General features: G+C 37.7%; 2 protein-coding genes and 3 non-coding genes across 5 annotated transcripts; 4 read left to right on the top strand and 1 right to left on the bottom strand.

Annotated features, from left to right (window-relative positions):
* Positions 1-2,325: 2,325 nt before the first annotated feature.
* POLQ (DNA polymerase theta) lies at positions 2,326-202,578 on the bottom strand. The gene is made up of 30 exons (XM_058295752.2): positions 202,287-202,578; positions 201,239-201,418; positions 199,356-199,486; positions 196,866-197,022; positions 195,171-195,279; positions 183,213-183,432; positions 169,250-169,397; positions 157,621-157,767; positions 155,320-155,532; positions 148,630-148,772; positions 146,169-146,373; positions 145,718-145,860; positions 106,050-106,243; positions 104,102-104,226; positions 102,387-102,630; positions 80,962-84,086; positions 79,491-79,631; positions 77,455-77,651; positions 73,897-74,137; positions 63,740-63,933; positions 57,031-57,168; positions 55,584-55,758; positions 53,082-53,208; positions 52,378-52,499; positions 39,716-39,900; positions 32,121-32,232; positions 28,220-28,344; positions 10,971-11,124; positions 3,821-3,936; positions 2,326-3,338 (listed from the first exon to the last, which is right to left on the bottom strand). The coding sequence occupies exons 1-30, from the start codon at positions 202,444-202,446 to the stop codon at positions 3,225-3,227; spliced, it is 7,785 nt and encodes a 2,594-aa protein (XP_058151735.1). The 5' UTR covers positions 202,447-202,578; the 3' UTR covers positions 2,326-3,224.
* Positions 17,617-17,723, top strand: LOC111761218 (U6 spliceosomal RNA). The gene has a single exon (XR_002794642.1). It is a non-coding gene; the product is annotated as a U6 spliceosomal RNA (small nuclear RNA).
* LOC111761216 (U6 spliceosomal RNA) lies at positions 21,381-21,486 on the top strand. The gene has a single exon (XR_002794640.1). It is a non-coding gene; the product is annotated as a U6 spliceosomal RNA (small nuclear RNA).
* On the top strand, positions 116,290-116,396 carry LOC111761212 (U6 spliceosomal RNA). Its single transcript, XR_002794636.1, has one exon. It is a non-coding gene; the product is annotated as a U6 spliceosomal RNA (small nuclear RNA).
* An 11,811-nt stretch (positions 202,579-214,389) lies between the features above and the next one.
* On the top strand, positions 214,390-214,755 carry LOC101431278 (small ribosomal subunit protein eS12-like). The gene has a single exon (XM_058296417.2). The coding sequence runs from the start codon at positions 214,390-214,392 to the stop codon at positions 214,753-214,755; it is 366 nt and encodes a 121-aa protein (XP_058152400.1).
* Positions 214,756-235,436: the final 20,681 nt, after the last annotated feature.

The following is a 235,436-nucleotide window of genomic DNA, read 5'->3' as shown; positions in this document are numbered from 1 at the left end:
CATCACTTCTCTGGGACATCTTCATCCTTTTCATCACAACCATTTTCCTCATTTATGTTGATAATATTGCCTTCACTCAGTTTTGCAATCTACATATCTACAGTATCTCAAACAACAGCAGTGTCAGCTTCCCACAATACCCATTTCTTCTATAATTTCATCTACATTCAACTTGAATTTCACTTCCAGTGTTGTCACTACTCATTTTCTGGTGCACTTTCATCTTTATTAGTCAATTCCCTCTCTTGACTACCAATTTTTGTAAAATGTCATATGGGTTTATCACTGGAAGACAAGAGGCAGCACAACTACACATTTTGCTGTCTGTGCATGAACTAAATAAAAGATACAAAGTCACCAACAGCTTTGAAGAAAGTGACATAATTGTGACTTATCATGATGTATTAATTAGTTTCCTATTGCTGCTAGAACAAATTAACACAAATTTGTTGGCTTACAAGAAAAAGTAACATACAGTTCTGGAAGTCAGAAGTCCAAAATGGTTTTCCTGGGCTGAAATCAAGATGTTGACAGGGCTACTTCCTTCTGGAGGCTCTAAGGGGATAAACTGTTTCCTTGCCTTTTCCAGCTTCTAGAGGCCGCCTGCATTCCTTGCCTTGGGACTCCTTCCTCCATCTTCAAAGCCAGCAGTATAACATCTTCAAATCTCTCTCTCTGCTACTATCATCACATCTTGTTTTCTGACTCTGACCCTTATAACACCCTTTTATAAGGATCCTTGTAATACTGGAACCACACAGATAACCCAGGATAATCCATTTCAAGATCTCTAGATTATTAATATCTGCAGTCATTCTTGCCCACGTAACATATGTACATGTTTCAGGGATTAGGATATAGCCATTTTGGGAGCCATTTTTCTGTTTACCACAATAAACATCTGTTATTTACAGTGATTTAAGGACTGACAAGCTAATAGCTAAGTTTGTATTTTATGCAAGTACTTACAGTTCATATAGCACAGTAACTGAGATTTGAATTGTGTTATTGGGAGACTAATGCTATTTAATTAAATGTGGTAACTGGAATTTGTGCATATATGAATCATGTAAAGGGAGCACCGCCTGTTTTAAGTTTAGTTGATAGGTCAAAAAGCATGAGAAAACGCATGGTCCTATACATGCAGGGACACATCTACAGAAAATGAGGTAGAAGTGATCTACATGTTTGCCCTGAGATTTGGAAAACATTCAGGTAAATAAATTGACCTTTCTTTTGTGCTGGATCTTAAGTTCACTAGAATACTGACAGCTATACTGACAGCACTACAGTGTTTCTCACTGAGAAGGATGGTATAGGTGAATATGAAAAAACTCAAGAAATACTGATATAATTTCCCTCTTACCTCTGCTATCTTCCTACCAAAAGCAAAACAAAAAGCCAAGTATTGAATCTCTCCTATATTATTACCCAACTACTGATAGTATATTACATTTTATTTATAAAGGAGCAAGCGTTTTTCCTTTATCCTGATTCACAAATATAAAAGAATTCTTCTGGGAGAGAGGATATAGCTCAAGTGGTTGAGCACCTGCTTCCCATATATGAGGTCCTGGGTTCAATCCCCAGTACCTCCAAAAAACAAACAAATGAAAAAACCATCTCTTATTGGGGAATGAATGTAGCTCAGTGGTTGAGCGCCTGCTTCCCATGTATAAGGTCCTAGGTTCATTCCCTTGTCCAGCCTCAAAAAAAAAAAAAAAAGCTCTTCTGATAACTAAGAATATAATAAGCACTTCCTATGTGCTCCAACACTATTGAGTAAGCTATAGAGTATGTAAAAGGGGGACAGAAGTCAGAAGTTTCTGATTCTCTTAGACTAAAGGTTCTCAGCCAGGGGTCAGGGAATCATGAGCTTGAATTGAAAATTCAAAAAAAATATTATTGTGTAGGTGTGATATATTCATTAAATAATACACAATATAGTGTACTTAGTATGATTTTTATTTTGATGTAGCATGTTCTAAGTGCAGTGGATAACTCCCTGCAAAAAGGCTGGTAAGGATGGCAGAGACGGTTTTATGACACCATGGGAAAACTAGAATTTCTCAATGTTTGCCAAAAATGATCATTTGAACAGATGATCAGCCATGTTAGGTTATCAGGTATTGAAATTATGGGAAAGTTGTAAAACATAATTTTGAATAATCCTATAATTTAATTTAAAGACATGCCAGTGTTAAGTGTCATAAAACTATCTGCTGCTACATTCTGAGAAGGGGTCTGTGGGTCTGTGGACCAAAAAAGGTTAAGAACCTGTCTTAGAACAAACACAATTAAAAGGAAAAAACTGAACTGCTGATGTAGTTGCTCATAAATTATTTTATTTCAACAGCACAAAAGTCTGTTCTACACTTCTGACAGGGATTACAAAGTATAATTTTCTTGGCATGAGTATTTACATCATGCCACAAACATAGAAAGAGGCACAAGGATCTGATAAGAGGGTATTCTACTTCTCTGGCAATATCATATTAAACTGCAATAAAAAAATATGATCTTAAAAAAACAGGATACTTCTCAAAGAGGTATAGGTTATTTGATAATGCACAAGTATTCCAAAAACATTCATTATATTAATTGGAAAGGGAAATAGAAAAAGAAAACACAGCATTTCATGAAAATTCTTCCTAGACTCCATCTATACTAAGTTTTACAACTTTATATAGAATTCATAATTTACTGTTTAACACAACTACTTATGTAATTCTAAATTGATACTAGAGAAAAATCACATACAATACCTAACTCTTGGTGGTTTATGTGAAACTGAATCCTTACATGGCCTACAGCTTCTTTTGGGATCTATACCACAGTTGTCTGAATCCTGGTGATGAGACAAGAGACAGCGATGAAATGCCTCTGAGGCAGGAGCTCCATTTCCTTCCTGCTCAACCCAGACAGATGAAGAACCAAAGTGCTAAGTGTATATTTCAAGCATGAGTTCTAAACCTGTTTAAAGCTATAGAAAATCATATAAAGCAATTACACAGGCACTGTGATTATAATTGTTAAACTTGGTATTTTGCCATACAACAAAGTTTTCTTATGTTACACAGAATAAACCCTGATATACATTTTGAAACTTTCAGTGTAAAATTAATATACTAAGTCATCAAGTCTTGAGGGTTAAAAAGTAATCTCTGTTCTTTCCATGTGATGATATCTACACCAAGCTTCTCTAGGAGACGTTAACTACACCATTACACATCAAAATCCTTCAGCTCTCCCCAGCTGGCACCTATTTTCACCTTCACTCTCAGTTTCACAGACAGTTTTATGGCATTTTCCATTTCATTCTTGACAATCTGAGCTACCTACAAAAAAACAAAAACAAAAACAAAACAAAACAAAAAATGGTTAACGAACACTCTCTGCCCAATCGAAGAAGAATGTTTCTACCCACTGAGAACATAATATGCCAGACTGGAACTTTTTTATCTAATGATGCTTAAAATGCTAAATTTTAAAAAAGTGAGACATCTTTACTGATAGGAAATTATGGCAGCTTTTGCTAGAATGCTTGGAGCTTTGAAACCTCAGGGAAAGATTCCAAATTCTCATCTAACTTCTACCAGACTTAAAAAAAAAAAAATGCCTGCATCAGGAATTTCTTTACTTTAAGAATAAGAATGGAACCAAGCATTCTTAGCTCCTTCGCCATCTGTACAAATCAACATCCATAGAGCCATCCTGAGGCTACAGTAGGGTTCCAGAAGCCACTTGCATAGGAAAAAAAGTGATTTGCCTGTTAGTGCCTTAGCTACCTATGGAAGGGACACAAACTCTACAAAAATACCTGAACAACATCTTCTTCTGCTACTTCATAAAAGAGTTCATCATGGAGTTGAAGGATGAAGAAGCCTCCTCTGATTGGGCAAAACATCCCTTGAAGTCTTCTCTTTGATAACACTCCTACCCCATTAAAAAAACCAGCAAAACTGATCAGCATGTCATTGTGCCATTAGAGAAGTTTTTACAGATTTTGAAAAACTCTGGGTAACTTTAATAAAAAGATTAAAACACATAAGCCTTGTAGAATTATCTGGAAAATAACTACTTGCTATCCGCTACCCAGTCCACCCTCAGGTAAACTCAGTCTCCATTCAATTCCTCTCAGAAAAGAGTCTGACAAAGAAGTCAGTGAATAAGAGTGTGAAAAACTCTGCTCCAGGGGAAGCATAGAGTGAATGAGAGGTGAAAAATTTTCTTGATATTTTTGTCTGTTTTATTATTACTGAAATGATGAAAATGCTCCAATAATGATTGAAGTAATGAATGTACAACTATGTGATTATATCAAATAACACTGATGGTACACTTTGGATGAATTGTATGCTTTATTAACATGTATACATAAAATTGATTTGTTTAAAATAAAAACAAACCACTGCTCTAAACCAACCTAATGTATTTCTTATGAACAACCATTGTCTTCTTTCTATGCAGCCACCCACCTCCACCTCTGTCTCTGAATGATAGCAACAAGATAATACAGTCTGATTCTTATTTCAGAAAAGTGTACTGGCATTGTTGTTGGCAATAATTCACAAGGACACTTCCTGATGTCTTTTTATGGCCTGAAATGTCACTAAAGTAGAACTGGTGATTCCCCAAACACTCTAGACAGGCCATTCTAAATTTAGGGTTCACATGTGAGTGAGGAATACCCTGATTCACAGTGTGTGAAATATAATGTAAGTGTATATCTGTACATTTTTCTCTGGAGATGGTTCATACCTTTCAGTAGAGTTTCAAAAGAACCTGTGACTCCAAAAATGGCTAAGAACCACTGTACTGGAGTTAGTTAGCATTTCTTAACTAGCTGAGCATAGTGGTACATATAGTTTTATGCCCCTCTTTTCCCTAAGATAAGGTTCAACAAGATTACCTTTCCAGTAACTGACTTTATGTGTTTTCCCATATGTATTAGTCAGCCAAAGGGGTGCAGATGCAAAATACCAGAAATCAGTTGGTTTGCATAAAGGATATTTATTTGGGGTAGAAGCTTACAGTCACAAGGCACTAAAGAGTCCAACTCAAGGTACCATAAGAGGTAATTTCTCACCCAGAGTCTGTTGCCATGTGTTGATGCAAGATGGCAAGCGATGTCTGTAAGGGTTCATTCTTCCTCCACCTCCCAAGGCTCCATGTCCCAGCTTCTTCCAATATCAGCTGCAGGCTGAGTCAAGTCTTGTCTTTCTCCTGGGGTTCATTTCTCTCCGGGCTCATCTGCTCTGCTTTCTCCACAAAACCAGTGTAAACTGTCAGGCAAATGGCTTGTCTCTCTTCCAGGGATCTCTTCCAAGTCTAATGGAGCATTCTCACGTATCTGCTTCTCTGTGTGCTTCCTCCCCAGGCTCCAGGATCAAAACTCTAAACCCCCTTCTCTGCAGTGTGGTTTCTCTGAGTCCCCACCCACCAAGGGGGTGGGGCCTCAATATCCTACTGATATGGTCCAATAAAAGCCTTAATCATTATATAATCAAGTAAAAGTGAAACCTCTAAATCCAGTATAATCTAATATGCCCAGAGGAACTGACCAGTTTACAAACATAATCCAATATCTATTTTTGGAATTCATAAACAATATCAAACTGCTACACCATACATCACAGCAGTCCTTCTTTTCTGCTATCCAGACTTCCTCCTTATCCTTCAGGTACAGCAAAAGCAACATCTCCCTCAATACCTGATGCCTCCCTTACAGAGAATTCTTGTAATGTCACTGCCTGTAGCCCAAGTTTGCTTAGAGGTGGTTCCCACAGGATAAGAGAATAAAGATAACTGAGGCTGTGTCAAGCTGCGAAGACTATATATGTTTGCTACTGTGATGGTTAGGCTAATGTGTGAACTTGGCCAGGTAATTGTGCCCAGTTGTTTAGTCAAGCAAGCACTGGGCTAACTGTAATACAAGGGCAATTATGGGCTTCAGTCACCATTGATCTTACTGCAGGGGTAAATCAGATAGCTGATTACAATTACATCAAGCAGGGAGATAGCCATCAGCAATGAGTGATGCTTTAACCAATCAGTTGAATTCCTTAAAAGGGGAAGTGATTCCAGCATTGAGTGAGAATTTCCCAGCTCCTCTTTGGACAGCCAACGTCTCTCAGAACTCATCAAGAACCCTCACTGGACTTTCATCAGAGCCCCTGGTTGCAGCCTGCCTGTAGAATCTGGACTTGTGCATCCCCACGGTCATGTGAGAGACTCTTACAAAATCACATACTGTTGACTGATGTCTCTTATTGATTCTGTTTCCCTAGAGAACCCTAATACAGCTACTTTGGCTGAAATCTGATCCCACTTATCTCATATCATATTCTGGATGCTCTGGCTTTCTTGTCATCTGCCCTTTTGCCTTCCCTTGAGCACATGCCTTCTGGTCTAGAATGCCACAGTCCTACTTTCTCAGACTCACCTGCTTTTGATCCCGTTGACTTAGTGCTACCTTTAACCTGGCATAACATCATGAACTCATCCTCAACGACATATCTACATTACCTTCAACTCGCTCTTAAGGGTGTTAATATCTACAGCCTTGTTTGACACTGCATCAAAATATACCGTTGAAGAGCTTTGTAAATATTTTCAGGTATCATAATTTCCCTTCCTTTCCTTAGATTTGAAATTTAAACATAGGTGATAGCTTTTATTTCTAAATACCCCAAAGTACACAGCACATTGTTATTCTGCAAATAAGTTTGATCATACATTCTCACTGTAAACACAGGCATACCTCATTTTATTGTGCTTTCCTTTATTGCACTTTGCAGATATTGTATATTTTACAAATGGAAGGTTTGTGGTAACCCTGCATCAAGCAAGTATATTGGCACCATTTTCCAACAGCATGTGCTCACTTCATGTCAATTTTGGTAATTCTCACAATATTTCAAATCTTTTCATCATTATTATTATATCTGTCATGGTGATCTGTAAGCAGTGATCTTTGATGTTACTATTGTAATTATTTGGGGCACAACAAACTGTGCCCATATAAGACAGCAAAATTAATCCATAAATGTTGTATGTATTCTGTTTCATGGATTGGCCATTCCCCTGCTTTTCTATTCCCTGAGATACAATATTGAAATTAGGCTAACTAATAACCCTACAATGGCCTGTAAAATGTTCTCAATTAAAATCAAAAGCTAGAAATGATGAGGGTTCATGAGGAAGGAATGCATGTCAAAGGCCAAGATAGGTCAAAAGCTAGGCCTCTTGTGCCAAACAGTTAGCCAGGGTGTGAGTGCAAAGGAAAAGTTCTTGAAGGAAATTACAAGTGCTACTCCAGTGAGCACATTAATGATAAGAAAGCAAAACAGCCTTATTGCTGATATGGAGACAGTTTTAGTGGTCTGAATAGAACAAACCAGGCACAACATCCCTTCAAGACAAAGGCCCTAATTCAATTTTATGAAGGTCTAGAGAGGTGAGGAAACTGCAGAAGAAAGGTTTCAAGCAAGCAGAGGCTGGCTCATGAGATTTAAGGATAGAAACTGTCTCTATAACATAAACAAGCAAGGTGAAGCAGAAAGTGTCGATGTAGAAGATACAGCAAATTATCCAGAAGGTCTAGCTAAGATCACTGTGAAGGTGGCTAAAACAATAGATTTTCAATGTAAATGAAGCAGTCTTCTATGGGGAGAAGATGCCATTTAGAACTTCTCTAGCAACAGAGGAGAAGTCAATACTGGGCTTCAAAGGACAGGATGACTCTCTTTTTAGGGGCTAATGCAACTGGTGACTTTCATTTTTTTAAGATTTACTTATTTATTTTATTTATTTCTCTCCCCTCCCCTCACCTCCCCTCCACCCGCCCCCCCCCCCCCCAAGTTTTCTGCTCTCTGTGTCCATTCGCTGTGTGTCCTTCTGTTACCACTCTATCCTTATCAGCAGCACTGGGAATCTGTCAGCTGGTGACTTTTAAGTTGAAACCAAAGCTCATTTACCCTTCTAAAAACCCTAAGGCCCTTAAAAATTATGCTAAATCTACCCTGTCTGTGCTCTATAAATGGAACAACAAAGCTTAGATGACAGCATATCTGTTTACAACATGGTTTACTATATATTTTAAGGCCACTGTTGAGACCTACTGCTCAGGAAAAAAAGATTCCTTTCAAATTATTACTGTACAATTGACAATGCACCTGGTCAACCAAGAGCTCTGATAGAGAGCTATGAGATTAATGTCGTTTTCATGACTGCTAACACAACATCCATTCTGCAGCCCATGGATCAAGGAGTCATTTCAAATTTCCAGTCTTATTAAGAAATACAGGGAAGCAGATGTGGCTCAAGCCCCAGGTTCAATTCCTGGGGCCTCCTGGTGAAGGCAAGCTCGTGGCCTGTGCCACGAAGAGCTGATAGCCCACACCACAGAGAGCTGGCACAACAAGAAGACACAACAAAGGGAGACACAGAGGAGAGACAGTGAGAGACACAGCAGACCAGGGAGCTGAGGTGGCTTAAGCAATTGGGTGCCTCTCTCCCGCACCAGAGGTCCCAGAATCGGTTCCTGGTGCCCCCTAGAGAAAAGACAGAAATGAGAAGACCAGCAGACACAGAAGAACACGCAGTGCATGGACACAGAAAGCAGACAGTGAGCACAGGCAGCAAGGGGAGGGGGGAATAAATAAAATAAAATAAATAAATAAATAAAAACATTATGTAAGGCTATAACTGCCATAGATAGTGATTCCTCTGATGGATATGGGCAAAGTGAATTGAAAACCTCCTAGAAAGGAGTCACCACTCTAGAAGCCATTAAGAATATTTATGATTTATGGGAGGAGGTAAAAATATCAACATAAACAGGACTTTGGAAGAAGGTAATTCCAACTTTCATAGATGAATTTGAAGAGTTCAAGACTTCAGTGCAGGAAGTCTTGAAATGGCAGGTATGGTAGAAATGGTGAGAGAACTAGAATTAGAAGTGGAGCCTGAGTTGCTGCAATCTCATGATAAAACTTGAATGGATGAGGAGTTGCTTCTTATGAAGGAGCGAAGAAAATGGTTTCTTGAGATGGCATCTACTCCTGGTGAAGAGTCTGTGAACATTGTTGAAATGACAACAAAGAGTTTAAAATATTATATAAACTTAGTTGATAAAACAAGGTCAGGGTTTAAGAGGATTGACTCCAATTTTGAAAGAAGTTCTACTATGGGTAAAATGCTACAGAAAAATCTTTCATGAAAGGAAGAGTCAAATTCTTTGTTTGTCTTATTTTAAGAAATTGCCACCCCATCCTTCAGCAACCACAACTATCACCATCAAGACAAGACCCTTCACCAGCAAAAAGATTATAGCTACCTGAAGTCTCAGATGATGGTTAGCAGTTTTTAGCAATAAAGCATTTTTAAGTAAGTATGTACATTGTTTTATTAGACATAATACTGCTGCACATTTAACAGACTACAGTATAGTGTAAATCTAACTTTTATATGCACTGGGAAACCATGAAATTCATATGACTTGCTTTATTGTGGTGGTCTGGAAAAAAGCCTGCAATATTTCCCAGGTATACCGATATAAATATATAACAAATATATATGTGTGTAAACATGTTCACATACACATAAATACACATACCACACACACACAAAAGGATGAAGGCGCAGCCTCAAATATTTTTTTCAGAATAGGAAACAATAAAATTAACAATCCTCATTTAATGAGCAAATAGACTTTTATATCTATATGTTTCTATATGAGTGAACATCTTCATATCTATGTAACTGGCTGTATTATTCTCTGTAACATTTGTATATTGTCTTAGGGAAATATCAAATCTCATCTCCAACAGCTGATCTCTGTCTTTTCTTCACCATCTCCTGCAGTTCATGTGCTCCAAGCCTTCTCAACTTCTTCTCAGGAAAATTTAAAACACAGCTGTAGTCATGGGTAGACAACAATCTCAGTGACAATGAAATGGTAGAGGAAGTGCATGTGATGCACTTGAGCATGTGATGGGCACGGAAGGGAAAGTTCTATATACTTGTAGGGCAAGAAATAATTTATCCAAGCAATAAAGAAAACAACTTAGGGAAAATTTGATGGGGAAAAAAAAAAGAAAAAAGGTGGCAAATTAAAAAAAGAATGCATATGATAAAGAGGTCATTTCAGAGACTCCCAGACTTCAGAGAACTCTGAGGGTCATTAACAGAAATTTCAGCATGTTAGAGCAGTGGTTCTTAAAGTGTGGTCTAAGACTACAGAGGGTCCCTGAGACCTCTGCAACTTATCGGCAAGGTCAAACCTATGCTAAAAATGCTAAGAAGTTATTTGCCTTTTTCACTCTCATTCTCTCATGAGAGTACAACAGGGTTACCAACTGTCCCAGTTTTAGCACTGGAAGGCCCACATAGTGGGAAAACTCTCAGTCCCTAGCGAAAAGGGACAGTTAACACCTAAGACTATATGGGTTTTTTTCCTAGAGATTATAGAATGTTTGATATTGCAACAGATTGAATGCAGAAGAAGATAGGAGGGCTCATCTCTTAAACTTGGCAGCAAAGAAATTTGCAAAAATGTGAAACAATGCCACTCATCAACTATTCTTTTGTTTCAAAATATATATATATTAGAGAGTGGGTATAGCTCAGTGGTTGAGTGCCTACTTCTCATGTATGAGGAAACCAGGTACCTGCTTTAAAAAAAAGTAGTTATTTTCATTAAAATATGCTATTTATGTTATAGAATGATATAATTATTACTTTAAATATATTTAAATACTGTTTTTATTTCTAATATGGTAATTAATAGATACAACCCACATAAACAAAAGCTCTGTAGGATTCTTAACAATTTTTAAGAGTATAGATACCATAATAGCAAAATTTGAGAACTGATGTGATAGATAAAATATAATGCACCCCTTTCCCTTTTTCTGATATACTTATTTTCATCACATTTATAGAAGAGGTCTCATCTATGAACAAACCTGTTGTGTCACACTGCAGCATTCCCTCCCGATGACCATGGGATTTGAAGGTTGAACGGAAGGTCTCTAGTTGCTTCTGAATGTTAACTGTAGCAATCTTGACAATATCAGCTGCAGATCCTTGGACAGTTGTATTGATAGCTTGACGCTCAGCCTATGAAAAATAGTAAGTGCTCAATCAGGGATGCCAAAGTGGTTTCATACTTGCTCTAAATATCCACAAAGCAGTGACTGCATCTGCAGCTAGACTAGAAATCTGGACTGAGATGTGCCCCAGGACCTCAACAATTAGGGTTCAGCCTAAGAATAACAAGAAAATGATTTGGGGCTCTAGGTTTGGGCTTATCCACATAAGGACAGGCTAAATTTAAGGAAGTCAAATTGCTTCTCCATTTATAAATCTTCAACACTCATTTAGGAACCAAAATCCATAGCTGTACTTACAATGTATTTAACTGCAAAATTATTATATAAATACATATCATAATTATTATAGCTGTTCTAAAGTTCATTCTATTTTATTCTTCAAAATACAACTCCTTTTAATGCTAAATAGATATGAGCATCATTCTTTGTGATGTGGGCTGGAATGTTCCAAGCATACGCCTCAGAAAATAGAAAGGATCTACTCAAGGGAGGATTCAATGTAATTTGAGGGATATTCTAGAGTTCTCTGTCACCTGGTCTACACCCAACTTCTAATATATTAAATACCCTTCCACTAACTGTTGTTTTGTCAAACGCTAATGATTCCATTCAAAACTGAGTATAGGTATTACTGTTTAAAGACTGACCCCTCTTCTCAAAACTCTATTCCTTCATGTAGCAGATTGTATTATTGTTCCTATTACTTGCTGTCTCTCTCTGTAAGATTATACAGCCCCACTCATTGGTGTATGATTTGAAATGTTGCTCCCTGTAAAAGGATGGCCTTGACTCACTTTGGCCAATGAAATTTGAGTAAAACTGACATAAAATACATCTAACATTGCCACACAAAAAAAGGCATATCCCCAACAGGTGCTTTTCCTTCATTCTGAATTCTAGAATAAAGGAAATATGGAACAGAACCACTGTCAACCCAGAGCCAAACTGCAATGTGAGTGAGAAAAAAGGTTCTTTGTACAACACTGAAATATGGGGGCTCATTTTACTGTGACATAAGTAAGCAAAAATATGTCTAATATGTACTTTGCTCTTATGATATTCTATTTCCCTGATTCTCTTCCAAATTTTAGCAGCTCAGTCCCTTGGTGACCAGGGCTTTTTCACCTACAAAAAGATCATACGGGCTTATGGTAATAGAAAATTAGGCAATTAGGATAAACCCTCCCTCTGATAATAGCTGGAAATAATATATAAATCCTTCTTTGAGTAAATCAAATGGCTAAAAGAGAATTAAAGGACCTAGCTCTCTAGGAGATCTAGGAAAGAAAGGAAACCAAGGAATTAAGGGAGGTATTCCTGACATTAGAGGTTTATAGACAAGTAAGGTTGCAAACCCAAAACCAATACGCTAGGAAAAAAAGGGTGAACACTTGGCTTCAAATCATTCCTATCCTTGAAAATGAATCAAAGTGGTCATCTACTGCTGATCATTCTAGTCTCTTGCCAGAAGCAAATGTAAATCCTCTCTGAGAAAAAGTAACATCATATAGACTTCAAATTATTTCCACGATCTCTCATATACAATGCTTGATAGTCAAAAATAAATAAATAAATAACCAGAATAAGGAGTTGAGACAATATAATCAAATAAAAAAACACTGCAAGAACAGACTACAGGGATAAAAGGTATGAGACTTATCAGACAACAGACTACTATCAAACTTATTAGATCCTAAAATAACCATGTTTAAAAGAAAACAAAAAGAAGGAAAAAAATTACCATGTTTAATATAGTCAAAGAAATAAAAGACAAGATTGAATATTTCAGCAGAGAATCAAATACTATAAAATAAGAACAAAATAGGTTACAAGAGAAAAATAATAATAAAGAACTTAAAATCTCGAAGGTTGGGTTTAACAGCAAATTAGTGAGCAAATCAGTAAATTGGAAGGTAGTTGGAAGATAATATCAGAATAAAGCATGCAGAAATATAAATACAGATAATTGAGAGAAAAGGAAATGAAATATAAGGGATATAAAAAAATTTAACAAATTTATAATAGGAGTCCCAGAAAGAGTAGAGAATGTGACAAAACAGTTGAAGAAGTAATAACTATGAATTTTTCAAATTAAACAAAAATATCAAGCCAGAGAATCAAAAGGTCCTAACATCTTGAAGAAGCAACACACACACACACGGTGGCATATTAATTTTTAAAAACACAGAAACACTTAGACAAAAAGAAACAAACTATTGAAAGCAACAAGAGAAAAAAGACAGATTACATTCAAAGGAGCAAAAATTAGACCACAGGTCAGCCAAATCCAGCCTGCTCCTATTTCTGTAAATAAAGTTTTATTGGAACACAACAATGCTCACTCATATATATATTGTTTATTACTGTTTTTGCAGTACAACAGCAGAGTTGAATCGTTGTGATAGGGACCCTACAGCCCACAAGCAGAAATTATTTACTACTGGCCCTTTACCAAAAAAATTGTATTAAACCCTGAATTAGACAAATAGCTGTCTTCTTAAGAGAAATAACATAAACCAGAGGTCAATAAAACAATATCTTCAATGTGTTGAAAAAAAAACACTAGAATTTGTTCTAGTTATTTCTAGAATATCTAGAAAATAACCAGAAAAAACCTAGAATTCTAGAGAAAAATAACCTTGAGAAACAAAGGTGAAATAAAGATATTCATACAAACAAAACTGGTAAGAATTCACCAGCAGCAGAGGGGAAACACAGAAAATATTAAAGGGTATTCTTCAAACAGAAGGAAAAAATCCAAGTTATATATAAAATATATATAAAAATATAAAAAATATATATAAACGCCAACATAAAACTTTAAATAAGAAACTACATGGACTTCCAGGAAGATAGCAGATTAGAAAGACATAGAACTCACTTCTCTCCCAGAAAAACACCTAGAGGACAGGCAGAAATGGCCTGGGGGGAAATGTTCTAGAGTTTAGGATACCTGAGGAAGGCTGGACACCACCCAAAAGAAAGAGGGACACAGGAAAACAATATTGGCAGAAAGACCATCAGTGGAAGTTGCAGCTGCAACCCCAGGTACCCTTCCACCCACAATCTGGACAGATTAAAATTCTCCAACCTCTGGCCTGTGGCTACAGACAGAGGGGGCCCCAGGGATCTACCTCCCTAGGAAATGGGAGAGAGAGGAATGCAGCCTCAAGCTGATTCACTTTTCTTCCAACAAATTTGGTCTGCTGTGTCCCACAAGCCCTTCCAGGCTGGGTAGGTTCACACCATTGTTTGCCTTGGGGGCAGGCACTGGACTAAAGAGATCTGACTCTCAATCACCCTCCCTAGAACAGCCTCAAGAGAGAGAATTGCAAGGCTCGGAATAGCTTCCAGGCAGGATCTTCTCCCACATCATTGGGGTCAGTGTAGCAGCAAACATATTCTGACCAGGCTTTGAACTGAGAAGGCTGTCAATGAGCGCCATCTTCAAATGAACAAGAGAAGTGCAGGTGAGGAAATTACAAAGTAAATAAGTAAGAGAGGCATTTTCCAACTTTTTTAGCCTCGCTCCCCAAGGTCCTTGGAAGTGGATCTGCAACCCATTACTGGATCTGGGACCCAGATTTGAGCAACTAACAGATACAATCCTAAAGACCTAGAACAGGCTGAATGAAGAATCAAAAAACAGCAGTAACACCGCTTCACATGAGAGAGAAAGTGAGAATCAAAGGAAACTCACCGTCATAATCAAATGCCTAGACATCAGCAAAAAATTACAAGTCATACTATGAAAATGGAATAAATGGCCCAAGCAAAGGAATATATCAAAGCCCCAGATGAGACACAGGATTTAAAAGAGCTAATCAATTAGGTTAATACAAATATCTTAAATAAAATCAATGAGTTAAAAGACAATATGGCTAAAGAGATAAAGGATATTAAAAAGACACTGGGCAAGCACAAAGAAGAATTTGAAAACCTGATTAAAAATAACAGAGCTCATAGGAATGAAAGATATAACAGATAAAATAAAAAACACATTAGAGGCATACAAGAGAAGACACGAAATGATAGAAGAAAGAATAAGTTATAAATATCTATAACCCAAATACATGAGGCAAACTCTGGCAAAACTGAAGGGAAAAATAAATGTCTGTACAATAATAGTTGGAGACTTCAACACACCACTCACATTATTAGGTAGAAAAACTAGACAGAAGATAAACAGGAAAACAGAGAACTTGAACAATATGATAAACAAGCTAGACCTAACATACATATATATAGAATGTTGCATCCCAAATCAGCATGTTATCCATTCTTCTCAAGTGCCCATGGATCTTTCTCCAGGAGAGATCACATGTTGGGACAAAAGGCAGGTCTCAATAAATATAAAGACAAATTATACAAAGCAACTTCTCAGATCATAATGGAATGAAACTGAAATCAATGATAGAGAGGAAAGGTAAAATTTGCAAATGTGTGGCGGCTAAACAACACATTCTTAAACAGTCAGTGGGTCAAAGAAGAAACTGTAAGAGAAAATAGTAAATATACTGAGATGAATGAAAATGAGAAAACAACTTAAGAAAACTAATGGGGTAAGCAGATGGCTCAAGCAATTGGGCGCCTGTCTACCATATGAGATGTCCTGGGTTGGATTCCCAGTGCCTCTTAAAGAGTGGATGCTACAGTGAGCAGATGTCAAAAGGAACAGATGCCATAACCAGCAAATGACACAACCATCAGTGAGTGGAAGTTGCTCAAGAGGTTGGGCACTCACCTCCCACATGGGAAGTCCCAGGTTGGTTCCAGTGACTCCTAAAGAAGATGTACAGACAATGAGCAGTCAGACAAGGGAGCCATCTCAGAGGGGTGTGGGTGACTAAAACAAACAAACAAACAAACAAACAAACAAAAAAGCAAACTAATGGGACACAGGAAAGGCAGTGCTAGAGGGAAATTTATAGTCCTAAATGCCTATATTAAAAAAGAAGAGGTAATAAAATCAAAGATCTAACAGAACAACTGGAGAAACTGGAAAAAGAACAGCAAACAATCCCAAAGCAAGCAGATGAAAAGAAAAAATAAAGATTAGAAAAGAAATAAATGAAATTGAGAAAAATTTAAAAAGCAATAGAGAATAACAACAAAACCAAAAGATAGTTCTTTGAAATCAATAAAAATGACAAGACCTTAGCTACATTAACAAAGAAAAAAAGAGAGATGAAAAATAAATAAAATCAGAAACGAAAGGGGGGGTGTTACAACTGACATGAAGAGGACATTATGAAAATGTTTGTGCCAACGAACTAGACAACCTAGGTGAAATGGACAAATTCCTACAAACACACAAACAACTTACACTGACTCTTCAAGAATTAAAAGAACTCAAAAAAACTCAGTCACATTTAAAGAGATTGAATCACTCATCAAAAATCACCCCAAAAAGAAAAGTCCAGGACCAGATGGATTCACACAAATGCTTCTACCAAGCATTTAGAGAATAATTAATATCACTACTGTTTAAACTTACAAAAAAATTTGAAGTGAAAATTACCTACCACATATTATGACGCCATCATCACCCTAATATAAAAGGCAGATAAAGACACTACAAGAAAAGAAAATTACAGACCCACCTCTCTAATGAACATAGATGCAAAACTCTCAACAAGATACTTGCAAATCAAATTCATTATGACCAAATAGGATTTATTCCTGGTATGCAACATAAGAAAATCAATTACTGTGATATACTACATTAGTAAACTGAAGGGAGAAAAAACACATGATCATCTTGATCCATGCAGCAAAGTCATTTGCCTTTATTCTGTTAATCTGATAATCTATACTATTTTTCAAATGTTAAATCAATCTTGCATTCCTGGGATAAACCTAATTTAGTCATGTTATATAACCCTTTTTTATATGTCGCTGGGTTTGATGCTCAAAAATTTTAAGAATTTTCATTCGTGTTCATGAGGCCTAATAGACTGTAGTTTTCTTTTCTTATAATCACAATGTCAAGTTTTGATATAAGGGTTATACTGGTCTCCTAATGAGTTTAGAAATGAGTGCAAAATGTTCCATCCCCTATTCTCTAAAAGATTTCATATAACATTGGTATTATTTCTTCTTTAAATATTTGAAAGAGTCTTCCAAGAAAATGGCCTGGGCTTGAAATATATCTTTTTGTTAAGGTTTTTTATTTAAAAATAAATTTCCTAAATATATTTACAAAGCTAATCAGATTTTAAATGGCTTGTGTCCATTTTATAAGTTATGTAGTATCTACTGATCGATCTTCAGGTTCATTGACTTTTTCTTCTGCCATCTCCAATCACTATTAAGCCCATCCAATGATTTTTTTCAATTCAGATAATGTATTTTTCATATCTAGAATTAACATTTGATCCTTTATTATAATTTTCATTTCTCTGCTGAGGTTCCCCCATCCATTCACTCACTACAGACACATTTTTTCTTTTAAATCCTCGGACATATTTAAGTAACAGCTTTAAAGACTTTGCCTCCTGTGCTCACTTTGGCAGTACATATACTAAAATTGAAACATTACAGAGAAGATTAACATGGCCCCTGTGCAAGGATGACACACAAATTCTTGAAGCATTCCATATTGAAAAAAAAAAAAAAGACTTTGCCTCCTAATTCTCCTATCTAGGGCACCTCAGGGTCTTTTTCTATGGGCACATTTGGTCTATTTATTGACAAAAATATGAGATACATTTCCCTGTTTCTTCATATCTGGTAATTTTTATTAATAACAGACATTGTGGATAACACATTGTAAGGTGTCCAAACGATCACTTCTTCATTTATAGGTTATTAAATTTTATTCTGGCAGGCCAGTTACATTATTGGCAGATCCGCTTATACCTATCAGGTTTGATTTTGTTCTGTAAAGGAAATCTATTTCAATTTTGAACATAGTTCTAGAGTGTGACTCTTATTCTGTTCTGTGATTCTTACTAATGTACAGCTGTTTTGGGATCTCACATGAATGCTTGTCATGATTGGGAGGTCTCTTCATCCTGATTGTGCAATTTATAATATCACCATTCAGCACTCAGGTCCACAACAGGAGATCTCTGTTAGGCTTCACAGTCTCTCTGCTTATGCAAAGCCAAGGTCTTGGCAAAGGACCTCTGATGAATCCCTACACAGAGTTCTGAGCTCCACTCTGTGTGGTACCTACTTTTCTGGTACTCTGCCATGAAAATTCCAGATATTTCAGTAGTTCTCTGATATCCGCTTTCTCAGCTCAGTAAGACCAGGGCTTTACATAATAGGAAAGTATCCCCAAGCAGAAAACTATTGCAATCTGGAGATTCACTTCAAGGATTTCTCTTATTTCATGAATCACATCCTGGGCTACCTATTGTAAAATTCCTGAAAATAACTAATTTTTTTCCAAGTTTTATACTTGTTTTCACTACGCGGTCAAGTCTGGTAATAGTTACTCTGTTAGAGCGGGAGGTGGACTATCCTGAAAAATTGATTGTAATATTAAAAAAAGAATCAATACAATTTGCCACTTTAACCAAAAATAGGAGAAAAATATATAAGCATTCCAATAGAGTCAGAAAAACCATGGTAAAATTTAATATTAGTTAATTTTAAAACTCTTAGCAATCTAGATAGAGAAGGAAACTCCTTAATCCACTACAGGAACTATTAAAAACCCAAAGTAAAGTTCTATTTATCAGTAAAATGTTTATAACTTTTCCTCTGAAAAAAGACTAAGATACTATTGCTACTTCTATTCGACATTGAACTGGACATCTTGCCACTAGGTCAAGAAAAAGAAAAGAATAAGGTTTAGAAAGGCATTTATAAAATGGCATTAATTTGCAGATGATAACTGTTTAGATAAAACATCCAAAAGGATCTACTGCTGAATTATTGGGATAAGTCCTATGTACAAGATTTATAGTAAAAAGAATAAATATTATATATATATAAAATGTACCAGCAGCAAATGGTTAAAAAATAAAACATTAAGGAAAAAAAAGAAGAGGAAAGGATATTATAGCTCAGTGGTGTTAAACTCCTACTTCACATATACAAGGTCCTGGGTCAATCCCCAGTACTTCCAAAAAAAAAAAAAAAAGAAAGATACCATTTATAAATTTATAATAGCATCAAAAAATTCAAATACCTATATGTAAGTTTAATAAAAGATTGTATAAGCTCTCTTCCCCCCAACAATACAACATTTTTTAGAAAACTTAGGGAGACCTAAAGACCTAAATAATGGAGGAATCATGCTCATGGACTGGAAAACCCAAATTTGAAAATATTTCCATTCATTCCATCTTGATCTTTATTGTAAACTCACTGCAACCTCAATCAAAACTTCCAAGAGAATTCTGTGTTTGGGGAGAAATTGACAAGCTGATTTCTAAAATTCAGATAGAAATGCAAAGAATCAAGAACAGCTAAAATATTCTTGAAAAAAGAGAATATGTGAGAAAACCTACTATACAATATACCGAAATTTCTAATATAGTAGCATAATTTAGGCAGTGTGGTACTGTTTCAAGGATGGGAAAAAAAACAGGCAAAAACACAGTGTTCACAAAAGGACAAGTATAGTATGATGAATAATTATAATATGCAAATTCTAAGAGTGAGAAACTAGAATTTACCAGGTTTATCAGGGGTGAGGATGGGATTAGGGAATGGGGAGCTGATGCTTAATTGGTAATAGTTTCTGTTTGGGATGATGGAAAAGTTTTGGTAATGAATGGTGCTGCTGATGATATAATGTTGGAAATAAAATTAACACCACTGAACTGTATATTTGAATATGTTTAAAGGGGAAATTTTAAGTTGTATATATGGTGCCAGAATAAAAATGTTAAAAAACCATAGAACTGTACAATGCATGAACCCTAATGTAAACTAACATCACAGTCTTGCAAATTAAAATCCCAGTAAGGTACCACTACAAACCTAAAATGTAAAAGATACAAAACCAGTGGGACAGTAAAATGAGATCACCACTTTGCAAATCTATTAGGCAGTAAGTACTAAAGGTTAAAATATGCTTATTCTGTGACTCAGCAATTCTATTCTTAGGTAAAGGAACTGGGGACATATATTCACGAAAAGATATATGCAAGAATGTTATAACAGCTTTATTAATGATAGCCCAAATCTGGAAATAAACAAAATGCCTGCCAACAGTAGAATGGATAAACAGTGGTATCTCCATAAGACAGAATACTACTCATGTAAATAAAGAAATGAACAATAGCACATCTCTGAATCTCATAGAACTAATGTTGACTGAAAAAACCCAGACACAAGAGTACATACGGATAGCAACTAAAAGAATCAAATATTTATTTATTTATTTATTTATTTATTTTTGTCTTTATTTTTTTTAATGTTACTTTCAAAAAATATGAGGTCCCCATATACCCCCCACTGGAAAATACATCAAATGTAAGATAAGGACTATAATCAGTAGTAAGATTCTGACAATATTCTTGCAAAATTTGTAACAAATGTCTCACAACAATGCAAGGTGTTAGTGAAGAGTTGATGTAAGCAATGCCTTTATGATGTTATGCATGTTTGCTTTGTAAGTTCACAGCTCTTACTATACACTTATTGCTTATGTATGTACATATATGGATGACATAAAGGTAATAATAATAATAGGGTAAGCTGGGGGAAATACTTTGGTTAGTAGTGATATTTTGAAGATGCTCTTTATTCATTTGTTTAAAAAGTTTAACATCAGTGCAAGGAGGTATTGGTGGTAGGTTAGATGTGAGAGTCCTGTATGATGTTATATATGTTTGTTTTGTAAGTTCACAACTATTACTACACACATATTGTTTATGTAAGTGTGTATGAGTGATATACTTAAATTTTTTTAAATTAAAAAAAATAGATAAAAGAATGAAATATTTAGGAATAAATCTAACCAAGGATGTAAAGGTCTTGTACACTGAAAAATACAAACATAGCTAAAAGAAATCAAAGAAGACCTAAATAAATGTTAGGACATTCCATGTTCATGGATTGGTGGACTAAATATTGGTGAAGTGTCAATTCTACCTAAAGTGATTTACAGATTCAACCCGATCTCAATTAAAATTCCAGCAACCTTCTTTCTAAAAATGGAAAAGCCAATTATCAAGTTTATTTGGAAAGATAAGAGGTCCAGAAAAGCCAAAAACATCTTGGGATGAAGAATAAAGTTGAAGAACCAATACTTTCCCATCTTAAAACTTATTACAAAGCCACAGTAATCAAAATACTATGGTGCTTGCTTCGGCAGCACATATACTAAAATTGGAACGATACAGAGAAGATTAGCATGGCCCTGCGCAAGGATGACATGCAAATTCGTGAAGCAGTCCATATTTTTTATGGTGGGGACCTCATATTTTTTTAATGTAACCTTTAAAAGAAAATAAAGAAGAAAAAATATATAGGGAGATTCCTCCCCCCCAAAAAACAAACAAACAAATAAAAAACACTATGATGCTGGTGCAAGGAGAGATATACAGACCAATAAAATTGAATTAAGAGTTCAGAAATCAACCCTCACGTATATAGCGAAATGATTTTTGACAAGGAGCAAAGACCACTCAATTGAGAAAGAATAGTCTCTTCAACAAATGGTGCTGGGAAAACTGGATCTCCACTTGCAAAAGAATGAAGGAGGACTGCTAGCTCACACCATATATAAAAATAACTCAAAATAGATCAAAGACCTAAATATAAACACCAGAACTATCAAGTACTTAAAAGAAAATGTAGGGAAGCATCTTCGGAACCTTATGGCAGGCAATGATTTCTTAGGCAATAAAGAATAAATGGTACCTTATCAAAATTTAAAACATTTGTGCCTCAAAGGACTTTATCATGAAGATAAAATGAAAATCTACTGACAGGAGAAAATGCTTGGAAACCACATATCTAATAAAGGTTTACTATTCAGAATATATTTTAAAAAACCTTCAACTTTACAACAAATTGAAAAAAAAATCCTATTTGAAAATGAGCAAAATACTTGAATAGACATGTGTCCAAAGAAAATATACTAATGGGCAGAAAGCACATGAAAGATGTTCAATATCATTAGCCATCAGGGAAATACAAATCAAAATCACAATGAGATACCACTTCGCACCCATTAGAATGGATAATAGGAAAAAAATTAAAGGAAAGTAAAAAGTATTGGAGAGGATGCAGAGAAGTAGGAACACTTGTTCACTGCTGGTGGTCATGTAAAATAGTGCAATCACTGTAGAAGAACAGTTGATTGGTGGTTCCTCAGAAAGTTAAGTATAGAATTACCATTTGACCTGGCAATCCTTCTTCTAACTGTATACCAAAAGAATTGAAAGCAGGGACTCAAGTAGCTATTTGCACACCAATGTTCATAGTGGCATTATTCACAATTGCCAAAAAATAGGAAGAAATCCAAGTGTTCATCAACCAATGAATGGATAAACAAAATGTGGTATGTACTCACAATGGAGTATTATTCAGCCATAAAAAGGAATAAAATTCTGATACATGCAACAACATGCAAGAACTGTGGAGACATCAGTTTGAGTAGCATAAGCCTGAAACTAATGGATAAATATCATATGATTTCACTGATGTGAAATAATTAGACTAAGCAAACTTACATAGTCAGAATCTAGAATAGAGGTTACCAGAATATGGGGTAGGGATAGGTAATAGGGAGTTTTTATTTGGAATGGTGGAAATGTTTTGGTAATGGATAGTGGTGGCAGTAACACAAAATTTAAATGTACAGAGTTTCCTTTTGGAAGTATGGAAATGTTTTGGCAATGGATGGTGGTGGTCGTAACACAAACTTTTGAACCTAACAGCACAGATATATGAATGTGGTTAAAGGGGAAATATTAGGTTGTATATAGGCACTAAAATAAAAATTTTTTTTAAATCCATGGAACTGCACAGCACAGTAAACCCTAAGTTAAACCATTAACTGTAGTTAATAGTGCAGTTATAAAAATGTGCTTTTATCAATTGCAACAAATGTACCACAACAATGTAAGGATAATAGAGTGGTATATGGGAATCCTGTATTTTATGCATGATTGTGCTGTAAACCCACTACTTCTCTAATTTAAAAAATTAATTTTTAAAAAGGGTACATATATGATACAATTGCATTTAAATAAAATTCAAGTTCACCCAAAACTAATATATGGGAAGCGGACTGGATAGGCCCAATGGATAGGGCGTCCGCCTACCACATGGGAGGTCCTCGGTTCAAACTCCGGGTCTCCTTGACCTGTGTGGAACTGGCCCATGCGCAGTGCTGATGCACCCAAAGGAGTGCCCTGCCACGCAGGGGTGTCCCCAGCGTAGGGGAGCCCCACATGCAAGGAGTGCACCCCATAGGGAGAGCCACCCAGCACAAAAGAAAGTGCAGCCTGCCCAGGAATGGCACCGCACACACGGGGAGCTGACACAAGAGGATGACGCAACAAGAAACATGGATTCCGAGTGCCGCTGATAGGGATGGAAGCGGTCACCGAGGAACGCACAGCGAATGGACACAGAGAGCAGACAACTGGGGGGTGGGGAGGGGAGAGAAATAAAATAAAAAATAAATCTTTAAAAAAAACACTAATACATAGTTTTGAGCAAGTATACGTAGGGAAGTTAGTATTGACTCAGAAGAAGGATAAAGACTTCCAGGGTGCTGGAAAAGTTCCATCATGATCTTGATGGTGGTTACATGGGTATATACACAGATAAAATACAAGCTTTACACCTTAAGATTTGTGCCCTTCTCAATAAAAATTTTAAGAACAAGTAAAATTAATAACCTCTTATAAAAATTACTAATCAGAGAAGGAAAAGGCCAGAAACAATGTGGGAGAGAATATTTTCCACACATATAACCCATAACAGGCTCCTACAAATCATTAAGGAAGAGGCAGACAACCCAAAAGAACAATAAGAAGACATGAATAAGCATTTTCCCAAGAAAAAATAATTAAATGGCTAATAAACATTTGTAAAGTTGTTCTACCTCATTAGTATTCAAGAAAATGCAAATTAAAAGTACAAGATACAGAATTCTTTACTCCCAACAGATAGCTAAAATTATATTGACTAGTATTAGCAAGTGTTGGCAATGATGCAGATCAATGAGAACTCACATAAATTTCCAATGGGAGGATGAATTGTCAAAATAACCCTGAAAAGCAGTTATCACTTTAGCTACTGAAGTGGAAAATAAGTACACCCTGTGCCCCAGCAATTCTACAACTAGGTCTTTACCAAACATAAATGCCAACACATGTACAAGAAGAAACTTGAACAAGAATGTTCATACCAGCATGATCTATAATAGCTCCAAAGCAGAAACCCAAATGCTCAACAGGAAAATGGATAAATCGTGTATAATCATATAATAGAGTATTATACAGTAATGAAAATGAAAAGCTATACCTACATGAAACATGACTCTTGCATAAATAATTGAGTGAAAAAAAGCTAGACATGAAAGAATACAAAATATATGATTTATATACAGTTCAAATACACACAAAACACAAGTACAGGATTAGAAATTATGATAGTAGTTAATTCTGAGAAGGCCATAGAAGGTGATTAAAAGGAAGCAAGTCTTCTGGAGTGTCGAAAAATATTAATTCTATTTCTTGACATTGGGCAGTGGTTACAGAGGTGAACTCTATGATAATTCACTGAAACATATATTTTTGTTCTCTGCACTTTCTCTATATGTTTTTCAATAAAACAAAAGTTTATGCCAAAAGTCAAACCAAGCCAAATCAAATCACAAAATATATGTGGCTATAGTTATTCCATTCCTAATTTAGAGAGCTATTTTTTTTCCCCTCAGCAAAAGCAATGAGTTAGAATTTTGATTCTTAAGGATTTGTCATGAAAATGTCTTACTCTCACACCTTTTAGGTACAAAAATACTAGCTTTCACAAAATTACATGGTTAATTTACATTAATATCTCCAAACTCCATTTTTTTTTTTTTTTTTTTTTTGCTTTTATAAAGTAAATTTATTTGGGATAAAAGCCTACAGTTCCAAGGTCATGAAAAGTACAACTCGAGGCACCATTAAGAGGTACTTTCTCACCAAAGTCAGCTGCCATGTGTTGAAGGAAGATGGTGGACAATCTATGCCTGGCCTTTGCCTTCCCCTCCGGGCTTCTCCCTCATGCTCATCTCCTCTCACTTTTTTCCTGATTTCTGCTGCAAGTTGACTTAGGGCTGTCTCTTTCCTGGCCTCCTGTGTCAGTCAGTCTTGGCTAGTTTGCACTCTTCCCAGTTTCAGCTGTTAGTTATCAGGCAAATGACTTATCTCTCCCCAGAGCCTCAGTTGTTTGAGACTTTCTGTCACATGGCAGGATCAAAATGGCAGAGGTCTCTCTTCCTGGAATATCACTTGTCCCTTAGGACTTCTGTCCTTGCAGGTCAGCTGTGGGCAAAACTGGAATCTTTTCTCGCACATGGTATTTCCTTTTTTTCCTTTCTCTGTCCATTTGTGTGAGTCCATTTATATCAGACCCACCCAGCAAGGGGGTGGGGACTCAACCTGAGTCACACCTTACTGATGTAGTCCTATAAAAAGCCCTACAGTGGGAGCAGATGTGGCTCAAGCAATTGGGTGCCCTTGTCCCACATGGGAGATCCCAGGTTTAGGTTCCTGGTGTTTCCTAAAGAAGATGAGCAGACAACAAGCAGACAGATGAGGGAGACTTCTCAGGTGAGGGGGTGGGATAAAAAGAAATAAAAATATAGTTTTTGAAAGCCCTATCGCAATCTTAACAGGTAATCCAATCAAAGACCCCTCATCTGAATTTAATGCAATCAAAGGGTATCACACCCAGAGGAAGAGATTTAGAAACATAATCTTTCCCTTTTTGGGGTTTATAAAATAAACTCAAAATGCCACACACACACACTCCTCCTTGTGTTAGTCAGCCAAGGGGTACTGATGCAAAACACTAGAAATGGGTTTGTTTTGTTTTGTTTTTTAAAGATTTATTTTTTATTTATTTCTTCCCTCCCTAGCCCCCCCCCCCCCCCCCAGTTGTCTGCTGTCTGTCCCTTCGCCGTGCATTCTTCTGTGACCGCTTCCATCCCCAGCAGCGGCACCTGGAATCTGTCTCTTTCCGCTGCGCAATTCCGCTGTGTCAGCTCTCTGTGTGTGTGGCACCATTCTTGGGTAGGCTGCACTTTTCCCTCGCCCTGGGCGGCTCTCTCCATGGGGTGCACTCCCCGCGCGTGGGGCTCCCCCATGAGGGGGACACCCCCGCACGGCACGGCACCCCCTGCGCGCATCAGCACTGCACATGGGCCAGCCCCACACGGGTCAAGGAGCAAACTCCATTTTTTATCATGTAAAGCCCAAGAAAAATAATCAATTCCTGTTGGATGAACTCTAAATTCCTCAACCTACATTAAAAGCCTTCCATTAACTGGCTCCACCTGACCAGTAGAAAACCATCTACCACTAAGGGGCAACTCAAATTCTCCATTCCTACCAGCTTGGCTCCTAACCAATCCTTACTCAAACTGCTATCCAATTGTGATTATCTTTTTCTAATTCCCCAAAATCTAAATTTTAAATCACCTTCAAGAATCTATTCCAGTCCCACCTCCTCCCTAAAGCCTAAATAATTGAGTGCATACACAATGCTATTTTTAAAATATTTTTTTAGTTTGCATTATCTCTTCCCATACATCTTAAGACTTATTTTTTCTAGTGCATCAAATATAGGGCCTAGTTCTTTTAGGAATATGGTAAAAGCCTGATAAATCTCTGATGTCTGCATGTGGGTATATGGGAAGCAAGAGAATGAAGGGGTAACAAAAACGCCAACTATTCTTCCATCGTCCCTAAGAGTATAAGTATTCTGAAGGCTTCCAGTGTCCAGACAGAAGTTTAGCAGTCTTGGACCTGGTTATTTTCTTTATATACAAGTGTATTAAGCACTGACATGCAAAATTATGGGGCAAAGACAGAATACAACCAGTAAAAAAAGCAATATTTGGCCTATAATAGAAGCTTAAATGACCAGATACATAGAATACTTTAATGAATCCCACTAAATTTCAGAAAGATTTTATTATATTTCTATTTTTTTAAAGATTTATTTATTTATTTCTCTCCCCTTCCCCCCCGCCCCAGTTGTCTGTTCTCTGTGTCTATTTGCTGCATCTTCTTCTTTGTCTGCTTCTGTTGTTGTCAGCAGCACGGGAATATGTGTTTCTTTTTGTTGCGTCATCTTGTTGTGTCAGCTCTCCGTGTGTGCGGTCTATTCTTGGCCAGGCTGCACTTTCTTTTGCGCTGGGCGGCTCTCCTTACAGGGTGCACTCCTTGCACGTGGGGCTCCCCCACGTGGGGGACACTCCTGCGTGGCACGGCACTCCTTGCACGGCACTCCTTGCGCGCATTAGCACTGCGCATGGGCCAGTTCCACACGGGTCAAGGAGGCCTGGGGTTTGAACCATGGACCTCCCATGTGGTAGACGGACGCCCTAACCACTTGAACAAGTCCACTTCCCTTCAGAAAGATTTTAATCATACTTTTGAGCAAATATCAATAAATCCTTTAAATGATGTTAAAGAAAGTCTTGTTCAATATTTTGGGATTCCTAATACCCCATCTGGTAAGACAGTGCTTTTAAAATAAATAAACAAGAATGTACCGAAAAACACCACAATTTCATGATTTGCTATAATTTCTAAGGGATATAAAACAATCTGATGCAATATGGCAAATTAGTACATGGTATCTGAAACAAAGAACATTTTGAAAATGTAAGAATTAAGTTTATTTATAGTATTACCAAAACTAATCATTGGCTTACTGAAATACAACTTCTTCAATTGTAGTATCATTAAATGAAACCATGTTTACATTAGCATCCCAAAAGACTGTGTTCAGCATGTGTCATAACTTCAAAAGTCCTTAATGAAACCAATAATTGGCTATGTATAAGCAGAACATCCAATTACCAAGCTAGCAGTCCCTGAAAGGGACATTAGAGTGCTTTGCGTTTGTTGAAAAAGTATGTCATTGAAATGTTAAGTTAAAAATTCAGAAAAATTTCAACATACGTGAGCTTTATGGTAAGGGCTGGTGTCTTTGATTCCTGGAAAATATCTACGCCTTTTCAAAATGGTCTGAACAAACCCATTTCTTTGACAATTCTTCAATGTCTCTTTCATGAAATGATTAATTCCTACAAAGAAGATACAGAACTTTTTACATACAACCGAGCTCCATCCTTAATCTCATTCACTGGTTTCAATGTAGTAAAATATACCAAATCTTACCATGATTACTTAATGCTAATATCACATCTTCATAACTATGTATACAAAATTTCATTCTTTTTTTTTTGTATATTTAGAGAGAGAGAAAAAAAGAAACTTTTAACCAAAATGAAACAAAACATGAAAAATAATTTCAGAACATAGCAGAACATATGTTTTTTTACTCCAGAATCTTAACAAAGCCATACTAACTTCCACAGATTTCTGTTCTTTGTAATATTCCTTGATTACTCTTTGAGTTTATCATTTCCAGGTTTAAAAGATCCCAATGGCCCCTTGTTACCATCTATGCTACAATCCAAGTAGGACCTTTCTGAAATTAATGCATGAGTTAAAAATAAACATTTCAAAAAAAAAAAAAAATAGACATTTCATTTGGAAAAAATCTGACTCTCTACTTAAAATTCAGAAAGATAATGTACAGTGTAGTATTCAAAACATTCATATTCCCTAGACCAGTATACATTCTTGGCAACCGAGATCCAATATTATGACTTATGGATCGCCAGGATGAATTCTCTGTTCCAGGTGAGGCAATCTCTTCACTGTTCATTCTTGTCTCTGCAAACACAAGGTTCTCCTTTCCTGAAACATTCTTTCTCTTTACCTTTAAAATACAATCAGGAAGAGATCCTGTGCGGATCTATAGTTATATATTTAATTTCTGCTTTCTCAAGCTCTGCTCATCAAATGTAATAAATAACATATTGCTCCAGCTGGGACTCCTAAGCATTTGAGGCTTTCTGTTGTGTGGTCAATACAGCTTAGACGCTTGGGGAGATGGTGGGTGGAAGAAGGGAATACCCTGCTAAGTGAAGCTGTTGGGGATATTTGACCACTAGCACAAGAATTTCAGAAAGCAGTCAGCCTCTCATCTTTTTTCCTTCAATGAAGAAAACCGCTGGGTAAAGAGCAAAGAAAATGGTGAGAGTTAAAAGACTGCACCTCTACAAATTCTCTTATCTGACTCTTGTAGAAGGCCTTCCAAATGTCAGAGATTATAGGTGCTATTTTAAAAAAGGAAAAACGAAAATCAACTCTAAAGAGGTATAATTTACACACAACAAAAGGAATCCACTTCAAATGAAAAATTTGGTGAATTTTAATACAAGTATACACATGTATAGCCACTACTACAAGATATGAAACATTTTCATCACCCCCAAAAGTTCCCTTATGCCCCTTTATAGCCCGTTCCTCCCATTATCAGCCTAAGATACCCACTGATCTGCTTTATGACATTGTAGTTTATGAAATTACTTCAATTTTGTAAAATTGAATTATACTGTATGTATCCATTTGTGTCTTTTTTTTTTGCTGAGAAAAACACGATTCCATTAATATAATAGTATCAGTATTTGATTTCTTTTTGTTGAAAATTAATAGTCCATTGTAGATATACCAAAATTTGTTTATCCATTCCCTATTTGGATATTATGAATAAATCTCCTATAACATTCATGTACAAGTCTTTCTATGGATATTTGTTTTCATTTTTCTTGGACAAATACCTGATAGACTGTAGAGTCATATGGTTAAAAATATGTTTAAAATTATACGGAAGAGACATACTGTTTTCCAAAGTGGTTGTACCACTTTACCATCATAGAAGCAATGTAAAATTTTAGCCATTCTAGTGTGTTTGTAGTGGCCCTTTGTGGTTTTAACTTGCTTTTCTCTCATGACTAATGATAACATTTACAGTGGCTATCCATGTTTCCTTTGTGAAATGAAAGTTCAAGTCTTTGACCTTCATTTTATTGGACTGTATGCCTTCTTAGTATGGAGCTGTAAGAGTACTTTATATATTCTGGAAGCAAGTTAGATAATCGGTACTACAAATACTTTCTCCCAGTCTGTGGCTTGCCTTTACATTTTCTTAATGATGTCTTTTATCAGTTTATCTTTTATGGTTAATTCAGTGTTAAAGATTCCTAAGAAATCTTTGCTTAAAGTCATAAAGCTTTTTTATCCTACTTTCTTCTGGAAGACTCATAGTTACAGTTTTTTATTTTATACCTATGCTCCACATGAAGTTAATTTTTGTATATAGTGTGAGATAAAAGTTCAGGTTCATTTTTTTTCATACCTATATATAATTTTTCTAGCACCATTTGTTGAAAAAGACCATCCTTTCTCTATTGAATTACCTTGGCAACTTTGGTGAAAATCAATTCACCATATATGTGTATTTATCATTCTATTTCTGAACATTCTCTTGCATTTCATTTTTCTCTATGTCTACTCTTATGTCTATCTTTCTTATTATAGTTAAATAAGTTTTGAAATTAAGAGTATAAGTCCTCAACTTTGTACTTATTTCCCAGAATTAATTTAGCTATTACAGGTCATTTTGATTTCCATATAAATTTTAGAATCAGCTTGTCAAATTCTACACAGAATTTCAATTTCCATTACATTAAATCTATAAAACAATCTGGGTGAAAGTAACATCTTAACCATATTGTGTCTTCTAAAACATTAGCATGGTATATGCAATGTTTGTTTATGTATTATTAAATTTTTCTCAGAATTTAGATTTTTCAATATCTAAAGCTTCCATATACTTTGTTAAATTTATCCCAAGTATTTCATTATTTTTTATGTGATTACAACTGGTATATGTTTTTTTTTACTATTTCATAAACTTTTTGTTGCTAATATACAAAAATATAATTGATTTTGACATATTGACCTTGTATGGTAAGACCTTATTAAATTTAGTTTCATGTTCTAGTAGTTGTTTTTGTGGAATCCATATAATTTTCTATGTATAAGATCGTGTCATGTGTGAATAAACATAGGTTTCTTCTTCCTTTCAAATCTATACATTTATAATTTTTCTTCTAGTAGTGCACTGGTTAGTACCAATGTGGCATGGGGTGGGAATGACTACAAAGGGGTATAAAAGAACTTTATGAGATGATGGAAATGTCTGTATCTTAATTGTGGCATTGATTACATGACTGTATGTATTTGTCTAAATTCATTTTATTTTATTGTATGTAAATTACATCTCAATAAACTGCCAAAAGAAGAGATAATTTAAGTCGAAATTATCAAACTGCTCTGTAACATCAATTGCTCTCTCACAGTTACAGGTATATTTATTTTTCTTTTTTTAAAGATTTATTTTATTTATTTATCCCCTCTACCCCCACCCGCCACTTGCTTGCTGTCTGCTCTCTGCATCCATTTGCTGTGCATTCTTCTGTGTCTGCATGTCTCCCTTTGTTATATCATCTTGCTGCACCAACTCTCCGCAGATGTGGGCCGTCAGGCCAGCTTGCCTTCACTTGGGTTTACTTCCCAGGGTCTCCCATATGGTAGACAAGAGCCCAATTGATTGAGCCACATCTGCTTCCCAGTATATTTACTTTTACAAACTAAGATTATCTAAGCCCAAAACATACACAATTCCCAGATTTTACTCAGAAACTCACAATGACACAGTAGCATTTTTATCAACGGCCTTTTGTTATTCCATCTCTGTCCTTACTTTTATCAAAAAAGCACATCTTAGTAAAAAGTCACAATAAGGGTTAAGTTATTTACCTTCAATGATGCCTGAAGAAAATATTCTGATTAATAAAAAATCTAATAGAAAATTCTATAATATAGATTTTTTAAAATTATATGAAAAGATGGTTGAGAAGATATCAGGTATTCAAAGTTTCTTTACCTGTGTATCTGGATTTGAAGGAGTCAATATAACAAGCAGCCTCATTTTCTGTAATGCCCATTTGCTCTCCTAGAGTTTTAGCTCCCATTCCATAAATGATTCCATAGCAGATCTGTGAAAAGGAATCATCACATTCAGTAAGTAAAGATCATAACTGCTTAAAATACAGTTATTAAAGACTTCAGAAAGACTGAAACTTTGGTAAACATTTCAAAGTGAGCAAAAAATGATTAGATTTGTTGGTTTAGAAACAAACTAAGATTATCTAGCCCTTCATCACTATCCCTCAAAGATGTCCCAGAAAAGGACCATGGTATTACAGCTGTCCATTTTTGGGTAGTGTCTGTATATCATGCAGAATCATCTGTAAACGAAGCCTGAAACTTCTCTTTCACAGTGAACTCATCATAGGGAACTCCCCATGAGACCACAGGTGTGGCATGGGAGAGGGAAGGTAATGTAGCAGGAGGAAGGCCACTTGCTCATGTAACTCACTGGTGCCTTCAGAGCCTGCTCAAGCCTAAGCTTGTATTTTACCACTGCCATTCAATGAAGGAGGGCTGCTTTGCAGACCCAAGTTTATGGGATGGCTGGTCAGACAACACACTGTTCATGAAGGGCAGCCCAGGTAACATGGTAACTTGGTTCCCAAAGTTAAATGTTCAGTCTCTATTAAGGCCCAGTATTTAGCCAAAAGCTATTTCGCAAAGGACTCTAGTTATCCACAAAAAATGGCAGGGCTTTGCTCCAAAATCCTGAGTCTATGCTGTAACTCTCCTATAGAGGCCTGCCAAAGACTCCAAACAGGATCTCTGTCTGCCACTGACATCTTACCATGAGTAGATTGCACAGACTGCAGTCTGAACCTGTTGCAGAGTCTCCCCTTGTTCTAAGCCCCTCAAAACTAGCAGCTTTTGGGTCACTTAATAAATGGGTGAGAGTAGCATACCCAAATGAAGAATAAGTTGCCTTCAAAATCCAAAGAGGACAACTAGGCGCTGTGCCTCTTTTTTGTTTGTAGAAGGGGCTGGACGCAGCAACTTATCCTTCACCTTACAAGGCATATATCAACATGTAACATACTACTGAATCTCATGAAATTCCACTAAGGTAGAAGGACCCTGAATACTTGTTGGATATATTTCCCCAACCTCTGACATACAAATGTCTTACCAATAAGTCTAGAATAGTTGCTAATTCTTGGTTACTTGGTCCAATCAGTATAATGTCATTATGTAATGGGTCAGTGTGATGTCTTGTGGAAGGGCAAGATGATAAAGGACCTGAGGACTAGATTATGACTTACGGCTGGAGAGTTGATATACTCCTTAGGTAAGAGAGTGGAAGTATATTGCTGTTCATATAGCTGAGAGAAAATTCTTTCTGGTGGTTTTTACTAAAAATTATTTTTAAAAAGTCATTTATTTGCCAAACCAATGCATATTAGGTATCAGGAGAAGTGTTAATTTGCTCAAATATGATACCACATCTAGAATAGCAGCTTCAGTTGGACCCACCACTTGGTTTAGTTTACAATAACTGTCATTCTCCAACATTGATCTATTTTTCTGCACAGGCCAAACAGGAGAGTTAAATGGGATGTGGAGGGAATCACCATCCCTGTATCCTTCAAGTTCTTGAATCTCTGCAGTTCCTCCAGAAACGTGGCATTGCTTTTGGTTTACTATTTTGCTCTGTACAGATAGTTCCAGTGGCTTCCACCTGGCCTTCCCTACCATAATAGCTCTCTCTCCACAGGTCAGGAAATCAATACAGAGATTCTCCCACTTGTTGAGTACATCTATTCTAATTATACATTCTGGAACTGGGGTAGTTAGCACAGAATGGATTCAGGAGCACACTGGACCCACTATGAGACAGACCAAAGCTGAAATTTTTTGATTGAACACCTGACTTCCATAAGCCCTTACTCTGATAGGTAGACCACAGTGACGTTTTTGGTCTCATGGAATTAGCATTAGCTCAGAGCCAATGTCCAATTATCCCTGAAATGTCTGATCATTTCCTTTTCCCTAATGCACAGTCACCCTGTTAAAAGGTCCCTCTGTGGGAAAGATTAACAGGATAAATTTTTGACAGTGTTGTACAGTGCTTCCTCAAGGTGACACAGCCCCCCCTTCATTCAAGGGGTTTTAGGTCTATAAACTGTCTCAAGTATGGGAATTGATTGAGGAGCTGTAACTCTGTTTTTGTGATTCAAATTAGACTTTTATTGCTATGCCTAGAACTCTTCTGCTTATACAGAGAAAGATGAAGTAAGAATTTAGTAGACTGCCCCTCTATTTCACTTTTAGGTGCTCAAAGATCAATTAGTCATTATGACAGGACTTTGTGAGTCAGACTACTCTGATGACTGCCTTATGGAGCCACACCCACCTGTATTTTGGTAATTAAGTGCCACTACTGGTTTCTGTCAACCTGGAATCCGATCATCCCCATTGCATTTGAGGATCCCAGTTCAGTGACAAAGTTCTCACATTATTATCTGACCTAGAGAGAACAGTAACCATAGAGTTCTTCAGGGATGATGGCACTCCTCTCACAAATTTATTCCCTACAGTCATGGTATAACGTGTGCCCTCTTTACTATCTTGGGATGGATGAGCAGATCCTGTATGATAAATCTACTCTAACATTCCAATCTCTCAAAGCCTTTGTAAACATTCTTCTACATTATACCTGAGCAGTTCTAGCATTTCAACTTCATTTAGTGTAGGTCACCTTTTGGTCCATGTTCAGCCAATCAACTGAACACCCTATTGGAGCCCTTTCTATCCCCTTGAGCCAGAGAGTGAATCCAGATTTTCTGCTTAGTAGGCCCATATCAATAAATTCAGCCTGCTACAATTTTAGGTTCCTTCTACCATTATCCCACAACTTTATATCCATTCTCATATTCTGTCTGTGTTAACTGGAAAAATCATGCAGTTCTTATGGAATATACTACACCTCATGGGTCATACTTTGTACCTCATCTTTCAGGCCTGTTTGAACTTCAGTGTAATTCTAGGTCTGGAAGTAAAGAGGGATGTAGGAGTGGATCGTGACAGGAAATTAGCAGTGCCCTGCAAGTCAACCACCTCAGAGGATGCTATTACATTATCATCTGACTAAAAGGGTTTATACCTTCAAATGGAGGTATAAGGAAGGTTTCCTCCTGGGAGGTAATTGTAAGTTTATCAGACAAAGCAGAACTAATCTCAGACAGAGGTAGGATTAGTGATTCCTCAGGGAAAGCTATTATAGGCTTATCAGACAAAGAAAATCCAGAAGAATTTGGAGCTCAATGATCAGCCACAGGTTCCTATTACAATTTTCAGGACCCCATTCCTTCTCAATTAAAGCAGTCACTGGGGCAGAACAGTCTATTGAACAGATGGTGCTGGGAGAACGGATATCCACATCCAAAAGAAAGAAAGAGGACCCGTAGCTCATACCTTATACAAAAATTAAATAAAAATGGATCAAAGACCTAAATATAAAAGCAAGAATCATAAGCTCCTAGAAGAAAATTTGGGAATACATCCACTAGGTGGTACATTCTTTTTTTTTTCTCCTTCCTCCCTTCTTCCCTCCCTCCCTTCCTTCCTTCATTTATTTTTTCCCATAACTCCTAAACACATTTTTGTAAATTGTATTTTTTTGAAGATATATATATCACATAAAAAAGGTTACACTAAAAAATAAAAGAGGTTCCCATATACCCGCCATGCCCCCAGCCCACTCCTCCCACACCGACAACTTCCCCCATCATTGCAGCACACTCATCACACTCAGTGAACACATTTTGGGGCACTGCTGCACTACACTGATAATAGTTTACCCTGTGGTTCACACTTTCCCCCAGTATATTCAGTGGGTTATGGCAGGATGTATAGAATCCAGCATCTGACCCTGCAATATCATTTAGGACAACCCAAAATCCCAACAATGCCCCCACATCACATCTCTTCTTTCCTCTCCCTGCCCTCAGCAACTACTGTGGCCATTTTCTCCACCTCGATTCTAAAATTTCTTTTATTATTTGTCACAATAGTTTTATAGTAGAATATCAGTAAGTCCACTCTAGTCCATATTTTATTCCTCCATTCTGTGGACCCTGGGATGGTGATGTCCTCTCCACCTCTACATCAAGAAGGGGCATAGATTGGTGGTACTTTCTTAAATCTTATACCAAAAGCATGAGCAATGAAAGAAAACATGGATAAACAGGACTTCTCAAACTTAAAAACTTCTGTGACTCAAAGGATTTCATCAAGAATGTGAAAAGGAAGCTCACTCAATGGGAGAAAATATTTGAAAACCACATATCCAATAAGTGTTTGATTTCCATTCTATGCAAACAGATCATACAACTCAACAATAAAAGAGCAAGCAATCCAACTTAAAAAGGGCAAAAGACTTAAATAAACATATCTCAAAAGAGGAAATACAAATGGCAAAAAAGCACATGAAAAACTGTTCAATATTACTAGCTATTAGGGAAATGCAAATCCAAACAATGAGCTATATCATCTCACACTGCATAGAATAGCCATTATTTTTAAAAAAACAGAAAACAATAAGTACTGGTGAGGATGTGGAGAAATAGGAACACTGTTCACTCTTGGTGGGAAGGTAAAATGGTACAGCTTCTGTGGAAGACAGTTTGGTTGTTCCTCAGGAAGCTAAATATAGAACTGCCACATGATACAGCAATTCCTCTACTAGGAATATATCCAGAAGAACTGAAAACTGTGATACAAACAGATATCTACATATTGGTGTTCAGAGTGGCATTATTCCCAATTGCCAAAAGATGGAAACAACCCAAGTGTCCATCAACTGAGGAATGGGTAAACAAAATGTGGTATATATATATATGATGAAATACTATGCTACAGTAAGAAGAAATGAAATTGGGACACGTATGATAAAATGGATGAATTTTGAAGACATTATACTAAGTGAAGTAAGCCAGACACAAAAGGACAAATATTTCCTGGTCCTATTAATATGAACTAAATAAAAAAGAATAAACACATGGAGTTAAAACCTAGAGTACAGGTTATTTGGAGACAAGAGGAGGGCTGAGAAGGACTACTGATGCTTAATATATGTAGTAGTTTTAATTAAGTTGACTGTAAAAGTATGGAAATGGATAGAGTTGATGGTAAAACATTATAGTTAGTAGCAGCTGGTTTATAAAAGGGTATGTGGCTGGAAAGGGTAGTTAGGGATGTAAATGTCAATTGAGGGAAGTGGACTTGTCCCAGTGGATAGGGCATCCGCCTACCACATGGGAGGTTTGCAGTTCAAACCCCGGGCCTCCTTGACCCATGTGGAGCTGGCCCATGTGCAGTGCTGATGCGCACAAAGAGTGCCGTGCCACACAGGGGTGTCCTCTGCATAGGGGAGCTCCACGCACAAGGAGTGCATCCCATAAGGAAAGTGCAGCCTGCCCAGGAATGGCACTGCACACACAGAGAGCAGACACAGCAAGATGATGCAACAAAAAGAAACACAGATTCTTTTTGTGCCGCTGATAAGGATAGAAGTGGTCACAAAAGAACACACAGTGAATGGACACAGAGAGCAGACAACGGACGGGGGGGAGGAAAAAGGGGAGAGAAATAAATAAAAAATAAATCTTTAAAAAAATAAAACAATAAAATAAATGTCAATTGAAAGAAAAAGTTAGAGAATAATCTAGGGACTGAATAACACAGAGAATCCAGAGTTGGATGAAAATTGTGGTTGATTGCACAGATGCAAGGGTGTCCCTCTGTAAGCTAGAGCAGATGTATGTCACTACTGCAGGGTGGAGCATGGGAAAAATACAACTTGAATGACAAAAGGAGTGTGGTTAACAGCTTACTATTTGTAATAGTCTTGCATCAATGCCAAAGATATATTGTGTCAATAATGGGGGATTGGGGGATGGAGAAGTCTGCCAATTGTACACTATGGACCATTGTTAGTAGCAAGGGTCTGATGATATCATCTCATAACCTGTAATAAATATTCCACCACAGTGTGGTGTGTTGGTGAAGGGGTTCTGTATGGGAGTGCTACACATGTGCATGATTATTTTGTAAGTTCACAACTGCTGTAATAAAAATATATTTTAAAAATAATAGGGTGGATTGGGGGAAATATATGCCAAATGTAAGATATGAACTATTGTTAGTAGTACTATTTTGATGAAATAATATGTAACAAATGCTTCACAATAATGCAAGATGTTGGTTGTGGGTGATATATGGGATCCCTGTATGATGTTATGCATGCTTCCTTTGTAAGTTCACAACTTTTACTATACACATTGTTTACGTATATTTTTGTATGAATGCTATACTTCAATAAATTTAAAAAAATATTAAGAAAGAAAAAATAGGTAGCTATGAAACAGGAAAAATCAGAAAAAGTGTGTATGACCTATGGAAATTAAAATGTTGATTCTTGAAAGTTAAAAATTCAATAGTCAAATTAGAAGAGAAAGTTGACAAAAATCTAAAATATAGAGGAGATAAATATGAGAAGATGAGAGACACAGAATTTCACTCTTAGAGATCCAATATTTTATAACTAGAAGTTCTGTTGCAAACAGAGAGAACAAAGAAATTATCAAAGAAATAATATAAGAAAATATCCCAAAGGCTGAAGGACAAAAATATCAGTAGACATGAGGAGCTCAAATCCTATACATTCCAAAGAAATAACTGGCCCTTGACTAGCTCCTGGGACCCACAAAGCCTTGGAATATCTTGCCTGACAAGAGTGCCTTTATAACTGGGGCCCTGGCCTACCAGATAGTTTTTGCTAATAGTGGGATTTATAGTAAATGTTTGTTTTCATTTGCACTGGGCCCTGAGCCACACTGTAGCAGTTTGACCTTGAGGTGTTGACGACTGAGTAGCTAAGGTCAGTCACATGGGCATTTCATGCCTAGATGACTGATGCCAGTAAAAACGCTGGACACCAAGAGCCAGGTGAGCTTCCCTTGTTGGTAATACTTCATTTGTATTGTCACACATTATTGCTAGAACACTTAAGCACTGTCCATACAACTCCACTGGGAAAGGACGATTAGAAGCTTGCACCTGGCTTCTTCTGGACTCCAACATATGAGCCTTTTGCCTTTGTTGATTTTAATCTCTACTTACCCTTTCACTGTAATCATAAATATAACTTTTAAGTTCTGTGGGTCTTTCTAGTGAATTAGCAAACCTAAGGGTTTTCTTAGGGCCCCCCAACACACACATAAATAATGATGACCACAATAATAACTAGCACTTTTAAGTAAACATAAACTGTGTACCAGGCACTGTGACTAACCATATGGTGGTTTTTAAATGTATTTGGCTTTCCTGAGACTTAGGTTCAAGTAGACTCAGCTCTCAATTGTCTAGTTCTTTCTACTGGGTCTATGAAGGAAAATGTATTGAATACCAGGATAAAGGCTCAGATGAATGTGGTTTCAAAGATCCAAAGATGGAGAAGTCATTCTCCAACTATAAGTAATTAGGATAATTTTCTGCTTTTTAAGATTTAAAGTGTTTCTCATTTATATTAAGCATGTAAATAAAGATCACCTGCTTTGCTTGTTGCCTCAGATTGTCCCCAACAGCCTCTGGTTCAATCATCTTCCATTCTGCTGCAATGCTCCTGAAAACATCAGCTCCACTATTTAATACTTGAATGAGACGACAATCACGTGATAAATGGGCCAAGATCCTCAGTTCAAGTTGTGAGTAATCAGCAGCTAATATCAAACCACCTGAAACAGAATTAACATTAGAAAATCTAGTACAAGATATATACAAATTCTATATAATGGAGTAGGACAACAGATATTTGGCTCTAAAATAGAAATTTTGAGATCATGCATTCAAATGTTAAAACGTTGTTCTTAATGTAATATAATTCTGTTCTTAACATAGCTCTTTCCTTTTTATTTGGCTTTCATGTATATGTAATTTGTAAAGCTACCCATATATCTGCCCCATAACAACCGTGATAGCGCCTTCCTCTGTTCTCACAGCACCTGACAGATACTCTAAAGTGTTATTTCACGTCTCTCCCACCTATCACTGAGCCTTTTAGGGATGGGAGACTTAATTTTCCTTTGCATTCTACAGAAAACCTGTCACAATTCCTAGTACATAGTAGGCCTTTAATAAATGCTTATTGAATAAATTAATTAATTAATGAAGAAACTGATGTCTAAGGTATACATATTTTAAGTAGACAAGAGAGAAATGCTAGCTTTTCTTCAACAATAACTAGGATATCCAATGGAAAAAAAAACAAGTGATCGATGAATGAAGAAAAGTAAAGCGAATTAAAACAAAACATAAGCAGGGTTCAAGAAAAAGTAGGAAAGACTGATATCACAAAATGCTGTCATATTTTTAAAAAGTTACTATAAATTGAGAAGGCTAAGAACAAAATAAAAACTAGATGTTCACAGAAATAAAAACAAAGAATCTTAAACATATTAAAGAATGCACAACTTCATTCATGAGATGAATGCAAATTAAAACTACAGCAAGAAACAGTTTTTCCCATTTAAATTACAAAAATTCAGAAGTTGGACAATATTCTGTGGCAAAACCGTGGAAAAATAAACTCTCATATATTGTTAATGGGAATGTAAAATTATAAAACCCCAATAGACAGCAATTTGGTGTTATCTGTAAAAATTAAAAAGGTTTTTACTGTGACTAAGCAAATAAAACCAGATTGCTGCACTAATTATATGCATACAGACTAAACTGGCTTCTGTTTAAATTTCTTTACTGATGGAGACAATTTTCCAGGATAAAAACATTAAATGAGAAAAACAAGGCACACTAATGGTGAATAAACAATGCTAATTTTTGTTACCAGAATAAAACAAAACAAAAACAATAGAAATGCACAACACAAAGAGTGAGCCCTGAGACCAAGAGCTGCCCCTGTTGCCACCAACATGGAGACTTGGTACAGAGACCCATTTTAGTGCTCAAATGTTCCATCCTAAAGCTGAAGAAGCCACACTGGATGTACATGCCATTAGGCATGACAGTGTTTGCTCTGGTCACTTCCTCATCACTGGAGGAATAATTTACGATGTTATTGCTGAACCTCCAAGTGTTGGCTCTATGACTGATGAACATGGGCATCAGACACCAGTAGCTTTCCTAACCTACAGATTAAATGGACAATATATTATGGAAAGACTTGCATCCAGCTTCCAGTTTACAATGGGAGGTTTAGTATTCATAATCCTGGACCATCCAATGCACAAACATTCCAAAACTCAATAAATTTCTTCTTCTTTCCATTGGAATTGTCTATGTCTTATTGAGTATTTTCACGGCTAAGAGTATTTATAAGAATCAAACTGCCAGACTATCTGATGGGTTAGAGTGGCTTTTGAGAAGAAATCAATGAATACTGGATTTGTTCCTGTTAATGAAGTTTTAAAGTCTGTACCAATTCTCTAATGTGAAATGTGGGAAAAGATGAAAAGCAGCAGAGAAAGAAGCATGTAGTGAAAACACAGGAAGCTTATTACAACGTGGACTAGAATTTCTTCTTGGTAATATCAGAGGCAATCTTATGACAGTTTTTCTGCATACCAGTAATGCTGAACAGGACTTTAATTCTTTTTTTCATTTCTAGAAGAAAACATATTTTTTTACAACTCCCCTAATAGTTTTCAGAGATGAGAGTTCTGATTTTCAGAAATTATGTAAAATCTCAGATATGTATGTAAGATTGTTTCCTGAAAATTAAGATGTATGAAAGGAGCAGAAATAGTAATTTTTCTACTTAAAAAAAGGAAGAGTGAACCTAAATATAAATATGGACTATTGTCTTTTACTTAAAGATTTATTTTATTTATTTCTCTCCCCCCCACCCACCCTGGTTGTCTGTTCTCTGTGTCTATTTGCTGCGTCTTCTTTGTCGACTTCTGTTGTCAGCAGCACAGGAATCTGCGTTTCTTTTTGTTGCGTCATCTTGTGTCAGCTCTCCGTGTGTGCAGCACCATTCCTGGGCAGGCTGCACTTTCTTTCGCACTGGGCGGCTCTCCTTATGGGCGCACTCCTTGCGCATGGGGCTCCCCTACGCGGCGGACACCCCTGCATGGCAGGGCACTCCTTGCGCGCATCAGAGCACTGCGCATGGGCCAGTTCCACATGGATCAAGGAGGCCCAGGGTTTGAACCACGGACCTCGCATGTGGTAGATGAACGTCCTAACCGCTGGGCCAAGTCTGCCACCCTGGACTATTGTTAATAGTATAATTATAATAATGTTGTTTCATTAATTGAAACAAAGGTACCAAACTAATGCAAAATGTCAATAATAGGGAAAACCATGTGTTTGAGGGGCAGGTATATGGGAATTACGTACTACTGAATTATTTTTCTATAAAGTTACAACTGTTGAAAAATAATAATAAAATAATACTATGTAATCATATTTGTATATATCTGTATAAAGAAATACTGATAGTACATATAAAAAAGATATGTAATTATCTAAAAGAGCTGGGGCAAAGGGAGTTGGTAGGGCGGGGAAAGAAGCAAACATTTTTCAATATATTTTTTATATCATTTTGATTTCTGAACCATGTGAATGAATAATGGATTCAAAATTATATAAAAACTAAGTTTAAATGACCAGCATGTTCATGGCTGTTCTGTCATAAACAACCAAAAACTAGACAAAAATACGTGAAATAACTGTTTTCAGATATTGAACAACAGGCAGTGTAGGACTGCAATCACTGAGAGAAGGGAAAAAAGGAGTTGTGCCTCATAATTGCCTCTGAGATCTGAATGGAAGCACTTACTTGAATGCAGGACAGGGGGTGGGAGTTGAAACAAAGTGCTATGATCTCTCTCAGCTGTGGAAACAAAGACTGGGGTTGAGTCTACACAAGTAGTTGGAATTTGTGAGAATCTGGAGAGAAAGGAACTATGTAGGAGTACCAGAAATATGCACAGGGATCCCTTTGGATTTTGGCCAAATACTAAGCTATGCATGTGCAGGGAGAACATTCAGGGGACCAGGCAAAAAAACAAATACTGAGAAAACGACTGTCACCAAAGAAAGAACAACCATCACATAGCTGTTGGCAGAACTACTCAAATTTGCACAATGCAGGAATGTTCAAGGTCTGACCAGACTGAGTCAAGAGATTTTGTCAAACCATTTGAACCATGACTTACAAACAAGGTTTTTCTAGCCCTAGAGTAAACATAATCTACAAAGCTTTATGAGGTGCCTCAAAATGATCAAGCTGAGGTGTAAATAAAGTGTCTGCCAAAAGGAAACTTATACTCTATCCACGAAGAGAATAAAATTCAAAGAGTCAACAATGTAGGAACATAATATCCAGCATACAATAATTACCAGACATATGAAGACTCCGGAAAATATAAGCTTAACTAGGAGAAAATTCAATCAATAGAAAAATGACCCAGAAATTACACAGAGGATAAACTTTAAAACAGCTATTATAAATATAGTCAAGGGTTTAAAGAAAACATGACTACAGTGATGGAATAAAGCAATGAAAACTACACTAAGGAAAAAAAAATTCTAAGCTGAAAAAATCCATTATTTGAGATAAAAAATTCACTAGACAATATAAAAGAAAAGTAAAGAAAAGATCAATGAACATTAAAACTATCCATTGAAATAAAGAGCAGGAAAAAAAGAGGCAGGGATAAAAAAGAAAAGAGAACCTCAATGAATTGTGGAACAATACTAAATGGTATAAATCCTATCATATACATATATTTGGAGTAACAGAAAGAAGGAACAAGGGGACAGAAATATTAAGAGAAATAATAGCTGAAAATGTTACAAATTTAATGAAAAACATAAACACATACAGGCTGAGCAGGCTGAGTACCTGCTTCTCACATACAAGGCTCTGGGTTCAATCCTGGTACCTCCTAAAAATAAAAAAATTTTTGAAGGTAGACTGTGATATGATGTATATTGTAAACTTTTAAAAAATCTAAGTCAGTAGAGGAGATAAAATGGAATAATAAAAACACCTTTTTTTTTTAAAAGAGAATAAAGAACCAATGAAATCACATAAATGAGAGAAAATTTCAGAATGGATCATACCATTCAATTTAAATTAATTTAAAAATTTAAAACAAAAGCATTGTTAAGTATTTCTGTACAAACACAACTTTAATGTTCATGTAAAAATAAATATTTTAACCAGTGCATCACATAATATATTATTGTTGTATTATAGGTAGGTTCAAGACACATGTACTGTATTTAGTATTGCACATAAAGATATCACGAATCTAATTAGTGTTGACAGACTCATTTAGTTTGAATGATTTTTTTCTATATAACAATATAGCATTTTAATGTAGTTATTGAAGATTTTAAGCTGACAGCATGAGTTACAGTAATAGCTATGTGAACTGTAATTGGTAATAAAACTGAAATACTCATTATTTCAATATAATTAAATTTCTTCTCTATTTAAAAAAATAATTATAGGTTAATTGCAAAATGTAAAACTAAGGTATACAACTGATGCAGAAGTGAGAGGAGAATCAGGAGCTAGGACTATGACTGAAATAGTAAAAAAAAAAAAAAAAAAAGACTAGAAAAAGCAGTGTCACAAATTTCATGATAGTAGGCAATTGCAATTTGCTGCAACAGGGAAAAATTAAAAGTTAAAAAACCTGTTTGCTTTCCCGGAAAAAAAAGTTTTAAAGGTAATAAAGTATTTTCAGCAAATATATAGGAAATTTGATAAAAAGTTTACTCTCAATATTCACCTGAGATCAGAATTAAGTGTCTAACAAAAAAATTTTTTTCACTGTTTTCAGTAGGATCTGTAACTTTGTTCAGGTATAAAATCATGTGATTTCTTGCACACAAAAAAGATAACCTTTTTTAGATGGAGGAAGCGTTAAAAAATTTTATTTGGTAGAAAAATTTTGTTAGAAACTTAAAAGGAAAAGACTAAAACGGGTACTTTAAAAAGGCAAAAGATCTTCAAAGAATCCACCAAACAAGAACCTATAGAAAGCAAGACCTTCAAACAAGATCAAAGATAAATGATTCAAAATTTGAAAAATCATAAGTGCTTTTAATAAGATGAGTTGTCCCATATAAGAAACATTGTCTAATATTTGTAGGTATGTTTTATATCAAAGCAATTCAAAATTTAGGAAGAAATAACCATACTTGGTTTACAAAATCAAATGTGTGGCATAGATATTTTTTAATCTTTTACATCAAAGAATTTTATGTAGATATGAAAAAAAATTTCTTTCATGACAGATCATGTTCCAGCTATGTGCTGTCAAATAGATAACTTATCATTTTAAATATGAAAATGTTTCCTTTTTGCTTCATTCCAATGTATGATACATATCAAAAATATTTGTGCTCAGTTTTTAAAATCAGACTCTATGCTAATAAAGTATATTGATTCAGTTGTTAAAATTGTTCCATACATGTGTAAAATTGTTATGAATCATCACCAGTTTATGGGGGATTGGTTAGAAATGGTACACTAATACAATGATTTGTATTCTTTGCCAAAGCTCATTGGTTGAAATATGGAAGAATTTTATGAAGATTTACTATACTATTAATTCCAATTCAGTATTTTCTTGAAACAGAAGGTATGCTTGCCAAATATTCCAAAATTAAAGATAAAACATGACAATGTGATTTACATTTTCTGACCAATATCACACAGCATATATTTGAAGCTTCAACAAAGGGAAAAACTCATTGGTGACCTAGCTAGACAGGCGTAAGGATTTATTGGGAGTTGAAACTTTTCATAATACAAATCAATAATAATTTAACACATTTTCTAACTGAATCAATATGCAGGAGAGTTTAATTATAATCAGTGTTATGTAAACCAGCTATGAAACAATAAGAAAAATTTGAAGAATACTATGATATTGATCATTTTATTTTTTTCTTCCTTTTTTTTAAAAATTTTTTTAAAAAATATTACATTCAAAAAATATGAGGTCCCATTCAACCCCACCGCCCCCAGATATTGATCATTTTTAAATTGCTTGTCAATATAAGTAATATTTCCTTGAATTTGAGATAATAATAATGTGAGTTGAAACAAAGTTAATTTACTTATCTTGGACAGTTGTAGCTCTGAAACACCAATCAACAATTCTAAAAAAAATGAACCAGTTTTGTCAATGTGTATGTGAACAAGAAATTGATTTTTTGGTACTGTCTTAGTTTGCCAGGATTGCTATGACAAATACCACACATTGGCTGGCATAGAAAGCAGGATTTATTGTCTCCTGGTTTTGGAGGCTGGAAGTCCAAAATTAAGATCTCAACTAGCTTTGTTTCTTTCAAAATAAGGCATTCTGATGCTGGCTTGCCACATTCCTTGAGGTTTCCTGGCTTGCAATTCTGCTTCTGTTACTTGACGATCTGCTTCATTCTCTGACTTCTGACTACTTCTTCTGTGTCCAATTTCCTTTGCTTAAAAAGACTCCAGTTATATGGATTGAGGCCTACTCTGAATCAATTTGGCCCCATGTAAATAGAATATTTGAAGATCCTATCCACAAACGAGCCCATACCTGCTTCAAAGGTCCTATTTACAAATAGGCTTACAACCACAGGGCCAGTGCTTTCAGGTTAAACATGTCTTTTGTGGGGAAAACGATTCAATCCCAGAGGTATTCAATTCAGTTACTGGAAAATTTTAAAGTATGTTTGAAACAACTTGAGTTATGGGAATCTACTTTTTCAACTGCAAATTTTATGAAATCTATATACAGGTGAAGTACTTCCAATGAAAATCTAACATCTAAACTGAGAAGTACTGTAAAATAGATACCATATTTAAAAGAAAATGTAAACTAATTGCATCAATAATTCATGCTGAAATAGGAATACATAAAAAATAGCATTAAGATTAATTTCACTTTGTTCTTCTTTTTTAGTGTATTGAAGATAGAATTGACGTATAGCTGCACTGGAAGTGCTCTGTCTATATCTCTTGGGATACCTGGATGCCAGGCCAAATTAAGGGCAAGTGGGATTTATGATGAGTAGTTTTAAGATCTGAAACTGTACTACTGACTCCCAGGATCAGTTTCTTGACTGATGGTTTGCAACTGGCAAACCAATTAATGTCAGTCTGGCTTAATTATATTGATATAGACTATGGGTGGGGGCTGTTCATCTCTTCATAGATAACCTAAGCTGTGTGTGTCAAACAGTGAGAGCTGCAGCCCTGCCCTTGGTAACCATGGCAGCAACTCCAGTCTTGGAAGAAAAATTAAACAATGTAAACTCTATAAACTTTAAATATTCAGGGAAAATGCAAACCAAATGTGTTAAAAGCTTACATGGAATGTATGAAGTTCAGGCTAAAAGCTTACCTAGTATGTGGGGGTCATGTGTTAATTCAAACTTATTTAGCACTGAAACAAAGGACCATTTAACTCTTCCTCTGTATAAAAGGAACTTGAAAATCTTATTCAGGGCTTGGGTTTTGAACAGAAAGGTCCCAAGCCCAGCCTGTCATAAATAAATTCTCTTTTCCTTCCCAAAATTATTACTGAGTCCTGGCCTTTCCATACACAAATAATTGAACCTCTCTCAAAGTCTAAAACATCTGGGGGCTCTACCGGGATTTGCAAATGAAGGTCGGAGAAGGTAGCATTTTGCTACCCCTTCTGGATCCCTGAGGAAGCCGGGAGGACTCAGGTGAACCCCAAATCTGGATGTCCCTGGACTACATTTAGTCCAGAAAAAATGTGGGCTCCGCTGGAATCCTCCCAACGAAAATCGGGGGCAACAGAAGGTCTGGAGAAAAATTCTGGGAATGAAAAAAGACTCCAAATGCAGAAAAAGGTAAGACTTCCCTGGGGGAGCATAGTGTCAGGAAAACCCTAGCTTTAACTGTTAGGAAAGGAAGTCTGATCAAATTCCAAGAGAGCCCCAGTACCTCCAGAAATTTGGGGGGGATCTGTTCTCTCACGGTCTGAAAGGAAAGGAAAAAAGGGAAAAAAACCTGGTGTTTGGGTTTGACTAACAGTGTTAGCATATGGTTTTAATCTTGCTTCCACTGAGGTAGTGAAGGCTTGATTATTGTAGGAAAGGATGTTGATAGGTTTAAATTAACACCCTGAAAACTGGTCTATATTTCGAAAGTCTCAGTTACAGGAAAATGGACTGGCTTTCCAGGGAGGCGTCATCTGAATGGAAAGTTAAACAGTGAAAAGGGTTCAGCCAGAGTGTTTTGTTTTGGTGCTGAATTGCAGATGAATTCGCTTTAGAGACAGCAAGCATAAGCAGGAAATCCTCTTCAATTTTAGTATTGAAAGTTCTCTCTTTCTAAGGTTTGTAATGGTTGCAGGGGCAGCCGTGTCCAGAAAATAGAAACTGTAAGTCAGATTAATAGGCTTTGTGCATCTGTCTGTGTCTGTTCAGCACTGGTGTTCAACTATGTAATTATGTAAAGTGGTGAACCTGGTTAAACTGGAACCCTCCCTTGCCATTAGCAAAGGAGTAAAGTAATTGTAGTTTATAAGGCAAAACCGCAGAGTCTGAGAGACTGCACATGTCCTGCTGTCTCATGTCTGGGTCCGTCCCATTTGCCAGGGCTTGGGGATTGTCCATGTCTGCGTCGTGCAACCAAGTTTATTGAAACTTGCCCACAGTCAGGGTAGCTAATGAAACCAGTAACTTAAATCATAGCCCTACCAGGGCGGGGGGAGGAGTCCCCCTGGGAAAGTGCTGAGCCTAAAAGGTTCTTTTCAAGCCATTTTAGCAGCCTGAAACTCGCCACCATTATCTGCCCCCCTCCTCCCTTTAGGAGGATGCATAGCAAAAGCAGAGAGCCAGGGGAAGAAGGTGCAGCTTGTCCCTTTCCAGTGAGTCTACACCTTCTATTCATAAGCAGAATCAGGATAAATGCAATAAAAATTCCCTCCTGAAGGGCCAAAAATAAGTTTGCATAATTGACTTCTGCCCAGGTTCTGGTTTTCTGAATCTCTCTTTGCAAATCTATGTAAGAATACTTTGAAATGTTTTAAAGCTGTAAAACTGGTAAAGTACCTTTATCTAAAGGAATGGAGCTATTGCTTGATGCTTGAAACAAAAAACCTCAAATCACTCGATAGCACTTTTAAGGTTTTGGCTGACAACTATCAACAGTAAAGGTCATAAAACTATGGAAAAAAAAAAAGGAAAAGAAACGCCAATTCAGCTTAACAACGTCATACTAAATTTAATCAGCCTCTCTCCATATGCCCCAGAGATGCTAAAAATATGGAATTCCTCTGTTTTAATCTGTGCTTAATTTGGGGTTCAATTTTAAAATCTATCATTGGCTTTTATCAGTTTACTTGTGCCTAAAAAAATCATGATAAAAAGTAACTTAAAAATGAATCTTTAAATGCTAGTGCTGTATCGCTGGTGAACTGAATGCATAGCTCGCAGATAAATTTGCTCAGTTACTAGAAATACAGGGAAGCTTCACAGGATTATTACTAATAAGGTTCTTGTAACTTAATAAGGGTATCTAATTCATCTTAAAGGAAAAACATACTAAAAACTGTAACCAAGAATTAAAATCATTATATAAGTATCTTTATATATACATAAATTTATAACTAAAGCTATTACAATGGAGTAAATGTGGCCTGGATTTCGGCTATTGTAATAGTAATATTGAATTAATTTGCCCCTATTTATAACCACTTCCGGTTTATCTAGTGCTTACTGTGATAGTGGTGGTTATTACTTAAACTTATCCTATAGTTATTTTATAACTAATTTCACCCCTGGTTTTCAACTATTATAATAGCAACTATAAACTGCATTTGCCACTTACAGTTCCTGCAGGTCTGGCCCACTCCTTAACAATTCAAATTGATAATTATACTTTAAAAATTTATAAATTTTTTTAAAAAGGAGGTTTATGCATATCACTTTTGTGCTGTTCTAAATATTTTTGGTCTTCTCATTTTCTCTTTATCCTTTTAAAGGAAAAGTTGTCTTTTTCCTTAAACTTTAAAATAATATAAATTAATTCTGATTGGTCATTTCCACCAGGAATCAGAAATAATTGTTGCCAAGTTTTCCAAAAGTAAGCAATACTCTTCCCAATGTGCCAGGCCTTACTAAGCAACCCCCATTGTTCAGGCTGTCGCAGAGAAAAAAAAATTAGTAAAAGCTACCCAGTTTTTTTTCCAGTCTAAACAGAAGTGCAAATGCTTGCCAGGTTCCCTCCAAACAGCAATATAACCAGGAAAGCCAGTGAGGGAACTATATTTTAAATGAACCAGCAAAGAAAAAGTTTTAAATAACTAAATGGAGTTTCTGTATCAAACTATTCATGTTGGCCAATTTGCTCAAATTATTAAAGTTAAATATGCGGTTAGATAGTAACATATATATTATATGTATATATATAATATATATATATTCCTAAAATGCAAATTAAACTAAATGGTATGAAAGGTCATGTAAAAAATCTAAATACAGAACTGTTAAAAAGCTATGAAATCCTTACTAAATTATAATGAAAACAGGTTAAATAATGCTCTATATTCCAGAGGCTAAAAGTTAGTATGCTTTTGAAATTATTCACAGTTTTAAATTATCAAAAACAGAAGTTTTAAGGCCCTGTAAAAAAGGAAAACACCATTCTTTGTTTAATCAATAACAATTTCAACTTGTTTAGCTTAAGTATTATCTCTTGAGTTTATATAATACCAGGTTAATAAGTTAATATTATATGTGTTAAATCTTTAAAATAATAAAAACTGTAAGCACATGTTTAATGAAATTAAATTAAACATAGAACTGTCCTCTCTTAAATGCAGAAGGTAAATTCCATTAGTCACTAATTGTAATCTAAAATAAATTTGCCAGTCTATAATTGTGGTCAATTGTAAAAAGTTTGTAAAATCATCTTCCAAACTGAAGCATTTAAATGGTTCTAGTTCTAAAAAGCCATTATTAACTAAAAACCTCGATTAATATCAATAACAAGAAGTAACTTCATAGTAATGAAACCTGTCTAAAAAGCACTGCAAGGTGCATATTTAAGTAATGGTAATGAAAGGTTACCTTAATGCCGTTAGAAATCTTCCATTTTCATTTTAACAATGAAAAATAGTTTTTTCCTGTACTACTAAGGTAAAATGCCTGCTAATATCTTCATGGTAAAAGTGTACAAATAAACAGTCATTTGATATGCGACGTGTTGCACCAAAAATGTTTAAAAATATATAAAATCAAGGGATAAACTTTAACATTGTCAAACTCTCTTGTGCATTCAAATTAGGCCTTGAATACATTGCAGGTTGCCTCTCCATATGAGTTATTGGTCACTGACCTTTAAAACAATAAATAACTACTACTTTTCTGGTCTGAAGTGGATGGAAACTACTTTGCAGTTTCAAGCTCCTGCAGCAGCCAATAGTGGCTAAGGACAGCCAAATGTACAATGAATATCATCTTTAAACTGGCACTGTTTCATAGTGCCAGAGAGCACTATGCACCAGGCCGGTAAAATCTGCTCCCTAGTTTCCCTCTAGGATCAATGGTACTGCAGCTTCTGTGAAGAACATATGAAGTAGAGCAATAAATACCAGAATACTGTAAGTAGAACTTAAACACAATTGGCATTATGGCCTGCTCCCATGGGGAGATAACATGTAAAGTATTACCAACCTGAAACTTAAACTATTAATTGCAACTCAGAATCCTTATGTATTAAGTAATAGATTAAGTGCTGTAACTTTATCCTATTCTAAATATATGTCTAATAATTATAATGTTATCTTTTCTATTGTAGACAAGGTACAAAAGTACATTAGACATGTTAAATTCCTGGTAAACTTCATTTTCTAAATAGTTAATGAACATGTCTATAAAATAAAATAGCCGTCTTAGCTAAAAAAAATGGGGCCACCAGTGGCTTACAGGTGACCAGTTAATTACTACCAGGCTCAGCCACCCTACTATTCTACTGTACTCTACTGTGTAGCAAAATGAAGCTTGCTTACTAGCAGTGGGTCACCTATTAATATAAAGTTACCAGAAATTATTCAATTAAAACCAAAATGTAGAAAAATTTTATTCTGTAGTTCTGATCACTCCCACAGCTAAAATAATTTCCAACTTGGTACACTAATCCTGAATAAAAAAAGATTTAAAAAATTTAAAAATTAAAAAAACAAAACAAAACTATCAGTCATCCTTACCTGGGAAAGGCACAAAGGCATGTCGCATGCTAATGGAAAATGGCATTCCTCTGTCTGAGGCTGCCTCCTCCATCTGTGCCTGGTGCCCAGGGTTCAGGTTATGACCCTTTTTATTTCCTCCTCTGTGGTGCAAAAAACATTATCAGTTAGTTTTGAAATAGTCTCAATTACATAAAAAGGGTCCGATTTTCAGTAAAGACAAAATTTTCATCTAATAAACTTAAAAACAATGTTATTATCCAAGACTCACTTTAAAGTGTAAAAATACTAGCCCTCCAAAAGCAAAAGTTCAATTATACAATCAGTAAAATATTTCTGTAATAGCCTTTTCTAATTACTTCTGAGATATTTAGCTCTACTCAACAAATCTCTCTGACCATATCTAATATAAACTATCTCCATGCTTTTCTACTTTGTGTGTGTATATTAAGAAAGGAGGGGTTGGGGTGGGGTGTCTGTGACATAGCTAAACTCTTCCCTTTAGTATTTGAAAATATGCATAAAATACATGTTGATTAAATTAGTAGCCCAAATTTTCAGCCGTTCACCACCAACTAGCTTTTATGGACAGACTCAGAATTTGAAATGTGTAATGTCTGGAACAGAAAATTAAACTAATTTCATTACTTTGCCCAATAAGCTATTTTTGAGCCATTCATACTGACAAAAGTATATTAATACAAACACAGAGAAGTAGCATCTACCTGACCATGGGAAGTAGGCCTTTGCCTAAGGCTTGAGAAGGTGGGCTTTCCCCTACAAGTGTTGGCATTTTGATCTCAAAATCTCTTGGTATATTCTGAATATTTGGTTCTGTGAAGGTTATTCGTCCTAAAATCAAGCAGAATGAAAAAGACATTAAAATTACCAAAAAAATTCTGACATATATTTTAATAGTAATTGCATTTCTGAATTCTTTTTAAAAATGTATGCTGTTACCACTGCTAAACTAAAATAAATTGATGGTTAAATGATTTATTTTTCATCAGGTTCATGCAGCTAATGACATAAAATAATTACAAGATCAATGTCATTATATAAATGTATGCTTCAGTCATAATACTGTTTTACATTAACCGACCTCTCTAGAAAACAACCCTTAAGAAATAATTTGATAAACTGAACTATTCCTATGCTAAAGATATGAGTACTGGAAGTCAGCACTATAAACTTTATTAGCAGTCATATTACTTATACAAGGCTAATCAAATGGATCCTAGAAGAAATGACTAGAGGAGATGCCAAAAGACAGGACTATACAAGATACAGAGAAGAGAATCTGGAGCAGAAGAGCAACTGAGTAATGAGGAGAGACAACTGGGATCAGAAAATTAGCTGATGCAGGAGACAGAGTAGCAGTGAGAGGCAGCAACTGCCAAGATATCACCTGGCCCATTTTCTTCATCATTATCACTCATCAAAAGACTCAATCATGTGGCTTGAGAGCTAGAATCAGTAAGTTAATGAATTTTCTAATAAAACAGAAGCTTATTTAACAATTATAACCTTTATTTCCTCCCAAATCATTTATTTTTTATCTACTTATTGGTTGAATTGTCCTAAAACACTTAAGCATTGTTCAAAAAAAGGTTTCTGTAATTTAGTTATTGCTGTTCTTATGACACATATATAGTGACACTAAAACCCTCTGTTTTATGATATTTTCTTCATTGTAGCAGACTCCCAACCAGTTAGTATGTATGATTTCAACTTCTTTTGATGAATCAGACATTTTAAGTGTCTTAGCCACTTTAATAAACATTGTTAAACCCTTAGTATTATGAGGTCCTTGTTATTTAGCTTTTAGCGTGAAATGAGTACTCAGCTAATGGCAGCATTATTATAATTATCATCATTAAATGGCCCATTCAATGTCACAAAGCAACCTTTGTAGAAGTTATCCAAAGTTTTTTTCTATCTCAGCACACACTCTTCTTTTCTATAGTAAGAGGTGATATTCAGACAATTCCCTGATCTTTTGGTTGAATTAATACAGTAACGCTGGTAAACCCAAAAAGATATTAAAAATACATTATAAAGCATGAAAATAGCTTCATGGAGATGACTTTGAATAATGAAATAGTTTTGCTATTCTTAGCCTGTATTTTTAAAATATTCTTTAAATGTAGGTATATTACGATAAAAAACAATCAGAAAAAAATTATATTAACTTCTGCTTTATAAGCAACAAATAAATATGTAACAACTTTGAAAATTCTAAGTTGATTTTGTTTTTCCATCACTAAGGATTTTATTTTATACAAGTTTACAACATTAACGTATGTTTCAAAATGAAACTTTTAAATAGGAACAATGCAAGAAACGGCTAAGGACCAAGAGTTTAGATAAATAGGGAGGAAGAAAGAGAATTTGTTTATAACAGAGAATAAGCAAACAGAGAGAAAAGCAGCTCCTAGTACCTCCTTACTTATTAATAGCAATAACAGCTATTGAGTACTTTCTATGTGCCATGTGCTATTCTAAACACTTTACGTGTTTAAACCTATTCAGTCTTTACAATGATCTGGTGAAATTGGACTATTACTTTAACACACGAGAAAACAGGCATGAGATGTTAAGCACTTGTGTAAAGATTTACAGCACCAGGATTTGAACCTTGTAAAAGTTTGGTTTCTAAGTCACATCCCATACTATAACACCAATCTAAACTGTATACCCTACCACTAGGGTAACTCTACCCCTTCTTTTACTGCACACTGTGTTCAGCAAACATTTAGAGTTTTGCACTGCCTAGGGAAAGAATGCTTTCTCCCTCACTAGATTACAATTAACCCAAGAGGTCTGTGAGACACCCACAGGACTCTATAGCTTTAATTTCTGCTTGGGTAAAACAAGACACTTACTTCCCAGAGGCCACTTAGTCTTATGTAGTTCAGGAAAGGGCTGGGGCTAAAATGAGATGGTTACTAACATAATACTTTATCCTATATATATTCTGATCCAAAGTACTGTATCTCAGACATTCCAATTATACAGTACCTAAAAATAAGAACTTTATTTTACTAAAGCTCATCTCTGTATCTAAGTGGTATTTATCTGTCTTAATATAACATATTTTTAATAAATGTTTGTGGAACCTAGCACTGAACACAATGATCGATGCTTGAATTCCTCAGTCATCATAGCAAGTATGATTTTTTTTCCTTCAAAATTAGGAATTATTCATATTTAAGATTTTTCATTACCTGTAGCAGTGTGTGATTGTGATACTGGATAGATTCTTTCCATTCCAAGAAAAGGATTGAGACGCTTTTCCCGCTGCAGGGGGAAGACCACTTTGGTAATAGCATTAGTAATTCTTCTCCACTCTAATATCAAGCTTGGTAAAGGATGTAATGCCTTTAATTTATTTAAAACATCCTGTCAAAGAAATAAAGGTAAGATTGGATTCTTGTCCAAAGTCCATAATAAACTAGAATCTCTTTTAGGTTAACAGTATAGCCCCAAAATTAAATTTATCTTGCATGTACAAGCTGAAATCACTGTTTGTTTTAGGGTGATAATAATGATAAAACTTGGTAACTATAGCTCATAAAATATAAACATTAATGCAGAGTAAGATCAATTTAGATCTACCTTAAAAATAAAAATCAATGAAATGTCAACTTTTTGAAGTTACTGCTTTCCCACCCATCCCACCAAATGGAGGGTTCCCAACTTTTTCCTTCCTACCCCAATACTTTAATGGTTTCCCTATCAAGGCAATCAGGAGTTCACTCTTAAAACTTCAAAGTTTCTATATGGACTTTAAATAAATCACTAAGGAATAGAAATTTGTGAGGTAAAAGTGGCAGGGGGTACAAAAAAAAAAAAAGCTGTGAAGCAGCATGGAGCTGTGGAAACTCCTTAAGGGGAGGCAAGTCACAGCTAATGGCATTAGGCTCAAAATAATACAGAATAGCAACTGGGATAGCCCTCCTTGGCCACTGTGGCTATACTTTGTATTCTTACTGTTCCCTAAAACTTTATTCAGTAAAAGTGTGAAATAAAATCCTTCCTCTCTTCTCTGTCACTTTTCATAGTTTCTATGAGTTGTGATTAGCCCTTTTACTTTAAAATCACCAGATCAGATTCTTAAAACAAACCCATAGAAGGCTAACTATTTTGATCCTGATACTGACAAAAAAAAAATTTATTTTATTGGATGTTTTCTGTTGTTGTTTAATTTTCCCTTACCTTTCCCCATGTTTATATAACAGTATACAAACCATAACATACTAGAAGTCCAAGAGTAGTGGATATCAAGAATTAAATAGGTCTGAGTTTATAAACCTTTATATTGTAATGATTTGTATTTATAATGATAAGAAGGAAACAATTGCTAACTCAGAATATGGTCAAAAAAAATTTTTTTTTTACGTACCAGGGGCCAGGAATTGAACCCAGTACCTTATATGTGGGAAGCCAGAACTCAGACAACTGGGCCACATAGGCTCCCAAAATTTTCCATGTTGGAATATTTCCATAGTTTTTGTACTCCCAAGACAAAATCCAATTTGTTTTTATCTAGATAATTTCAACTGATTAGAGATGGGCTATGGTGGACCTTGATATCATCAGTATTCTGATGCTGATACAATACACCAAAATGCCAGAAGAAGTTCAGATTCTGCCCATTGCCCCAAAGAGCACCTTACTAGTGCTGAACTGTTTTCCCAGCCTCAGGTTATGCCCACTGTCTTTCCCTCTTCTGGTAGAACCCAAAGTTTTCTTGCTGCTTTGTTTTTTCACCTCTCCATTTGGTGGCAACTTCAATTCCAAAAATAAAACCTGTAAGAAATGAATGCTTCTTTAGTCAAGAATCAAATCACTGAATACTTTTATTCAGAAAATATTTTTAAAGTTACCTGAGAAAGCAATCTCTACAATTCAGCATGGGTTGGAAGAATGTGTCTTTTGGGCAATTTGTAATTATCACATTTAATATATGATGGAAGTGAATACCATACTTTAGGTAAGCTAATTTAGGTATGCTCATCTTGTCATAGTGTTATATCATTGAGTAGAGACCCATACAATGAGTGGGAAGGTGTACCCCCATCCTGGGAAGGCCTGATATTCTCAAATAGAGGGAAGGTTGTCTCTCAAGAGCATTGGTGGTTCTCAATGGGAGAGGATAATCTAGTGTGTCAAGCCCTCAGCATTGTTGAAAGTATCTATGAATCTGTTCTTTCAAGCAGTTGAAGCTTGGTTGTCACTGTGGGCCCTGAGGGAATGGGGAGAGAGGAATAGAATAGATGGAAACAGGGGTAACTGGAGGGCAATGGAAGTGTTCCACAAGATGGTGCAATGACGGATATAGGACATGTTAAATTTCACCTAAAATTTATAAAAGCATATAGTCTAAAATGTAAACCATAATGTAACTAAAAATTTAGAAAAGTGTACAGTCTAAAATATAAACCATAATGTAAACCAAAATGGAACCATGGTTAATAGCTATGTTTCAATATCTGTACATCAGCTGTAGCAAATATAACATCCACATGTAAAACGATCATTGCTGGGGAAGGGGAAAAAGGGTTTGATGTTGGATATATGGGAGTCACCTATATTGTATAGTGACTTTACTGTGACCTAAAACTTTTTTGAAGACAAAATTAAAAATTTTTATAAAACAAGATGTAGACACTGAAGAAGGAATGGAAAAGATTGTCTTGCCACTGTACACATAGGCCAACAACTATTACAGTGATGAAAGACAAAATGTCGAAAACAAAGTTTTAAGATATTTTTCATTTTTTAATACCCCAATTTATTTTTTACTTTATTTTAGTTTTTCTAAATTAATAGTATTCTATTTCTAATCTTTAATCCTCTTATTACTATTTCATTTTCCTACTGATTGAATTTGGCAATATATTAGGCTTTATTTACAAAGAAGTTTTGGATCACAGTGGGGTTCAACTATGGCAGGGGAGGAGTTTTTAATTTTTAAAAATACCATACTCTAGGTAGGCTAATTTAGGTGCACTCAGATTAACACTAACAACGGGATTTTCAACAGTCAAGAGCACAGAAATGTATACTCTGGGCCAAGCAACTGGAGATAAACTATTGATACTGAGACTTTAGGTGGCTCTGAGAATTATGAGCTATCCTAAATAACCTTTGAAATAGTAACCAACATAATTGCTCATTTACACCCCACAGTGGCTCAACAAGAGGATTCTGAAAGCAGCAACAGAAAAGCAATGCATCACATATAAGGGAAGATAAATAAGACTAAGTGTCAATCTCTTATCAGAAAGGATAGAGGTGAGAAGGCAGTGGTAAGGTATATTTAAGGTACTGAAAGAGAAGAAGTGCCAGTCAAGAATTCTTTATCTGGCAAAACAATCCTTCCAAACAGACAAACAAGAACTGAGAGTTTGTAACCAAGAATCTGGATTTGCAAGAGATACTAAAGGAAGTGCTGCAGCCTGAGAGGAAAAGACAAGGGTAAGCAGCTTGGAGAAGAGTATAGAAATTAAGATTATAAGCAAGAGTAACTAACAGGTAAAAAGATAAATACTAAGATATGACAACAAAAGTCAAAGAATAAAATGGACAAAGTGGGAAGCTGACTTGGCTCAACTGATAGAGTGTCCGCCTACCATATGGGAGGTCCAGGATTCAAACCCAGAGCCTCCTGACCCATGTGGTGAGCTGGCCCACGTGCAGTGCTGATGTGCACAAGGAGTGCCCTGAAACGCAGGGGTGTTCCCCACATAGGAAAGCCCCATGCGCAAGGAGCACACCCTGCAAGGAGAGCTGCCCCGCGTGAAAAAAAGCGCAGCTTGCCCAGGAGTGGCGCCACATACACAGAGAGCTGATGCAGCAAGATGACACAATACAAAGAGACAAGATTCCTGGTGCCGCTGACAAGAATGCAAACAGACGCAGAAAAACACTCAGTGAATGGACACAGAGAGCAGATGGGGGGGTGGGGAATAAATAAAAAATAAAAATCTTTGAAAAAAAATGGACAAAGTGAGTAATGCCTTTACAGTAATAACACTGAATGTTAATGGACTGAATTTTCCAATAACAAGACATAAACTGACAAAATGATAAAAAAAATATGAGCCATTCCATCTATCACACATTCAGGTGGAAAGTGAAAACTTTGAAAAGATTGCACACAAAGTAACCAAAAAAGATCTGAAGTAACAACTTCTAACATCAAACAAAATAGATTTTAAATGCAAAACAGCTTTAAGAGATGATAGTCATTATATATTGATAAAAGGAGCAATTCAACAAGAAAAAATAATAATCGTAAATATTTATGTACCTAACCTGGGTGCTCAAAAATACATGAGACACATACTGGCAAACCTGAAGGGAGAAATAAATGTCTTACTTAGAATACTTGCAGACTTCAATACACAACTCCTAGCATTGAATAGAACATCTGCACAGAGGACAAATAAGGAAACAGTGAGCTTGAATAATATGATAAATGAACTAGACCTAACAGAAATTTATAAAGCCTTAAACCCCAAAACAGAAAGATATAGCCTTCTCAAGTGCTCATGAATCCTTCCCCTAGATACATACAGGGTCATAAGACAGGTCTCAATAAATCTGAAAGGCCTGAAATTATACAAAGCACTTTCTCTGATCATAATGGAATGAAGCTGTAAATCAAGAACAGGCAAAAAAGGGAAACTTTGTAAAAACATGAAGATTAAAAAAAAAAACTTAAATAATTAGTGAGTCAAAGAAGAAATTCCAAGAGAAATCAGTAAATATCTTGAGATGAATGAAAATGAGAACACAACATGGCAACTACGTATACAGCAAATGCAATGCTGAGAGGGAAATTTATAGCCCAAATGCTTACATTTAAAAAGAAGATCTAAAATCAAAGCCCTAACTATACACCTGGAAGAATTAGAAAAGGAACAGCAGATCAATTCCAAAGCAAGCAGAAGGAAAGAAACAACAAAGATTAAAACAGAAATAAATGATACCGAGAACAGAAAAACAATAGCACCAACAAAACCAAAACTTGGTTCTTTGAAAAAATCAACAAAATCAATAAACCCTTAGCTAGAACGACAAAGAAAAACACAGAGAAAATGCAAATAAATAAAATCAGAAATGAGAGGGGGGACATTACCACTACTCAGTGGTAGAACATTTTCAGAAAACTACATATCCAATAAGGGTCTGATCTCCATGTCATAAAAAGAGATCACACAATTCAATGACAAAAAGATAAGCAATCCAATTTTTAAAATGGGCAAAAGACTTGAACAGAAATTTTTCCAACAAAAAAATACAAATGGCCAAAAAGCACGTGAAAAGATGCTCAACATCACTAGCTATTAAGAAAATGCAAGTCAAACCTGTGAGATACCATTTCACAGCTTACAGAATGGCCATTTTTAAGAAAACAGAAAACTACAAGTGCTGGAGGGGATGCGAAAAAACAGGAACACTTCTTCACTGGTGGTGGGAAGGTAAAATGGTGCAGCCTCTGTTGGAAGACAATTTGGCTGTTCCTCAGGAAGCCACATATAGAATTGCCATATGATCCAGCAATCCTACTACTAGGACTATAGTCAGAAGAACTGAAAGCAACGACATGAACTGACATTTGCACAACAATGTTCATAGCAGCATTATTCACAATTGCTAACAGATGGAAACAACCCAGGTGTCTGTCAACCAATGAATGGATAAACAAAATGAGGTACATATATACAATGGAATACTATTCAGCTGTAGAAGAAATTACCTTGGAATGCATATGACAACATGGAGGAACGCTGAGGACGTTATGTTGAATGAAATAAAACCAGGTACAAAATGACAAATATTGAATGGTCTATTATGAACTAAATTTGATGAGTAAACTCATGAAATTAAACTGTAAAGTATAAGTTACTAGAAGATAGAATGTGGGTTGAGAAGAGGGAACTGATATTTAATATGTAGAAATGTATAGAGTTGATGGTAAAATATTATAGTGAGTATAACTAACACTACCTATTCATAGATGTGAATGTGGCTGAAAGGGGTAGTCTGTGGAGGTTGATGTCAATTGAAAGAAAGCTAGAGGATAATCTAGGGACTATTTAACATAGTGATTTTGGTGATGAATGATGACTGTGGTTGATAGTATAAATACAAGAACATTTCTCTATTACAAGGTGTTAAGAATATGGAAATACATGGGAAAAATACAACCAAGATAACATACAGACTATAGTTAATATTACTGTAATATTTTACAATGGCAAAGAAGGTACTATTTCAATCCTGAGAGTTAATAATTGGGGGGGATAGGGGAAATGGGATTTTTCTCTTTGTTGTAATGAAAATGTTCTGAAATGGACTGAGCCAATGACAACTCTGCAATGAAACTAAGAGTCACTGAGTGTACACTTTGGATGGACTGTGTAAGGCAGGGGACCATATAACACCATGACTCCCATGGTGAATGACGGACTATGGTTAACATTACAAATACAAGAATGTTCTTTCATGAACTATAATAAATATATAATCTTAAAATATGGTGTAAATAATAGGATAGCTTATGGGAAAAATATACCAAATATAAGCTATGGACTATAGACAGAGTTATATTATGGCAATGTTCTTTAATCAATTATAATAAATGTGTCACAACACTGTAAGGTGGTGGTGGTGGGTGGGAATCCAGTATTAGTGTGCATGATTGTTCTTTAAAATTTGCAATTAAAAAAAAAAGGTATCAAGATGGATCTGACAAGTAATTTGCAGTGTAGTGACCCTTGCTCTAAACCAGTGCCATCCAATAGAACTTTCTACAATAACAGAAATATTATATATTTATACTGTTCAATATGGTACCCACTAGCCAGAAGGAGTTATTGAGCACCTGAAATGTAGCTAGAAAGACTAAGGAACTGAATGTATAAAGTTTTCAAATATAATTAATTTAAACTTAATTGCCACAAGTAACTAGTTGTTCCAATATTGGACTGCACAGCTCTAGGTGATTAGTAATATCCTCCCAGGTCAAATATTTGAAGTAAGGATCAAACAGCTACTGTGTGAAACTGTTGGAATACCTTACATACAGCTTTCAGTTTAACGTGAAGATGTAAAAACAAACACATAACACCAAAGACCTTTTACTTACACCTGGAGTTTGGTCAAGGCCTATGGTTCATATGCCTTAGTACCCATCTGACTCACAAGGATGTCAATTCCTGCCTTTGCCAAAGGTTTACTTATGCTGAAATCCAGAGATTCTATATTTTTAATAAGTTCCCTAAGCGATTTTATGTGCCATTAGCTAGGTACTAGTTTGGCAACTAGGGCCTAAAGAATTAAAAATAAAATACAGGAAAATGCAAAAGAAATACTACTGAATTCAGTACAAATACACCAAGAAATTAAGAGAAACAAAATTCCCTAATTTCTTCATAACATATAACTCTGTGGCTTAAAATGGGCAATTTTTACAAGGATATATGATATTTATTCAGCACTGACTACATGCTGGCCACCATTCTGTGTTTTCCATTTATTATATACTTTACTCCTCACAATGACTCTATGAGTTAATTCATCACCCCCATTTCACAGATGAAGAAATTGAGACATAAATAGTTGATGTACCTACCCAAGGTCATGGAGCTAATTAGTAAAAGGAGAGAAAGTGAGGTTCAAACCCAAGTATTCTGGCTCTAAAGCCTGTGTACTTCATGCTATATTACTGAACTGACTGGATCTAGGAGATACAGGAACTTCAATATTATCTAGTATAAGCATATACCTTGTCTTTGTAGCCTCTCCACAACAACCCAACAATCCTTTGTAGGGAAGGGAGGAGAATAGAGCACCAACCTTTGCAAATAAAAATGAGATTAAGTTCTGTCAAAATTTAGGTGCAGTGATAAAAACCTTAATTAGGCTTACAAAAGCAAACAATAAAAAAAAAAACCTGTGTCATTTACATCTGAGACAAATATCTAATTTCATATTCTAAAGAAGCATTGTTGAAGGAGTGAGGATTAATGGAATTAATTTCTTGGAGAAACAGCTACACTGTTTATGCAACTACCACTAAGGATCGTAGATTAATAAATATTTACTAACAGTCTCCTCTGTTCCAGAAAATCTCCTACACATGGAGCTTACATTTTAGGAGCCTTCCTAAACTTTCCTTTCATAAATATAGATATAACTTATAAGTTAGATACTATACATAAGTTATAAATATGCTATTCCCAAGGCTTTTGGTTTACAGATAGTTTATTAATCTTTGGTGTTTATATATACACGTTAGGAAATATACATGCACAAATAATTTTAACTCTAAAAATTATTTCTAGATTCCCTATTTCCATGATACAACCTCAGCAATGTCATCTGAACTGGTGAAGGAAAAACTGTGGCCAGCTAGTTGATAGGCCTGAGTCTCAATTGCATCCAGCTTGGCCTGCATTATGTGTTTCTGACTTTCACATTCTGCAGCACTAAAGCCAATTCCATTTAGTTCCAGCAAGGCCAAGCAATACTGAGAAGGCATTTCCACTTCACGAAAAACATCTGGAAGAAAAACAGAAAATTAAAACATTAATACATCAGCTAAATACCTAGATGAGCAGCACTATCGAAAAATACTTTGTCTAGGAAAATCTAGAAATACTATATACTATCCTTCAGTATCAGCTCCTGAGCAACATCACCAAAAAAAAAAACAAAAAAAAAAACCTGAAAAAACCTGAAAGAGATTACCATAAAGTGACATGCTCTTAGGCAGCTTTTTAAAAATTTAATTAATTGCCATTTTTAATAAAAGATAGATCACAAAAAGTATTACATTTAAAAAATATGAGGTTCCCTTATACCCCACACACCACCCCACTCCTCCCACATCAACAACCTCTTTCATCATTAGGCAGCTTTAAAATGACATACTTCAGAAAGAAAGAAAATGATCCCAGAAAAAGTCAGGAGAGGAAAGTCAGAGACAAAGAGACCTAAATTCCTTTTGTTTTATTAATGGGTAGGTTATCAAAATATTGTTCAACTCTAAAACATTTTAAAGTAAAATATACATGTACAATTTCAACGAAAAAGTCTAGAAATAGAGTGTATAAGTTCCAAACTGATAGGGAGAAAAGTAGCATTAAGGTGGAAAGGACTGATGAAAAACAGAAAACAAGGGAGAGAGGGAGGGGAAAGGGACTCACCCACAAAAATATATAGAAAAAAAGAAAAAAAGAGAAATCAAAAAGTAAAAGAGTAGAAAAATGCAGTATAAATATATTAATAATCAAAATAAATGTGAGATTAGATTTTTAAAATAAATATATAAGCTATATAATGAAATAAGCCACATCTAAGCACAAGGACCTAGAAAAGTTAAAAAGAATAGAATAGACTTCCAGGAAGATGGCAAACTAGAAATACACAGGACTCTCATTTCTCCCTGAAAAATAGCTAAAGGCAGGCTGAAACAGCCTGGAAAAGAATTTCCTAGGGTTTAGGACACAGGCAAAGGCTGGATACTACCCAGGAGAGAGAGGGACAAAGGAAAAGAATCAGTGGCAAAAAACAAAACGAGTTAAAACTAGCAGCTGCTACTGCCAGTATACTAAAGACATTTTAAGATTTCTCAGGCCACTGGGCTGGCGCAGAAAAAGGGGACACCAGGGAACCACCACCCCAGGAAAAGGTAGAAAGAGGGACACAACCTAAGGCTAACTTAGCTTCTGACCCACAAATTTGGTCTGCTATGTCCCATAAGCCCTTCCAAGGAGGGTGGGGCCACACTCTCCTTGGCAGCCAGCTCAGGACTAAAGAGGTGGGGGACTAAATACATCCACCCAATCAAATTTCCCTCTCTACTAACCAGGACTGATTGTTGATGCAGAGGGAGATATATTCCCAAGAAAAGGAATATATCAAAGCCTCAGAAGAGATGGAGGATTTGAAACAACTAATTAAAGAGATACATGCAAATTTCCGAAATTAAAATAATGAGCTGAAAAACAATATGGCTAAAGAAATAAATGACCTCAAGAAGATACTGAGCAACCACAAAGAAAAATTTGAAATCCTGAATAGAAAAGTAAGAGCTCATGGGAATGAAAGACATAATGGGTGAGATCAAAAACAATTTAGAGCCATACAACAGCAAACTCGAAAAGATAGAAGAAAGAATAAATGATACCAAACACAGAACAGCTGAAATTGAAGAAAGAATAAAACAGAGAAAGAAAAGAATAGAAAAAATTTAGCAGGGGCTCAGGGAGTTGAATGATATCACAAAACACAACAACATATGTGCCATGTGGGTTCCAGAAGGAGAAGAGAAAGGAAAGGGAACAGAAAGATATATGAGGAAACAATAGCTGGAAATTTCCCAACTTTCAAGAAAGAAATGAACCTATATGTACAAGAAATGCACCATACCACAATCAGAATATATACGAAGAGACCTACTCCAAGACATATACTACTCAGAATGCCAAACGTCAAAGATTAAAAAGAAACTTCTGAGAGCAGCAGAGGTGCGGAAACCATCACATACAAGGGTTGCTGAGTAAGACTTAGTACAATTTTCTCATCAGAAACCATGGAGGCCAGAAGACAGAGTTATGATACAATTAGGATAGAAAGAGAAAACCTGTCAGCCAAGAATTCTTTATCCAGCAAAACTGTCTTTCAAACATGAAGGCCAAGTATGAAATATTCACTAACAGAAACAGAGTTCATTAAAAAAATCCAAATTTGCAGCAAATATTAAAGGAAGCATTAGGGTCAGAAAGAAAAAGCCAGGAGGGAGAGGCCTGGAAGAGGGTAGAGAATAAAGAATAGGGGAAAGGAAAACCAAAAGAGTAAAAAAGACAGACAAAAATATGATAAGACATGAAAACCAAAGAATAAAATGGAAGTAAATAATGCACTTACAGGAATATCTTTGGATGTGAATGGATTAAACTCACCAATCAAAGGATACAGACTGGCAAAAAACATGAGCCATACATATGCTGCTTATAAGAGACTCACCTTAGGCCCAAGGATAGAAATTGGCTGAACATGAAGGCTGGAAAAAGATACACCACGCAAATAGTAACCAATAAAGAACAGGGATTGCTATATTAATATAGGACAAAACAGATTTTAAATGAAAAAAAAGTTATAAGAGATATAGTAGGCCATTATATATATTAATAAAGGAACAACTCACCAGGACGATATAACAGTCACCTATTCACCTAAACACAGTGCAGCAAAACACATGAAGCAGGCTCTGGCAAAACTGAAGGGAGAAATAGGCATCCCTACAATAATTGCTTGCGACATCAACATCCCACAGCAACAACAGACAGAACAACTAGACAGAAAATAAACAAGGAAAGAGAGAATTTGAACAACATGATAAGCGAATTAGACCTAACAGACACACAGAACGTTACATCCCAACTCAGCGGGGTATAAATTATTCTCAAGTGCCCATGGATCTTTCTCCAGATAGACCACACATTAGGGCACAAAGCAGCTCCTAATAAATATAAAAAGATTGAAATTATACAAAGCACTTTCTCAGAATGAAATGAAACCAAAAATTAATAATAGACAGGAAAGTAGAAAATCCACAAATGTATGAAGACTAAACAACATATTCCTATATAATCAGTAGGTCAAAGAAGAAACTGCAGGTGAAACCAGTAAATATATTGAGACAAATGAAAATGAGAACACGACTTATCAAAACTTATGGGATAAGCAAAGGAGTACTAAGAGAATATTATAGTCCAAATGCCTATTATTAAAAAAAAAAAAGGAAAGCACTAAACTCAAAGGTTTAACTGAAAAAACTGAAGAAACTAGAAGAAGAACAGCAAACTAATGCCAAAGCAAGCAGAAGGAAAGAAATAATAAAGATTAGAGCAGAAATAAATGATAGTGAGAAGAAGCAATAGAAGAAAACAAAACCAAAAGCTGGTTCTTTGAGATGAATACAATTGACAAACCCCTAGAGCTAGACTAACAAAGAAAAAAGAGAGAAGATGCAAACAAATACAATCAGAAATGAAAGGGGGGAGGTTACAAATGACCCCACAGAAATAAAAAGGATCATAAGAGGAAATTATGAGAAACTGTATGCCAATGAAATAGACAACACAGATAAAATGGACAAATTCCTAGAAATGCACAAACAACCGGCACTGATGCTACAAGAAATACAAGAACTCAACAAACCAATCACACTGAGAGAGACTGAGTCATCATCAAAAATCTCCCAAGAAAGAAAAGTCCAGGACCAAATGGTTTCAAAAATGAATTCTACCAAGGATTTTGAGAAAAATTAACACCAATCCTGTTTAAACTCTTCCAAAAATTCAAAAGGAGGGAAAATTACCCGACACATTTTATGAAGCCAACATCACCCTAAGACCAAGCCCCAGAAAGAAAATTACAGACCAATCTCTCTAGTGAATACAGATGCAAAATTCTCAACAAAATACTAACAAATCAAATCCAACAGCTTATCAAAAAACTTATATATAACAACCACGTGGAATTTATTCCTGGTATGCAAGGGTGATTCAATGAAAGAAAATCAATCAGCATAATATACCACATTAACAAATTGAAGGAAAAAAACACATGATCATCTCAATTGATGTATAAAAGGCATTCAACTAAATTCAGCATCCTTTCTTGATAAAAATACTTCAAAAGATTGGAATAGAAGGAAAATTCCTCAATATGATAAAAGGCATGTATGAAAAACCCACAGCTAACCTTGCACTCAATGGTGAAAGGTTGAAATCTTTCCCTCTAAGATCGGGAACAAGACAAGGATGACACCAGTCACCATTGTTTTTCATCGTTGTACTTGAAGTCCTATCTAGAGCAATTAGACAAGAAAAAAAATTAAAGGCATCCAAATAGGAAAAGAGGAGGTAAAACTCTCACTATTTGTAGATTACATGATCCTATATTTAGAAAATTCTGAAAGGACTAAGACAAAGCTACTTCAGCTAATAAATGAATTCAACACATTGACAGGATACAAGATCAACATGCAAAAATCAGTAATGTTTCTATACACTAGCACTGAACCATTTAAGGACATAATTGGGAAAAATCCATTTACGATAGCAACAAAAAGACTCAAATACTTAGGAATCAATTTAACCAAAGAAGATAAGGACCTATATGCAAAATACTACAAGGCAATGCTAAAAATAAATCAATGAACAACTAAACAAATGTAAAGACATTCTGTGTTCAAGTATTGGAAGACAAAATATCATGAAGATATTGCTCCTACTCAAATTGATTTACAGATTCAATGCAATACCAAACAAAATTCCAATAGCTGGAACAATGTGGCTCAAGCAGTTGGGCACCCACCTCCACATGGGAGGTCCTAGGTTTGGTTCCTGGTACCTCCTAAAGAAGCAAGGTAACAGTGAGCTAATCAACAAGATGATGCAATGAGCTGACTCAATGAGATGACGCAATGTGGAAACAAAAGAAGGAAACACAACGAACAGGGAGCAGATGTGACTCAAGCAGTTAGGTGCCACCTCCCACATAAAAGGACCCAGCTTGGTTCCCAGTGTCTCCTAAAGAAGATGAGCAGACAGAGCAAGCAGGCAGTGTGCACAAAAAAGCAGACAGTTGAGGAAGACAATTGCGGGGGGAAGGGGGGGAATAAAATAAATAAATCTTTTTTTAAAAAAACTTCCAACAGCCTAGTTCACAGAAGTAAAAAAGACAATTGCCAAAGTCATTTGGAAGGGAAACTGCATCCAAACAGCCAAAAGCATTCTAAAAAAGAACAACATGGGAGGACACTGCCTGACCTTGAAGCATATTACATAGCTACAGTGGTCAAAACAGCACGAAACTGGAAAAAATGAAAGAGGGGAGGTTACAAATGACCCCACAGAAATAAAAGCATATTACAATCAGTGGAATAGAATTGAGAATTCACAAATAAACCCTCGCCTCCACAGTCAACTGGTTTTTGACAAACCTAGCAAGTCCATGTTAGTAGGGCAAAACAGTCTCTTCAACAAATGGTGCTGGGAGAACTGGATATCTATAACCAAAAGAAAGAAAGAGGACCCCTATCTCACTCCCTATACAAGAATCAACACAAAATGGATTAAAACCTAAATATAAACCCCAGGACCATAAAACTACTAGAAGAAAATGTAGGGAAACATCTTAAAGACCTTGTGGTTGGTGTTAGTTTCTTGGACCTTATACCCAAAGCATGCACAGCAAAAGAAAGAATAAATAGATGGGACCTCCCCCAAATTAAGCACCTCACAGGACTTTATTTCATTTTCTTCTTATTTGTATTTATTTTCTTGGCTTCATCTTTGGAGAGGTTTTGGGTCACAGAAGAGTTGCAGGGGAAGATCAATGGTCCAGGGTGTCAGTGATGGTGGAATGCGGGGGAGGGGGTTCATCTGGGATATGCCTCTAAAGCATATGATTCTGTTCAAGTGTTCATGGGGTATTGTCATGGTGGGTGGAGATCCACACAATAACCAAAAGAATATCGAATCACCATCCTAGGGAATTCTGCTACATTCTCTAATGGGACAGCAAGAATCCCCCAAGTACAGGGGCAGTGCCTAGTAAGGACAGACTACTGCATTAGGCCCTTGATATTGATGATTGTACTTATGGACCTTTTCTTTTGAAATTGAAACTTAGCCTAGTATTATAGGTTGTTAAGAGTTACCTACAAGGAACTCCCTGTTGCTCAAATGTGGCTTCTCTCAAGGCAAACTCAGCATATAAACACACTACCTTCCCCCCAAGGCGTGGCACATGACTCCTGGGGATGAGCCTCCCTGGCACCAAGAGATTATTACCAAGCATGAACTAGCAATGCACCTGGAAAAAGACCTTGACCAAAAGGGGGAAATGGCAAATATAAATGAGTTTATATGGCTAAGAGATTTCAAAGTGAGTTGGGAAGTAATTCCAAAGGTTACACTTAAGCACATCTCAGCAGAATCTCATTGACTGCTACAGTAATAAAAATTGCCTCAAATAGCGTGGCTCCTGAGAGCTCTAGAGACATTCAGATGCTATAGGCAGGGTAGACAGGGGGTTGGTGCTCTGCCAGTGGGCCTTACCTTGGTATTTATGCTCCCCAATGTGACAGAATTGGACTCATTTGTGGTTTCCCTACACATGGCTCTTCTGCTTTCTATTTGACACTATATATACTTGATACGTGTATCAAGACTCAAATCTTTGGTCCATCCATGTGGCAGTCAGGCCCTGAATCTCAGCAGAGTTGCAACAACTACTCTCCCGTTCATTGGACTCACCCAGGACAACTAGCCCATCCCAAGGAACAGAGAAAGAACCTGTAACTGCAAGCAAGATAGTTCCATCCATCTGCCCCTTGGGATCTAAGCCCCCTCTCAATTAGAGGCAGAGTGGGCATCACCATCCCCAAATCCTCAAGATTGGGGAGTGAACAACAGACTAAAGTAGTCTTACTATTATTCTACTATAGACTTACTGTTATTCTAGTAATGGAAGAACTTTTATCATTCTGTGGAAACAGTGGCCACTAGAGGTTCTGAGGGGAGGGAGAGGGAAGAATGGGTTTAATATGGGACATTTTGGGAACACTGAAATTGTCCTACATGATGCTGCAATGACAGATAAAGGCCATTATATAACTCATCATAACTTACAAAATTATGAGACAGAGTATAAACTATAATGTATACTATACCCCACGATTAGTGGCAATGCTTCAATATTGTCCAACAGTTGTAATAAATGTACCACACTAATGAAGGATGTTGTTAATGTGGGAAAGTATAGGAGAGGGAGAGAGTGGGGTATATGGGAATCCCCTATATTTTTAATGTAACATTTGTGTAATCTAAAGTTTCTTTAAATAAATAAGTTAATAATAAAGTATTTACATGTGCTAAATTTTAAAAATACAAAATTTTAAAAATTTAATTAAAAAAATAAGGAAATAGTTAATACAAAACTTGGGATGTACAAGAAAGGAGACACATAGGTAGACATAAGTTACTGCAAATGTGGCCTCACAGGGAGGCGGACTTGGCCCAGTGGTTAGGGCATCCGTCTACCACATGGGAGGTCCACGGTTCAAACGCCGGGCCTCCTTGACCTGTGTGCAGCTGGCCCACGCAGTGCTGATGCGCGCAAGGAGTGCCGTGCCACGCAGGGGTGTCCCCCATGTAGGGGAGCCCCACACGCAAGGAGTAAGCCCTGTAAGGAGAGCCCCTCAGCGCGAAAGAAAGTGCAGCCTGCCCAGGAATGGCGCCACACATGGAGAGCTGACACAGCAAGATGACGCAACAAAAAAAAGAAACACAGATTCCCAGGCCGCTGACGACAACAGAAGTGGACAAAGAGGAACATGCAGCAGATAGACATAGAGAACAGACAACTGGGGCGGGGGGCGGGGGCCAGGGGGTGGGGGGAGAGGGAGGGGAAGGGGAGAGAAATAAAATAAAATAAAATAAAAATCTTTAAAAAAAAATGTGGGCTCACAGTTATTCTTTATAGTATTAAAATAATAATGAATAAGTAATAAGGGCTACACCAATCATGATAGTGTACATAAAAAAATTATGATTAATATAAATCTGTGTAGGTGAGGTCCTTTGAAAAAGAGAGAAACTCATTCTATTCTAAGACAATTATCTCAGGTATTTTCAAACCATTCTGTACAAAGGACTGAAATAATCCACGTGGAGGAAAAATAAGGATACTCAGTCCTGATTCATATTATGTAAAGCTTAATGAAGAAAGCCTTAACACTGCATCAGACACCCACTTCTGAAAGTTTGCATGAAAAAGGATTTTACAGGCACCTTGAAATTCTGAAAGTTAAAAACAACAAATTAGAGTGTTTCTTGTATTTTAATACAAAGGAAACTATGGCCCCCTCTTTTTATAGTAAACTAAACTATCTTTAAGTACTGGAACAATTCCTCCCAAATAGAAGGAAAGTTTATAATTTTGATAATGGGAAACAAATGTCTATAAAAAATTACAAACCAATTCATATCAACATGAAGCCAGGAGGTGGGGGCTACACAAACAAAATATCTAGGACTCCCAGCCTAGAGGCAGACTAGACAAACTGAGAGGGAAAAAGAACTGTATTCATTCAGCATTAGTGTCCTTGCAGCATGTGTTCCACCCCTTGGCCTGACTACTTTGGCTAAGTGAAGCTGAGTTTAAAATATTATGCCTGTACAGGGCTGTTAAGATCATCACTCTAGCAAGAAATTCTCCTATGAACACGCAAGTCAGTCTAGCCTTAGTTTCTATTATTCTACCCCTAGAGAAAGCTTGTGGTAGTGGTAATAATAATAAATAATAATGAACACCAACCCTGTGGCAAACACTGCACTAAGTTCACTGTCTCATTTAATCTTTATAATAAATTATAAAACACAATAAAAGTTAAATAAAAAAAAAATTATAAGTAGTTTGCCCAATAAGTGGTTGGGCACAGATTCAAACCTAGGTCTGTGTGGATTCACTGGTCTGCCGTTTCCAGAATTTATTGATCAGTCATTAAATTCATGGTATAAATCTCCTCACAATGAAACTAACTTTGTTCCACTTTATTGTCTCTACCATAAAGATTTGCCATGCTCTCTGATGTCAGGGTACTCAACCAGGGCCAGCAGACTGCTTAATAAGTTCATGCTATTTGTTATGAGGAAAAAAGAGAACTACATGAATATCCTTTACTGAAAAAAGAACTAATAATTCTAAAAAGAAAACAGTTCTCTTTTTTAAAATCCATGAAACATGAGTTCTAAGCTTGAATAAAAATCAGGTGATAAAGTTCAAATATAAAATCAGCAACAATTGAATAAAACCCCACTAATTATCTTCATCATACTAGAGTGAAAGGTCAAGCAAACTATGGCCCATAAGTCAGAGGCCTAGTTTTTTTGTTTTGTTTTGTTTTGTTTTGTTTTGTTTTGTTTTGTTTTGTTTTTGAGGTACCAGAGATAGGGACTGAACCCAGAATCTCGTGTGTGGGAAGTCGGTGCTCAGTTGCTGAGCCACATCAGCTTCCCTGAGTTGATTTTTTTCATTTGTTTTGCTTGTTCTTTGTTGTTGTTTTTTTTCAGGAGCCACCAGGAAACAAACCAAGGACCTCTTGTGTGGGAGGCAAGTGCTCAACTGCTTGAGTCACATCCACTCCCCCAGACACCTACTTTTGTAAATAAAGTATTATTGGAACAAAACCCCACCCATTCATTTTCAAATCATCTATGCCTGCTTTCAGACTACAATGGCAGAGTTGAGTATCTGTGACAGAGAGCATCTGGTCTGCAAAGCCAAAAATATTTATAATTTGGCTCTTTACAGAAAAAATGTTTGCCTATCTCAAGGTAGGATTTGCATAAAATGTGTAATTTCCCCACCTGTGACAAAGAGTGGTAAGCACACTACTACCCTTAGTCTATAACATCATGAAAATGCCAGGATCTTTGTTTTTACCTTGAAGATTTTCCTTCTGCAACAAAGTATTGAGTTGATTCATAGAATTGAAGATGAGAATAGACTCTACAGATGCTCTGTATCGTGCAGAGTGCTCAGTGTTGACATTCATCCCCAGACTTTGAATTCCTCGGCCGGTCTCCAAACCCTCTAGGAGTGGAAGCTCATGAGGTAGAAAACTGGTAACTATGCTGTGAAGAGTTGGCTCCTTAGAGTCTGGATCTAGTAACCAGCACGCCACCTGAAGGGGACAGCAATCTCAATATTTTCTTGATTTGTCAAAGACATTACAGCACCATTAAATTAAAGGCGGAAATAGAAATCTCATTTCTAATCTCACCCATTTTCACTTAACATGTATTCAGTGATCTTCCCAGAAATGAAGATAGAAAGGATAATCGTAATCAGACTCACTTTTGGTATCAATAAGAGCTGTGGCCTTCAAAGAAAGAAAAATTAAAACTTTTCCATTACTGCAATGTTCCCGCTGATCTAGTTCTGAAGAAGGCATAGAAACCAAGTGCCTTTCAGCTAACTAAAATGCTATGGACTCTTTTCTACCAAGGCTGATATTGACTAAGCTACTGTAATAAAGTAGAGCCTATATAGTTTCAGGTTTGGAGAGTCCTTTCAACACCAGAAACAGTGAGGCATCAATGTTAAAAGTTGATATACAGAATTTTAGAAAGTCTCTAGACTTTCTCCTCAGGTTGAGGGCCTCTCACCAGGACAATCCAACAGGTCATTTGATTGCTATTTTTAGCTTCCAAGAAAGACTAGGAGACTTGTTTCTAATATTAGATCTAGCGAATAATGACTTGGATTAAGATTAAGGAAATCTAAACCTTGTTCATAATTCTAACAATAATTATATGACTCAGTTTTTTCTTTTTTTTTTTTTTTAAAGATTTGTTTTATTTATTTCTCTTGACCTCCCCCCATTATCTGCTCTGTGGGTCCATTCGCTGTGGGTTCTTCTGCATCCACTTGCATTATCAGGCCACACCAGGAAACTGCATCTCTTTTTTGTTATATCAGCTCTCCACATATGCGGTGCCAATCCAAAAAGTGGGCTGCACTTTTTACTGGTGGAGTGGCTCCTTGCGGGGTGCACTCCTTGCGCGTGGGGCACCCCTACTTGAGGGCACCCCTGCGTGGTACGGCACTCCTTGCACGCAGCAGCACTGCACATGGGCCAGCTTACCCCACGAGTCAGAAGGCCCTGGGTTTAGAACTCTGGACCCCCTATATGGCAGGAGGATGCTCTATCAGTTAAGTCACATCTGCTTCCTTCAGTTATTTCTTTTGTAGGTTAAGAATAAAGTATTATGGGAAGGTTTTGAATAAGATACTCTGGTCTAAAAGTTGTCAAATGTTTCTTATAAAGGTGAGATTTTATAAATTAATAGTCTATCTTCTTCCATTAACATATTGTGATTAACAAAACCAATTATGGAATATTACAAACAGCTTAAGAAAAAGGTGCTATATAAATCTGAAATGTTACTGAAGCATTAATGAGTGACTTGTATTATCCATACTCATTTTGGATTCCAGAATATAAAAATTCAGCAAAAGCTTTTTATACTCTGTAAAAATTGGTTTAAAATTTATCACATTTAAACCAAACCTGGGAAGTGGACTTGGCCCAATGGATAGGGTATCCACCTACCACATGGGAGGTCCGTGGTTTAAACCCCAGGACTCCTTGACCTGTGTGGAGCTGGCCCACGCTCAGTGCTGATGTGCGCAAGGAGTGCTGTGCCACGCAGGGGTGTCCCCCACGTAGGGGAGCTCCACATGCAAGGAGTGTGCCCTGTAAGGAGAGCTGCTGAGCACGAAAAAAAGTGCAGCCTGCCCAAGAATGGTGCTGCACACACAGAGAGCTGACATAACAAAATGACATAACAAAAAGAAACACAGATTCCAGGTACCACTGATAAGGATAGAAGCAGTCATAGAAAAACACAGCAAATGGACAGAGAGCAGACAACTGGGGGGGGGGAGAAATAAATAAATCTTTAATAAATAAATAAATAAATAAATAAATAAACCAAGTATGGCTTAAAATATAAAAAAGTATAATACATATTAAATCTTAAATTTATCTGGTGATGCCTTTGAAAATCTTTGCAAAATAGCCAAAGAAACTAAAACGTACACTATTATTATAGACTACATTGATAACAACTACCAACTAGTATAATTTTTTAATTAATTTTATTTCATTTTCAGTTACTTTTTAAAATTTATTTTATTTTTTTAACCCTCTCCCCCCCCTGCTATTTTTGCTGTCTGAGTCCATTTGCTGAGTTATCTTCTGTATCTATTTCTCTTTTTGTCTTCTGATCTCATCTTTCTCCTCTAGGATTCACTGAGATTCAATCCTGGGGACCTCTGATGTGGAGAGAGGTTCCCTGTCAATTGTACCACCTCAGGCTCTGGTCTCCGCTGCACTTCATCTTGACTCTCCTCTTTATCTCTCTCGTTACGCCATCATCTTGTTGCAGTGACTCACTTGCACAGGCACTGGCTCACCACACGGGCACTCGGTTTGCTGTGCAGGCACTCAGCTTGCCACACAGGCACTGACTCACCATGTGGGCACTGACTTACCACACAGGCACTTGGCTCGCCACGTGGGCACTTATGTGGGCACTCACCGTACTGCATGGGCACTCGGCTCACTGTGTAGGCACCCACATGGGCACTTGGCTCACTGTGCAGGCACTCAGCTTGCCACACGGGCACTGGCTCACCGCGTGGGCATACTTTCTCTTCTTCTTTTTCACCAGGAGGCCCCAGGGATCAAACCTGGGTCCTCCCATATGGTAGGTGGAGGCCTTATCATTTGAGCCACATCTGCTTCCCTAGTATCATTTCTTAACTCAAAATTAATACTCCATAAGGCTTCATGTATCCATAATCAACAGGGGAAAATATATATATATATATTTTAAATATCCCTTTGAGGGCTACTATATTACAAATAAATGCCTTCTGAAAATGCATTACAATAACATAGTCACCCTTTCTCTTCATGACTGTGTCACCATTAAGAAGAGTATATCAAGTCTTGTGATTATACGGGGACGTTCTTAGGAGCTTTTGAGAGGATTGGCCCCTAAGCTCAGTGGCTCCTAACTATTACCCTCTCTGACTTCTTATACTCATCTACTTTTCCTATTTTCTCTGCTGACCCTCATGAAGATTTGAAATATCCTGCTAACATATACCTAAATCTAACAGTTCTCCTTTCACTTCTAATTTACTGTGGGCCAGAAAACTTAGAACTTATGACCAGAATAAAAGTTTAAAAATCTCTAAAGAAAGCTATCTTTAAGGACTTGAAATTTGTGACATCTCTTTAATCCACCCAGAGGCATTTGGTGCATAATTTTCCGTTCTGGGTGGATAAGATTCCTAGATAAAGAAGTGCTACTCTAGAAGACTTAAATTGCATTATTTGGAGTTGAATAAATACCAAGTCATTTAAGAATTAACCCTAAATACAAATGTCTTTTTTAAAGTATATAAAAACTAAATAGGACATGAAACCTTTGGATCTTCATAACTTTGTTCCAGGGAGATGCCACAAGAGAGGAGAAGAATTTTATAGCTCTGGATGAAGTTATAGATGATAATGGAACATTCTTTATCAGATTCCTTTTGTAAGCAGGATTGAAGGTGCCACATCCTTTCTTTCACAGTCATGCTTGGATCCAGAGAAGGTGGTGCCAAACTAGCACTGACTCCTGGAAAAATGAAAAAAATTTCATGCATTCATTTGAAGTAGAAATCTTTGTAGTGGAAAGACCAAATAAGACTCAGAAACCTTAGGTTCTGGTTCCATGTGACCACTAATCCAGCATAACCTTACCCAGATCGGGTTGGCTATGTAATGAAATACTCCATAATAAAAAAGTTATGATTTGGGCTACATGATTTATATCCTCTAACTAATTGGGTAGGAAAAAATCTAAATATCAAGACATCTAAAAATAAAATTGCATTCCTCAGAATAAGGAGTTAGAGACAGGAAAAGTATTTTGAAGTGAATTTTAAAGGAACTCCTTTAAAAAGGTAGCTAACATGAACATTTAATGTCACATCTAACATAAAAGATGTAAATGTTCAAGAAATTACTCACACTAACATTTTCCTGCAAAATACCTAGAAATACTTCACTCTTTACTCAACAACAAACAGTATACGGTGCGGTCACCCCTCGGGCTGAAGTGTGGTTTGCTGGCCTGGCGGGGGAGCAGCCGCGGCAGGCCAAGCCGCTGCCCCCATAATAGGGTGGCTGGTCGGACTCACCGCCACCCCTGAAGGAAGCTCGGCATGGGCGCAGAATGCCCTCGGGTCTCCCCTTCTCGGCAGCCATGCTTCCGCGGCCGCCCCTCCTCCCGGATGGCGCCACACGATGCCTGTGGGGCGGCACCCTTCTTCTTCTTTCTCCCTGCGCAGGCGCAGGGCGGAAAATTCCAGTCTGTCCTTTTCCCCTCCCCCGACAGCAGCAACAGCCAGGCGTGGGCGGAAAAATCCAGTCTGCCCTCCACCCCAGCAACAGCAGCCACCAATCCCTAAACCCTGCCCCTTCCCCCAGCAACAGCGACAGCCAATCCCTAACCACCACCCCTCCCCCGTCCAGTACCACCCACTGACCTTTCACTGGCAACCAATCAGAACAGGGCGTGGCTTCGACCAATCAGCCTTCCCCAGCCCCTATAAAACTATTGCCTCTCCCTCAATAAAGTGGACTTGCGTGTTTACCTTGTCTCCACGGTAGTTCTTCTGCCGTGCGCCCTCCAGTCCTGAGAGCCCCCGACAAGGGCCTGGCCTCCCTTGTCCCCAGTTCGTCGCCTGCCTCTCCGGGCGACCCCTTCGTCGCCAGCTTCGCCGGGCGACCCCGTCAGCTGAACCGCGCAACCCCTTGTGAGACCGATCCCTCGTCTGCTGCCGGACCGACCCCTCGTCCCAAGCGGGACTGACCCCTCGTCCAGAGCTGGACCGACCCCTCATCCGCAGCCAGACCCCACCTCTACCGACCGAGCAAGCCGCCGCAATACGGCATCCTTTAAAATATTTCTTTATTAATTTGACTCTCATCCCAAACCAATCTATTAGCTAAGTATCCAAAACCACAATCAGATCACAAGATCTTTCCAGATAATATCATTCGATTTCCTTAGATTTCTCCAAACTGTTTAATTCAACTAATATAAATCTCTAGTTCATCACTGCCTCTAGGTGAGTTCCAGATCCAGCCAATGGGAGAAAAAAGGCTTAATAGAAACTGCTATGATCCACCTTACGGTGGCCTGAGACTCCCCTACTCACTTTAGGAAAGAAAACATAGTATTAACAACTTCATGTGACAGTATGGGGGAATGGAAGCAATGCTTCTTTAAAGCATTCATTAAGGTAATATATGCAATAATGTACACACTAACTGCTTTCCAAAAGAAACAACTTTTTTTATCCTAAAAAGAAATTCTAGGTAAATATAAGGAAATTATTCACAAGAAAACAAGATCAACATCCTGAGGTAACATTAAAATTATATAATTAGCCAAATAGTGATTACTCACCAGAATGCCTTTGTTCCTTCTGCAATGAAAAATAATAGGCATCCCTTCCACCCCAGCATACTGCCAGTCCAACCACCAAGATGTCATCACAACCTTTAATGGAAAATCCGTCTCTAATAGGGCTTTCCTGTGATGAACTAACTAAATGAATCAAAAGTAAAATAGTTAAAAATCTCTAAAAACAAAACTATTAAAATAACCATAAATACTATAATTGATAGGCAAAATTTCCATATCCCTAAATTATGCATAATTCAGATAGCCATTTTTATTTGTATATATGGTCTTTCTAGGTATCCAATCAGCTAAGATAGCAGTCACTATGGAAAATGTACTAAAGATTTCTTAAAATAGATCTATAATAATGATTAAAATGGGTACCAACTGAAAACAAAAAAAGCTGCATTTTGAAGTTCTATAACTCAAAGATATAATTGAAGACCATTTGCACACTTAAACATTCACTTGTTAAGGAATTCAGCAATTCTTAACACTAAGAAACTCTCTAGAAAAATCAAGAGTCTTAGGCCTTAGTGAAGAATTAAGTATGATTTTGTACTTGGAATTAACATTTTTCTGAAAAAATGTATCTCCAATTTTACAAAGATAAAAGGTCAAAAGCCACTCTGCCTTATTACAATACCTGGAAAGTACCTTATACATAGTAAACGCTTGATAAAATTTGTTAAATTTAAGCCAACATTCTTATCCCCACTGAAAACACATAAAACTTCATTAACACATCTGCTCTATGAATTGAAGAGCAAATATTTAATCCTTTATGAACAAACTCATTTACAAACAGAAATTTAAGAAATATGATCAAATCTCTGATTTCCACAAGTTCTCAGGCTGATTACAGCTATGCCACATAGTCCCATATCCAGGGATCATGCAATAAAAATGGAATAAACCATCAAAAGGTTCAACTCTCTGAAACCTAGAAGACCTTTGTGAGTTTTGGGGATTAGCATTTCTGTATACCAATTCATGACTCTCACTGGAGGTCCAAGTTATACTTGAAATAAGTCTTGGAAAACGTAGCTAATGCACATTGTGAACAAAACATTGCACGTATTTGCTATGTACTTTTCTAATTAGATAAGTGAACAGGGATATTATAACTTAATAGGAAATAATACATAGGCACCGCTGATTAATAAAAATCATTATGTCACACCATACAGATACCATAAAAGAAATGTCTGATGCACATTTAAAATACATATTCTCTTAACTTATATTCTAATTAATATAGTATATATTACATACATGCACTCCTACCAAAGGGTAACTATTGTTAGTCTAACTGCTAAATAAATAAGGCTGTTGTACACATATACCCACATAGGAGAAACTTATTAAATTTTTAATAACTTTGTTACATTTAATATTCATTACTGAAAAATCTAAATCCCATCTCAGTCCATAACTAGTTTATAGATAGATGTAGAAAAATAAAAATACTTACCTTGCTTAAACCTCCCACCAATAGCATCAGTTTTAGAAGATGTCCAACTACTGATCTTTTCACAAGCCAGTGAGATTGAAAATCGCTTTTTGCACTGCCACTCCTTAATGAATGTTTGAAAGAGGGTTTTGTCACTTGCTACATCAATTATGGTCAAAGTTTCTGAACTGCATGAAGCTGGAGTTAACTGTGATTCATCCTGTGTCACTGGCAGTGAAAAACTTGTGCCTCTAATAGTACTGTCTTCTCTGAAACCATTTTCACTCTCTAGATTTAAATCATAGTTTTCAATATCTGAAGGTGATCCAAATGGAAAACTTTCACCAGATTGGAAAACACTACTGGTTTTCTGAAGTTGCACGGAAGATGTTCTAAGAATCCCTGGAAATGCAAGTTTAGAAGCAGATGCTACAATGGGTGTAGGAGGAATAAGACCATTATTGTCAACTACACAGCTTTCTTGACAGGGTAAGAGGGATGAGGCTTCATCACAAATGGCTTTGTTCTCTAGGGTCTCAATCTTGTTTTTTATTTCAGTTTTAGGGAAAACTGAAATTTCTTCCACTTTATTTGGTTCCAAATTTGAATTTAGTTCTTTTTTCTCATTTAACTCTGTATTTTTTCCCTTCAAACTAGGCAGGTTTGTAGTCCTTAATTTTGGATTTTCATTTTCTAAAGGACTGGATACTTTATCTAAAATCCTTTGCAGTCCCGGACTTAAATCAAATGAGTCTCCTGACCATATGAATGAATGATTTTGCCTTGCTCCAGTTAATTTGGATATTTGAGCCCTTTCATCTTGATCTCTTCCAGTTACTTCTATGCTGGGGTGATCATTACCTAAAGTCCCTGGATTATTTAGTTCTAATGATCTAAAAGATACTGCAGTATCATGTTTCTCTTGGACAGGAAACATACATAAATTGTCCAAGTTCTCAACCCTCTGAACAGCATCCATTTCTGAAAATATAATAGATTCATCACTGAAGGATGTCAGCCGCAGCTGGGTATCTTGATTCTCACTCAAATCTGATTTTTTAATTGAATCTTCTAGATATAGACACAGAGAATCACTGAATTGGTTTGGCATTATTTCAGACGGAAAGGGTTCTTTCACTTGTACATCAGGTGGTTGCTCTTTTACTAAGCAGTCTTCACTGAAACTATCAAATAGTAAACTGTCACTCATATTCAAACTTGTTTCAGGAACTGGCAGACATTCTTCTTCTTCACCAGGGGGAGTTCTCTTTTGAGGAACCAAAGGTATGACTGGTTTCACAGTTTCTTGTGTTTGGTAACCTTGAAGAAAACTATTTAATTGGGAGTCAGTAACAGAAAGTTCATTCCTTTTAAAACAAGGCACATTGTCCCCCAGTAGTATTGGAGAATGAAAATTTGAACTTTCTAGAGTCTGGAAATCAACCCCATGTGAATCAGCATTTTGTTTCTTAATATCTACAGTTTTAAGTTCCAAATGATTTCTATTTGTCACTCCTAGAGAATGCCATTCATTAGGAAAAGTAACATGAAATTCATTCTGAATAGAGTCAATGAAGCTTGGTTTTTCTAGGCTCTTCTGCATTACCCCTGATGCCAGGTTCACGTCCTTTGCTTCTTCTTGTTTGGCATTTTCAGTTCCCATCTGTTGTATTATTTTTTCTGACTCAGTATCGAGATAGAAACTGTCTTCAGAATCACAGAAGACTAAACTTAAGCCAGAAATATTATTTTTAGTTTTGTTTGCTACATAAGCATCTGTTTTTTCTTGTATTCTAGAGGTATTAAGAAAATTCTTATCCTGGCCTCCTGCTTTACCAAATGTTCCAGTCGGTAGAAATATTCCATGGTTTATCTCAGGGTTGCTTATGTTATCTTCTAATGCCTGAAAATTATTTGATTTATTTCCCTCAGCATTAAGCTTTATACTTTCCCGTTTGACAGTAGCAACATTTGAATCTCTATTAACATAACTATTGACTGTCTCATGGGGCATTTGTTTCTCTATTACTTTTTTCTGTTTGGAATAGGTGTTTATCTGTTTATCAGCTTGCTTTTCAGTGCACTGGTTAATTGTATAGTTATCCTGGTGTTTCACAAAAACATTCTGGCTTTTCAAGTCATTTTGTATCAGTACACTGTCTATTTTTTCTGCCTCAACAACAGCTAATGTTTTTCCATTTTCATTAACCATACTAGTAGCTTGACAAGTCACTTTTTTACTCTGGGATCCAGTGATAAAATGTTCCACAAAAATATCACTAGGTATTTTTCTTTTCTTTGAGCAATTTTGTTCTGTTTGTGAGAATGATGTCTTATTACATTTTCTGTCAGCACAGAGAGATACATGTTTAGCACATGATTCTGGACTTCTAAATTCCATACTCTTCTGATTTAAGGTGAATGGGTCTTTACAAGGAATAGCATTAGACATACTCAGTTCTTGTAAATCAGTTCTAAACATTCCAGAGTCTTTCAAAGGACTACTCTTCCTGGATTGATTTAGAGGCTTACTACATTTCCATGATTGAAAAGTTATATTCATCTTTTTTGAATTAAAATTCAAACTTTCTTTTTTTGTTTTCTCAGAAGAGAAAGTTTGAACAATTTTCTTACTGCTTGTTTTTCCCTCATTCAGAGAGGCTCCTAATTTCTCTTTATTTATGTTCGAAGAAGACTGTTTTCTTGCTCTAGAAATTGAATGTACCTGACGTTCTTGATTACCATCCTGGAGTTTGTAAGAGGAACTTATATTCTCTCTACTTTTATCTAAATCTTGCAATGTATTTAATGAATGCTTAAAAGAAGAATTACTAATTGTTATGTTTCTTTTTTTCTTTAATGTTGCTAATCTCCTACAAGAACTTGTAGTTTGTGATATAAATGTATGTTCCTTTAATTCTGATTCATTACTACCCAATGAATGTGTATCAGAATTTAAAGGAGAATATGGATTCCACTGCACTCCCATTTCAACTAAGTCCTGCTGCAGAATCATTTTGGCTTCTTCTACTATAAGGGTTGCTGCTTCCCTTTCAGTTAAGCCTTTTCTGCCAGCTACCCAAATAGTTCGCATATTCCGACGTTCTTCAACTACTTCCTCTTCCTCATCCACTGCCTTTCGGGAACTGTAAAGGAGATGAGAAAAGACAGAAATTAATGTATTCATTCATTCACACAAAAAAATATTTATTAAACATTCATTCTGAGATGTTCTAGAAACAGAAAGAAACAGCACTGAACAAGACAGAAATAAATCTACTTTCATAGAGCTTACATTCTAATTGGGGAAATCAGAATACAAATGTTTAAAATGCATTATATGTCAGCTGTAATAAGAATTGTGTACAAAAGTTAATCAGGAAAGGGAGAGAGCAAGCGCCAAGAAGGGGTGAGTGGTTCAGCAATTTTTAAATAGCTTGATAAGAGAAGACAGATGTGTTTAAGCAGAAGCCCAAAATAAGTGAGGCTCAAAATACTTTAATTGAAAACAAATTACCCTGAACAACATGAAATCTGGTCAAAATATCTGAAGGAACTGGAGGGTGACAGAAAGGAACAGAAACTGGAAGGGAGTTGGAACTTAGAAGAAAGAAATGGTAGTCACTGAAGGCAGGCCCCAATTAGCACCATGTAGGGTAGCTAAAAACTTGGATAAAAATCTGGAGTATACTGACAGAGTTCAGGGGGTCCACAGGAATAACTGAAGAGGGGAAAGTCCCAAAGTTACAGTAGAGATGGAGGACCCCAAATTGTTTAAGTAAATAAATTTTGCCCAATTATCTGGCTGACCTCTGAATTTATGCATGTATGGACAGACTCCAAGCAGGCAGATAAGTTTAAATAACTGAGCAGAGGCATGAGCTACTGCCCATCTTAGGGAGGCAAAATTTGGACTTCTGAGTTCAGCCAAACTGCCTGCTAAAACAGAGTATCAATGCTCTTCAGAGTAAAATACCAGAATCTACACTATAACAGGCTATATATAATTCAAGTATGAGAAGGGGATGAGAAATAATGTGAAGAAATAATGGTCGAGAGACCTCTGATTCCAATCAAGATAGAGTTACAGGGACTGATTTATCCTCTTCCCTAAAAAAAACTAAAACACCAAGGCTAGGTCATAAAAAGTCATTCCAGTTTCTGTTTTGCACTTTTTTTCACTTGCTGTAGGAGAAGTAATAGTACGAGGACAGTCAGGCAGCCCTGTGGAGACGTCCATGCGGTAAACAACTGAGGCACCAACTTACCAGTACGTGACTATGTTGGAAACAGGGCCTCTTGCCCCAACCAACAACTTGATTACAACCTCATGAAAAACCCCAAGCTAGAACCATCCAACTAAACTGCTCACAAATTCATGACTCACATAAACTGAGATAACACCATTGTGGTTTTAAGCCACTAATTCTTAAAGTAGTTTGTTATGCAGCAATACAAATATGCCTAGTAAAATTACTAAACTTCAAAAACATGGAGAAAAAACTCAAGGCCTCCATACAAGAAGATCAGACAACTTACAAGGCAAAAGAATCAGACTCCCATTAGACTTCTCAAAAACAACACACAAAAGCAAGGCAACAAGGATAAGCATTTTGAAAAAACTCAATGAAAGAAAGTATGGGCCAAGGTTTTTTTTTTAATGTCTTTTTTTAAAAAAGATTTATTTATTTATTTCTCTCCCCTCTCCCCCCTCCACCCCGGTTGTCTGTTCTCTGTGTCTATTTGCTGCGTCTTCTTTTTCTGCTTCTGTTGTTGTCAGCGGCATGGGAATCTGTGTTTCTTTTTGCTGCTTCATCTTGTTGTGTCAGCTCTCCATGTGGGCGGCACCATTCTTAGGCAGGGTGCACTTTCTTTGGCGCTGGGCAGCTCTCATTACAGAGCGCACTCCTTGCATGTGGGGCTCCCCTATGCGGGGGACACCCCTGCGTGGCAGGGCACTCCTTGCACGCATCAGCACTGCACATGGGCCAGCTCCACACGGGTCAAGGAGGCCCGGGGTTTGAACCATGGACCTCCCATGTGGTAGATGGAAGCCCTAACCACTAGGCCAAGTCTGCCGCCAGGGCCAAGTTTTTTATATCCAGCCAACATGTCCTTCAAATATCCAAGTTATAGGAAAAATAAATAAATAAGGATTTAAACATAAAGGAATTTGGCTAATTCTGTACAATAAGCCTATTTTGAGGAATCTACCAGGGGACGAGTTTTATCCAACATCACATAAAAAAAAATACTATGTCAATTTATTTCAGGAATTCAAGTTTGATTCACTATTAGGAAATCTATTAATATTAATAAACCATGATAATAGATGTAAGAGAGAAAATCCTATAATTTTCTCCATAGATGCTGAGAAAGCTTTTAACAAAATTTCAACATCCATTCCTGATTAAAAAAACAACTCAGACAAATTGTAATTAATGGATAGTTTTTAAAAATGATAAAATATATATACCATAATCCTGAAACCAGTACCAGAGGCATTTCCACTAACATTTTTTTTAAAAGCAAAATGTCCACTATCTCCACTACCGTTCAGCATCTTATTAGAGGGATGAGTGAATGCAATAGACAAGAAAATAAATTAGAGGCATAAGAATTGGTAAGAATAAATGAAATTATCTATTTGCAGAGGAAATGAGAATATAACAGAAAAACTTTATAGAATCAATGATAATAACCATATGGACAACATGCAATAGTTAGGAAAATACTGAAAAAATATGGAGTAAGTAGGGAGAGACTTACCCTACCATACTGTCAAAACATACTATAAAAATCTCTATAATTAAAAGCAGGGAGAAGATGTAGCTCAGTGGTTGAGTGTCTGCTTCCCATGCACGAGGTCCTGGGTTCAATCCCTAGTACCTCCTTAAAAAACTAAGTATGCTACTGGCTCATAAATAGAATAAAAGAACAGTAGAAGAGAACAGAAAGTCCAGAAACATACCCAAATACATACAGGTATTTATTATGATAAAGTTGGCATCTTAAATCATTAGGGCAAAGATGAACTTCTTAATAAATGGGAACCACTAGGAAAGAGGTAAATGTTATATCCCGATATCATACAATATATAAAAGTAAATTCTAACTACATTAGAAATCTAAATGAAAATATAGACCCCTTCCAAATAGTAAAACATAACATGTATGAATGCCTTTTTTTTTTTTGAGAAGGATTGGTGCTAATTCTTTTTTTTTTTTTTAAGATTTTATTTATTTATTTCTCTCCCCTCCCCGCCCCCACCCTGGTTGTCTGTTCTCTGTGTCTATTTGCTGCGTCTTCTTCTTTGTCCGCTTCTGTTGTCGTCAGCAGCACAGGAATCCATGTTTCTTTTTGTTGCGTCATCTTGTTGTGTCAGCTCTCCATGTGGGCGGCACCATTCCTGGGCAGGCTGCACTTTCTTTCACGCTGGGCGGCTCTCTTTACGGGGCGCACTCCTTGCGCGTGGGGCTCTTCTACATGGGGGACACCCCTGCGTGGCACGGCACTCCTTGCACACATCAGCACTGCACATGGGCCCGCTCCACACAAGTCAAGGAGGTCCGGGGTTTGAACCACAAACCTCCCATGTGGTAGATGGACGCCCTAACCAATGGGCCAAGTCCACTGCCATGAATGCCTCTTTAACCTTAGTGTACAGAAAAGCCTTCTAAATCACTCAAAATTCAGAGACAAAGAAAATATTGATTTTTTAAAATTCATATATAGAAAATAAAAATTCGGTATGGCAAAAAGAAAAAGGCAAAGGAAAATTTATCAGTTGAGAGAAAATATTTCCAACATGCATATATAAAAAGGAAAGGCTAAGAACCTTAATCTACTTTCTTTTTAAATCTTCTTTCAAAAGGAGAGAGGCGGCTTATGGACTACAGTTAACAGCAATATTGTAATATTATCGTGTGAATGTCAAAGAAGGTACTATATCAGTGATAAGGATCAATAATGGGGGGGTATGGGACTGTGGGGACCCAAGGCCACCCCCTTCCCCCAAGTCCTCAGCATGTAGCTGCCTGCATGACTAGACATAAATTAAAGGTTAACAACCCTCCCTGGAGGGGAGAGAATATGTAGATGGTATCATAAACTATAATCTTACAAAGCAGTAAACACCTTTGGTAAATGTCCTTCCTACAAGCATAGTGAAAATGTCACCAGAGCCCATATGTATGCTTCCCATGACCCTAGCAGAAACCCTGTTTTTCCATCCAATGGAATGTCCTTCTTCTGAAACTCCATAGTCACCCATCATTTTCCCATCTCTTTCAGGAGTACTATATTCATTCTCCAAACCACCACCTAAAAATCCTCTCCTGCCCATAAGTCCCAATAAAGCTTATCCCTGACTCAGTACCAGATATGTTCCTTTGTCTCACAGCAACTAGTTGAAAGACAATATGGCTAAAGAGATAAACAACATCAAGAAGACATTGAGAGAGTACAAAAAAGAATATGAAATCCTGAACAGAAAAGTAACAGAGCTCATGGGAATGAAAGACACAATAGTTGAGAAGAAAAACACATTTAGAGGCATACAAAAGCAGACTAAAAATGATAGAAGAAAGAACAATTGATATCAAAGACAGAACAGCTGAAATTGAAGAAGAAAAAGAACACAGAAAAGAATGAAAAAAAATGAGCAAGGGCTCAGGGAGTTGAATGACACACTAAATGCAACAACATACATATCATGGGAGTTCAAGGAGGAGAAGAGAAGGAAAAAGGGGCAGGAAAATTCTCTGAGGAGTTAAAAGCTGAAAATTTCCCAACTATCATGAAATAAATGAATTTACATGTCCAAGAAGCGCAGCATACCCCAATCAGAATAAAAGTGAAGAGACCTACTCCAAGACACATACCACTAAGAATGTCACACATCAAAGATAAAGAGAAAATTCTGAGAGCAGCAAGGGAGAAGGAAATCATCATATTCAAGGGACTCCCAGTAAGACTCAGTGCAGATTTTGGGAGGCAAGAAGACGGTGGTATGATACAATCAGGAAACTGAAAGAGAAAAATTGCCAGGAAAGAATTCTGTACAGAGCAAAATTATCCTTCAAGTATGAAGGTGAGTAGAAAATATACACAAACAGAAACTGAGAGAGTTTGCAAAAAAGAACTCACCTTTGTAGGAAATATTAAAGGAAGACTTAGAGCCTGAAAGGAAAAGACAGGAAAGAGAGGCTAAGAGAAAGACAGATGAAAATATGATATGACATATGAAAACCAAAGAATGGTGGAAATAAAAAATGCATTACAGTAATATCATTGAATGTGAATGGATTAAACTCACCAATCAAAAGATATAGGTTGGCAGAATGGATTAAAAAACATGAGCCACACATATGCTGCTTACAAGAGACTCACCTCGGACCCAGAGATACAAACCAGCTGAAGGTGAAAGGTTGGAAAAAGATACTCCATGTGAATAGTAACCAGAAAAGAGCAGGCGTAGTTATACTCATATCAGATAAAACAGAATTTAAATGCAAAAAATAAGAGACACAGAAGGCCATTATATATTAATAAAAGGGACAACCCACTAAGAAGATACAATAGTCATAAATATCTATGCATCTAACCAGGGTGACCCAAAATACATGAAACAGACTCTGGCAAAACTTGAGAGAAATAGACATCTCTACAATAATTGCTGGAGACTTCAACACACCACACATATCATTAGTTAGAACAACTAGACAAAAGATCAATAAGAAAACAGAGAACATGAACAATATGATAAACAAGTTAAACCTAACAGACATATGCAGAATGTTGCATCCAAACTCAGTAGGGTATACATTATTCTCAAGTGCCTATAGATCTTTCTCCAGGACAGTCCACATGTTAGGGCACAATGCAGCTCCCAATAATTATAAAAAGACTAAAATTATACAAAGCACCTTCTCAGATCATAAAGGAATGAAACTGGAAATCAATAATAGATAGGAAAGAGGTAAATACACAAATGCGTGAAGGCTAAACATCAAACTCCTAAATAATCAGTGGGTCAAAGAAGAAAGTGTAGGTGAAACCAGTAAATACACTGAGACAAACGAAAATGAGAACACAACTTATCAAAACTTATAGGATGCAGCAAAGGCAGCACTGAGAGGGAATAATATAGCCCTAATGCCTATAATAGAAAAAAACGAAAGAGCTAAACTCAAAGATTTAACTGAAAAACTGGAGAAACTAGAAAAAAAAAAACAGCAAACCAATCCCAAAGCAAGCAGAAAGAAAGAAATAATAAAGATTAGAGCAGAAATAAATGAAATTGAGAACAAAGAAATAATGGAGGAAAAAAAAAATCAAAAGCCGGTTCTTTGAGAAGACCCTAGCTAGACTAACAAAGAAAAAAAGAAAGAAGATGCAAATAAATATAAGCAGAAATAAAAGGAGGGAGGTTACAATGAACCCACAGAAGTGAAAAGGATCTTAAGAGGAAATTATGAGAAACTGTATGCCAACAAAATAGCAACATAGATGAAATGGACAAATTCCTAGAAATGCACAAACAACCCACACAGATGCTACAAGAAATACAAGAACTTAACAAACCAATCACATTGAAAGAGATTGAATCCATCGTTAAAAATCTCCCAGCAAAGAAAAGTCCAAGACCATCTTTACAGGTGAATTCTACTAAGCATTTTGAGAAGAATTAATACCAATCCTGTTTAAACTCTTCCAAAAAATTGAAGAGGGAAAATTTCCCAACACATTTTATGAAGCCAACATCACCCTAATCCCAAAGTCAGATAAAGTTACTACAATTTCCCTAATGTAATGACAGACCAATTTCCCCAATGAACATAGATGCAAAAATTCTCAACAAAATACATGCAAATTGAATCCAACAGCATATCAAAGACATACAATAACAACCAATCACACTGCTCAAGCCCTTAATGACTCCAAAGTAGGAATTTCCTTACTAAAGGAAGAAACTACCCAACTACAAAAGGCAGTTTTACAAAGTAGAATGGCGTTAGATATTCCTACTGTGTCACAGTGTGGGACCTATGCCCTCATTAATGTTCAATGTTTTGTATATATTCCTGATCACTCCCATAATATTTCACAAGCTCTAAATCATAGGCAAGAGCACATATAACACATTGATAAAGTAGCTACTGATTGCCTATCTCATTGGTTTAATTCCCTTTCTTGGCCTTGGTAACACGTTTTTATAAGTCTACCAGCTTTTGGTGGAGGACTCCTATTATTCTGTTGTCTTTTATACCATTGCTGCGGAATGTGGACGCAATGCTTGTTCTATGGTCAATGTAGGCTGCTATGCTATGTGGGGGTGGACTGTTGGGACACAGACAGCCCCAAGTCCTCAGCACATAGCTTCCTGCATGACTAGACGTAAGTTAAAGGTTAAGAACCCTCCCTAGAGGGGAGAGAATGTATAGATGATATCATAAACTATAATCTTCCCAAAGCAGTAAACATCCTTGGTAAACATCCTTGCTACAAGCATAGTGAAAACATCACCAGACCCCTCATGTACGCGTCATACGACCCAAACAGAAACTCTGTTCTCATACCCTATATAATTTCCTTGTTCTGAAACACCTTATATCACTCCTCATTTTCCTGTCTCTTTGCAGAGCACTGTATTCATTCTCTAAACTGCCACCTTCAGGGATCTACTCTTGTCCGTAAAACTCAATTTATACCTGACTCAGTACAACTGCACTAACTCATGCCCTTCAGGAATTGGGTTGGAACAGGGATTTTTTTCTTTTTAACTAAGGAAAATGTTCAAAGGTTTACTAGGGTGATGACTGCACTGCTCTGTGATGAGAGAAAGAGCAACTGAGTGTATACTTAAGATAGACTGTACAACGCATGGGCCTATATAAAACAGTGAGCCATGTGGTGGAATATAGACTGTGGTTAACAGTACAAATATGAGTGTTTTCTCATGAACTATAACAAATGTACAATACTAATACATGTTGCTAATAATAGGAGGTGTACTGAAAAATTATATCAAATGCATACTATGGACCATAATTAGTGGTAATAGTCTGATGATGTTCTTTCATAATCTACACCAAATATTTTACAATGGAATGTGTTGGTGGAAGGACAATGCATGGGAATTCTGCACATTATGCATGCTTGTTTTGTAAGTTCACAATTTCTCTAATTAAAAAATACATATTGGAAAAAAAAAAAGGAGGGGAGTGGATGTAGTTAAACTGGTTGAGCACCTGCTTCCCATGTACGAGGTCCCAGGTTCACTCCCTGGTACCTCCGAAAAACCAAACAAATGAAAAAAACCAGCTCTCATTGGAGAACAGATGTGGCTCAGCAATGGATTGCCTGCATCTCATGTGCGAGGTCCTGGGTACAAATCCCAGTACTTCCTTGGAAAAAAAAAAAAAAAGGAGGGGGAAAGAACCAAAACCCAGTAGAAAAAAGAAGAGACAGAAGCAGACAATTCATAAACAAAGATATAAAAATAATCCTGAGGACATCTAGTCTACTAAGATGGCAGTATAGGAAGCTCCAGAGTTCCGTTTTCCATAGAATCTTTGAACTAGCAAAAACCAGCAGAGCACTCTTCCTCCAAACCTCAGAAAAAGTTTAAAAAGTATAATAACTGGGCAAGCACCGAATCAATAAAACAGCAACTTAAAACCAGTAGGAGAAAAGTCCTGGCACCCTTGCTGGCCCTTCCTCTCCCCACTTCCTAGAGTGGTATGGAGCCAGCCTGTGATGCTATTGTGGGTCCCCAGCACGCCTCTGAAGTGCACTTATTGAAGTGCCTGTATGTCTGTGCCAGTCTATCACATGGCACCCTGAAACTGAACCAGGAGTCTCATCTCTGATTCTCCCTCCTCCCAGAACTTGCCCTGCAGGCAAAAGCAGCTTGCAGACAGCTAAACCAAAGTGAAGAGGCAATCAAAGCACACTGAAGCAAAGGATTTACAGGCTTTAACACATACAATAGTGTATGTGGGGGGGGGAGTGTCTATTTCAGCAATAGTGGGGACATTTTGGATTACTGTAAATGGGGAATTCCTAAGGCCATTACCACAAGCCCAGAAAAAGACATAGACTAGAAAAAGAAAGAAGTCCCCGCTTTTACCCCAAAGTGAAAAAGCTTCTAATTCTCAGAAATCTAATTCTCAAACAGAATGGAAGGAACTGTGCTAAAAAGCTGAAGACATTCAATCTAACATATCTCCTTTATTCTTTTTTTTTTTAAAGGTTTTATTTTTATTTATTTAATCCCCCCCCCCCCCCCCCCCCCCCGTTGTCTGTTCTCTCTTGTTTATTTGCTGCGTCTTGTTTCTTTGTCCACTTCTGTTGTCGTCAGCGGCATGGGAAGTGTGGGCGGCGCCATTCCTGAGCAGGCTGCACCCTCTTTCACGCTGGGCGGCTCTCCTTACGGGGTGCACTCCTTGCGCATGGGGCTCCCCTATGCAGGGGACACCCCCGCGTGGCACGGCACTCCTTGCGCACATCAGCACTGTGCATGGGCCAGCTCCACACGGGTCAAGGAGGCCCGGGGCTTGAACCGCGGACCTCCCATGTGGTAGACGGACGCCCCAACCACTGGGCCAAGTCCGCTTTCCTCTCCTTTATTCTTTGTGTCCTAACTCAAGAGTCCAATGCTGAAATGGAAAGCAATGGAAAACAGCATGTCATAGCTTGATATTCAGGAAACTGACAGAAAATCAAGGTGACAAATCATAGAACATAGTAGCAACGTGTAGCAGATTTGAATAGTCTACACATTTTAATAACTTCTATAAATATCACTTTATATAACTCAATAACTTATATTTAGAAGAATGACCACAAAGTCATCAAGAAAGGGTTAAAATAGACTTTAAAAAAGCATGAAAAGTCCAGGAAGATGGCATCATTGTAGGTAGGCACTCCCCAGCTCTTGCAAAAAATGGTTAAGAAAGGGCAAAATCCTACCCGAGTAAGCTGTTTTGGGAACCCACAGAGCAGGACGCTTCAGGGCATGGATCTGTAGGGAACAGGACAAAGAGATGGAGAGCCCAAGGGAAAATCATGAGTTGCTTGCCCCGTGCCTGGAAACAGCAGCTAAGCCCTACCCTCTAGCAGGATAGCCTCCATGGACCCCCTGACTCTCACCAGCCAGCAAGTGGGAGGGAGAATTCTCTAGGAGGAGGAGGGTTTAGGCAAAGGGTGGGGAGTGGTTTCTTTTCCATGGTTTTAGACACATGAACACTCTTTGAAACATGGGGAGGATACCAGCCAGCACTGAGGAAGCCCAGGAAGAAGGGAGAGATGAATCTGCTCAGGCAGCCTGTGACACCCAGCCACCTGGCAGAGAAGAACTTGGGAAGGGAGGGGGCAGGGATAGACAGGCACTGAATCAGGCAAGTAACTAGTCTAGGAGCTGAAAGCTATTAAAACTACAACTCCCCCAAAGAAAGCAGGCATAGGAAGAGCTCAATAAGATTTCAAAAGCCTATTTAGGGTTCCCTGGGAGGAAGAGGGGCCTGGAAGAAGATTAAGAGTGTTTTCTTTGCAGTGAGTTTGGCCAGCTGAGGCCTCCCTAAATCTGGGAAGGGACTCCCACCTGAACAGGAGAGGGGAGAGGGGAGCCACTCTGACAGGCTGTCAAACTCAGATGCCCTGGGAGAGAAAGCAATTAGAATAGGGAGGGGATGGGGACAGATAGGCACTGAATCAGCAGGACTGTAGCAAACTGCTAAGATTCTAACCTGCCCAAGGAAAAGTGTGAGGAGAGCTTTCTGAAAGGCTGACCTAAGAAGAAAGTTTAACTCAGTGGAAGAATTCCCCCGTTGAATACAGAAGGTCCCTGGTTCGATTCCTGGCTCTTCTTAGAGAAGTGATCCACCGAGGTATCAGACATCCAGCTGATACTTTATCACAGGGAACATACAGTCATTCTCTTTTTATTGGCTTTTCATGGATCTCTTATTTTTCTTAAAAAAAGTTTCCCTCTTTAAATTTAATATAGTTTACTCACTAAATCTGGTCTAAAACTTGCAGAGGGCAGGCTGCAGGGTGATTGATTGATGAATATCAGCAGCCTGAGAAGCTCTTTAGAGGACTAAGAGGGAAGGCTGTTTTCCCTTGGTTTCTTTATTGTTTCTTTGTTTGGTTCTTGTTCTTTTCTTTTTTTTCTTTCTTTCTCCTTTTTTAAAGAATTAGATGCTGCTGTCTTGTTTCTTCTTTGTTGTGTTTCCCCTTCCCTGTTTCTCTTTTCTTTTAGCTTACCAATTTTGTCTACCTACACTATTTTTCTTTCCTTCATCTTTCTCTTGTTTTCTGTTGTTGTTCTATGATTCCACCATTTTTATTTGGTCTACCATTTTTCTTGTTTTCTTGTCTCTCCTTTTTTCAGTTTTCTATCTTTTTTTAAGTTTTTATTCTTTTTCTATTTTCTCTTTCCTTCTCTTTGCATCACTCTGGCCTTTTAATTCATTCTATATACTTTCCTATATTCTATTTCTCACTTCATTGTTTCTATTCTACTTTTCTTTTCTTATTCCTCTGGACTTCTTAGTTGAGTTAAGTATTCATATCCCTAAGTCTTATATGGTTACTCTTCTACCTTTGACTAATATTATTACTATTATCCTTTTTCTCTTCTTACTGTTTTCCCTTTCTCTGGTTCTTTCAAGGGAACATAGAAAAACAGCAAAGAAATAGAATAAGAGGAATGAAGTGTGAAAGTAAAAAGTTACCACATACACAAAAACAACAAGGGAAGCAGACGTGGCTCAACTGTTAGAGCATCTGTCTTTCATATGGTGGGTCCAGGGTTTGATCCCCAGGGCCTCCTAACCCATGTGGTAAGCTGGCCCACACAGTGCTGCTGCACACAAGGAGTGCTGTGCCACACAGGGGTGTCCCCACATAGGGGTGCCCCACGTGTAGGAAGTGCACCCCATAAGAGGAGCTGCCCTGCGTGAAAACAGCGCAGCCCACCAAGGAGTGATGCTGCACAGAGGAGTGATGCTGCACAGATGGAGAGCTGATGCAGCAAGATGACGCAACAAAAAAGAGACGCAGTTTCCCAGTGCCGCCGGATAATGCAAGCAGACACAGAAGAACCCATAGGGAATGGACACAGAGAGCAGACAATGGGGGGTGGAAGACGGGGGGTGGGGAGGGAAATAAAGTAAATCTTATAAATAAATAAATAAATAAAACCTTAGTGTAGAAAGAGAAGCTAATCAACTGAATAAATCCATCAAGATAAACCGATACCTAGACACCAACAAAAAATTACAACCCATACTAAGAAATAGGAAGACATGGCCCAGCTGAACAAACAAACTAAAAAACAGGAGAAGATGAAGAACATGGAATAACTTAGAAGAGATGTCCAAACAAATATCATGAATCAATTTAAGGAAGTAAAGGAAGAGATTAAGAATATTAAGAAGACACTTAATATAAAAAGAGTATGGATATGATGGTGATGAATGGCACAATGCAAGAAATCAAAAATACATAGGAAGCAATAACAGCAGATTAGAATAGGCAGAGGAAAGAATCAGCGGTGTGGAAGACAGAACAGCTGAAATCAAACAGATAGATAAAAAGATAGAAAAACGTCCAGCAGGGACTCAGGGATTTGAATGACAACACGAAAGGCACAAACATATGCATTATAGGCATCCCAGAGGGAAAAGAGAAAGGAAAGGGGATGGAAGGTGTGTTGGAGGAAATAATGGTGGAAAATTTCCCAACCCTATCGAAGGACATGGACGTACATGTTCAGGAAGCACAGCACACTTCAAACAGTATAAATCATAAGACATATACTTGTCAAGTTGTCCAATGCTCAAGACAAAGAGAGAACAATTGAAACCAGCAAGAGAAAAGAGATCCATCACATACAAGGGAAGCTCAATAAGAATGAGTGCTGATTTCTCATCTGAAACCAGGGAAGCAAGAAGGCAGTGGTATGACATAGTTAAGGTGTTAAAAGAAAAAACTTCCAGCCAAGAATTCTCTATCCAGCAAAGAGGGATGCAAAAATAGGGAGAGTTCAAAATATTCACAAACAAAAATGAAGAGTCTGTCAATAAGAAACCTGCCCTTAAAGTACTACTAAAGGGAGTTCTGCAGGTCAAAAGGAAAAAGCAGGAGAGAGTTGGAGGAGAGTGTAAGAACAACTAAAAAGATAAAAAGAAATAAAAACTATTTAACATACATAACCTAAAGAAAATATGGCTAATGTAAGTAATTCCTTGACAGTAATTACTTTGAATGTTAATGGATTAAACTCACCAGTCAAGAGACACAGATTGGCAGAATGGATAAGGAAATATGACCCATCTATACACTGTTTACAAAAAACCCACCTTAGACCCAGGGATTCAAGGAGGCTGAGAGTGAATGACTAGAAAACAATTTTACTTGCAAATAATAACTAAAAGAAGGCAGGAGTAGCTGTACTAAAATAGGACAAAATAGACCCTAAATGCAAAACTATTGTAAGAGACAAAGGAGGATACTATATATTAATGAAAGGGGTAATCTACTGAGAAGAGTATACAATCATAAACATTTATGCACCTAACCAGGGCACCTCAAAATACATGAGGCAAACATTGGAACAATTAAGAGGAGAAATAGATGCCTCTCCATTATAATGGGGTACTTTAATACACCATCATCACCATTAGACAGAACATCTCAGCAGAGGATCAATAAAGAAACAGAAACCTTGAATAATCCATTAAAGGATCTGGACCTAATAGATACACACAGAAGATTACACCCAAATACAGCGGGATATACATTTTTCTCAAGTGCACATGGCTCATTCTCCAGAAAATATCACTACAAGTGTCAGAGAGGATGTGGAGGTATGGGAACCCTCAACTACTACTGGTGGAAATGCAGAACGGTGCAGCCATTGTGGAGGATACTTTAGTGGTTCCTCAGGAAGCTAACTATAGAAATGCCATATGATCTAGCAATTCCACTGCTGGGTATGTATGTACCCAGAAGAATTTAAAAGAAGGACATGAAAAGATATATGCACACCAATGTTCACATTATTTACAGTTGTCAAAACTTGGACACAACCCAGGTGTCCATCAAACAATGAATGGGTAAACAAATTGTGGTATACATACAATGGAATATCACTCAGCTAAAAGAAAGAACGCAGTTTTAATACATAGGATAAGATGGGTGACTCTTGAAGACCTTATGTTGAGTGAAGCAAGCCAGGCACTGACGGACAAATATTACATGACCTCACTGATATGAATTAAGCAAATTGAGCAAACTCACAGAGGTAGAGTCTGAAAGATAGAATTACAGGATATAGAAACAGAAAAGGTAGTGAGCTAACACCCATATGGGCAAAATCTATGATAAGGTGGAAGTTTGTAGTTGCGCAGTGGAGGGGCACGACAGTGGTGCAATGATACTATTGGGTTGAGCAGTGCTGGTCTGTCAGGGGCTAAGGGGATGGGTTGGACACATCATGGAACTGTGGGGAGGATTGGATGGGAGAAGGCAAACACTGGGGATTTCGGGTATGTGGTTCAAACTACAGCAATGGGAATATTCTTTTGGCAGTATGGCAGGGGAGGGTTACTGGTTTAGGGTGTTGGATGTGGGGGCATTTGGGAAAGGGCACAACTGAACAGGCTTCTAGGGAGTGTGTGAGTGTTCATTTTGTCACAGTGTGTTATATCAGTGGGTGGAGACTCACATAATGAGTGGGAAGATGTTGGGACTCCCATCCTGGGAGTCCTGCTCTGTTCTCAAATAGATGGGCAAGAGAATCTAGAGAGCATAATCAGTACCTAATAAAGGAGGACAGACCAGTATATCAAGTCCTCAATGTTGTTGCAAGTAAATATGAATCTTGTTCTTCAGGAGTGAAGCCTGGTGGTTACCACGGGTCCCAAGGGGATGGGGAGGAAGGAATAGAAGAGATGGAATATGGGGCATTTTGGGGGCAATGGAAGTGTTCGACATGATCTTGCAATGATAGATACAAGCCATGTTAAATTTCATCCAAATTTATAAAAGCGTATGGTCCAAAATGTAAACCATAATGTGAACCACTGACGATGGCTAGTAGCTATGCTTCAATATTCATACATCAATTGTAACAGATGTACCATTCACATAAAATGTTATTAATAGGGAAAGGGGAAAAGTGGGAGGATATTGGGTATATGGGAATCCCCTATATTCTGTACATGACTTTCTGTAACCTAAAACTTCTTTGAAGACAAACTGAAAAGAGTAAAACACTGGGGGAGTAAATGGAAGAAAATGTCACTGTACATACAAGACAACAGATCTAACAGAATGAAAGACATAATGTCAAAAAAATTTTTAATATTTTTTTCATTATTTTTTATTATTCCAAATTTTTAAAAAATTGTTTTTGTATTTTATTCTTATTTTAAAACTATCATTATTATTTCACTTTCCTGTTCATTGTATTTGGTTATTTTGTTCGCTTCATTTTTTTAAGAAGTTTTGGATCACAGAAGAGTTACAACTATGACAGGGAAGGTCACTTCATGTGGAGTGTCACTGATGGGGGATACATGGGGGGAAGCTCATACTGGACATACATTTAAGGCATATATATGTATTCAAATTTTCATGCAGCATTGTCACAAAGGGTGGAGATTCACACAATAATCGAAGGAATATCCAATTCCCATCCTGGAGAATTCTGCCACATTATCTAATGGAACAGCAAAAATCCCCCAAGTACAGAGGCAATGACTAGTGAAGGGAGATTGTCCATGGACGGGCTCTCGATATTGATGACTGTGCTAATGAACCTTTACTCTTGAAATTGAAACTTAGCCTAATATTATAGGGTACATAAGAGTTGCCTCCTGGGAGCCACCTTGTTGCTCAAATGTGGCCTCTCTCTAAGCCGAACTCAGCATATAAATGCATTACCTTCCCCCTACCCTGGGCCTCCCTGGCACCGAGGGATTACTACCAAGCACCAAACAGCAATGCAACTGGAAACATCCCTTGACCAAAAAGGGGGAAAGATAATGGCAAATGAGTTTATACGGCTAAGAGACTTCAAAGTGAGTCAGGAGGTCATTCCAGAGGTTATGCTTATGAATGGCTCAGTAGGATCTCACTGACTGCCAAAGTAAATACTACCTCAAACAGCAGGGCTCCTGAGGGCTCTGGAGACAGCCAGACAATAGGCTGGGCAGATAGCTCAGGAGTTTGGTGCCTTGCCAGTCAGCCCTACTTTGGAATTTGTTCCCCAGTGTGACAGAGTTGGACTCAGTTGTGGTTACCCTACACATGGCTCTTCTGACCCTTCTCTTTGAACCTATAATTAGTACAAGAATTGATAGGTATACATCCAAGAAACTTGAATCTTTGGGATGTCCATGTAACAGCTGGGCCCTGAATCTCAACACAGTTGCAACACCTACTCTCCAGTTCACTGGACTCATCCAGGACAACTAACAAGGAGATGATAAAGGACAATGACCATCCCATGGAACAGAGAGAGTTTACAACTGCAAGCAAGAGAGTCCCATCCATCCGCCCTATGGGATCAAAGCCCCCTCACAATTAGACGCAGAGTGGGCATCAACATCCCAGAATCCTCAGGACTAGGGAATGAACTATGGAGCAAAGTGGACTTACTGGTGTTCTACTATAGACTTATTGTGACTCTAGTGATGTAAGAACTTATATCATTGATGGGGAGACAGTGGCCACTGGAGGCTGACAGCAGAGAAAGGGAAAAACAGGTGTAATATGGGGGCATTTCTGGGACTTGGGAATTGTCCTGAATGACATTGCAACAACAGATACAGGCCATTATATATCTTGCCAAAACCTACAAAATTGGGCAGGACAGAGTATAAACTACAATGTAAACTATAATCCATGTTTAGTGGAAATGCTCCAAAATGTGTTCATCAATTGTAACAAATGTACCACACTAATGAAGTATGTTGTTAATGTGGGAAAATGTGGGAGGTATAGGGAGCGGGGCATATGGGAATCCCCTTTATTTTTATGTAACAGTTATGTAATCTAAGTATCTTTTTAAAAAACCTATATTAAAAAATTAAAAATTAAAAAATAAAAATGTGTGGAATACTTTCTAAGGAAACTTCCATCAAAACTGTTAAAAATGTTTAATTACTTGAAAGTATAATGTTATATTAAATAATAAGCACAACTGTTTATTTCCCTGAAGAGTTCAAATGAGTGAAATACGGAATTTCTACTATAATACCATATGTATTCCTAAAAACCCTCATGTACTATAAAATTACACAAAAACTGTGTAGGCTTAGGAGAAAAATAGTTGAGACAAACCATGCAAAATCTATGGAGCTTTAAAATCAGTGTACTGATAAAATACGAATAATGTGAAAAACACTAGCACAGTTAAAACTCTACAGGCATTTCTACCTAGCAACGACCCTGATATATCTCCTTTTTTGAGATGCAGGTAGTTCTGGAGAACATTCACCTTCAAAAGGGAATACCATCACCAAAACTACAACTCCAACCTTCATTATGCCATTGTATGTGGTCTTTTTTATACCATTGTTTTTGTTTTTGTTTTTTTTAATAGAAGAATTTTGTTTTTATTCCCCCCCCTTGTGGCTTGCTTGCTGTCTGCTCTGTGTCCATTCACCACACGTTCTTCTGTGTCTGCTTTTCTCCCTTTGTTGCATCATCTTACAGCACCAGCTGTCTGTGGGCGCGGGCTGTCAGCTCTCCACAGGCGCGGGCCAGCTTGCCTTTACAAGGTGGCCCCAGGACGTGAACCCAGGGCCTCCCATATGGTAGACCTGAGCCCAATCTATTGAGTCACAGCTGCTTCCCTACACCATTGTTTTTAAAAAGAAATATTTTTGCAACTTCTTCAGTTTAGAGATCCTTTCTGCAGGGAATTGTTAAGAGGTGTGTAGCCCAAACACCCTCAAACATGCCTCTTAGAGAAAGCTAGCACTTGGACATATGCTGGCATTTGACTTCTAACAGGTACAATAAAACAGCACTAACAAAGACTTTTTTGCCCCTTTACTTTTCATCTCTCCTCTTTATCTTAAAAAGGAAGTTAAATGGGAGAGGAGACAAGCAAGAACCAAATGAATAATAAAAGACTATGTTCCCTCCTCTCCACACACATTACAGGTTTCACAGCCTAGGTCAGGTTTAACTTGAATGGGAAGGAAGAAGCCTCCAATTGGAAATGAGATTAAAGTTTTGATTTAGAACAAGTATGAAGTAAAAACATCGTCATCTTCAAGGGTAAAAAGTAGCCACGTTTTCTTCTATTTCATGTGTGTCATGAGATCATGTAAGAGAAAACTATTTTAATACATTATCTATTTTTATAAATTGACATGATATTTCATTTAATAACCTAATATAGTTAGAGGGACTTTCTTACCTTTTGAAAGGAACAGCATTTTTCAGAACAGCTTCCACCTCAGCAATATCTGCTCTGGCAAGATCTGCCACAGTAAGAAAGCCAGAAGCATAGAGGAACCTGGCGCGCTGTGCATTAAGTAAGGACACCCGGACCAGGTCACACAGTTCTCTCTGAATGCCGAATGTAAGACGCTTCTGAAATTGGGAAAGCAGTAGTTCCATATTGTGCCAGCCCAGGCGGTTGGAAAATACAGTAATCATCCCTGGAATAGTCATTGAATATTTGTTAAATTAAAATTCTTTAAAATAAAAAAAATTAAGAAAAATGAGAGCAGATGTAGCTAACTCAATCATTTATTCATATAACTGAAATTGCATTAGGTATGTATACTAGTGGTTGAGCACATGCTTCCCAAGTAGGAGGTCCTGGGTTCAATCTCTGGTAACTCCTTAAAAAAATTATTTTTTCTTTATATTCAATTCTCTATTTCTTTAGATGTACTTTTTTATTGTTTTGTGTTGTTGTTTTTTTTGCCCCCTGCAGAACTGTGAGGTCCAACAGGCCCAATTTTTAAGTTAAGAGAAGGAGCATATATTAAGGGCCTAGATAATTTGCCAATAAATGTGCTGAACACATTAAATACCATCTCGTTTATTCTTAACCCTAAACTTGACATTTGTAAGCACTAAGGCAGAATGCATAAACACAAAACATATAAAAACCCTCACCCTAGTTTATTCCTCTCTCTTCCTTACTTTCTTTTTTTAAGGAAAAGAGAACTCTTAAGAGCAGTTGAGAGATTCTTTCCACCTAAAGGAAAACAAAAGAGCTGATTTAAATATTCAAGTGCTGAGAGAACTAAGGGGGTAAAGCTCCTACAATATTGTTTTTTCCAAAAGAAAGGCTGCCCAGCTCAATAGCTATACCTTCTTAAAATTAAGAGGCCAGAGCATCAAAATGCCAAGTCATTAAGAAAACAACTTCATATGAAAACATTAACCCTAGATGTAGTCTTAAAACTTTGATGCAAATGAGTTAAAGATGAGCCCCTTCCTACTTACCATCTTCCCTCTCCCCTACCCCACCTTTCCCTCACTGCTTCCCCATGAAAATGTACACACTTACTATGAAACCTCTTAAATACACAACAACCTCCAGCAGCCCTGGGTTTTTTTCCTACGGCTTGTTGGAATTCCTTAGAATAATCAGACCCAGAATTTCTCGTTTGCCTAGTTTAGAAGATACACGTTTAACTTTATTGAAGGGTATCAATGTTTCCTTACAGAAGAGGCAGTATTTAAAACAGACAGGAATCGAGAAACCACTCTCCATTTTTGATCTCCCTCTTCAACATCATGTATTAATCAGCAACTGGAGAAAAGAGAAACTAAAGAAAACTTTGTTTCTGTTACTTCTTCCAACAGGGGACCAGAAAAAACTAACAAACAAAACCTAAAAATAGAGGGATGGTCAGCAAGTTGCTAAGGAATGGAAGGAAAATAAGGAGTAGACATTCAGCTAGCCACCAGATCTCTCTATAATGGTATCTGAGGCCTAAGGAACCCCACAGATTTAGGTTTTCTGATGACAGAGACTAATCAAAGTTATGGCTTAGCGTGATCCAATCACTTTTAGAGTCCTACATTGAAATGGAATTTGAAAACAGTAATCTAATAACTTGATATCAAACCACAGAGTCTTAAATAAACGTGAAAACTCTTAGTTTAACTGACCTGCATAAACAGCAGCTGACTGTTGCAAAGATTGAATCTGTCCACGGTTGCATCCATATTTCTGGTTAATTTCCTTTAAGGGAACTTCACTGATTAAATCTAATAGCACAAGACTAGTGAAAAACCTGAAAAGTAAATCAGCAAAATCACAGAAAGAAATCACTTATGTTAACTATAAAAGTACAACATGTAGTACAAAAAAACTTAGAACCAAAAAAGACAAAAGAAGCATTTACACACCCTAGGAAGATTACTAGTAGTAAAAAGGGTTAGTGGAAAAAGATTGAGATTAATATTCTTAAAGTAAGGTCAGATACACAAGTCAACTTTTTACTACCAAATAACTAATATCCCCTATATTTCAGCACATCTAATTTTAAGAAATGACTTGAGGGGCAGCAGTTGTAGCTCAAGCAGTTGGGCGTCCACCTCCCACATGGGAGGTACTGGGAACTGAACCCAGTACCTCCTAAAGAAGACGAGCAGATGCAACAAGTTGAAGCAACCAGTGGACACAATGAGAGGACATAACAAGCAGGGAGCAGGTATGGCTCATGCAGTTGGACACCTGCCTCCCAGGTGGGAGGTCCCAGGTTTGGTTCCTGGTGCCTACTAAAGAAATCAAGCAGACAACAAGGAACAAGCCACATGAGCAGACAGACAAGGGAGCCATTGGGGTTTGGGGAGAAATGACGTGGTTCAAGAAACATGATGGCACAAAAATTTAAAAGTCTTTATACATAGTTATATGATCATATAATATTTCAATAAAATGACAAAATCTGATTATCAAATGCAATTTCAATTATATGAGTAAATAATTATCTGAGTAAAGGAAGACCAACAATGGCACAAAAAAATCCAAGTACTTAAATCCTTAAAAACTAACATTTGGAAGCAACCCAAGTGTTTATAAATAAATGGATGGATAAACAAAATGAGATATAAACAAACAGTGGAACATTATTCAGGCATAAAAAAGGAGTTAAGCCCTGATACATGAGACAGCATATTGAGTGACAAAAGCCAGACACAAAACACAAATATTGTATAATCTCAGTGATATGAAATAAAGAAAATAAGCAAATTTTACCTGGGCCAGAAAGGGGATAAGGAATGCAGAGGTTGGGGAGATGAAAAGTTTTGTTATGGATGTTGGTGATGGCAGCACAACATTGTGAATATAATATGCGGACACGGTTAAAAGGGAAAATTTTAGGCTGTATATATGCTACTAGAATAAAAAAATTTTCAAATCATGGGACTATACAACACAGTGAACATAACTAACATAAACTATGGGCTACAGTTAATAGTATAATAATAATAATGTTTCATCAATTATAAAAAAGGTACCACACTAATGCAAAGTGTTATTAATAGAGAAAACTGTGTGGAGGTGGAAGGGATATATGGAAACTCTGTATTTTCTCCATGATTTTTCCATAAACCCACAAGTACTCTGATAAAAGAAAAGAGTTTTTAAAAATTCACATTTGAATACAATACTAGAGACAAATATACTAGAATAGTGTTTTTAAGAATAATAATTTTATCAAATTTATAGGAAGGTAAAAGCCTATCCAATTCCTCCACATGAATCTTTTAATTGGGTCTTCCATACTGGGAATAAATCACTCCTCAGAAAAATATAAAGTATCGCCCCAAATGAAGAAGCACTATGTGGGCAGTTGTTCTGATACATATATTCTTTAAGAAAGAAAAGTAATTAAATGTTCTGATTACACAAAGTTCTTCAAGCTACAAGCTGAATGTAGAAAGTAAAATATATCAATAAATTCAGCAAACAGAGGAAACAAGAATTTAACGAGTCAATTGAAAATTTGATACTCCATCTATAGTAAATCAAAGTGGATCAATAAAATGGACATCAGCTATATACCAGACCTTGTTAAATACTGCAAAGTCCAGATTCCTAGATGAGTACCTTTTGTGAATGGCCATCTGTCGGTGTTGCCTCTCAGTTTTGGCTATTACTTTTCCTTTCACACAACGAGCCAAGAACCCTTCTTCAACTCCCACTAGCTCTGCCACCCGTTTCATAGAGCTTGGCAATTTCTCCCATAAACAGAAAAATCGGTACCAATCAATAGTTGTCCAATCTTCAAACATAGGTGTAACCTAAAAGGAAAAAGTATCACACATTAGCTAACAACCATACTGCAAAAGGAACAAAATTGTAAATGTAAACTTAATACCATAAACAAGGGTTTCAGGAAGTGATGCCATCAACATAATGACTTAAGACATTCACTGGGAAAATCTTGCCTCAGAAGCAACTAATAAAACCCACTTGCTTGGCTCTCTGAAGTATAAGAAAGTCTCTGCAACCACTGAATCAACAAAAAGAAAAAAGAAAAAAAACCACCAAATTCAGGTAGCAGATCCAGGCCCTTGCCAATCACTCAGTCCCATACACCCTAGAAGTCACAAAGAGGCAGCATGGCCTGGGTCCCTCCCGCCACGGATGCAGACCAGAGAGCCACTCAAAACAGTGAATTATAACCCCATGCAAAGCCAGGTACAGAGAACCAAGTCTGCAGAGACACAGGGTAGAAAACAGGCACCTGAGAAGTGCCACGTATAAAAGTTCCCCCGGAAAAAAAGAATGTCGGCAAAAGGTGAAGAGGTATACACACTCAATCCAGTCTCTGTTAGCCAGACTAGCTAAATGGAAAATGGACCTTTCTGGATTGACACCATCTGGATACCCAGACCAGAAAGAAAGTAGAAGGAGAAATGCCTCAAAAAAACACACACACAAGAGGAGAGGTGGAAACTGAACTGCTGTAAGAGAAGAAAGGTCCCAGAACTGAAAAGTATAATGAAAAGGAGACAATTAGTGAGTGAGAGAATTTAAACAAATCATAGGAGCTGGAAAAAACATTCTGCACTAAAAAGAATCAGAACAGATCAAGATTTCCAGAGAAGGAAAAGAGGAAAGGAAGCTCTATCCTGAAAATGAAACTAATGTATACAAAAAAGGGCACTCTTAAATACAGTATTGCATATCCAAGGCAAGAATCACTTGCAGCAGAGTTGAGAAAATATGAACAGCTAAAAACAGGCTGCTCTAAAGGTCCAGAATAAGTTGGATCAAACAGCAAAGAGCCTTAACACAAAGCCAATCAAAAATAAAACCCTAAGCAAGAGGAAGAAACTGATCTTCAGTGTTAAGATAACCAGATACTAAGAGATCAGCAAAAAATTACAAGCCATACTAAGAAACAGGAAGATATGGCTCAGTCAAGAGAAAAATCAAAGCATCAGAGGAGACCCAGTATTTGAAACAACTAATCAAAGTAGTTCAAACAAATCTCCTAAATCAATTCAAGGGGAAGAAGGAAAATATGGATAGAAATAAACTACTGGTAGATAGAGAACTAACGTAAATTAAGAAGACAATATGTGAGCATAAAGAAGAATTTAAAAGTTTAAAAGGAAACATAACAAATTTTAGGATGAAAGGCACAAAAGTGAAGATTAAAAATACACTATAGACATATAACAGCAGATTTGAACAGGCACAAGAAAGCACCAGCTAGCTAGAAGACGGGACAATCAAAATCACACAATCAGAAGAAAACACAGAAAAAAAAACAATAGAAAAAGTTAAGCAGTGTCTTGAAGCATATAAACATACATATCATAGGGGTCCCAGAAAAAGAGAAAGGAAAGGGGCAGAAAGAATATTTGAGAAAATGGCCAAAAATTTCCCAACTCTTAATATGCATGTCCAAGAGACATAATGGACTCCAAACAGAATAGACCTACACCAAAACACATACTAATCAGAATGTCAAATACTGAAGATAAAGAGAGAATTCTGAAAGCAGCAAGAGAACTAAATAAAGATGTTTAAACAAATTTCCTAAATCAATTCTGGTAGATTGACAAAAATATAACTAAGAAAGGATATTAAGACAATACTGGGTGAGCATAAAGAAGAATTTGAAAACATGCAAAGAAAAATAACAGAACTTACGGGAATGAAAGTGAAAATAGATGAGATTAAAAATACATTAGAGAGAAGCAGATGTGGCTCAAGCAGTTGGGCACCCACCTCCCACATGGGAGGTCCCAGGTTTGGTTTCCAGTGCCTCTTAAAGAAGATGAGCAAGACAGCATGCTAATGTGACAGGCTGGCACAGTGAGCTGACACAACAAGATGATGCATGGAAGAGATACAACAAGTAAACACAATGAGAGACACAACAAGGGAGGGAGCAGAGGTGGCTCAAGTGATTGGGTGCCTCCCTCCCACACGGGACATTGCAGTTTTAGTGTCTGATGCCTCCTGAAAAGAAGATGAGCACACAATGAACAGACACAAAGAGCAGACAGCAAGGACACACAATGTGGGGTGGGGAGGGGGAATAAATAAAATAAATCTTAAAAAAAAAAATTAGAGGCATACAATACAAGGTTTAAACAGACAGAAGAAAGGATCAGCAACCTACAAGAAAGTACATCCGAAACTGAAGAGATGAAAGAAAAGATAGAGAAAACAATGGAAAAAACTAAGCAGGGTCTCAGGGTTTTGAATGGCAGCACAAAGCGCACACATACACGTCATGGGTGTCCTGGAAGAGATGAGAAGGGGACAGAAAGAATATTTGAGGAAATAATGACCAAAAATTTCCAAACTCTAATGAAAGACATAAATTTCCATGTCCTTCACTGACTATGTCTGAATTTCTTTTGCTTATAAAGGACTCCAGTAATACAAATTAAGGCCTTATACGATTCCTTTGGTCCAAACCTTAACTAAAAGAACATCTTCAAAGGGTCCTATTTATAAATGGGTTCACATCCAAAGGAATACAGATTAAGATTGAACATGTGTTTTCAGGAGGTACATAATCAACATACACCCAACATAATATTAATAATATTAAGCTATGAAGACTCAATGCTTTCTACCTAGGATCAAGAATGTGGAAAGGATTCTTCTGTGACAACTTTATTTAACATCATACTGGAGATCATAGCCACTGAAAAAAGGCAAAGAACTACATCAATAAACTGAATGATTAATCAGTCAGGGTTCTCCAGAGAAAGAGAACCAATAGGAGGTAACATACATATACAGGCACATATTATTTGTGTATAGAGATAAGTTTATTTCAAGAAACCGGTTCATGTAATTGTGGGGACTGGCAAGTCCAAGCTCTTAGGGGCAGACTAGCCACCTAGAAAACCAGTCAAGAGTTGATGCTTCTGTCTTAAGGCAAAAGGTATCTTCCAGGAAAGCTCCTTTGGCTCTTAAGATTTTTCAAGTGATTAGATGGATGATGCCCACCACATTATCAAGAGCAATCTCCTTTTCTTAAAGTCAATTGATAATAGATGTTAACAATATCTACAAAATTTATTCACGGCAAAAAAATAAAAATAATAACTGTGAACTGAGAACAGTGACTTGAACAGACATCTGCATACTAATGTTCACAGCAGTGTTATACACAATCGCCAAATGTTGGAAACAACCAAGGTGTCCATTAACCAATAAATGGATAAACAAACTATGGTGTTAATATTCACAATGGAATATTATGCAGTTGTAAGAAGAAATAAAGTTGTAAAGCATATGACAATATGGATAAACCTGGAGGACACTGTGTTGAGTGAAGGAAGCCAGACCCAAAAGGACAAATACTGTATGACTGCACTACTATGAATTAAATATACTGTGTAACATATTGTATGATTCCATTTATATCAAATGTAAATAAAAATCAATTTATGCAGATAAAAAATAGAAAATAAATTAAATCAAAATTTAAAATTAAAGTAAAATAAAATAAAACAAAATAAAATAAAATACCTTCACAGCAATACTAGATTAGTATTTGATTATATAACTGAGTAGTAAAGCCTAGCCAAGTTGACACACAAAACTACCCATCACAGCCTACCCTTGCCAACTTGGCACCATACATATCCCCCTTAAACTATACTTAAACTCCAAATAAATACAATAACAAAGTCATACTTCTTCCTAACATGACACAATAATCCTGTATAAAACTAAAAATGCACTAACCTGTTTCCCAGAACAGGTTGCAAACTCCTTGGATAAGTCACTCTTCTCTTTGATGTCCTATACCTTAAATACTGTGATATGAAGTTAACTATTATTAACACATTTTGTTTCTTGATAACAGGATAAGAGAAGGAAGAAAACAAAGATATTTGCTACATACAAATATATAGAAGTAGAGCTAGATATATAGAGATAGATTCATACAAAATAAGAAATATTCATAATAATTACAATCCTCATTTCTGCAACTGGTCACATGCTCCTAGCTGGTATTTATAACTACCTTCTTCCACTTATTCCATAATTCCTTTGCTCTCGACAAACAACTCACATTTCTTTATGGAAGGATACCAGTTCTTAATAGTATTGCCCAAAATGGGTTGATGTGGTTTTCCATTGACTTTAATCACATCTCATAGTACTAAGAGATGCCCTAAGGGATTTCCTGCATTGTAGACATACTCTTCCTTACCTCCATATGCAATCAGCCCAATTTCCCCTTACCCGTAATAAAAATCACTCCTGCTAATACAGTAACTCCCTTTTTTTGCCTGTCTATATAAGAAGTACAAAGTAGCCAATGGCAGTCTTAACTTCTAGTTCAACAGATCACTGCTGTGTCTTCTGGTGGAAGCATTCCTCCCATTGGCACTAAGACCTCTAGACCAGCACAGCAATAGATGACAGGCATAGGAAGCATAAATTTTGCTAGCGGATCACTAGGGATAATAGTGAGTGGTACCACTCCCATTTACTTTCCTTAATTCCTGGACTTGTGAGTCCTGGCTACGGGAGAAACAGCACAAAATACTGGATCCTGATTTAGAGCATATCCAGCCTCCTGAAGAACACTGCCCCAACCCTGCAAGGTACTACCATTAAGCTCACGCTGTTACTGAGTCTATAAAGGTCATTCCACCACTCTATCAAGCCAACTGCTTTTACATGGTAAGACCAGTGAATTCCATGAGAATGGGCCCACCACCACACTTCATTTGCTGTGAAGTGAATTCCTTGATCAGCAGCAATGCTGTGTGGAATACCACAACAGTGGATAAGGCATTTGTAAGTCCATGGGTGTATTAGTCAGCCAAAGGGGTACTGATGCAAAATACTGAAATCGGTTGGTTTTTATAAAGGGTATTTATTTGGGATAGAAGCTTACAGCTACCAGGCCATAAAGTGTAAGTTACTTCCCTCACCAAAGTCTATTGTCACGTGTGGAGCAAGATGTCTGTCGATGTCTATCAGGGTTGAGGCTTCCTGGGTTCCTCTCTTCCTGGGCTCATTTCTCTCTGGGCTCAGCTCCTGTTTTCTCCACAAGGTCAGCTGTAGATTATGAGGCTCTCTAGGCTTTGCTTCCCTCCACAAGGCCAGTTGTAAACTATCAGGTGATAAGCTCTGTCTCTCCCCACTTGACTCTCTCTGGGCTCAGTTGCTATGATCCTCTCTGTGCTTACTTCCCGGGCTCCACCTCAAAACTCCAACTAACTCCTCTGCTGTCCCATGTAGTTTTATCTGTGAATCCCTGTCCACCAAGGGGGTGCGGACTCAACGTCCTACTGAAGTGGCCCAATCAAAGCCCTAATCATAATTTAATCATGCCTAGGTATAGATGAGTTTACAAACATATTCCAATATCTACTTTTGGAATTCATAAACCATACCAAACTGCTACAATGGATAATAGTTTTTACAGAAGCACTGTAGGCAGAGAAGGTAAATCTGAATCTAGAGGAAGTGTCTATTCCAATAAAAACAAATGTGCTGCCCTTCCATGATGGAAGTGATCCAATTAACCAACTTGTGAACAGGTAGCTTATTAATCAACCCAGGAAGTGGTGCCATATTGGGGTCTCAGTGCTGGTCTCTACAGCTGAAATATTATGCACTCAGCAGTGGCTGTAGCCAATTTGGCCTTTGTAAGTAGATGTCTACATTGCTGAGTCTATGCATAACCTTCATCCCTGCCACCAGGGCCATTTTGTTCATGAGCCCCTTGTTTATTGACAGGAGTGTCTGGGTAAAGAAATTGGTTTCCACAGAACATGTGATCCCAACCACCTGATTACTCAAAAATCCTCCTCTGCTGAGGACACCCTCTAATGGAACACAAATGTCTTTAGACATACCTTTTTGCCAGAACATCTTGTCACCAATTTTCTAATTAGGTTCCTTCCTAGTCCCAAAACATGCAGTTAAGTCATTGGCCATTGCCCATGAATCAGTACATTCATACCTTTGTCCATTTCTCCTTCTAGGCAAATGAGCATCCAGTAGGTGCACTACTCAAAGTTCTCCCCAGTAGAAGGATTTCCCTTCACCACTATCCTTCAGAGATATCCCAGAAAGGAAACATGGTGCTACAGCTGTCCATTTCTGGGTAGTGTCTGCATATCAAGCAGAATCATCTGTAAACCAAGCCTGAGATTTCTCTCCAGTCAACTGATCACTGGGAATTCCCCATGAGACCACAGGTGTGGACAAAGAGAGAAAAGGTAATGTAGCAGGAGTTAGACCATGGGCATTTAGGCTACTTCTTCATTAACATACTTGTGCTTTTAGAGCCTGCTTGAACCTGATATTGTATTTACCACAGCCATTTGAGGATGGAGGGATGCAGAGGCATGCCCAACTTTATGGAAAAGTAGGTGAGACAACACACAGTTCATTAAGGGCAGCCCAGGTAGTTTAATAATTTGGTGCCCAAGGATAAACTTCATCCCTACCACCAGGGCCATATTCTTCATGAGCTGCTTGGGCACTGACAAGAGTACCTGGGGAAAGTCTGTAGAAGTGTAGAATCAAGCCAAAAGCTGTTTATCAAAGGATTCTAGCTATCCACAAAGAATGGCAGGACTTTGCTCCAAATTCTTAAGGGCCTGTGCTGTGATTCTTCTATAAGGGCCCATCAAAGGCTCCAAATAGTATCTCTATCTGCCACTGATACTTCAAGCTCCAATAAATCTGTTGGATCTTATAGACCAAGTGGCAGAGCAATTTGCATGGACTACAGTCTGGTCCTGTTGCAGAGACTCCTCTTGTTCCAGGCCCTTCTCAAAAGTTGCAACTTTTCAGATCACTTAATAAATGGGTGACAGTAGTACACCCAAATGAGGAATATGTTGCCTCCAAAACCCAAAGGGGACAAGCAATTATGCCAACTATTTTTATTGTAGGAGGGGCCAGACACAACAACTTATTCTTTACCTTACAAGGGATATCTCAACATGTACCACCCACTGGATCCAAATAAACTGCAGAGATGAAAAGACCTTATATTTTCACTGGGTTTATTTCTCAACCTTTGTCATTCAAATAAAATGTCTCACCAATAAGTCTAGAATAGTTACTATACCTTGCTCACTGGGTCCAATCAGCATAGTATTATCAGTGTAATGGAACAGTATGATGTCTTATGGAAGGAAAAATTAATCAAGGTCCTGGCAAACTAAATTGTGACATAGGGTTGGGGAGGTGAAATACCCCTGAGATAGAACAGTGAAGATGTATTTCTGGCCTTGCCAGCTGAAAGCAAACTACTTCTGGTGATCTCTACTAAACTAATATGTATTGAGAAAATTATACTTGTCAGATCAATAGCTGCATATCAGGTACCAAGGGATGTGTTGAACTTGCTCAAGCAATGAGACATCTAAAACAGCAGCTGTAATTGCAGACAACCTGGTCAAGTTTATGGTAACTTAACTGTTACTCTCCATGATCTATCTATTCCTGCAGAGCCAAAGAGTTCTGAATGCAGATTGTTAGGAATCTATTCCTGCATACTTCAAGTCCTTGATGGTGGCATCTCTGCAATTGCTCCAGGAATGTGATATTGCTTTTGGTTTACTATTTTCCTAGTTAAAGACAATTCTAGTGGCTTCCACTTGGCCTTTCCTTCCATGATAGCCTTCACTCCACAGGTCATGAATCCAGTGTGAGGAATCTGCCAGTATGTCTATTCAAATTATGCATTCTGGAATGGAAAATCAACCACAGGATGGACCACTGTTAAGATGGACCTAAGCTAAAACTCCATATATCATCTCTCCTGCAGAAACCCCTATCCTGACAGGTGGATTACAGTGAATTTTTGGTCTCCTGGAATTAGTGTCAATTCAGAGTCAGTGAACAATAATTCCCCCAAAAGTCTGATTATTTCCTTTTCCCAATGCATAATCACCCTGGTAAAAGTTTGTAGGTCACTCTGGGAAAGGCTGAAAGTAAGATTAACAGTATATATTTTTGGAGGTGTAGTAGAATCCTTCCTCAAAGGGACCTGGCCTCATTTTCATTCAAGAATTTCGGGGTCTATAAACGGACTCAAGTTTGAGAATTAATTGAGGGGTCATGACTCTTTACTTTGGTCATTCAAGTTAGGCTTCTGTTCAGTTGACCTAGAATTCTCCATTTATACAGACCAAATAAGAATTTAGTAGACTATCCATATACTTCTCTTAAAGGGACACTATTCAATGCAATAGGTCTCTGCAAGTCAAACTATTCTGATTACTGCTTTGCTTCTGCTCTTCATTATGGTAAGGAAAAGAAAAAGTGCTTAGAGAGCCCTCCTGGGGTTTGTTAGAAAACTCCAAAGACTAACTTGTATCTGGCAATTAAGTGCCATCGGTTGGCTCCTAACACCATGGGATCCCAGTATCCCCATTACATTTTTTCTTTAGGTGCTGGAGCCAGGGATTGAACCCCAGACCTCATATGTGGGAAGCAAGCACTCGACCACTAAGCCACATCAGCTCCCTTGAGTTGGTTTTTTCATTTCTTTTTTGTTTTTAGAAGGCACTGGGAACTGAACCCAGGACCTCCCAGGTGGGAAGCAGGCACTCAACCGCTTGGGCCACATCCACTCCCTCCCCATTACATTTAACAGCCCCAGCTCAGCAGCAGGATTTTCTGCTATAAATAATGACCTACACAGAAGAGTGACCCCAGAGCTCTTCAGGGATGACAGGATACCCCTTTACAAACTTATTTCTCACAGTCATGGTGAAAGATGTGTTTTCTGGACCATCCTAGAATGTGTAAACAGGACTTACATGATAAATCCACCCTAACATTCCATCTCCCTGAACTTGTGCTCCCTTCCTCCAACCTACCTGTGCTTAGATGTAAAAACTCTACCACAGGGACATCAAGGGCAGAAAAAACTGAGTCTGATCTTCTTAACTCCTTGCTCATGGGGTAGAGATGACATGGCCAGGGAGGCAGATCATGAGGCACGTGGCCAGTGCTCTGCTCACAAAGCAAGGAAGTCACTTCAAAACAAGCAGGCTACAGTCCTCTCCTCCAGCTCTGAGGCAGTGGTACATAGATTTTGCCATGAGAAGAGGCAGATCATAGTAAGGGGGAGCTCCTTCTGTCCCCAAGAAAAAGAGTATACGGGAAGTTTAAGCCTAAGGGAGCTGGTTGTCATGAAAATTGGAGATTTTGGTGAAAAGCAATTAAGAAAAGCTGGCAGTGCCATGACAGCAACAAGCCAAATCATAGACAAGCTGAAAGTTAAACACAGAGAACCAGGAAAAGAAAAAGTGCTTAGAGAGCCCTCCTGGGGTTTGTTAGAAAACTCCAAAGACTAACTCTAAAAAGTGGTCTGAAATTAATTAGATCAAACTGTGAAGTAATTTATACACCTGGACAACATAGAAAACAAAGTAGAAATCAGCCCATATTAGTATACCAAAACAAGTGGGTGTGATACAGAAGCAAAAGGAATATAAAAGAGATCAGGGAGAGTTCTGCTAAAACATGTTCATCCTGGAATGACTGTACCATTGTTCAAGGCTAAGACCTTGCAGGAGCAACATCAAAGGTTGAAAACTAAAAGGGACACTCGTAAAAAAGTCCAGTTACTACAAAAACAAGCAAATAAGCAAGTAGGGCAAGGAAAGGGTCAATATCCATATTTGATTCAGTATATGATCTAAAATGTCCAGGTCTCAACAAAAAATTATGAGATATGCAAAAAAAATAGGAAAGTGTGAGCCAAACTCAAGGGAAAAAGTAGGCAACAGAAACTGCCTTGGAGAGCACCCAGATGTTGAACTTAGCAGACAAAGACTAAGAAGTAGACATTATATATATGTTTAAAAAGGAAACCATGGTGCTCACTTCTGCAACACATATACTAAAATTGGAACAATATGGAGAAGATAAACATGGGCCCTGCACAAGGACAACACACAAATTTGTGAAACATTCCAAATTTTTAGATCCAACAATTCCTCTATTAGAAATATATCCAGAAGAACTGAAAACTATAACCTGGACAGACATCTATACACCAAAGTACACAGTGGCATTATTACAATTGCCAAAAGATGGAAACAACCCAAGTGTCTATCAATCAATGAATGGATAAACAAAATATGGTGTATACATCTATGTTGCAGTAAAAAGAAATGAAATTGAGACACATACGATAACATGGATGAATCATGAAGACATTATGCTAAGTGAAGTAAGCCAGACACAAAAGGACAAATATTGCATGGTCTTATTAATATGAACTAAATACAAAGAATAAATGCATGGAGTTAAAACCTAGAGAATAGGTTATTAGGAGAGAGGAGAAGGGCTGAGAAAGACGACTGAAGCTTAATGCATACAGAAGTTTTAGTTTCTTTTTAATAATTTTTTTATTTTTAAAGAAGCTTTGGATTACATAAATGTTACAAAAAAATATAAGGGATTTCCATATGCACCACTCTTTCCCCTCTCATACTTTCCCATATTAACATCCTTCATTAGTGTGGTACATTTGTTATGATTGATGAACCCATATTGTAGCTTAATTACTAACCATGGAATACAGCTTACATTACACTTTACACTTTGTCCTGAACAATTCTGTAAGTTATGACAAAATATACAATGGTCTGTATCCGTCACTACAGTGTCATGCAGGACAAATCCAATGTCCCAAAAATGCCCCATATTACACCTATTCTTCCCTCTCCCACCCCTCAAAACCTCTGGTGGACACTGCCTCTATATCAATAATAAGAGTTCTTCCATTGCTAGAATAATAATGTCTGTAGTAGAATAATAAGTCTACTTTAGTCCATTGTTCATTTCCCCATCTTGAGGATTTGGGGATGGTAATGCTCACTCTGCTTCTAATTGAGAGGGAGCTTGGATCCCATGGGGCAAATGGATGGAGTTTTCTTGCTTGCAGTTGCAGATATTCTCTGTTCCTTGGATGGGCATTGTCCATTATCATCTCCTTGGTAGTTGTCCTGGGTGAGTCCAGTGAATTGGATAGTAGGTGCTTACAACTCTGCTGAGATTCAAGGCCCAACTGGCATATGGATGGACCAAAGATTTAAGTCTCTGGGACAAATATTTATCAAGTGTAGTTCTAATTATGGATAAATAAAAGGGGCAGAAGAACCATGTGTAGAAAACCGATTAAGTGAGTCTAACTCTGTTACAATGGGGAAAATAAATTCCAAAGTAAGGGTCGCTAACAGGGTGCTGAATTCCTGAGCCTGTCTGCTCAGCTTAAAGTTTCTGGATATCTCTAGAGTCCTCAGGAGCCCCACTATTTGAGGCACTGTTTACTGTGGCAGTCAATGAAATCTTGCTGAGACCTGCATAAGAGTAACCTCTGGGAAGACCTCTCAACTCACATTAAAATCTCTTAGCCATAAAAATTCATTTGTATTTACCATTTCCCCCTTTTGGTCAAAGCCTTTTTCCAGATGCATTGCTGGTTGGTGTTTGGTAATAATCCCTCAGTGCCAGGGAGAGTCATCCCCCAGAAGTCATGTCCCATGATGGAAGGGTAAGGTAGTGTTGTTTATATGCTAAGATTAGCTTAAAGAGCCCACATCTGAGCAACAAGGAGGCTTTCAGGAGGGAATTCTTAGGCAATATATAATACTAAGCCTAGTTTCAATTTCACTAGAAAAGGTTCATAAATACAAACATCAATGTCAAGGGCCTGGCATATTGGTCTGTCTTCCTTCACTAGACATTGCCCTAGCATTCGGGAGATTCTTGCTGTCCTATTAGAGAATGTAGCAGAAATCCTCAGGATGTGAATTCAATATTCTTTCAGTTATTGTGTGGATCTCCACCCACCAAGACAATGTCCCATGAACACTTGAACATACTCATATGTCTAGATGCATGCCCCAAGTGAAACCCTTCCCATTCGCCCCCACATCACTGGCACCACACATCAGTGATTCTCCCCTGCCAAAGCTGTGACCCTTCTATGATCCAAAACCTCTCCAAAAATGAAGACAACAAAATAACCAAATAAAATAGGAAAACAAAATAATTTTAAAAATAACTAATAAAATACAAAACAATTTAAAACAATTTGAAATAAATTTCTTTTCAAAAATTTAGACATTGTGTCTTTCATCACAGTAAGATCGGTGTCTTATATGTACAGTGACATTTTCTTCCATATAGATCCCCAGTGTCTTACTTTTTTTCATTTTATCTTCAAAGCAGCTTTAGAATAGAGAAAAATCACATAGAGAAACAGGTGATTCCCATATACCCAATGCCCTACCCCTTTTCCCCTTTCCCTTATTAATAATATTTTACATGCAGATGGTATATGTGTTACAATTGATGTACAAATAAAGCATTGCTACTAACCATGGTCAGTGGCTTACATTATGGTTTACATTTTGGGTCGCACACTTTTATAGGTTTTGACAAAATTTAAAGTGCCCTATATCCTTTATTTTAGGTTCATGCTGAACAATTCTAATGCCCTAAAAATGACCTATGTTCCATCTATTCTATTCTTCTCTTCCCCACCCCTTGGAACCTATAGTAATCACTAAGATTCAATTTTTAAAGAATAAGATTCATAATTACTTGCAATAACATTGAGGGCTTGACATATTGGTCTGTTTTCTTTTATTAGGCACTGCCTATGTTCTTGAGGAATTCTTGTTCCTCTAATTGAGAACATAGCAGGACTCCCCAGGATGGGAGTTTAATATTTTATTGTTTATTGTATGGGTCTCCCCCCACTGATATAACATACTATGACAAGATGAAGACTTAGATATTCCACAGAAGCCTGCCCCTGGTGCACCCTATCCCATATACCCCACACACACCTGACACCCTACACCAGTAACCTTCCCCTGTCATATTTGCCAAAAGAACTTTTCCAACATTATAGGCTTAACCACGGATCTGAAATTCCCCAGAGTTCATCTGCTCCTTCTCTTAATCCACTCCCAGTCACATAGATAGTCCAACCCAATCGCCCCATGCTACTCCCCTTCATAGACCAGCACCACCCAACTCAATCATGTCACTGCACCACTGTCACACCTATCCACTCCCAAACCACACCCTTCCACCTTATCATAGATTTTGCCCTTATGAACAACCGCTCACCACACTCTACTTCCTTTCTATCTCCCATAAACCTATCTTCCAGACTCTAGCTCTGTGAATCTGCTCAATTTGCTTAATTCTTTTCAGTGAGATCATGTAATATTTGTCCTTCAGTCCCTGGCTTACTTCACTCAACATAAGGTCTTCAAGATTCATCCATGTTATCCCATGTTAATACTGCATTCCTTCTTATAGCTGAGTAATATTCTACTGTATGTATATACCAGTTTGCTTATCTGTTCATCTGTTGATGGACTTTTGGGTTGCTTCCAACTTTTGGCAATAGTGAATAATGCTGCTATGAACATTGGTGTGCATTTATCTGTTGTCCCTGCTTTCAATTCTTCTATGTACATACTCATATGATTGCTGGATCATATGGCAGTTCAATAGTTAGCTTCCTGAGGAACCACCTGATTGTCCTCCACAATGGCTGCACCATTCTACATGCCCACCGGCAGTGAATAAGCACTCCCTTTCCTCCACATCCTCTCCAACACTTGCAGTCCTCTGTTTTTTTAATAGCCACCAGTCTAATGGGTATAAAATGATACTCTTTATACTTCTGATTTGCATTTCCCTAAAAGCTAGTGATGTTGAGTATCTTTTCATGTGCTTTTTAGCCATTTGTATTTCTTTTTTAGAGAAGTGTCTATTCGAAACTCTTGCCCACTTTTTAAATGGGCTGGTTTTTTTTTATTTTCGAGATGTAGGATTTCTTTCTATATACTGGATATTAGGCACCTAATGAATAATTGGTTGCCAAACAGTCTCCTATTGAATAGGACACCTTTTCACTTTCTTGACAAACTCCTTTGAAGCACAAAAGTTTTTAATTTTTCAAGGTCCCATTTATCTATTTTTTCTTTCTTGCTCATGCTTTGGGTGCAAAGTTTATGAAAACATTTCTGACTACAAGATCTCATAAAATACTAGGAGGATGGTGTTGGCTTAGTTGGTGCTAGAGTTGATAGGTTATGTCCAAGAGACTTGAATCTTTGGGCTGTCCATGTGCCAGCTGGGCTGTGAGCCTCAACAGAGTTGCAATACCTACTCTCCAGTTCATTGGACTCACCCAGGACAACTAACAAGGAGGTGATGATGGACAACCACCACACAAAGGAATTAAGAGTCTACAACTGCAAGCAAGCGAGTCCCAATCGAAGCACTTATATCACTGATGTGGAGGCAGTGGGCACTGGAGATCAGGGAAAGGGAAAATAAGTATAATAATTTTCGGGACTTGGGAATTGTCCTGAATGACACAACAACAACAGATACAGGCCATTATATATCTTGTCATAACCTACATAACTGTGTGGGAGAGAGTATAAACTACAATGTAAACTCTAATCCATGCTTAGTGGCAATGCTCCAAAATGTGTTTATCAATTGCAATAAATGTACTACACTAATGAAGAATGGTGTTAATGTGGGTAAATGTGGATGGTGTGGGGAGCAGGGCATATAGGAATTCCCTATATCTTTTTATTATTATTTTTTAAGATACATAGATCACAAAAAAATTGTTACATTAAAAAATACAGGAAAGCAGCTGTGGCTCAGTCACCTGGGCTCCCATTTACCATATGGTAGGTCCTGGGTTCATGTCCCAGGGCCTCTTTATGAAGGCAAGCTGGCCCATGCCCGCAGAAAGCTGATGGCTTACGCTTGCAGAAAGCTGATGGAGGAGAGCTGGTGCAGCAAGATTATATAACAAAAGGAGATAAGCAGACACAAAAGAGCACACGGCGAATGGACACAGAGAACAGACAGTAAGAAAGTTGCAAGGGGGGGGAGAACAAATAAATTTTTAAAAATAAATTTAAAAATATATATGTATAAGAGGTTTCCATATACCTCACACCCTGCCCCCCCAACTCCTCCCACATCAACAACTTCTTTCATTTTTGTGGCACATTCACTGCATTTGATGAATACATTTTGGAGCACTGTTGCACTGCATGGATTATAGTTTACATTGTAGTTTACACTCTCCCACAGTACATTCGGTGGGTTATGGCAGGATATATAATGTCCAGCATCTGACCCTGCAATATCATTTAGGACAATGTGAAGTCCCAAAAATGTCCCCACATCACATCTCTTCTTCCTTCTCCTTGCCCTCAGCAACTACTGTGGCCACTTTCTCCACATCAATGCTACAGTTTCTTCCATTACTAGTCAAAATAGTTCTATAGTAGAATACAAGTCTACTCTAATCCATATTTTATTCATCCATCCTGTGGACCATGTGATGGTGATGTCCACTCTACATCTATATCAAGAGGGGGCTTGATATAGAGCCCACATGGTAAATGGATGCGTACTGGTACTCCTGAGGGCTACCGAGACACACAGGTTCTATGGTCATGGCAAATGGCTCTGGAGTTCAGTGCCTTGTCAGTGGGCCCTACTTTGGAATTTGTGTTCCTGAGTGTGATGGAGTTGGACTCAGATGTGACCTTTCTACACAAGCCTCTTCTGTTACTTTTACTGAAACTGTGGTTTGCGCTGGGGTTGGTGTATACTCAGGAGACTTGAATCTCTGGACTAGCCATGTGCCAGCTGGGCCCTGAACCTCAGTAGAGTTGCAACTACTACACTCCGGTTCTTTGGACTTATGCAGGTCAGCAAACAGGGAGGTGACAATTGTCAACCACCACACCAGGGAACCAAGACTGCCCCTATATTTTTTACGTAATATTTATGTAATCTAAATATCTTTTAGAAAAGAAAAAAAGATCTAGTACATACCTCCCTAGGAGCTTTATGGACTTGGCTCTGTATTTAAATCTTTGATCCATCTTGAGTTAATTTTTGTATACAGTGTGAGATGGTAGTCCTCTTTCATTCTTTTGGATATGGATATCCAGTTCTCTAAAATTATTTGTTGAAGAGGCCATTATCTCCCAGTTGAGTGGGCTTGGTGGCCTTGTTGAATATCAGCTGACTGGATATGTGAGGATCTATATCAGAATTTTCAATTCAAATCTGCTGGTCATTATGTCTATCCTTGTGTCAAAAACATGAAGTTTTGACCAATGTAGCTTTGTAATATGCTTTAAAGTCAGGTAGTTGATTCCTCTGATTTCGTTTTTCTTTTTCAATATAAGTCTTTGACAATTTGGGAACTCTGGCACTTCCAAATAAATTTCATAGTTAGCTTTTCCAATTCGTTAAAAAAATGCCATTGCAATTTTTATTGGGATTGCATTAAATCTATAAATCAATTTGGGTAGGATGGACATCTTAATGATGTTTAGTCTTCCAGTCCACGAACAGGGAATAATCTTCCATTTATTTAGGTCTTGAATTTCCTTTAACAACATTGTATAGTTTTCTACATACAAGCCCTTTACATCTTTAGTTTATTCCTAGGTATTTGATTCTTTTGGTTTCTATTGTAAATGGAACTTTGTTCTTCATTTCCTCCTCAGATTCCTCATTATTGGTGTACAGAAATGCTACTGATTTTTGCATGTTGATCTTATATCCTGCCACTTTACTGAACTCATTCACCAGCTCTAGAAGCTTTGTTATAGATTTCTCGGGGCTTCTTATGTATAGGATCATGTCATCTGAAAATAGTGAAATTTTTACTTCTTCCTTCCCAATTTGGATGCCTTTAGTATCTTTTTCTTGCCTAAATGCTTGAGCAAGTATTTCTAACACGATGTTAAATAAAAGCAGTAACAGTGGACATCCTTGTCTTGGTTCAGATCTTAGAGGTAAAGCTTTTAGCATTTCACCATTGAATATATTAGCTGTGGGTTTTTCATATACACACTTCATCACATTGAGAAAGTTTCCTTTTATTCCTATTTCAAAGTGTTTTCATAACGAAAGGGTGCTGTATATTGCCAAATGTTTTCTTCGTTTTTTTTTTTTTTGCACGAATAGAGAAGATCATCTGCTGGCAGACCAAGGAAGTGAACATGAAGAAATTAAAAGCAAGTTAAGTAAGGGAGGTTTTTTCCAGCCTTTAGAAGCCTCCCTCCCAAGGCCCAAGGAAATGGGTCTGCAAACCATGACTGGGTCCAGAGCCCAATTTTGAGCTACAAACAGGGACAATCCTAAAGACCCAGGTTGAACCAAGTATCAAAGAACAGCAGTAATATACAGCCTCCCACCACTAAATCCCTATGAAGGAGAGAGAAATTGAGCATTTGTGTAAACTCACCATCCTAAACAGATGCCTAGACATCACTAAAAAATTATAAGCTATACTAAGAAAATGGAAGACACGGCCCAAGAAAAGGAATATATCAAGACTCAGAAGGGATGCAACATTTGAGACAACTAATTGAGATGCATTCAAATTTCCAAAATCAAATTAATGAGGAGAAAGACAATATTGCTAAAGAAATAAATGACATCAAAAAGACACTGAGCAAGCACAAAGTAGAATTTGAAAACTTGAACAGAGTTCAGTGCATTGAAAGACACAGTAGGAATGTATGGTACTGAAGTCAGAGCAGCTGAAATTAAAGAGCAAGAAGAATGGAAAAAACTGAGTAGCGGCTCAGGGTGTTTAATAATAGCATGAAAGGCACAGCATATGTGTCAAGAAAGTTCCAGAAGGAGAAAAGAAAGGAAAGAGTGCAAAAAGAGTATTTGAGGAAATAATAGCTAACCATTTCTCAACTCTGACGAAAGAAATGAACATATACATCCAAGCAGCATACCATACCCCAATCAGAATAAATCTGAATAGACATCCTCCAAGATACATATTACTCAGAATGTCAAAGGTCAAAGATAAAGAGAAAATTCTGAGAGCAGCAAGGGAGAAGCAAACCATCACATGGTTACAGAGATGTCCAGTAAGATTTAGTACAGATTTCTCATCAGAAATCATGGAGGCGAGAAGATAGTGGTATGACAAAATTAAGATACAGAAAGAGAAAAACTGCCAGCTGAGAATTCTTTATCCATCAAAATTGTCCTTAAAAAATGTAGGTGAGTTTAAAATATTCACAAACAAAAAATAATAAAGTTTGTAAAAAAGAAACCACCTTTACAACAAATATTAAAGGAAGCCTCAGAGACTGAAAGAAAAAGACAGGAAAGAGAGGCTTGGAGGAGAGTATAGAAGTATATAGGAAAGGATAACCAAAAGAGTAAAAAGACAGATGAAAACAAGATATGATATATGAACACCAAAAAATAAAATCGTGGAAGTAAATAATGTATTTAAGGTAACATCACTGGATGGGAATGGATTAACTTGCCAATCAAAAGATATAGGCAGGCGGTGGACTTGGTCCAGTGGTTAGGGCATCCATCTACCACATGGGAGGTCCGCAGTTCAAACCCCGGGCCTCCTTGACCCATGTGGAGCTGGCCCGTGCGCAGTGCCAATGCGTGCAAGGAGTGCCCTGCCATGCAGGGGTTTCCCCTGCATAGGGGAGCCCCACGCACAAGGAGTGCACCTCGTAAGGAGAGCTGCCCAGCGCAAAAGAAAGTGCAGCCTGCCCAGGAATGGTGCTGCACACATGGAGAGCTGACCCAACAAGATGACGCAACAAAAAGAAACACAGATTCCCGTGCCAGTGACAACAACAGAAGCGGACGAAGAAGACGCAGCAAATAGACACAGAGAACAAACAACTGGGGCGGGGGGGGGAGGTGGGGGGGAGAAATAAATAAATAAATACATCTTTAAAAAAAAAAAGATATAGGCAGAGAGGATGGACAAAAAAGCATGAGCCATCCATATGCTGTTTACTAGAGACTCACCTGAAACCCAGGGAGAAAAGTGAATGCTGAAAGTGAATGGATGGGAAAAAGACAGCCCACACAATAACCAAAATAGAGCAGGAATACCTATACTAATATCAGACAAAACAGACTTTAAATGCAAAAAAAATGTTTAAGAGATTATATAAGACCACTATGTATTTTAGAAAGGGAAAATCCACCAGGAAGATACAACAGTCATAAATATCTACACACCTAACCAGGGCGGCCCAAAATACATGAAACAAACTCTGGCAAAATTTAAGACAGAAATAGACATCTCTGCAATAATTGCTGGAGACTTCAAATACAACTCAAATCATAAGTTAGAACAAATAGAAGATCAAAAAGGAAAGCAAGAACTTGAACAATGTGATAAACAAGTTCAACCTAACAGACATATACAGATCGTTGATCCAAACTTAGTGGGGTATACATTATTCTCAAGTGCCCACGGATCTTTCTCCAAGATAGACCACATATTAGGGCATTATAAAACTCTCAACAAATATAAAAAGATTGAAATTATACAAAGCATCTTCTCAGATCATAATGGAATGAAACTGGAAATCAATAATAGACAGGAAAGAGGTAAAGCCACAGAGTAGAGGCTAAACAATGCACTCCTAAATAATCAGTGAGTCAAAGAAGAAATTGCAAGTCAAATCAATAAATATAGAGAGAAAAATGAAAACAAGAACACAATTTAGCAAAACTTACAGGATACAGTGAAGGCAGTCTTGAAAGGGAAATACATAGCCCCTAACACCGATCTTAAAAAAGAAGAGCTAAACTCAAAGATTTAACTGAATGACTAGAGAAACTAGAAAAACAACAGCAAACCAATGCAAAAGCAAACAGAAGGAAAGAAATAATAAAGAATAGAGTAGAAATAAATGAAATTGAGAACAAAAAAAAAAAACAAGAGAAAATCAACAAAACCAAAGGCTGGTTCTTTGAGAAGATAAATAAAATTGACAAAACCCTTAGTGAGAACAACAAAGGAAAAAAGAGAAAAGATGCAAATAAATACCATCAGAAATGAAAGGGGGGAAGTTACAACTGACCTCACAGAAATAAAAAGGATCATAAAAGGAAATGATAAGAAACTGTAAGCCAACAAAATAGACAAATGAAATTGACAATTCACTAGAAATCCACATCCTACTCTGATGCTACAAGAAATACAAGAACTTAACAAACCAATCATATTTAAAGAGATTGAATCTGTCATCAAAAATCTCCAAGCAAAGAAAATTCCAGAACCAAATGAATTCACAGGTGAATTCTACCAAGCATTTTGAAAAGAAACAACATCAATCCTGTTTAAACTCTTCCAAAAAATTCAAGAGAAGAGAAAATTAAGCCAACATCACCCTAAGACCAAAGCCAGATAAAGACACTACAAGAAAAGAAAATTACAGACCAATCTATCTAATAAACATAGATGCAAAAATTCTCAACAAAATACTTGCAATCGAATCCAAAAGCATATCAAAATTATACATAATGACAAAGTGGGATTTATTCCTGGTATTAAAGGCTGTTTAAACTAAGAAAATCCATTAATGTAATACACCACATTAACAAATCGAAGGAAAAAAAACACATGATCATTTCAAATGACGCAGAAAAGGCATTCGACAAAATCCAGCATCCTTTCTGGATAAAACACTTCAAAAGACAGAAATACAAGGAAAATTCCCCAATATGATAAAAGACATAAGAAAAACACACAGCCAATATTGTACACAATGGAGAAAGGCTGCAAGCTTTCCCTCTAAAATTGGAAGCAACACAGGGATGTCAACAGTCACCTAGCTTTTGAACATTGTACAAGAAGTTCTAGCTACAGCAATTAGACAGGAAAAAAAAACAAACAAAAACACTAAGGCATCCAAATAGGAAAAGAGGAAGTAAAACTCTCATTATTTATGGATGACATGATCCTATATTTAGAAAATTCTGATATGTCTACAACAAAGCTACTTGAGCTAATAAATGACTCAGCAAAGTGGAAGGCTACCAGATCAATAAGCAGAAATCAGTAATGTTTTTGTACACTAGTATTGAACAATCTAAGGAGGATATTGGGGGAAAAAATTCCATTTACAATAGCAACAAAAAGACTCAAATAGGAATTAATTTAACCAAAGAAGTGTAGGACCTATACGCAGAAAACTACTAAACAATGCTTCAAGAAATCAATAAATACCTAAACAAATGAAAAGATATTCTATGTTCAAAGATTAGAAGAGTAAACATGATGAAGGTATCACACCTACCCAAACTTTATTTATAGATTCAATGCAATACCAATTAAAATTCCAACAGTCTACTTTACAGAATTAGAAAAGGCAATTACCAAATTCATTTGGAAGGGAAAATGCACCTGAATAGCCAAAAGCACTGTAAAAAAGAAGAGCAACATAGAGGGAATTTCACTGTCTGAACTTGAAACATATTACAAAACTACAGCAGTCAAATCAGTACAATAATGGCATAGACAGTATTTCTGAGAGTCCAGAAATAAACCCTCACCTCTACCATAAACTAGTTTTTGACAAACCTACAAAGTTCATGTTAACAGGGCAAAACAGTCTCTTCAACAAATTGCGCTGGGAGAATTGGATATCTATAACCAAAAAAATGAACGAGGATCCCTATCCCAATACTTATACAAAAATCAATTCAAAATGGATCAAAGACCTAAATATAAAAGCAAGGACCATAAAACTACTAGAAGAAAATGCAGGGAAACATCTTAACAACCTTGTTGTAGGTGGTGGTTTCTTGGTCCTCACACCCAAAGCACACAAATAAAATGGGACCTCCTCAAAATTAAACACTTGCACCTCACAGGAATTGCAGCTGACTTAATGGGAGAGATGTTACAACTCAATAAGAAGAAGACAGAAGACCTGTTTTAAAAATGGGCAAAAGTCTTGAACAGACATTTATCTATAGAAAAAATACAAATGGCAAAAAAACACATGAGGAAATGCTCAACATCATTAATGATTAGGAAAATGCAAATCAATACAATGAGATATCATTTCACACCTATCAGAATGGCCACTATTAAAAAGACAGAGAACTATAAATGTTGGAGAGAATGTAGAGAGATAGGAACACTTACTCACTGTTGTTGGACATGCAGAATGGTACAAACACTGTGGAGAACTGTTTGGCAGTTCCTAAAGAAGTTGAATATAGATTGTGATGTGACCCTGAAATACCACTATTGGGTATATACCCAGAGCAACTGAGAGCAGTGACATGAATAGACATCTGCACATTTATGTTCATAGTGGTATTGTTCACAATTGCCAAAGCTGGAAATAACCCAGGTGTCTATCAACCAATGAATGGATAAACAAACTGGAGTAGTCACACGAAGAAATATTATGCAGCTATAAGAAGAAATGAAGTTGTAAAGCATATGACAGCATGGATGAACCTGGAGGACATTATGTTGAGTGAAGAAAGCCAGACATAAGTGGACAAATACTGTATGATTGCGCTACTATGAACTAAATATACTGTGTAAACTCATGGAGGTAAAAACTTGAATATGGGTCACCAGAAAATAGAATGAGATTAGAGAATGGAATGCTAAGGGTTAACTTGTACAGAATTGATAAAAAGGACGTGTTAATCTTGGGAAATGAAAAGATAAAAACCCAACATAATGTGATTAACTAGCATTATTGCTACTATATTGTTATGAAAGTAGCCTAAAGTAAAAGTCTGTCACATATATTACTAGAAGGAAAGCTAAAAACTGTAACATGGAATTATATAGCATAGTAAAACCACATGTGAAATATGAATATTGTTAAAATTGCATGTATCAGACCATCTTTTTTTGAAACCAAATAAATATATGCTAATACTACAAGATGTTAATATCAGACAAAAAAAACCCATTATGCTAAGTGAAAGAAACCAGACACAAATTACTACTTATTGTATGATTTCATTTATTTAAAATATAAATCAATTTACAAAAATGAAATTAGATTAGTGGTTATTTAGGGCTAGGGAAGGACTGATATGGGGTGTGGAGAATTTCTTTTAGGAGTAATGAAATTGTTCTAAAATTTTTAGTGGTATTGAATGCACAACATTGTGATTATACTAAAGGCCATTGATTACCTACTTTGGATAGTGTAATTAAGTGTATATATCTCAATAAAACTGCTTAATAAATAAATAATAGTGTAAGAATAACCAGAAATAGCTGCTAGGTACAGCAGGGGAAACAGATGGACAGGTAAAGAATTTTCTTGTTTATTATTAGTCCTATTATTATTGAAATAATGAAAATGCTCTAATAATGATTGAAGTGATGAATGCACATCTATGTGATTATACCAAATATCATTTATTATACACTTTGGATGAGTTGCATGTTTTATTAATATATATAAATAAAATTGATTTGTTAAAAAGAAAAAAGAAAAAGGCAAGAAAGGAACAGAGAAAGAAAAAAAAGAGAACACATTTCTGGTATATTGCATTGGCAGCCTGTAGCAAACTAAAACAGCGTATAAGATAAAAATTGGCAAAATCAGTCAGTGGGAAAATGAACCTTCTAATAAATGATGTGGGACTACTAGATAGCCATTCTGAAAAATGAATGAAAAGAAGGTAAAATTGCCTAATGCTAGGCAAAACACGTAATAAGAAGTGAAAGACAAGTGAAAAACTGGGAAAAAAATACTTTCACCTTATACCGAAAAAGACTAATCATCCCAATATATTTAATATAAAGAATCTTTAAAACTATTATTTAAATAGGCCAAAAGCACATTGGAAAAATGGGCAAAAGTCATGGATGGTTCCTAGAAAAAGGCAAATGTCTTTTTTAATGGAAAAAATGTTCAAATTCACCTATATATCTCTCCTAAATATAAATTAAAACTATACTCAAAAACCCAAAAGCTTGACAATAAACTCTATTGGTGATACTATGGAAAAAATAGCCATTCTCAAATATCACTGATAAGAACTGAAAATTATAGAAACCCTATAGAGGACAATTTTACAAAACCAAAATCACTACGCCTTTCCACTTTGACCTAAAAATTGCATTTCCAGAAATTTTCCCAAATACATGCCTCCATTAAAACTAAACAAATAGGCACCAAATTATTCACTGTGGCATTATTTTCAATAACGTTGGAAACAACCCAAATGTCCATCAACAATAAACTGATTGTATTAAACAATGGTACATTAAACCCCAACAGCAACTACAGTTTCAGTAAAAGTAACAGGAGAGACTTGTGGACAAAGATCACATCTGAATCCAGCTCCATGACATGGAAACACAAACTCCAAAGTGGGGCCAACTGACATGGCACTGAACTCCATCTGCCATGACCATAGAACCTGTGGGTCTCTGTAGCCCTCAGAAGAACCAATACTTAGGGGACCTGAATCTCTGGAATGACCATGTGATAGCCAGGGCCTGAGCCTCAACAGACTTGCAACTCCCACACTCTGGTTTATTGGACTTACCCCACTCAGCTAACATGGAGGTGAAGAAGGTCATCCACCACACCAGGGAGCCAAGAGTGCCTACAACTGAAAGCAGAATTGCATCCAGCATCCATATGAATTCTAAGCCCCCTCTTGATACAGATGTGGAGTAGACACAACCATTCTAAGGACCACAGGATGGAGGAATAGAGTATGGATTAGAGTGGACTTACTGTTATTCTATTCATGAACTATTGTGATTAGTAATTGAAGAAAATGTGGCATTGGTGTGGAGAAAGTGGCCATGGTGGCTGCTGGGGGTAGGGAGTGGGAGGAAAAGATGTGATGTAGGGGCATTTTCGGGGGTTGGAGTTGTCCTGGGTGGTGCTGCAGGGGCAGTTACCGGACATTGTATGTCCTCCCATGGCCCACTGGATGGACTGTGGGAGAGTGTGGGTTATGATGTGGACCACTGACCATGAGGTGCAGCAGTGCTCAGAGATGTATTCACCAAATGCAATGAATGTCTCATGATGATGGAGGAGGTTGTTGTTATGGGGGGAGGAGTGGGGTGAGCGGGATGGGGGGCATATGGGGACCTCATATTTTTAAATGTAACATTAAAAAAATAAAGACAAAAAACAAACAAACAAAAAAATGGTGCATTCATGCAATGAAGTAATACAACTACCAAAAACATGGGATTAAAAGATAAAAAATCTCCATGAACTGATATGGAATGATTTCCAAAATATACTGTTAAGGAAAAAAAGGGAAGTACAGACACAGTTACATATATAATATGCTCTCCCCTATGTAGGAAAATGTAAAATGAAACATTGAAGAGATAAACCAAAAACTAATGAAAATGCTTACCTATGAAGGCAGGTAGAACAGCATGAATGGGATTGATATGGGAATCAGACTTCTGAGTATTTCTTTTTATATAGTTCTAATTTCTGAATCACATAAATGTTCTAAATATTGGAAATTAAAATAGTACATGCATGTAACATTAAAAAAAAAATAAAGGAAAAAAAAAAAGAAAGAAAGAAAATGTACTCACCAAATACAATGAAGCCCAATATAATGACAGGTTCCCTTAATAGTAAAATGGACTATAGCGATGAGTTTAAAGGTTAGATATAGAATACATATTGATTTGGAAAAATTCTACATCCTATCTTTTTCTTCTCTTTTTTCCCTAATTATTGAGCTTCTCTTCACAAGAGCCTTAGATCACAGTAATTCATATATACAATATACAGTACTCCCATATCGATCTAGTTTTTATGTAACTCACATAAACAAGTTTGGGAAGGAACACAACTTCTGAAGTATAATCAACTCAATGTTATACAATTCAAATGGTGAGAGAAATGCAGCAACTAACTACATGCATTCAGCATACCAAGGCCATTAGTCTTTTTGTTTTAGTGGGACTAGGAAGAATTGGGCTATCTGACAAACGACTTACATAACATATTGGGGGAATTCAAAGGCAGAGGGAGGGTTAAGGGTTGAGTAAGTGCACCTTATACTCTCTCCTACAAAGAAGCGGCTGGGCAGCATTAGAAATTCTTCAAGACAAGGCTGTTTCGGGATTTTGCAGAGCAGGAGGTGTCTGGACATCGATTTGGTGGGAAGGTAACAGAGAAAATTCATGTAAAAGATAAAATTGAGGCTCTCTTACACGGAGTTAGGGGCTGCACGCAGGACGCTCCCTGCTGGGGCAGGCGGACCCGCGGCACCAGCACCGCAGCAGCGATTCCTGGAGGCTCTGCGGTACTGGGGAATTCATAAGCCCTAAACGGGCTATTCAGGGGCTTACAAGGCAGGAGGCCTTCGCAAACCGATTTGGTGAGACAGACGGGAGTTTTTTGCGAGGCAGAGAATTTTTTATTTCAGACATGAATAATAGCGCTTCCGGCTAGAGCCCCGCCACCAAGGTCGGCTGCCGATCTGCAGCAGCCTTAAATCGCTTGCAATAAAGAGACATCACCAGGAGGCTGTTTCGGGGGCTTGCAGTGTGGGAGGCGTCTGGAAGCCGATTAGGGGAATCTTTTGCGAGGCGTGGGATTTTCGGTTTCGGACACTGATATCAGCGCTTCTGGCTAGAGCCCCACCCCCTAGGCCTGGCTGCGGTTCTGCAGCATCCTTACATTGGCTGCAATATAGAGGCGCCGCCAATTGGCTGTTTTGGGGGCTTGCAGGGGGCAGCTGTCCTGAAGTCGAATTGTTGATACAGCGACAGAAGAGACCCTAGTGAGAGGGAGAATTGCGGGTTTCTGACACATAGGTCAGAGTTTGTGGATGTGACCTCCCCCATAGGGCTGGCACCCAGCTGTGGGGATCCCTGAAGGCTGTGTTGCACTGCGGTGCTCCCAGGCTCCCTGTTGACCGGATTTGAGGTTGCCAGGTCCGTGTCCCCTAAACCCTGGTGACCCACACCCCAGAGACTCACACCTCTTGAGTGTGCAATATCACAGACTTTCCATCCCTGAATCCACCACACCCTGAGGTCCATCTGAGGTCCTTGATTGTCCTAGCCCTCAATGTTTGCGTTTTTGTTTTTTTTTTTTTCAGTTTTTATTTTTTATTGTCCTGGTTGCTAATATTGCATTATCTCCTAGTCTTTTCTCCCATTGTATCCCCCAAGGTCTTTTTTTTTTTTCATTTATTTAGGGGTTTTTTGTTGTTGCTGCTGTTGCTATTCTATATCTCCTTTTCTTTTCCTTACTTGTTCCCCTCCCTTTTTTTACCCACCCCCCCTTTTTTCTTTCTTTCTTCCTTCTCTACTTTTTTTTTTCTCTCTTTTCTCTTGTCCCTCATTTTCTTCTTAGTTTAGTTTATCTTAATTATACAATAGGTGCTGCAGGGAACACCTCACATTTGCGGAGTTTCCTCATCCTCCGTTGCCTCATTTCTGTGTGAACTGATTTTGGCTACCTACACTATCCCCTTTCCCCCATATCTTGATATCCTCCATTATCTACTGTCGCCCCTATATTCCACCTCCCTTTCTTTGATCCCCAAATTCTCTAACTTTTAATTTCTAATACCTTTGTTTTGTTTTCTTTTATCCACTCTTGAAACTATTGTCTTTCTTTTCCCTTTCCCTCTCTGACAAGAACACTAGCTTTTTAATTCATACCATATTCCTCCCATATTCAGTCGACTACCTCATTATTGATACTCTACTTACTGCTATAACTCTACATAACTTACAGGAACCTAATATCCATCCTCCCAGATCTCATACTGTTCCTCTGTTAACATTTATTACCAATACTACTTTACACATTTTCTTTGCTTACACAATTGCCTTTCCCTGGCCCTAATACTTTCCTTCAAAGTGAATTCAGCCAGCAATAAGAAATTAGAATAAGAAGAACAAAGTGACAAAGAGAAGATATAACACTTACGCAAAAACAACAGCTAATTAATCTCCAAGACTAGACAAAGAAGCTAAGGAACTGATTAAACCCATCAAGATAAAATGATGACCAGACAGCAACAAAAATCTACAAACCAAACCAGTAATCAGGAAAACATGGCTGAAACCAATGAACAAACTAAAAACCAGGAAGGGGAGCAGAACTTCACACAAGTAATTAAGGATCTCAGAACATATATCAGAGACAAATTTAATGAAGTAAAGGAAGAGGTAAACAATATGAAGACAACACTTGGAGAGGAAATTGCAGATATATGCAAAAAGATAACAGATATGATGGGAATGAACACCACAGTTCAAGAAATCAAAAATACACGCGCAGCAAATAGCAGCAGATTAGAAGAGGCAGAGCAGAGAATTAGCGATGTGGAAGACAGTACATCGGAAATCAAACAGATAGTAGAATTGATCGATAAAAAGAAAAAATCCAGCTAGGACTTAGGGACCTGAATGACAATGCAAAACGCACAAACATACGTATTATAGGCATCCCAGAAGGAGAAGAGAAGGGAAAGGGTTCAGAAGGAGTGTTGCAAGAAATAATGGCTGAAAACTTCCCAAATCTACTGAAAGAGACAGATGTACATATCCAAGGAGCACAACGCACCCCAAACATCATAAACCCCAACAGGCCCACCCCAAGACATATACTTGTCAAATTATCCAACGCTCAAGACAAAGATAAAATTCTAAAAGAAGCAAAAGAAAAGAAAACCATCACATACAAGAGAAGCTCCATAAGATTAAGTGCTGATTTTTCAATTGAAACCATGGAGGCAAGAAGGCAGTGGTATGATGTAGTCAAGGTACTAAAAGAAAAAAATTTCCAACCAAGTATACTCTATCCAGCTAAACTAGCATTCAAAAATGATGGAGAATTCAAAATATTCACAGATAAACAGAAATTGAAAGAGTATGCCAACAAGAAATCTCCCCTTCAAGAAATTCTAAAGGGAGTTCTGCAGGAAGAAAGGAAAAAAACAGGACAGACAGAGTTGGAGGAGAGTGTAAGAGCAACAAAAAAGACAAAAAGAGAAGGAAAAAAAAACAAACTATGACAAACACAAGTCCAATCAAAATATGGCTAACTTAAATAATTCCTTGAAAGTAATAACACTGAATGTCAACGAATTAAACTCACCTATCAAAAGATTCAGACTGTGACATTGGATAAGGAAATATGACCCATCTATATGCTGTCTACAAGAGACACATCTTAGACCCAGAGATTCATGGAGGTTGAAAGTGAATGGTTGGAAAACAATCTTACAAGCAAACAATAACCAAAAAAAGGCAGGAATAGTTATATTAATATCAGACAAAATAGACTTTAAATGCAAAACAATTGTGAGAGACAAAGAAAGATACTGCATATTAGTGAAAGAGACAATCTGTCAAGAAGAACGAGCAATCATAAATATTTATGCTCCTAACAAGGGCGCCTTTAAATACGTGAGGCAAACGCTGGAAAAACTAAGTGAAAGAATAGACGCATCTACAATTATAGTGGGGGATTTTAATACACCACTATCAACTCTGGACAGAACATCTCAAAAGAGAATCACTAAAGAAACAAAATATTTGAACAGTATATTAGAGGAGATGGATGTAATAGACATATACAGATCATTACACCCAAACACAGCAGGATATACATTTTTCTCAAGTGCACATGGATCATTCTCCAAGATAGACCATATGCTAGGCCACAAAGAAAGGCTTAATGAATTCAGAAAGATCAAAATCATACAAAATAATATCTCTGACGACAGTGGAGTGAAGCTGGAAATCTGCAAGGGCCAGAGGCCCAGATTTCACACCAAGATATGGAAATTAAACAGCACACTCTTAGAAAAACAGTGGGTCAAAGAGGAAATCTCAAAAGAAATCAGTGAATACCTTGAAACAAATGATAATGATAACAGAACATACCAAAATTTATGGGATGCAGCAAAAGCAGTACTGAGAGGGAAATTTATAGCTAAAAATTCATACATCCAAAAAGAAGAGCAAAAATTGAGGAACTAACTGCACATTTAGAGGAATTAGGAAAAAAAACAACAAAGTAATCCCACAGGAAGAAGAAAGAACGAACAAAGATAAGAGCAGAACTAAATGAAATAGAAAATAAGAAAGCAATTGAAAAGATAAACAAGACCAAGAGCTGGTTTTTTGAGAAGCTCAAGAAAATTGAAAAACCTTTAGCGAGACTAAGAAAGAAAAAAAGAGAGAAGATGCGAATACACAAAATAAAAAATGAGAAAAGAGATATCACCACTGACCCCACAGAAATAAAGACTATCATAAGAGGATACTTTGAAAAACTATATTCCAACAAAAACGACAATTCAGAGGAAATGGACAAATTCCTAGAAACACATAAACAGCCTATATTGACGAAAGAAGAAATTGAAGATCTCAACAAACCAATCACGAGTAAAAAGATAGAATCAGTCATTAAAAACCTCCCAACTAAGAAGAGCCCAGGGCCAGATGGCTTCACAGGTGAATTCTACCAAACATTCCGGAAAGAAATAACACCAACCCTGCTGAAACTCTTCCAAAAACTCGAAACAGAAGGAACATTGCCTAATTCATTCTATGATGCCAACATTACCCTAGTACCAAAACCAAAGCCACCACAAGAAAGGAAAATTACAGACCAATTTCTCTAATGAACCTAGACGCAAAAATACTTAACAAAATACTTGCTAATCGTATTCAACAACACATTAATGAATTATACACCACGACCAAGTGCGATTCATTCCAGGTATGCAAGGATGGTTCAACATAAGAAAATCAATCAATGTAATACACCATATAAACAGATTGAAGGAAAAAAATCACATGATTTTATCTATAGATGCAGAAAAAGCATTTGACAAAATACAGCACCCTTTCTTGACAAAAACACTCCAAAAGATGGGAATACAAGGAAATTTTCTGAACATGATAAAGAGTATATATGAAAACCCACAGGCAACATCGTTTATAATGGAGAAATCCTAAAATCCTTCCATCTAAAGTCAGGAACAAGACAAGGATGCCCACTCTCTCCCCTTCTGTTTAACATTGTCTTAGAAGTACTTGCTTGAGCATTGAGGCAAGAACCAGATATAAAAGGCATTCAGATTGGAAAGGAAGAAGTCAAAATTTCATTATTTGCAGATGACATGATCCTATACATAGAAAACCCTGAGAGGTCTACAACAAAGCTTCTAGAACTCATAAATGAGTTTAGTAAAGTCGTAGGTTAGAAGATCAATGCACAAAAATCAGTAGCATTTCTGTACACCAATAATGAGCAAGAGGAGGAGGAAATCAAGAAACAAATACCATTCACAATAGTAAATAAAAAAATGAAATATTTAGGAATAAATTTAACTAAAGATGTAAAAAAAACGTATACACCAAGAACTATACAAAGACTGTTCATGGAAATCAAAGAAGACCTAAATAAATGGAAGAATATTCCCTGTTCATGGATAGGAAGACTAAATATTATTAAGATGTCTAGCCTACCAAAGCTGATCTACACATTCAATGCAATCCCAATAAAAATCAACACAGCCTTCTTTAAGGAACTAGAAAAACTATGAAATTTATTTGGAAAGGAAAGAGGCCCCGAATAGCCAAAGACATATTGAAAAAGAAAAATGAAATTGGAGGAATCGCACTACCTGACTTCAAAACATACTACAAAGCTACAGTAATGAAAACAACATGGTATTAGCATAAGGGGAGACACACAGACCAATGGAATCGAAATGAAAGTTCTGATATAGAACCTCATATATATAGCCATATAATATTCGATAAAGCCACCAAACCCTCTCAACTGGGAGAAAATGGCCTATTCAACAAATGGTGCCTGGAGAACTGGATATCCATATGTAGAAGAATGAAAGAGGATTACCATCTCACACCTTATACAAAGATCAACTCAAGATGGATCAAAGACCTAAATATAAGAGCCAAGACCATAAAGACCTTGAAAAGCAGTGTAGGGAAACATCTATAAGACCTTGTAATAAGAAATGGCTTCATGAACTTCACACCAAAAGCACGAGCAGCAAAAGAACGAATAGATAAATGGGACTTCCTCAAAATTAAAGCTTTGTGCACCTCAAAGGAGTTTGTCAAGAAAGTAAAAAGGGAGTCTACACAATGGGAGAAAATATTTGGCAACCATATATTCGATAAGAGACTTATAACTTGTATATATAAAGAACTCCTATATCTTGAAAATAAAAAGATAAACAACCCATTTAAAAAATGGGAAAAAGATTTAAACAGACACTTCTCCAAAGAAGAAATACAAATGGCTAAAAAGCACATGAAAAAATGCTCCAAATCTTGAGCTATCAGGGAAATGCAAATCAAAACTACAATGAGATACCATCTTACTCCCATAAGATTGGCAGCTATGAAAAAAACAGAAGAATACAAATGCTGGAGAGGATGTGAAGAAATGGGAACACTCATCCACTGCTGGTGGGAATGCAGAAGGATCCAACCATACTGGAGGACAGTTTGGCGGTTTCTCAAAAAACTAACCATAGATTTGCTATATGACCCAGCAATTCCACGGCTGGGTATATACCCAGCAGAACTGAAAACAAGGACACAAACCGATATATGCACACCAATGTTCATAGCAGCATTGTTCACTATCGCCAAAAGTTGGAATCAAACCAAATGCCCATCAACAGATGAGTGGATCAATAAAATGTGGTATATACATACAATGGAATACTACTCGGCTTTAAGAACAAATACACTACAAACAAACATGTGATAACATGGATGAATCTTGAGAACCTTATGTTAAGTGAAGCAACCCAGGCATTGAAGGACAAATACTACATGACCTCAATGATATGAAATAACCAAGCTGCCTCAAGACTGGAAGATAGGCTTACAGGAAATCGAAGGATGTGAGCTGACATCTACATGGGTGAAATCTATGATAAGCTGGAGGTAAGTATGTGTACAAGGAAGGGATAAAATGGGGGCACAGGGTTACCTTTGGGTGGGGCTTTGCAGGTTTGAGGGGGGCTAGGGATGGGCAGATGGGTAATATTGCCCAAGAAATTGGGGGGAGGGTGGGGCAACATACGAACATAGGAGATTGTCAGGTGTTGGTTGAGAATATAATGCTGAGAAAACCTTTTCAAAATATCATTAGGAAAGTTACCTGTTTAAGATACTTCAAGGGGATAATCTGATGTAGGACAGACTCCTAGGGAACATGTGAATGCTCATTTTGCCAGAGTGCGTTATACCATTGGGTAGAGACCCATAGAATGAGAGTGACGGTAGACCCACAACCTGGGGAGGACTAATGCCATCAAATAGAGGGAACTGTATCTCTCAAGAGACATGGTGGCTCCCAGGGCATTAGGGCAGTTGAGCGAGTCAAGCCCTCAACACTGTTGCAAGTATCTCTGAACATGGCTACTCAAGAAATGAAGATTGACTGTCACTGTGGGCCCCCAGGGGAGGGGGAAATAGATATTAAATAGATGAAACCAATGTAACTGTGAGGGCAATAGAAGTGTTTCACAAGAGTACACAAGGATGAATATAAAACATGTAATATTACACCAAAAACATATGGGGGACGACAGACTAATAATGTAAACCATAATGTAAAACATAAGATAACTAAAAATTTAGAAAACTGTATAGCCTAAAGTATAAAACACAACGTAAACCAAATGTTACCTTGTTTGAAAGCTACTGTCTCAATATCTGTACATCAGTTTCAGTAAACATGATATGAATAAGTTAAAAGATTATCGCTGTGGAAGGGAAAAGGTTTTATATTGGATATGTGGGAGTACTGTATATTGTATATATGAATTACTGTGATCTAAGGCTCTTGTGAAGAGAAGCTCATTAGGGAAAAAAGAGAAGAAAAAGATAGGATGTAGAATTTTTCCAAATCAATATGTATTCTATATCTAACCTTTAAACTCATCGCTATAGTCCATTTTACTATTAAGGGAACCTGGCATTATATTGGGCTTCACTTTTCAGGAAGTTTTGGATCACAGAGTGGTTCAACAGTGGCAGCGGAGGAATACTGGTATGGGATATTATTGACAGGGGACATATGGTTGACAGGGAGTTATACAGGGCATGTGTCCAGGGTGCATGGAAATGTTTGGATATACTCATAGTGGAAACAATTAAAAACAACACCTGGGGTGGTACTGGGTTCCTGGCCAGGGGCGGGGGGGGCTCTGTCGTGGTCCCTAGGGGAGCAGCGGCAGTCCCCCAGGTGCAACGGCAAGGACCAGAAAGGAATGAGGGTCCAACAGTGAGCCCCTGATACTAATGACTATGCTTGTGAGCCTATACACCTGAAATAAGAACAAGGCCTAGAGCAGCACTGTGCCTAGGAGTTCCCTCCTGACAGCCCCCATGTTGCTCAAATGTGGCCAGTCTCGAAGCCAAGCTCAGCATGTAAATGCACTGCCTTCCCCCAGCATGGGACATGACACCCGGGGATGAGCCTCCCTGGCACCGAGGGATCACTACCAAGTACCAGCTGATGACATAACTAGAAAATGACCTTGAATTAAAGATTCAACGTGGACCAGCAGAATATCCCTGTCTACATATAATAACAGGAGTTAAAAATGCTGTTTGACCTAAAGTAAGGGGGAAATGGAAAGGACAAATAAGTCTATATGGCTATGAGTCTCTAAAAAAGAGTCTGGAGGTTGTCAGAAGGATTGCCCTTATGCACACCTGAGCAGAGTCTCAGAAACAGATAAAGTAGATACAACCCCAGGTATTGGTTCTTTTGAGGGCTAAAGAGACCCACAGGTTCTATGGTCATGGCAGATGGAGTTCACTGCCATGTCAGTTGGCCCTTCTTTGGAGCTGGTGTTTCTGCGTGATGGAGCTGGACTCAGATATGATCTCTTTTCACAAGCCTTTCATGCTACTTTACTGGAATTGTAGTTGGTGCTGGGGTTTAAGATATATCTAGGGGATTTGAATCTCTGGACTGACAATATGATAGCCAGGCCCTGAGCCTCAACAGAATTCAGCTCCTACACTCTGATTTATTGGACTTACCCCACTCAGCTAACATGGAGTTGAAGAATGTCAACCACCACACCATGGAGCCTAGAGTGCCTACAACTGAAAGCAGGAGGACTGCCTCCAGTATCCATGTGGAATCTAAGCCCCCTCCCTCTTGACATAGATGTGGAATGGACACAACCAAGCCAAGGTCCACAGGAAGGAGGAATACAGTAAGGATTAGAGAGGACTTAATGATATTCTATTCATGAACTATTGTGGTTAATATCGAGAAAATGTGGCATTGGAGTGGAAAAAGTGGCCATGGTGGCTGCTGGGTGCGGGGAATGGGAGGAAGAGATGAGATGTGGAGGCATTTTCGGGACTTGGAGATGTCCTGAGTGGTGCTGCAGGGACAACTGCCGGACATTGTATGTCCTCCCATGGCCCACTGGATGGACCGTGGGAGAGTGTGGGCTATGGTGTGGACCACTGGCCATGGGGTGCAGCAATGCCCAGAGATGTACTCACCAGATGCAATGGATGTGTCAAGATGATGGGGGAGAGTGTTACTGTGGGGGGAGTGGTGGGGTGGGGGCGGTGGGGGTGAATGAGGACCTCATATTTTTTTAATGTAATATTTTTTAAAAAATTAATAAATAAAATAAAATTTTAAAAAATAACATATTGGGGAGTTTACTAGAAATAATAGATAATATAATAATAAGCAATAATATTTAGTTACTAAAATATCAGACACTCACCAAAAATTGGTACTAGTTAGTTCCATTTTGCAAATGAAGAAAAGTAATCTTAAGAGAGGCTACTTGCTTACTCAAGGTTATACAATTAGTAAGTGATGAGGCCAAGAGTTTCTTGACCTCAAACTCTATTTCATCCAATTCTTATCAAAAGTAGTTTTGCTGTAAGGAATAATATTCATAGAGGGCTGTTTAATGAAAACAAACTTTCAAGATTCCTTATTATGTTTACTTTAAAGATTTTATAGAGGATGTAAGTCCCAAAGCAACTTTGTAGCACTAAATTTCTCTTAGACAGTGAAATGCAATGCTTTTCCTAAGTATTAGATTTTCATTTTATGAATATTCAAATTAATCAAGCTTCCCTCCCTGCTTTAGTTACTAGAAAGCTCAGAACCAAAGTTGACAAAATCAATTGTACATGACATAATGGCATGCATGTTTATACACCAATCTTTGCTTAAATTTTACATTATGATCTTACCTTTAATTTCTTGATATCCCATTGTCCTTTGCTGTTCTCTTATATATTATAAAAACTACTGTAGCAGTTTGATATTGTTTGGCAGGTGGGGACTCACAGTGAAACTGCACCACAGAGAAGGGAGATTGGAGTTTTGAGCTGAAGCCCAGGAAGAATGGACAAAGAGGAGCAGAGGAGCTGAGCCCAGAGTGAATTGAGCCCCAGGAAGAGAGAAAGCCAGGAAGCCTGAACTATTGGTAGACATCAGCAGCCATCTTGCTCCAACACATAGCAACAGATTTTGGTGAGGGAAGTAACTTATGCTTTGTGGACTGTTAATTGTAAGCTTCTATCCCAAATAAATATGCTTTATAATAGCCAACAGATTTCTGGTATTTTACATCAGCACCTCTTTGGTTGACTAATACAGAATTTGGTACCAGGAGAGGAGTAGTGCTTTTGCAATTACCAAAATGCTAGAACGGTTTTGGTAAATGGGTAAGGGGTATTTTTTGGAGGAATTGTTAGATGCTAAGTAAAAAAGACCTACAGTGCTTTGAAGAGACTGTTGATAGTAATATGGACTCTAAAGAACCTTTTTATGAGGCTTAGAAGTAAATGATGAGGCGGCGGACTTGGCCCAGTGGTTAGGGCGTCCGTCTACCACATGGGAGGTCCGCGGTTCAAACCCCGGACCTCCTCGACCCGTGTGGAGCTGGCCCATGCGCAGTGCTGATGCGCGCAAGGAGTGCCCTGCCACCCAGGGGTGTCCCCCGCGTAGGGGAGCCCCACGCGCAAGGAGTGCACCCCGTAAGGAGAGCCACCCAGCGCGAAAGAAAGTGCAGCCTGCCCAGGAATGGCGCTGCCCACACTTCCCATGCCGCTGACAACCACAGAAGTGGACAAAGAAAAAAGACACAGCAAAATAGACACAGAGAACAGACAACCGGGGGAGAGGGGGGAATTAAATAAATAAATAAATCTTTAAAAAAAAAAAGAAGTAAATGATGAAACTATTATTGGAAACTGGAGGAAAGGTGATACATGTTTTAAAGTCGCACAGAACTTAGCAAGTTTGACTCCTGATGTTTTTTTTGGAAGGCAGAATTTGAAAACAGCAAGCCTGGGCATTTAGCTGAAGAACTTTCCAAAGTAAACTTGGAGAATGTAGCTTGGCTTCTCCTTGAAGCTTATAGCAAAATGCTAGATGAGAGAGACAAGCTGATGACTAAATTGTTAGGCAGAAAGAAAATAGAAGCTGATCTGTGAATTCTAAGCCTTTGGAAATCAAGCTCCCAGATGGCAGTGCCCCATTTGAGGACTTACCTACATTTGGAACTTGTAAATCAGGATGGAAAATGTAGTTATCTAGGGAAGACTTATGGAAAGTCTTACTGTCTGATGGCTTGAAGCCCTGCTTCCTGCAGACTTGAGAGAGCTATATGAACAAAACCACTGACAGCCTGGAATAAAAGGGACATGGAAAGGAGAGATCGAAGGGGAAATGACTTCAAGGGGAAAACCATGGAAGCTGAGATCTGGAATTAAGACATTGCCTTGGACCAAGAGAGAAACCCCACCCCATGTGTACAGAGAGGGTGAGTTTGCCCCAGCAGGTGAAGAGGGTGGATGTTCCCACCCAATTTTTTAAGGGAGAGTTTTGCTGCCCCAGGGTACAGAGAGGGTGGAGGACATTCCTCAAGGTTAGGGTGGTTAAGATCAACATCCCATAGGTCTGAGAGGGGTGGAACTGTTCCCTTTGGGTTAGGGAAGGCCAGCTCGCCAACTCGTTATCAAAGAGGTTTGAGTCTGTATGCCAAAGATTAGGGAGGATGTTGTCTTCATTCCACCATACAAGGGGACTTAAGACTCTAACCCAAAGTTTGGGTAAAGTGTGGCAATCACCCAAATGCTCTTGGACGGTAAGGTCTGTATCTTAGTTGCCACTCAGATGCTTGATGAGGCTGGAACCTAGAAAATGGCTGCTGGATAAGCCTGGGGAAAGTGTGGGTTCCCATGTGGCCCTAGAGAGAAGAAACCATTGTCATAAGAATGACTCTGACTTTGAATCCAAATGGAGGATGCCTTGCCGGTTTACTGAACTGTTCTGGACCTATACCTCATGTTTCCCTCCCAGTTTCTCCTTATTGTAATAAAAACGTTTATCCTTTTTCTGTCCATTTGTGTACTGGAAGCAGATAAACGGTTTTCTAAGTTTCAGAGGTCTACAGCAGACAGGACTTCGCCCCAAGACAAACTATATTTCTTTAAACAATTATGATATGATTTCATACTTAGTATTGTTATTGATATTAAGATTTAAGATTTTTTGAATTCACAGGGTGGAGTGTAGGAGTTTAGCATTGTTTATAAATTACAAAAATAGTTATTGGATTATGTCTGTAAACTGTTATTTCAAAGGTATCACTTTTAATTGATTAAATTATGATTAGGACTCTGAGTCGGCCACATCAGTCCAGCACTGAATCCCCACCCCTTGGTGGGCAGGGACTCACAGAGAAAAAACATGGCAAAGGATAGAGTTGGGAGTTTTGAGCTGGAGTCAGGGAAGTGAACACACAGGAGAAGAACGCAGAGGAATAGACACAGCTTCTTAGACATGGCAGAAGTCCTGGGGAGAGAGACAGAGCTGTTCACCAGATAGTCTACAGCTGGACTTGTAGAAGGAGCACAGCGGCTAAGCCTGGAGAGAAATGGAGCCCCAGCAAGAAAGGAAACCAAGAAGCCTGAACTCTTGGCAGATGTCGGCAGCCATCTCACCCCAATACAAGGCAAGACTTTGGTGAGGGAAGTAACTTATGCTTTATGGCCTGGTAATTGTAAGATCCTACCCCAAATAAACACCCTTTATAAAAGCCAACAGATTTCTGGTATTTTGCATCAGCACCCCTTTGGCCAACTAATACAACTATATATTTTATAAACCACCTCAAATCATTTTTGAAAGTTAAAAGAAGATACATAGGTAATTAGATAGGTGTAGGAAAAATATATTAAAAGTTCACTAGGATATTTTGCTTCTTACTTTAAAACTACCCTCTTCTGTATATTCTTACCCCTAGTTAAGGAAACATACAAGATATTCTCAAATTCTATTTATGTATTCACGTATGCTTTTCAGGATTCTATTTATATATTTTCTCCCCATTTTCACAAATATTATAGTGAAGAAAATAGATCTTACCAGATAGACGATATGCAAGTCATTTTCTAAAACAAAGCCTTTCATCGCTCTTTGGAGGTCAGCAAAAATATCTAAGGTATCAGTTGGAGAAAGTGAAGAAGAAAGAGTAGCTGAACCAAGATGTGTTGGATGATACACCTTTCCTGGTTTAGAGACAGGGAAGTGAGGGAAGAAATGTTTAAAATTAAATAAAATTAAACAAACAAAATAAAATAAAACACCTGCCTGTATTCAATAATAAGCCTTCTAGCCTCTGATAAATTTAACAAACAGAATCTTGTCTAATACATGGACATGTATGAGCAAGCTCTATGCTAATTTTTTGAAGTTGCCTCACACAGCTCTGCTTAAAAGTCAATTTCCTCTTACTGAGCAAAGTCTCATACTTTAAAATGATTCATTTTTCACTAAAAATGAAAAAGTGAGTAAATTGGAACTGAGTTGTATTTACCTTGTTTTCCATCACTAGCTTCTATAATCTGGATGAATTCATTTTCCAGTAGCCATATCAAACAGGCCTCAATTTCTCCAAGTTGAACAGAATCTTGATTTCTTTGAATTTTCTGCTTCCCTTTTTTCATACTTGCAGCCAAAAATGTACAAGAAGCATAAGTCTGCATATCTTGCGAAGTATTTGCCACTCCACCAACTACTATCTGATAGAAGAGGTTTTAAAATTTCTGTAACTTTTTAGACAACATTTAGGATCCCATAATATAAAAAGAAATAAAGTGATTTTGTGCTCTTAAAATATTCTCAGAGGAATCTGAGCCTCCTCTTGACATAGAGGTGCAATGGACACAACCAATCCAATGTCCACAGAGAAAAGGTGGCATTGGAGTGGGAAAAGTGGACATGGTGGCTAATGGGTATGGGGAATGGCAGGAAGAGACGAGATGTGGAGGCGTCTTAGGGACTTGGAGCTGCCCTGGATGGTGCTTCAGGGGCAATCACCGGACACTGTAAATCCTCACAGGGCCCACTGAATGGAATGGGGGAGAGTATGGGCCATGATGTGGACCATTGACCATGAGGTGCAGAGGTGCCCAGAGACGTACTTACCAAATGCAATGGATGTGTCATGATGATGGGAATAAGTGTTGCTGGGGGGGGAGTGGTGGGGTGGGGGTGGTGGGGTTGAAGGTGTCCTCATATATATTTTTTTTAATGTAATATTTTTACAAAATCAATTAAAAAAAATAAAAAATAAAAATAAAAAAAAGCCAAAAAAAAAAAAATTCTCGGAATATTAGTATAGGGACTCTGATATTAACCTTTCCATATTCACTCATTAAAAATGTGGATAACATTTACTAAAAACATCAAAAGAGATATTTTCTTTAAAAGTAGATAAAATTTCTTATACAAACTAAAATAAATGAATTATTACCTATCTGAAATTTGGAACTAACAACCTATATAAAGGAGATATTAATGACTTATGGCCAAAAACCAAATAAATTATTTTCATCCTTTCTTCGGAAATGTGTGGGCATGTTAGTATGCTTATACTAAAACACTTTTCTATCCAGTCAGAAGAGGGTGGGAATAGGTACAGAAACAGATGAGATGAGTTGGGCCCTTGTGGGTAGCAATTTCTCACATGTATTCAATTATTTAAACTATTTTGCCCCTTGCAGCTTTTACTTAATACATATATTGGAAAAAATAATAAATCATCATAAACAAAGCTATCTCAGACATATTAATGGCCACAAGGCATAGTTTTACCCAAATTTATTTAGTATTAATCATTGTTTAATTGTATAATTGTATTGTCATTGTTTACAGTTTTTTATTACTAATAGTGCTATAATAAACATTCTTTTATTTAATTCAGTGTAAATTCACAAATATGTCACTAGGTAAAGTTCCTAAATATAAAGCTGCTGGATAAATATGATTGTGGCAGAAAGAGATAGTCTAGGGAGGTTAGTGGAGGGAGTCAGGGTGGATTGTACAAGGCAGGGAACCATATAACACAGTGAACCCCATGGTGGATGATGGACTGTGGTTAACAGTACAAGCATGAAAATGCTCTTTCATGAACTATAATAAATATGTGATACTAATACATGGTGTTAATAATAGGAGAGGGTTTGTGGGAAAAATACACACAAGTATAAGCTGTGTACTATAGATAGCAGTAATATTACAATGTTCCTTCATCATTTGTAACCAATGTGTCACAACAATGTAAAGTGTTGGTGGTAGGATGATGCATGGGAATACTGTAGGGTATGCATGATTGATTTGTAAACTCACAATTTCTCTGATCAAAAAAACTAAAATTTTTAAAAAAAGGAGGTATGTGCACTTTTCATAGATATGGCCAAGTTGCCCTCCAAAAGAGTTTCATTAGTGAATGAGTGTGGTTCTTTTCTATAACTTATCAACACTCTAAGTTATCAAAAGTATTCTTTTTTTAAAAGGGAATATAAGAATAGGGTATAGGTACTGTACTACCAACACTAATACTAAAACCAATACCAGTGCATGCCAGTTAATACACAGAAAACTTTCCAGGACAAATACATGAAATACTTAATAGAAGATACTTTTGAGGACTGAGAAAAGGGATATTTTACTTCTCACTTTAGATCTTTCTGTATTGTTTGAAATCTCTAACCATGTGTCTTCATAACTAGATTTTAATGTCAGCATTTTCTTAAATTGAGAAAATACTAAAGAATATTTTAACACTAAAGAAGAACCATCTGAGAGTTTAAATTGACTGGAATGGACTGACATATCATCAGAAAATATAAAACAGAAGAGATTCAGAATTAGGGAGGCTAAAGATATAATAATCTTATAAAGAAACACAAAGCTAAGATTTTCACATGCTGAAGCTCTACCATTTTACTATAGGAGCAAAGGAGCACAGGGTAATTTAAGGAACTCTCTCTTACCTCCAGAATAGCTCGTATCATGCTGACAGTTACTTCTTCTCCATCTTGTCTTTGCAGACAGCTGCAAACAGGTTTTAGAGATCCTTGAAGTAGAGCTACGCCTTTTGATTTCTCAGAGTTCTTACAAACTAAGATACTCTCACCTATAACCAAAAAAGCATATATATGCCAAATCCCAATTAAAAAAACTTAAGTTGTCTTACTTGTTTAAAGGAGGCAAAAGAGAACAGTGGCTATTACAATCAAAGAATTATGCTAATGTTTCTACTTTCTGAACTTTGAATTAACCATAATTATAGGTAGTTAAATAATTAATAAAGATACTTTGAAAACTGTAAGGTAAAATGAAAATTATTACTAATTACACATAATATTTTAAAAAGCACACACACACAGCACCCAGCAAATGGATCAACCAGCATTAACAGCAAAGTAAAAATCCACTTTTGATTGTTTAAAGATCTTCTAGGCTTTGGTTTTTTTTTTTAAAGATTTATTTATTTATTTATTTCTCTCCCCTTCCCTCCCACCCCGGTTGTTTGTTCTCTGTGTCTATTTGCTGCGTCTTCTTTGTCCACTTCCGTTGTTGTCAGCGGCACGGGAATCTGTGTTTCTTTTTGTTGCATCACCTTGTGTCAGCTCTCCGTGTGTGCAGCACCATGCCTGGGCAGGCTGCACTTTCTTTCGCGCTGGGTGGCTCTCCTTACAGGGAGCACTCCTTGTGCGTGGGACTCACCTACACAGGGGACACCCCTGTGTGGCACAGCACTCCTTGCGCGCCTCAGCACTGCTCATGGGCCAGCTGCACGCAGGTCAAGGAGGCCCGCTGTTTGAACCGCAGACTTCCTATGTGGTAGACGGACGCCCTAACCACTGGGCCAAGCCTGCCGCCTAGGCTTTTATTTTTATTTTTTTGTCTTTATTTTTTCAATATTACATTAAAAAAATGAGGTCCCCGTACACCCCCCACTCCTCCCCCCATAACAACAATCTCCTCCATCATCATGAGACATTCATTGCATTTGGTGAATACATCTCTGAGCACCACTGCACCTCATGGTCAATGGTCCACATCATAGCACACACTCTCCCACAGTCCACCCAGTGGGCCATGGGAGGACATACAATGTCCGGTAACTGTCCCTGCAGCACCACCCAGGACAACTCCAAGTCCTGAAAACGCCCCCACCACACCAGGGAGCAAAGAGTGCCTACAGCTGAAAGCAGGAGGATTGCATCCAGCATCCATGTGGAATCTAAGGCACCTCTTGATATAGATGTGGAGTGGATACAATCATTCCAAGGTCCACAGGATGGAGGAATAGAATATGGATTAGAGTGGACTTACTGATATTCTATTCATGAACTATAGGGATTAGTAGGCTTTGATTTTTAAACTGAACGCACAACCCTTTTCTCAGAGAGGCAGGAATTGTGAAAATGCCCAAACAAATGTTAGTTTATACATCCAGGTTCCTGTTCCAACTTGTCTGAAGGATGTTTCATCCATACAATAATAGAGAAGTTGACCCAAAGCATTTATTACCAATTGTTGAATAGAGAAGTTGACCCAAAGCATTTATTGGTAATTGTTGAACTTGCAAATCACTATTTTGACACAAAGCACAAGGTAATCTACAGAAAGACTATAAAGTATCATCTAAATAAAACACCATGAATTGTTCAGGAAATATTAAGAATATCATTTATAAAATGCTAAAAAGTTGCAAAGATGCTACATAATCCAAAAAACATAACCAAGTATTTGAAATCTTCAGAGTAGATATGAAACACTATATTCACACATGCCCCAGATGTTTGTTCTAAGCACGCTACATGCCATCCTAAAATGGAACGTTATGTCAGGTCAGAAGCTCAGAAGCCTCTAAGACCTCATAAATGAAGTTATTATGGTATCTTTTAGTTTTGTTTGAATGTTACATGATTTAAGGATTGATAATTAGCCCAGAGTTCCAACTTCCAATATTTCTCCCCCATGAGAAGGATAAACCAAGCTAAGAAGGTAGCAAGGCAAATAAAACCTCATTTTTTATATTACCATAAAGGCCCTGAGAGAATATCTGCGTAAGATGAACTTACACTTCACTCCACAGAGTTTGAGTCTACAGAGAAATCAAAGCTGCAGAAGGGTAGGGAAAGACTGATAAGAATGGGAAGGAAATATCTCAGTCTCTGCCCCTCTCCCCTACCCTTTTAAAAACATATATACAAAGTATGCATATTTTGTGGATTATGTGACAGAGACAGGATAAAATCCTTTGATGTCTACTATAGGGGAAACCCAACAAATTAGATTTTTTAATCAAAAATTTTTGTACTAAAGGAAGCTGACTGATGACCCTTCAAGGACTGTAGGTCATTTGTTATTGAGGCTGGGACTAATGGTTGTCTGCCATAACTATTCTCTCAACTTTAGTAACTCAGCTAAAGGTTACATTACCCAGCCTCCCTTGCAGTAGGAGAATGTAGCTATGTGACCAAGTTCTGGCTCCCTGCTGGCTGAAATACAGATGTCATGACAGGAGCTGGAGTTGCTTCTTATGCCATAGGATAGAAGGCATATTGTTGAAAATGAAAAAAACAGCAAAATAGAAGACTAGGTCCCTGACACATTGCAGAGCCACCATTTCAGTCCCAGGTTACTTACACCTGTACTGCTTTATGAGCATCAAATCAGCTTCTAGCTTGTTTAAGCAGCCATTATTTCGGCTTATGTTATAGCACTGAACTTATATCCTAACTAATCCAAACACTAATAAATTATTTGCTGCCTTCATCAGCACACCTTTAGCTGACTAATACAGAATTTGGGAAGTCCTTTTGCAATTAGCAAAATGCTGGAATGGTTTAATAAATGGGTAAGGGTTTTTTCTGAGAATTGTGAAATGCTTGATGGAAAAGACCTAGATCACTCTGAAAAGACTCTTGATAACAATATGGATGCTAAAGAGGCTTTTTATGATGCCTTAGAAGTAAATGATAAAACTATTATTGGAAACTGGAGGAAAGGTGATCCGTGCTTTAAAGTTGCAGAGAACTTAGCAAGATTAACTCCTTATTTTTATGGAAGGCAGAATTTGAAAATGGCAAGCCTGGGCATTTAGCTGAAAAACTTTCCAAAGTAAACTCAGAGAATGTAGCTTGGCTTCTCCTTGAAGCTTATAGCAAAATGCTAGATGAAAGAGACAAGCAGATGACTGAATTGTTGGGCAGAAATAAAACAGAAACTGATTCTGTAAATTCTAAGCCTCTGGAAATGAAGCTCCCAGATGATAGTGCCCCATTTGAGAACTTAACTAAACTTGGAACTTGTATCAAGATTGAAGATGCAATTATATAGGAAAGACTTGTGGAAAGTCTTACTGTCTGATGGCTTGAAGCCCTGCTTCCTGCATGCTAAACTAACAGACTTGAGAGAGCTATATGAACAAAACCACTGACAGCCTGGAATAAAAGGGACATGGAAAGGAGAGATCGAAGGGGAAATGACTTTAAGGGGAAAACCATGGAAGCTAAGATCTGGAATTAAGACATTGCCTTGGACCAAGAGAGAAACCCCACCCCATGTGTACAGAGAGGGTGAGTTTGCCCCAGCAGGTGAAGAGGGTGGATATTCCCACCCAATTTTTTAAGGGAGAGTTTTGCTGCCCCAGGGTAGAGAGAGGGTGGAGGACATTCCTCAAGGATTAGGGTGGTTAAGATCAACACCTCATAGGTCTGAGAGGGGTGGACCTGTTCCCTTTGGGTTAGGGAAGGCCAAGTAGCCAACTCTGCTCTGAGAGGTTTGAGTCTGTATGCCAAAGATTAGGGAGGATGTTGTCTCCATTTCACTGTACTAGGGGACTTAAGACTCTAAACCAAAGATTGGGTAAGGTGTAGCAATCACCCCAATGCTCTTCGAGGGTGATGTCTGGAGCTCAGTTGACACCCAGATGCTTGACAAGGGTGGAACAAAGAAAATGGCCATTGGGCAAGCCTGTAAAAAGTGTGGGTTCCCATAAGGTCCCAAGGAGAAGAAACCATCTTCTTAAGAATGACTCTCAGAGTTTGAAATCAAATGGAGGATGCCCTGCAGGTTTACTGAACTTTAGAGGACCCATGACTCATATTGCCCTCCCAATTTCTCCTTATTGTAATGAAAATGTTTATCTTTTTCTGTCCATTTGTGTATTGGAAGCAGATAATTTGGAAGCTTTGTAATTTCAGAGGTCTACATCCAGGCAGGACTTTGCCCCAAGACAAACTGTATTTCTTTAAATTGATTGTGATATGATTTAGTACTTGCATTATTACTGATTTAAGGTAGTCTTGAATATTATAGCGCCTTTTTGGAATTCAGAGGGTGGAGTGTAGCAGTTTGATACAGTTACAAATTCCAAAAGTAGATAATGGATTATGTTTGTAAACTGGTCCGTGCCTCGGTGTGATTAAATTATGATTATGGCTTTGATTGGTCTACATCAGTAGGGTATTGAGTCCCCACCCCTTGGTGGGGTAGAGACTCACATATAAAAGGCATGGCAAAGGACACAGTAGGAGGGTTTTTAATGTTGGAGTTTGATGCTGAAGTCTTAAGCTGGAGTCCTGGGAAGTAAGCACACAGAGGAAAGAGAAGCAAGTCCCGGGAAGAGAGGAACCTTGAGCCTAGAAAAAAGCAAGACCGGGGAAAAGAAAAACCCAGGAAGCCTGAACACTGGCAGACTTGGCAGCCATCTTGCTCTAACACGTGGAAATAGACTTTGGCGAGGGAAATAACCTATGCTTTATGCCCTGGTATTTGTAAGCTCCTACCCCAAATAAATACCTTCTGTAAAAGCCAACAGACTTCTGGTATTTTGCATCAGCACCCCTTTGGCTAATACATCATTCTCTTAAGAATGACTCTCGAACTTTGACATCTAATTAAGCATGTTCTGCAGGTATACTGAAATGTAGAGGACCTGTGACTCATGTTTCCCTCCCAATCTCTCCTTATTGTAAAGAAAACGTTTATTCTTTGTCAATTTGTGTATTACAAGCAGATAAATTATTTTGTAAGTTTCAGAGGCCTATAGCAGACAGGACTTTGTCCCAAGACAAACTATATTTCTTTAAATTAATTGTGATATGATTTACATTGTTACTGATTTAAGAGTTTTTTTAATATTGTAATGTCTTTTTGGAATTCAGAGGGAGGGTGGAGTGTAGCAGTTTGATATAGTTATGAATTCCAAAAATAAATACTGGATTATGTTTGTAAACTGGTCTGTACCTAAATTATGATTAGGGCTTTGATTGGGCCAGATCAGTAGAGTACTGAGTCCTCCCTCACTGGTGGGTAGGGACTCAAAGATAAAAGGTTTGGCAAAGGACAGAGTTGGAGCATTTTAATGCTGGAAGTTTTTGAGGTTGGAGTTTGGATGCTGGAATTTGATGCTGACGTCTCAAGCAGGAGCCCTGCGAATTAAGAACACAGAATAAAGAGAAGCAAGCCCTGGGAAGAGAGAGCCCTGAGTCTGGAGAGGAGCAAGCCCTGGGAAGAAAGGAACTCTTAGGCTGGAGAGAAGCAAAACTTGGGAAGAGAGGCACACAGGGAGCCTGAACCCTCGCAAACAATGGCAGCCATCTTGCTCCAACATATGGAAATAGACGTTGATGAGGGAAGTAACTTATACTTTATGGCCTGGTATCTGAAAGATCCTACCCCAAATAAATACCCTTTATAAAAGCCACCAGGTTTCTGGTATTTTGCATCAGCATCCCTTGTGCTGACTAATACATGCTCTAAAAGTCACTTCCTCAATATACCACCAACTTTTTATGTTCAGAATAACTCTTGTATTTTCCCATTAAGACTCTCTTTCTCCTGGACTCCTACTTCCTTCTCAGTAACCACAGAACTGTTCTGGTTACTTTGTTTATTTGGACATATCTAGTATTATTTTGGAGACAATAAATTATGTACTAGAGAAAAAGTGACAGAGAATGTTATTCACAAAGTTCTTTAACATTAAAGGGCTCACAACAATTTAATCACACCAAAAAAGGCATGGTTGGGAATAATATTTGTTGCTTTCTTGATATTTAATTCAAACAAACCTCTTCCTCATTGCGTAAGGAAAAACTATTTCTTTTTGGATTGCCAGTAATACTATCACTACTAGCTGGTAAAAGATAAGAAAATGAAAATGTGTTTTTAGAGCCAGCACCAGTTTAGAGTGTAAAAGAAGGCATAAGAAGTTTCTCCTTCCAAAGTGTGGGAGGGCTTTCCAGCTATCAACATGCCTATCTTATCTCTCTTTGAGACCAGGTCACTAAGCACAACTAATACCCATAAAAATTACTCCCTTCATTAGCACTTTAGAGAAGAGTATACTTGGAAAATTAAAAATCATCTTCTAGCCAATGTTATAAATCATTTTGATTAAAGAAATACTGAATTATTTCACTAAATACATAAAATAATACAAAAGAAAATCTTAATTCTACATTAGTAGAAAATCAATGGTTGATAATATCTGAAAACTATAACTTATACCGATTACAAGTAATAAGTGAATCCAAAAGGATATTTGTGCATTGGATAATAAATACAGCATGAAGAGAAACAGGTTGCCAGGCACTAATCAAAATTTCAAGTAGACTGACACTGTCCTGCAGCAGTGCTATTACAATTAAAATCAAACTCACCTACTGTGTCTACTCCTTTCCTCCCAGCACGACCAACCATCTGTTTGTAAGTAAGAATATTTAGAAGTCGACCACTTAAAACAGGAGTCCGAATAATTACACGACGTGCAGGTAAATTCACCCCAGATGAAAGAGTAGAAGTTGCTGCCAAGACCCGTATGAAGCCTTGACGGAAGGCTCCTTCAATGATATCTCTCTCCTCAAAAGTAAGACCTAAGAAAAGAGGTTCCAGTGACAAATATTTATTAATGAAAATATTGTACTGTCACTTATAAATGAATCTGAGTGTCTGCTACAAGAATCTAAAGGTTTTTTTCAAGTTATGACTGTAAAAAAAGAAGTCATCACAGTCTAATGATTTAAGGATATAATCTCCAACCCCACTATACTGTCTCATTTTCTAGACCAGGGGCTAGCAAACATTTTCTCTAAATGCCCAAAGGTAAATATTTTAGAATTTGTGGACGAGTTTGTCCCAGTTTGTTCTAACTACTCAATTCTGCCTTGTTATATGAAAGTAGTCACAAACAAATGGGAAAGACTGTGTTCCAATAAAACTTAATTACAAAAACAGATGATGGCAAGGATTTTTGTTTTTTACTTTTTTTTTAAGAGTGTGCTGGATGTCTCTATAATTTTGTTCAGATGACTGCAGAACTTGGAATATCTTTTGCTGCTATTGATGCATAACATACAGCTATTGGCCTTTTTATATAAATATATACATATAATTTGAATTTTTGGAAACTTTAGCTGTGCTGTCAACTTTGGAAAAAGTGTCCCAGTTGTACCATGTTGAGTTGGCATTGTAAAGAAATGAACAGCCATACTGGTCTAGAAAGGTTAAACTTAATTTTTTTTTCCCATTTGTAGAAGGTTAACACACTGTATTAAATATGTAAGGTCTTATATACATGGGTTTGATTACAAAAAGTAATAAAGTATCCTCTAAATAATGGAGAAAAAAAAACAGATGATGGGCTGGATTTGACCATCAGGCCTTCTGCCAACCATTGTTCTAGACTGTGGCAGTTTAGTATTTTTTATGAATTCCAAAAACTGATACTAGATTGTGTTTGTAAACTGGTCCGTTCCTTTGGGCGTATTAGATTGTATTAGAGTCAAAGGTTTCACTTTTACTTTAATAAATCAAGATTAGGGCTTTTATTTTACATCATTAGGGCAACTCGGTTTGAGTCCCTGCCCCTGCCTCCCTTTGTGGGCTATATACACAGATGCTCAATGAAAGGCAGGGAAGTAAACACACAGAGAAGGAGAACACAGAGAGTTTAGTTTTGGTTAACTGAACTCTGGGGAGAGAGCTGAGCCAGTTTGTCGCTGAAGAGACCAGAGCCCTGAACAGCTGAGAAAGCCCAGAAAGAAACCAGCCCCAGGGAGAGAGATTATGCTAGTCTACTGAGATCAGAAGCTGGGAACATGGAGCCTTAAGAGGACGAGGAAGGCTGAACCCTTGCAAAGACTGGCAGTCATCCTGCTCCAACACATGGCAACAGACTTGGTGAGGAAAGTAACAATTTTATTAAAAAATCAGAAGCGCTCTAGTTTGTAAGTTAAATGGTAGGTTCACAGGTGTTTTATTAGTATGTACCATAAGTTATATACAATGTTGATAGTCTTTTGTATGCATATATGATACAAATTTTAAATAAATTGAAAGAGTTAAAGTTCTAACTTTAAAAAATATGAGTCTTAATATCCTTAGCACATATCTTCATAGGCCATTCCCTGCAAGAATTTCTTTAATTGATTTTAATATTCCTGTGAGATTATTTTAATATTCCTTAGATAAAAGGAGACATTCAGAGTGATATAAAATCAGGGTAGCAAGTACTAGCCTAATTTAAATTTTAAGGAAGCAAAGTACAGAAAGGTAACAATTTTAGAATCCATTTCCCCAATAGTCCAAATTACCCTATATCTAGTATTTATATACTATATACCATATATATATTCACACACACTATACAGATAAGTAAACTTAAACATGTTTGTTTTACTCTTGATTAATCTCAATTACACAACTTCTTAAAATGAAATATAAAGATATTAATTGTGGTTAACAAGAAAACAAATTCACTCAAATATAAAAATGAGAAAATTATGAGGTTTTTAAAGAGAGTGCTTGTTTTTTGGTTTTTGGTGTGTTTTTTTTTTTTTTTTGGAGGTACCAGGACTGGGGATTGAACCAGGGACCTTGATGTGGGAAACCAGTACTCAACCACTGGGCTACACTTGTTCCCTGAGAGTGCTTCTGAATAACAGACTGTAAACACGGAATACCTGCATGATGAAAAGCTACTCCCCATGGTACAGTTTTTTGTAATACAGAGTCCAGTCCTGAAGGCAAACGTTTTAACTGATCCATCACTTCCAAGAGGCCCTTTTGGTCCAGAACCACTGGTGGAATTTCAGATGGTTTAACCAGTCCTGTCACACATAAAAAAAATTATCAACAGCATTCACCCCTGGCTGAGACATGTCTGGTGCTACTTGCTATCTGCCTAAGTCACTGTAAAGCCAAATAATAGGGCAATGGTTCTGAAACTGATGCATATTATAATCACCTGGAAATTTTTAAAACATACTGATGCTTGCTGACTCCACCCCCAATCTCCCACATTCTGATGTAATTGGTATGGGGTACAACCTTGGCATAAGGAATTTTTAAAAGCTCCCCAGGTGATTCTTCTGTGCAGCAAAGTTTTGGAAACACTGTACCAGAGTGTGTACCAAGCTAACAGGAAGGGATCAAATGAACTCAGTTATAAGAAAAGGGCTATGGATACTCTTTACCATTCAGAGCCTAAAAATCTACATAGATCCTTGCACAAAGTGTGTTCTATCAACCAGCAGGATCAGTATCACCTAGAGTTAGTTAGAAATGAGAATCTAAACCCTCACCCCAGACATACATACTGAATCAGAATCTTTTTTTATATAACCCAAGTGATTCTTAGGTATGTTAAAGCTTGAGTAGAACTGAAACAGACTGTGAACTCCTTGAGGACAAGGATACTCTATTTCTTGGGGAAGCGGACTTGGCCCAGTGGATAGGGCGTCCGTCTACCACATGGGAGGTCCGCGGTTCAAACCCTGGGCCTCCCTGACCCGTGTGCAGCTGGCCCATGCGCAGTGCTGATGCGCGCAAGGAGTGCCCTGCCATGCAGCGGTGTCCCCCGTGTAGGGGAGTCCCACGCGCAAGGAGTGCACCCTGTAAGGAGAGCCGCCCAGCGCAAAAGAAAGTGCAGCCTGCCCAGGAATGGCGCCACACACACACAGAGAGCTGTCGCAGCAAGATGACGTAACAATAGCAACAAAAACAAAAAAGAAACACAGATTCCCATGCCACTGACAACAACAAAAGCAGAAGACAAAAAAAAAAAAAAAAGAACACGCAGCAAATGAGCAAATGGACACAGAGAATAGACAACTGTGGCAGGGGGGGAGGGAGAGAAATAAATAAATCTTTAAAAAAAAAGGATACTCTATTTCTTAAAGTATATATTACAGAACTTAATCAAACATCTGTGCATATTAACTGACTTCAATATATATATTCTATTTGACTTTGGTTGATTCAAGGAGTGGAGGGAAGATCCATCGGCCTTTCATTCATCATCATAAAGAAAACATCCCAAATACACTTTTTAAATGTCTAAGTGTGATATCTCTTCATCAGCAAGTAGTAAAGCTAAACAAACTTTATGTGTTAATAAATAGTTTATCATTAGGAGATTTAGGGGAAATATAGTAGGAGAAACTTGGGACAACCCCAGGAAACCAATTTTCAGTTCAAAGTATGAAACAGAAATGCTGTATATACAGGTCACCTAGTCAAAGAACAAGAATCACCAGTGAGTGGAGGTTGAAAGAAACACCTCCCTGGTAAGGATTGCTAAGAGCGCCATCTGCTGGCAGGCCAGTAAACTGCAAAGAGTAACAACGCTTTTTGGAGTTTCCATATTCCAGGTTCCCTTGATCTGATTTAAGCAGTCATCAAAAACTCCCCTAAGACATAACACCCGGGGATGAGCCTCCCTGGCACCGAGGGATCACTACCAAATACCAGCTGAAGATGCAACTAGAAAATGACCTTGAATTAAAAGTTCAGTGCGGATCAGCAGAATATCCCTGTCTACATATAAATAACATGACTTTAAAATGCTGTTTGACCTAATGTAAGGGGGAAATGGAAAGGAGAAATGAGTTTATATGGCTACGAGTCTCTAAAAAAGAGTCTGGAGGTTGTCAGGATTGCCTTTATGCACACCTGAGCAGAGTCTCAGAGACAGATAAAGTAGATACAACCCCAGGTATTGGTTCTTTTGAGGGCTAAAGAGACCCACAAGTTCTATGGTCATGGCAGATGGGGTTCACTGCCATGTCAGATGGCCCTTCTTTGGAGCTGGTGTTTCTGAGTGATGGAACTGGACTCAGATGGGATCTCTTTTCACAAGACTTTCATGCTACTTTACTGGAATTGTAGTTGGTGTTGGGGTTTAAGATATATTTAGGGGATTTGAATCTCTGGACTGACAATATGATAGCCAGGCCCTGAGCCTCAACAGAATTCAGCTCCTACACTCTGATTTATTGGACTTACCCCACTCAGCTAACATGGAGTTGAAGAAGGTCAACCACCACACCATGGAGCCTAGAGTGCCTACAACTGAAAGCAGGAGGATTGCATCCAGTATCCATGTGGAATCTAAGCCCCCACTTGACATAGATGTGCAATGGACACAACCAATCCAATGTCCACAGAGAAAATGTGGCATTGGTGTGGGAAGGGTGGCCATGGTGGCTGCTGGGTGCGGGGAATGGGAGGAAGAGATGAGATGGGGAGGCGTTTTTGGGACTTGGAGTTGTCCTGGGTGGTGCTTCATGGACAACTACAGGACATTATAGATCCCCCCAGGGCCCACTGGATGGAACATGGGAGAGTGTGGGCTATGATGTGGACCACTGACTATGGGGTGCAGCAATGCCCAGAGATGTACTTACAAGGTGCAATGGATGTGTCATGATGATGGGAGAGAGTGTTGTTGTGGGGGGAGTAGGGGGTGGGGGTGGTGGGGTTGAATGGGACTTCATATTTTTTTAATGTAATATTTTTTAAAAAATGAATTAAAAAAAAAAAACTCCCCTAAAATGAAAAGCCCTGGATCAGAGGGATTCATAAGTGAATTCTACCAAGCATTCAAAGTAGATTTAATACCAGTCTTACTCAAAATCTTCAAAAAAAAATTGAACAAGAACACTATCAAACTCATTCTACAAAGCCAATATCACCCTAATACTGAAGTCAGATAGACATTACAAAGAAAGAAAACAGCAGACAAATTTCCCTAATGAATATAGATTCAAAAACCCTCAAATAAATTCTCACTTATCAACACGAACAACACACCAAAAGAATTATTCACTGGGGAAGGCCTGCTAAGGGGTGTGGAATTTTTCTTTTTGTAGTAGTAAAATGGTTCTAAAATTTTTGTGGTGATGAATACAAAACATTATGATTATACTAAAAGCCACTGATGATATACTTTAGATAGACAGTATGGTATATGAATATATTTCGATAAAACTGCTTAATGAATAAATGAGTAATTGTGCAAGAAGAGCCAGAAATAGCAGCAATGTACAGCAGGGGAAACATATAGAGATTGGGAGGTGAAGAATTTTCTTGTTTACTTGTTTTTGTTTGTTATTATTATTGAAATAATGAAAATGCTCTAATAATGATTAAGTGGTGGACACACAATATTGTGATTATACCAAATACCATTGATTGTACACTTTGGATGACTGTATGCTTTATTAATATGTACCAATAAATTGATTTGTTTATTTAAAAAAAAAAGAATTATTCATCATGATCAAGTTGGTTTTATCCCAGGCAAGCACAGGTGTTCAACACAAGAAAATCATTCAGAGTAATACATCACATAAATAAATTGAAGAAGAAAAATCATATATTCACCTCCATTGATACAGAAAAGGCATTTGACAAAACACAGTATCCTTTTTTGATAAAAAACACTCTGAAAGATAAGATAAAGAAAGAAAGCTTCTCAACATGTTAAAATGCAAATATATGAAATACCCACAACTAACATTGTATTCAATGACGAAAAACCGAAAATTTTCCCACTCAGATTGGGGACAAGAGAAGAATGCCCAATATCACCGCTGTTATTCAATATTGGGCTAGAAGTTCTGGCTGAGCTGGAGCAATTAGGCAAGAAAGAAAAATAAAAGGCACCCAAATAGGAAAGGAAAAAGTAAAATTTTCACTATTCACTGATCATATGATGCTATATCTAGAAAATCATGAAAAAAAATCACAAAAAAGCTACTAGATCTAACAGGTTCAGCAAAGTGGCGGGATACAAGATTAACATGCAAAAATCAGTAGCGCTTCTATACATTGCTTATGAGGAACCTGAGGAGGAAAGCAGGAAAAAAATTTCATTTACAATAGCAACTAAAAGAATCAAATATTTAGGAATAAACTTAAGCAACAGAAAACTACAAAACATTGCCCTATCTCACACTTTCTACAAAAATTAACTATAAATGGATCAAGGACATAAATATAAAAGCTAGAACCATAAAACTCCTAGAAGAAAAAGTGGAGAAGCATCTTCAAGATACTGTGCTAAGTGGTGCTTTCTTAAAACCATATTCCCAGGCATAAGCAACAAAATAGAAAAAAAGAAGATAAATGAGACCTCCTCAAAATTAAACACTTTGTACTTCAAATGACTTTAAGAAGGTGAAAAGGTAACCTCCTCACTGGGAGAAATTTTTCAGAAACCACATATCCAATAAAGGGTCTGATCTCCATGTTTTATATGAAGAGGGCATACAACTCAATGATGAAAAACCAAGCAACCCAATTTAAATACAGGCAAAAGACCTGAACAGACATTTTTCCAAAGAAGAAATACAAATGGCCAAAAAAACACATGAAAAGATGTTCAACATCACTAGCTATTAGGGAAAATGCAGATCAAAACTGCAATGAGATATTTTACACCTTACAGAATGGCCATTATTAAAAAATCAAAAACTGAAATGCTGAAGAGGATGCAAAGAAATAGGAACACTCCTTCACTGTTGGTGGAAATATAGAATGGTGCAGCCTCTATTGGAAGACAGTTTGGCAGTTCCTCAGGAAGCCAAATATACAATTGTTACATGATCCAGCAATCCCACTACACAGGAACATAGAAGAATTAAAACCAAGCAGTGAACTAATATTCGCATACCAATATTCATAACAGCATTATTCACAATTACTAAAAGATGTTGTGGCTGAAAGGGGAAGTAGTGAGGTTAATATCAATTCAAAGAAAGGTAGTGGATCATCTAAGGATTGTATTACAGTGATTTCAGTGATGGATGGTGACTGTGGTTAATAGCACAAATACAAGAATTTTCCTTTTTACACGGTGTTAAGAATTGGAGACACTTGGAAAAAATACTACAAATGCAACATATAGACTTTAGTTAACAGTAATATTGCAATATTTTTACAGCAATGGCAAAGAAGATATTGTATCAATACTTAGTGTCAACAATGGAGAGATATAAGGGGGTTTTGGATTTTTCCTTTTGAATTAAAGAAAACATTCTGAAATAGACTGAGCTGATGTTACCACACTCTGGAAAAAAAATGAGAGCCACTGAGTATATAATTTGGGTGAATTGAACAAGGCAGGAGACCATATAACACAGCAAACCCCAAGGTGAATTATGGACTTTGGTTAACTGTACAAATATAAGAACGTTCTCTCACGAACTATAACAAATACACAATACTAATATATAGTGTTTTTTTTTTTTTAAAGATTTATTTTTATTTATTTATTTCCCCTCCCCTCCCCCGGTTGTCTGTTTTCTGTGTCTTTTTGCTGCGTCTTGTTTCTTGTTTCTTTGTCCGCTTCTGTTGTCGGCAGCGGCACGGGAAGTGTGGGCGGCGCCATTCCTGGGCAGGCTGCTCCCTCCTTCGCGCTGGGCGGCTCTCCTTATGGGTGCACTCCTTGCGCGTGGGGCTCCCCTACGCTGGGGACACCCTGCGTGGCGCGGCACTCCTTGCGCGCATCAGCACTGCGCATGGGCCAGCTCCACACGGGTCAAGGAGGCCCGGGGCTTGAACCGCAGACCTCCCATGTGGTAGACGGACGCCCTAACCACTGGGCCAAAGTCCGTTTCCCTATAGTGTTAATAAAAGGATGGTTTGTGGGAAAAACATACCAAATACAAGCTATGGATTATAGTCAGCAGTAGTATTATGATAATGTTCTTTCGTCATTTGTAACAAATGTGTCACATCACAATGTAAGGTGGTGTTGGTGGGGCAATGTATGGGAATTATGTATGGTATGCATGATTGTTAACTCTCTACTTCCCAAAAATGAAATTTCAATACATACATATATTTTTTACTCCTTAGGTAAACTTTCTTAAAATCTTAATGATCCATATAAGGTTGCTGATGTTTTATTTTGCTAAGGAAAGACAATTTAAATTTTAAAAAATTAATAACTACCATTTACCAATCTCTGCATTTTAAAAGAAAAGCCATTTACCATCAAAATATCAGAAGGTACAATTTTAGAATTTAAACTTCAGCTTTATGAAAAATGTGCTCCCTTGTCATTATTTCTCTGCTGAGCACTTCATCATACAGCAGAGTTGGGGACTGAATCGTAGCCCGACAAAAGACATGTTTACCCCTGGTCCTGTAGATGTGAACCCATTTGTAGGTAGGATCTTTGAAGACGTTATTGGATAAAATGTGGCCAAACCGAATGAGGGAAGCCTTAATCCAAGAGAGCAAAGGAAAACTGGACACAGAAAGGAAGCCATGGGGAGTAGCAAGAAGCCAGAAGTAACTAAACCCAGAGAAGAAAGGAGAAAACACTCCCATATACAATACCATGTGACAGAAAAGCCAGGAACCCCAAAGATAGCCAGCTAGCCAGAAGATAACAGTCCCGTGAGGAAGCAAGCCTTCTAACCTCTAAAACTATGATCCAATAAATTGTTAAGCCAACCAATTTGTGACGGTTAGGCTAATGTGTAAACTCAGACAGGTAACTGTGCCCAATTGTTTGGTCAAGCAAGCAATGGGCTAACTGTAATACAAGGACATTTATGGACTTCGGTCATCAGTGAATTTACTGCACAGATGTCTAATTACATCTATGATCAACCAGGGTAACTGCCATCAACAATGAGTGATGTTTTATCCTACTAGTTGAATCCCTTAAAAGGGGAAGTGATTTCAGCATTCAGAGAGAATTTTCCAGCTCATCTTTGGATAGCCAACATCTCCCAGAAACTCGTCAAAGACCTTCATTGGACTTTCACTGGAGACCCTGGTTTGCAGCCTGCCTGCAGAATCTGGACTTGTGCATCCCCACAGTCATGTGAGAGAATTTTATAAAATCTCATACTATTTACAGATCTCCTGTTGATTCTGTTTCCCTGGAGAACCCTGAATAATACCATTGTACAGTGTTTGCTTTAGCAGTTGAGAAACAAAAACAATCAGTTCTAGTCCAAGAACTAGCAGTTTGGAACCACTGCTATAAGTAAAGATAACAAGATCAAAAGAAAATGATAAAATTCTGGGTATTAAGGAATATAAATTGTTACAGTACAGAAAGTACCAATTAAAAGGGAACTAGAGAAGATATTATATTAGACCAGGGCTAAGCCTATAAAAATTTCAGGCCAAGTTTACTTGTTAGAGGTAGGCCTGAGATGTCCATCACCTGTTCCCATGATGCCATAAGGTATAAGAGAGTCATAAAACATATTAATACTCTGTGACTAGAACTAGCCTCTGTCCTCTGTAAATTTATCTTGGATCCCAAGGGACCATAGGCTAGCAAAAGTGTTAATGAAAGAGTGCACATCCTAAATCAGTAAAAATATATACTGATGGTTATGTCATACAAAGGATCATAATTCAGCAGGGACAAATTACTGATAAAAGTAGTAACTTTGAAGAACCTCAAAAACGTTAAGTTGACCGAGAAAAGCCAGGCACAAGACAGCATAAACACAAGACTTCACTTATATGAAATTCTTAGAAAAGGTACAACTAATCTAGAGAGACAGAAAGCAGATTAGTGGGTGCCTGGGGCTGGGGACAGAAGGAGATTGACTGCAAAAGAGCATAACATTTGGGATGATGAAAATGTTTTATATCTTGATTATAATGGTAAACAAGTATATACATTTATTAAAATGCAAATTATGCACTTAAAATAGGTGCATTTTATTGCATATAAATTATACCTCAAGAAAACTGATTTTAAAATACATTTTGGATTTTGCCAAGGTGGGTTCTACCATTGGGTGGGGTGGACCCATATCCTGGGGAAGACTAATGCCGTCGAATAGAGAGAACTGTATCTCTCGTGAGAAAGGACGGCTCCCAGGGCATTAGATTGGCAGGCGTTGTGGGCCCTAAGGGGAGGGGAAAATGGACGTGCAATGGATAGAACAAAGGTAAATAAGGGGGCAAAAGAGGAGTTATGTGAGAGTACACAAGGATGAATATAAAACAGCTAATATTACACCAAAAACATATAGGGGACGACAGACTAATAATGAAAACCATAAGACAAAACATAGGATAACTAAAAAATTTAGAAAACTGTACAACCTAAAGTATGGACCACATAGTAAGCACAAATGTTACCTTGTTTGAAAACTATAGTTTCGGAATCTGTACATCAGTTTCAGGAAATATGATATGAATAAGTTAAAAGATTATTGCTGTGGAAGGGAAAAGGTTTTATGGTGGATCTGGGGAAATACTGTATATTGTATATATGAATTTCGGTGATCTAAGACTCTTCTGAAGCTGACATTATGTTGGGATTCACTTTACAGGAAGTTTTGGATCACAGAGTGGTTCAACAATGGCAGCGGAGGAATACTGATATGGGATGTTATTGACAGGATATATATGGTTGACAGGGAGTTATACAGGGCATATGCCCAGGGTATATGGTAATGTCTATATATACTCATAGTGGAAACAATTAAAAACAACAGCTGGGGGGGTACTGGGCTCCTGGCCAGGGGGTCACTGTTGTGGGCCCTGGGAGAGCAGCGGCAATCCTTCAGGTGCAACGGCAAGAACCAGGAAGGAAGGAGGGCCCAACAGTGGGCTCTTGATACTAATGGCTACACTTTTGAGCCTATGCACCTGCAATAAGAACAAGGCCTAGAGTAGCATTGTGCCTGGGGGTTTCCTCCTGACAGCCTTCATGTTACTCAAATGTGGCCACTCTCACAGCCAAATTCAGCGTGTAGATGTGATGCATTCCCCCCAACGTGGGACACGACACCCGGGGATGAGCCTCCCTGGCACCGAGGGATCACTACCACATACCAGCTGAAGAAGCAACTAGAAAATGACCTTGAATTAAAGATTCAATGCGGAACAGCAAAATATACCTGTCTACATATAATAACATGACTTCGGGAAGCGGTTTGACCTAATGTAAGGGGGAAATGGAAAGGAGAAATGAGATTATAAGGCTGTGAGTCTCTAAAAAAGAGTCTGGAGGTTGTCAGAAGGAATACCCCTATGTACAACTGAACAGAGTCTAAGAGACAGATAAGGTAGATACAACCCCAGGTATTGGTTCTTTTGAGGGATAAAGAGACCCACGGGTTCTATGGTCATGGCAGAAGGGGTTCACTGCCATGACAGATGGCCCTTCTTTGGAGCTGGTGTTTCTGCGTGATGGAAATGGACTCAGAGGGGATCTCTTTTCACAAGACTTTCATGCTACTTTATTGGAATTGTAGTTGGTGCTGAGTTTAAGATATATGTAGGGGATTTGAATCTCTGGACTGATAATATGACACCCAGGCCCAGAGCCTCAACAGACTTCAGCTCCTACACTTTGACTTATTGGACTTACTCCACTCAGCTAACATGGAGTTGAAGAAGGTCAACCACCACAACATGGAGCCTAGAGTGTCTACAACTAGAAGCGGGAAGAGTGCATCCAGTACCCATGTGGAATCTAAGCCCTCACTTGACATAGGTGTGCAATGGACACAACCAATCCAACGTCCACAGAGAAAATGTGAAATGGGTGTGGGAACGGTAGCCATGGGGGCTGCTGGGTGTGAGGAACGGGAGGAAGAGATGAGATGTGGAGGCGTTTTCGGGACGTGGAGTTGTCCTGGATAGTGCTTCACGGACAATTACGGGACACTGTAGATCCCCCCAGGGCCCACTGGATAGAACGTGAGAGAGTCTGGGCTATGATGTGGACCATTGACTATGGGGTGCAGTGATGCTCAGAGATGAACTTACCAGGTGCAATGGATGTATCACGATGATGGGAGAGAGTGTTGCTGTGGGGGGAGTGGGGGGCGGGGGCGGTGGGGTTGAATGGGACCTCATATATATTTTTTAATGTAATTAAAAAATAATAATAATAAATAAAAAAAATAAAAAAAAAAAAGATGATGCAACAAAGGGAGATAAGCAGACACAGAATGTGCAGTGAATGGACCCAGAGAGCAGATAGCAAGCAAGCTGGTAAGGAAGTGGGGATAATAAATAAAATAAATCTTTAAAAAAACAAAAACATAAGACTCTACAACACAGTGAAAAATGTTGTAAAAATGGAATGTAGCTAATAATATGATTATTAAAATGTTCTTTAATAAATTGTAACAAATGTACCAAAATAAAACAAGGTATTAATAATAGGGTGGAATATGGAAACTCTGCATTTTCATGCATGATTTTTCTGTAAACCAACACCTTCTCTAATTTAAAAAAAATCCATTAGACATTGTTGTTATAATGCCTGAAAATACCAACCAAGGATTTACACCCACTTTTAATATTTGGCAATTCTTTAAGATGCTATTTATTTTCATTGGTCATGTTTATACACCCATGTTACTTTTTCTTAGAAAAATGATCTTAATGTAGAGTATCTATAAATGAATTTTAAAGAACTTTCAGGATGTTATGGCTTAAGAATTGGTTTCTTATTTGCAGAAAAATAGATGTTCCATCTTAAAAAAAAAAAAAATATGGTATATACACATATATGAATACATATATACATACATACAATTCTTTTTAGAGGTACATACTCCTCTGGAAATCTTAAGAAAGCTAGCAAAGCAGATGTGGTTCAAGCTGTTGGGTGCCCACCTACCACAGGGGAGGTCCTGGTTTCAGTTCCCGGTGCCTACAAAAGATGACGAGCAAGACAGTGAGCCAATGCGACAGGCTGGCATGACAAGCTGATGCAATGAGATAATGCAGCAAGATGAAGCAATGAGGAGACAAACGAAGAAACACAATGAGACACAACAAGCAGGGAGCTGAGGTGGCTCAAGCGACTGGGCACATCCCTCCCACATGCGAGGTCCCAAGTTTGGTTCCCAGTGCCTCCTAAAAGACAATGAGCAGACACAGAGAGCACACATCAGAAAGAGAGAGCAGACAGCACAAACAACAAAAGGGGAGAGGGAAATAAAATAAATCTTAAAAAAAAAAAAATCGCCCTTTCACCAGAAAAATGTGTATACAATAAATTTTGCATACTACAATTCAAAGTCTTCAAAGACCAACTTCTCAAAGTCTATAGATCCCAGCAAAAAACCTTAGCATATACCTGTATAAACCCAGTATTCTAAAAATCTGATAATGATTAGACTGAATGTGTATACACATTGTCTATAATGATAACAAGGAGAGGATCAGTTACAAAAGCATAGTTTTGTAAAGCAGTACCCAATAGACAAGGTGGCATTGAAGAAACAGATAAGATAATCACTAACATAACCTTCAAGCAGAAGTGCTAGGGTATGGAGTCTTTCATTTCTATCTGTAACTCACCCTCAGCTTGATGATGTAGATTATAAAACTCTCGGGCAATGATATCTGCCAGCTTCTCACACCATTTCTTTGATGGACAGAAAAGCAATACTGAATGGCCATCACGAACGGTCTCATAACATAAACTAACAACATTGTCCTCATCTCCCTAAAAAAGAAAGAGAGATATCCACAGTAGTAAAACTTGCAAAACATTTTCACATTAGTTAAAAGTCACTCATTTTGTTTCATGGAGAATAATTTTTCTACCCAAAGGCATAATAAAAACGAATAACAAAGTCAATAACAAAACAAAGAAAAAAAGAAAAAGAAATAAATCTCCTTATGATCCAAGGTAAGAAGGAAATATTTTCTATTCATTCAATTAGCATTTATAGAGCTCCAAATCACAACAATAAAGGCCTCAGGTCTGAAGGTGATCATTGCAGTTTGATATTATTGATGAATTCCAAAAGGAAATATTGGGTTATGTTTGTAATCTGATCTGTACCTGGGCATGACTGAGTTATGATTAGGGCGTTGAGTCCCCATCCCTGGGTGGGTGAGAACTCACAGATAAAAGGCATGGCAAAGAACATGAGGGTTTCTGATATCGGAGTTTTGATGATGGAGTTTGATGCTGAAGACTTAAGCTGGAGCCCTGGGAAATCAGCACACAGAGGAAAGAGAAGCCAGCCCCAGGAAGAAAGGAACCTTGAACCCAGAGAAAAGCAAGCCCCAGGCACGTAGGAACCCAGGAAGCCTGAACCCTTGTAGATGTCGGCAGCCATCTTGCTCCAACATGTGAAAAGAGACTTTGGTGAGGGAAGTAACTTATGCTTTATGGCCTGGTATCTGTAAGCTCCTACCCCAAATAAATATCCTTTATAAAAACCAACCAATTTCTGGTATTTTGCATCAGCACCCCTTTGGCTGACTAATACAGTGACAGTTAACCATATTGATGCCTTGGAACAAAAGCATTCCAGACAAAGACAAATTAAGGTGAGAGGTTCTTGGCTTGTTTAAAGAATATCAAAAAGACAGGAATAGGGAAAGTAAACTGGAATATGGTAGAAGAGGTCAGAACAAGATGAGGAGGGGCATGGGAACTTCATGTAAGGACTTGTGGCCCACTATAAAGAAGATGCTGGCTTATATTCTAAACAAAGTAGGGAGTCATTCAAAGTTTCTGAGCAGAATTATGACATGATCTAATATTCATTTTAAATAGATCACCGACTTCAGATTTAACCAAAGACTAAAGGTCAGAAGTAGAGAGCTCAATTCAGAGGCTATTTCAATAATCCAGGTATGAGCTGAAAGTGGATTCAAAAAGGATAGAGGTATTGACATGGTAATAGAAGAAAAGGATTAACAAAAGAGTAAATTAATGTGCTTACATATATATTTATTGAGGTAACCAAGGTCTATTCATGTGAAAGTTGACATTCAGAGGATTGCTCTCTTTTCCTATGATAAAATGAATATTTTCTGGTATATCTAATTCAAGTATGTACATTTTTTTATATAAATTGAGCATAAAAGAGATCAGAATGACTTCTAAGAATACTAACTGTCCTCAGGAACATCTGGGGGCCAACCCTAGCTACCCTTTGCAAATGACTATTGTTACAAGAGAATAAAAATTTAGAGTAGAGGTTACAGTAGCAAAAATTAAAGAGGTACATAGGATGGATATATTAGAGTGTAATTTCTCTCCTAAATTATTGAAAAGAGAGTTAAAAAGAAATATATTTGTGACCAGCATGTTCATGCCATTCCAATTTCAGATTCTACCTATATTGTTAGGCATGACACAAGATAAAGCTGACAGGTTGAAAGGTAGATTGTGGTCAGACTAGACAGCCTTCTAGGCTGTGCTAAACATGTTGGCCTTTATCCTAAGAGTAAAAAAGTATAATTGAAGGGTTCTGTGGAGATTTGAAGTTGTATGTACCCCAGAAAAACATGTTCTTAAATTTAACCCATCCCTGTGGGTTTAAATCCATTGCAAGTAGGAGCTTTTGATGAGATTAGTTTAGTTAACAAGGTGTGGCCCACACCTCACTCTGTAAGGGTTTTAATCCTATTACTGAAGTCCTTTATAAGGGGAATAAAATTCAGACAGACAGGAAAAGAAATCCATGGAAGCAAGAAGTTGAAAGTGAATGGAACCCAGAAGAGATGGAGAGGCTACTACACGAACTGACATATGACAAGGTAAGGACCAAGAATCACCAGCAGCCAACCCCAGAACACCACAATCTTCAGGCAGAAAGCATCATCTTGATGATGCTTTGATTTGGACTTTGTTTTAGCCTCAAAACCATAAGGAAATAAATTCCCATGGTTTAACATGACCCATTTCATGGTATTTGCTTGAGCAGCCTAGGAAACGAAAACAGGTTCTAAGCAGGAAACATGATCACATTTTGCATTTGTTTAAAAAACTACTCTAGTCTGTTAATGCAGAGGACGGATGAGGTAGGGGAAAGAAAAGAGTGGATACAGATGCCATTTAGAAGACAGTGCTGTGATTCAGGAAAGAGAAGACAATATCCCAGATAAGGATGGTGGTAGAGGAAAATGGGCAGATTCAGGAAATATTTAGGAGGTTAAATTTATCCAACAATGACAAATTAGAGATCTTCATTTACACAGGAAGGCAAAATGGAGGAAGCAAAAATGATGCCTAGATTTCTGGCTTATAGTAGTTGTATGAATTATATATGCCATTAACAAAGGAAAAACTTGATAGAACATCAGGTTTGAGATTCAATAATGTATTTAATTGGGGCATAAAGAGTTTAATGTGCTTTTGAAATATTTAAGCTACGTCAAACGTTTGGGTAACTGTCTGGAACTGAAGGGAGAGATATGAGGTAGAATGGAGCTAGACTCAAAAGGAAGATTACTCGGGCATAAGAGAAAACAACAAAGAATGATTGTTAACCTCATTTATGATTGTTACCCTCTTCTATAATAATGAGTATAGTGGCACCCCAACAGTAACTATAACAGATGGTAAAAGTATCCCAGAGATCCTATTATTTTATTCCTTATACCAAATCTAGATTATCCTCTCAGTTATTTCACTGTTACTTCTCATGCAAATATAAATGATCAAGCATCTTAAAAAGAGAGATGGATTTATTTGTTATTATGAAAGATCATTATCTCTACTTTTTACAGTTAGCTTCTTGATATATTGTATACTCAACATACACTTTTTCCTTCCCTTTCTAAAGATCTGATACAAACTTCACTCAGAAGAATACTTCATCTAAAGTCAATAATCTTAGGCTTCCAGCTTCCACTTTAGATGTAAAAAGCTGGAAAGAGTATCACTGCCACCCTTACAACAACAACAACAAAAACAGAGAATCTACAAATTCACAATTTTCTTTGAACCCATCAGAGAGCTGAGGTTGTGGGGCAACTAACCAACCAAAATCTAAAAAAAGGTAAGGGTCTTCAAAGGGAGATAGGACACATCCACTCACAGGTTCTTCTCCAAAGAGCTCTTTGCACGCTCATGAAAAAGACTAAAGGCAGACCTGAGAAAGCCTCCCTGGTGGTTTATACCAGAAAGGCATAAACCACAGATCCTTCTACTCTATGTATCCTATGGAACAAAGGCCTTAAGCCACAGGGTAGCAAATCCTGTCATACTAAGGCCATAATATGGACCCACTGTCACTGATGGGAGTGGAGAAGGGGAAACTTTACCCCTGGAAAGCCCTGGACCTAAACTATTAGAGACCCCCTGCTGCTGGGAGAAAGGCAAAAAAACTGAGGTCCCTCCCCCAAGGTCCAGGGACACAGTCCAACCTAAGACAGAGAAGAAACCAGAAAAACAGAGAACGCCCTACCCCTTCACCAGACTAACAAGGGTACAAATACAGGAGTAAAATATTCCTAAGAGAAGAAGAAGCTCTTAAAGGCTGACCCTCTCTCAGGCATAGGCACAAAGGGAAGAGTTAAAGCTGAAGGTGAAGTAGACAGAGAAAAACACTTCATAAACTAGCCATCGCCCTAAACTTAAGGTAATGGTAGGACAAAGATAAGCAAAGTACAGCCCATGGGCCTATTTTTGTAAATAAAGCCACACTCATTCTTTTATGTACTGTATATGGCTGCTTTCCACTAAAATAGGAGCACTGGATAGTTACAACAGAGACAATATGGCCCATAACCCTAAAGTATTTACTCTCTGGCCTTTTAATAAAAAATTCACTAATTCCTGTGCCAAAAGAATTTAAAGATTGTGGTATACTAAGAGTAACCATAACAACAACAAAACCCAAACCCAGGTCAACTCCAATGAGATTAACTCAACCCTCCAGACAAAAGACCTAGCAAAAGAAAAGTCATGTCCACTTCTAGGTACAAATATCTGCTGTCAACAAAAATTACAAGACATGCAAAGCAAGGAACAAACAAACAAACAAAAAACCTGCCAACAGACAGTAATGAACTGTTGGGGAATTTCAACAGATAGATGGAAAACTTAAGAAAGGATCAAAAGGAAATTCTAAAATAAAAAACACAGAGATAAAGAATGTCTTCGGCAAACATCAGTAGACCCAATACAACCAAGGAAAGTATGTGACCTTGACAAGAAGTCAATAAAATTTACCCAAATTAAAATGCAAGGAAAGAAGGGATGGGGGAAAATGAGAAGAAACAAAGCAGTAGGACACTATCAAACACTGAAACATGTATAACTGGAATTCCAGAAAGAGAAGAGAATAGTACAAAAGAAATATTGAAGCGATAACAGTCAGGAATTTCCCCAAATTTATAAAAGAAATCAAATCACAGGTCCAAGTAGCTCAGAAAACACCAAGCAAGATAAAAAAATCTACCAAACACCCACCACACTACCCATCACAAACATACCTAGACACATATTCCAACCGCTGAAAACCAAAGGCAAAGAAAAAATCTTGAAGGTACTCAGAGAAAAAAATACATTGCCTACAAAAGAACAAAGATTAAAATAAAACTTAAGCAGAAAAAAGGAAAACAGTCTTCTCCACAGGAACTATGCAAGCCAAAAACAATGGAATAGCATCTTTAAAATGATAAAAGAAAAAGGCTGTCAACCCAGAATTATATAACCAAAATTCTATGCCCTTTAAAACAAAGAAGAGGGAAACGGACTTTGGCCCAGTGGTTAGGGCGTCCGTCTACCATATGGGAGGTCCGCGGTTCAAACCCCGGGCCTCCTCGACCCGTGTGGAGCTGGCCATGCGCAGTGCTGATGCGCGCAAGGAGTGCCCTGCCACGCAAGGGTGTCCCCCGCGTAGGGGAGCCCCACGCGCAAGGAGTGCGCCCCTGAGGAAAGCCGCCCAGCGTGAAAAGAAAGAGCAGCCTGCCCAGGAATGGCGCCGCCCACACTTCCCGTGCCACTGACGACAACAGAAGCGGACAAAGAAACAAAAGCAGACAAAGAAACAAGACACAACAAATAGACACCAAGAACAGACAACCAGGGGAGGGGGGGGAATTAAATAAAATAAATCTTTAAAAAAAAACAAAGAAGAAATATTTTTCAAACAAACAAAAACAGAGAAATCATTACCAAATCTGCACTGCAAAAAATGATAAATTGTTCAGGCAGAAAGAACATATCAGATAGAAACATGGATCTACATTAACAAATAAAGCACTAGAAATTGCTTAAATGTGGGCAAATATAAATTTCATTTTTTTCCTAATTTTTAATAGCTTTAAACGAGGTACTGGCAAACTGTAGCCTGCAAGCCAAACCCAGTCTGCCACCTATTTCTATATAGCCTATGAGTATTAATGTATTATGTATTCAAAGCATATGTAAAAGTAAAATGTATGACAACACTAGCACAAATTATGAGAGAAAATTTGGAGTGTGGTGTTTTTAGACTCATACTACCCAAGGAGCACTATATTATTTGAAAGTATAGGATGTATACTTTACACCCCAGAGCAATCCCTAAAAAATTTTAATCAAGTATAAATAATCCAATAGCGGAATAGTGAACATAGAGTAGAATCATAAAAAATACTCAATCTAAAGTCAATTGTCTTTCCAGGCACCAGAGAACACAAAATACCAAAATAAATCTTGGAAGAATGCAGTAAGATTCTATACCAGGCACACAGACTACAAATGCACACCTTTGAGAGTACTGAGATATACAAGTTTAGTCCTATCCCCAACCTCAAATTGATCCTACCTGTTTCAGTCCTAAGAGGCACAACTCGGCTTAAAAATAGAAGATGCTTCATTCTGGAAATCTGCATAAGTCAGTTCTCTAACTACAAGGTGAAGAATGAAGTTCAGAAAATGAAATAATATTAATTACAACTTTTAAAGTATATTTAGGGTATAAGAGTGAACTATCATTTACCAAGCACCTTCTAGATGCTAGAAAAAAAATTTTTAAATCACATTTCATTCTTACAATGATCCTTAAAGCATTATATCCCTCTTGAAGACACTAAGTTCAAAGAGGCTTTGTAATTCAACTAATATCACAGCCATTTTAAGTGTCTCCATTAAGTCTCAGAAGTAGATTTATCTGACTCCAAAAATGTTCTTTCCATTCTACAATATATTATTCATACTATTCAAGAAAAGGTTAATGTTCTACATTAGCTTTAATGTAAACAAAACCATTAAAAAAATATTTTCCCAGTTAAAAATCTAGAAAATTCTCATTAGGTATTATTATTTTTAAAAACTTAATTAGTTTTCCTTTCTCATAGAGTCTTTGTTTGGCTTTGGTATTAGGGTAATATTGGCATCATTGAATGAGTTAGGCAATGTTCCCTCCACTTCTATTTTTTGGAAGATACTAAGCAGGATTGGTGTCAGTTCTCTCCAGAATGTTTGGTAGAATTCACCTGTGAAGCTATCAATCCTGGGCTCTACTTGGTTGGGAGGCTTTTGATGACTAATTCGATCTTATTACTTGTGATTCATCTATTCCATTCATCAATTTCTACTTTCATCAAGGTAGGCTGCTCTGTTTCTAGGAATGTATCCATTTCATTTAAGTTATCCATCTTGTTGGCATACAACTTTTCAAAGTATCCTCTTATGAAACTCTATTTCTGAGGGGTCAATGGTACAATCCCCTTCTTTCTTATTTTATGTATTTGCATTTTCTTTTTTTCTTTGTTAGCCTAGCTAAGGGTTTGTCAATTTTATTAATCTTCTCAAACAACCAGCTTTTAGTTTTTATTTTTTCTAGCGCTTTTTTATTTTCAATTTCATTTAGCTCTGATCTAATCTTTGTATTTCCTTCTTTCCACTTGCATTGGGGTTAAGACTTGTTATTTTTCTAATTCTTCCAGGTGTGCAGTTAGGTCTTTGATTTTAGCTCTTTCTTCTTTTTTAATATAGGCAATTTTCTTCTAAGAATATCCCTTAGTACAGTTTTTGCTGCATTCCGTAGGTTCTGATATGTTGGGTCATCGTTTTCACTCATTTCAAGGTAGTTAATGATTTCTTTTGCGATTTCCTCCTTGACGCACTGATGGTCTAAGACTATTTCTTTTTTTTTTTTTTTGTCTTTATTTTTTTAATATTACATTAAAAAAATATGAGGTCCCCATATAACCCCCATCCCCCTCACCCCACTCCTCCCCCCATAACAACAATCTAAGACTACTTCTTTAACTTCCATATCTTTGTGCCTAATCTGATTCTCTGTCCCTTACTGATTTCCAGCTTCATTCCACTGTGTTTAGAGAAATTACTTTGTATAATTACTATCTTTCTGAATTCACTGCAAGTTGTTCTGTGTCCTAGCATGAGGTCTATTCTGGAGAATGACCCATGTGCGCTCAAGAAGAATGTATATTCCACTATATTCCAGTATAATATTGTGTATGTCTATTAGGTCCAGATCCTCTAATAGATTATTCAAGGTCTCTGTTTCTTTACTGATCCTCTGCTGAGATGTTCTAATGGTGATAATGGTGTATTAAAGTACCCCACTATAATTGTAGAGGCATCTCTTTCTCCTCTTAATTGTTCCAATGTTTGCCTCATGTATTTTGAGGTGCCCTGGTTAGGTGCATAAATGTTTATGATTGTTCTTGCTTCTCAATAGATTACCCTTTTCATTAATATATAGTGTCCTTCTTTGTCTCTTACAGTAGTTTTGCATTTAAGGTCTATTTTGTCCTTTATTAGTATAGCTACTCCTGCCCTCTTTTGGTTATGGTTTGCATGTAAAATTGTTTTCCAATCATTCACTTTTAGTCTCCTTGAATCCCTGGGTCTAAAGTGGGTTTCTTGTAAATAGTATATAGATGGGTCATATTTCCTTATCCATTCCACCAATCTGTGTCTCTTGACTGGTGAGTTTAAGGAATTACTTATCTTAGCCATATTTTCTTTAGGTTTATGTATGCTAAATAGTTTTTATTTCTTTTTATCTTTTTAGTTGTTCTTACACTCTCCTCCAACTCTCTCCTGTTTTTCCCTTTCAACCTACAAAACTCCCTTTAGTATTTCTTGAAGTGCACATTTCTTATTGACATATTATCTTAATTTCTGTTTACTGTGAATATTTTAAGGTCTCCCTTATTTTTGAACACCAGCTTGGCTGGACAGAGAATTCTTGGCTGGAAGTTTTTTCTTTTAGCACCTTAACGACATGATACCACTGCCTTCTTGCATCCATGGTTTCAGAGATGAAGTCAGCACTTAATCTTACCAAGCTTCCCTTGTATGTGAGGGATCTCTTTTCTCTTGCTGGTTTTAGTATTCTCTGTCTTGAGCATTGGACAATCTGACAAGTATATGCCTTGGGTCTGTTAGGATTTGGGTCTGTTTGGGGTGTGCTGTGCTTCCTGGATATATATGTCCATGTCCCTCAATACAGTTGGGAAATTTTCAGCCATTACTTCCTCTAACACTCCTTCTGCTCCCTTTCCCATCTCTTCTCCCTCTGGGATGCCTATAATGTGTATGTTTGTGCGTTTTGTGTTGTCGTTGAAGTCCCTAAGTTGCTGCCGGATTTCTTCTATCTTCTTATCTATCTGTTCTACTATCTGATTTCAGATGTACTATCTTCCATATCACTGATTCTTTCACTGCCTGTTCAAATCTGCTATTATTTGAATAGGCAGTGAAAGAATTATTTGTGTATTTTTTTATTTCTTGCATTGTGCCATTCATTACCATCATATCCATTATCTTTTATGTATGCTTGCAATTTCTTCAGTATGTTCCCCTAAGTGTTTTCTTAATATCCTAACTATGAAATTTATTTAAAAGGGCAAGGGACACTGAATAGCCAAAGACATATTGAAAGAGAAAAAGGAAAGTGGAGGAATCACTCTATCTGACTTTAAAAAATACTGCAAAGCTACAGTGGTCAAAACTTCATAGTACTGGTACAAGGATAGATATACTGACCAATGGAACCAAATTGAGAATTCTGATATAGATTCTCACATATAAAGTCAACATATATTCGATAAGGCCATCAAGCCCACTCAACTGGGAGAGAATGGCCTCTTCAACAAATGGTGATTGTAGAACTGGTTATCAATATCCAAAAGACTGAGAGAGGAACACCATCTCACACCTTATACAAAAATTAACTCAAGATGGATCAAAGATCTATATTTATGAGCCAAGACCATAAAGATATTGGAAGATAATGTAGGGAAGCAGCTACAAGATCTTTTATCAGGAAATAGTTTCATGAAATTTACACCCAGGGAAGAGGATTTGGCTCAACTGATAGAGCATCAGCCTACCATATAGGAGGTCCAGGGTTCAAACCCAAAGCCTCCTGACCCATGTGGTGAGCTGGCCCATGTGCAGTGCTGATGCATTCAAGGAGTGCCGTGCCATGCAGGGGTGTCCCCCACATAGGGGAGCCCCACACACAAGGAGTGCATCCCTGCAAGGAGAGCCGCACCACACAAAAAAAGCACAGCCTGCCCAGGAGTGACGCTGCACACATAGAGAGCTGACGCAGCAAGATGACACGACAAAAAAAGAGACACAGATTTCTGGTGCTGCTGACAAGAATGCAAGCTGACACAGAAGAACACACAGTCAATGGACACAGAAAGCAGACAATGGGGTGGGGGGGAGAAATAAAAAATAAATCTTTTTTTAAAAAAAAGAAAAATTAGATAAATGGGACCTCCTCAAGATTAAAAACTTTTGTACCACAAAGGAGTTTGTCAAGAAAATGAAAGCAGCCTACTCAATGGGAGAAAATATTTGGCAACCCTATATCTGATAGGGGCCTAATATCTAGCATATATAAGGATATCCTAAACCTCAAAAATGAAAAGACAAACAACCCACTTAAAAAATGGACAAGTAGCTTGGATAGATATTTCTCCAAAGAATACAAATGGCTAAAAAGCACATGAAAAGATGCTCAACATCACTAGTTATTAGGAAAATGTAAATCAAAACTACAATGAGATATCATCTTATACCCATTAGACTGGCGGCTATTAAAAAACAGAGGAGGGAAACAGACTTGACCCAGGGGTTAGGGAGTCTGTCTACCACATGGGAGGTCCGCGGTTCAAACCCCAGGCCTCCTTGACCCATGTGGAGCTGGCCCATGCGCAGTGCTGACACACACAAGGAGTGCCGTGCCATGTAGGGGTGTCCCTGCATAGGGGAGCCCCATGCGCAAGGAGTGTGCCCCGTAAGGAGAGCCGCCCAGTGCGAAAGAAAGTGCAGTCTGCCTAAGAATGGCACCACCCACATGGAGAGCTGACACAACAAGATGACGCAACAAAGAGAGACACAGATTCCCGTGCCACTGACAACGACAGAAGTGGACAAAGAAACAAGACCCAGCAAATAGACAGAGAACAGACAACTGGGGTAGGGATGGGGGAGGGGGGAGAAATAAATAAATCTTTAAAAATAAAAACAAAACAGAGGAATACAGGTGTTGGAGAGAATGTGGAAGAATGGGAACCCTCATCCACTGCTGGTGGGAATGCAGAATGAGGCAACCATTGTGGAGGACAGTCAGGCAGTTCCTCTAACTGAAGCTAGCTAAAGAACATCCAATGTGAGCCAGCAATTATATGGGTATATACCCAGAAGAACTGAAAGCAGGGACAACAGATACATACACACCAATGTTCATAACAAAATTATTCACTATTGCCAAAAGTTGGAAACAACCCAAATGTCCATCAACAGATGAAAAGATAAGCAAACTCTGGTATATATATACACAACGAAATATTACTCAGCTGAAAGAAGGAATGCAGTATTAACACATGGGATAACATGATTGAACCTTGAAGACCTTATGTTGAGTGAAGTAAGCCAGACACTGAAGGACAAATACTACATGATATCATTGATAGGAATTGAGCAAATTGAGCAGGCTCACTGAGCTAGAGTCTGGAAGACAGGTTTAGAGAAGACAGAGAGGGAGTAGAGGATTGTGAACCAATGCCCATATGAGGAAAATCTACAAGGTAAGAAGGGTGTAGTTGTGCAGTGAATGGGCATAACAGTGGTGTAGTGATGCTATTAGGTTGGGTGGTGGTGGCCTGTGAGGGGGGTTAGGATGGGGGGTTGCACTGTCCATGGAACTGGGGGGGAGGGTCAGGGGAAGGAGGAGATTAACTCATTGGATTTGCAGGTATGTGGTTAAAACTACAACACTGGGATTTTGGGGGTGCAAATACTGCAGGGGAGGGTTAGTGGTTTAGGGTGCTGGATGTGGGGGATATGTGGGGCAGGCTTCCAGGGAGTATGTGAATGTTCATCCTGTCATACTGCATTGTATCAATGGGGGGGATGTTGGGATATGGGAACCCCCCATATTCTGTATGTGACTTTTCTGTAACCTAAAGCTTCTTTGAAGATAAAATGACTGGGGGAATAAATGGAAGAAAATGTCACTGTACATACAAGACAAAAGATCTTACATTGATGAAAGACATATTGCCAAAACTTTTTTTTTTCATTTCAAATTCTTTTTAATCTTCTGTATTTTATTTGTTATTTTTAAAAATATCATTATTATTTCATTTTCTTATTATTTTCAGTTATTTTGTTGGCTTCATTTTTGAAGTTTTGGGTCACAGAAGGGTTACAACTGTGGCAAGGGAGGATCACTGATGCAGGTATCAGTGATAGGGGATGCCTGAGAGGAGGTTCCCCTAGGGCATACCTCTAAGGCATATGAAAGAGTTCAAGTGCATTGTCACAGTGGGTGGAGATCCACACAATAACCAAAAGAATATCGAATTCCCATCCACGGGAGTTCTGCCACATTCTCTACTGGGACAAGAATCCTCCCCTTTCCCCCCCCCCCCCCCCACATGCCCCAGTACAGGGGTAGGGACTAACAAAGGAGGATGGACCTCTGACAGGCCCTTGATATAGATGACCTGTACTTATGAACCTTTTCCTATGAAATTGAAACTTTAGCCTAGTATAATAGGTTGCCTAAGAGTTACCTCATGAGAGCTTCTTTGTTGCTCATACCAGTGATGAGCCCTCCTGGGATTTAGGGATTACTACCAAGCACCAACTAACAATGAAACTGGAAATAGACTTTGATCAAAAGTGGGAAAAGGTAAAGACAAATGAGTTTATACAGCTAAGATTTCAAAGTGAGTCAGGGGATCATTCCAGAGGCTACGCTTATGCACGTCTCAGCAGGACCTCATTGATTGCCACAGTAAATACTGCCTCCAATAGCAGGACTTCTGAGGGCTCTGGAGATATCCAGACACTATAGGCAGGGCTGACAGCTCAGGAGTTTGGCACCCTGGCAGTAGGCCCTACTTTGGAATTTATGCTCAACAGTGTGACCGAGTTGGACTCTGTCCAAGTTGGACAGAGATGGTTTTCCTATACATGGCTCTTCTACCCCTTATATTTGAACCTACAGTTAATACTAGAGTTGATAGGCTTATGTACAAGAGACGTAAAATCTTTGGACTGTCCATGTGCCAGTCAGGCCCTGAATCTCAACAGAGATGCGACACCTACTCTCCAGTTCATTGGACTCACCCAGGACAACTAACAAGGAAACGACGATGGTCAATGACCATCTCAAGGTACAGAGAGGGTCTACAACCGCAAGCAAGATAGTCTCATCCATCTAAGGCCCTTCTAAATTAGAGGTCATCTAATGCAGTATGGGCATCACCATCCCAGAATCCTCAGGATTGGGGAATAAACAATGGACTAGCGTAGACTTACTGTTATTCTATTATAGACTTGACGTTATTCTAGCAATGGAAGAACTTTTAACATTGATGTCGAGGTTGTGGCCACCAGATTTCTGAGGGGAGGGAGAGGGGGAAAAATAGATATATAACATGGAAGCATTTTTAGGACATCAGGATTGCCCTAAATGACATTGCAATGATAGATACAGGCCATTATAGAACTTGTAATAACTTACAAAATTGTGTGGGAGAGAATTTAAACTAGAATGTAAACTATAATCCACACTTAGTGGCAATGCCGCAATATGTGTTCATCAATTGTAACAAATATAGCACACTAATGAAGGATGTTATTAATGTGGAAAAGTGTGGGAGGGGTAGGAAGTGGGCATATGGGAATCCCCTACAACTTTAATGCAACGTTTATGTAATCCAAGTATCTTTAAAAATATATAAAATAAAAGTAAAAGTTTTTAAAAAACTTTATCAGGAAGCAATAATTTAAATTGAAGACCCAACTGTATTTTCTCTTACCATCACCACCAATTCTTCAAGATGAAACCGATTAGCTTAATATTAATATTCCTTCTAATGGAAATGTAATATATATTTCAGTTCCTAAATTAAATAACTTGAAAATTATTAATAAAAAATAAAGAAAAATTAAAAACTAGAAAAAAAACAAAAAAAACAAAACCATTTTTTTAAAAAGAATTTAAAAATTATTAACAATTGGCTAGCAAACAGGATCAAATACAAAGATACTGGCAGTAATGATGTAAAAACATTGAGTTACCTTAACTTGTAGCATAGGCTGAAATTCCCTCACAAGTTTCATTGAAGAGTCATATATGGAATTTCCGATTTTTACTGATTCCAAAAGCGGTACAGGGCGAAAGTCAGTGTGATAGAGCTCAGCATTCAACCAGGAAGCTATTAGCTCCAAATTAGGAAGAGTAGCACTCATGCCAACAATCTGCACAACATTAGATAGAGGATTGACTAGATCTGCCTGGCTGTGAAAAGCAAATGAAAATAATGATAAAAGATATATAGGATTAATTACAAATAGTGTTGGCTAACAATATACTTTATGTTTTTTGGTAGACACAAGCATGTTTTCCTTCTGGGCATATACCTAGGAATAAAGTTACTGGATCATAGAGTATCTTCAACATAAAAGTAGATAACACCAAACTGTTTTCCAAACAGACAGGGCTAAAGTAATAATCTGTGTGTGTTTTATTGCTCTACATCCATGATAACACTTTTGTATTAGTCAGCCAAAGGGGTGCTGATGCAAAATATCAGAAATTGGTTGGTTTTTATAAAGTGTATTTATCTGGGGTAGGAGCTTACAGATACCAGGTCATAAAGCATAAGTTACTTCCCTCACCAAAGTCTGTTTGGAGCAAGATGGCTGCAGACATCTGCGAGGGCTTGCTTTTCTCTAGGTTCAAGGTTCCTTTCTCCCAGGGTTGGCTTCTTTTTCCTCTGGGAGCTTACTTTCCAGGGCTCCAGCTTAAGTCTTCAGCATCAAACTCCACCATCAAAACTCCAATATCAGAAACCCTCAACTCTGTTTCTTGCCATGCCACCAAGGGTGGGGACTCAACATCCTAATCATAACTCAATCATGTCCAGGTACAGATCAGATTACAAACATAATCCAAGATCTATTTTTGGAATTCATAATCCGATCAAACTGCTACAACTTTATACTGTTAATCTTTTTCATGTTAACCATTATGGATAGTGTATGAAAATATCTCTTTGAAGAGATAATTTACCATTCCCTGGTTATTGAGATTAAGCACCATTTCTTGTTTACGGGCCATTTGGAAACCCTCTTATACATGCATACTCAAGTCCCTTTCCCACTGATATATTCGTTTGTTTTTTCTTATTGATTTGTAGGATTTTTTTAATCTTCTGGATACCAACTTCCCTCTTTCTTAATTTTTGTTCTTGTCTTTATTTCTTCCTTCTACTTTCTGTGGCTTTAGTAGTATTTCTCTAAGCTCTTGAGATGGATACTTAAATCACTGATTTTTCAGCCTCTCTTCTTTATTTATATACTTTATACTACCAGTTTCCCATTAAACACAACATTAGCTTCAAGTTTTGTTAGTAGATATTTTTATTAGCATTTCAGTTACAGCTATTTTCTAATTTCTACTGTAATTTTTGACCCAAAAATGGGTCAAAAATGCATTTCTTAATTTCTAAATCTGTGGGTACCTTCTAAATATACTCATTCTTATACTCATTTCTAGCTTAATTCCACTGCTGTCAGTGAAGATTCTTTAAATCTTTTCAATTATTTGAAATATGTTAAGACTTGCTTAATGGTCCAGCATAAATTTTTTTGTAAATGTTCTATAGGTACACGAAAAGAACATGTATTCTGCTATTGTTTGGTACATTGTTCTATATACAACCATTAGATCAAATTTGCCGATTGTGGGAAGTGGACTTGGCCCAATGGTTAGGGCCTCCGTCTACCACATGGGAGGTCCACGGTTCAAACCCCAGGCCTCCTTGACCCATGTGGAGCTGGCCCATGCGCGATGCTGATGTGCGCAAGGAGTGCCGTGCCACACAGGGGTGTCCCCACGTAGGGGAGTCCCACGCACAAGGAGTGCACCCGGTAAGGAGAGCCGCTCAGCGCAAAAGAAAGTGCAGCCTGCCTAAGAATGGCGCCGCCCACATGGAGAGCTGACACAACAAGATGACGCAACAAAAAAAGATACAGATTCCCATGCCGCTGACAACAACAGAAGCAGACAAAGAAGACGACGCAGCAAATAGGCACAGAGAACACACAACCGGGTTGGGGGGAAGGGGAGAGAAATAAATAAATAAATAAATCTTTTTAAAAAAATTTGCTGGTTTTGTTAGTTGTATCTTCTATATCCCTACTGATTTGGGAGAGATACAATTTTATGCTTACTCTATCACCTGCTAAGAGAAATGTATTTAAAAATCTTCCCTTTAATGTTCAATTGGTTCAGCATTTCTGTTAGGGATGATGGAAAAATTTTGGTAATGGATGGCAGTGATAGTAGCACAACATTGTGATTATAATTGACTACACTAAATTGTATACTAGAAAGTGGTTAAAATGGAAATGTTGGTTGTACTTATGCTATCCCCAATAATAATTAAGAAAAATCACAGAACTCCCCAAACTGAAAGACAAGGCTTTTAAGCTAAAAGAACCTATAGATTACTCAGCACAACGAATAAAAATAGACAAACACCAAGACACATTATTGTGAAATCTCACAACATTTAGAAGGAAAAGAAGCTCCTAAAACTTTCCACAGAGATTAAAAAAGTTTTATACAAGATGAAGAATCAGTATGACTTTGTATCTCTTAAGAGTAATTACGGAAACCAAAACATAATGAAGTATGCCTTGACAACTCTGAAGGAAAAGTATTTCCAATCTTGATTTCTCTCCCTAGACAATCTATGAAATAAGTGCAAGACATTTTCAGACATGCAAGGTCTTTTAAAATATATACTCTTTGTTAATGGGGAAAATTGGGGGTGTGTTATATGGGAATCCCCCTATATTTTCAATGTATCATTTATGGAATCTAAAACTTCTTTAAAAATAAAATAAATTTTTAAATAATTGAAAAAATATATCTATACTCATATAATCTTTTCCTCAGGAACTTCCTGGAAGATATCCCCACCAAAATAAGGAGTAAATCAAAAGAAATATAATCCAGAAAAAAATGGGGTGGGGGGAGGTTGGGGGGGTTTTGATTCAAGCAAAAGTCATACACTACAATCTGAGGAAGAAACCAGAAAAAAATTCCACTTATAATCGTGAATAAAATAATCAAATATTTAGGAATAAACTTAGCCAAGGACATAAAGGGCCTATATTCAGAAAGCTACAAACATTGCTAAAAGAAACCAAAGAAGACAAATAAATGAAGGACAATCCATGCTCATGGACTAGAAGACTAAATATCATTAAGATGTCAATTCTAGCCAAACTGATTTACAGACTCAACACAATCCCAATAAAAATCCTAGCAGTCTTTTTTGCAGAAATGGAAAAGATCAATTATCAAATTTATTTGGAAGGATAAATAAAGGGGGTTCCAAATAGCCAAAAAATATAATTAAAAAAAAAACAAAAAAACAACAAAGTTGAGGACTCTCACTTCCTGACTTGAAAGCATATTTCTTAGCTACAATGGTAAAAATACCATGGTCCTGGCATAAAAATAGAAACATTGACCAATAGAACCAAATTAAGAACTCAGAAATAAGCCCTCACCCTCACATATACAGTCAAGTATATGTGACTGTTTATGGTGACACATATGGTTGACAAGGCTGGCAAGCCACCCAGCTGGGCCAGAAGAATCTACTTAAGAAATGGTGCTGGGAGAACTGGATAGCCATAGCTAAAAGAAAGAAAAAGGACCCCTATCTCACAATTGATACAAAAATTAACTCAAAATGGATCAGGGACCTAATATAAAAGCTAAAACATAAAACTTCCAGAAGAAAATGTAGGAAAACATCTTCAAGATCTTGTGGTAGGCGGTAGTTTCTTAAACCTTATACCCAAAGCATAAGTAACAAAAGAAAAAATAGATAAATGGGTCCTCCTCAAATATAAACACTTTTATGATTAAAAGGACTTTGTCAAGAAGGTGAAAAGGCAGCCTACTCAATATGAGAAAATATTTGGTCCTCCTCAAATATAAACACTTTTATGATTAAAAGGACTTTGTCAAGAAGGTGAAAAGGCAGCCTACTCAATATGAGAAAATATTTGGAAACCATATATCCAGTAAGGCCTTGATATCCATGTTATATAAAGACATCATATAACTCAATGAAAAAAACAAAGCAACCCAATTAAAAAATGGGCAAACAACTTGAATAGACATTTTCTCCAAAGAGGAAATACAAATGGCCAGAAAGGACATGACATGATGCTCACTAGCTATGAGGAAAATGCAGATAAAACTATAATGAGATGCCATTTCACACCTTATATTAATAGCCATTATTAATAAGACAGAAAACTACAAGTGCTGGAAAGGATGTAGAGAAAGAAAAACACTCCTTCACTGTTTATAGGAATATAGAATGGTGCAGCCTCTGTGGAAGACAGTTTGCCAATACCTCAAGAAGTTGAATATAGAGCTGCCATATGAAACAGCAATCCCATTACAAAGTTTATAATCAGGAGAACTGAAAGGACACAAACTGATAGTACTTTTTTAAAATACATTTTTTTTCAAAAGATATTTAGATTACATAAATGTTACAAAAAATATATAGGGGATCCCCATAGGCCCTGCTTCCTAACCCTCCCACATTTCCCCATATTAACAGCATCCATACCCAGAAGAACTAAAAGCAGGAATGTTCACAGGAACATTATTCACTATTACCGAAAGGTGGAAATAACCCCAATGTCCATAAACAGGAGAATGAATAAACAAATTGTTGTGTATACACACAATGGAATATTACTCAGCTGTAAGAAGGAATGCAGTATTAACACACAGGATAACATGGATGAATCTTGAAGACCTTATGTTGAGTGAAGCTAGCCAGGCACTGAAGGACAAATATTACATGATCTCACTGATATGAACTAAGAAAATTGAGCAAACTCAGAGAGCAGAGTCTGGAAGATAGGAGACAGAAGGGAGAAGGTTGTAAGCCAATGCCCTTATGGGTAAAATCTATGATAGCGCGAACTGACATTTGCACACCAATGTTCCTAGCAGTATTATTCATAACTGCTAAGATATGGAATCAGCCCAAGTACCCATCAATAAATGAATGGATAAATAAAACGTGGTATATACATACACTGGAATACTATTCAGCTCTAAGAAGAAATGAAATCAGGATGTATATGACAACATGGATGAACCTAGAGGATATTATGTTGAGTGAAATAAGTCAGACATAAAATGACAAATATTGTATGGTTTCACTAATATGAACTAAAAACAATGAGCAAACTCACAGAGGTAAACTCTAGGGTATAGGTTACTAGAAAATAGAAGTTGGGTTGAGAATGGGAGATGATGCTTAATGTGTGTAGCATTATTAATAAGGTTAATTGTAAAAGTATGGAAAAGAAGAGTTGACATTAATACATTATAATGAATATAACCAACACTGCTGATTTATAAATGTGATTGCAGGAAACGGACTTTGGCCCAGTGGTTAGGGCGTCCGTCTACCATATGGGAGGTCCGCGGTTCAAATCCCGGGCCTCCTTGACTCGTGTGGAGCTGGCCATGAGCAGCGCTGATGTGCGCAAGGAGTGCCATGCCATGCAAGGGTGTCCCCCGCGTGGCCCCACTCGCAAGGAGTGTGCCCATGAGGAAAGCCGCCCAGCGTGAAAAGAAAGAGCAGCCTGCCCAGGAATGGCGCCGCCCACACTTCCCGTGCCGCTGACGACAAGACGCAGCAAATAGACACCAAGAACAGACAACCAGGGGAGAGGGGTAAATTAAATAAATAAATAAATCTTTAAAAAAATAAAATAAAATAAATAAATGTGATTGTGGCTGAAAGGGGTAGTCTGTGATGTAAATGTCAATTGAAAGGAAACTACAGAATAATCTAGAGAATGTATAACATAGTGATTCCAGTGGCAGATGAAGATTGTGGTTAATAGTATAAATACAAGAATGCTCTTCTTTTAAAAAATGCTAAGAGTATGGTGATACATGGGAAAATTATAACTAATGTAACTTATGGACGATAGTTAACAGTAATATTGTAGTAATTTGCAGGAATAGCAAGAAGATACGTTTTCAATATCTTAGCAGGGTATAAGGGGGTGTATTAGTCAGCCAAAGGGGTGCTGATGCAAAGAACTAGAAATCTGTTAGCTTTTATCAAGGGTATTTATTTGGGGTAGAAGCTTACAGTTACAAGGCCCTAAAGAGTCCAACTCAAGGTACTATGAAAGGTACTTTCTCACCAAGGTCTATTGACACGTGTTGAAGCAAGATGGCTGCCGATATATGTGAGGGTTCAGCCTTCCCCTTTCCTCTTAAGGCTCCGTGGGTCCAGCTTCTTCCTATCTCAACTGTAGGCTGGAAGGCTCATTTCTTTTTGGCTCAGCTGTTCTGTTCTCTTCACAAGGTCAACTAAACTATCAGGCGAATGGTTCATCTCTCTTCCTAGGCTGCAGGATCAAAGCTGACAAGTTCTCTCTTCTTCCATGTCTATGGAGCTCTCTGTTCCCCTGTGTTCTTCTGTGTGAGTGTCCACTTATATAGCCTACCAAGGGGACAGGAACTCAACCCTGCATACCCTAATGATGTGGTCAAATCAAAGCCCTAACCTTCTTTTTTTTCCTTACTTTAAAAAAAATGTATTGAAGTATATCACTCATACATAAACATACATAAACCATTAAGTGTAGAGTAATAGTTGTAAACTTACAAAACAAACATATATAACATCTAGAGGGCTCTCATACCTCACTCCTCCACCAATAACTTGATTGTTGTGAAACATTTTTAACTAATGATGAAAGAGCATCCTCAAAATATTACTACTAACCAAAGTATCTTACATTTGGTATATTTTCCCCCAACCTACTCTATTATTTTTTTATATCATTTATACATGAACATACATAAATAAGTGTATAGTAAAAGCTGTGAACTTACAAAGCAAACATGAATAACATCATACTTTGGTCCCATTCATCAACCCACCACCAACACCTTGCATTGTTATGAGACATATGTTACAAATTATGAGAGAGTATCATCAAAATCTTACTACTAACTATAGTCCATATCTTATCTTATATTTGGTATATTTTCCCCCCAACCCACTCTATTATTATTTTTTAAATATATTTTTATTACAGAAGTTGTGAACTTACAAGACAATCATGCATATGTACAGAATTCCCATACAACACCCCTCTATCAATGCACCACACCATGGTGGAATATTTGTTAACAGATTATGAGATAATATCATCAGACTATTACCACTAACCAAGGTCCATAGCACATTTAGCACACTTTTTCCAAACCCCCCCCCCCCCAGTATCAACACAGCACATCTTTGGCAAAGATGCATGAATATCACAATATTGTTGTTAACAACAGTCCACAGGTCACTTCAGTTGTATTTTTCCCATGCTTCTACACATTCCCACCACCCTGTAATAGTGATATACATCCTCTCTAGCTCACATAAGAATCCCTTGCATCTGTATCATCAATCACAATTCTCATCCACCTCTGGGATTACTGTGCTATTCAGTCCCTAGATTATTCTCTAGCTTTCTTTCAATTGGCATTTACATCCCTAGACTACCCTTTTCAGCCACATTCCCATTTATAAACCAGCCGTCACTCACTATAATGTGTTACCATCAACTCTATACATTTCCACTTTCACAGTAAAGTTAATTAAAAGTTCTACATACATTAAGCATCAGTAGTCCATCTTAGTCCTCCTTTAATCTCTCTTTAAAAATCTACCACCTACCATGAGGTCTTGAAGATGTTTCCCACATTTTCTTCTAGAAGCTTTATGGTTCTTGCTTTTATATTTAGGTCACTGATCTATTTTGAGTTAATTTTTGTATAAGGTGTAAGATAAACATCCTCTTTCTTTCTTTTAGCTACGGATATCCAGTTCTCCCAACACCATTTGCTGAATGGACTATTCTGCCTAAGCCAGGTGGGTTTCACAGGCTTGCCAAAAATCACTTAACCATAGATGTGAGGGTCTGTTTCTGAACCATCAATTCAGTTCCATTGGTGTCTATTTTTATGCCAGCATCATGCTGTTTTTACTACTGTAGCTGGGTAATATGATTTAAGGTCCGGAAGTGACCAAATTCACTTTTCCCTTTTAAGATGTACTGGCTATTCAGGACCCCTTACCCTTCCAAATAAATTTCATAAATGTGGTTTCCATTTATTTTTAAAATGTTGGTGGAATTTTTATCAGGAATGCATTGAATCTGTATATCCGTCTGGGGAGAAATGACATCTTAATGATATTTAGTCTTCCCATCCATGAGCATGGAATCTTCTTCCAATTATGTGGGTCTTTTTTGATTTAACAATGCATTGTAGTGGGGTTGAATGGGACCTCATATTTTTCATAATGTAATTTAAAAAAATAATAATAAATAAATAATTAAAAAAAAAACAATGCATTGTGGGGGTGGGGTGTATATGGGGACCTCATTTTTTTTAATGTTACATTTTAATGTAACATTAATGTAACATTAAATGTATCATTAAAAATTTAAAGACAAAAACAAACAAACAATGCATTGTAGTTTTCTGAATACAAGTGCTTTACATCATTGGTTAACTTTATTCCTAAATAGTTGCTTCTTTTAGCTGCTATTGTAAATGGAATTTTTCTTCCCGACTTTTCCTCAGATTACACATTAGTAATGTCTTTTAAAGTCTATTTCATCTGATGAGTATAAGTACTCTGGCTTTTTTTTTTCCAAATTCTTTTTTGTGCTCATCCAATATCTTCTTAATATCCTTAATCTCTTTAGCCATCTCATTGATTTTATTAAGGAGATTTGTTTGAATATCTATTAGTTGTCTCAATTCCTTTATGTCATATGGAAGTTTATCTTGTTCCTTTAACTGGGCCATATCTTCCTGTTTCTTGGTATGGATTGTAACTTTTTGTTGGTGTCTTGGCATCTGGCTTACTAGATGTATTAATCTGCATGCAGTTTCTCTCTAGTTTAGGACTTTCTTACACTTTCTCCCTTGTTGGTTGTGTGGTACATGCCAAAGATGTAATTGGTGTTATAATCTGTGGAGACTCAAGCTGCCTGCATTGCCCCAGCGATTGATGAAGTTTCTCCCACCTTTCTCCTTTGCCAGGGGGATAGGGACAGAACCACAGCCATGTGTAGTAATCCAAGTCATGTGGGCCTAGACTGTAATTGCCCAGAGAGACTGATAAACTTCACACCCTGTCCTCCCCTGCCTGGGATGGAAACAGAGATGCAGGTATGGGCCACAATCTACATCACGCAGGTCCAAAATGACTGCAGTTGCCCGGGTAGACTTCAGACTATTGAGTCTGTGCCAGTCAAATGTACCTGCAGTTATCCAAAAAGGCTGGTGCAGGTCTCACCAGCTTCTTCCCTGCCAGAGGTGGGGCTGAAGCCTAGACTAGGACTGCAGTTTGATCTAAGTGAAAGGAAATGATCCCTATTGTCACTGTGATTTTAGTCAGCCCCACTTCCCCTCATGCCTGGGATAGAATCACAATAGTGGCTACCGGCCTCTTTTTGACTTGGACAGGTTCAAACTTTAACTGTTCTTAGGGTTATGCTTTAGCCTGCCAAATTTACTAATCAGTAGCTGAAGTCAGTGGCCAATTGTCTCTTCTTCCCATTTTTGGGAAATGGAGCTTCCAACACCAGCCACAGAATAGCTCCTAAGGTAGCTTGTGCCACCAGAGTAGGATGGTCACCAGCCTCTGTGGCATGGCCTGTATTTTCCCAGAGAGGTTAGCACAGGTCTTGCTAGCTTCCTCCCCACTAGAAGTGGGGCTGGGGCTTAGGCTACAGCTGCAATTCAATCTGGATGGAAAGAAGCCTGTCCCTACCAACACTTGATTTTCAGTCAGACCCACTTGCCCTCATGCTGGGCACAGAGTTAAAATGGCAGCTACCAGCCTCTTTCTGATTTGGACAGGTTCAAACTTTAGCTCTCAGCCCATCGAATTTAATAATCAGTAGCTGACGTTGATGCCCAACTGTCTCTTCCTCCCCCAGTTTTGGGAAGTGGAGCTTCCAATTTCAGCCACGGAATAGCTCATATGATGGTTTGTGCCACCAGAGGAGGATGGGCACCAGCCTTTGCAGTGTGGTTTGCTCTATTCATGATCTTCTCTGTAGATGGGCAGTCTCCTCTTTCCATTCTTTTAAGAATGTTGCAGGATGCTCTTCTGGTAGCTGGAGCCCCCAAACAGGTGCTTTAGATAGCTCTGGGTGATTAGTAACTGCCCTGTAGCATGAGCTGACTCTAGGAGCTCCCTATTCGGCCGCCATCTTGCTGGTTGTCCTCAAAGCCCTAATCTTGATTTAATCAAGTAAACTTTAAGCCTTTGGATTTAAATCAATCAGAAGATATCATGCTCAGAGGTACAGACCAGTTTAGAACCATAATCAATATCTCTTTTTGGAATTCATAAATAATATCAAACTCTCACAGGGTGTAGGTTTTTTTTCCTTTTGGAGTAATGAAAATGTTATAAAATTGACTGAGGTGATGACAGTGCAACTCTGTGATAAAATGAGAGCCACTGTGTGTAAACTTCGAAGGGATTGTACATAGCATGGGACTGTATAACACAGGAAGTCCAGTGGTAGAAGATGGACTGTTGTTAACAGGTCAAATATGAGAACGCTTTCTCCTGAACAATAACAAATATATAATACTAATATAGAGTATTAATAATTGGGTGGCTTGTGGGAAAAATACACCCAATGTAAGATATGGGCTATAGTTAGCAGTAATAGTTTAACAGTGCTCTTTCATAGTTTGTAGCAAATGTTTCATAACAGCACAGGGTGTTGGTGATGAAGAGATGTATGGGAACCTTGTATGAAGATATGATGTTTGTTTTGTAAATTCACAAATTTTACTATACATTTATTGTTTATGTTCATGTATGAATGATAAACTTCAATAAAACTGTATTTTTAAAAAAAAAGGCAATGGGAATGAATGATGATGATCTTAAAAAAAAAAAAAAAAGAGACGATCCCAAGATGACTGTTATGCAGCACATATATAAATTAACCTATCCAAACTGGAGCAACTCAGAAGTCTTCAGGAGAGAAATATCTTTAAGAAGATGAAATTGGTAGAAAAGCAAATACTATATGTTGGAATATATTGAGTAGAGATTTACACAGCTGAAGAAAAGGCTGGGATATATTAGTGATAAATACATAGAAAACCAAGCCATCAAACAAAAGAGATATTAATTTCAGAGAAAACAAAATTAAATTTGATATTTTTTCAGAAAAGTGTAAGTAATCATTGCATTCTACATGGCCAATTTGACAATGACACTTATATAGTCTAGATAATGTAATGTTAAATAGTGATCTAAGAAAAATTATGGCAACTATTTCTGGACAATAGGAAGATCATAAGAGAGAAGCTCCAGTGGATGGGAAGAGAGTGGGTAGGAGTTAGCAAAGAATATAAGAGAGCTAGAGAGCTAGATCTTCACCTTCCATAATAAAAAGGCAATAGATAACATCTAAAACTAAAAAATCAAGTAATTGTATTTAGAGATAAAGTTGCACGTGTCAAAAAAAAAAAAAAAGGCTGTAAGAGTTGAAAGTAGTTGCCTCTGAAAAGTCAGAGGGCAAATAAATGTTGTTTTCCAAATTAGCCTTGGCTACTTAAATTATGTTCACACATAACTGACAATTAAAAAACCAGCTCTTTAGCACTCTATCACACAAGTGTGTACACTAAAATAAATAGTCAACAGTTAGAAATTTTTAAATGTTCACACAGTAATCTAAAATCAAACAGTCTGAAGTCCTTCTTTTGGAACAAAATGTAACTACTGTACATGACTTTGTTCTAAATAAGAAAAGTACTATTCTTCTTTAATATTTTTAACTAGTACTTACTATGTACTTATGTGGACACTTTATCAAGATTGTTTGGAATTTCAAAGCTCAGTTAATTCAAGTACTCACCTAGATGCTGATTTCTGAGTTATATAGCGAATCTTGGTCAGCAAAAGCTCCAGCAGATACCCTCGGTGAGAGTCTCCCAGCATATGCAGTTCATCCACAACCACCATTCCTGAAAATATTTTCCAAATGCTAGGTTTTACAGAATTTCACAATTCTGAGAAAGTATTAAAAGATTAAATATCATATTTATTTATATAGTAAGTCACTTTCATCGCAGTATGTTGCAGGAGGTGCAAAGTTCTACCAATACAAGAAAAATCGGATTCCACACAGCAGACAATTCTTTTCCAAAATGTCTCAGGGGTCTTAAGTAATACTACTACAATGTATTCTGGACCTAAAAAACAATGATTAGCTTACTCGGGACTAACCAAACTCAGAAAAAAAAACACTGCCTCTTGTTATTTAGACACTTCTAAATTGACAATTGTTTTTAGAAATGTACAATGAAATATTAAAGACATCTGTGTCACTTATTCAGTGTATTGAAAACAACGGTGGTAACCATACTCATATTAGTAAATTGCTGGGAGGTACAGAATCAGATCATGAAGAAAAAAATAATTTTAAAAGATGATTTTGTTTGACTGTGGTAGTGAGTCACCCTATTTTAAAGTATAAATATGACCATAATGCCTTACTCCTCCACTTGGAGAACTGAACCAGCCTATGCACTTAAAACAATACCAAAGAATTACTGAAAATTTAGTATCAACTAATGCCTTCTTCAGTTAAACATTGTCAAAACATTAGAATTTCTGAGTACACTGGTGTCCAACCTCTCCAAATCTTCCCCAAGACCTTTCAGGCTATTTCCTAATGACACATGAGGCTCCTTTTCCTCATCAATAAGCTATCTCCAAATCATAAGGGATGAGGAGTTATTTCAACATTTATTCATCCAAAAAATATTTATTTTACTTACAATATGCTAGGCACTGTCTAGGTACATCAGATATCACATTTAACAAGATTCAATCTCAATTCTCAAGCTATTTAAAGTCCAATGGAGGACACAAATAATAAGAGAATGTTGATAAAAACTGATGTGATTTCTCTCTCCAAGCTTCTAAAAAGCACAGCTAAGTCTTATTAAACATTGATTCTTATCCCTCACCTCCACCCTACCCAGTTTTACCCTAGTATTTTAAGGCGCTCAATGAGTAGTTCACTGATAACTGTTGCTACAACCATTCTATTCCTATTGTTATCTCTACATATGGGACTTCTATAGTGATTTTTTGAAAGAACATAGAATATCTTCCCAAAGTCCCAAACTCAAATACAGTGTCAGTTTCTTTAGCTCCCCACCATATCCCTACTAAATGTGAAGCCTTTGGGTTCAGTCAATCTGGATATCATATACTTCAACTGCAGAGATAGCAAGCCCCAGCACGTGCTTCCTTCTATTCCTGGTAAAGGTTAGCCAGGAAAGAAAACAGGAGAAATGATTCAAGGGCTCAAAAATATCCTGTTTTATAAAGTACAAAAAATCAAGGTACTAGAGGCAATAACAACAGCAGGCCACAAAACTTTTTTCTCACCAAGAGTCCTAACATTATAGATGCCAATTCTTACCTCTAGAAGTAATGACAGACAATAGGAAAACAAGATGGGACATATAGAAATTACAACAGCTCCACTTCATCAGAAATAACAATAGAAAGTATTTGCTTATTTTCTTATTCATCTTACCTAACAGATCCATCCTTTTTTCCTCAATGAGGCGATTGATCAGACCATTGGCTCTCTCAACTGTGCAGACAGCAATATCCAAGGAGGAGAAATGCCCTGCTGGAGAGGTACTGCCCATATACCCATCTACTTTTATTCCTACCTCCTGAAACAGGCTCTGAATTGAATAAAAAGAAATAATATATGTGGGGAAAAAAATGTGAAATTCAGGAATTTTAAGTCAAAGCATAAGTTGGTTCTATCCCAGAACATAAACTTAAGCATCTAAGGATATTTATTAGATAAATACCTTTATATTTATCTAATATCCTGGCTCCTGGCCAGGACCTATCAGTTCTTTTTAGAATCATATACTAAACATATGAAGTTTAAAATATATAAGACCCAGAACAGAGATTTTCTGTTAAGATAAGATAAAAAAAATTAAGTATGCCATTTTAATGCATCATTTATGAATCAAAGTCAGTCTAGGTGCTATTTATAGAAAATAAAAGCAGAGAAAATCTACCTTAAACACTAACATTTTAATCTAATAAACAAGAAGGAAAGTAGCTACTTCTACAAGCAAGACCAAGGTAGCACTTCAAGAAACAAATTTATACTTCATAAGGAAAATATTCTCATTATCCCACTAAAGGCCAGTTTTCTATGAAGTAGAAGAAAAATTTTTAAAAGTCAGATGCAGTGGGATTTTGATATTAATTTTAATTGGACTTTTAACTAACATACCTTTCAATAAAAAGGATCCTTTCATCATTTTGTTATTTTGGATCTAAATTGAGAGGATGTTACCATGTAGGACCAGATGTTGGCTATTTGGTCTCTTAAATAACTATTAAAGACACAGGGTCCACAGGATAGAGGAATAAAATATGGATTAGATTGGACTTACTGGTATTATACTATAGAACTACTGGGACTCCAGCAATTGAAGAAACTCTATCATTGATGTGGAGACAGTGGCTACAGTAGTTGCCGAGGGCAGGGAGAGGGACAGATGCTGGACATTATATATCCTGCCATAACCCACTGAATGTACTGGCGGAGAGTGTAAACTACAATGTAAACGATAATGCATGCTGTGTAGCAGTGCTCCAAAATGTATTCAGTAAATGCAATGAATGTGCCACAATGATGAAAGAGGTTGTTGATGTGGGAGGATTGGAGGGGTGGGATGTGGGGATTATGGGAAGCTCTTACATTTTTTAATGTAACATTTTTTGTGATTGATGTATCTTTTTAAAAAAGACAATTAAAATTTTTCAAAAAAAATAAAATAATTAGCTATTAACATTTTTTAAAAAAAGAGCTTTGTAGAACCACATAACTTGTTCATTCAAATTTTTTTTCTGAGTGTTCACTGAGTTAACCCATAGTGCTAGGGTTAACATGTCCACTTTACAAGTTAAAAAACTGAGGTCCAGCAGGGTATATGCCTGGCCTTAAGACATAGTAAGTGGCAAAACTGGGACCAGAACCCAGATTTTTTACTCCCAGTACAACAATCTTTCCATTACAAAAGCACATTTTTTTCACTACAGAAATCACAATAGTAAGTTTATTCTATTTAATGAAACACTGTTAAAAAAAAAGCAAGCCCCAAAAAAAGTATAAGCAACCCTGTATTTGTGAAATGCCTTAGAAACCAGTGAGTACATGCAAATATGAAAGATTATTATTAATTTGTGCTGTTGACCACAGGACTAGTTCACAGGCTAGAAGTTTACCTAAGCAGCAATGAATTATTCTTCATCCTCTAAATGTTCCCAAAAGGCCCTCAGTTGGGATGGGACGTGCTTTCTTACTCTTTCCTTTCCTTGCTTCAATCTAGTAGTATTCAGTTAAAATGCTAGTTTGTAATTTGCATGTTTAGATGTTAATCGAAGTATTTTGTTTACTTCCTAAGGAAGAGTTTACAACTTTTACACAGAGTTCACCAATTACTCTTTTAATTTGATGGCTCTTTCTTCTTTATGGAATGATAAAAAAAAAAGAGTTTCCCTCCTTAAATGGTCAAATTTTTAAAAAGAAGCTTTAGATTACAGAAATGTTACATCAAAAATATAGGGATATCCCATATGCCCCATGACCTCCCCCTCCCACACTTTCCCATATTAACATCTTCCATTAATGTGGTACATTTGTTACAATTGATGAACACATATTGAAGCACTGCTACTTTCCATGGACTATAGTTTACCTTACAGTTTATACTCTGCCCTGCACAGTTTTATAGGTTATGACAAAATGTATAATGGCCTATATCTGTCATTGCAAAGTCATGCAGGACAATTCCAATGTACCCAAAATGTCCCAAAATTATACCTATTCTTTCCTCTCCTTCCCTTCAGAATGGTCAATTTTTAAAGCCATACTGAAATACAATAAAAGAAACTATTTTCACTTGCTTTTATAATTCTATTTCAAACAAGTGAAGCCAAGCCTTTCAATAGAAGATCTATCATTTCAAACTTAGTAAAAGAACATTACCTGGAGATAGTATTTTTTCTCTTTAGCCACAGAGACAAAGGGTAGAATAAACAAAGCTTTCTTCCGCATTTCCAAAACACGCTTCAAAATAAGTAATTCAGCAACAAGAGTCTTCCCAGCACTTGTAGGAGCTAAAATATGATTATTTAAAAGGTTATCACAAAAAAGAAGTAATATTTGGCACACTGATATTAATAAATGTTTTAAGTCACAGTCCAGAGCCTAAGATTAACCTATCATTAATGTCCCACCTAGCATTTGAAACCTTTATACCCTGAAATATCCCTGACTTTACACCAGCTTCCTAAATAGTCACACACTGAAAATAGAGAATTATTAAATGAATCTTTATATCAGTAAATAATGAAATGATAATGAGGTCCTAGCTTATACCTAAAGACCCCTTCCTTTAAGTACTAAATAGTTAAAAGCCCTATCCTCCAGGAGTTTAGACTATTAAGGAAAAAGGTGAACAATTTTAATATACTATGACTGAGGCTATGATAGAGGTGGAAGAGAGGGGAGATGTAAGGAAGTTTATGCAAAGGGAACAGAACCTCAGTCTTGAGAAAGTAGGGAAAAAGGAATACCAAACTGAAGAAAATGCATGTGCAAAGGCCTGGATGAAAACCTGGAATGTTCAGATGACTGTAAGTAATTCCATAAACCTGAACATAAAGTACAAGAAGGGGAGTAAAAGAAGAGCTATGACATAGTCACATGAAAAAGGGTTTTATAATTCCACCATGTAAAGAGTTTAGACTTTATCCTGAGAGCAGTGCAGAGTGACTGATAAGTTTTATGAAGAGTGAAAAGATCGTATTTGTACTTTATAAATAGATAGCTTTGGCTACAGGAGCATGGCAAGACAGAGGAAAAAGGTAAATGAGTTATAAGGCTATTGCATAACCTAGAATAAATATGATAGTAGGTGGAACCAAGGTAATAGACCTGCAAATAGAATTTGTCAGAGTCAAGAGATAATGAGGTTGAAAAAAAAAAAAAGAAAATGAGGTGCTAGCACAGGACCCATGAATGATGCCCAAGTTTAAGCAATTGAAATGTCAGGCTATGCTGCTATAACCTGCCACTAGTTAGATATATTGAGTACTTTCTATGTGCTAAACACTGTTCTAAGCTCCTACTTGAGATAATTTAATCCTCCTGAAGTACCACCAAGACACACTCAGACCGGCAGGCAGACACACACACACAGACACACACACACACACAATTTAAGGAATTTGCAATGTTATACAGCCAGTAAGTGATACAGTTTTCAGACCCAACCAGTTTGACTTCACAGCTTGGATGCTTACCTATTGACAAGTTGTCTAATTTTTTGTATGGCCATATTGAAAAATCTGAGGAACTTAACAATTGTAGAGAAAACTGATACAAATGAAATGCATCTTACTCAATGGGAATATGCACAAAAGGTTAAAAATTGTGCATGCCAAAGATTAGCCTTGAAACCCATATAAAATATTCCATAAAGCATATTATTGCACAAGTAGGTCACTTTATAAACATATAATCTTCACACCCTGAAAAGCAACTGAGATCATCTCAGGGAACAGCAGATTCACATCTCCCACTGCACAATCACATGTATTTGTTGAGAGTAATGGCAGACAGAATTGCTCACTTTTTAAATTGTAAGTTTTCTTGCTTATTTTCACCCAGGATGTAATGGAATTTGTGCAAGTTAAGTTTGCATATGATGAGACTCCACTTCTATGTATTTTAAAACTTCCTCTAGTTATAAAGAACTGTCTCATCCACCTTAAAATTATAACTACCTCAGTAGAACATCCTTTACATTCATACTGTCTTTAAAAAAAAAATGCAGTAGTGAAATAAAATTGCATAAATCTGAATACCTGAATAGACTAAATTCTTTCCTTCCAGGACTTGTCCAAGCAAAAGGCACTCTGCCTGCCATTCAAACATCTTTTGTACCCCAAAACTGTGATATTTTTCCAGCACTGCTTCAGGAAGTCCCCAATTTGCCAAAAGCAGTTTGTCTGTCTGATCATCAGGGACTGTCTGCTTGCATTCCCCTTTCAAAAGAAAAAGAAAAAATGTTATTAATAGTTGAATTAAGTTCTAACATGATTTTAGTAGTTAGTCCTCCACTGTGTTGGAATGATGTTATTTAAAGCACATCCCAACTTTGCGGAGTTTACAAGAAAGTGACCATGTATAGAAAAGTAAGAGTAAGTTATTTAATCAGATATAATAAAAGTAGTTCCCTTAAAAACAAAAAACCACAAACAAAATGTGGTATACATGAAGGATATGGAATTTTGGAATTATAAAGGGAGTAGGGGGAGCAGAAAAGGAATGAATTGCAACTAGTGCAGTCAAGTAAATTTCTATTTAAGAGTTAAGTATTTAATGCTTTAAATACTTTTTATATTTAATTTTCATAAGTTTTAAGTACGATGACGACAAAACCAATAGTTAAGAATTGAGTGAACATTCACTGGACCTTCAGCAATCTAAGAATAAAAAAAAAAAATCACAAATCTCTGTCAAGCTCCCCTGGACTCCAAACAGCCTGTACTATATTCCAGATGCGAATATCCAGGATAAGGATCTATATGGAGTATTGGATACTATTAAGAACAAGCCCCTACAGGTAATTATATTTGAACATAAAGATATTTTTTCTGTAAAGGTAGAAAAGACGCAGAAACCACTTAAACGGTTCTTCTGGCGGTACGGAATATGGGTTGAAACCATATGATGTCTGTACAGAAGGTGATCTGCCGCACCAAACCAGAGTCACAGAGAAGGGAGGAGAAGCCGAGTCGGTCGGCAAGCAAGCTCCGCGTGGTGAGGAGAAACCCGGACACTTACAATGGAGGTGCCCACCACACCTCGCTGCTCACCACACCCCGCTTACCCCGGGGTCCCTAGGAGTACCTGCTGCAGCGGCCTTTAGGCTCCGACCCAGGCCCGGGGGCGGGCTCAGCACAGGCCCCGAGGGCAACTGGCGGCTGTCACTGCTGTCACCGCAGCTTCCCGAGGAGTCTGAGCCCGATGCTGAACGCCGCCGTTTCCCACTCTGGCGCTGAAGACTCATCGCGAATTCTTCCCGGCAGCTCAGGGAAAACTACAATTCCAGCACCTTCCAGCGCTGGAGAAAACAGGCCGGAGGCCGGTTGACACCTTTAGCCGCCATCTTCTCACTACAGTTTTTAAACTCCCGCTTTCCAAACCCACTCCGAAACCATAGAGTACTAAGTGAAGAAAGGACCCTAAGAATCATAGAGACGTGAGGGAAGGAGTGGTTCTCGTTAACGCCTGTGACCTCCCGCCTTCCTTGGTTAATGTAAGAGAACCAAACTTGGAGCTAGATTGAAGGAGGAAAACACAGGATCTGCATGTATAATCTGCTTTTGTAATCAGACTAACCTAAAAATTTTTCTTTTTCTGTCAGATCTTGTTTGAATAGCAAGATTATGCTAACTTCATAAAATGAGCTGGGCAGTGTTTTTTGCCTATTCTCTGTAGCCCTGTGTCTTACATTTGAAGATTAGTTAGAATTCTTGTGTTAAAATAATCTGATCCTGCTATTTTCACTTTGTTAATGAATAAAATTTTAACTTTTTTTTTTTTTGTACAAGAAGTCCACAGCAGCTTTATTAATAACAGTTCCAAACTGGTAATGATCCAAATGTCTATCAACAGATTAGATAAGTCAATTGTTCTATCTATATAATAAAATATTTTTGGCAATAAAAATCAATGATCAACAGATTAGATAAGTAAATTGTTCTAGCTATATAATAAAATATTTTTGGCAATAAAAATCAATGAATTATTGATGCACACAACAGCATAGAAGAATTTCAAAAATATTAAGTTGAAAGAAGGCTGACACAAGTACATACTGTATATGATTTAATTATATAAAATTCTATTAAAAATTCTATATTTAATTATATAAAATTATATAAAAACAGGCAAAAGGTATGGAGAAACTTTTTGGAAATGGTCTATATCTTGACTGGGGTGTTGGTCACATGAATGTGTACATTTTTCAAAACTCATCAAACTCATTAAACATTTAAGATCAGTGCATTTTACTATATGTAAAATATTGTCATTGAACTGTAACAACAAAGGACAGAAAAGAAGGAATGAATGAAAAAAGAGTAAATCAGCTAAATTGATATGAAATCTAGAGTTAACTGCATTTTTAAAACTATAGACATATAAATTTTAATAATAAGACTAGGTGCTGGAAAATTACCTATCTTTCTGAGTTTGTAGCCCTAGATTTCTTCCAAGGATTTATCACATAATTTGGAATTAATGCCATTCCTAAAACTCTTGAGAATTACGAACTCAGTATATTAAGGGTTGGGACATTTGCCAATGAGAGATCACCCAAAAGTCTTTGGTTTGTGGGATTGTCCTGGGCATGTTTCATTACAATCAATACTAGGGTGTTGAATAAATGATGGCCATATATAGTCTATTTGACAACCTTAATAGTTGAATTCTTCTATTCAATTATTTATCAAATATCCCCTAATCCACTTTACTGTGCCAGATGCTGACTGGATGATTAAGGTATGGTCTTTGCCCTTAAATGGCCTCTAGTTTAGAGAAGCAGACAAACATGGCAGCTCAGAAAAGTATATGCATTTTTGGCTTATATTCCGCTACAAATTTTACATAAGGACTTTTTTTGGCACAGACTTAGTGCCTGCAGACCTACCATTGTTTTAATCAAGGTTTTTGGTTGTAAGTACCAGAAATTAGCACAGAGTAGCTCTACTAAAACATGGGAGGGAGCGCAAATTTTGTCACAGGCCACAGAGCAATCTCATTGGAGAGTAGTTGGGCCACACAAGCAGTGAAGCTTACTCTTCCCATTACTCTTTTTGTTGACTGCTGTCACATGGTTTCTTATCCTTTATCTCTCCATAGGTCTCTTTTCTTCCCGTTCTGTAATCCAGCTTCCTTTGCCTTTTGTCCTGCTTCCAAGTTCTGGGAATCTCAGCAGTCCACTGGACCAGTTGTCATCTCTTGTCCAATTGTTTTTAGTCAGAGAGGGTAGGATAACAGTACAAATATGGCCCCCAGAGCTGAAGAAAAAGGCAATTAGTTCTGAGGCTAGGAAAATGTCCAAATCAAGGTGTCAGGCAACACTCTCAACACAAAGATCTGGCTGCCAGCCATTCTGGCCTCCTCTGTCAAATGGTAGGCACATGGTGGCATCTCCCTTCTCCTGCTCTCATCACATTCAGCTTCCTGGGTTCCGTGGCTTCCTCTCAGCTTCCATGGGTTTATTCTGTCTCTGTGGCCTAAAATTTTAACTATTGATTTCATTGTTTTTCTCAAATTTATTCAAACTAGAATTTTAAAGTGGCATTGCATCTACTAGGTTCTCACCTTTAGCAAATTGTTAATAGCTTGTGACTGGGGTAGTGTTAACAGAAAAGGTTTGAATTTTATCTACATATTAATCCACATAAGGTTGTTTGATTATCCACTTACAAAATTAAAAATCAATGTCTTAATAAAAACATCCCAAGTGTATGTTTCCTTTCCATGTCTGTGAAACAAAGGGCTTTTTCTGGTTGATTCTCATCGCCAGTTTTTCAAAATTAACCTCATGGCATGAACCCTCAGTAAGGCACTTCACAACTAACTAGTCTCTCAAAAGACAGCTATGCCTCATTCAAAATGAGGCTGCTATTTAGGAACATCAATATCCTCATTAGACTTCAATCAACCCCAAGGATGCTTTCAAAAATGTCACGTCTCCACTAATTTTCATCATATTCTTCTGCATCCTGCAACTTTGTTTTGCATTTATATATGTTAGCCACCAACTTTAAAGTCCCTACATAAAAGCTGATTGCATTTCTTTAGTGACTGTAAACCCAGTCAGGTTTTCCATATATCCTTGAAATTACCAGCTTGGGTAATTTCTTTGTTTCCAGAAAATGGCCCATTTACTCTGTTGATTTTCTTTCTCTATCTTCCTTTAGTTTTTGGATTCAGTTTATTACTATATTTCCTTATTTTTTTCAATAGTTATTTTACTCATAGTTAAGTCATCCTGTTCTTTCCCTATAGTCTTGTCTCTCATTCTCTTTCTCTCCTTCCCTTATTTGCTCTCCCCCTCCCTCCCTCTCTTTTATTAATTTTGCCAGTGGTTTACTTATTATTTTGAACTTTTCAATGAGCCAGCTTTTATTTTTGTTTACCTTCTCTATTGTTTCTATTTCATTTCTGCTTAAACTTTTTTATAATTTCCTTCTAATTTTTTTGGCCGGGTTACCTTTTTCTCTTCCTGACTTACCGAATTGAACACAGATTATTAATTTTCAATTTCTTTAATTGTTCAATTTTTCTATAAACCTACTCATTTTCATGTCTGCTGCATCTAGAAATCATTAAAAGAGTTATGTTACAATGTCTCACAATGCTTGTGGATTTGTCAATTTCTTCTTGTAAATCTGTCATGTCATCTTCTGACATTAAAGAAAAGGAGCGGTGGTAGGATAAGGGGCACGGAAAAGTGGAGTGGGTCAAAGTGGAGTTCTTGGGACTGAACTAGAATACGAACAATTCCATTTTTATACTAGCCTAAGTTTTTTCATGAAATTCTTAGTGGAGAGCAATTTGATATGAACACCTCACCTGACCGTATACTAGGCATTGAAGTTTTATAACATTAATTTGATATGAACTGTGTAGCCAATTATATATCTTTTCTTCCCAATATTATTACAGCTAAAATCAATACATGGGAAGCGGACTTGGCCCGATGGATAGGGCGTCCGCCTACCACATGGGAGGTCTGCGGTTCAAACCCCGGGCCTCCTTGACCCGTGTGGAGCTGGCCCATCCGCAGTGCTGATGCACACAAGGAGTGCCGTGCCACATGGGTGTCCCCCACGTAGGGGAGCCCCACGCGCAAGGACTGCACCCTGTAAGGAGAGCCGCCCAGCATGAAAGAAAGTGCAGCCTGCCCAGGAATGGCACCGCACACATGGAGAGCTGACATAACAAGATGACACAACAAAAAGAAACACAGATTTCTGGTGCCTCTGATAAGGATAGAAGTGGTCACAGATGAACACACAGCGAATGTACACAGAGCAGACAACTGGGGGAGGGGGGAGGAAAAGAAATAAAAAAATAAAATAAAATAAATCTTAAAAAAATAAATAAAATAAAATAAATATATGAGAGAGCCTAAGAGAGATTAGAACCAAATAGATTTGGTTCCCATAATAGGTAAGTAGCTCTTCTTAATGTACTGATATTTTAAAAATTGTTCCAGATCGTGTATGCAAAACTTTATACAGGTAAAATCTGAATTGCTAACAGGAGCACAATTCACCCCTCTCTCCTGGTGTGTGATGGTACAGCAGGGCTATTCCTGGGCACGATTTCAATTTTAGCCATTATGCACAGAGGAATATGTGATGGAGGCTTGGGGGTTGCTGCAGAGAGACCCTTATAAAATATTAAGGACACTGCAAGGAACGGACTCTGGATGTGCCACTAAATGCCCTTCGTGATCACTCTGAGCCAAGCTTATTAATTACCTTTTGGCAAGGTAACATGGTATTTATTAATTACCTAATTGCACAATTCTTTTCACCAAGCAAATCTAGTAGGCAAAAGGCCTGCACTGAAGAGGCTGTGCTATTCTCTAGCAAAAAAAATAAATAAATCTCAAAAGCACAATAAAAAATTCCAATAAAAAAGCACAATAAAAGAGTCCAATAAAAAAAGACTCTACTACCAGTCTTGGAAATGACCCTAGAACATCATCCTATGAAAATCGACATTATAAAGAAAATATTATTTAAATAGCATTATTCTAAATTGCCACAAGATGGAGACATTACTCAAGGAAACATTTTTCTTATCACACCTTTTAGTAATTAGTCATTCAACATTGAAAAAAAAATTTTTTCTTTGTTAGAGAAGTTGTGTGTTTACAGAACAATCAACAAGTCATACATAAAATTCATAAAATACAGGATTCCCATATACTATCCTATTATTAACACCTTGCATTGGTGTGCAACATTTCAACAACTACTTATTGAGCATCCACTTTGTGCTAGGTACTGGTATACAACAGTGAATAAAAAATAAACTGAAATGGTTCCTGCTCTCATAGAAATAGTCTAGAGAAGGAAACATTAAACAAATACATAAGTAAATTCATAATTTTTAATTGTAATAAATGCTGAGGTAGAAATGACCAGAGTGCTAACAAGGAAATCAAAGGGGATTCTAATTTAGACTGTACAGCATTCTTATACAAGAATGTTTTATATGTTAACAGTTATCAAAATATTTAATAGTAAAACACCAGAAGCTTTTTCCACCTGACTTGTAATTGCATCTCAGTTTATGTTCCTTGGAATTTTTTCTATGGTAATTCTTCAAGGTCTGAGTTAAAATCCTAACAGAGGAAATTTGTACATGCTTTTGCCAGTTACCTGGGGAGCCATACTAATTTTGGACCACTTTAAACTTAATCTCTGTCTCAGTGGTTTTTAGGATTCATAGAATGATTTCAGACACCCAGAGCCAGGTTTGGACAGGCTTACATCCTCACTGTCTCAGTCAGCATGATGTGCTGCCCTTCTGTGAATTCTGGCTGAGGTTCTTAAATGTGACCTCTCACCCTGCTGCTAGGACTCTGGACTCCTTTACCCCAAGCAGATGGCCCATTAAAATTTCACTCTTGACCACCAGGGGTCAGCAAACCTCACTATGGCTGCTCTTGGTTCTAGTATTCCACTTACTCCTCTAAACTGATTCTTTTAGTATTCCCTGATTTTACCAACTTAGTCACAAATTTTTAAAGATATGTTTTTATATGACATCCAGCATTTAAAGTAGTGCTTTAGGAAGAGAATCGCCGGAAAGAAGATGGTGTTGGAGAAATGTGAAAAGAAACTTGGTACTGCCATCGCTCCAGATACTTGGAAAGATGATGCAAGGAATACCACAGAGAGTGGTGGAAGAAAGCTGAATGAAAACAAACCTTTGACTTAAAAAAAAAAAAAAAAAGCAAAATTTGATCCACATGGAAAGAATAAGTTCTCCACTTGCAGAATTTGTAAAAGTTCTGTGCACCAACCAGGTTCTCATCATTGTCATGGCTGTGCCTAAAAAAAGGGCATCTGTGCAATGTGTGGAAAAAGGTTTTGCATACCAAAAACTACAAGCAAACATCTGTTGAGTTGTATGGAAGTTTCTGGCTTTCTATATGATTTTACTTTTTGCTTTGAAATTTTAAGGCATTACACAGATATTTACATTAAAAATAGCATGTTTTAAGACAATTAAGTTTAAACTGGGGAAGTTAATCAGCATTCATAGTTTTGCTCTCAAGAAGTTCTGAACAGCAAATATATAACTAGTCTTCTGCCATAAGTTATTTTCCTTACAAGCTTTATCAAATTGGAATAAGTGATGAATTTAATGAAAAAAATTTCCCCATTTCTATATGCACTTTTTATTTAACATTATTCAATAATTCTTATTTTCCCCTCCTTCTACCTTATTTGTAGATATTGCCAAGGTGCAATGATTACTGATATTTTGCTCTGAACTTGGCATCTAAGTTTATAATCCTTACCTGATTCCCTTATTGGTTGCATAGTTCTTAGAATCAGCAGTCCCTTAATTAACTGTACTTTCATAGGATATTCAGTATTTGAGGACCATTATTGCTGAATGGTTCCTTAGTAATTAGCCCATACTCAAATCAAAGAAAAATTGGATTTGTGATTTTTAAAATTTGTTCTTGAAGCCACTGTGCCAGTTCCTTTCAATAAGAATAAGAACACAAATAACTCCCCATTACATCCAAATGATTACACTGTATTTTAGAACAATGCATGTACACACGTTACTTTGAATTCAGACTGTCATGCAAAATAGTGTTCATCAATGATGCTTTGTCATGAAAACCAATCTCCACTCCTTGGGAAAGTACTTTGAAGCACAAAATAAACTTTTTAAACACCCCCCCACACACACACACACACACATACACACACAGAAAAAAATAGAAATAAAATGAGAGAGAGAGGGAGAGGGAGAGGGGAAGGGCAGGGCGGGAGGGGAGGGGAGGGGAGGGGGAGGGAGAAAGAAAGTAGTGCTTTAGAAACTGCCAAACAGTCATCCATACTGGCTGTACCACTCTGCATTCCCAACAACAGTGAATAAGTGTTCCTATCTCTCCATATCCTCTCCCACACTATAGTTCTCTGTCTTTTTAATAGTGGCCATTCTGATAGGTGTGAAATGATACCTCATTGTAGTTTTAATTTGCATTTCCCTAATCATTAGGGATGTTGAACATTTTTCATGTTGGTTTTTGGGTTTGTTTTTTTTTTTGCCATTTTTATTTCTTCTTTGGACAAATGTTTATTCAAATCTTTTGCCCATTTTTTAATAGGGTCGTTTTACAGTTGAGTTGTAATATCTCTTTATATATCCTGGATATTAAACTCTTATCTGACATGTGATTTCCAAATATTTTCTCCCATTGAGTGAGCTGCCTTTTCACCCTTTTGACAAAGTCCTGGGAGGTGTAAAACTGTTTCAATGTTCTGTATATGTCTGTTAGGTCTAACTCGTTTATCATATTGTTCAAGTTCTCTGTTTCCTGTTAATCTTCTGTCTAGTTGTTCTATCTAACGATGCGAGTGGGGTGTTGAAGTCTCCAATGATTATTGTAGAGATATCTATTTCTCCTAGAAGCCAGTTCTTTTTCAGCATAATATTGCCAGAAACAGAAGCAAAGGAAACTCAAATAAGAACAAGTGATGCACATTCAAATATGGCAGCTGATAATTTTAGAAAGTTAGCAAAGATAATGAAGAGTGCTTTTGCCATTGAAACTTCAGAGGTTATATGGAAAATTAAATTTGTGAATTGACTAAAACAGAATCATCTGCCCAGACTGAATAAACCACGTTTTTCTCATAGGTGGAAGTGATTGGCAAAGGGGCAAAAAAAAAAGAGGATTTGGAGAATATACAAGATAAGAAGTATGGAATGAGAGTTTTCCTGATTGAGTCTTACGTGGTTAGAATAAAGAAGATGCTATTTAGAGGAATTTTGTTGTTGAAGTCCAATCATTTTGAACCCCAGCTGCACACTAGAATCCCCTGGGAGCTTTTATTTATTTATTTATTATTTATTTATTTATTTATTTATTTTAAACATACTTAGATTACATAAATGCTACATTAGAAATTTAGGGGATATTTAATTGAGAAATATTTGTTTTTATTTAACTGTGTTTTCTTTTTAGTTTTTAATTGTTTATATTTTCAATTATTAAATGTACAAAATAAAGTTAAAAATAATGTAGACATTCCCTATCCTTTCCATACTTTCCCACATTAACAACATCCTTCATTAGTATGGTACCTTTGTCATGATTGATGAACACATATTAGAGTATTGCCACTAAGCTTGGATTATAGTTTCACCTCTCTCCCACACAATTTTGTAAGTTAGACATGATATATAATGACCTGTATCTGTCACTGCAATGTCATTCAGGACAATTCCAATGTCCAGAAAATGTCCCCATATTACATCTATTTTTCCCTCTCCCTCCTCTCAGAACCTCTGCCACTGCCTCCATATCGATGATAAAAGTTCTTCCATTGCTAAAATAACAATAAATCTATAGTAGAATAATAGTAAATCTACTCTAGTCCATCGTTCATTCCCCAATCCTGAGGATTCTGGGATGGTGATACCCACTTCACCTCTAATTGAGAAGGGGCTTAGAGCCCCTGGGGCAGATGGATAGGACTGTCTTGCCCCTTAAGTTCTTAAATCTACTATTCCACTCCTGAGATTCTGACTTAATTGGTCTGGGATGGAGCCAAGGCATTGGTATGTCTTAAAATCTCCCCAGGTGATCCTAATATGCTACTGGCATTGAGAACCACTGATGTAATCCAGGAGATGAGGCAGACTTAAATTCAGTTGGCTTTGGTGAAAACAGTTTTAATAAGAGGCTTAAATTTAATTAGAGCCCCTGAAAAAGACCCTCTTCTCCACAATGACACAAAGAACCAATAGAAATAGTTCACTTATGGGTGGGGATGGAACCAAAATTGAAATAACTTGAAGGTCTAGATTAAAACACCAGAAAACCAACTTGACAGTAGGCAAAATAAACACTGATTGCCTGAAAGAGACCAAATTAGTTGAATATGTAAGAATACAAATCTGTAACTTATTAATTCAGATATAGGGTGTTCTCCAAGTTTCTTTCACACCCTAAAAATGCTGACCACTTATGCAGTGAACACTAGCGGGCCCTCTGAGGGACAGGGATAACTGGAAGCAGGAAGACCGGGAATCCTAAGGGTACAGTTTTTAGAGGAGAAATAGCCTTTGATTAGATGGGGAAAGAGATGAGTACTTTGCCTGGGAAGAGTTATCAAAATGAGCAGTACAGGCACCTGAACAGGAAACATCCAGCTTGGTTTGGGGTGGGGGTGGAGGTGGGTAGAAGGCCACACACACACCTAAGCAAGCACTCCATGGCTGGTACTGGGGTGTTTTGCTGTAGTGTTTAGATCAGCCCTTGTGGATTCTGAGGATTTCTCAAGATGTTACTTTTTGTCCTTTGATACCCTCAACCTAACCCCTTTTCTTATTTAGACAAAATCTTCCCCAAATCAGCAGAAACAAACAAGAGAAACAGGTGGGGAGGGTGTTTAAAAGCAGCAGCTTATTCTGCAGGCTCAGTTAGGTGAATTTGTACTCTTTTCTCCTTTTAGCATTTCTCTAGTGTCTCTACCCCTAATTCTTTCTCCTCATTTTCTCTTCATTTGCTTTTCTCCCCTTCCCTTTCTTTTTTGTAATTAATCACTAGATTGTATATTTTTATGTATTTTGCAAATGAAAAGTTTTATTTTTAATAAACTCAGAATCTTCCATGGAAAGAACTTACTAAGAGGAACCTTGTACTTGCTGTTCTCATGTTAATAAAAATGGCCCTTAAAGTGACTGGTGTTTTAAGTGTGATTTTTATTAGATATTAGACAATTTTTGCATATGAATTGATAAGTAAATACTTTTCAGGACTGTATCTCGTTCCTCCCTAGAGGAGGGCCCATTTAGAGATCTTCCATGACCATATAACTAGGTCTTCCTGGCACCAATGAAGCCAGATACATAATAATAAATAGCAGCTTTTATTTGTTTATATGCTTATTAGACCTGCAGGGGAATATCTAGACTACTACTTGGATGGGGTCCTTTTCTAAGGCTAGAAGACATACAGGAGAAGCATAGGTAAAACATTCCACAGTCAACATGAAAATCTATGGCTCAATCCAGCCCAGCAAACCAGGCAGCTAAGTTGTCTTGTGTTTTAGTTTGGCAAACTAGAGGCACCATAGGTAGCACTGGGTTTAAGAACAAGAACTCTACCTAGATGGCAGACTTAGGTTCAAATCCTAGAGCCACTGTTTTCTAACTTTTTGACTGTGAGCAAAGTTACTTTTCTCAGGCTCAATTTCCTTTTTCTAAAATTGGACTGATAAAAATGCCTAAACCATCAGGTGTGGCAAGTTCTAAGCATACAAAATTTGTACATACCATTATTCTTTTGTGACTCAGTGGTTGAGCACCAGCTTGCCGTATATGAGGTCCAAGTTTCAGTCCCTGGACCCAGTACCTGAAAAAAAAAAAAAAGTTGTATGACTCAAATAATAGGACATTTAGCATTTTAATGTCACATTGAATTTTGGTACATTTCAATCTAAGAAAAAACGAACTGAGACATGGCCATGAGTTCAGGATTACATATACTGCAATTTGCTCTGCTTTAATACATTTCTGGCTTTATGATAAAAATAACTCAGGTACATATGGAATTCAAGCTAATTTGCATACCTATCACAAGAAAAAAGGCACTAAATACATTTTTGAAATAAATGTCTTCATTTAATTTCAGAATCTCAAAACAGCATTAGAGACTTCCGGGAAGATGGTAGATTAGAGAAACACATGACTCACTTCTCTTCCACAAAAATAGCTAGGGGACAGGTAGAAACAACCTGGGAAGAGAATGTTCTAGGGTTTGGGACACTAGGGAAAGGCTGGACAGCACCCAGAAAAGAAAGAGCAAATGAGAACAGTCTCAATGGTGAAACCGTGAGTTAAAGCTGCAGCTGCCAGCACCCATTCCACACCATGTGAGCAAACAGCTTGGAACTCTCTGGCCTCTGGTTGGCAGCTATGGCTGGAGGGGGCTATAGGGGTCCACCTCCCCAGAAAAGGCAGCAGAGAGGGATGTAGCCTAAGGCTGATTCAGCTTTTAGCTAACAAATTTGGTCTGCTGAGTCCCATGAGCCTTCCAAGATGGGTGGAAACACGCCATTGTTTACCATGGGAGCTGGCAGAGGGATTAAAGAGATCTGACCCTCTCAAGCACCCTCCCTACTGACCAGGACTGGTTTGGGGGATGCAGTGGGGGTTGAATTACTTCCTACAGGCAAAAAGGGAGTTGGCTCTCAGCAAAGGTTGCAGAACAACCTCTAAGCAAGTTTGATCTGCAAGGCTCTGGATAGCCTTGAGGCAGTATCCTCCATCACACTGTTAAAATTGGTGTTGTAGCAAACACACTCCAAGGGTTTGAACTGAGGGGACTATCAAAGACTGCCATCTGCTGGCTGATCAAGGAAGTGCATGTGAGAAAATTAAATGTAAATAAGGGAGGCTTTTCCTGACCTTTTCAACCTCCTTCCACAAGAACCTTGGAAGTGGATCTGTAACCCATTATTGCGTCCAGAGCCCAGATTTGAGCAACTAAAAAGAGATAATTCTAAAAGCCTAGAACAGTTTGGACCAAGAATCAAAGAATGACAGTAACAGCTCTTTCCCTGCCGCTGCGGAGCTGTGCGGAGGCGGAGGCTCGGGGGATTTCACGATTTGTCTCCACCCTTAACCCACTGCCCTGGCTGAGGAAGGCATTGTTGCTGGAGGTGTAATGGACGTCAACACTGCATTACAAAAGGTGCTAAAAACTGCCCTCATCCACGATGGCCTAGCACGTGGAATCCGCAAAGCTGCCAAAACCTTAGACAAGTGCCAAGCCCATCTTTGTGTGCTTGCCTCCAACTGTGATGAACCCATGTATGTCAAACTGGTGGAGGCCCTTTGTGCTGAGCACCAAATCAACCTAATTAGGGTTGACAACATCAAGAAACTAGGCAAATGGGTAGGCCTCTATAAAATCAACAGAGAGGACAAACCTGGTAAAGTAGTTGGCTGCAGTTGTGTGGTTGTTAAGGACTATGGCCAAGAATCTCAGGCCAACGATGTCATTGAAGAATATTTTAAATGCAAGAAATGAACAAATAAAAAAACTTTGCTCTCAAAAAAAAAAAAAAATGACAGTAACATGCAACCTCCTGCCATTAAATCCCTATGCAAAAGAGAAACTGAGCATCAGCCTAAACTCACCATCATAATTAGATGCCTAGACACCAGCAAAAAATTATAAGCCATACTAAGAAAATGAAAGAAATGGCACAAGCAAAGGAATATATCAAAGCTCCACGTGAGCCACAGTATTCAAGACGTCTAATCAATGAGATTGATACAAATCTCCTGTATTAAGTCAATGAGTTGAAACACAATGTGGCTGAAAAAGATAAAGGACAACAAGAAGACACTGGGTGAGCACAAAGAAGAATTTGAAACCTGAATAGAAAAATAGCACCCCTTATGGGAATGAAAGACATGATAGGTGAGATCAAAAACATATTAGAGGGAGCAGGTGTAGCTCTGTGGTTGAGTGCCTGCTTCCCACGTACAAGGTCCAGGGTGCAATCCCCCCTGCCTCCTAAAAGAATAAAAAAACATGTTAGAGGCACACAAGAACAGACTTGAAATGATAGAAGAAAGAATAAGTGATGCAGAAGATAGAACATCTGAAATGGAAGAGAGAACAGAGATAGAAAAGAATGGAAAATGTTGAGCAGGAGCTCAGGGAGTTGAATGAATTGAATGAGAATATGAAGCGTAACATACATGTTTTGGTAGTTCCAGAGGATAAGAAAAAGGAAAGGGGACAGAAAGAGTATTCAAGGATATATGGCTGAAAATTTCCCAACACTCATTGAAAAATGAATTTACATGCCCAAGAAACACAGCATACCCCAATCAGAATAAAAGTGAATAAACTTACTCCAAGACACAAACTATTCAGAATGTCAAAGGTCAAAGATAAAGTCCTGACAGCAGCAAGTAAGAAGCAAGCCATCATATACAAGAGACACCCAGTAAGACATAGTGCAGATTTCTCATGAGAAACCATAGAGGCAAGAAGATGGTGGTATGACATAATTAGGATACTGAAAGAGAAAGATTGCTGGCCAAGAATTCTTTATCCAGCAAAACTGTCCATCAGATATGAAGGTGAATTTAAAATATTCACAAATAAACAGAAACTAAGAGAGTTTGTAAAAAAGAATCTGCTTTTGCAGGAAGTATTAAAAGCAGCCTGACAGCCTGAAAGAAAAATGTAGGAAAGAGAGGCTTGGAGGAGAATACAGAAGGTAGAAATAAATGAAATTGAGAACCAAAAAACAATAAGGAAAATCAACAAAACCAAAAGTTGGTTCTTTGAGATCAATAAAATTGACAAACCCTTAATTAGAATAACAGAAATTGAGAGAGAAGATGAATAAAAATAAAACCAAAATGAAAATGGGAAGTTACAGAAAGACCCCACAGAAATGAAAAGGATCATAAGAGGGTATTATGAGAAACTGTATGCCAACAAATTAGAAAACCTAGATGAAATGGACAAATTCCTAGAAATGCACAAACAACCTACATTGACTCTACAAGAAATAAAAAAACTAAACTAACCAATCACATTTAAAGAGATTGAACCAGTCATTTTAAAAAATCTTCCAACAAAGAAATTTCTGGGACAAGATGGCTCCACAGGCAAATTCTGCCAAGCTTTTCCAGAATAATTAACACCAATCCTCTTTAAACTCTTCCAAAAAATTGAAGAGAAGGAAAAATTATTGAACATTTTATGTACTCTGTATCACCCTAATACCAAATCCAGGTAAAGTTACTCCAAGAAAAGAAAATTACTGGCCAATCTCTCTAATGAACATAGGTGCAAAAATTCTCAACAAAAGTACTTGCAAATAGAATCCAATAGCATATCAAGAGTTATACACCATGATCAAGAGGAATTTATTCCTGGAATGCAAGGGTGGTTCAACAAAAGAAAATCCATTAACATAATACACTACATTGACAAATTGAAGGGGGAAAAAATGTATGATCATTTTGATCTATGCAAAAAAAGGCATTTGACAAAATGCAGAATCCTTTATTGAAGAAAAATAAAAACACTTCAAAAGATAAGAATAGAAGGAAAATTCCTCAATATGATAAAGGACACTGTGGCAGTTTGAGATTATTTTTTGAATCCCAAAAAAGAGAAAGATAGTAAACTAATCTAGTCCTCTGTGTGTAGTACCCTTTAATTGCATTAAATTCAATTGAAGTTCCTTTGATTAGATTACCTACAAAAATTGTTTCAGGGCTTTTGATTCAAATAAGTCAGTAAGACACTACTCAGGTTGATTCCCCACCCCCTTGTTGTGTCTGATATAAATGGACTCATAGGGACAGATAGACACAAGAAGAAAGAGAGTTGTCATCTTTTACCCTGCCATGTGACAGAGAGGAGAAAGCTCAAGCAGTTGAGGCCCTGGGGAGAGAGAAGTCTTTTGGCTAATAGTTTACTGCTGAGCTTGGGAAGGGAGCAGCACAGCCAAACTTATTTAGGAGACCCAGAAAGAGATAAGCTCTATGCCAGCTTGCATCTGAAATCAGGAAGAAGGTAGAGCCTCTGAAGCTGAGAGCAGAAACCTGGAGGGGGAGGCAGAGACCAGCCAGAGATCTCCTGTCATCTTGTTTCAAAATGTGGCAGCTGACTTGGGTGAGAAAACATCTCTTATGGTGCCTTGAGTTGGACTTTTCATGGACTTGAACTGTAAGCTTTTACCCCAAATAAATACCCTTTGTAAACAGATTTCTGGTACTTTGCATCAGCACCTATTTGGTAGACCAACAGAGGCATATAAGAAAAACCCATAGCCAATGGCATAATCAATGGAGAAAGGTTGAAAACTTTCCCCCAAAGATAAGAAACAAGATATGGATGTCCACTATCAACACTGTTATTCAACATTGTGCTAGAAGTTGTAGCTCAAACAATTAGATAAGAAAAAATAAAAGGCATCCAAGTAGGAAAAGAGAAAGTAAAACTTTCACTATTTGTGGATGACATGCTCCTATATTTAGAAAATTCTGAAATGTCTACAACAAAGCTACTTGAGCTAATAAATGAGTTCAGCAAAGTGGCAGGACAAAAGATCAACATGCAAAAATCAATAATGTTTCTGTACATTAGTAGCAAACAATCTGTGGAGGAAATCAGGGAGCGGGGGTTGGAAATCCCATTTACTATAGCAACGAAAAGACTCAAATACCTAGGAATCAATTTAACCAAAGATGTACAGGACTTATATTCAGAAAACTACAAAACAATACTAAAACAAATCAATGAAAACCTAAACAAATAGAAAGATATTCCATGTTCATGGATTGTAACACTAAATGTCATGAAGATGTCAGTCCTACCCAAACTAATATATAGATTTAATGCAATACCAATCTGAATTCCAACAGCCTACTTTACAGAAATAGAAAAGGCAATTACCAAATTCATTTGGAAGGGAAAGTGCACCCAAATAGCCAAAAACATCCTAAAAAAGAAGAGTGATGTGGGAGGACCCTCACTGCCTAACCTTGAAACATATTACAAAGTTACAGTGGTCAAAACAGCATGGCAGGGAAGCAGATTTGGTTCAACAGATAGAGTGTCTACCTACCACATGGGAGGTCCAGGGTTCAAACCTAGGGCCTCCTGACCTGTGTGATGAGCTGGCCCACACACAGTGCTGATGCGTGCAAGGAGTGCCATGCCATGCAAGATGTCCCCTGTGTAGGGGAACCCCACACGCAAGGAGTACGCACCATATGGAGAACTGCCCCATGCGAGAAAAGTCAGCCCGCCCAGGAGTGGCACGGCACACAAGGAGAGCTGACACAGCAAGATGATGGAACAAATTGTGACACAGATTTCTGGTGTTGCTGACAAGAATATAAGCAGACACAGAACACACAGCGAATGTACACGGAGAGCAGACAACTGGGGGAGGGGGAGAGAAATAAATTAAAAAACAAAACAGCATGGTAGTGGCAACAGATAGACACACTGACCAGTGGAATAAAATTGAGAGTCCAGAAATAAACCCTCACGTCTACAGCCAACTAGATTTTTAAAAAGATTTATTTTATTCATTTATTTCTTCCCTCACATTGTTTATGCTTGCTGTCTGCTCGCTGTTCATATTCTTTTTTTTTAAAGATTTATTTATTTATTTATTTCTCTCCCCTTCCCCTGCCCCAGTTGTCTGTTCTCTAGGTCTATTTGCCGCGTCTTCTTCTTTGTCCACTTGTGTTGTTGTCAGGAGCACGGGAATCTGTGTTTCTTTTTGTTTTGTCATCTTGTTGTGTCAGCTCTCCGTGTGGGCGGTGCCATTCTTAGGCAGGCTCTACTTTCTTTCGCGCTGGACGGCTCTCCTTATGGGGCACACTCCTTGCGCATGGGCCTCCCCTACGTGGGGACACCCCTGCATGGCAGGGCACTCCTTGCGCGCATCAGCACTGTGCATGGGCCAGCTCCACACGGGTCAAGGAGGCCTGGGGTTTGAACTGAGGACCTCCCATGTGGTAGACAGACGCCCTAACCACTGGGCCAAGTCCACGTCCCTGTTCATATTCTTTTTTAGAAGGCACTGGGAACCAAACACAGACCTCCCATGTGGGAGGGAGATACTCAATCACTTGAACCATCTCTGCTGCCTGCTTGTTGTTTCTCTCATTGTGTTTCCTCACTATGTCTCTTCATTGCATCATCTTGTTGCAGCAGCTCACCACAGCAGCATGTAACATCAGCTCATTGTCTTGCTCATCTTTAAGAGGCACTGGGAAACAAACCTGGGATCTCCCATGTGGTAGGCAAGCACCTAGCTGCTTGAGCCACATCCACTTCCCCAGCCAATAGTTTTTGAGAAATGTACTAAGTCTACATTACTGGGACACACCAGTCTCTTCAGCAAAAAGGTGCTGGGAGAACTGGATACCCACAAACAAAAGAATGTAAGAGGGGAGCAGATGTAACTCAAGTGGTTGAGCACCTGCTTCCCATGCATGATTTTTGGTACCTCCTAAAAACAAAACAAATCCAGAGGTGAAGAATTTTCTTGTTAGTTTGTTTATAATGATGACTGAGGTGATGAATGCACAGCTATATGATTATACCAAATAGCATTGATTGTACACTTCAGATGAATTGTATGCTTTATTAATATATATTAATTAAATTGACTTGTTAAAAAAAAACAAAAAAGGAAAAACTAACTTGGGGGGGCCTGTGTAGTTCAGTGGTTGAGCCTGGGCTTCCCACATATGAAGTCCCAGATTCAATCCCCATCCCCAATACCTAAAAAAAAAAAAAAAAAAAAAAGACTGAAAGAGGACTCCTATTCACTGCCTATTAAAGAATCAACTCAAAGTGGATCGAAGACCTAAATATAAAAGCCAGTTACAGGGGAGCAGATGTGGCTCAAGCAGTCAAGCACCTACCTCCCACATGGGAGCCTGGGTTTGGTTCCTGGTGCCTCCAAAAAAGGAAACAAACAGACAACAAGCTAAAAACAATGAACAGACAATGAGAAAACAACAACAACAAACAATGAGCAGATAACAAACACAAACAATGAGCAAAAACAACAAGCAAACAGAGGAGGCTGCCATCTTAGGGTGAGAGGATGGGGGTAGCGAGGTTCATAAAACTACTAGAAGAAAACGTAGAGAAACATCTTCAAAGTCTTGTGGTATATGGTAGTTTCTTGTATCTTACACCCAAAGCATAAACAACAAAAGAAAAATACATAAATGGTACTTCCTCAAAATTAAAAGTCAAAGGACTTTCTCAAAGGGTGAAAAGGCAGCCAATTCAATGGGAGAAAATTTTGAAAATCACATATCTGATAAGGGCTTAGTATCTATGATATATAAAGAGATGCTACAACTCAACAATAAAAAGACAAACTATCCTATTAAAAATGGGCAAAGAGAAATTTTTAAAAAAGGGCGGGGGGGGGGGGGAAATGGGCAAAAGCCTTGAGCAGACATTTGTCCAAGAAGAAATAGAAATATGAAAAAGCACATGGAAAACTGTTCAACATCATTAGCAATTAGGAAAATACAAATCAAAGCTAAAATGAGATATCATTTTATACCTATTAGAAGGGCCACTATTAAAAAAACAGAAAACAAGTGTTAGAGAGGATGTGTAGAGATAGGAACACTTATTCATTGTTGGTGGGAATGTAAAATGATACTATTTATTTATTTATTTTTATTATTTTTTAAAAGATTCATTTATTTCCTTTTTATTTTTCTTTATTTATCACCCCTCCCTCCTCCCCCCCCCCCACCCCCCCCGAAAATTTCTCTCATCTGTCTTCTCACTGTGTGCTCACCTTCTCCAGGAGGCACCTGGAACCAAACCACCTCCCATATGAGAGGCGAGTGCCCAATAGCCTGAGCCACATATGCTCCCCATGGGCTGTAGCATCTCCTGGCTTGTGGCATCTGCTTGCGGTGGGGACGGCATCTAGCTCGTTGTGGGGAAAGGCATTGTTGCAGTGGGGGTGGCGTCTGCTTGTCTTCTTTTAGGAGGCACTGGGACCCTAACCCAGGACTTCCCTTGTGGTAGACAGGCACCCAACTGGTTGAGCCACATCCACTTCCCTACTATTTATTTTTGATGAGCAAGTTTTCTCATGTGGCTAAATGCTATTCCTCTTCCTAGAGCACTCATCCATTTTCTTCATCTGGAGACCTTCTTTTACTTCAGGACTCAGTTTAAATGACGCTTGCTCAAAAGGAAGCCTTTTCTGGCTCCAAAAAAATAGGTTAGACTGATTTCTATGTTTTACAGCCTTACTCTGAATTTCCTTATTACTTCACGTAGCCACATTTGATCATGAGCGTTTATCTATCTTCCCCATTAGATATGAGCTCTGTAGAGTCAGAGATCATTTATATTATAGTTGACTTTGTATATCCTGCTGGCAACTATTGAAGAGTTTAGACATTCATTCACTAAATCTTTACTGCAATCCTCTAAGAGAGTTAATCATTCCATTTCATTTTTTTTTCAATTATTAAGATAGGGATGCTGAGAACTCCAATATATTTATGGATTTTCCTGTTTTTCTTTTCAGTTCTATCAGTTTTTGCTTCATAGATTTGTTGTCTAGTGTCTATATGTTTAGGAAAGAATTACTCAGTCCCTCTTGGCAGATTGACCCTCTCATCATTGTGTAACATCCCTCTCTATTCCTGGTCATTTTCTTTGTTCTGAAGTCTCCTTTGTCTGATATCAATATAGTCACTTCAGCTTTCTTTATTAATGTTAGCATAGTATATGTTTTTTCATGCTTTTACTTTCAACTTACCTATATGATTACTACATAATTATATTTGTGTCCTTAAAGAACGATTTTTTGTAAAATCTGTTTGGACTTGAAGATTTCAGTCATTCGATTACACAGGGCCATCTTTAAACATTGGTTTTAGTGTTTGTCTCCTTCCAAATTTTGATTAATGGAAGTCCACCCATCTCTTAAAAATGAGAGAAAAAGAATGAAGTTACACACACCTAATATATGTATATATATATACACCCACACACATACCTTCTCAGAGAGGCCTTCCTTGACCCTTCCTAAACATCCTCCAACAGCTCAGCACTCTTTTCCCTTACTCTGCTTTATTTTCTTCATAACACTTATAACTCCCTGAAATTTATTGTGAATTTACATGTTTACATACTGACTTGCTCACCTGAATGTAAACTCCATGAGGTCAGGGACTTTGTCTTGTCCCCTGTTTTATCTGCTTGTGTACAATGCATGACACAAACAGACACTCAAGGAATATTTCCGGAATAAGTGACCAGACATCACGCATTCTGCTGAGCTCTGGAATACAGGGATGAATGAAAGACAGTCTCTTCTCTTGTGGATCTTAATTTCAAACCATCTGCCCCACTTTTCTGAAAATATACAGTGCTGCTATTTGATTTAGAAAATAGAGGTTTCGGCTGAGGAAGACTTTATTGAGTGTGCCAGGTTCTCTTAGATGTAAACATTATCTGCTCAGACCACAGACATGAACTGTGAGCACTGGAGAAGGATCCTTGAACTTTTAATCCCCTGGAATTCATTATTTAATCCCCTCATTCTAATTCTCCCTAGGGTGAGGGAGGCAATAGGTACAAGCCTTGGAGGATGGATTTTTACCCTTCAAGAAGAATGGGGCAAAGGTCAGGAATTATACCCCTGACAGAAAATATAGCAAGAACAAAAACTAAAAACTGCTGAATTTAGAGAAAAAAGGCAAAGATGAAAGGAGGACATCCTGGGAAGAAAAAAAAAGATGGTGGGAGCAAATAGGACAAGAAGAAACTAGCCATTCACGCAAAGGTCTCCTATTGCGTGGTATTCCAGCGATGTCCCATGGCTTGAGGGCATCCACATCTTTCTGGGCTCATCCTTTGATGCTCAGGCTGCTGCTTTGTCACTTTTGAAGTCATATGATTAGACACTTGGTCGGAATGGTGTGAAGAAAGGCATGGGCCTTCAGGAGTAATCAAACTTTCACTGGCTCTGTCATGTGCACAGAAACTGTCCTACCTCAGATCTTGGTAAACACCCATAAGGACTTACCCCTAGCCACCTGGTTTTCAGACAGCATTATAATATTATGTCAGACTTCAGTCATGTGCTTTTGGGGAGTATGCCTCTAACTCCAAGGATTCAGTTTATTTCTCTCCTTAATCATGAATCATGGCTCAAACAGTTTTAGTGTCTTTCCCTCCTTCATTCTCCTTCTCGGCCTCTGATTTTCTGTTTATCCATCTCCAAAACCCATTTTATTCTTTCTCTAAGTACTTATGATTTCTGTGTCTCATCTCTAAAGAGTGACAGTTCCAAGCCAAGTCTTTGGAGTCAGGAAGATCTGAATTACAATCTGGCTCTGCCACCTCCTGAGTGTTAATTTTGATCAAATCGTGGTGCCCATATAAGCCCAAGTTGTCCTTACTGATGAAAGAGGGATAATTTGTTTTAGAAGTTTGCCATGAGAATTAAATGCAAAGAAACTACTTAGAACAGAGCCTGGCACACTATAAGTGAATAAGTGTGCAACCTTTCCATCAATCAGTCAATAGACATATAAACAAATAAAAGCTGCTATTTCTTATTATGTATCTGGCTCCTTCCAGACCTATCTTCTTCCTGAAGGTAGCCACTGTTCTAAATGCTTTAGTGATATTAACTCCTTTAACCCCATGAGAACCCTGAGAGGTTAAATAACTTGCCCAAGGTCACAAATCTAGTAAATGGTGGAGACTAGATGCAGTCTGGCTCCAGAATCCATTCCTGCCCTTTTCTACTTTTTCTGGCTCTCTTGCCCCTTTTTCTGACTCCTCCCCACTCCCCTCACTGAGTGGATATTTTGATTCCTGAAGGAACTGACAAAATTTCCTTCGCATCTTGCCTTCTCTCCTCCTCTTAGCTCTCCAGGTTTGAACAAGGGTGCTGTCAGGAGTTAGGGAGGAGTCTTAGAACTTCCCGTAGACCAGGGGGAGAGGAAGTTGGAGGAAAGCTTACCTTAGAGAAAGAAGGAGGAATGAGCCCATCAGACTTTCAGAAACAGAACCAGATCCTGGGATAAGGGTTCTGTCCCTGGGGCATCGGCTGCCTATAACTAATAAATGGATTAGCCGGAATGAAGGCATAATATCCCCACCGTAGTCTATGCCTTATAACTTGCATGGGATCTTCCCCTAGGGTAAGAGAGAACACTGAGCTGCCCCTACTGTTCCTTCCAGACACTTCACTACCTCTCATGCCATGTGCTCCCACCCCAGGTGACAATACTCTCCTTTGCTCATTTTTTCCCCAGAATCTTTTAAAATTTATTTTTTATATCTATGTTACAAGTTACTCAGATAACACAAAATAATAATTACAATAACAAAGAATCCCCTTTATTCAGCAGTTACACTCCCCCTTTACTTTTGTTCACTCCCCAGTCTTGAGGGATTTGGGGCAATGTCTACTCTGCTTCAAGTTGAGAAGGGATTTAGGTATTACAGGACAGAGGGTTTTACTTGCAGTTGAAGGTATACCTTGTGTATTAATCAGCCAAAGGGGTGCTGATGCAAAATACCAGAAATGGGTTGGTTTTTATAAAGGGTATTTATTGGGGGAAGGAGCTTACAGATACCAGGCCATAAGCATAAATTACTTCCCTCACCAAAGTCTATTTTCACGTGTTAGAGCAAGATGGCTGCCGACGTCTGCGAGGGTTCAGGCTTCCTGGGTTCCTACATTCCTGGGGCTTGCTTTTCTCTGGGTTCAAGGTTCTTTCCTTACTGGGGCTGGCTTCTTTTTCCTCTGCGTGCTGACTTCCTGGGGCTGTACTTTAAGTCTTCAGCATCAAATTCCAACATCAGAAATCCCCAACTCTGTTCTTTGCCATGCCTTTTATCTGTGAGTCCCCACCCACCAAAGGGTGGGCACTCAATGCCCTAATCATAATTCAATCATGCCCAGGTACAGATCAGATTACAAGCATAATCCATATCTATTTTTGGAATTCATAACTATATCAAACTGCTACCCCTTGCTTTTGGGATGAAGCTGACCCATCATCATCATTTTGTCAGCTGTCCTGGGCAACCTTGAAAAACTAGAGAGTAGGAATTGGCTGCATATTTGCTGGATTTCAGGCTCAAATGCTTTGCTAACGTCTGAAGGCATGACTCTTGACCATCATCCCAGAAGTCCTCACCAAATGTGCTCTCTACTACCCAGTGCAACTGGGCAACTCTGCAGTCTTTTCTCCTCACAGACTGGCCTCTATCTGCCATGGTGGAAACTGGATTTTTCACCCAGTCAAGAAGGCAGGAAGAGAAAAGGAAGGAATTGTTGAAGGAGGGCGGGGTGGTCCCTCAAGTTAAAACACAGTTTAGAAAAAAGCAGACTGGGGATAGGGAAGATATGGAGAAAGAGTTCAGCAAATCTAATTTTTTTCAATTCCCTTTTTTTCCTGATTCTTGTCAGGCACTCAATTATTCTCTCCTCTCTTGCAATTTAAAAATGCTTTTTATCCCCTTAACTGGTCTTTTTGCTGACAAGTGAAATATATTTTCTTCTAAAAATAAAAATTCTAGTAGAATCTTTCCATATCAGCACCCATTAATCCATTCATCTATCATCCACTCATGTATCTGTTCATAGACTGTTTTTTAACTTTGCTCTACTCAGTGTGCTTGGTCCTAGAGATACAGCAGGGAAAAAATACTACACACAAGGTCCCTGACCTCACAGGACTTGCATTCTCTTGAAGAAGATAAAGAAGCATAAATGTATCAATTAATTTGATTGTAAAGATATTTTCCAAATTCATTTTATTTACCTATTCTGTTGATCAGCATTTAGGTTTATTCTAAATTTTTGCTGATAAAGCAAATATTATAATGACTATTATTGCATAGTTATACATCATCCTTTACAGCTTTTACAACACCTTTTACATTATAGAAAAAAATTCCTATTTATATAAATAATAGATCAAAAGGGTATATGAACATTTAAGATTTTAATTTAATAACTGTCACCTAAAATCATTTCCAAAAATATCAAAGAAGTTAACACTCCAACCCTAAGTGAATGAGAGGGCTATTGCTTAGCCTGTCCATTAACTCATATTTTAAAAAGGTTTTAACAATATCTTAAACAAAAGGGAAAAAAGAAAACTGATTTAATTTCTACATTAAATGGCATTTCTTTTAAAATATCCTTTCATGCACTTACCAGCCAAACAAATCGTTAGGTTACAAGTTTCTTGTGGGCAGAGACCTTGTCATTCTTGTCTTCCAAGGAAGCAGTGATGTCTCGAATCAGGGTGAGTGAAATGAGGATCAAAAGAAGTTGCAGATTCAGCTTATATTTTAAAGGTAGCACCAATAGTATTTGCTCATGGACTGGATGCAGGCTAGGGGCAAAACAAGGGAAGGAATCTAGAATGACCTCTGGGCTTTTTTCTTGTACAACAGGATGAATGATGTTTCTATTTACCAGTATATGGACTTCCAAATGTTTGAAATTTATTGTACTACTTCTCTGGTTATTTTCTGTCTCTCCCATTAGCTTATTTACTCCATGAGGAAACGAACCAGGTTCAATTTGTCCCCAATATTTAGCTCTGGGCCTGACGCATGGTAGGAGTTCAGGAAAAAGTTGTCAGAAAGAAGGCAGAGGAGGTTGTTTCCTCATGAAAGGGTAAGGAAGGTGTTTCAGAAAGGTGTAGGAAGTGATGGTCAATATGAAAATGACTGAACTGAAGAATATGCTCAAATAAATGGGCTTAACACAAAAGAAACAGTTGGGAAAAGGGAGACTAGGATTTGCAATACCAGGCACAGGGTGGCTGAGCATTTATTTGCATTAGATCAGGGATCAGCACACCAGGACCCAGAGCCAAATCCCACCTGCTGTCCCTTTTTGTAAATGAAGTTGCATTGGAACCCAGTCAAGTGCATTCCTTTGCTTAATCTCTGTGCCTGGTTTTCCGCTGCAAGCTCAGAGTTGAGTAGTTGCGGTAGAGACCTATGGTCAGGCAAAGAAAAATTATTCTCTGGCCTTGTAGGGAAAGTTTGCCAACCCCTGGCCTAGATCGTGTTCCATGTTAGTAATGTGATCCTTGCAGTCTCACGATGTGAGAGTTCAAATAGTGTATTTGTCTCCCAGCTCTTTCGTTTAAAATATTGGCCAATGATTTCGTCATTTGAGGAAAGGGGCAGTATAGCATATACATATACAAATAATTAAAAAGTGGAAAATATATTTCAGTCTCAGCTCCACCACACTGTGTGTGTGGGTACTTAAAACTTGTTTTTCTTCTTGTAAAGCAAGTATGGTAACGGCACCAGCAAGGATAAGGAAAAAGGAGTAAAAAGAGGTGGACAGGAGCAGGTGTAGCTCAAGCGATTGAGTACTTGTGAGTGCCTGTTTCCCATGTACAAGGCACTGGTTTAAAAATTTTTTTTGACAGAATTGGCAGAAATTGGTAGACCTAGATAACTGGATTATATTAAAAGAAAGAGTGAGATTCTGAGATGGTAAAAGACAGATGTTGATGTTTCCTATCTGTTGTAGAAGGCAGAATGACATTCCTCAGCCATGTGGGTATTTTCACAGGACTCTCATCACCCTGACAACTCCCATAGAGTCAGCTGAATATTTCTAAAATGAACAATTTTAGGAGACGCTTTCATGACAGTCCCTTCCCTGGGGTACATGGTAACTTCCCTGTAATGACAACATTTTCTACCTTCCCAGTGGACTTTCTACCCCAGCACAGCAGTTGCTCCTCTTGAAGACCTTTGGTCAACTTTGTCCATGTCATGTAGAATCCCGAGACGTCACTTAAATCTGGCTCTGCGAAACCTCGGCCTTCTCACCAAAAGTGTCCTCCAATTGTGTGTTCTCTCAGGTAATAACTGTAAGTTTTTACACGAAATAAATCTCTATACAATTTACTAAGAAAAAAACAAAGACTTTTTGAGAGTTATTGGGAGAATTGTGAATTTCTCTGGATTTTGTTCTCTCTGAAATGTCTGCCATTTAATACCTGAATCTTTTTTTTTTCCCTATTGTCTCTTGCTTTATGTTTTTACTTTTCTCTGGGTACCTTTCTACTCTTCTCATGTGGTGACTTTCTGTCTTCTTTCTTGAGAAGGATACTGTGCCTGAGCTCTAGTATTTTGTTTCTAGATTTATAGTTTAGTTTAATACCTGTGTCATCTGGGCTAGCTGGCAGAGGGTCAGAGCCCTCTCCCCAGTCCAGAGGGGCTATATCCAGCAAATTGATGCTGCTACTGTGGCTTACAGCAGGAGTCAAGTCTATTGTAACCATAAGTGACGCTCTCTCCATTCACTTGCAGAATAGTACTAGTCACTGAGAAGGCACTCAAAAAATTTGTGATCAATGAATAAATAAATGAAAGGTTGAAACTTCACTTTGAGGAAGACAGTGATGAGGGTGGGCAGGCAATAATCCAGAGAGAAAACAAAATTAAATGTCAACAAAATGCATCAGCCAGAGTGATGAAAAATATATAGATTTAGGTAAATATAATATATATGCTTATGTGTGTCTACAAAGAGAGGCGTGTGTATATCAGACTTCTCACATTATTGCTAAACAAGCTGTATCGCACAATGTTAGAAATACGAAAGCAGTTAAGAAATATGAAAAATAGAATAAAAAGGTCTATGTAAATCTAACAGAAATTCCAGAAGACGCTATTAGAAAGACTGGAAGAAAGACGATATTCAAAATAATGACTCAGAAATGTCCATAATTGAAAAAATTCAAGAATGTTTAGCTTAAAGACATATAGTGATATGGACAAGATAAATAAAAATAAATAATACCTAGATACTCTGAGTTAAAAATATCCACTATGTACAAAACAAAAATCTTTTAAAAGCAAATAGAGGAGGGAAGCGGACTTCCAGTGGTTAGGGCGTCCATCTACCACATGGAAAGTCCTTGGTTCAAACCCCCCACTTCCTTGACCCGTGTGGAGCTGGCCCATGTGCAGTGCTGATGTGCGCCAGGAGTGCCGTGCCACGCAGGGGTGCCCCCCACATAGGGGAGCCCCACGAGCAAGGAGAGCACCCCGTAAGGAGAGCCGCCCAGCGCGAAAGAAAGTGCAGCCTGCCCAAGAATGGCGCTGCCCACACGGAGAGCTGACACCACAAGATTACACAACAAAAAGAAACACAGATTTCCTTGCCGCTGACAACAACAGAAGCGGACAAAGATGACGATACAGCAAATAGACACAGAGAACAGACAACCGGGGTGGGGTGGGTTGGGGTGGGGGGGAAGGGGAGAGAAATAAATAAAATAAATAAATCTTTAATAAAAGTAAAAGCAAAAGAGGAGGTAGACGTGGCTCAGGTGATTGGGCTCCTGTCTACCATAGTGGAGGCCATGGGTTTGATTCCCGAGCCTCCTGGTGAGGGCAAGCTGGCTGTCAGCTCACTGCGCTGGCAGCCCTCTCAGTGAGTGCAAACAACAAGGGGGGGGGGCGGTAAATAAGTGAAATAAAATAAATAAATCTGAAAAAATAAAATAAAAACAAATAGAGAGTAGAGAAATATTACCTACTAAGGAATAGAAGTTTGCCTGTCAGTGGACTTCTAAAAATAAAAAATGAGTTCTATACTTACCTAACCTATTCTGCAGGAGTGACAATATAACAAAAATATTTTCCATCAAGAAAGTTAAAAATTTTTACAATCCCTCAAAGAACCACTAATGGTTCTATTTCAGAAAAAAAAAATGAAACTGAGCTCAGGAGGAAAAGGAGGATGGAAGAAGCAATGATGATCAAAGAACTTGATAAATGTATGAGAAAGTCTCAATAAATATGACAAAAATAGTAATGAATATATTTAGGGGTGTAAAAGCAAGTTTGATCTAAAAGAGTAAGCGAAAATAACATGGGAGACTGAACTGGGGAAGTCATTGTTAATAAATCCAAATACATTTTTATGGGTTGAGATACGTGTAGAGAAACTGATTAATATTTTCCTTTTTAAAATCAACATGTACACTGGAAAATAAATGGTACTTTTTAAACTTGCATATAATTTATACTCCATTGTGGTGAGGGAATAAATAAGATGAACTATTCCAATAGAAGGCAAGAAAAGTGAGGAAAAAATGCAAAGATTGTTCAAAAGAAGGTAGAAGGAAGTCCAAAGAGATTATTAATGGCTATCTTATCAAACATAAATGGATTAAATCCACATGTTAAAATTCTCAGATTGGATTGTTGTTTTAAAAAGACACACCTAAACCTTAAAGCCACGCAAAGTGTAAAAGTAAAGATCCAGCTATATTACATATCAAAAGGACACAGAAACCAGCTTGAACAGTTTGTCAAAAGTAGGAAATTTGAATATAAAAAGAATAATGTCTAATTCCAGCAATATTTATGCTAGGCTCTAAGCATACTTTAATTTAATAAATGAGTGAATGAATGAATGAATGAAGGGTGGGACATGAAGGTGTGTCTGGGTGGTGCAGGGATCCTATTATATAAAAAGTTACATTCAAGTACACCATTTGCCATAAGGACACACTGAAGAAACTGCATTTCCAGAGAGAGACACATCAAGCAGGATCGAAACTGAACACTTCAAAGGGATTCATGATAGGTAAGCCAAGGGCGCAGGGGAGGAAATGGGGGTCCAGACTGTGGGACTTCAGGGTTCAAAAGATAATCAAAAGATCTAAGGAGCAAGATTAAAGGATGCAAATCACTCAGCTACCATTCACATTAGAGGGGAGCTGATGGAGGAAGGGTTGTGTGTTGAACACAGAAGGATTTGAAGCTCTGACTGCATCAGGAAAGTCAGAGGTGAATATGAGACCATCTACATTAGGGAGATGGGCAATAATGTTTACTGAATAAATGGAATGTCCTTATTGATGATTCTGTCCTGTGCTCTCTCTAGCCTTGAGCAGGAAAACACTAGAGTCCAGCTGAATTGTTTAATATGCTAGTTTAAGCTGCAGACTCTCAATGCACTTCCTGGGAAAATGGGCAGGAGTTCATAAAGTGTATTTGGGAGCTGGTAAGACCTGATTTCATTCCCAGTTATGCTACTCTCTAACTGCCCAAACTTCTCTTCATCTATGAGGTTGATAGCAATTGAGGTTGATAACCCCATGTGTTTGTTGGGAGAATGAAATGAATCATGCATATGAAGCACTTAGATGAATTACACATGTATAACATGCCATTTTATATATTATTATATTGTACAATATTCTAATGGTACTATTGTAGTCACTGCATTATTTTATACTATATTTACTTCAAGGATTATATTGAAAAACAGATACTTAACTAAATTTGATTTATCTTGAATTAAATGTAAGACCTAGCTGATCCCTTAAATTGCTTCTCAGACTTTTTGGTCAGAACCACTTTACATTCTTAAAAAGTACTGAGGATAAAAGATTAAAAAAAAAAAAAAGTATTGAGGACTGCCCATGAGCTTTTACTAATGTGAATTATATCTGTAGACATAGAAATTAAAACTGAGAAATTTTTACTATTTACTAATTCATTTAAAAATGAAATGATAAACATATGTTAATTATATTTTCAAAAAATTTTGAAGAATGGTATTGTTTTACTTTTTTTTTTTTTTTAAGATTTATTTATTTATTTAATTCCCCCCGCTCCCCTGGTTGTCTGTTCTTGGTGTCTATTTGCTGCGTCTTGTTTCTTTGTCCGCTTCTGTTGTCGTCAGCGGCACGGGAAGTGTGGGCGGCGCCATTCCTGGGCAGGCTGCACTTTCTTTTCACGCTGGGCGGCTTTCCTCACGGGCGCACTCCTTGCGCGTGGGGCTCCCTCACGCGGGGGACACCCTTGCGTGGCAGGGCACTCCTTGCACGCATCAGCACTGCGCATGGCCAGCTCCACACGGGTCAAGGAGGCCCGGGGTTTGAACCGCGGACCTCCCATATGGTAGACGGACGCCCTAACCGCTGGGCCAAAGTCCGTTTCCCCTATATTGTTTTACATTGAAGTAACTTTGTCTAGCTTAATAGACAACAGCAGAATTCTCTTTTGCTTTTGCATTCAATCTTTTGTGATATTTTTGTTGAAGGATATTCTTTGAGATAATTGTAGATATCCTTTAAACTATAACACAAACTCAAGAAGTGGTAGTTTCTTAAAGATTAATTATAATGTGAACTTTACATTGAACTTACATTGAACTTTCCAAACTCCATTGGTCTACAACAGGGGTTCTTAACCTTTTTTGTTCCATGGACCCCTTTGCCAGTCAGGAGAAAGCCATGGACCCCTTATTAAGTCCACACTGTACTGTGTATTATTTGGTAAATATATCACACTTCCACCGACATGTCCCCACAAGAAAAATGTCTTTATGAATTTCAATTCAAGCTAATGGACCCCTTGTTAAGAACCCCTGGTCTGCAGCATGATTTGGTCATTTGCAAATTATTTGGTTCACTGAGTTATGAAGATCTTTCAAATATATTCTGTTGTACACTCATGATAGAGTGAAAGTGAAAAAGTAACTGTGGATCTATGTACCTTTAAAAAAAATGAAAAAGTAACCGTGTCTTCAGGAACCCTCTAAAGGATCTAAGAAACTCCCAAGGGCCTTTGGGAGCAAACTAACCACTCTTTTCCCTCTCTTACAAATTCTTTCCAAGCAGAGACCCCAAAAATCTTACGTTCGCCTTCTATTAAAACATCACCTCCTTATAGCCAATTGTTTCCAAAGATGAAATACAGGGACAATAAAGTAAGAGAAGAGAAGAAAAATAAATGGGTAAACAAAATTGCAATTGCTTCTTATTTTAGAAGGAAAAGCACGTAGTGCTAGGCCAGGGTCAGTAAGGACTTGGAATTTACCATGGAAAGATTCTGATCGGCAAAGTTACATGCAGTCTGCATTACTTTTCTAAATAACAGCCGATCCCATCCCCTTGAGCATTGCCTTGCATCAGCCTCGGTGACTTACTGATAGGATCTTAGTGAATATTACATATAGTTTGAGGGTAGTCATTGTAATTATTTTTCAGCTGAGATAACTGAGGTTTAGACAGGCAAAGTCACTTTTTTATATTCACAGATCTAGTACATGAGTGAGCTAGGATTCAAAATCAGTGGCCTTGAATAAATTGCTTCCCAATAATTGAATGACCTCACCCCTAACTTTGTCCCTGTCTGGTTCCTCAGACCTACCAGTGGAGCTTGCTGGTGGCCAAATGGACAGAGGGATCCCTGAGAATCTCCAGCCCCAATCTGTTATCCATATGGGTGATTCCAACATGAACATGATACCACAAGACCAAGTGGATCACAGTGAGTACAATATTCCCTTCCTTCCCTCCAATCTGACCCCCATCTCCTGAAAACCTCCAGCCTTCCTCCCCAAATGAGGGGTAATAAAAAGGGCCAGGGGAGCAGTTGTGGCTCAAGCAGTTGAGTGCCTGCTCCTCACATGGGAGGACCCAGGTTTAATCCCCGGAGCCTCCTAAAAAAAAAACAACCAAGCAAACACAAAAATACCCACTCAGGGGAGCTGGCTTCCCACATACGAGGTCCCAGGCTCAATCCCCAGCCCCAGTAACAAAAACAAAACAAAACAAAGAAAGTTTCAAATAAATACCAAGAGCCTCTGGTTCAGGGTGAATCACATTTTCTAGGACAGATTAATTGATAACAAAAAAATAGCATGTGTTATTCTGGGTCGACCAAGAAGTGTTTGTCAAGATGGGATTAAATCTGTACTGCTTTTATTAGGGGAAATACCTGTAGGAGAAAATGGGGAGAGAGGCCAGGAGAATTTTCCAACCTTGGCACAAGTGTTAGCCCTTTCAAAGGAAAAGGGAAGAAAGCTTGACTAGAAGTGCCCGTAACACTATGCAGTCTTAGAGAAGTTGGGCAAGGCCATTAGGGAGTTTTTGAGCCAAGGATTCAATGACGCTTGTAGACTGGGAAATGATAAGTGGGTTGACCTCTGCATCCAATAGGACTTCAGTCAGGAGTCCATTTATTACCTGGCCCCCAGAGGCTCCTATTTTTAATTAGGGTGGGGGGGGGGGTGTCTTGAAGAGGCTTTAGGTATCTGGGTATGAATGCCAATCCAGCCCTGTGTCTAATCCCCGGTGTGCAGTCATCTGAGTAGATGATAAGTCCTTTAGAGAAAAGAGTAGAGGAATTATCACAGTTTATTCTTGCAGTGATTTTGCAGGGCTCTTCCTCCTAGGCATTGGCTACCTCTTAAGTCAGTGGGTTTCAGTTTGGAAAATTGGCTCAGGATTGGTAACTGAGGAAAGGATTATAACTTTATATTATATTGGGATATTCACACTCTATCTCCTGCTCTTTCATTCTTATTGTATTAGCTTAGAAAGTTTCACAAAATTTTTTTTTTTTTTTTTTTTTATTTATTTTATTTAATTTCCCCCCCTCCCCTGGTTGTCTGTTCTTGGTGTCTGTTTGCTGCGTCTTGTTCCTTTGTCCGCTTCTGTTGTCGTCAGCGGCACCCGCTTCTGTTGTCGTCAGCGGCACGGGAAGTGTGGGCGGCGCCATTCCTGGGCAGGCTGCTCTTTCTTTTCACGCTGGGCGGCTTTCCTCACGGGCGCACTCCTTGCGCGTGGGGCTCCCCCACGCGGGGGACACCCTTGCGTGGCACGGCACTCCTTGCGCGCATCAGCACTGCGCATGGCCAGCTCCACACGGGTCAAGGCGGCCCGGGGTTTGAACCGCGGACCTCCCATATGGTAGACGGACGCCCTAACCACTGAGCCAAAGTCCGTTTCCCTTCACAAAATTTTTTTATTGAAGCATTGCTTTGAATTGCATTAAAGTTAAAGGTTTGTGGCAATTTTCTAATATTTAGTCCTTTAATCCATAAACATCTCTATTGGTGCAAACCTTCTATATTCCTCAAAGTTTTATAGTATACTTTATACAGACTTTATATAATTCTCATTAAGTTTATTCTTAAACATTCTATATTGTGTTTAGGCTATTGTTTTTTGGGTTGTTTGTTTTGTTTTTTTTAAATTATTTATTTCTCTCCTCATCTCCCCACTACCCCGATTGTCTGTTCTCTGTGTCTATTTGCTGCGTCTTCATTGTCCGTTTCTGTTGTTGTCAGCGGCACGGGAATATGTTTCTTTTTGTCGCGTCATCTTGTTGTGTCAGCTCTCCGT

This window comes from Dasypus novemcinctus, chromosome 4 (genome assembly GCF_030445035.2).
Source record: "Dasypus novemcinctus isolate mDasNov1 chromosome 4, mDasNov1.1.hap2, whole genome shotgun sequence".
Lineage (NCBI taxonomy): Eukaryota > Metazoa > Chordata > Mammalia > Cingulata > Dasypodidae > Dasypus > Dasypus novemcinctus.
Note: the sequence above shows the minus strand (reverse complement) of the source record. Positions and strands in the feature narration are given on the sequence as shown.

Bases quoted from the DNA above. Each gene is read 5' to 3' on its own strand.
- POLQ (XM_058295752.2), bottom strand. From the start codon at position 202,446: ATGAGTCTTCAGCGCCAGAGTGGGAAACGGCGGCGTTCAGCATCGGGC. The intron at 145,861-146,168 runs GTAAATACAACT...TCTCTAAACCAG, and splicing joins AGCTAGTGATGGAAAACAAG to GAAAGGTGTATCATCCAACA. The intron at 52,500-53,081 runs GTAGATGCTACT...TTTGCACCACAG, and splicing joins GGCCTACTTCCCATGGTCAG to AGGAGGAAATAAAAAGGGTC.
- LOC101431278 (XM_058296417.2), top strand. From the start codon at position 214,390: ATGGACGTCAACACTGCATTACAAAAGGTGCTAAAAACTGCCCTCATC.